Genomic DNA, 288,358 nt, shown 5'->3' with positions numbered 1-288,358 from the left:
GGGTAAAAGTTGGTAATCACCATTTTTCAAAGTCATTGTGTAAGTTACAGTCCTAAAAATGGTATTCTGGGTTCTCATTGTTCCAACTACTTACCAAACATTTACTATTGTCAGGTTATTTTTTATTAGTCATATTAGTGAATATTATCTTGTCATCAATTAAAATTGATATATTTTAATTTTCTAGATTAGTAAAAAGATGAAGCAAAAGTTTAAAATAATTTGAATATGTGAATGTTCTTCTTTATGAAAAGTCTCTTCCCTAGTCCCCTCTTTCATTGTTTTTTGTTGTTGTGAGTATTGATTATCTATATATTCTGTTCACCTGTCCTCAAACTCGTCTGTAGTTTGCAAATGTCTTTAACCACATTATGGGTTGATTTTTTTTTCTCCTGTGCTCATTACTAAGTAAAGGGTCATGCTTTTAACATAGTTTTATCCATCAGTTTGTTTCTTTCTGGGTTATCCTTTTTGTACTCCATTTAAGATATCTTGTTTTCCCAAAATTTATGACAATTTTTAAAAACTTTATCTTCTAAAACTCATTACTTTTCTCACCATTGACTAAATAATCCACCTGGAATTATTTTCGGACTTAGTCTAAGACAATAGTCACATATTATTGGCCTTCCATGCAGCCATCTAAAGAGAGAGGGGAGAAATTACTAGAATCTGACTACAGCCCACAGAGGAGAACTGAGAGAATCATCTGTGTTTCCTCTTCTCTTGCCCTCTGAGCACTTTTGAGGACTTTCATTGTCTGAGACTAATGGTGATACACTTCACATAGGCCAGCCTCTTAGGGCAGAGGAGGAGGATTGGAAGGTAGGTCTACTGATGTTGGAGTAAACATAGTGCCTAGGAATGCTTGCCATTCCAGGTTAGTGAAGGAAGACCTATCCTATATATTCTCCTGCTTATAGGCATGGTGCGATCCTCCACTGTATCTTGGTCTGCTGTCACCAAGCAGCACATATTAAGATAGTGTAAGATCTCTCCATTGAACCCTCTAAGTTTTTTTTTTTTTTTTGGAGGGGAGGAGCAGGGTTTGTAAACAGCGTGCTGGGGTCTTTATGGCCCTGAGCTTAAACAGCTGGGATAAATCAAAGATATTTGGCACACCAGGAATAATACATTCTATGTCAATCATTAAATTATCTTTTAAATGGATTGTATTGGCATAATAGAACAGAGCAATATGAAATAGGCAACATACCACCAGGTTAAAAATGAGCCATTAAATTATTAGACTTAATAAAATCAAGAATAAACTGCTTAATTATGCATTACACTATGATGTCATGTGCTGTCTCTTTACTGGAGTCAAGATATTACCCATTTGATTGGGCTTTTGGTTTTAGATCAATCTTCTCGGAAAGAAAGCTTCATTTATTTTCTCAACATTTTAACACCTTCACCTAACATAAAGCCAAGGCCATAAAATGTTAATAGTTGTTTATTGGCTAAATTAATGAACATAGGATGACTGCCTTACCCAAGGAACTATGATTCACATTCAATCTCTAATATTAGGGGAGAAAGTAACTCAGAATTACATGTTCAAATTCAGTTGACTTGGGTGGCATGGCAAAGCTGTTGTAACTTAGCATCTACTGTAACAAGACAGGAGGTCTTGGCATACTTATGAAGGTGAACCCTAGCGACACTTGATTCCCCAAGTCTGCTTAGGAGCATGGTTGAAACAAAGTTGTTGATATGGTTCTGTATCCGGTTAGAATCTAGAGTAGAACTAGAATTCCACTAGGTTATGTGGCTGCCTTCCCCAGCTCAAGTTCCTGACTGAAACCATCATTCCTGGAGAAGCCCAGATAGAAGCCCCTCCCTTTTGTAAGGGCTGATGTTGCTACACATTAGCCAGACCCATCCTTGGTCCCTCACGTTCTCTGTCATGGATCCTCCATTCTATTTACTCTCTGCTTTTTCTTGTTTTCTTAACATTCGTATTAGAATACAGATCAGAGTACCCAGTCACCAATTATATACTTAATAAGCTAAAGGGTCAAGAGATAATGTTTCACTGAGATTTGTACCCAAAATATGAACCCCTTCATGGGTCAGAAGGTATATAACTATCCTGCCCCTTCTTCAGTCACATAAGAGGTCCTACCTGTTACAGTAAACCTCCTTCCTAATACCGTGCCTCACCCTCACCCTGCTCCATCATAACAACTGAGTATCTTGTGTACTCCAGGGGGTTCAAAAAGAAAGATCTGTGTTGAAAAGTCAGTGAACAGAACAGAGATGCTAAATTAGTAACAAGACTTTTGAGGAGAACAGAGATCAGGAACAGCAGGTTAGATATAGTCTGTTAAATCAATTTTCTACTTCTGAGCAAATTTCTCTTTCTTGCAACATCATGATTATGCTGAAGTTAATTATTCTTTTGTTTAACTCTATCTGCCTCAATAGAAATTGCAATTGAATCTGTAACACAATTCAGATGACTCTTTTTTTTTTTTTTTTCCTCCTTAGAGTACATTTTAAGATACTCTTCACTTGGATCCAGAAGAAAATGGTGTGGGGGAAGCAAGGAGGGAAAATACAAATTTTAAAAGAAAAGTGCTGCAGTTTTCGCCATTGGGTTCAACAGCTCAAGTGGGAAAATATACAAGTCTATGCATATGTTTACAATGGACACAAATGAGAAAAATTCCATGAAACCTTCCCTAGTGTGACCTCCATATCCCTATCCTCTCAGAGTCCCCTCCCTCCTGGTTAAGTGGAAATCCTGGTTTCTCAAAATATGTTGGTTAAAGCTGTGAGCCTGTTAACCATGTGCTTCACAGACTAATTTAGCAGTTCCTGACCACTGTCACTTAAGTTCTTGAGTGTTACCAAGCCCTAAGCTCTGGGGCACTGCTCCAAAATCCCCATTTCTAGTGGCCCTATTTCTCAGGATCCCTGATCCCGTTTCTCATGGCCCATTGCAGCAATTACCTGGGACCAACTGTACTAATCCCAAAATAAAACCCACCAAATGTGTCCAGCATTGGGGAGGGGGTGGCACTTCACTGTCTCTACCACTGGGCTCCAGTGGGGACAGTTCTCCCACCCCATGCACCTTACCCAAACGATCACCCCTGAAGAAATCCAGATAGCAGCCCCTCCCGCCACTGCTGCACATGCTCTGCCCAAAACTCCATCCTTCTTCCCTCAGACTTTCTGTAATGAATTCTCTCCATTTCCTCTCTGCTTGCTCTGGTTTTCTAGATATTCTTATGAGCATGATACAAGGCAGAATAAATTCTTGAAATTTTTGTTATGTTCCTGTTTCTATGTATTATTCCTGCATTTTATTCCATACGGTGGCCAATATTGCCTTATGAGGAGAGTGGTATGCTGCGACACTCAGGGAGGCACTAGCACCATGTGCATGGGCACAGATGCACTCTGCTTTCTGGGTTCCCTGGTGCCCAGCTTTGGGTTCTGCTTGACCTGCCTTCTCCACCTTGCAGGAACTCCGGAGCCAGTCGCTCCCAGGATTTTCCTCTCTCCTTATTATATCACCCACAGAAAGCTGACTTTGATTTCTGTGTTTCTAATAACAACAAAACCAATAAACAAAGAAAAAGAAATAAAAGCAAGAGAAAGTCATTGGTCCCACTGATACCAGCTATACACACTGATCCAACAAAGCTGCAGGGGCAGCAGGTAATAGAGAAGGGGTTACCACATTACCCAGTCACTCCATGACTCTCATGTTGCCCAGACCAGAGGGGACTGTCCCCTCAGTGAAGGAGCTCAACAGATACAACTAGTATAGAAGACTCATCAGGAAATTTAAAGTAGTTAATTGTCTTCCCCTGCAGAACAATTCCCATACCAAAGGAGAAGAAAATATGATAAATTTTGTATCTAGGTAACTTTAATATAGCTGAAATTTAAATGAACTTTAACCAAATAAATAAAATTCAGGGATTCTACTTCTTAAATTACCTCAAAACTCTCACTTACAAAGGGGAAAAACAAATGACCTTTTTCCCATTAACTCCATGTAAAATTAAACCAACTCACAAGTTAATTTAGGGCAATATAGATGCCCAGATAAGTTCCCAGTTCAATAGTCAATGAATCTAGTGTATAAACAAGGCTCCCCTCTTTCAAGCACCTGTGAAAATACCACCTGTTATTGTCTGGTCTTCATCACCCATCACATCTGGAAGCCAAAGAGGTACTTTTAATCGCTCTGTTAAAGCTTTTTATGGAGACGGAAATCACTTAGTCTCACAATATAGGGCAAAGCATTAGAAAAATGAAGCATGAAGTAGAGTATCTGTCCATAACTAGCTCTCTCAAGAAATTTATATTCAAACATGCAAGTATCCAATTTAACCAGAACACTTAATGATGTACTTTTATCTGGCTCATAACCACATGCGGTGCTCTCAGCTGAAACTGTCCTTAATTGTGAAAACATGATAAAATCTGGAAACCCTTCCTGCTACAGGCACACTTTGATGCCAGGGAGGGTTTGCATGGAGAGATAACAGATCTTTCTGTGTGTAGATACTTTTGTGCATGACTTCTCACAATCAAGTGTTCTCTGCAACCATGGTCCACCCCAAGCCTGGTATGATTTGGCACCATGCTTCTCCCCTCTAAAATTAAGATTGGTCTGCTAGTATATGAATAGGACGATAATAGCACCAAACCTACCAAGTGTAGTTTCATATCAGTTTTGTTAGAAGAACAAAGCAACAGAAGCATTTTAGCTAGGGAACAAACCCTAAGATGGTATCACTGTGGGGCAGAGCTGGGCCTAAGAAAGAGTCAAGTGAGCAGAATCTTCTCAGAACCATGACTGGTTGAGATCTCCTACTGCCTCCTGACCATGTCCTGGCCAGCCAAGGCTAGGGGAGCCCTCAAGATGTATTGGGCAGGCATCTCGACAGACCTTCTAGATTCTCAGTGTTGAAGAATGTGGAGACATGTTTAAGTGGCTCTAGGATGGCAGCTGGCGTTGGGCCAAGAGGTGGCGCATAATTAGTGTTAACATGGCGTGATCTCTCATGACCTTTTGCCTGATTGGTTGATGCCTCTTCAGCGCTCATGGTCAACACATGTTCCTCATTCTTTCTTGATTGGTATGTGGCGCATGCTCCAATCATGCTACTAATCTTAAGCTGATTGGCTGCCTTAGTGTATATAAGACATTCTCTTCACCTGGAAGAAGGACTAGGAATGCACCTATAGGAAGCACCTCTGATAAGCAGCACCTCTGATAGGACGTAGGACGCACCACTAAGACGCACCTCTAGGACGTACCTCTAAGAAGAAGCAGCAGACCTCTAAGAAGTGGCACCTCTGAAAGTGTAGCACCTCTGAAAACAGTAGCCTCTCTGAAAGCGTAGGACCTCTAAAAGCAAGCAAGCCTCTCTTCTTCTATAAACTAGCAAACAAGCAAAAAAGCAGCCCAGAAATAGAAGTAGTTCATTCCCAGTCTGCCTCCAATAAATTCCCGCGGGATTGTTGCTGCGGGCGGCAACAGAAGAATACTATAGTCAGTGCTATAAGCTGTCATGATGGTCACAAACACCATGACTGAAAATAAAAGCAGGCTGGGTAGGATGCCATGTGCCTATAGCCCCAGCTACTATGGAAGCTGAGACAGGGGTCGTCTGAGCTCAGGGGTTGGAGGCCAGCATAAGCAAGATGGGAAACCATTCCTGAATAAATAAAAACAATGCTGTGAGGTGTAGGTTAGTGGTAGAGCACTTGCCTGGAATATACAATGTCCTGGGATTGATTCCCAAAATTTAAAAAAAGGATACACACACACACACACACACACACACACACACACACACCCTTTTTATCCACAGGGTAATACAGATGAATCAGAAGCAGTGTTTGTAAACAAAATGGAAAAAAAGAAAAATAAGGTAAGAGGGCATTTCTAAACCCAGATTGATGCTACTGTATTTCATGTTTATCTTGTAGAAATATAAATGCAAAGAAAAATATTGGCTTGGAAGTGTCACCTTTGGATCAGCCACTAATAGTTCCAAATTCTAGAAGAGGTGATAAAATCAGAAAGTGAAGTTAACAGATTAATGTCGACAAATATTCCATAGGAGCAGGCTCTATGTCACTAGAGAAGGTAGATAATCAGAGGCAGGAAAATTATAGTATGTACGATGACATGGACAAAAGGGTAGAAAGTGCTGTCCCCAGTTCCACTTATAAGTGTAGGAGTGCCATTTAATCTTATCCTGTGCATGACAGAAGGATGGCTGTTTTTCAAAACCACTGCCAATTCAGCGCGTGCATGTCCACTAGTTCTTCAGGGTGTACCCAAACTTGAAAGGACAATATTTCAACTAGCATCTGCATTCAGTCACAGAGTTCTCAATTAATAGCGGTGGATGGGGGAGGGTATCATTACAACTACTAGATAATTAGTTAGTCAAATGGAGGCTAAACATCACAAATTTCCACATAAAGTTCCAATACTATTTGCATATATGGTGGAGGATAAAGATTAGACAAAACAAAAATAAACAAAAAAACCCAGTAAATGTAGTATATTGCTATAGCAAAACCTAGAGGAGTAAATGACCTGAAAATGACTGTGTTAACATTATAAACTTAACCCTCTTGGTTTTCAAACATGCAGGTAAAATATATAAAGAGGTTTTACTCCCCTGCTGTAGATTGTATTAGATATACATTTAATTAGGCTGATAGTTATGGTACCTGCATATTGACATGATGTTATCTACTTGTATGATTTTCATATTACAGCGCTTGTAATGAATTTTCTTTTAGAGATCCTATTACTGTGAACTCAATTAATCAAATATAATTATCACACCAAAAGAGATAAAGGTCTGTGATCCAAGTCTTTCCAGATGGAATGTCTAAAATATATTTCAAAGTCATTATCTGGTATGTTCATAGAAAGGTGATTGCTGATGACTTATCAAGTGTTCTGAGAATCTGAGGCTCCACATCACAACAAAAGCAGGGGTTGGGAATGAACTTTAGTGAACTTTCAAACAGGAGTAAGGGAGGATACTGATTGATACTGATTTAGTATCCCAAAAACTTGCTGTGACAGACAGCAGTGGATGATCGATCTTTTTGTCTTTTTTACTCAGGTGTTGCTTTGTGTTGCTATATTGTTTGTTTTATTTCCACAGGAAGATCCATACCTGAATGATATGTATAGTTACATAATGATCACTTTATTGCATATTAATTGCTAAATAATAAATAATGGAAGATAACTGCAAACAGCAATTGCTTTAAGACTCTAATATAGTTGAGGCTATATGAGGACACATAACAACAACTCAAGCAGGCCATCAGGAATAATTTTGAATATCACAAGAATAGTCACTTACAGATCACTTCACTTAATTATATGGTTTGAGTGTGTCTCCAAGGGTTCATGGGTTGGAGGGTTGGTCCTCAGTGCGTGGTATCCAGCAGTGGTTTAGAACGTTTTAGAGATAAGGACTGCTCCTCCCACTGCTCTCTGGGTTCCTGTTTCATCTTTTGATTTCTCCTTCTCATATCTGCTCCTGCCACTGTGATGCCATCCACCCTGGGGTCCTCACTAGAAGCAAGTCAAGGCAGGTACCATATTATTCAACCACCAGAACTTTGAGTTAAGTAAGTCATTTTCCTTTTTAAAGTTTCAAGCTTTAGGTATGTTATTGCAACAATGGAAAGCTGATTAATACAAGTCATTTAACCTCTCTCAGTTTAGTTTTCTCATCCATGAGTATTAATAATTACCACATGAAATCATTCTAATAAATGATATCGAAGGACATTGCAAAGTGCATGGAACATAAAGAGATGTCCAATGATTATAGATTCCCTTTTCCTGCAGAGAGGAAAAGCACATTAGAAAACAGGCAATTTCAGCTCTGTTTTTAAGGGAAGTTTCCTTAATAGTTTAAATGGCACCATTTCTGAAAAATATAGGGAATGATACATATTGTGGAGTTCACACAGTATTAGGCAATGCTTGACAGAACTTTGATTGGTTTCTCATATTGATGTTCTTCAGCACCAGTGTGTTAACGCCAATGGAAAATAAGCATATACCAGTTGTTATTACCCTTTAAATTGAAACTATGTTGTCAAATCTCAAATTAACAAAGCTGTTTATGAAATTTTTACATAGTTGTTATAGTTATTAAACTATAGTTTACATAGTTATTAAAGGAACATTTTATTTAGGATGATTACTTGCCTTATATTGCCAACTCCAATATGACAGAAATGACAAATTTTACAAATTCCTCTTCCATTTTTCCCAATGTTATTATTAGAATAAAGATTATGATTACTATTGAATCAATCACATATCGTTCTATAATAATATTAAAGTTTCTGTTGCTAACTATTAAATCATCATAACATTAAAATTTTGATTTTAATTGCTACTTGTAATGCTGTTTATTAACAATATTGCAATCACATGTTATATAATACAGTATTATACTCGTGTCTAGCATTTATTATTATAATAATTGATAGTTACCATGAGTTATATCATCCTTCAATAGGATGGCTGAGAAATTTAATTTTCCCCTATTGATGACTGTTTCATTGATATTTCATAAGATGATGATGAAAGTGGAATTAAGACTTAAGCCTAAATTTCTACTTTCTTAATATTTTAATCTTTAGAGGAAACATGTCATTTGGAATTAGATATGTTTAGAATTAATTTTTTCTGTACCAAAATGCATGGATATTTATTAATTTAGTAATCCCTACAATATAAACAAATCTCAAATATTTAAACTATACAAAACAAGGAGGAATTGAAGGACGTTTGCATAAAAGAGAATATTTAAATGAACAAACTTCCCTAAGACTTAATTAAGAAATTGAACCTCCGCCTGTCTTCTATTTAGTCAGTGAGTCATGGAAACAATAAACACTGTAGTTTTAAATAAAATACCCCCAGGAAATTTAACAAATATAAATCAGAAACAAGAATTCTATTAAAAAATACGATTTTCACGATTAAATGTTCTTTTTCCAACCTGCAAGTGTATCTGTTCTAGACAGTGAGCTAAATTGAATGATTTCTCAGCTCTGAAGTTGCCAATTTACAAAAGTTTTTCAGAAACTCTTCAACCTTCTAGAGCTACTGCAACAAATAAATGTCAGGTATTTCCACCTCAAATTTTAAAGACTAGTGTTTCCTTGTCAGACATTTCCAAAAATCACTCTAGCACCCAAGTGAAACCCTTTATTACAAGCTACATGATATGATGAAATCATTTTCCTCTTCTTGCACTACAACAACCTACAAGAGGAAAATAGTCATTTCTACCTGGTGAGGTTATCCTGAGGTGAGAGAGCATGACTCATAGCAGATGCTCAGCATATAAGTCACATCCCAGATGGGATCGGAATCCAGGAGGGACACACTATGTGTTCTCCTTAGTACCGAGATAGAAGGTGCAAATGTCTCCTCAAATCCTTATGCAGAGGTATGGTTACATAGGTTACACATAAACCAGGGGTAGAGATATTTTTCTTTTCTTTTTTTTTCCTTTTTTGCAACCCTAACTCCAAGATCAATTTCTGACAAGTACTAGGTTTTCAATTAACATTCAGTGACTTACCTTTACACTATTTTAATGAATGTTATTCTCTAAAGAATTGTCATTTTATAATGCTTCAAATTTCACTATTTAGATATTAAAATACAGAAAAGCTATGCTTCTATTCCATGGCCTGACATTTATCTTACCTAGAAATAGAAAACCCACTCTGAAGCCAATCCATTAGCTCTTTCCAAGGTAAATTAGCCTTATCAGACTAGATAAAACATGATTTAAGGAACTGGAACAATAACAGCATATATTTTCCTTCTGGAGCATGTTATCTTGAATGATTTCCCCTATCAGTTATAATTTCAAATACTAGATGAAGAAGCAATTCTTGGAAGTATATAAAAGGCACAATAAAATGAATCACAGGCAAGCTTAAAAGCATTTCTGAAGGCAGAAATTAAAATGAAGGGTAGATTTTTCACCAGAAGTAAAGAATAAATTTAGGGGTATTTGCATTGTATGGTTTTCAACTAAATTAACTTTACATATTAGGTGTGTCATGTCTACTTGTCACTGTTATTAATATTAAAACAACAATACAATATTGTCAAATGACTGAATAAAACTACTGAAATGAACAAAGGGAGAGAAAATAGGTTTAGGGTCCTGTCTTTTATCTGTATACTAATTGTAATATACTTTTTCCTATACAAATACATCACTGTTTCAAGTATTACTATTTGGAGGCTAAGGCTCGTTATAGAATAAGAGAATTTGATACAGACGTTTAAATCTATTCACTTCTAGGGAAGCTATCTTTAGAGAAATAGGCAGGACTCAATCCTGACTACTCACTTCTTAAGAGTAAATTCGTCCTGCTTAGTTAGATTCCATCTTTCATTTTGTCCCCAGTTCTTTCTAATGCTTTTCCAGAATAAATTCTATCTTTGTTGAATTCAGAATATCAGTTCAGTGACAGCAACTTGAAAAATCTACACAGATGGGAACACAGAGACCAGAAGAGAGCAAACACCTCCCATGTCTGGTGGAAAATAAGTGCCCCCAGTGGGTCTGGGAGCCTTTGGTCAGTAGTCAGATGTGCTGAATGATGGCTGTCCTCTTGCTGTTCACTTCCTGTTGCCTGGACCACTCATTGAGTCTGCTCAGAAACCAAAACTGAAGCAGAGCTTGTTGGGTTACTAGTCCATGGGGGCTGCTGGTAGGAAGGCAGGTTCACCAGCCTGGGAGCCATATTAGTGGGTGAGTATGTTCAGATCTCACATCACACCTCTGCTGAGAGTCACGCTGACATCAGGTTGTTAGGTCTGACAGGGAATGCTGCACCATGACAAGAAAGGCCTTCCTTACTCTCTCAAACTATCTGAGTTGGGTTGAAAACAAGTCTTTTTTTTTCTTTCTCTTTTTGCTGCTGTTTTTTAAAAAATTTGTTTCTCTCTTTATTTCCATTACATCCTGGATTAATAATTTGTGAAATACAATATAAATAAATTACTAGAATAAAAAAGAGGAATGTTTTTTAATCCTAAAGACCTAACAAACCATATCCAGGTAGTTTTATAACTTCATTTAACAAAAACACATTTACTTTTTAATCAAATACAATGTGTCCAAACTATGAAATTTTTTTCTAAATTACAAAAAGCATTCATTTTTTTTTTCTTTAAAATATGCTTATAGATGATCAATATATGAAAGTGTAGGGATACCTGAAACTGTCGGGGTCTTTAGCCCCCTTGCTCTTCTGGACCAGCGAAAAGGGAAGGGGACACTCCCCAACAAGGCCAGACTGGGAACAGTAGGGCCAACTGATCACCCGCACCCAGCCCTCCGGGTGGAGGACAATCAGACGTGTCAGGGAGACCAGTCACAGCAGGAACTCATTTATTGAGGAAGTCACACAGCTTTTATGTAGGGTGGAGGCTAGACGGGAACCAATCAGCTTAAAGGTCAGCAAGGTATGGGGGGTTTGAGAGGGTTATCATGGCATATGATATCATGGTTATCGTGGTTATCATGGGGGTTTATCAAGGCATATGAGAGTCCCATAGGACTATATGGCAAGCACGAGCTGATCACGTTGGCAGAACTGTTGTTAACCAATCCCTGACGGTGGTCCGATTTATCGTCATTAACTACTGAAACTGCCTTTGAGGCCTTGATCTTGCTCACTCGCCAGGGAGTAAGGAGTCAGCCTGAGTTAGTTAACGTGCCATTAGTCCCAACATGAAACCTTTTAGAGTTATTGTGAAATATTAACTAAACAAAAATTATAACATAAATTTTGATTACCCATTTCAGAGCATATATACAGACTTTAAACAAACATTGATATTCAATATTTAAAGTTTTTAGTATGATCAATGAGTTTCTCACTTGTTATCAGTCTAGTCTGAGTTTCATTAGCATGTGTTAGCACAAAGTAATATATACCAAAACTCTTTGTGTTTTATTTTTAATAAATTGATATAGAGAACTTTGTCATGATCTTTCAGGAGTATGTTGATAGAAATGGAAAAGGAACTAAAATTTAAAGTAATTCCTGCAAGACCAGGATATTTCTTTATTTTTAACTTAAATTCAAAATAAATTAAATATTGTTGAAGTTTTTTAAAATTTATTTTAATACATTAATAGTAATTTGTTAAAAAATTATTCTGAAAAAATGTACTTAAATTTAAATGATCTTGAAATGAAAGAAATGGATTCTGCCTCCATGAATTTCCTGCCCTTGGATTTTCTTCTGATGGAAAAGTATTTGCAAAGCAATCTATCAAATTCAGTGTTTCCCACAAACATATAACATCAAAATCACCACTTAGTTGATCTAAACTTTTTATTAAATTACAAAACATGTCTTAATAATCAGTAGAAACTTTATCACTCAAAGGTTTTTAACTTTGTTCTTCTATTGTATTTTCCACAAAAAACTTTTAGTTCTTTCTGGGCATGGATATATTTAGAACATTATAAATACCAATGATGTCAGAAATCTTGCACCCAATCTTCATCTTTACATTTGTTATCTTACAGGAACTCTGAGAAACCAGTTGCAGTTCAAACATTCTAGACAGAATTTTTCCCAGTGATAACTATCATGTCTCAGCATCCAATAATCATTGTTTACATTAGTTTCTACTTTATCAAAAGATGATAAGGATAATCTCAAATTAAAGGCAATAGAATTTACAAAATTCATAAATTTTACCGTGATGCAATTCACACTCCTTAGCTCTGCTCATTTTGGGGTGGGGTTCAAGACTTTCTTGATGAAGGAATACTATGTTTATTTAGATTTTTGTATAGGTTCTGTAATCTCTGATATAGACTGTAATCAAAATATTGGGGGTTGATCACCTCCAATATTTTTCTGACTTAGGTCATTTGAATTTACATCTCCACAATACTTAAAATCTACATTTGATAATATATGATACTTTGTAGTTTTATGGAGTTCATAGTTTGTAGTATTCCTCAGAATCAAAGCTGGAGAAAAATAAATTTTCTTCATTTCACCATCATGTTAAAATAACACATACTCCCAAATAGCTAGATCAGCTAGACAAGCAATATCTATGCTTTCAGAAAGTTGCAGTGAACGTGCAGTTACCCAACTTTTCTACATGGCCTTCCTGATGCAGACTGTTAGGAATGTTTTGCAATTGTGCATGCTTAGCAACTACATTATACAAAAAAATGCTAATATATGAGAATCTCTAAAGTGCCAATGGTTAGATATGAAATACTGAACATCTGTTTTGTTAACTCTTTAAGGTGATGCTCTTTCCAATCAATTTTGATTTTGGACTTATTTATTTCTACTCTGATTATAAATGCTGCCTACATTTTGATAGTTCACTGTTTCATTAAACAGTGTATTTTCAAAAATAACACACTCTGGTTTTGTTTTTTGGGCCTTCGATTTTGGTTTCAAAACAACACTCAAGTCATGAGGAATCATACTAACAAAACTAAAAGCAACTGAAAATATTAACAACTTCATTATGAAAGAATAGATTAGCTCAAGTGAAGGGCAGAGAAAAGGAACTAGCCTAAGTAAGTGCAAAACCAAATTTCAACATGTAAACTCTGAGTCTAAAGTTAAAAAAAAAAAAAAAAAAAAAACTATATAGAAATACTGTACTCTGACCCATAAAGTTATTTCTTAAGAGAGTAAAGGTTAATGATTTTTTATTTTATTTTTTGGACTGGGAATTAAACTCAGGGGCACTTGACCACTGAGTAACATCTCTAGTCCAATTTTGTATTTTATTTAGAAACAGGGTCTCACTGAGTTGCTTAGCACCTTGCTTTTGCTGATGCTGGCTTGTACTCAAGATCCTCCTGTCTCAGCTTCCTGAGCCATTGGGATTATAGGTGTGTGCCACCATGCCCAGTCAAGGTTAATGACTGAGAAATTATATGGTGCTAAAATGGAACGAATTAATAAGAATGTACAGGTGTAGGAATGCATATGACTAAGGAACAGACATGAGACAGAATCCATCATAACTTGACCAATACTTCAGGGAAATGTCATATGCCTTTGTCAATTATAGGGTAAGAATCCGTGGTCTACGGGTGGGGACATCCTGGAAATCTGCTTACCACAATGGATAGTTATTAAAAATATTTTTGAATAACCATAAGTAATGCTTAAGCATGGTTAGCTTGATCCTTGAAGTCAGGAATAAGGTACCAAAGCTTATTATAAGCATAATTTAAACATTTTACTGGAAGTCTTAGTACTATAAGACAAGAAATTTAAACTAAAGTTGATAAGAATTTTAATTAAAGAAATAAAATTGTTAGTTACTTATAGTTTAACAATGTGAAGCATCTTTATTAAATATGTATGAATAAGCTATGAGAATCAATAAATACAGTTACCAATATAACTAGATACACTGTTATTAGATATCAGCAATTACAAAATAATTTAAAATTATGTTAAGAAATATCATATGCCTAGGAGTAAATCTACAAAAGACTACAATATTTCTATACAGAAAAATATATGACATTTTATTAAATATTACATATAGCTATATATTTAATTCTATGAAAGTATTCTGTATTACATAATAAACCATGTTAAATAATATCAAATATAGTGCTTGTTGGATATTAATGCATTTATAATATTAACAATTATATAATATAGTTTATAAATATATTCTACATAATCACACATATATATACATAATATTACTATATTTAAAGTCTTAAAGTGAAGGATATGCCATTTTAATAAATTAGATTTATTGACCAGTATTAGAAAGATATCAGTCGTTATCTTCTATCAATAAATATTTTCAGTTAAATCCGAATAAAGAACCTAGTAGATATTTTTGTTTTTGGCTAATGAGAAGCATATTCTAAAATCAAATGAAAATGGAAAAAATAAATAGTCGAATTCTTGTTGAAGGAAAGCAAAGCTCAAGTATAGATACTCCTTAATTCTAAAACATAATTACAAAGTGACATTAATCAAAACATGCATATTGAGCCATGGAAAGCAAATAGACTCATAATATTGCCCAAACAGATCCACCCTATGGACATTTTTATTACTGATACACTTGATACTTTAGAGAAGAAGGAGAAAAGAGAATCTGTTTAATAAATGGTGGTGGATCAAGTGGAAAAAAGTAAATTAATTCTGACTTCCTTTACCATATACCAAACCAGTTAGGTGGAGAGATCATATCTAGATATTCATTTTCTGATTAATAATGTTTCTAGAGAGTCAGGAGATTCCCATCCATGTCCTGGGGTAGACATGTACTACAGACTTTGTTAACTCTTGTTATTCTAAAAATAAAGTGAGTCCCATTTCAGCATGAGAATCTGATGATGCTTGGAATTATTACTATGCATCCTTGCTATGAGATGATGCAAACCTTGGGGCTGACGATAGTGACCAGTCCTTCCCAATTCCACTGGGAAGAAATAGAGCCTGAGAGGTCTGAATCAGTGGAGAGAGACAGAATTCCAAGTGTAAGACATAGTAGTAAGTAATTTTCCCTAAATACTGTTATCATTGTCACAACCTAAATGATGAAATTAGGTGGGAACTAAATCTAAAGGAAGAACATAGAAAAAAATACAACAGAAAAAAGCAATTCCATTCCTTCCCAACTGTGGAAGGTGTGGTGTTGCCTCTCTAGGTATTATAGCAAAAATAATATTCATTTGCAAAGTAACTTATAACCAGTGATCATCTGAGGCACCCAAGGCTGCAGGAAGATTACCACGTGAGGTAGAGGTGGTTGTTGTTGTTAAATGGTACATTTTCTGAGAAATGTCAGTGGAAACTTGTTACATTCATATCACAAAGAATTCTTACAGTATATAACCGGAGAGTACATGTCCTATTTACTTTATAAACTAGTAAGTATTAGGAATAATTTGAGTTTATAACAGATTTTCAAGTTGAAACAAACTTTTCCAAATGCTGCAGTAACTAACTTAGTGAAGTGGGTAAAGATGGAATTTAGCAGACTACTCTAAAAGATGAACTGACAAATTGACTGCTCCTTCTGAAACACAGGGATGCCAACAGTACAGAAACCCAATATTGTTTCTAAGATTATAAAGGAACAGAGTCAATTTAATTCCATTGGTACTGACCATGACAGATGCTTTGATCACTTCATGTTTTGGGTATCTTATATAGCTTTGCTCTTTGAGGACTTTCAAAATATTCAGGAGCCAGCAACTGATCTGATTTGTCAACAATCATTAGTAGGGTTAAATGATGAGAGAAGATTTGCTTTATCCAAAAGATTAATGGGACAAAAGGAAATATGTGAAAAAACAAATGGGAAAAGGAAAGATAATCAGCTTAATTAGTTATAGTAGCTTAGATGCCTTCTGGAAAATGGGAGGGAAAGTTGGTTACATGGTTTTATTTAATGAGTTATGAAGACTCGACATAATCATAAAGAATGTAAGTGGAATAGAGGTTACTGGGGATCTGGGGAGAAGAGGGAATAGAGAATTATTACTGGGTACAGAGTTCCATTTGGGGTGGTAGAAAGTTCTAGCAATAGTGAGCATGGTTGTTTATACAACATTGTGAATGTACTTAGGGCTACAACATCATATACTTGAAATGGTTAGGAAAAGTTGAAATGGAACATTTTGTGATATATGTTTTTTACTACAAAATACTTTCAAGGAGAAAATGAAGGAAATGAATGGGAATTCTGCTAAAGGAATGGTATTTATTACTGATAGTGAGAGTTGGGAATGAGAAAGAGGTTTCAGTGCTGGACACAACACTTGTACCTCTTAAAGAATTCAGCAGGCTTACACTATACAACCCAGTTTGTGAGAATTCATATCTTTGTATGGGAATTATAATCTAAAAGGAAGATAATTGAAGAGGGCTCAGAATTTTCTCCCTCAGTTTAAGGGCCATGGAATCTTAAATTATTGGCATAAGATTCAAGAACTGCTTGCCTAAACTTTGTTGTGGGACCCAAGGCTGGCTACAAAGATATGCATGAGAAAACCCAGCTATGGGAAGAAAAAATTTATTAGATTTCTAGATTAGGTACAGAGGATAAACAGGTACTCTACGTGACTGAAATGTGATGCCTGAAGAATACAGTGATGTGATTGAGGTCAAAAAGGTCACGATTCAAGAGCAAAATAGAAAATAAACTAAAGGTGTAGTTGCTTCACTGTTTCCTGAAAACGGTTTGAACGAATATCCTGGAGCTCTACATCTACAGGTCTGTCAACATGGGGAATAACAAGTGAACCCTTTTCCCAGTACCTGGGGACCTTTAAAATTGCCTAAGTTTTCTTCTGTAGGAATACTAAGTAAAATAGAAGTTCAGGATGGAAACAAGAAATCAGAAATCACTTTTGTGTTGAAAATATGGTTGCATGTGGAGAATTGCTTTCTACAAATTTCATGTTTATGAAACTATTTTTTCAGGGATTAAAGGTAGAGATCTCACTAAGATTGACAGTTGAATACAGATGATGGAAAACTGTGGTATGCATGACCAGTTCAGCTGCATGCCCAGTATATTATATGAGGAATAAAAGAAGCCAAGGGTGACAGCAAATCACTGTAGACTTAGCTAATTGCTTCTACTTCATCCTATGTTGAAACCATCCAAGAACAATTTGGATTCATATACAGTGTTCTCTAGTCCACTTCTATATCTTTATCATGAGTATATTTAAATACACAAGCATTGACTCAGAGGCCAGTGTGGTGAGTATAAATTGGTGCACTTCATTTGTCTAATAACTGCCTCCTTGGAGGAAAAAAAAAGAGCAGGAGCACCTAAGAACCATAGTCATCTATGTGACAAATAAAGTCTGCAGAATAAACCCAGGCATGACTCAATGTCCAGTATAGTCTGAGGGATTTGGAAAATCCCTTGGGACAAAACAAGCAGGAATATTCTTCCAACTATAAGAAATAAATTATTATCTCATTGGTCCTCTTCTGAAAAGGAAGTCAGCAGACTTTTAGGCTTGTTTGGGCTTAGGCATAACCACATCATGACCATATGGAGTCCTTACTGGACCCCATTCACAAACAGTCAAGAAAGAAATCTAAATTTACTTTGAGCCCTGAGAGGATGCACAACTCAGTGTTTGCAAAGAGCTGCTGAGGAGGCAGTGTGACCGTGATGTAAATATCCCATTACTTAGATGCTTTCCAAAGCATCTGTAACTGGAATGCATGCTGACAGGAACCATTGGCAGAGATCCAAGAGCACTACTCAGCAAATCCACTGCTGTAGCCTGGTGCAGGTGCTTGACATTGCCCTCCTGGAAGACAATTGCTTGCTTGCTTCTGGTATTTCTACCATAGAAAGACAGAGAACTTATGAGACCAGAAATGACTATCAGGTTAGAGAAATATTTGCATACGGAGAGAGGAGCTCAGAAGATATCACCTCACTGATGAAATAGAAATGGTTTCTTCAAAATCTCAGTAAAGGGAATCATTGTGGAGAGTCTGTCTCATATATGAGCAAGGAGAGTTTGCAGAGCCAATGATGGAGCTGTACAAAGATCCTCCTGAACTACTGATAGCTGGTATGAAGCTCTAATGCTTTCCTGCTGAGACAAACCAGCATTCTTGTTTCATATGTGAGAATTTTTGGACTGAAGATTATGTTGCTCTTTAAAAATCAGCCAGCAGAGATATGCTCCATAGATTTTAAAATTCTAGTTGATGAAGGTAGTGGGTAATCTGTACAATATGTGGAGGTGAGAGTCATGCATATAGTAATAGAGGAGAAAGAGGACTTAGAACCCCAGGAAGTGTTTGCTCATGTACAGATGCTTAAGCCAGTAACCCGAAGATGTGCCAGTGTGATGGATTAGAAAATGTAGCAATAAAATATGCCCAAAGTAAATTCTATGGGAACTCAGAAGAAAAATTAAATTATGCATGTACCAAATCCAAAGAGGATTGGAATGCTAAAGCAGATAAATTAGTCAAAATTTACAACTGGGCTCATTAAGTGAGTATGCTTGTGTGTGCTCAAAGAGTGCAGAGATGGAAAAAAATGATGGTACAGCTCTCTTCTACATATCAAAACAGTTAATTTACCAAGAAATTGATCTCGATATCAATAGAAAATGAATTATCTGTAGATGGTGTTAGGTATAATTCCCCTAAGGAAGAAGAGCTATGCATGCTAGCAAGAGACTTCAAATGAACACAGAGGTAGGTGTGTGTGTGTGTGTGTGTGTGTGTGTGTGTGTGCGCGCGCACATGTGCGTGTATGCATGTGCACATGTATGCATGAATAGGGCAGAGTCCTTGCAAAAGTGTGTTGGCAAAACTGACACATTGTAAGCTAGATTTGCTTATGTTGCAACAGAAACAGAAGCAACTATAGGAAAAATGAGAAGAAGAAAATATAAATATGTCTATAGCAGTTACTATTTCATCAATTGGATCTACTTGGGTATAATTCTAATCTCATCAAAGCATGTGCTTCAATGCTACTAACATATAAACAAGGACTAGAAAACATAAAGAACAAATCAGATTATCACCCTTACAAAAGTAGTCTTTTAAAATTTGGAGTGGAGAATTAAACAGGTGCCAAGAAAGAATTAAGGAACTTGTTTAGTTGACAACACAGATACATTGTCAGACTGAAGGAAGTTCTCAGCATTTTCTCTTTTCCATTTCACAGGTGCTGACTTTCTTTTCTGTTGATCCATTTTTAGCTGAGGACATTATGAGACATAAAGTCTGTTGTTTATGCTGCTATACTAACCCCCACTGCTGAACGTGGGTATATTCCTATTAATACTAATAACTCCCATCCATGTAGCTAAATTAGGATTAACTATAATTCTTTACTTTAAATACTATGACATTTTCCTTGGGATGGAGTCAAGTGAAGGTATGATCAATGTTGTTCTTGTGTGAGCACAACTGTCTGTCAAACTTGAACTCATTATAATAAATTAAACTTTAAAAATATAAATAAAAGTTGTAAGAATTGACAAAAGAAAGTAAACTTTGATGTCCACAGATGACAGTTAATAAATACAGAAAAACTCTAAACATGAAAGAGCTTTAGAATTAATAAGATAACTTTGCTTAATATCAGCATACTACAGTATTGCAGCCACCTCAATTTTTTTTTATGGTTCTAACTTATTTTTATTAATGTTTTTAATTTGTTTTAATTAGTTGTACATGATAGTAGAATGCATTTATATGTTTTGATAAATCATATAAATGGAGTGCAATTTCTTATTTTTCTAATTTTATATATTGTAGGATCACATTGACCACGCAATCATACATGTACATGAGGTAATAACATCTGTTTCACTCTACTATCATTCCTATCTTCATACCCCTTTCCTTCCCTTCACTCCTTTCTACCTAATATAAAGTTACTCTATTCTTCCCTAGCACCCCCAACTTATTGTGAATTAACATCCAAATATCAGAGAAAACATTTGGCCTTTGGTTTTTTGGGTTTGGCTTATTTCACTTAGCATGATATTCTCCAACTCCATCCATTTATTTGCAAATGCCAGTGACATAGCCACATCAATGTTTAAAGCAGCACAACTTGCAATAGCTAAACTATGGAATCAATCTAGGTGCCCATATATATGTATATATATGATGGAATATTACTCAGCTTCAAAGAAGAATGAACTTATGAATTTGCTACCTCAATGTTTATAGCAGTTCAATTCACATATCTAAACCATGGAACCAACCTAGGTACCCTTCAACAGATGAATGGATAAAGAAAATATGATTTATAAACACAATGGAATATTACTCAGCCTTAAAAAAGAACGAAATTATGGCACTTGCCATTAAGTGAATTAAACTGGAGACTATAATGCTAAGTGAAATAAGTCAATCTGAAAAAACCAAAAGCTGAATATTCTCTCTGATATGCAGATGCTAACACAATAAGGGAGGGGGGATAGAAATTAATTGGATTAGGCTAATTGGAATAAGGAGAAGGGAAGAGAATGGGAATAGGAAAGAGTAGAATGAATGGGATATAACTTTCCTATGTCCACACATGAATATACAACCAGAGTTAACTCCACAGCATGTTTAACCACCACAAGAATGGGATACTTTTTTTTTTTTTTTTGGTGCTGGGGATTGAACCCAGGGCCTCATGCTTATGGACAAGCACACTACCAACTGAGCTATATTCCCAGTCCAGGAATGGGATACTAATGAGAATAAGTTATACTCCATGAATACACAATATATCAAAATACACTCTACTCATGTATATCTAAAAAGAACAAATTTAAAAAAATAATAACTTTTTTGATAGATTAAGTGTACCAGAAACAGTTGTTATATAACTAAAAGGAAAAAATAGAAAAGTATGTAATGTAGCAACTAAAAATATTAGGTGGCTATAAATAAACCTAAACATGATGTGAATTATTCTATAAAGATGTTTGTAGTATTCTGTGTAAAGGTATTAAAGTAGACCTAAGTAAATTAAATATATAATATACATACACAGGAAAGTCAAGATCATGGTATAGTTCTGGCCAGATTTATCACGAGTTTCTATTAAAAATTGCAAAGTTCTGTTCATAAAAGCCGATTTTTCTAAAATGTGTTCAGACGATCAAACGGTAAAGAAATCTCAAAGGATAAAATTAAGAAGAAAGAAGAGGAAAAGAAGAAGGAAAAAGAAGAAGAAGAACAAGGATGAAGGAAAGGAAAGGAACAATGATGGAATCTCTGGCAATGGCGACTGTGTGGAGGAATATATCTTTGCCATGTATGAAGTTTATCACAAATCCAAAGCAATGACCACAACAGAGATTGAGGCAGGGAGTAGAAAAGCAGACCAGCGGAACCAGTGACAGAATAGGTAAATGTGAACTATAACAGAATGGACAACAAAAATCACTTAAGTGGGATTTTAAAGTTAGCCCTAAATTCCTACTTCTGCCTTCAAGAAGTAGAGTCCCATCTCTCTCCCATTAAATGTAGGTGAGACTTAGTAACTTGTTTCTAACAAGTTGTACTCCTAGTAGGTCAGAAAAGACACTGACCACTGCCTAAAGACAGTGATGATAGCCATACTCCTACAGAAAGCCACAAATTCCTACCAGGTACTTGGAAGAAGAGAGATCATCAGATATTCACAAGCAGCCCTGGTAACTAGCACAGTTTTGTGTACAATGAATCAAAATGCATTCTCTTCTCATGTATAACTAAAGAGAATAATTAACAAAAAATTTATTTATTGATGGGCTGGGGAGATAGCTCAGCTAGTAGAGAGCTTGCCTCACAAGCACAAGACCCTGAGTTTGATCCCCAGTACCGCAAAAAAAAAAAGAATTTATTTATTGAATGGAGCAGCAGTCAACACACGATTAATTACCCAAGGTTGACTACCTCAAAAAAAAAAAAAGAAAGAAAGAAAAGAAAGGACTGGGAGATAGCTCAGTTGGTAGAGTGCTTACCTCACAAGCATAAGCACAAGGCCCTGGGTTCAATCCCTAGCACCACAGAAAAAAGATCATTGCTTTCCCATTCTCTCCCTTGGATGACTTTCCTTATGGGAAGTTAGTTACCATGTTGTAAGAACACTCAAGCAGTCTTTTGGAGAGACCCATGTGGGGAGGAACAAGCCTCCTGCCAACAGTCAACTGTCAAACCTTGGGTTGATTGATGCTTTATCCATTAAATAAAGTCTAACTGTGCAAGGCTGCTTGTAAATATCTGATCATCTCTTTTCTTCCAGGTACCAGATAGGAGTTACTTTCTGTTGGAGCATGGCCATCATGATTATCTTTAGGTGAGTGAGACATGAATAGCAATGGCTAGGTGTCTATTCTGAGCAGGAGTTTGAAGACCCTGAAGGGACTTAGTCATATTCTCCTTACCTTCTTCTGAGTGCATGCTACATTCTACAGGGTCAGACTTTGACCATTTCAGATCCCAAAATGAGAAGTAAGACATGGTGGGGAAAGCTCCCTGTTAACACTCTGATGAACACATAGTGTGTAACATGACATGAAGAACGTGTGACAGGTTCAAGGAATAAAATGTCAAATTATTTAAAATTAGATTGCATTGGAGGAGTGCAGGTCACAGGAGCATAAACGGGCCTTTCCTGACCAGCATAATATTTTATTTTCAAAAATTATTATTTGCCTTTCCCACAGAAAAGCATCATAAGGGAAGGAATTTTTGTATGTTGTTCTTCCTCACTCCAACTTCAGTGTCTAAGTGAACAATTCTCAAGACTAAATAGTTGAATTCAAATGGAACAAATATCCTGGGAACTACCAGTTTTATATCCTGAAGAAATTCTTTTCTAGCTTTATTAGGAGATACATTCAAGAAGCTTATAACATTGTTTTTAATAGAAAAATGCTAAGAGTGAAAACTATACAATATATTATTCACTGAAAGGATGAACTTTTGTGCTATTTTCTAACAGAAATTATATAAAGCAATAAAAATGGAATGAACTATCATTTTTGATAACCTGCTACCATCTTAGTAATCCAATACCGAGTGGGGAAAGGTAAAATGAAGAAACATATATAAAGTATAATACCACTTACTTAAAATTTCAAATGGCAAAATGAAACAATATAACTTTGAAGAGAACTAAAAATATAAGAAAACTACTCATATCCAAAATTTAATTTATTATAAACACAAATTTCAGAATAGTGGTCTTTCTCGAGGGAATAGAGAAAGACACGCAACTTTGGAAAGAGGCTTATGGAGAACAATTCAGCAATGGTTACAATCTCTTTCCTAAACTAGATAGTGGATGTATGTTCATTTCTATTTATACTACTTGGCTTTAGACCTTAGAAATAGTTTTTTTTAAATATAATTTTTAATGTGTAAAAGGATCAAAACAGTTCCCCCCACACACGTGCATGTGCATACAAAAATTTCTTTTAAGAAAAAATTCTTGTTAAATTATATTTTAGAGAAAGAGTTCTGGAATAGGCGCTTGAATATGAAATTTGACTTTATGTTCTTCCACAGAGGAATACTTCTGCACTGCACTGTATCTCCATCAATTATAACACCTGACCCCCTGAACTCTTAAAGTAGAGGTGAGACTAGATCAGGTAATTATGACTACTAACTGTTATGTATTGATCATTTCCTTCAAACTAGATTTGGTGCCAGACATTTAATATACTGAATCTCATAATCCTCTCAACCCACATCAAGGCCATGTCCACACCATAATTTAATAACACTGAAGATGAAAAAGACATTATTTCCAGGCTTCCTGATTGGTAAGTGGGGTGGAGGTGGGGGGTTTAAGACCTCTCTTTCTCAACAAACTTAGTGTTTGCTTCACTCTTGACCAGCAGTACAGTCAATGTGTAAGGATTCGGAAAGATTAGGCATTTTTTATGAACTTTAAGGTCTATTTTTTTCTATTATTTGTATCTTCCAAGCTATCTTGTGCTATAGGTAGGACTTAAAATCACCTGTAACCTAAATGTTAAAGTCTCAAAGGCTCTAAAATGATACTCTTTGCCATCAAGGTGGTTTCTTCTGCTTCACCTGTTCATGGTAGGTTTATAGAAGAAAGGTAGTCAAGTCTTGGAACCACCATAGATTAATTATATATCATTGCCCTTTGTAGACCAACTTCTGAGTTCTATCCTAAAAGGGTTAGAGGAGAGTGCAACCCCTCGCATAGCTGCAACTACCTGTCACTTCACAGATCCTGCTGTAAGCAGCCACCAGGGCTTCAAGGGTTGATAAGAAAGAACCTTTGATTTTTGCTTTTTTTTTTTTTTTTTTTTTTTTTTGAGTTTGTACCAGTGGAGGAGAGATGTACATACACAGGTAAGCCAATAAATAGATGAGACAAATTCAGACACCACATATGCCTCCTAGAAAATAAAACAGCAGGCAGCACAGTGTCAGTGACACATGAGGATGAAGAAAGGGTGGGTTCAGATCCAAGTTGGAGTGAAGCTTTAAAAGGAGCTGTCATTTGCCTTGCAACTCTGTGGGGAGTCCCAGAGATGAAGGCTGAGAGCAGGCCATGCAATGCTGAAGTGGTGGGAGTCACTGGAGTACTGTAAGCTGAGGTCTGGACTGTGGTCCGTCTACCTCGGGGTTTTGAGGAAATGAAGAAGGCCTTAAATGCCACACTCATTTCTTACATTTGTCAAAATTCTTTATTTTTTTAGAGCAGTTTTAGGTTCACAGCAAAAGTGAGAAGAAGGTACAGAAAGCTGGCTAAACAAGAGAACTCAATTTCTCACAGATCTGAAGACTAAGAAGTTCAAAATAAAGGTGATGGCAAAACAAGTATCCAGTGGGAGCCTCCCTTCTCTTGAAAGGTGACTTCTTACCGAATCTTTACTGGGTGGAAGGGGTGAGGGATTTCACTGGTCCTCTTTTATGAGGGCACTAATACCATAATAAGGGCCCCATCTCCATGATCTAAGCCCCTCCCAAGGGCCCAACCTCCTAATATTATCATTTGGGGGATTAGGATCTCAGCATATGACTTTTAGAGGGGACATAAACATTCATACCACATTAAATATGTGGTTGTAGAAGAGGAAAAGGAACGGACGTTACTAGGTCTGTATTATCTAAGAGTGATCTTTTAAAATTGGAAGTACTTTTGCAAGAATAAGCGTCTTTTAAAAAGGGCAGTAGATGAAAAGGTTTCAAAATGCTCATAATGATGAAGCAACTGGAGTGTGGTTGAAAAGAGGCTACTGAGCCCAGGTGAGGACCTAGCCATAGGAAGTTGCCATAGAGGAGAAAGGCATGAAAAGACAAATGTAGTTATTTTCCTGTAAACTTTTGGGTATGATTCTTTGTGAGATACTCATTCATGCTTTCTCCCTGTATCTGTCCCTTCATTTTCCTTTTTTAATCTGGTAATATTGACTGTTTCCAAACTCAGGAGAAAATTGTTTCTGGTTTAATTTTCTAAAGTCGATATTCACTGAGGAAAGAAGAATTAAGGAAATATGGAGTTCCAAGTAATGGTAAGAGATATTCCAAAGATGGGGAAATGGAAGACATCGGAGAACCCTGTGAGCAGAGAAGCTATAATTTAGGACCTCTAGGGAATGTCTAATGACCACCAGGAGTCAGGTCCTCTACTGGGACTCTCAGATGCATCAAGCCTCCGCTTACTACAAGCATGCCACACAGAGCAGACCACTGGGTAAGCACACCATATAGGACACATATGGCTGTCTTAATGTTAGCCAGTGTAGGAGTGACAAACACAATGGAGACCTGGCTGATATCCTTGAACATGAGACAAAATAAGTGAGATAGGAAGCCTCTAAATGATTGAGGATGATGTTCCTCCTCACCCAGTTACACAAAATTTGATTTAGAAAGAAGAAAACAATAGTATTTTTTGCACATATTTCTCAAAATTCAGTTAATGCTAGCCATGTAAATTTGTAGCTATTGAGTTTAGAAATTTTGGTCAAATAGTTCTATTTTTCTTTTTTCAGTATAACGAGGAAGATGGTTTATCTTTCTAAAATTGGGTGAGTGGGGTTTGGGAGAAAGAGGTAAAATGTTAGGAAAACTATTAAAATAATCTTGAGTCAATTAACTGATAGATTCACTTAGTATACATGTTAGGCATTGGGTATATTGAGAAGAAAAACACTAAAGCTCTGACCTTGATCTGACTCCACTCTGTGTGAGCAGGGAGCCAAGTGGCTGGTTGGATACTTAGAGCTGATGTGTAGCTTGCATACATTGTTGGATTTTTGCCCTCTAAGAAACTTATAATATAATCCTTGATACAGTCCATCTGTGGAATCCAAGTAATGAAATGTTGGAATGAGCCTAGAGCTGAAGTGTTATGGAGTATTTTGGAAGTAAAAGATGTTAAAATGTTCAGGAAAATGGTGTGATGTGTTAGAACTGGATAGCAAAACTAGAATAAGACAGCAGCTAAGTTGGAATGGAATTAAAATGAGGCAGAATAAAAGATTCCAGACAGAAAATATTTTCACAAATTAAAGCAGAGGAAAATTGTGTATAAGAGAGTAAAAGACAAATGCATTATTGATAGTGTTGGTCAAAGATTAGGACCTGGAAAGACCTCATAGTTGGGAACCTCTTGAAATATGAGAAATCCTCATCATTGTGAAATTGTGTCTGATGAATGTATAGATAAGACATCTCTTGGAAAATGGACTTACATCTTAGGATAAGTATGGTTGTTTATATAGAGAAATGCTGTAGTTTATGGGGACTGATTTCCTGGTGACAATAGTAAAGAGTAGGAAGAAGAGTAGATCATAAAAGGACTTGGTAGGTTTTACTTTTCAATATTTGGTTGAAAAGAAAATGACCTGTAAGCAAAAGGAAATACAAGCCCCTACTAAGTCTTTTGGAAAATGAGTTATAATGGAATCTTACTCTTCATGAAGGGATTATGAATGACCTAGTGAATTTGCCAATGGTCTAATGTTCTGCATGTGTAGAAAATTCTCAATGAATAGTTTAGCTATGAGGGGAGATTGCATCATGGGTGCTGAAGAAAAATTGTAGCAGGGAACAGAGAACCAGAGAAAAAAATTACAGAGCAAAAATTACAGAGTCTCAGGTATGTTCTGATTTTACTTGATGGTAGTCAGTGTCATTGACTGAACTCCTAGATCTGATGAGGACTTGGGAGCAAAATTATTTCCATACTAACATACACAGAAGCACTGTGGTTCTGAGTTTAGATGATGGCAATTGTGTCCTAGTTACAGTTTGATCAGAAAAACAGAAGCTACTTGTGGACTTGGAGTCAAAGTAAATGAGGGGTATATAGTTTTATTATGGAGAAATTGTTGTGTAGTCATGTTGGAGGAGTGCAGGTCTGGTATTCTGCTAAGGAATATCTAAGTTAGTATCATAAATATGAGCCAGTCTCAAGAAGCCACTTCAACTTTGAAGAATCTCAGGGTAGTTCCTATCAAACCTGTCAGTCTGCAGTAGCAAAGAGTTTTCTCAGGAGCACGTGGGAAGCCAACAGTCTGGCTGTTAACTGTCTCAGAGAAAAACAGTTACGCCTATCTTTCAGCCTCCAAAATCATATGCAGTTCCTCACACTTGCAAATTTGGACCCAATATTATATTGGAAATGTAGTTGCTGGCTTCTTTTTTACAACACAGATACAGGCTTGGGAGTGTGGGAGCATAATACTGAGTTGACAGCAGAAAATTCAGCACAAATTGTCCATAATATATTCAACAAACTGCAGATTTTGCTAGAAATTAGTGAGCCCTAGTTTACAGAGTGTGTGTCTATATTACAGATTTATTATGATATCATTAACATAAAAAGTTCATAACTTTAAGATATACAACTTGATGTTTTCATGTAAGAATACAGTGTGAAATGATAGCCATATTCCAGAAAATTAACATGTCTGTCACTTTTACATAGTTACCATTTATGAGTATGTGTGCATGGTGAGAAGAATGAAGATCTATCTTTTTAGCACATTTCAAGTACACAATACCATATTGTTAAGTATCATCACTATGCTATTCTTTATATATCCAAAAATGATCCATCTTGCATAACTGAAACTTTATTCCCTTTGACAAGTATTGCTTTATTTACCCCTTCTCCCATTCCCCCAAACCATAGAACACCTGTTTCTATAAGGTTTGACTATTTTAGATTTGACATGTAAGTGAAATTATAGATTATACCATATTGTTCTGTGTTTTACTTATCTCAAAGAACAAAATGACCTTGCTCCAACAATGTTTTCAGAAATGGCAAGATTTTCTTCATTGTTTAGGCTACATAAATCATTTGCATACATAAATCATTCACACACACATACACAAACACACACATGTCTATACATACACATGAATACCAATACCCTCTTCACACAAACACGTTTTCAGTTGTCTGTTGAAGGTAAACTTTTTAATTAATTAATTAATTTATTTATTTAGTTTGCAGGGGATTCCATGAAAATAGAAGAGAGTTTAGTGACGTAGAGGAAGGAGATTGAGGGGAAGGGAGAAGGGATAGGAAAAGGAAGAATGGTGGAATGAATCAGAACTAATTTTTCTATATGTATATATATATATTAATTTCACCTTTATGTATATCCACAAGATACTAATTAACAAGACTATAAAATAGAAGAAAAATCAGTAAATTAATAGGAACAGGTGGAGAGAGGAGGGAAGGGAAAGAGGGAGTACTGGGGAGACTTAAATGGAGAAAATTATATTACATGCTTGTATAATTATATCAAAATGAACCTCAATATTATATATATCTAAAAAAACTAATAAAAATTAAAAAAAGTAATGTCAAAAAAGATCTCCCTCTTTTTATTTTTTCCTAGAAATTTCATGGTTTAATATTTTACATTTAAGTTATTATGCAATTTTGATTGATTTTGTATAAGTTGTGAGATGGAGTTCAATTTCATTTTTTTTCTGTGAATAGTCAGTTTTCTGAACACCTGACTTTTATTGAAGAAACTAACTTTTTTCTCCCTTTGTATTTGCACCTTGTTGATAAATTTATTAATTTGTATAATGTTCATTTGGTCTATGTATCCATTTTTATTCCAGCACCATACTGTCGCAGTACTAAGCTTTGTATTATAGTTTGAACTTAGTACATTTGATGCTTTCAGTGTTGCTCGTCTTGTTCAATATCGTTTTGGATACTTAAGGTTGTTTCTGAAGATTCATCGCTTATATATAAAAATGCCTTCGATTTATGTGCATTGATCTTATATCCCGCTACTTTACTGAATTCACTTATGAGATCTAAAAGTTTTCTGGTGGAATTTCCTGGTTCCTCTAAGTATACAATCATATCATCAGCAAATAGGGATAGTTTGAGTTCTTCTTTTCCTATTCGTATCCCTTTAATTTCTTTGGTCTGTCTAATTGCTCTGGCTAGAGTTTCAAGGACAATATTGAATAGAAGTGGTGAAAGAGGGCATCCCTGCCTTGTTCCAGTTTTTAGAGGGAATGCTTTCAGTTTTTCACCATTAAGAATGATATTAGCCATGGGTTTAGCATAGATGGCCTTTACAATGTTAAGGAATGTTCCCACTATCCCTATTTTTTCTAGTGTTTTGAGCATGAAGGGGTGCTGTATTTTATCAAATGCTTTTTCTGCATCTATCGAAATAATCATGTGATTCTTGACTTTAAGTCTATTGATATGGTGAATGACATTTATTGATTTCCTGATGTTGAACCAACCTTGCATCCCTGGGATGAAACCCACTTGATCATGGTGCACTATCTTTTTAATATGTTTTTGTATGCGATTTGCTAAAATTTTGTTGAGAATTTTTGCGTCGATGTTCATTAAGGATATTGGTCTGAAATTTTCTTTCCTCGATGTGTCTCTGTCTGGTTTAGGAATCAGGGTAATATTGGCTTCATAGAATGAGTTTGGGAGAGTTCCCTCCTCTTCTATTTTCTGGAATACTTTGAGAAGTATTGGAATGAGTTCTTCTTTAAAAGTTTTGTAGAACTCGGCTGAGAACCCATCTGGTCCTGGACTTTTCTTTGTTGGAAGGCTTTTGATGACTTCTTCTATTTCATTACTTGAAATTGGTCTATTTAAATTGTGTATGTCCTCCTCGTTCAGTTTAGGCAATTCATATGTCTCTAGAAACCTGTTGATGTCTTCGAAATTTTCTATTTTGTTGGAGTATAGATTTTCAAAATAGCTTCTAATTATGTTTTGTATTTCATTCGTGTCTGTTGTGATATTTCCTTGTTCATTCCGAATTTTAGTGATTTGGGTTTTCTCTCGTCTTCTCTTTGTTAGTGTGGCTAAAGGTTTATCAATTTTGTTTATTTTTTCGAAGAACCAACTATATATAAGCGATGAATCTTCAGAAAGAGAAATTAGGAAAACTACCCCATTCACAATAGCTTCGAAAAAAATAAAGTATTTGGGAATCAATCTCACAAAAGAGGTGAAAGACCTCTACAATGAGAACTACAGAACACTAAAGAAAGAAATTCAAGAAAACCTTAGAAGATGGAAAGATCTCCCATGTTCTTGGATAGGAAGAATTAATATTGTCAAAATGGCCATACTACCAAAAGTGCTATACAGATTCAATGCAATTCCAATTAAAATCCCAATGATGTACCTTACAGAAATAGAGCAAGCAATTATGAAATTCATCTGGAAGAATAAAAAACCCAGAATAGCTAAAGCAATCCTTGGCAGAAAGAGTGAAGCAGGGGGTATCGCAATACCAGATCTTCAACTCTACTACAAAGCAATAGTAACAAAAACGGCATGGTATTGGTACCAAAATAGAAAGGTGGATCAATGGTACAGAATAGAGGACATGGACACAAACCCAAATAAATACAATTTTCTCATACTAGACAAAGGGGCCAAAAATATGCAATGGAGAAAAGATAGCCTCTTCAACAAATGGTGCTGGGAGAATTGGAAATCCATATGCAACAGAATGAAACTAAACCCATATCTCTCACCATGCACGAAACTAAACTCAAAATGGATTAAGGATCTCGGAATCAGACCAGAGACCTTGCATCTTATAGAAGAAAAAGTAGGTCCAGAGCTTCAACATGTCGGCTTAGGACCAGACTTCCTCAACAGGACTCCCATAGCAAAAGAAATAAAAGCAAGAATTAATAACTGGGATAGATTCAAACTAAAAAGCTTTCTCTCAGCAAAGGAAACTATCAGCAATGCAAAGAAAGAGCCTACAGAGTGGGAGAAAATCTTTGCCAATCATACTTCAGATAGAGCGCTAATCTCCAGAATCTATAAAGAACTCAAAAAACTCTACACCAAGAATGTAAATAATCCAATTGACAAATGGGCTAAGGAAATGAATAGACACTTCACAGAAGAAGATGTACAAGCAATCAACAAACATATGGAAAAATGTTCAACATCTCTAGTAATAAGAGAAATGCAAATCAAAACCACCCTAAGATTCCATCTCACCCCAATTAGAATGGCAATTATCAAGAATACAACCAACAACAGGTGTTGGCGAGGATGTGGGGAGAAAGGTACACTCTTACATTGCTGGTGGGGCTGCAAATTAGTGCAGCCACTCTGGAAAGCAGTGTGGAGATTCCTTAGAAAACTTGGAATGGAAACACCATTTGACCCAGCTATCCCACTCCTTGGCCTATACCCAAAGGACTTAAAATCAGCATATTATAGAGATACAGCCACATCAATGTTCATAGCTGCTCAGTTCACAATAGCCAGATTGTGGAACCAACCTAGATGTCCTTCAATTGATGAATGGATAAAGAAAATGTGGTATATATATACAATGGAATATTACTCAGCCATAAAGAATGATAAAATTATGGCATTTGCAGGCAAATGGATGAAACTGGAGAATATCATGCTAAGTGAGATAAGCCAATCTCAAAAAACCAAAGGAAGAATGATATCGCTAATAAGTGGATGATGACACATAATGGGGGTGGGAAGGGTTAGTGTTGGGGTTGGAGTTGGGTTTAGGGAGGGGGGCAGGAATGGAGGAAGGAAGGACTGTATAGATGGAGGGGAAGGGTGGGAGGGGAGGGGGGGAAGGGAAAAAATGGCAGAATGAATCAAACAACATTACCCTATGTAAATTTATGATTACACAAATGGTATGCCTTTATGCCATGTACAAATAGAGAAACAACATGTATCCCATTTGTTTACAATAAAAAGAAAAAAAAAATAAATAAAAAAAAAAAAAAAAAAAAAAAAGGTTGTTTCTGATTGCAAAAGTGTAGTAGAATTGTTATGTAAATAATGCTACTGGCATTTTAATAGGGATGCCAGCACCACACCTGTAATCCCAGAGACTAGCCAGGTTGAGGAAGGAGAACTGTCAATTCAAGTGCAGTCTGAAGAATTCATTAATATCCTCAGCAACTTATGCTCTGTCTCAAAATTAAAAAAAATAAAATGGAATGGGATTTAGCCCAGTGGAAAAGTAAGTCTGGTTTAATCCCCAGGACAAAAATAATAATTTAAGTAATTAAATAAATTCAATAAAAAAGAAAAGAGCATATGATTATATCAAAAGTACAGATAATTTTGGCTAGTATGAACATAATAATATTAATTATTCCAATATATAAATACCAGATGTATTTACATTTGTCTGTAGATTCTTTAATTTCCTTTACCAATGTTTACTAATCAGTGCATAGCTAATTTGGTTAATTTAAAAATATTTTTTACTTGTTTTTTGTTGCAAATGTAAGTGGGATTGTTTTGTCAATTTCTCTTTTAGTTAGTTGTATACAAATGCCACCATTTAGTCTTTTGTATATTGATTTTGTATTCTGTGACTTTGCAGAATTTGTTATTTCTAACAGTTTAATAAATCTTTAGGATTTTCTATGTATATGATCATATTGTCTGCAAATAGAAATAAATTAAATTTTCCTTTCTAAATTGGATATGTTTTATTTCCATTTCTTGTCCAATTGCTCTGGCAGGGACTTCCAGTACTATGTTGAATAGCACTGGTTATAGTGAGCACACTTGCCTATTATTGGGATCTCATAGGAAGCACTTTGATTTCCATGCATACCTATTTTGTTGATGGTTTTTAATCATGAAAACATGTTGAATTTTGTCAAATTCTTTCTCTGCATTACTTAAATGATCATGTCATTTTCACCTTTCATTCTGTTAATGTGGTACATCATATTGATTCACATTTTGCATCATTCTTTCACCCCAGGGATTAATCCCACTTGCATATGATATATGATCATTTTTTAAAAATTTTTGTTTGAATTAGTTGTACATGACAGTAGAATGCATATATACATTTTGGTAAACAACACATACATGGAGTGTGATTTCTCATTTTTCTGATTGTACATATTGTAAGATCACATCAGTCATGCAGTCATATATGTTCATGAGGTAATAATATCTGTTTTACTCTACTATACTTCCTACCCCCATACCCTTTTCCCTCCCTTCACTCTTCTCTACCTAATATCAAGCAACTCTATTCTTCCCTAGCTGCCCCCTTTATTGTGAATTAGCATCCACATATCAGAGAAAACATTCAGTCTCTGATTTTTTGTGTTTGGCTTATTTTGCTAAGCATGATATTCTCCAGTTCCATTTATTTACCAGCAAATGTCATAATTTCATTCTTTGTTAAAGCTGAGTAATATTCCATTGTGTATACACACACACACACACACACACACACACACACACACACACATACACACAAACACCACATTTTCTTTATCCATTCATCTATTGAAGGACCCCTAGGTTGGTTCCATAGTTTTGCTATTGTGAGAAGGGCTTCTAAAAGCATTGATGTAGCTGCGGACATAGTCATATGCTGATTTTAAGTCCTTTGGGTATAAACCAAGGATTGGAATAGCTGGGTCACATGGTGATTCCATTCCAAGTTTTCTGAGGAATCTCTGTACTGCTTTCCATAATGGTTGCACCATTTTGCATTCCCACCAGTAATGTATGAGTATACCATTTTCCCCACATCCTTGCCAACATTTATCGTTGCTTGTATTCTTGATAATTGGCCTTCTGATTGGGGTGAGATGAAATATTAGAGTAGTTTTGATTTGTATCTATCTAATTGCTAGAGATGTTGAACATTTTTTCATATATTTGTTCATTAATTGTATATCTTCTATGATCATTTTAATGTACTATAAAATTTTATTGAATATTTATTTCATCTGTTAGGCTTCCTGTTGGAGTTCTCTGATGCTTTTTCTCAGCTGTCATTAGATTCTTGAGCTCCAAAACTTATGTTTGATTCCATTTTATTTTTTTTTAATCTTTGTGAAACTTCTCATTTTGTCCAATATTGCTTTCCCAGTTTCATTATTTATCTGAGTTTCTTACAGTTCAATGAGTTTCTTTAAAATAAATATTTTTGTCAGGCAACTCATTGGTCTCTATTTCTTTCTCTTTGGATTAAATTGCTAAGCATTTATTGTCACTTGAAGAAATAATTTTTATACAAAGTTTGGACTTGACTTGTTAAGGAAAGACCTGCAATATTGGGTGATGCGATGTGTACAGAGCATTAACTGGAATGGCAGGTGGGAGTGCACTGTGATAGGAAGAATTCTTTCACAAGTTGCCATTTTGGGTGTCATTTGATGGTTTTGGGACAGAAAATATGTTAGCTTAGTGACTTAGGTACCCAGAGTGTTCACAATCAACAACTAGGTAACCCTGGTGATGGAAGCCATAAGGGGTCCACTGTAGCTGAAAGGGTTACTGGAGTTCTCAGTGGTCCCTCTGCATTCAACAGTAGTCTAGAAGAGTGGGTGACATGACCAGTGGCAGTTTCTGCAGAAGATGACTTCATGTATGTGCTGAACTCTAGGCTGTATCATCTGCAATACTGCTGATTGGGGTAGCTCTGCTGGAAGGTATCAGCTTAGGCAGCTGGGGTCCATAAACTCAGAAACAGCATGGTCCTTGCTTGTTACAACTGCAGCAACCAGCTATACAAGTCTTCTCAGACATCTGGGTGGGCTAACACTAATGTGAATCTCACATAGTGCCCTAAAAGGCTAGAGAACCTGGAATCTCACTGATGAATTATGAATTTGACAGTGGATTTTTCCTATATGGTCCATTGGGTTATTTGAGTTTTTTGTTTGTTTGTGGATTTTTTTTTTTTTTTTTTTTTTTGGTGTTTTCTTAGTTCTTTATATATTCTGGATACCAAGGCCTTAACTGAAGAACAGGTGGCAAAGATCTTCTCCCATTCTATAGGTTGTCTCTCCATGTTCTTAATTGTTTACCTTTTTGCACAGAAGTTTCTTAATCTGATGCCATTCCCACTTATTGGTTTTTGGTTTTATTTTCTGTACTTTTGAAGTCTTGTTAAGAAAGTTGATTCCTGTGCCACCATGTTGGAGTGTTAGACCAATGTTTTCTTCTAGAAGTTGCAGAATTTCTGGTCTTATTCCTAAGTCTTTGATTCACTTGGAGTTGACTTTTGTGCAGGGTGAGAGATAGAGATCAAGTTTCATTCTTCTACATATTGATAGCCAATTTTCCCAGCACCATTTGTTGAAAAAGTTATCTTTCCCCAATGAATGTTTTTGACACTTTTGTCTAGTATCAGATAATTGTATTTATGCAGGTTTATCTCTATGTCTTCTATTCTTGTCCATTGGTCTTCCTGACTGTTTTTGTGCCAGTACAATGCTGTTTTTATTACTATATCTCTGTACTATATTTTGCGTTCTGGTATCATGATGCTGCCAGCACTACTTTTTTTACTCAGGATTTCTTTATCTATTCTGGGTCTCTTATTTTTCTAAATGAATTTTAGAGCTGGTTTTTGTCGTTCTGAGAAAAAATGTCATTGGTATTTTGATAAGAATTGTATTGAATCCCTACAATGCTTTCAGTAGTATGGCCATTTTAATAATATTAATTCTGCCTATCTAAGAACAGGGGAGGTCTTTCCATGTTTTATAGACTTCTTCAATTTCTTCCTTCAGTGTTCTATAGCGTTCATTGTAGAGGTCCTTGACATTCTGTGTTAGATATTTTTGCAGTATTTTTTCAGGCTTTTATGAATGGAATAGTTTTTCTAATTTATTTTTCAGCAGGTCTGTTATTGGAATATTGAAAAGCAATTGATTTGTGTTGGTCTTTTATTCCTTTACTTTACTAAATTTATCAGTTCTAGAAGTCTTTCATTGGCTATTTGGGGATCTTCTATATATAGGAATATGTCAGCAGCAAATAGATAATTTGTGCTCTTCTTTTCCTCATTGTATCCTTTAATTTCCTTCTCTTGCCTGATTGCTCTGGTTAGAATTTAGTCTGTTGAATAGGAGTGATGAGAGTAGGCATCTTTGTCTTATTCCTGTTTGTAGAGAAAATGCTTTCAGTTTTTCTCCATTCAATGTAATGTTGGCTTTGTGTTTGTAATACATGACCTTTACAATGTTGAGGGTAAGTTCTTTCTATTCCTAGTTTTTCTAGTGTTGCAAACATGAATGGTAAATGCACTTTGTCAAATGCTTTTCTGCATCTATTAAGATAATTATGCTATTCTTGTCATTAAGACTTTATGTGGTGAATTGCAATTATTGATGTGCATATGCTGAACCATCCTTGAATCCCTATAATGAAACCCATTTTTTGTGTGCTTTTGCATATGGTTTGCCAATTTTTGTATCTACATTCACCAAGGACGTTGGTCTATTTTTTTTTTTTTCTATTAGAGATTGAACACAGGTGTGCTTAACCACTGAACCATATCCCCAGCCCTTTTATAAATGTATTTTATTCAGAGATAGGATCTTGCTAAGTTGCTTAGGGCCTCATTAACTTGCTGAGAAAGGCTTTGCATAGCAATCCTCCTGCCTCAGCTTCCCAATCCACTGGGATTACAGGAATGAACCACCATGCCCTGTTGGCCTGAAGTTTTCATTCTTTGATATGTATGTGATTTTGGTAACAGGGTAATACCGATTTCTCAGAATGAATTTTGTAGTGGTCCATCCTTTTCTATTTCATGGAAGAATTTGAGGTGGATTTGTATTCTTATTTAAAGGTCTGGTAGAACTCAGCTGAGAATTCATCTTGTCCTGGATTTTACTTTGTTGAAAGATGTTTAATAGCTGCTTCAATTTCATTACTTGATATTGATTGGTTTATATTTTCTATATCCTCATGGTTCAATTTGGCTAGATCATCTATATCTGGGAATATATCACTATCAACAAGATTTTCTAGTTTGTTCGAGTAAAAGCTTTCAAATTCATTTCTGAAGATCCTCTTGATTTCAGTGTTGTCTATAGTGATATTTCCTGTTTGAATTCTAATTTGATTTGTTTGATTCTTTTCTTTATTTTGGTTACTTTAACTAGTGGTTTATCAATATTATTTATCCTTTCAAAAACCAACTCTTTGTTTCATTGATATTGGTTTTTATTTTGTATTAGTTTTTATTTTTTATTCATTTATTTCAGATCTGCTTTTAATTAGTTCATGTCTTCTACTAACTTTGGTTTTGGTTTGTTCTGGTTATAAGGCCTTGAGGTATAATGTTAATTATTTGGCATCTAATTTTTAATGTATGAACTCAGTACCATACATTTTGTCTTAGAACTGCCTTCATATCATCCCAGAGATTTTGATATGTTATATCACTATTCTCAATTATTTGTAAGATTTTTAAAATTTCTACCCTGATTTTGTTCTTCTATCTATTCATTATTCAAAAATGTATTGCTTAGTCTTCCTGTATTTGAGTGTTTTTTCTTATCTTGTCTTTGAATTCTAATTTACTCCATTATGATTTAATGTAATGCAAGGAATTATCTTTATCTCTTTATATTTGCTAAGACTGATTTTGTGACCTAGAATATGATCTCTTTTAGAAAATATTCCATGCACTGCTGAGAAGAAGGTGAAATCAGCCACTGATAAAAAACATTTCTCTAGATGTCTGTTAGGTACATTTGGTTAATAGTATTTTTTAAATTCAAAGAATCTTTACTTAGTTTATGTCTGGATGATCTCTCAAGTAGTCCCCAGTATTATTGTATTTTGGTCTACTTAACTTTTTTTAATTAATATTTTATTTGTTCTAATTTGTTGTACATGGCAGTAGAATGTATTTATGCATTTTTATAGATCATACATAAATGGAATGTAATCTCTCATTTTTCTGATTATACATATTATAGAATCACATCAATCATGCAGTCATATATGTACATGAAGTAATAATGTCTGTTTCACTCTATTATCATTCCTACCCCCATTCCTCTTCCCCTCCCTTCACTCCCCTCTAACTAATATAAGGTAACTCTATTCTCTGATATGCAAATGCTACTTGACTTTTAATATTGAGAAGAGAAGAGTTTGATTTATGTAAGCAAATGCATGATTGTTTGTGGCCTAGATATTTACAATCACTATAACTTGTTGTTGGATGATTCCCTTAACCAAAATGAAGTGATAATTTTTTTGTCTCTTCTAATTAATTGTGACTTGAAGTGGACTTCTTCTGATATGAGAATGACTATCCTTGCTTGTTTTCCAGTTACATGGTACATCTTCCCATCCTTTCCCATTCAGTCTGTAAATATCCTGGTCTGTAAAGTGAATCTCTTGCAAACAATATATTGTTGGGTCTTGTTTTTTTAATCCTTCTGCCAATGTATGTCTTTTGATCACAGATTTCAGACCCTTACATTCAATATTACTATAGAGAGATATTTTTTTCCTACCATTTTGAAATGTTTCTGATGTTTAATGTACACTTGATTCTCTTTTAATTGACTATTCTTCTAGTGTAATGATCTGATCCTTATGTTGGTTTTAATTTTTATTTCTCATTTATTCTTCATGAATTATTTCATTGAGTATGTGTGTATTAATATAGAGTTATGAGTATAAATTCCTTTAGTTTCTTTTTATCATGTAAGTTTTTAATTTTATTTTCAATTCTTGACTGTAATCTTTCTGGGTATAATTATCTTGGTTGACATTCATCATTTTCTTTCAAAACTTGGCATATAGTATTCCAAGTCCTCCTGGCTTTTAGGATCTGTCTGGGTTGAAAAGTCAATTGAAATCTGAATTGGTTTATTCCTAAATGTGACCAGTCAAATTTTTCTTTTGCAGCTTTTAGAATTCTATTTTTATTCTGTATGTTAGGCATTTTCATTATAATTTGTCATGGATTAGATCTATTGTGACTTTGTATATAAAGAGTCGTATAGGTCTATTGTATTTGAATTTCCATCTCATCGCTAGGTTGGAAGATTTTCTAATATTATTTCATGGAAAATATTGTGCAACTCTTTATTTTGTAGTTCAGTGCCTTCATCTATTCCAATGATTCTTAAATTTGATCTCTTAATGTTATATCAGATTTTGTGAATGTTATTTCAGATTTTGTGAATATTATGGCCAAGGTCCCTTAACCTGTTTTCTTTATGATCAATGCTATGTTAAGATTATATATTTTGTTTTTGAGATCTGAAAATTTTTCTTCAAAGTACACTAATCTTTTGGTGATGCTTTTCATTGAATTTTAAAAGTGATTTGTTGAGTCTTTCCTTTCCAGGATTTCCTTTTGGTTCTTTTCCAGAATCTCTATCTCTTTATTGAAGTGATATTTTACTTCCTGTATATTCTCTATAATTTCACTCCTTACATCTTTATTTAGCTCATTGACCATTTTAACAATGACCTTTCTAAATTCTTTCTCTGACATTTTACAACACTGTGGCGTGAAGGAGTCAGTTGTCAAAGCATTATGGGCAATTTGACGTGGTTTATTCCCTTGTTTTCTCATATTGCTTGTATAGCTAACGAACTATTGGGATGGTTATTGCTTCTTCTTTTAAGCAAGGAATGACTTTTTGAACTTCTCTCTTGTATGAGTCCTGAGTTGAGTGAATATCCTAGTATTGATAGTTTAACTCAGTTTGTGACCTCTGTTGATTCCAATATCAGGTCCACTTTGGGAGATGCCACTGAGCCCCATTTACTACTTTCACTTTAGAGTCTAGTCACATATTATTCAACCTTATGAAAAGTGAAAAAATTGTAGATATGGTTCTCCACAGTTCCTCTAATACTGGTATGAACTTGTAGTAAGTTTCTGAAATGGGTTGGAGAATTAGTTATTAAATAGTACATTTGCCATAATATTATAGGAGGGCTGAAATGGGGAGTAAAAAAGATGGTAAAAAGAGTGTGAACAACAAAAGAGAAAAGAAAACAGAATAGAATGATACAGATCAAGGTAAAGGAGAAAAAGATGGATGGAAAGTATTTCAGGTAATGACAGTGTGAGAGGGAGAATATGGGTGGAGAGGAGCAAATATAATGATTCCCATTATTTTTTTTTAAAGCATACATTCAAATAGGTTGTAGGTACAATGTTGGCTATTAGGGTAATAAGTGACAATCAAAATAAAGAGTATTATATATGATCAAAATTGATATTAGAGTTATTTAGACTTAAATCATGCCAAGGTAAAGAATATTCTTGTTGAATCTTGGTTTTGGTTTTCATTAGGATTTTAGACGTTTAGAAAATGTCCATGATTCTTTTACTTTTGATCCCTCCAGAGGTGCTAGTGCACAGCTGCTACTCCCCTAGTTGCTATGTACCTCCACTCTCTGGTTCCAGATTGTCAGCTCAGGGACTCACACAGTAAATTCCAATTTTTAAACTAACATTTAAAAAAAAATGTTTCCACAAGTTACAAGCATTCTGTGAAAATCTGATGATGCAAAGGGGAAAATATCAACATTACTGACTTAAAGGAGATACAGAGGAGAGGTTGTGCCCATTATTCTATAAATGTATTCTTCTACTTTTTTAGCCCTTATGCACATATAATTATATGGAGTAGAACTTTGAAGACTTAGAGATGAATTTTAAAAAATGATGCATATGAAGACTGCTGATTCTTCTTCATGCTAAAATTATAAAATGGCTATGAGTAAAAAGTTATGCTTGACAAATAAAAGAAGATAAAGCAATTGCTGTTCTTAGGTAGGAAAAAAAAAGATTAAGATATGATAATTTTCCTATCAATTTTCAATACTTCATTTCTTTTTAAATCAATGAAATACACTCTGCTTTGAGATTCACCAGGTCTCAACACTGTTTTGGTGGCAAGTTTCAATCTTTAGTGTATACAAAGTGGAAATTATGGGGGCAAAAAGGATATTTCTGAAACTATTTCAAAAGTTAGTGAAGATAGTGAAGAATAAAAATATTAGTACAATTTCTTGAACTTGTTTTCTCTTGCCTAATAAATTCAAATATCATGCTACATGGATTTGAAATAACCTTATTACTAAGTGTCTTCAAAGGTTTTCTTTGAAGAGCCTTCATTTAATTATCCATCTTCTGGTTGCTTCAATCCTGACCGCCATACTTTTTACTTTTCTCCTCCATACTGTCTTCATTCTTTTTTTTTTCTTATTTCAAACTGAATTTCTATTGTTATTGATTCATTTGACCAACTCATTTTGTACTCTTAGAGCATCTCTAAGATGTACTTCTGAGTATGTTCAGAGACATGGGCTTTAAGTATTACATCTTAGAAATAAATGCAACAAGGGGCAAGAAATTGTGTCAAGTGAGGAATTCACAGACCATGGAAAAAACTAAGGAGTAATTTTTGCTAAGTCAGGTTTGCCCTACCTTATCTGGATACCACAAAATTTGGAATCTTACTATAAAAAATGAATACAATAGGATAGTAAAAACCACATATTTCAACTAAATGTATAGTGCTAAGATGTTCTTTAGCATTTAGGTTGATTTTGAATGAATGTATAAATTTAATATTTGGTAGGAAAAAATGGTTTTTGGATTGAAATTCTGGCTCTCTTATTAGCTCTATGACACTGCAAAATTATTTAACCTCTTAATTCTTCAATTGCACCAAATAACCTAGAAATAATAATGACACCACTCCAAGACTTTTCTGAATATTAAATAGGAGAAGACAAAAAGTTAAATAACTAAAGAAGTAGGCAGAGGTAGAAAGTTCTCTGGATATAATGGAATATTTAATTTGAGGCAAACTAACTTTGTTTCATAGATTCTAATTTTAGCATATACCCATGATGCAATATTTAGTGGATCTGCACTATATGACCACATGTATTTTACTCCTCACAGAAACTGTATAAAGTAAGTATTTTCAAAAATTTAAAGACAACAAAACTATGGAGCAAGCCAAGTGACTCTCTGTCAGAATGACTGAATTACTAAACTGCATTACTGAAGTAAGAACCAAACTTGCTTGAGCTCAAAGTCCCTGTTTGTTCACAAATTACAACGCTTTTCAGTTCAGAAACAAAATTTAATCATGAAATTGGGTTAAAATATTATACGACGCCATTTTCTCTAATGGTAAAATCACTTTCAAAGACTGTTCTTCAATTCATGCTTTCTGTAACAGTAAAAAAATGGTGGTTAGTCTTCTTGCTATTTAATGTGCTAAAACAACTATTGCATGAGCATGAGATGTGTCAGTAAAGAGGTCATTTGGTTTGTTTTGTTTTGTTTTTCTCCAGCAGTGAAGTACCTGATGTTGAATTAAATATGAGTGATGTTTGCACATGAGCATTCAGGGATCTCTAGTAACTCCCTGTAATCACTGGCTACCGGTGTCTAAGTTCTTTCATCCTCCTAGACTCAGAATGCTGGATTTTTTTCTTATCTTTGTTACCTCAGCTTCTCAAGACATCACATTTCACACGGGGTCCAATGACAGGAAGAGTGATAAGAATCTAAGTTTTCAGGACTGGGAATATAGCTCAGTTGGTAGAGTGCTTGCCTCTCATGCACAAGGCCCTGGGTTCGATCCCCAGCACCACAATAAAAAAAAAAAAAAAAGAATATAAGTTTTCATTGCTTTATGATCTCATAGCCACATCTGAAACACGGGAGAGCATAGGATTTTGGGTTCTGTACAGCTTGATGGTGTGAGCTCTGGGGTTAAAGAACCAGCTTAAGAGTTGAATAGTCACAGAAAGCTGCCAGCAAACTTAGTAGGGTTCTGGACTGCTTGCTTTCAACCAACCTTCTAGCCACAACTCAAATATTTCATAAACACATTGTTAAAACCTAACATCTACCTTGCTTTTATCTCCTGCCTTTGAGACTGTGCTCATTACCCTAGTTTTTAATGGTCACTGTCTGCAAGCATTAAGTCTCCAATATCATAGCTGCCCCTTTAATCTGATTTTTGCTAGTTGGCTTACTCTTTAGGCTGGTAGAGAATGTAAATACAAGATGCCTGAAAATATTTTGTAATCCTAGCTTACCATCAGTGAGCATACTGCATTCTTCCAATGTTTTACTTTAGGCAATAAAATTTGGTATATACTTATGTTCTTCATCTTTAAATGTTCTGATTTATCACTTCTACCTAATCTCCAAGCTGTATTAAGGAATTTTGATAAAGATACACGAGGAAGACAATGTATGACCTATCAATCAGACTGTTCTGCCTTTTATATACGTAGGCAACCAGGGGAGGGACCCAAAGGACTAACTGCACCTCCACTCTTGACTTTCCAGTTGGAGGAGCAGGACTATGGCAGTAACAGACTTTCAAAGTCCACATGCTGCCTGGCCAGCTGCATTTCCCAGGAGCAGGATCAGCTGGCGCACCTGTAGCCCACACGGCAGGTGCAGGCTTTCGCAGTCTCTTTTTCTCTTTGGGGCTGGGCTGGGTGCAAGTTCTGGCACCAGAGCTGCCGCCTGTGAGGCTGAACTTGGCACCTCTGCCGGTTCAAACACAACAATGAAGAAGGTGACCTGCATGGTACAGAGAATGTTCATGCAAATCTGTTTGGCCAGAAGAAAGTTATCCTCTTAAGGGCCCTCAGGTTCTCGGGGGAGGCCCCAAGGCAATGTTCAGCCCTTGGGGAAGTGCTGAGGCCCCTGCGGGGCCAGGAGGGCAGGATGGGAGCTAACCTGAAGGACCTGTGTTCTGCTGCAGGGCATCCCGAACCACATCTTCATTCTCCTCTTGGCAAAGGGAGCAAGTGGAGTAGATAAGGCACTTCGGGGAGGGGAAAGAGAGTGCGTGGCACAGTGCTTGTTGCTGGAACCCTGCCAGGGCACGCAAGCGCTCCTTGCTAGATGTGCCTGGCCCATGCTCCTCCAGCTACCTGCTCAGCATAGCAGAGCCACTACAGGAAGAACCCAGCAAGATATATTGGACACGATCGTAACGCTGGTCCGTGGGCGAAACTGCCAGGAAATTGACCTCAGCTAACTCACAGCAGAGACACCAGCCCAGGCCAGCAGAGTGGCCATTGATGCCAGCCGCTTGGCATCCAGGTCAAAGGCAAAGATCTTCCCCTGGTTCTTAAGAAGAGCTGCCAAGTGACTGGTCTTATTGCCTGGGGCAGTACATGCATCAATGACATAAGAACCTGGTGGCAGAGCCAGCAGCATGGTTGGGAGGCAGCTGGCCTTTTCTTGTAGGATGAGGTGACCTGCATGCTACAGAGGATGTTCATGCAAATCTGTTTGGGCAGGAAACACAAGCAGCTCGGGCACCAAGGGATCCAGAAGAAAGTGCATCCTCTTAAGGGCCCTCAAGTTCTCCAGGCTGGAAGCCCAACCCTGGTAGGAGAAAACTTGCCTCTTGAAATAATCAATTTGTATCATCAGAGCCGGCTTGAGAGTGTTCACACGCACAAATCGAGGCACCTGTGAGATTGGGCCAGGCCTGGATCCCACTTCCAACAAATCTTCATTTCAGCTCACACCCTGCTGTACCTTGAGCCTCGCCAACTCAGCCTTCAGCCTCTCTTGGTGCCGGCCCAGTAGAGGCTTGCATCGGCCCCCACCTCCTCGAAAGTCCTTTCCCAGCAACAACTCATACATTAACACCCTGGCCAGGTGCAGCAGCAGTTTCTCAGGCGCTGAGAATGCCAGCGCCAGCTATAAAGGCGTCCAGCACCGCGGCGTAGCACACCAGCGCGAACCGCGGCTTCAAGATCTGCGGGCAGAGGACACGCTGGGCTGGGCGCAGGGGCACCGCTAGCACCGCAGGCACCCGCAGGCCGCCTTCTTCCACCCGCGGTCCCTGGCCAGGGTGCCCACCTCCCCTGTGCCGGGCGCCGCTACCTGGAACCTGCTGGGGTACACCAGTCCCTTGATGAGAATATTATTTTAATCCATTCACTCACTGAAGATTTTTGAGCTGATTGCAATTTGGTGTTACTTCAAATAAAGCTTGTGTATAAGAGCATTTGTGTATAACTTTTATTCAAAGTCAGTTTTTATTTATCTAGAATAAATATTCAGCAATGGTGGTAGTTGCTGGTTGATGTGACACTATACTTTGCATTATTACCAGCAATGCATAAAAGAATCAGTTTCTCCATGTCTTCCCTAGCTTTTGACTTCTCAAAGTATAGTTTTCATTTTCATACGTTGATCAAGGTATCTTATGTTTATCATTTTTAATTCCTTATTACTAATGAAATTTATCATTGTTCCATGCTTTGGATATGTTTTTGTACATATTCTTTGGTAAAGTGCTTATCAAAAGGTTTGGACTGAGGATTTATCTCAGTGCCAGAGTCCTTGCCCTGGGTTTGATCCCCAGTACCACACAAACATGCACTCATTTAAAAAGAAAAATTTAAATCTTGTTGGTTTTCTAATTGGTGGTTCATTTTCTTATCATTTATTTTAGAGGGATATGTACATATTAAGAATACAAATTCTTTGATTAATATGTGGTTTACCAACATTTTCCAAGTTGATAATTTGCCCATCTTCTAAATAGAATCTTTTGCTAAATAAAGGTTTTTAATTTTGATGAAATTGAATTTATCATTTTTTCTTTTATGAATTATGCCTATGATGTCATGCTTAAGAAATCTTCACCTAACCTGTTACAAATATTTAATACTGTATATTCTTCTAAAATAATATGGATTTAATTCAAATCTATAGTTTTAATTTGTGGTATATTTTGAGTTACCTTTATGTAAAGTGTAGGTAACAAGGATTAGTGTGAGGAATGTTTTAGTTTTTTGGTGAATGTCCAATTACTCCAACACAATTTTGAAAAGACTGTTTGTCACTGATTTAGTTTAGTGTCTCTGTCAAAAATCAGTTGACCCTCTTTATGTAGGTTTATTCCTGCTTTCTCTTTTCTGTACTGTTGATCTATTTGTCTAACCTCTGAAATGTAGCACTTTCTCAATTGCAGTAGCTATATAGTGTCTTAAAATTGAGTAATGTGACTCTTCAACATTTCTTATTTTTGTTCCTCTTTAGGGATTATCATGTTTTTAAATTTCATTCTACTTTGAAGACAGTGGATGATATTAAGAGGTCATCTGGTATGCAATGTTTTCTTTTCATATCTAAACACTACTTTATGTTGATATATTCTCTGGATTTGATTTGGTAATATGTGTTTATGCATTTGTTGTTATATGTGCAAACAAAATTTGACTTCAGTTACAATTTATTCTTTTAACCAGATATGGCTATTGGATTATATTAAACACTTTCAAATGCTTTGGGAAGGTTTCTGTCAAGCAGGTGACACATGTTGCCTACCCTTGGAGTGGCAGTCCCAGAATGTCAACTCACTGAATAGTTTGCAGGTATTGGTGACACTAGGTAAGAGGTGACTTATTTAGACACTAGACAGAACAATGTTTTGCTCATATACAGACAAGACAGAGAAACATCAACTTCAGTAGGAAGTGTTGGTCTCCTAAGGGTCAGTCAACTTCAACTGCTAGCCAGTGCGGGAAAATGGTCTATATGGTACCCTTCAGTGCTGAGGGCAAAGGACCTGTTCACTTTCAGTCAAGAAGAAATAGATAAGTGGGGTCTCCACTAGATAGTGTATAATATTGTACGATGAACATAATTAAAAAGAGCAGAGAAATAGAAATTGAGCCTACATCAAGGAAAGATATCCCTAAACAAAACATCAGGCTGAGAGTTTCTTATTTCTTTGTAGACACACATTCCAGGCCCAAGTCTACACTCATGCAACTGTGCAATAGTTGTCAGGCTCTGCATGAATGCTTTTATCAGCACTTTTCCAAAACAACTCTCCTGTTAGTATTTGATGATTAGAATGTTCTGATGAAGTTTTAGAGGATAAATGAAATTTTTTTAAATGTACCTTATTTTTTAAAAATGTTTTCCTTTCTCAATTTTGTTATTTTAATAATCTTTAAGTAGACTAATGGCATTTTCACGATAAGAGAAGAGGAAACAATAGAACATCCCTCCCAAATAACAATTAGATAGGTATCCATGAATTAAAATAGCCTTGGAGGGGGCTGGCTGATCTTTTCAATTAAGAACTTGCTGTAACACAGTAGAAAAAAAAACATTGAGACTAACTCTACTGATGGCATCATCTGGGAGAATGGCACACCTGGGAACAAAGAAGGTTATGGGCTGTCGGTATTAGCCACATGGAAGATGCCACCATTGTCTCCAGCGGTCTTCTCTACAGAGGACACTGGTAACTTTTGCAACTGAGATAACCAACAGTCATTGCTAGCATGAACCCCTTGAAGGGGAACATGTTACCTACTCTTTTACCAAAAAGGATAAATTGTTGTAATTGTGGTCACCATCACCCCAACTGCCTGCATACCCCAGAATCTGGAGTAAAGGCTACTCCATGTATGGCATAGTCCAGACTTCATGCCACACTATGTGTGTTCAATACCTCACCTCAGACCTAGAACCATTGCTACTAATGGCTAGCCCACCCCAATTCCTGGAGTCAAGCCAATATTATTAGTTCTTAATGCCATCCACTGAAGTGTCTTAGTTCTCTGGTCCAATGCCATAGTGAGTTAGTGTACATCCGGAATCCTGGAATTGCTTTTTCTTATGCACATTCCTGACTCTTGAACTGTGGCTGCTCTATGAATACCTTCACTGCAGAAAATAGGGCCACTGATGTAGCAAATGGGTTCATTCAGTGATATACAGAATACTAGGGTCCCGGAACATGCCCATGTCCTAGATTCTGGTTCTGGGGCTCTTCTGTGTTCCCCTGGACCTTACATTACCATTATCAATGTGGCAGCATAGGCACTTGAACCAAGGAGATTGGTGCCATTACTTCCTTGGTCTATCCACGTGTAACTGTTTCATGGTGCTTAGCTCCATGGACACACCAAATACATAGTGAAGCAAATGTCAGTTCTAACACCACTTACGTGTGCCCATGAGTGAGACAAGGTGATAAGAATGATTCTCTTTGCACAGATTCCCCTATGTGAGAAAAAAATTCAGGAAAATTGCAACAACACTTGTCCGTGAAGAACCCAACAGCTCTCACTGCTGTGCATAAACCCAAAGCTTTGGCCACTAAGGACCCCTGAAATCTCTCTGCTGCTTATCTCAACCAACAAAGTTATATGGAGACTATACTCCTGTATCCAAATGAGCAGTAACAATACCCAACCTAACCAACACTAGTGCATTTATCTGCATGGGCTCTTCAGAGCCTATCACCAAAAAAAAAAAAAGAAAAGAAAAAAAGAAAAAAAATTTCAAGTCTAGAAAGTCTGGAAAGATAACTTCTCTAACAAATGTGGAGACATCAATGAAAGGAAATAAGAAGCATGTCACCACAAGAGAAATTCAATTTTCTAATAACTAATCACAAAGAAATAAAAATCTCTAAATTATCTAACCAAGAGTTCCAATGAATTGTTTAAGAATGCTTATCAAACTACAGAAAACTTTCATATACAACTTAATAATTTTGAATTGCTGATTTCTTTCTTTGTATTATAGTTTGGATCAGGAATGTTCCCCAAAAGGCTTTAGTGTTAAAGGCTTGGTCCCAAATGCAGCAATACTCAGAGGTGGAACTTTTAGGAAGTGATTGATTTATGAGGGTTGTAATATCATCAGTGGATTAATGCATTTCATGGACTTAAAATTTGAATGGACTACTGAGATGTGTTAGAAATAGTAGGCGAGTGGGCATGAGTGGAGGGAGTATGTCACTGTAGGTGTGCTCTGCTTCCTGGCTGCTATGAATTCAGCAGCTTTCGTCTGCCATGTCCTTCTACCATGATGTTCTGCCTCACTTTAGGCCCAAAGCAATGAAGCCAACTAATCATGGACTGAAACCTCGAGCCCAAATAAGTTCTTCTTCCTTTATATTGTCTGTGCCATGTGTTTTAGTCAGAGCAATATAAAGGTAACTAATACACTTTGCCATGTCGACACTTTTTTCATTGGATATATTCCTGCTTTGTCTATTTTTGCTTTTAACCCTGTGGTTTTGTGTCATGCCCTCAAAATAATTATTTCCAAAACTAGTGTCATAGAGCACTTTTCTAATATTTTTCCTAAAATTGTTATGCTTTCAGGTCTTAGGTTTAAACCTCTAATTAATTTTTAGTTTATTTTTATAAATAGTGTGAGGAAGGAATTTTTTTTTTTTTCATAGGGAGCCTAGTTTCAACTGAGCTCTTTGGAAAGATTCTGCGTTATCAGGCACATAAGGAGGTGCTTCCTGAGCCTGTTTTGACAACAGACAGCATAAACTCATGTGCCCACTCTCTAGAGGAATGCTGGGAACACTATTGACCTGGTCTCTGTGGGACCAATCAGCTCCCTGTCTGTCAGAAGCTCCCAGGGTAAATCATCAGAATATCCTCCTCATCTAAAGGGCCTTTGAATATCCCACTTATATAAATTTTAGAAAATAGTATCTGAGAATCTTTGTCTTAGAATAAGGGAACTTGACCATTTCATACTTTTTGTTGATGTTTTGATCTGAAATCTGTCAAACTACTGCGTATTATCTACATTTTGAAGATTATTTAGTTATATTTTAGTTATATTTTTCTCTTATATTACTTATTTCTGCTGAAATACAAATATTCTATTTAAAATAAAATACATTGTTGCATTTAGAATTTTCACTGATATAATTGAATCTATATTTCTGAACATTGTGAAAGGGAACAGTGTATTTTTAAAAAAATGAATAACACTTACTGAGACTTTACTGGTTGCCAGATAATATCCCAAACACTTGCTTTGTTCCAAAGAGAATATCCACAACATCTCCACGATGTCAATGTTTTATTCTACTCAGAAATATAATATGGGTATGGCTACTCCAGCTTTCTTTTAGATAGTGCTTTATAATATAGCACCATGATATTTTATTTCCAAACTTTTTAACATCATAAACTGCATCTCTGGTGACAGCATATATGTTCATTTTTTAAAAATTAAGTTGAACAATATAAATATTCCACTGGAATGCCAATTTTGTTCACTGTATGATTTTTAATTGGGCTTTTTGTTTTTGGTTAGGATAAATTATTTTATGATTCATTGTCTCTGTGTTTCTATTTTCTTTTGAAATAATAAAATATTTACTTGTTACCTATTAACATGCTAATTATATAACAATTCTCTATTATTTTATTGTTCACTAGAGACCACAAATTGCATCTTTGGTATACTTTTATCAAGCTGGAATTTTAGAAGACTTAAACCCTATTCACTCCTTTCCCATTTTTGGGAATGCAGTATTCTTGCCTGCATATCTAATTCTATATGCATTAAAATGTCCACAATGGCAATTTATAGCTGCCAACTTTTTTACGTATTTTGGTACTCTCTTTCCTTTCAGTTATTTCTGTGGATCAATCTTCGGAGGTCATTACACTCTTTACGGAACACTCACATACTCCTTTAAAGACAGGCCTGCTGGCAATACATTCTTTTTTACATTTTATCTGGCATTATTTTTATTATATATTTAACTTAAAAGAATATTTCACTGGCTCCAGAACTCTAGACTGTCAGTTTCTTTTTTTCTGCAGAATACAAAGCATATTATTCCATTATTTTCTTACTTCTGTATTTTTTGGTAAGAAATTAGTTGTCAGTTTCATAGTTGTGTTTCTGAGGCTAATGTTTACTTCCTACCTTCTCTTGGAGAATCTTGTCCTTCTTTAGTAGTTATTTTACTTGGTTATAATTTCAGTTTAATTCTCGAATGGGCTCAGGAAATGTGATTTTATTATCCAGATTTCTACCATTATTAAGGTAACGTTACCTGTAGCTTTTTGCATATAACACATATTAATTAGTCAGCTGTACATCAAAGAAGGAATTGCAAAGGAAATAAGAAAATACTTCTAGTTAAGTGATAATGACAACACACGATATCAAAGCAGTGTTTTGAGGGAATGTATAGCTTCAAATATTTTCTTTTAAATATAAATTTAAATTAAATATAAATTGATAAAAATCATAGATATGTAGAATAACAAAAAAAGGATTTATAAGATTAAATATAAATTGATAAAAATTGTAGATGCATAGAATAACAAAAATAAAGGATTTGTAAGATAAATATCAGACACAGAATGAACAAAAAATCTACAAAATTAAAGCTGATTACATAGTAACCAGGCATGGTGGCACATGCCTATAGTCTCAGCTACTCTGGAAACTGAGGCAGGAGAATCTAGTAAGTCCATGAATTTCGGGGCAGCCTTATTAACGTAGTGAAACTCCATCATTTAAAAAAATGATTACACAATTGGATGAATATAATAAGTAAACCCAAACTTTCAATATTTATTTTGTGGTTGTTGCTGTAATAGGGATTGAACACAGGGATCCGTCATTACCACTGAGCTGTATCCCCAGTCTTTTTGGGGGGCGGAAGGCATGGAGGACTAAGTTGAATATATCTCGGTAGTTGCTGAGACTAGACTCAAACTTATGATCCTCCTGCTTCAGACCCCTGAGTTGCACGGAAAACTCTCAATCTTTTGAACATTGTAATGTACTTCAATTGCTTCCCCTATCAAAGGTGACTTTGTTTTCTAACTCTGATTCCCATAAATCTTATCTTTCTTCTCATTACTAGCTGGATGAGGTACAGCATTTCAAACTTAGCATGTCTGAAAGTGGGCTACTGGTCATGTCTCATCACCTTGTGTCCACACTATCTTCTTGTGTATCATCCCCTTTTAAAATGAATACTCCATTCTTCAAATGGACCAGCCCTCAGACTCAGTCATCCTTGAATCTTTTCTTGCTTTTACACAGCCTAGCAAATACAAACTAGCAGATTCCACTGACTTTAACCTCTAGATACAGCAAGATTTCCACCATTACTTAACGCCCGCCCAGCTACCACCCAGTTATTTACATGATTGACAGTTACCTGGTCTCCCTTGTAAGAAAACCCACGAAAACCACACTGGACACGGGAAATCACATAAGGGAGTTTATTAAGCAAACAGCGTGTCTCCCTGCAGGGTAAGAGAGAAAATGAGAGGAAAAGAGAAAGGGCGCGCAAGAGAGAGAGTGAAAAGCAAGGAGGAGAAAGAAAGAAAGTGAGTATGAGAGAGAAAGCAAGAGAAAAGATGGTGGGGTAACTACCCTTAAGCGGTTGAATTCCGCCGGGCTAGCAGGGGACCAATAACCGAGAAGGATACTTGCAAGCTAACTGATGAAGCAACAGCTAGCTAGGATGTTCACAGATTGACAAGTAGTTGGGAGGCCCGGAAAATGGGTGCAGCTGAAAGGGCAGGGAGAGCAGCTTTCAGACTGACTAGCTAGGTTGTGATGCAATGGAAAGGGCCAGCGAGCAGCTTTGTATTACATCCCTAAAGCCAGAATTGAGGACAGGCAATTAATGGTGGAATAAGATATCTGGTTGAATTGAGGAATGAAGGCCATCTGAGTCTGAGAAGTTGGAGACCACCCCTGGGAGACGGGAATGTCAGTGTCCAGTGCCTTTTTGATCACCAAGGTTACCTGCCTAACTACCCCTCCCAAAAAAGCTGCAGACAGGGAGTTGCTAATTAATGCCCTCTGGGGCCCTACCTACCTGAATCCTCCCTGCCTCCTTTCCCCTGCCATTGCCTCTCACCTTCTTGCCACATCATGGCATCTAGTCAGGCAGGCAGGAAGGAGAGAGATAAGTGGGGAGAGAACAAAGGAGACCCTAATCTGTAAAAGATGTAGGGTGCACTCACATCTTGGACTCTAGAACATTAGCCATGGCCCTCTTCTCCCTCCCGGGAGAATTCTGTATTACTATTTTAAAATAAAATCTGCTTAATACATGCTTGCCTTGGTGTGCTTCTCTGCCTGACATTATACTTCAACATCTGAGGAAGCAGAACTCCTCACCAATAACAGTGATACCATTCCTACCTCTCTTTCAACCCTTGCATATTGCTATCAATCAGCCAGAGTGAATGCATGGAAGGTTGTCAAGTCAGGTCTCTCTTGTGTTTTGTTGTTGTTGGTTTTGTTTTTGATACTGAGGATTGAACTCAGGGGCACTTCACCACTGAGCTACATCCCCAGCAAACTGTTTATTTTTTATTTTGAGACAGATTCTCACTAAGTTGCTTGTGGCTTCACTAAGTGGATGCAGGCTGCCAACTTGCAATCCTCCTGCCTCAGTCTCCTCAGTTCTTAGGATTATAGGCATGTGCTAACACAGTCAACTAAGTCAGGTCTGTTTAGAACTCTGCAGTGGCTTCCCATTCCATGGAAAATAAGCTTCAAAATGCATACATTTCAGCGCCCATGAAAATTCTCATCCTGTTTCCCACATCAACCATCTCTTCTGCTACAGACCTGCTACCTAACCATGTCAGTAACTCAGGCCCTCTGGAACCCTGGGGCAAATCAATCACCTGTCCTTCACATATGCTCTTCCCCTCTGCCCAGACAACCGCCTGCTGACTCCCATAAATGCATAGCACATTTTTTCATGGCTGTCAGATACTATTAATATTGAGAATTTTTCTATCTTATCTCAAATGACAATGTCCCACTACTGCTTGCCACAGCCTGTTTCTATTTCCCATTTTTTTTTGTTACTTCTTATTGCTCAGAATCATTTAACGTTTTGTTTTCTGTATTTGGTCTTTTTATGACTAGTTTCTTACATGGAACTTGAACTGCTCACAGGCAGGCATTTAAGTTTGTTTTGTTCACTGCTCTGCTTCAGTTTCTCTGCACACTAATGGGCATGTTGTTGGAATTCAAGTTAAACTGGCTGATTGGTCAAATCAATGCCTGGTTTTGTTTTGTTTCGTTTTTAGCCAGGCTGCAAATTTAGCATACTTCATTGCCCAGATTGTGTGAATTATGACACAGCCTGAGGTCAAATACCTGTTGTGTGTAGAGGCCATTCTCAGTTGTAAGTATTTCAGAAGAAACTCAGGTATGTCAGACTGGGTTTTCTTCATCTTACCCTCACTGTTTTACCTAGTGAGAAGGAGAATGGGATTGGACAGGCTGTAGCCTTATTGTGTCAGAGGAAGGAAGATTTTCCTCAATCTTTTCATTTCCCCCATAAGAACCATTCTTACACTCTAACATGGTGTGTGGCCACTACTGCATTGTCACAACAAAATGCAGATGACAGAAGGATGGCACTGTTGCAGGTGAAAAGGTTTTAAATAAACTCTCTAGTGAACCCATTTAGAGCTAGGAAATTATAGTACACAGTCCATCAGAAGCTCAGGTGTAATTCTCTGTGGGAACTCCACCCATCCCTGGAGGGAGGAAGAGCAGCTTCCTGACCTGTGTCCTGGTCAAGGATAAGGAAGGAGGAAAGGATATTCCTCCTGTTTCCAGAGCTCTCACTTCATTCCCTTCTCACCTATGAGGTCAAGACAAACCTAACAGACCCTGGGCTCCATTGCTTCTTCTCCTTCTGCTTCTGCTTCTTTTTTTTACAGCTTTGATACAATTAAATGAGCTAAGAATTTAAGAGTCAGAGGACCGAACTTTGAATCTTATTCCTTAATTTTTCTTCTATATAATATCTTATTAAAATTTTTTACTAGAAATATTGGAGTCAAAGTTTACAGCATGTCCTCATAGAGTTAAGAATTACTGAGGAGAAATTAGAGTGAACCAGGAATCACATTATATGAATCAGAGTAGGAATACTTCCTTGTGGTTATAAAGCACATCTGAAAGCACTCTTGTGAATTAGGCCTGAGGAGAGGCAAGGTAGAGATTTCTACAGAATAAATAAATAATGCAAATCCACAGAAATTAGAGAGAAAAAAATATGAACTTTATGTTTTCCTATGACTAGGTTGTGAGTTTCAGAACAGATCAAATTATTAGTGTATTAAACTTTTATCTGTGAAACTAAATGTAGATTTTATTTTGAGTATTATCAGGACAAAGTTAAGAAGCACTCAATAGCTAATACCCTCCTTTAAATTACCAGGTATTTTTATTTCTATTAACGTTCCAGGTTTATACCATACTGGGAGAAGACATTCTAACCATCACTTCTTTCTCCTGACAAATGTTAGACTATCTGCCATACAATTCGACAACAGTCATCCAGGCTCCAAGATGTTCTTCATACAGCCAATACTTTTATGGTTATTCTTGGAGAAATCAAGGAATCTATTCCCATTGGAGAATCTCCAGTTAACATGACTTAATATAGACTTCACTGCCTTATCTCAAGAACGTGTGATTCTCTGCTACAGTTCTTTGATTTGCTGTGTATGTGACACATTCCAATAATGAATGTGAAGAACACAAATGTCACATCAGTCAAATAACAACGATGGTGGTGATACTGCCGTTTACCGGTGACGAGTTCTGCTCCTTCTAATGTTGAAGATTGAACACTAGAGAAGCACTCCAAGGCAAGCATATTAAGCAGGTTTTATTTAAAGGTAATAATACAGACTTCTCCCGGCAGGAAGAAGGGGGCCATGGCTGATGTTCTAAAGTCCCAAGAAGTGTGCTACCCTTCAACTTTTATAGGTTAAAGTCTCTTTTGTTCTCCAGTTCTCTCCCCCCTTATCTCTCCTTCCTGCCTGCCTGACTAGGCCTGGTTTTGCATTAAGTGAGAAACCATGGGCAGGGGGAGGGCCAGGGGGATTCAGGCTGATAAGGGCCCAGGGGTCACCAATTATTAGCTCCTTGCTTGCAGTCCTTGATAAAGGCAGGTAAATTTGGTAATCAATGGGCTCCGGAGATCCTTGACATTCCATTCTTCCAGGGGCAGTCTCCAACTTCCAGAGGCAGATGGCTTCATGGCTTCATTTCCTCGATTTGACCCCATCCCCTATTTCTACACTAACTACCTGTCCCTAATTCTGGCTTCATCGGGATACATGTAAAATAATACTAAAAAAGGATTCTGTCATAGCTTTTGATGCCATTGTCAATTGGGGGCAAAAAACTTTTCTGAAAAGTTTTTTTTTGGGGGGGGGAGGGGAATGTTTCTTTAAAAAGGAAAGATTTCCACAATAGTTACCTGTTTTTTTCTTGAAGTGGAAAAATGGGTGGGATTCACAGTACAAAAGCAGTGGATGGACAAATCAGGAGCATCTCCCAAGTTATTTTCAGAAACAAAGCACTAAAATGCAAAGATAAACTTTCCAATCAAGGAATTCTTCTAACTGAACTTCAGCTTGTCTTGTGGATGACATGCCCTCCCTTTAGTGGAAAAATTTGACTTATTACTGCAAACCAATGACTCCACTACAATAAACACCTTAGTTTTGAATGGCATCTGTCTACCTGCAAAGCTCAGGGATGTAAAGAGGCAACATCCACAAAAATAAGAACAAAAATCCAACCCCAAGAACCCCTTAAACAAAGACAAAGTTTTTTCCAGAACTGCCTGAACTGGAAAGCCTAGACTATGGGACATTAAACTGTTCATCCAAGATCGGTCTGTGTTGATAAATAGGATAACCAGTCATTTAACCTCTATGGCTGACCCCATTTCTCTGGCACATAGAGCTCGCACTGCTATAATAACTACTGCCAATATACTGGTCCTTTAGGATGTGTTTTAGTCAGCTTTTTTGCTGCTATGTCTAAAAGGACCCAACCAGCGCAATTTAGAGGAGGAAAAGTTTATTTGAGGGTTCACAGTTTCAGAAGTCTTAGTCTATAGAAGGCCAGCTCTGTTCCTTGGGGCTCCAGGTAAGGCAGAACATCATGGCGGAAGAGTGTGGTAGAGGGAAGCAGCTCGCATAATTATCAGAAAGAAGAGAGAGAGAGACTCCACTCTCCAAATACAAAATATATACCCCATAGCCACACCCCAATGAGCCACTTTCCCTAGTCACACCCTACCGGACACCAGTTACTACTCAGTGAATCCCATCAGGGATAAATTCTCTGATTAGGTTAAGGCTATAACCCAATCATTTCTCCTCCAAACCTTCTTGCATCGTCTCACACATGAGCTTTTAGGGGACATCTCACATTCAAACCATAACATGATCTATCACATGAGGCTGAAACCACTAAACCAAGTTTTTCCACTAAGGTTAAGAATACTGCATCTATGCAGGACTAGGAAGCTTCCCACATGCTCACTCATGCCCACATAGCAAGCTCTTGGTAGTCAACTTTGGTGCCAATCCTGCACCGATGGTATGCCACTGCCTCTTCCACATGTGTTCTTTCAAAATCTTTCTAGCATGCTAAACTCAACACATTCACACCTGGTTCTCCTTACCTAGTACTCCTTGTGTGCAGATAAACAAGAGACCAAAACCACAGTACAAGCACATGGGGAGGGGGATACAGGGTAGGGAATACTTTAAAAACACAGATGTGCAGATTTTACCAGATGCCCTGAGGATCTTCCTCCTAGGTCTGCAGCAGAAGGCTACTTGACACCAACCTTAGGTCCCTTCACCCATCACCCCCATTCTTGGAATCCAAAGCACAGCTGGTTCTTTTGAACCCATGGTCCTAGAGGTGGGTGCAGGAAGTCCATAAACACAACCTGGCTGAAAACAAATGATGCAACAAAACCTACACCAACTGTCAGTTAAATTCATCTCACAACAAAGTTAAATTTAAGATTTTGTTTTGTTTCTTTTTTGAGAACAGAGAGAACAGACACTCAATGGAGAAAGGGGAGGGGGAGCAGCAGGCCCTGGGTTAGTGATCCCAACAGCATCTGGAGTGGAGAGACCTGCCTAGGACAGCAACGTGTACTGCCACATGACACAGGGAACAACTACTGCAGAGGATCACAGATCAGTTTCCTTGCCATGCAAAACTGCCATAGGTTCAAGTCATAAAAACCTTACAGATCATCATGAAGCAAGTTCCACTCATCCTCAGACTCTGTCAGCAACCTACAACCAAAGCATAAGCAACACCTCGCCCAGCTCAAAGGTGACAACCTCCTCTTCATCTTGTCAAAGGGATTGCTGTTCTTTCTTTCCTCAATGAGAAGTGGCTCCTTCGCTGGACCTGATACCTGCTTGATGTTCCCACTTTCTGTCTCTGTGGCTCCTTTCTACTGACATCGGGGTACACATGCTTGTGAAAACAATTCCCTCCAAATGGGCAGCTTCCACATCCATCATCAAAATACCTGCACCTTGCTTCTCATTACATCCTTGTATTTCTGAAGGAGTTTCTGCTTCTCTTCTTTGTCAACCACCCATTACTCACATGGAATGACAAAGTTAGATGTGATCCAGCATTCTGGATAGGACTTCTTGATCTTTCTCTCAAATTGCTTAGCACTCCTTCACTTATGAAAACACTTGAGACAGGAGGTGTGGCTGCAGTTGGAGAAGATCCAAAGCAGTGCTCATAGACCACCTCCATGCAGATCCCACACAGCACGTCCTTACCTCACTGCGTAGCCAAAGAAGCTCCACGTCCTTCTCATGGGCCTCAATGCAAGATTTGATGTGCTGTGACTTATGGGTCATTGGGTTGAAGGACCTGCAGCCCACACGTCACAGGAGTCTCTGGGACGATACACACAGTTCTCCCCATAGTTGCCCTCTCCCACTGCTGCATAGGGGTGGCACAGGGGCTGTAATACAAAGCTGCTCCCCTGTCTTTTCCTTTGCATCACAACCTAGCTTGTCAGTCTGAAAACTGCTCTCCCCACCCTTTCCGTTGCAGCCATTTCCCCGCCTCCCAACTACTTGTCAGTCTGTGAACATCCTAGCTAGCTATTGGTTCATCAGTCAGCTTGCAAGTATCCTTCTCCGTTATTGGTCCCCTGTTAGCCCGGTGGAATTCAACTGCTTAAGGATAGCTTCCCTGCCATCTTTTCTCATGCTTTCTCTCTCCTACTCACTTTCTTTCTCTCTCCTCCTCACTTTTCCACTCTCTCCAGCATGCGCCCTTTCTCTTTTCCTCTCATTTTCTCTCTTACCCTGTAGGGAGACACTTTATTTGCTTAATAAACTCCCTTATGTGATTCCCGTGTCCAGAGTGGTTTTCGTGGGTTTTCTTAAAAGGGCAAAACTGCTTCTTAGTTTTCACTGCAGTTTGCTCTTTCTCTGATTGTTCCTTTGTTACTGAGCCCTACAGGGGTGCTTATGTGCAGAAAGAGGCAGTGTGGTTAGAATAGGGTTACCCAGGAATAAACTCAATGGCATTCACTCAGTCCTCAGGACCTGTTCCTACCCTTGGATAGTTTGAATTTTTTACTCAGCTTCTCCTGTATTCATTTCAACAAGCAGTCCAACCATGGTTGAGAGACTTGAGGATGTGATGGTTTTGTAGTTTTTGAAACCTGTTTTGCAGGTTTTGAAGCCTGTTTCAATGGCTTGCTATGTTCATATCTGCAGTGGTCTTCATGAATATAGCACCCTAATTGAAAACACCTGCATGCCATATGGACACCAAGGGATAATGCGAGTACTGACACTTATATCCTTCTTTACAAACCCTATGCAAAAAAAAACTGCAGGTGACTTGCTTAGGCCAGCTGCCTTCACTGCCATTACTGCCCCCACCATACCCCACTGGGAGGATGGGGCAAAAACTGTGGGGATGTGGATGGGAATAGGGGAGGCTACTGCCACTTTCCTGGCTGCTCCTGGTATTTCCTCCTGCTCCTGGTATTGTAGCTATTGTTGCAAGCAAAAAACTTTTTATGAAATAACATATGGCAAGTCACTTATAAAGCAAAATTCTAACTATGTTTAAATATTTTCAATATTTTTATCAATCATCCTTTACAATGATTGTTTTTAATACATATGTACTCAGTGCTACCAATGTATTGGGAGAGAAATGTGCAAGTGAAGCAGACAAACTCTGCCCTCATGCAACATGTAGACTAGTAATGGAGATAAAAAACAGGTATATGAAGAGGTAAAGAGATGACTTCAAAATTTAAGTCTAAAAAGATAGTGTTTTTTTAAGTATCTTAACAGAAAATTCCAAATATAATATGTGTATACTCCTCCTTCCCAGACATGAAATGTGGTAATTTACTTCCCTTTGAATGCAGGCTGGACTTAGGAACTTATTTTCATAGAGTAAAGTGTGTGGGAATAAAAAGCAGTAACTTTATAGAGGAGAAAACTGGCAGCCATCTTAAAAACCAGGGGATCAAGGCTAAGGTCACCAGAGATGAGACCTGCGGATCTGGCTTTCAGAAAGTTGTGTTGCAAGAGTCCTGCACTGTGTGATGTTCTTTCTCCAGGTAAATAATCAGTCTACTTATGAGGAAACATTAGATAAATTCATATTTGAGAAGTATTTTGGAGGCAAGTTTGGCAAAACTTGGAGATGGGCTATATGTAGTAGACAGAGAGGTATGAGTGACCAAGTCTAACTCATTGGTTTCTAGATTAAGCGACTGGTTTTTGTTGGTTTTATTATTACTATAAATAAAATTGGTTTGAACTGTTCTGGTTTGGAAATTTGTAGTTGAAATACTCACATTGCATGCAGGATCATGAAGCACCATAAAGATACATCAATTTACTATGTCCAGGTGGTTGCTGCTAAAACAGAAGAGGTATTGAAATACATACAACCTCAAGAAGGAATGAAAGGTGCGTTTGGGTACAGGTAGAGAAGAACCAATAAGCAAAGGAGATGGGGAAGGAAATGTGGAGAAGTGAAAGAGAATCAGGAAAGAAGAAAACAAAGAAAACAGAGGCTTCTGGGAACAAGAGAATTGGCAAAGATGTTGAGCGTAGGTGAGAAGCGGAGTAAGAACAGTGATTCTCGAGGGTTTGCAGGGTGCAGGACAAGATGGCATTCATCAGGGCAATTTCAGGGAGTGGGAAGAAGCCACTCTGTCATGAAAGGGAGGTGAAAATAAATGTGGATGCAGGACCCAGCAACAACACTAAGGATAAAACGGAGGCTTGAAACAGAGTTGGGTGGGGATGAACCCCTGGTAGCTCTTACTGTGGTGGTGGCTTTTTTTTTTTCTTTTTTTTTTTTTTCTGCCTTGTTTCTGTTTATGAAATGAGATGTACAGGACATGCTTACAGTTGTTGAACATAACCCGTGACGAGAAGATATTCCCACAAACCTCACCGGGATCCTGATGGCATAGCAGTTTCTCACCATGTCAGGGAATTGTAATGACATATTAGCTGCTAACTCTTTATACCAATCAGGAAAAAAATGCTATACATATACAATTAAGAAAAAATACATTAATCAAATTTAATTATGTTTTCACTTATTTGATATATGATTATAGAACACTATGGTTGTTTCTGATTTAGAAAGAACTGGAATTAGTTGAGAAAATATATTTCTTCACAAGTTCAAATGCATTTTATTGGGGTGTATATTATGATGTCCCTTACAGCTAAAAGAAATACTCATAGGAATTGGTTATATTGACAAAGAAACTAATTTTTAAATTAGTCTTCAGAAAAAAAAAAAATGCCTGTTTTTAATGTTCATGGTCTTTAACAATATGTAGTCATCATTTTGATTTGTATTAGTTTTAGTTTTACATTTGTTACCATGAAACTATAATTTGGCAATTTATTGTACATGTTAATTTTCTTGATAGTTTTTTTTTCTTTATTTTCTTGGACTTTTATGCCTATTACCATTTTATTAAATTTTCGTTATACATATTTCTGTGAAAACTGCCCTAATATAGCTGAAAAGAGTGAAGATGTAAATAAATTAAGTAGTTAGAACTGGTAGGGACTCTTATAATCATGAAGTCATTTAAATATCTCTGATTCATATCCATTTTGATAAATCACTTGCAATTTACAATTGAATATGAAATAATTATAAATTATTTCAAAGAACAGAAAAATCTTAGTGGTGCAATTAATTTACAGTATTTATTTTTCTTAAAGATTTCACTTGGGGAAGGAATGAGCTCCTGATGGCATAGCAGTTTCTCACCATGTCAGGGAATTGTAATGACATATTAGCTGCTAACTCTTTATACCAATCAGGGAAAAAAATGCTATACATATACAATTAAGAAAAAATACATTAATCAAATTTAATTATGTTTTCACTTATTTGATATATGATTATAGAACACTATGGTTGTTTCTGATTTAGAAAGAACTGGAATTAGTTGAGAAAATATATTTCTTCCCTATGCAAAATTAATGTGTACCTTGTAATGGAAAATTTCAAAGTTATGATTGTTCTTGTGAAAATAAATGAGATAATGTACTAAAAATACCATTAGCTGACATCTAGTAACTACTTACTGTGTATCGGGAGTCAGGCTAGGTGATAAATGAGGGTTTTTATCTAATCTAATCCTCACAACCCTATCAGGTTAGTGCTGTTATTTCTATATCATCAGTGAGAAAATAATTATTCTGTTCAGATTTACAAAGCTAACACATTCTGAAAGTAAACTTGAAATCTGGCAGCCAAATGGAATACAAAAGTAAGTTTTCTACGAACTGAAAATACGTGGTCTGCCCCTTGTTCTTTATCTCCATTGATCCTGCCCTAAATGAGATTGTTCCATCATTATCATCTGGTCTATGGCTTTAACTTTTAAACCAGTCATCTTGGTTTAAATCTCCACTTGTACATCGGAGGTGACCAAAGCCAGGCCATCCTTATTCTACACACTGCTGAAATTTAACCCTCAGTTAGTCCCCAGTTACTCTAGTTGACATTGTACCTACTTCTTGTGGTAGCTCATGCCCTTCACCTTGTTCCTGACTCCCTTTGTATTCTGAAGTCCTGCTATGTAAATCCTCGAAAAGAGTTATTTACACTAGCAAACATTTTGATCTTCATCTCAATTGTCTTTTCAAATTGCACCTGTTAGACTACTTATACTTTCAGGCCCATTTTGAATGTAAGGAGACATCACAGGTCTTCTCTGGAAGTGTTTGTGTCTTCTTCCTCAACACCCCAATGGAGTTTATTCGTATCAATGTTTTGACTTTTCTAAAGCTGTAAGATCAAGATTAATAAAATGGTTTGTCTCATCTCCCCATCATCAGGACATGGATGCTGTTTTATCTCTATTTATAGTACTGAAGTTCAAAGCAGACTGCATTGATGTAAAACTCAATAAACACATTCAGAATGAATTTTGAAGGAAAGAAGTTGCAGGTAAAGAGGGTCTTGGAGAGCCAGGGATCAGACTGATTGAATTGGCTTTCAAACAGGAGTAAACAAATGCAAGAGCAGAAGTAAGTTTATATGGAGAACTGCAGTAAATGCAGGTAATGCATCGCCCCTTCTCCTTACTGCCGCCATGCACATGACTGCCTTCTCCCCTTTCTGTGCTTTTCTTCCTGAAATCTTGTGACCATGGGGACAGCTCAAGTCAAGCAGTCGGGAGGCTGGGAGTGCCTGCATACTAGTGCTCCAAGGAGTAACCCGGGACCAGTGAAAGATTAAGGCTCAGGCTCCTTGGCTTCCCAAGTTGAGTAACTGAGGATTGCTGAAGTCCCTGTGAGACCAGGACATTAATTAGCATGCTCATTTATGCACTGTGCCATGGACTTTCCTTTCTTTCCTGCCTCACTTCTCCATTATAAGGATCACCTCCTATGTAAATTATTGGACTTTAAACCCTTACTCCCTGATCAGTTTCTACGGGAGCCCAAACAGGTGCTTCATCAAATAGACCAAACTGTCAAACTAACTTGACATGGCATGCCAATCCATAAAGCTATGCATTTTTCTTAGGGTCAATGTATGAGATAAAAGCTCAAAGCTGATAGGCACAGAAAAAGCAAGATCAATAAGATCTGGAGGTCCCAGGAATGAGTTCGTTGCTTATAGTACTACCTTATTAAACCAAAGCAATACATCTGGTAAAGCACCATGTAAAAATGAACTGTGGTCCAGAGATCCTGAGGGCTTAGCCACTCATTCACAGGTTTTCTTAATAGCTGCCTATAGAACTTTCTAATACCATTACAACTATAAACACTAGGAAATTGTTGCTGATTAACTTAAAAGCAGGTAAATAGTTCAATTGGAAATTTCTTTATGACTATTTCTACAGCCATGAACCTACTAAATTCTGCCAAGTCAGTCAATCTCAGTAGGTTTAGTTTCCATATGTGATAGCTGGATACTGCTAGATGCTTAAAAATGTACCAAGAACCATTTTCTGCAACAAGTGTTCAAAAAATATTTGTTGAGATATATTGACTTCCTTATTTCTAAAGACTAAATGGCAATGTTTTTTATGAATGTCTTGGTCAGTGATAGCACTAGTTTTTAGAAATCATGGGTTTTGATACATGTATTCCTTCAGTGATTGCTTTTGTATTATTACAAACTCCAACTTGTATTTGCCGGGTTGTCCAGCTAGTTCTGAACAAAAAAACTTCTGCCTTTATTCAATCATATGAAGAAGTCTTTTCACGCATCACTGAAGCTTTGCAAGGTAGAAATCAGCAGGTGTTCACCCCATATCTAGTAATTGAGAGGACAGAAAAAATACGTAACCAATGTGAGGAAACTGTAATTGTGTAATATATTTCACATTTCCGAGTCATTGTTAGCACTAGAATTTTTCCTATCATCACTTGTTTTCTCATATATTGATATTAATAAATTTATTTGTAAATATTTTCCAAGCACTTCTGTCCGATACTGTTAAACATCATGAGAGAGAGAGAAAGAGAGAGAGAAAAATGAAATCAAAAGGACCTTCCCTTAAGGATCATATTGTTTATATAATATATTACATAAATAATTAAATAATATCAAGGGTTTTAAACAGAATTAGAAGTATTTGGAAATAGATAAAAATATTACAATTACTTTGTAATTGTTAGTTTGAGTGGTTACAGAAGATCTTGAAACTATCGTTTTAGTAGAGAAGTAAATGAAAGAATATAAAATAGTAATAGATTTAAGGTCCTGGACATGTCATATATAAAGGAGAAGGTTTACTAAACTCAAATGAAGCAACAGTGAATAGACATGTGTAAGTTTTAAGGGTGTTTTCTTTGTAGTGAGGCTATATACATAGAAATTTATAAATGCAATAGTAAATGAAAACTGATAGTTGATATGAGACATGGAAATACAATAGAGGAAAAGAAAATTTTCAACTTGAAAGAAGATGTCATGGAAAGCTTCATGAAACTGGAGGTGTGAAGAATCAAAGGTCAGTCTGGGTTTCAAGAGTGATAGGTTAGAGCAGGGTATTAGAGAATAAGCTCCAGTTAACAGGCTAAATAAAGTGCAGGACACAGAAGGTGAGCAATGATTCATTTTAGTTGGTGGGAAGGATAAATGAAAGATATAATACAGGAAGAACACTTCTATCTCTATTATTGTACTGTGAAATTCTCTGCAGCAAATGCCTTTGTTCACCTTGGCAGTAATAAAACCCAGAGGATAATTGATATTCAACAATTGTCAATTGATGAAAAGAATGACAGCTTCATGAAAAAATTAAACAGTAGACTTTAGATCTGTCTGTAGAATCCACTGGTTTTCACTTGAGTGACCTGGAATAGGTACTTTCTCTTCTCAGAATCTCAGCCTCTGTATAAAATGGCAATCTGCAATATGTATTATCATAAAAATGAGAGATTACACTCCATTTATGTATGATCTATCAAAATGTATAAATGCATTCTACTGTCATGTACAACTAATTAGAACAAATAAAATTGAAAAAATTGGAAAAAAAAAACGGGGGCTGGGGATATAGCTCAGTTGGGGGAGTGCTTGCCTCATCCAGCACCATGAAAAAAAAAAAAAAAAAAACCAAGCAACAAAAAATATGCCATTTTCTAAGGCAGACTCCCTGATCACTCCAGTGAGGGAAGGCAAAAGCAAGACATTTTCAGACATTGCAAGGTAGAAAAAGTTTCCTTTTACATACCTTTCAGAACCAATGTGGACACCTTCACATTGCATAACAACTGTAGGAAAATATCAGATTGCAGTATCCTCGATATCCATGTGCAAGGAAAGATAGAGCACGGATGTTCAAATAAACTGTTAACTGTAGAAAAACACATGCTATAATGTAAAAGCAAACTAACCTCAATATTTAAGCATTCTTTCTAGAATATAAAGCAACGTAAAAATTCTTATCTATGTCTATTTCTGAATGTACATCTGCATCTATATTTTCTAATTTTATAATTTTCTAACGGCCTACAAAAATTCTTATTTCACTTTTAAAAAGTTTAGTTTTTCTTCTATCATAAGATCAGAAGGAATTAAAGTGATAGTTCATGTATTGTGAGCACGTTAGACATGTGGAAGTTATTATTCATGGGATCAAGCCAATTAAACCAAGAAAAGACAGAGGGGAGAATTCTTTATCAGCCTCAAAACCTGAAGGGAGGTAGAGACTGTTGGGTGCCCAGTTACATGAAACCTAGCATAGAATTAAAATGAATTTACTTGTTTAATACTTTTGACAGATTCCTAGGTTCACTAGAGTTGAAGAAAGAAGGTTCTAATTGACACTTTTACTTAGAAGGTCAGAAATCATGCAATGTAAATTATTAACCTTAGCATTTGTGTGAAATATATTTGGGTATCAATCTCTCAAAGTATACTCGGTGATCTATCTGCCAGGGAGTCCCTTGCACTGACAAATAAAATACAGACAATTAAACATACTGTAACAGAATTCTTGACATAAGCCCCTGGGACTCTGAAAAGGTTCCCAGGTGATTCTTAGGTACACAGAAGTTAAAGAACAATAACCGTAGACATTTTATCAGTTAACATTTATGATTATTTCAATTTGTTTTGATTTTCTCTTGTAGATGTTGAAATCATAATAATCACATTTAAGCTACAATTTCCTACATTTTGATATGTCTTTGATATCTGCTCGTCTTTCCATTTTTCATCAAATAACTCATTTCAGTTAGGTTGCAGATAGCTCTTCAGGCTTCAGAATGTGGAAAGCTGAATTCTTCAGTGTAACACCTGGGTACGATTTAAAAAAATAGATTCTGACAGCAAAACAATATCACAGAAGTTCAACTATTTAGTTTAGTCTTGATTACAGAGAATTGCAGATCCCACTGATGCCATATGTTCCTAGCCTTTATTTAGAAAATATGCACATATTTGCTTAAACATTATGTACCCAACACCAATATCCTCATAGGACAGTCCATACCAAAATAGGGAATATTTGATAGTGAGGTAAAGGAAGTCACCAGTGTAAGAAACCCAAGAAAACCACGCCAGACAGGGGAAATCACATAAGAGGGTTTATTAAGTAAACAGAGTGTCTCCCTGCAGGGAAAGAGAGAAAATGAGAGGAAAAGAGAAAGGGTGTGCGGCAAGAGAGAATGTGAAAAGTGAGGAGGAGAAAGAAAGAAAGTGAGGAGGAGAGAGAAAGCAACAGAAAAGATGGTGGGGTAGCTACCCTTAAGCAGTTAAATTCTGCCGGGCTAACAGGGGACCAATAACAGAGAAGGATACTTGCAAGCTGACTGATGAACCAATAGCTAGCTAGGATGTTCACAGATTGACAAGTAATTGGGAGGCAGGGAAATGGCTGCAGCTGAAAGGGCGGGGAGAGCAGCCTTCAGACTGACAGCTAGGTTGTGATGCAGCGTAAAGGGCAGGGAAGCAGCTTTGTATTTCAACTAGAGTAGTAAAAGCTCCTCTTTTCCTCTGGGAGAAGAGGCTGGATTGCCATTCCATAGAACTTTGCAAATTTTAGAGAGCTTTGAAAATCCCCTAACAAAATCTACATTATGTAATTCTAATGTACTGTAGTGTGGATGACATGTTGAAAAGGGGGAGAAAAAGAGGGTCATTTTTCCAGGCGGCAGACGTGTGCCATATCAGTGTAGGCTTCTGCAGCGCACTCTGTAAAACGGACCTTCTTCACTCCAATTTAGAAGCAAACAGAAATATATACAACTAAAATAATAAAAAACAATCATTCAAAAAATGGTTATTCCAGGTGGAAATTGCAATTTTAAGCACATTTTGGATCAAAGGCAAAATGTAAAAATAATAGAAGAATTTCTTGAAAAAAATAAAAACTAGACATAAACACATTTTTGGCATTACATCTAATTTCTCAGAGGAAACTTCACAAAATGAAAACACTAAAATCAAATATTTTTAAAAATAAAAACTCAATATACAATTCAAATAATCTTTAAAACAAAAAGATGAACAAAGAGAACTAAGAGAAATCAAAAGAAGATTGAGATAAAAATGGAAATTAAAAAATTAGAAAATTTGGGATAAAAAATTTAAAACTCAAAATCCTGCCCTTGATCAGAACTATAGAGAAATCAGTATAATTGAAAAGCCACAAATAAGATTAATTTAAAAGATAAAGATTATCACGTGACAAAAGTACAAAAGGAGAAACAATTAGCAAAATAAACACAGAAGCCAGGTCCAGTGGCAAGGCCTGTAATCCCAGTGGCTTGGTAGGCTGAGGCAGGAGGATGGCAAGTTCAAAGCCAGCCTCAGCAAAAGCAAGGTGCTAAGCAACTCAGTGAGACCCTGTGTCTAAATAAAATACAAAATAGGTCAGGGTGTAACAGTGGTCCACTTTACCTTTTAAATATAGCTCTGAGGCTTATTTTTTAAAGGGAAAACTTTTCCTTTTTGCCTTCTCCCTCTCCCCTTCCCTAACCTGGGGGCAGGGAAGAAGATTATCCTGAGCTATCTGTGCTCCACAGGAAGAAGATATCTGCCAGAGGATCTAGGATGTGAATATCTCCCAAATTAACAAGTGAATGTTAACACACCAGCGGGGGCCCTGGGATACCCTGAAAAGTGGCCTTTAAAAAGTTCTTTTAAAAGTTTCTTGTTCCTCCTGATGGGGAGAATCAAAGTCTTTGGGACAGGAGTCCCTTGTGTTTCTCCTTTGCTAGCAAAACAATAAACCTTTTTTCTTTTTTCCCCTTTTTCTCAAAACCAAGTCCTCCTTATTGAATTGGCATTGGGAACAAGGACATAGCTTTCAGAAACAAGAGAAGGGTATTCAGAGGTTGAATGCCCCTGAGTTCAATCCCTGGTACCCCCCAGCTCACCCCCACTGCCAAAAACAAACAAAAACTACAGACTACCTTGCTTAACATCAAAACAAATAATTTGTTTAAGTCCAGGTGAGTCATATAATTTGGGGGGGAGTATTAGGTCCAAGCCTTAGTATCTATGCAGCCATTTTAAATTCTTACCATAAGTTGCTTTCCTGCCCTAGAGGGGTACTCACAGACACATGGCCCTTCCTATCTCTCATTAACCACCCCACCGGAACATACCCTTACTTGTCCCATTGAAGCCAGAATTGGGGACAGGCAATTAGTGTAAAAATAGGCGTCTGTGTCAAATGGAGGAAATGGAGGCCATGAAAGCCATCTGCCTCTGGAAGTTGGAGAGTGCCCCAGGGGGAGAATGGAATGTCAAGGATCTCAGGAACCCTTTGATTACCAAACTTACCTGTGCTTGTCGGGACTACAGGCAAGGAGTTGCTAATTATTACCCCCTGGGCCCTTCCTGGCTGAATCACTTTGGCCCTCCCCCTGCCCATCCACTTCTCACTTTTTGCATTTCACCTGCAAAACCTGGCTTGGTAGGCAGGAAGGAGAGATAAGTGGGGGAGAGAACTGGAGAACAAAAGAGACCTTAACCTATAAAAGATGTAGGGCATGCTCACTTCTTGGGACTTTAGAACAGCAGCCATGGCCCCATGCTCCCTCCCAGGAGAAGTCTTTAAATGAAACCTGCTTAATATGCTTGCCTTGGTTGGCTTCTCTGATGTTATACTTCAACACCTGAGGAAGCAGAACTTGTCACTGGTCAATGGCAGTATCACCGTTAGCCCATCATAAGTTCTTATGCAAGCAGCTCATAGGAGCTAATGCAACCTTACACAAGCTGTCCAAACTGTCCCATAAAATACCCCAGAGCTAAGTTTTTCCTGCCTCTCTCACTGTTCCCAAGTGATGGCCTTTGTCAGACCCCGACTGGCAAATAAAACTTTCTTTGCGTGAATCTCCTCGCCTGGTTTCTGCATTTCTCATCCACTTCACAGTTTCCTTTCATGGGGGACTGACTGTAATAGGCATAAGATATGTGAAGAGCCCACTGTCCTTAAAATAAAAGACAATGTCCAAACGCACAGCAATGGTGAGGGCCAGGAATTTACACTGGTATGTCTCCCCAAGTATGAAAGCTAAGATAATTTAGTTGGTCCTCAACTCTACTGAGATACCATTTCTCACCTAAAAGAAGAGAAAATGCAAACATTTGAGAATATTTGTGAAACTTTGACCCAATTCTATAATATAAAGCTGCTACCGCACCCTTTCTGCTGCAGCCATTTCCCTGCCTCCCAACTATTTGTCAGTCTGTGAACATCCTAACTAGCTATTGGTTCATCAGTCAGCCTGCAAGTATCCTTCTCCGTTATTGGTCCCCTGTTAGCCTAGCGGAATTCAACTGCTTAAGGGTAGCTACCCTGCCATCTTTTCTGTTGCTTTCTCTGTCCTACTCACTTTCTTTCTTTCTCCTCCTCGCTTTTCACACTCTCTCTTGCGCGCCCTTTCTCTTTTCCTCTCATTTTCTCTCTTATCCTTTAGGGAGACACTCTGTTTGCTTAATAAACCCTCTTATGTCAATTCCCGTGTCCGGCGTGGTTTTCTGGGTTCTTACAAACTCAAATACTGCAGACTAATCCAGTGGAAAAAGCAAACTGCAAACTGTATAGATTATTATTTTCCCATTAAAATGGGGAAAACAAATAAATGTAATCATTTGTTGATTTAAAAAGAACAAGACAGTGGAAGACTTAGTGAACATCTCCTAGAAATGTTCACCTACAGGACAATGGATGGACCCAAATACACAGAGTAGTGATGGGGAGGCGGAGTTGAATTGTGTCGAAGGAAGGTATAGTCAAACCCCAACTTCACTGGGCACAGTGGTGCATACCTCCAGGAACCTGGGAGGCTGGGGCAGGAGAAACACAAGTTCAAAGCCAGCCTCAGAAACTTAGCAAGACTTTAAGCAACGTAATGAGAATTCGTCTCAAAATAAAAAAAAAATAATAATAAAAAGGGTTGGGGATGTGGCTCATTGGTTAAGCACCCCAGAATTCAATCCCCAGTACCCAAAACCAACTAAACAAACAAACAAAAACACCTTACATTAGTGCTACAGAATGTGACCTTATTTAGAAGCAAGGTCTTTGCCAACATTTACTCACAGACCCCCTGAAAAGGAAGACTATGTGTAGAGATCCAAAGAGATTTTCACAAAAGAAGAGGGTTTGGAATGAAACTTACACAAGCAAAGGAAAGTCACTGCAGGCCAATTCTCAGAACTTGTGAAGAGGCAAGGAAGTCAATTTGCAGATTTTGTAACAGTGGACCACTGTTGGCTTTGAATATAGCCCTTACTATTCTGCCACTGCTGCTTAACCAATTATCTTAAAATGGACATGTTTTCTCCTCTACTCCCTCTACCAAATTAACAAGAGAATCACAGTTCCCTACAGGGAATACCTGGAATGTAGTCTTTGAATAGCTTCTTAAAACACCTACTGTTCTCCCTGATGGAGAGAATCACAGCTTCTGGGACAGGAGACCCTGTGCTTCTCCTTTGCTAGGTAGCACAGCAGTTAAACTTCTTTTTCTGTTTTCTCAAAACTGTATTCTCATGATTGGATTGGGACTGGGGACAAGGAATAAGCTTTCAGTAACAAATTGGTCACCCAGATGGGACTTGAGAGTGGTCTCTCCTCCAGCTTTCTTGGGCAGGCCTGGTCCTCCAGGCAACCCCATTTCCCATGCTGAGGATGCAAGGTGGCTGGCACACTTGTTACCTCCATTGTGCAAGAATAGCAGAACACCAGAAGAAAGGGTTAAAAAAATTTAAATCCTTTCAACCCAGTACTGGTTGGTCCAGCACTGCTTTTCAGGCTGGCCCCAGCCAGCTACAAATCATCCTGCTGTGGACCAGGGACACTAGTGCTAGTTCTGGGCTAAGGTGAAAAAAAAAAAAAAAAAAAAAAAAAAAAAAAATCCCAGGAAAACTGTCTGGGCTTCAAAGAAATGGGCAAAGAAGACCGGGCCTCTGCCCGTCCATCCTTCCGGCTTCTTTTGCCCATGAGAATAAAACTGGAGTTTAAGTTCTGCTGATAAATGAGGTCTGTGTGGACTACAGGCCTCACTGATTTCTTTCTGGGTTCCTGTCTTATGGGTTCAAAGAATAAAATCTATAGATGGTGGCCAAGGGCATAAATGAAAGGAATAAGATTTGTTTGAATGAGAGGAGGAAAGATGGAGTTTTGGTGATTCGAGGGGGAACCTGGCAGAAGGTTTTTCAATTTGGGTGCGCTAGTCTAGGAAAATATGTCTTCTGAATAAAGGCATTGATCAGAGTCCATGCTGAATGGATATTATAAAGGCTTTGGGGCTAATGGTTGGAATCTATGCTATAAGGGTATTAGGAGAGTACCAAGGCTATTGACTGGGCCCTTGACTTTCTGATTTACTACGCTCCTTTAGTCCTTGAGTCTGGATTTTTCTGTGACTTCCATTTGGTTCTACCCCACTTCCACTTTCCCCACTGCTCTGGGTCAAAGGAGCTGAACACAATGTTTAACCTCATGGGGTGGCCTTTACATTTGAAAAAGAAAGAAGAAAAATCTTAATCGGGGTCCATTACACTCACTGACTTTCTGACAATAAACTGCCCTATATTATTCAGGGGCCTATGCTGCCAGTCACAAAGGACATAGCAATGGCTCCCAGCACTGTTAGATTATAAGCTGGGGACAAAATCATCTCCCATTTTAAGATCTGACAGGATGGCCCATTGGCCAGGGGACACTTGGGTACCGCCCTGCCTGTTACCCATAGAGCTAAAATAGAAGGGCTTCCTGGAGTCCCCTTGTATGTAGATGCCTGTGTCTTGGCTGGGCTGATCTCTGCAGCAAGAGGTCCCTAACAGTCTCTGTGTGGTCAACGTGGACTTCATTGGACAGAGTGTGTTAGATCAGAATTTGAGCCGCTATATGAGAAAAAACAAAATGACAGAGGCAGAGGGCAACGTGCCAAACAGCGACCAATCAAACAGGAACAGATGAACTCCACTGACCCCTACATCCACGTATCATTCAGCAGGACCTCCCCACCTATTCTGGCTTATAAAGAACCTGGGCAGCCAGGCCACATGCGATTTTCTCTGGTTCTCCACCCTGACCTGTACCCTGGGAATTTTGCCCGAGAACCAAATTCCAATAAAGTTTGCTTTGACCCTTTCTGTCGACTTTTGTTTGGCCACCAGGCCTGCTCTCAAGCTTACAGAGTGCCCTAGATTAAAAATTAAAAAAAAAAAAAAGTCTCTGGGTACAATGTACAATTGACAGTGGGATATTTGCTTAATGTTGATGGCATTGTGATAATAAAGGAGACAAGTCAAGCTCAAGAATGTCTGTGTTCCAACCCATTAAATGCAAACTGGGAAGAAAAAAGATTAAGGCAGTTTTTTGTATATGCAGACTTTCCCTTCTCTCTTCTTGGATAAAATTTGCTGGTCAATTAAATGTACAGATAACATCCTCACCCAAAAAACAGCAACTTCATTTACAAGTGCCTCCCAGGAAAAGGAAACAGAGTCTACTCTGCTGGAGGAGCTTCTCCTTTGCTTGCAAAGCAGTAAAACTTTTTTTTTTTTTTTTTTTTTTCTTCTCAAAACCATATCCTCATTATTGAATTGGGTAGGGGACAAGGACCAAGCTTTTGGTAACAGTTTCAGAAGGAGGATGGCCCTACCAGTTCCTTGATTTTGGACTTCTAACTTCTAAAACTGTGAGACAATTCATTTCTGTCTTTTTAAGTCATGCATTTCTAGTACTTGGTTATAGCAGCCCTAAGAAGTGAATAAAGTTCCTAATGGTAAGAGGCCCATTTGTTCAGAGAATATAGAAATTCTTATTTAATCAAAAGCGAATGAGGCTTCAAAATAAACAAAGCAAAAAAATTATAATTGACATAAATGAAAGAAAAAAATAACAAATCAAAAATTAGAAAATTTCAACTCTATCATTCAATAATTGAGGAAAAGTATACAGAAATGTGAAAGTATATTAAATACATATACAAAGTGTTATTTTAGATCGACAATTAGATTGTCATTTACACTCCCTTAAACACAACGTGTGTAATAAACTATAACATAAATTTGAATGTATTAGTCTCAATTGTCATAAAAAGTTATTAAACAAAGGAATTTTTCTCATGTATCTTTTGTGTATAATTTTGTTTTAAATGCTGACTTCTGTTGCCATTGTCTGTTTCAAAGTGCTAAAAATACAAGTCTGATAGATCACCAGTAAATATTGATGAAAAAACTCATAATTTCATAGTTTATCTAAGTCATGTGCAACACTGAAACCTATGACAAAAGAACTATCCATATATACACAATGAAAAAGTAAATTCTGGCATGTTGTTTTTATATTTTGAGCTAAGCATAAATTTGTTATAATATAAAAATACACATTTGAAATTTCTAAGGAAAATATTATCAGTGATTTTTATAGATAGGTGTTTTGACTGAGTTTGAATGGAACATTTTATTTAAAAATTTGATATTGAACCAAAAGAGTTAATGAGGTATATCTCTTTTCTTTTTAATAGAAGTAACTGAATACGGCTTATTTTCAGAGAAGAATAATGTTGGTAATACATATGCTCAAGGTGTATGCATTAACAATATCATTCTCCAAAATCTTTTGTTTATGAAAAAAAATCATCATTATTATAATAAGATACATCTCTCTGTATAAACATCTACCTACCTACCCCTCTATCTATATACACAAGTGTGTATGTATATGGATATATATGTATTTATAATTTTTTGGAGGGGGAGCTATGGTCACCTTGTAAGTTCCGTGTTCCACTGAAATTTTCAAGGCAGGATGGACTTCTCCCTTTTCCAAATGAAACCCCGACCCCCACACACACTCATCCTGAATTACAGGCCTTTTTTCCCCCTGAGAATTTTTGGTAACAAACAAAAAAACAGCTGCTGCTAAAATAAAAATGCACTACAATAAAAAAGTAAACCTTCACCTTTGGCCCATGTGCCTGGCTCTGGAAGGCTGGATCACTGTCTCAGTGTCCCTTCATGACCCTGGAAAAGTCTCAAATGAGGATCCCGAGGATGGACAGCATTCAAATGTATCTGAGCCAAGGACATTGGGCGGGAAGCGCTCCTAATAAAACCCAAAGGAGGCATGTGCTGATTACCCATGGTGCTTCTGAACAGGGGTATATCCCTTCTGAGCAGCAAAATGAGGGAACTAGTACTTGGAAGAGGAAGGCAGAGATGGATAGATAAGACACAAATATTACCTAAGTCACAGCAAAATTCACACTCTTCAGGGTGAATTTATTGTAGTTAAATTCTCCACATGTAAAAAGAAAGTTCTAAAACTTCTATTCAAAGGCTTTTCTCATATCTGTAACTGAGAAACAGAATTAAGAAGTAGAGTTCTCTTAACAAAATCTTGTTTTAAATTACAAAACATCCTGGACTGTTGGACTGTTCTCACATTTTCTAATGCTCTAATAGTGAAAAAAGCAAAAAAAAAAAAAAAAGAAAAGAAAAGAAAACACACATACACACACAGAGACACACACAAATAACTCATCTAATGACAAACGGAGTTAAGGTTTTAACAGGCATACATGGAATTAAACATTTTAGCAAGCTAGGTTATTTATAATATTTTGTTTTTGAACTTTTAATATTTCTGTATAAGAAGAAATGTCTGAAAGTTTGTTCTGTTTTCATGTTTTGTTCTGGGTTTCAGGGTCTACAGATGATTACTCTTCTATGCCAGAGTCGTGGGTAAGAGAGAAAACTATATTGCCTGATCAAAGGAGCACATGCTTAGGGAAATGAACAAGGCATGTAGATTCTGGGTTATGTTGAGTCAAAAAGGTGAAGAATGCTTCACCTCCCACTTTTCTGCTAAAAGTTGGAGACAGATCTTTGAGCCAGTTCTGGACATGTAGTGGTATATGAAGGCAACAGATGAAGCAGGTCAGACTGCATGTGTGATTTGGAGAGAGTGGAGATGGGGATGTGGGGGGGTCAGTGGAAAATATGGGGAACAGTCTTTGAAGCACAGAACACTTTTCTAAGGATCACCTTGGAAATCAGAGGCCTCTTATTAAGTAATATATGTCAGAGATGACCAAGTTCAGAGTCCACACAGTTCAAAATGTCTTGTCCCTACCCTTTCTGTGTCCCATTCATTCATTCATCCATTTCACTGTGACTTTCTACAGCCACACTTCCATTTCTTGATCTATTTTTTCATGGTGTGGTTTTGCAGTTTGGCATTTGTCCTCTTTCTTATGCTTTTATTCATGTCCTCAGTTCCTGTGCTGTCTAACTCACCCCACAATGTACATTTCTCCTGGTCATTACCATTGTGGTTTCCTTATTTTTAGCTTTGTGTATTCAGAGTCCTCCATCAGGACCTATCTCAGAGTTCGATCTCAGATCTAAGGAACCCAGAAGGCACCACATCTGCATCAAGAATGGGTTGTGGTTTCTTCAGGAGGTGATCAAGGAGTTTGAGGAATGTTCCTTGGCTGGACCTCAAAAGAGTGATAAAGCTTTCAGTGATTCTGCTTTGTTTCATGATGCTGTTCAGATATGGTGTAATTGAGGGAGACAAAGTCCTTTAGTGAAACGGTTATTGAAAGCAAAAATAACTGAAATGGGGGCACGCTTGGACAGATCAGCAAGGATTTATTAAGCAGCAGAATGTCACATTTTCAGGAAAGAAAATGGCAACTTGTTACAAGAGGGGTCTGAATTTTATAGGGTTTAAGTGAAACTTGAATCATAGTAGAATGCACTGGTTGGACAGTCAGGGGGAGCAGTTGTGCAAGTTCAAAGCCCACAGTTGCTTAGAAACGGTGAAAGTCCAGAGTTCATTGTTTGCTCCCACCCTGACCCTGTCCTCCTTTCTTCCTGGGGGTTGTTGTTTCCCATAGCCTTCAGTTACACTTCCTAATCAACAGTTAATAATCTTAACAAAGGCACACAGGCTCATCAGGAAAGATGGAAATCAGTGACACCAATCCAGGCTTTCCACACAATTCTGCCTCTGAAATGAATTAGCGCCCAAGGGCTGGTGCCAGGCTTTAATCTCCTACAGACCAGGCCGTTTCCATCCTGACTCTGTGGCCCCTTCGCATTGTGAAACTTGAGTTCTATCTTAGAGCTAGAAGTCTGAGCTGTACATTCAAATTTCTCTTTGTTAATAATTATAATGTGTACTCTCTCTGCAACAGTATTCATAAATACAAAAAACACAGTGGATGTAGAAAAACAATGGAGTGCTGTGTATGCTAACTAAATATCTGAAATAACTTAAATATGAAAAATACTAGCAGCGTTAAGTATCTAGGTATTCTCAACAATAGCCATTAAGGCAATGTTTGCAAATGATTTGCAAAATAGGGTCTATTTTCATAAGAGAAAAAAATAAATGCAATGAAATATAGAAAAGTTTTACAACCATGTAAAATGTGCTTCAAAAAGAATGAATGAGAGAACAAACAACTTGATAAAATTATTGCTGTCATTTTCTTTTTTACTTTATTTCCAAAGTGTTTTACATAAAATAAATTTTGCTTCTAAAATGAAAATAATATAACATTAAATTAGAAAGGGCATCATGCCAGGGACTTTGAGAGACTGACTTTATTAAAAGTGTGACTACCTAGACTTGCAGATGCCCTGTGGGTAACTAAAAGCAGGATAAAGCTTGGCATTTCTTTGTTTTGTATCTGTCTCCTTTATTACCTTAAACTTTGTGACATTCCTCAGCTCTGTGTGTAGACATGTTAACCATTTAAGGCATCTTCATATAAAAACCAGTAATACAAGGTTTATTAACCCTACATTTTCCTCACCTACCTCATCGCCTTTGAAGACTGAGGCAAGATTTACAGCATCCTATTTAAGACCCTGGAGTGGTGCCTAGAAGTCTCTAGTCCCAGCCCCCCTTTCAGGATCACAGGTCTGAAAGAAAAACATCCTGAGCAGCAGGTGGAAATTGCCTCCTCAGGTTTTAAAGACTTCCCCAGAGTGACATCACAGAACCAATGATCAACAGAACACAGTTTGATCAAGACTACTTCATCAGGCACAACTTTCCACCCTGGTTCCAATATTTCTTCTATTTAAACCTAAAGCTCCTGTCAGAAGCCCTAAGATGGGCTGGGATCCTGGATCTCACTTTGCTTTCCCAATATGGTCATATCGATTAAAGTTCTTTTTGTTTTTCACCATTACTTTTTCTGCTTCATTTTTTGGGGCATATGGCCAGAGCTAGACCTGGTTACTTGGGTTCCCCTAAGGGACATATTTCTGGTCTAAGATGTCAATAATGTGTTTGAAAGTAGAAAGAAGAATCTCCTGAGGGAAAAATAATAATTTCTGGTCTTTATCTTTTAATCTGTAAAAAGATTGCTAAAGTTAAAACAAAAACAAAAACAAAAAACATCTCTAATACTTAAAACTACTGTTAACAGTCCTTCCAATCTTCAGACTGGCATAATTAAAAGCCCATGAGTCTATTCTCATTGATGCCTCTTGAAAAGGTATTCCACTCTCCTCCGCGCTTTCACTCCCTCTCCTCCTCACTCTTGCTCCCTCTCTCACTCGCTCTCTCTCTCTCTCTCACCCTGAAGGCAGACACTCTGCCTGTCAGCTTAATAAAATCTCTTGCATGAAAAAAAAAAAGGTATTCCATTATTTTACATATATCTTAAAAAGATGGTTTAAAATAGGCTCTATTTCTTTTTTTGCGGGGGGGCATGTTACTGGGGATTAAACCTATAAGCACTGTACCACTCTATGGCATTCCAGCTCTTTTTATTTTTATTTTTATTTTTTTATTTTGAGACAGAGGATCACCACTAAGTTGCTTACAGTCTCTCTAAATGCTGATGCTGGCTTCCAACTTGTACTCCTCCTGCCTCAGCCTCCTAAATTGTTGGAATTACAGGCATGCACCATTGTACCTGGTCCATATATTTCTTTAAAAAAAATAGGAATCACTTATAATAGAAATTATCTGATTAATTACAGTACATAAGCTTTAGTAATACAAAATACAGCAGCTATTACAGGACTTAAATGCCATATTGTATACATCCCAGTCAACTTTGATAGAGTTAGGAGGTCAACCCAGATCAGTACTACTGGTAGGTCTATAGGCAAATGAATACTTACTTCATTTTCTTGCCATTTTCTGATATCCTGCCAAAATAAATAAATAAATAAATAAAAACTCACCTTAGCTGACCTCTACTGGGTGGTAGAAGACTAAGAGACAATGAGTTAAATCCACAAAATCAATACAGTCCATCCAACTAATGCAATTCATACTTGTAATATACTCCAAGATGATGTTTAGGGAGTTGTTTTTAAGGGATAAGTGGGAGGTTTCCTTCAAACTTACTAATACTCTTCTTTGTAATACCTGGCACAGATCTGTTGCCTGAGGTTCCTGTCAGCATTGCATTCCAAATTTGATTGGACCATTCCCCACACAAACTGCAGAGAAACCTCTAGACAGCCTCTTCCGAACTGGGGACTTCCTGTTGAGGAGCATCTTAATGTGGAGAAACATAGTCAGGTATTTCACACAGGAAGAAGGAAAGGGCTCAGTTTCTTTTCCCAAAAACACCAAATGTATGATCCTTTGTCTCCTGAGGATAAAGGGCAGGGAAACTGAGACTTTCGAAATCACTGAATAATAATGGAGACATAAAAAGCCTGCATTCTGTAGGAATGTATAGTCCTCGGGAACATCACATAATCTGTAGGTGATCTTCATGTACCACGCAAATATGTAATTTGATGTCCTCCTTCACTTAATGGTTTTAACATCCCTTGATGGTCCTTGCCCTAAAGAAATATTTCCTTAAGGATGACAAAATTTTACTATCCCACTGTTATCAAGTTTTGTCTTTATACTCACTAGCCTCCATTCTTATCAACTGTGCTACTGAATTTTTCAGATAAAGAACTTTTTCCTCCCTTTAATTACCAACTTTCAGATTAAAGTGTTAGAATAATAGCCATCTTCAACAAAAGCAAATTATTGCTTTTTGCCTTCTGTTTTTAAAATAACATTACTATTCGAATACTTAATTCTGTGGGCAAAAGGTTAATGAAACCCTTCCCCCATGTGCCTGAGAATTTGACCTTCAGTTAACTTCTTAGCTTTGTTTCCCTGGAAACAGATAAAGAGGGTAAATTACTAAGCGACATTGCTTGTAGTACAAATTACTACTCATTAGTAAGTTGCATGTGAACTGAAAGAATAATACCTGATATGAAGTCATAGGTGTTGTTTTCCCTGAGTGAAATAACTCTGAGGATAGAATTCTTTAGTAGACATTAGAAGGATGTCTAACGAGCTGTTCCAAGAGATGAAGTTTCTAACACAGGTATTTCTCATACCCTCCTGTGGTGACCTCCCCTTTTTGCACCTGAGGTGCTCTAGGACTTGCATTAAAGAGGAACATCCACTGGCAAGTTCTGTTCCCTGTCCTATATTTGCCCACATAGACGTGTCGGTGCATGGCCTGTCTTAACCTGCAGAGTCGGAATGTCTAGTTGATCCTAAGGAGATGCTTTGATGGGCATTGAAGAGCTTCCTTCTACTGTGGTAAAATAAGGTTTCCAAGTACCAACTTTTGCTTTCCCTGTCCAGATGAGAATTGGATTTCTCCGAGAAACTCTGTTTCTTTAAGGTTTTTAATTTATTCTTTTTAGTTATACATGAAAATAGAATGCATTTTGACATATTATACACACAAGGAGTATAACTTCCCATTCTTGTTGTTTCACTGGTCGCGTATTTATATAAGAACATAGGAAAGTCATCTCCAATTCATTCTACTGTCTTTTCTATTCCCATCTCCCCCTTCCCTTCTTTCCCCTTTGCCAGCCCTAGTAGGGGTGGTAGTGGTCTCAGGTGATGGAGTAGGCGTCGGCGAGGTGGAGAACAAAGCAACTCAAACTCAAGGAATGGATGCTATGTTCTAAATTTTATTTTTCCCAGTCAGCTTTTTATACATTAAAAGGTAGGTAATTACATGTTTTTTCAGAACAGGAAAAAGTCACAAGGAGAAAATATTTTGTATGATCATTACTAGACTAGACAATGAAGTATTCTAATTATTCTAGTAATTGTTTACTTGTGATAACCTATAACTAAACAATAAGACATATTAATATTTAACTGATCATAAAGGTTAAAGCAAGTTCAGTAGGGTTGAATAAACGTCAGTCGTGTGACTACTGCTGTAGTTAATAAATGCTAGACATTTTAAGCTAACAAATATATGATATCATCTTATACTGTGTGAACTTAACATTAAGGAATCCTTTATTTCTTCTGTTTCTGTTATTCTTTCCTGATGGGGTTGCCTACATGTTTCAGGTCATCTGAGAGTAGTCAACAGGGGATTGGCAGCTAGAATCTGTTTTTGTATTTTCTCATAGCAATCTTGGTTACTCAGAGTTTCATAGCAAATGAGTAAATCTGAAATCACTGTTCCATTAGAAGTCTGATTTTTATGTTCTAATCCTGGTTCTGTTAAGACCCCTGTTTTCAGGGAAAACACATAAAATATTAATAGTAAACCTACATATATTAAGCAAGCAAAGAAGGAAAGCCCACAACCCAAATTCCCAATGAGATGAGACTTTGCAAACATCTTTATTACTCAGTGGAATCCTTGTCAAGCACTGAGGGGAATTGCAGGTGGTGTAATTCCCCTTTGTCTAATGAGCTTCTATTCTTCCCTCCCCACAACCCCTTACTGTGTTTTAGTATACGCATTTCAGAGAGAACATTTGGCCTTTGGTTTTTGGCTTATTTCACTTAGCATGATGGTCTCCAGTTTCATCCATTCAACAAATGCCATAATTTCATTCTTCTTTATGGCTGAATAATATTCCATTGTGTATATATACCACATTTTCTTTATCCATTCATCTGTTGAAGGGCATCTAGGTTGTTTCCATAGTTTAGTTATTGTGTGTTGAGCTGCTATAAACATTGGTGTGGCTATGTCACAGTAATATGTTGATTTTAGGTTCTTTGAGTATATACTGTGGAGTGGGATAACTGGGCCAAAAGGTGGTTCCAATCCAAGTTTTCTGAGGAATCTCCAGACTGCTTTCCAGAGTGGTTGCACGAATTGTTTCTTTTTGGTGAAGAAATACAATCAGAAAATGAAAGATGGGCTTGTAAGAGCTTGTTACTATTTCAGGATCATGATTTCTAGGCCTTTCCTATAGGTAAAAATATATGACTTTAAAAATCCTGAATTCATTATAATAATTTCACTTAAAATTTGGCATTGGGAAAACTTGACATAGCCCTTCAGTATTATACTTGTAGCTCTCCTCCGTTTTACTGATAACATTGGCAGGATGGCTTATTTGCTGCATTATTATTCTATACCATAAAAATAATTTAAAATTAATGATACCAATAACTCTATTGATACTAATGCTTATGGTGTAATTTCATGTTCTTCTCTGAATAGAGTCCATTAAGTTGTTGTGGACCTTATACTATTTTCTAGATTGTAGTTATCACATTTATTTGATAGAGAATTATGTTATTTCTTATTTCTTCCATTTATGTTCAAGTTTTGTTTTTTCTATTGATTAATTTATGTTGAATAGTTAAAATACTTATGTGGTTCAAAATAAAAACTATGCTAAATATGTGTACTTAAAGGTGTGAACCACTCTTTCAGGAATATATCATTTTAACCCATTTTCATAGGTAAGGACAAATTAGGATAATTAGGCATGTTAACTCTGAAATCAAGCTGACAGCTATTTGATTCTCACCTGTTCTATATCCTGGGCAATTATTTTTCTTATTTGTTCAATTAGGATAGTAATGCTTGAAAACTATTGAGCACTGTAATGTGCAATATATTAATGTAGATATTATAGTGTTATATAAATTACATTACTAATTTATATGTTATGCATATATCACATAGTATATCACATAGTGTATGCTGCATGACAGAAAATATAGCAAAGAAAAACTCTGATTTATTGATCATAGTAATAGCCTAATTATTAAATCAATCAGAAAGTTGATGTAGTTGGTAAGGGAGTTTTGGTGCTATAAGAGATGTTCTTGGAAAAATGGATATTATTGCCTTTAAACAACTCTTAATTAAGGAAGTTCTGAGAAAAATGGAGTTTCTTCACAGGGGAGTAATGGAAAATAAGGATTAAAGTAGAAGAAAGACACTCTTACATATTCTTGGCAAATGGTTATGGTAATTCTCTCTGTAATGTACAAAGCTGCTCCCCCCGCCCTTTCCAGTGCAGCCATTTTCCCCGCCTCCCAACCACTTGTCAGTCTGTGAACATCCTAGCTAGCTATTGGTTCATCAGTCAGCTTGCAAGTATCCTTCTCCGTTATTGGTCCCCTGTTAGCCTGGTGGAATTCAACTGCTTCACGGTAGCTACCCCGCCATCTTTTCTCTCATGCTTCTCTCTCTCCTACTAACTTTCTCTATTTTCCTTGCTTTGCCACGCTCTCTAGCACATGCCCTTTCTTGTTCCCTTTCTTTTCCTCTCATTTTCTCTCTTACCCTGCAGGGAGACACTTTGTTTGCTTAATAAACTCCCTTATGGGATTTCCCATGTCCTGTGTGGTTTTCATGGAATCCCTTATACTCTCCAGACTCAGTTTTACTCTTTTGGTCTGCACTCGTTCAACTGAGGTCCAGCAAGATTTCTAACTGATCTGACAGCACTGGCTGCGGATACCTCCCTCTTCTCTCCCTACAAATAAGAGAATTTCCCCTCTGAGGGAGTGTTTGGTGCTTCAATGTTGTCCACACTGCAGATTTCATTGCTTGGTACTTTGACCCCAAAGCATTACTTTACCCCCAAACAGATGCCTAAGATGTGTGATAATTCCCATGACTCTTAAGAATGGGAATGAAAGGAGATAAGAAAGACTTTGACTTTAGAAATTTAGAAAAGAGTTTGCATCAAGGCATGACCTTTGTTTGTTTTCTGAGCAAAGGATTAGGCCAAAGAGAGAACAAAGGTCATGCAGCCTGAGGGAGGGATCCTTTTTCAAAGAAAGCAAAAATAAAAGCAGAATTCTTCCAAACCCACAAGTGTTAGGACACAATTACAGAACCAGACACACACCTCCAGCTAGTATCACGTGTATGAGAATTACAATTGCTCGGGTTTATGCATTTGGGGGAGTTAAGCATACTGTGTTCTCAGAGGGGCTCACCTTGGTCACCCTGTGAAGTTACACCAATGTAAACATTCTCTGAATATTTTTGAACTTTATTTTTGTACTGCACATTTTCCCCTCATACACTGTGCTTTGTAAACCAACCGACCTCCTATTTTCACCCTACTTTAGCCATATTAATATTCTTTAATGGTTCATAACCAAAATGGTAGAATTAACAAATCATCCAAATTTAGAATCTAGAATCTGCAAAAGTACATGGCAACAAAAATAATATGAAATAGGGAAGAAGAAAAGGAAGAAGGAAAGGACAGAGGAAGGAATGAATTGAGAGACAATAGATGGGAGAAAACGGTGCAGAACAGAAAGGAAGAGAAAGGTTTTGTTTTTTGGTGTTGGGTTCTACATTGTGTAGCAGGGTTAATAGAAATCCCACTTGATGGTCTTATGTGAGGATTAAATAAGAGAGATAAACGGTTTTAGTGGTATTGTCATTTTTCTAACTTATACTTGTAGGAAGAAAGGATGGAAAGCTTTTAGACAGTAGATGTCTTGGAAACTTGAAGGAAGAAAAAAGAAGTCCTTCAACAAAAAGAGAAAAAATATGTTAAGTGGAGATCCATACCCAAGCAAATTTACAGTTTTAGCCAGCTATTTTGCTACTGTTGTGATGGGCTGATAGATCTGGTTCCATGAGAATATTACAGGCCAGACAGACTCCATTTTGCTCTGAGACTCCATGTTAGGTAGGAAATAAGCTTCTCCCATGGGAACAACCCACCTCTGTACCCATCAAAGCTTCTCCCATAGGAACACCATCATTGGTTACTTAGCATGACATGTTTAGCAATGTAAAATGACAATTCTTATGTAATGAAAAATTGCTCTCTTTTGATTCCTATTGCTCCTAAACAAATGTACCATGTAAATGGTGATTGTGTGGATATTAGTAACCATTCTTTAGTTTGTACTTAGGTAAGGGTCGTTTTGACCCACTTCCCCCACTGTTGATGATCTCATGATGTTAGTTTGTAATTTCGAATCATAGCAACAGACACTTATGATTGATATGATTTTTGGTATAAGAACACCTACAACCCTGTGGTCGGGGCTGTCCTCCCAATAGCCATTTTTGGGGCATTGAGACAGTCAGCCAGCTAGCTTAATAAAGATTCTCAAATTTGGACTTCTCATTGGTGATTGGTCTGTTCTTAAGTTGCCTCCTATAACACTGTGACTAAAGGATCTGATCAGCACAATTACACAGGGAGGAAAAGTTCTTTGAGGGCTTACAATGTCAGAGGCCTTAGTCCATAGACGACTACTCCATGTGTCAGGGCTCCAGGTGAGGCTGAACATCATGGCAGAAGAGTGTGGCAGAGGGAAGCAGCTCACATGATGATCAGGAAGAAGACAGAGAGTCCACTCGTCAGATACAAATATAAATCCAAAGTCACACCCCAATTCCTACCTCTTCCAGTCATACCTTACCACTTCAGTTACCACTCAGTTAGTCCATACCAGGGGGTTAAATCGCTGATTGGGTTAAGACTCTCACAACGCAATCATTTCTCCTCTGAACCTTCTTGTACTATCTCTCATGTGAGATTTTGGGGGACACCACATGGAAACCATAACATTTATTCAGATCAGAAAGCTTAGATATAAAGCTATAGACTATTTCAAAAGAAGAGCTTCTTAAGAATGTAGTGGGAACAGGGGAGGCAGACAAGTTTGCATCTTGGTAAGCACACGTGCATTCAATCTGTAAACCAGATGGGTGGTAGGTCTTTACATAGAAGTCAAGTAGAGGATAGCTGAGGGGCCATGGGATATGAAAGCTTGATTCACGTATCATCTTAACAAGGAAGGGAGCTTGTTGACAGCCCATTTGAAGTCCTTTAATGCTTCCTTACATGTCAATTAGTTGTAAGGAATCCCAGCCCTGGAGCAACACCCAGAAGTGACATGTTGAAGGCAGAAATGGAGGACAAATACAAACTTTTGCCTGTCCAGGGTCTTTTAGGCAATTCTCTGATGGAAAAAAAAACAAAAACAAAAAACAAAAAAAACAAGGAGTGACAGAATTCTTACCTGGAATAAAGAATGGTCCATATGGAAATGTTTCGCACCTCAGTCCAAAGTAGCCATTCACCAATTAAAAAATAAGACATGGTCACTGCAAGCCCCTTTTCTGTAAGCACTTAAGATTCTCCTCATTCCCACTCCATTCAATTTTCACATCTTTGTCTCTCAAAATTTCCCACTTTTTTGCATTTTGTGTTCATTAGAAAAATCTTTCTTGTGGTCAAGATTTTAAGAATTGCTACACTTCTCATTAATAAATTTCTTGCCTTAAAAAGAAAGTTTGATAAAGTCAGTCCACACATTCTTGCACAAAAGTGATATGGTCAGATGTCAGTAACATAATACAAGTTCCTGTTCACTGCCTATTCTTCACAATGTGGAAAATATAGGCATTGACTTTAAATTGCCAGGGCATGATTACTTGGAATTATATTCAGTTGCTAGCATTTGTAATAGAGTAGACCCTTGACATTTGCAGATTTAGTGTTCCAAGTTTTGTCTATTCATGAACCAATATGTCATTTTGTAATTTGTAATTTTGCTGAGGTTTGAATCTGAATTTCATACAAAGGAAAGTCTGGCAGTAACCTCTGAAGTGATAAAAACTCTGTTTCCATGTGATAAATGATACCTGAAAATAGCTTGGATTATTGTGATATTAGGAAAAATGGAGATATTTGCAGTTCTCCCAGTGAGTGGTTCAAGACATTCAGATGAGCCCTCTTCCACAACTTAATAATTCTTATGAGTGAATGAACAATGGATTACCCACCAAATAAAAATAAATTACTGCTTAGGATGAGATTATTCAGTATTGCTGAGATGCCGCAAACCTTTGGGAAAGGAGGCAGAGGCTACACATGAAGAGACTTATGAACCGTGTAAGGGAGATCATAATTTATCCAGAAGGCAAAGCAGCACTTGGATGAGTGTTTGAAGATAATGAGTACAGAGTTCCATGTCCTCCTCATGCATCACCACTTTATCATCTGATGCCTCAATTTTCCTCCACCCTGGTACATGCTCTTATGTGACAGGCCAGTCATTGTCTTGTTTTAGACCAGAGTTCTCAGTCTCCATATCTAATTGTCTGAAATCATAAAATTAATTTTGTAAATTTCAAATTTAATTGTCTATCTGCCAATGGTGTAGATAATTCTTTCTGTTAAAAAAAAAAAAAAAAAAAAAAAACCCTGAAAATCCTAAAATTGCACTTAGTCCTTCCAAATGATTTAAAATAGAAGAAAAAGGAAAAACACCTTCTCATCATGCTTGTTTTGGAAGTGTTTTTGGAAAATCTTACAACTTTAGGCACTAAAATAAACCCTCTTAGTTTTGTGTCGCATAAAAGAATTTTTGTCATTACTTTGAAGTCCTTGATTGCTTTTTGGAATCTAACTTCACTGACTATATGTATCTAGTTATCAAATCTCTGCCTTCACCAACCACAGTGTCTTTATGTAAAATAGAAATACGCATTTATGAAAAGGCTGTGAGGATTAAGTGAGGATCTGTCAGAACAGGGTTTGATACATTAGAGATTCTAATTTCTTGCATTAAATCTTTGACAATCACTTCCACAATGATATTATTATAAAATTAAAAATAGCAACAGTATCTGTTCATCCTCAAATTCTATAGTGTCTAGCACAGAGCATACTACAGTGGTGCCCAACAAATGTGTGTTGCTTGTCCAAGCTGCATTTCAAATATAAATGTCTCTGGATGAACTGGCTATTATCTTCCACAAGAGGCATTGTATAATTCTGGCCTCACTACAAATGTCTTCATTCAGATGCAATCTCCCATGAAATGTTCTTTATCAAGCAAAAGTATGAAGATTCTCCCAGAAATAGACTTTTGATGAGCTGTTGAGATTCACACAAGATGTAATGGTAAAATTCTGTATTTTTGAATCATAACTCTTGATAGTAAAATCACTACCATTATATACTGGTCCATTCAAAACACCATGGCTAATTAGGTTCACACACCTGACAGATGGCTTTTCTCTGTTAAATTGATTAAGTGCAATTTAATTACTGACAAAAGAATTCACAGCTAATTCAGGAAACAGATATGAAATTGATTCATCTGATGAAAGTACAGCTATAACTTGGCATCTGAATACAAATGGCATGTGGTACACTCTTTCTCATTGCAAAACACTTATGCAAGAAGAAAGTTGTCAACTGATTCACTAGGGCTTCTAATGTCTCAGAAATTAATTGCATATTTACAGAGCAAGATATCAAAATTGATCTTTTAAATAAGCTCTGCTGGTTTCAACCAATAATTAGTTAGTGGATATTTAGATTGAAATCCCAGTTCAGCCACTTGCTTGATATGAAACATCAAACAGATATTTAAATATCCTAGTTTCATTATCTGTAAAATGGGGCCAAAAACAATTTCTTTCTCAATGATTGTTAGGAAGATTGAGTGAGGCAATTCATGCATGGAAAGCAGAAAACTTAAGAAATAGGTCAGCAATTATTGCTTTTGCATTTTCTTAGTTGTTATTTCTATGACCAGATAGTATTTATGAACAGGTTTGATGACAAAAAATGAAATCTTGTTAGTTGGGCCCGAAGTACATGCTAAGCATGAAAAATACCTGAAACATTAGGACCCTCAAGGTACTAAATGTGCAAAATGAGAGAAAAGACTGCACATATGAACATATAGACCCTGATCTAGATTTGGACTCTGGAAGGATGCAATAAGAAAACCAAATTGAAGCCGCTTATCCTGAGAACACAAGGACAGTCCAACTGGAAGAGGTGGCAACTGACTCAGTGTTGAAGAGAAGGTGAGAATGAAGTTGAAAATGGAATGTAGGAAAGGGGTCTGTAGGGACAGGAAAGGACAGCTCAAAGGCACAGTGTGAGTGAGTTTCAAACTTTTCATGAACTGAATATAAGAGAATGCTGCCTGGGCATTAGGCAGAGAGATGAGATATGGTTAAAAATTTCTATCCTAGGGAAGCTGCAATTTAAGCATGGAGAGAAATAAAATCCAAATGGCATGCCTAGTGGGGATGGAAAATGTGCATTATTAATCTAAAGCATAGATAAGATTAAAGTGATTAGAACTCTGTGAATCTTGAATTATGACAAAGCTTAAAGTGATACCACTTCAGAACATTTGTGTAAGTTTCCATGTGGCAGTTGCTGATGTACTTGAAGAATTAGAAGAGAATGGAATGTTCCAGAACAGAGGACAGGCTAGAAATGCTATGAACTCGCTCTTCTATCATTTCAATCTCAGTCTGGGGCATCATCAGGCTGAGGACTAACATGTTTTAGGATCCACGCAAAATCTGAGCATCCCAGAATGAATGGATTGAGAGCAGTCTGTCAGTTCTTTGTCCTCTATGGAACTGGGAGGCACCTCAATCAGTTCACACAGGAAGAGCTGGTGGAGGGGACATTGCTACACTACTGTCACTAATCTCAACTGCAATCATGGTCCTTTTTGATTGCCTTGAGGACTCCCTTGCATGTCCAGGCTTTAATAGACTTCATGACTTGGGGAACCTAATGAACAAAACTCTATTTATCCTGGTAGACTGATCGGTGGGTTTTCTTTCCAGAGAACTAAGCAAGTATAATCCTGAAAATAAAATGATAAATATGTACACCTTGCAGTCAGTCATTCCTATTTTTCCCAATGAAGATGGTTCTAGTTGAACTTCTAGTAGATTTGTGGTAAGATTTGAAAATTAAATGGTTCCTGAGTGTACAATTATGATATTGCCTAACAGTTGGGAAGGGGGCTATAATGTGGAATCAGCCCACTTGCACACAGGAGCCTTTTGACAGAGCACATGGTTAAGGTGAATGTCTCATCCACTGAGTGCTCTCCATCATCACATTTGTTTCTGGGCTTCAAGGGACTCCTGGGAGCAAGATCATCAGTACCAGGAAATTCACTTTCACCAACATTGCTCTCTCTCTCTATATATATGATCTCAAGCCATTCATCTGTGAGTCATTGAGCAAATAAAATGAGATCATATTTATAAAACATTAAATGCAGTATTGAGAATATAGCAGACATACAGTAAAAGTTTGCTATATTGGGCTAGAAAGTAAGAAGAGATTTTGCAGAGAAAATGGTTCCCAAATAAGTCCTGAAACGATCCTTCAGATATGAGCACTATAGAGTGACTTTCCATGGATAGGAAAGATTTTGTCTTCAGCATCATGCTCAGACCTTTGTCAAAATATGTACCAAATACTGTGAGTTTAGAAAACAATGAGAAATATTTTGAACTTTTTAGAAGAAATGACTTTTGTGAAAACAATATGCATTTGATGGTACAAGCCTAGAATAAGAATAAGATTTTAGGATTTTTAAGATTTTTGGTCTCGCCCATGTATACAGTGGACCATCATATCTAAAAAGTATTCCCAGGTTAGTATTTTCTTCATTATCTTAACAAATAATTTTATGCCATACTAACTAGTAGAAGTCTTATCAACAGAACTATAGAATGGAACTTTGCAAGGCAAGTTTTATCTCAGTCTTGTCATGTTTGGTGACAAGATTCCACATAAACATATTTTCTTTCTGTATGTCACCTTGATGCATCCTGATGTCACACAACATCAGCTGGTCAGCACACAGAAGCCCTATTCAGTTTAGAATGCCTTCATACAATTGCTCCATGGAGCACTACTCATATCTTGTCACATGCAGCCTGAAATTGATGAGAAGAACAGGACAGGTGTCTATGTATCTCAGAGGATACAAACTACAATCAAGACTTTAGAATACAAGCCTTCTGAGCTATTACAGATCATCTGCAAGACTCCCTGACACTCTTTCTCCCAGTCAGAATGATGTGATTTAGTTTCATGCAGCAAAACTTGATTCAGGTACTTCTGTTGGCTTTTTATGAAAAAAAAAAATAATCCTAGAGTTAATTAATGTCCTAATACAATATATATCTTTGGTCTCTTCAGAGCATATTTCTTCACCTGGAAAACTGGTCCTGATTTTGGGCAGTTTACTTTGCTCAATCTGTTCACCAAGAAAAGCAGATATTTGTTTGACTTATAACAAAGTTGTGTCCTGAAAACCCATTACAAATTGAAAATATCAAATGTCAAAACTGCATTTTGTACACCTAAACTACTGCACATTACAGAATAGCAACACAGTACACTGCAGTGTGCATTGCTTCCATTTCATTTTAAAGTCTAAAAATTGCAAGTTGAATCATGGTAGACCAGGGAATGTCTGTCTCATTTTTCTCTCTCTAATCCAAGTATGTTGCCAAACTAAATTAACTATCTAAAATGCCCATATTCTTAAAAATAATTCTGTTTGTCAAGATGAATTAAGGTATGGTGCACAAAGAAGGAAATACTCCTTGTACTTATCCTCCAAATCCCAGGACCCATGGCAGTTCACATTCCTAACCTCAGTCTTGTCCTTCATCCTGAATGTTATTGACCTAGATAGAAGTTGTAAGAGTGCTCTCATGAGGGCAGCACTCACTTTCAAGGGAAACTAACTAGTAGAGTCAAGTTCCTGACACATATCTCAGTTCTAAACAGTCTCCCATCTCAATTTTCTTGTGCTTTTTTTGTCATGTGTTTTCATGTCATCCCTCTCCAGCAATCCCTCCCACAGAAACAACATGCTCTTTTATAATTGTCTTTGTTTCTTCCCAAGACAAACTAATTAGAAATTGGTAAGTTTTATGCATATGGATGAAAATACTTTACTTCTTAGAAAAAGTGGTTATTATCTCTAATCTTATAATTTCACATACTATAATTAAAATATTATTTTTTATAGTGTAATTTTCACATCAAATCCAATATTCAAGATGACTTTTCTTTTGTGCTAAGATGACAACAATATTATTTAAGAAAAGACTTGCTGATAAAGTAACATTTATGAATATCCAGCTCCAAATGATAAACTCAATATCAACTTTCATTCTGTCCCTGTATAAGTCAGCTTTTTGTTACTATAATGAAATACCTGGCACAGGACAACTATATAAAGTAAAAAGGTTTACTTAGCTCACAGTGTTAAAGGCTTAAAATCCAAAAATCTTGGTGCTGACTGTGGTGAGGGACCTATGACAGGTGGCACAGTATATGCAGGGTGAATCATCATGCTTCAAACCAGGAAGCAGAGGTAGCTGCATGGGGTCAGACTCAGGTTTTTATTACAATCATCTTTTGAAATATATTAAGGGGTGCTATTAGAACTGCTTTAATCTCCTTTGAGCACATAACTCCAATGACGAAAGTCCTTCCCACTAGGCTCTACAATTTTAAGGTTCAACCCCTTTTCAATAATGCCACCCTAAAAATGGGTATATTTTATTGATTTAAGAATGAATAGAAAATTAAGATGATTAAAGGAGCATCAACATAACAGAGACTTTAAGGAAAATGTTACCATTGGAAGGAACATAGTAAGATGTGGGTCTAAGATATGTGGAGAACTTCCTTCAGACATTGTGGGCAGAGATCACAGGTTGGGTCCTGTACTATACACAGATGACTAACATTACCTCTGAAATGTAAATATATATGACTTCCTCCAAAGCACAACCTGGCAGGTAATCTCCGTTTAAAAACTCAGTGCTCATGAAGTCTCATTACCACTATTTCTGCCATATACTTAATTGGAAAGCAAACAAACAAATAAAAACTCCATTGGTGAGAGGATGCTTCTTACAGTTTTAGAAGAGGGAAAGTTTATTTGGGGGCCCACAGTTTCAGAGGTCCTAGTCATAGACAGCTGGCTCCATTCCTTAGGTCTCGAGGTGAAGCTGAACATCATGGTGGAAGAGTGTGGTGGAGGGCAATGGCTCAAGATATCACACCAGGAAGCAGAGAGAGAACTACATTTAACAAGGATAAAATATAAATCTCAAAGACATAATCCCAGGACCTCACCTTCTCCGGTCTGCAATTACCATCCAGTTAATCTCTATCAGGGGACTAAAACATTGATTGTGTTAATCATTTCAAAATCCATCATTTCACCTCTAAAAACTGTCTCACACATGAGCTTTTGGGGGACATGTAGTATCTTACCCATACCATTTCCTTTATCACGTTACTGAAAATCATGAATTATTGGTACATGGAAAAGATCTCTGTTGGATAGAAGATCCTCATGGTTATGTCCAGTGATTATTCCTGTCTCATCCAATAACTAACCAGAAGTATCATTCCAATGAGCAAGCACTGCATTATTTTAAAATGAGGTTAAAATGATTCTCCATGTCCCAAGCATCTTTGAAGATATTTCTTATTTCCTAAGGGAACACCTATATATCAATAGTAGAAGAAGCTACTTTCCTAAGAAAGAATCTGTCTCTGGTAGATAGCATATTTCTTCAATTTATTCATCCTCTAGTCTATTAATTTCTTTGTTCAAGTAATATTTAGTGACTCTTTTCCTATCAAAACCCTAATGTAGTCATTGGTATACTAATGTAAACACAATGTAGTCAGTCATATGAAATAGCCAAACAACCAGTAGCAGAAATATGAAACAGCCCAGACAATTGCAAGGGTTATAAAAGAGATATATCAAGTATGTTCCAGGCGACAAAAGATGAGTTTTAAAACAGCATTACAAAGAGAAGGTTGTGTTTGAGTTGAGATTTGAAGGTGAATATAAACCAAAATATTAAAGAAGTGAAAAATGTATTCTAAGTGAAATAAACAGCATGTATGCATCAAATGAGGACATAAACCATTAAAATACTTGCACAAAGTTCAACATAAACGAAGTCACACATTTAGGAGAAAGTGGAGAGAATCACCTTAGAAATTTGCACTGAAATAAAACCCCTTCTTCTGTCTCTCTCCTATCCACCTTGGGTGGCCCCATCTACTAAAATGTGAATATCAGAAAAGGGCAGAGAAGTCGTTTTTAGAGTTCAGAAAGCAGCTCTGTGAGACAATAATTGGAAAATCATTCACATACAGATGACTGTTGTGGACTTAGAAGTATATAAAGTCATTCAGGGGACTATGTAAATTAGGTAGGAGGGTGAGGCTGAACAGAGGAAAAATACTAACATTTAAAAGGCATCAGTAGTGTGGGGAAAAAGGTGCACTCATACATTGCTGGTGGGGTTGCAAATTAGTGCAGCCACTCTGGAAAGCAGTATGGAGATTCCTTAGAAAACCTGGAATGGAACTACCATTTGACCCAGCTATCCCACTCGTTGGCCTATACCCAAAGGACTTAAAATCAGCATACTACAGAGACACAGCCACATCAATGTTCATTGCTGCTCAATTCACCGTAGCCAGATTGTGGAACCAACCTAGATGCCCTTCAGTTGATGAATGGATAAAGAAACTGTGGCATATATATATACAATGGAATATTACTCAGCCATAAAGAATGATAAAATTATGGCATTTGCAGGCAAATGGATGAAATTGGAGAATATCATGCTAAGTGAGATAAGTCAATCTCAAAAAACCAAAGGAAGAATGATCTCGCTGATAAGTGGATGATGATACATAATGGGGCGTGGGAAGGGTTAGTTTTAGGGTTAGAGTTAGGGTTAGGGAAGGGGGCAAGAATGGGGGAAGGAAGGACTGTATAGAGGGAAAAGAGGGGTGGGAGGGGAGGGGGGAAGGGAAAAAAATAACAGAATGAATCAACCAACATTACCCTATGTAAATTTATGATTACACAAATGGTATGCCTTTACACCATGTACAAACAGAGAAACAACATGTATCCCATTTATTTACAATAAAAAAAAAAGAAGGCATCAGTAGGACAGGGGTCCTTAAAGAAGACTGAAAGGAGGAAGGAGAAGGTAGGAGGGAAATCAGCATCTATGATGCCACATAGGCCAAGGTCTGTCAACAGGTGCCGGAAAGAGGGTCAGTCAACAATGTCACCTGTCAGAATTCCACCCTTGACATACAAATCCCTGTGGGGAGTCAGTTCTCTAGGAAGATGAGGACCCTCAGGACCCTCATGTCGTGGTGATGTGACATTTATTATGCTCATAATTTATAAGAACTTTTATTAGAAATAAAATTCTAAATCAAAATTTGAGTAATTTAACAGGATCTATCTCAGATATGTGTTCCCGTGCGGTAGTGCATGTCAATATGTTTATAAGATAATTCTTTGAGTTCAACTTTCAGGTCTAAGTGAAGACAAGTGGGTGAGTTCAATAAAAACAACTGGACATTCTGTGTGAACTTTCATTATTCTAAAAGGAATCTCCATTAGAAGACAAATTCATGATTTAATACCATTTTAAAAGCCTGTCTTAAAATATAGGTATTAACACACACACACATACACACACACACACATACACACACACACACACACACACACGCACACACACACACCCCAAAGTTTTGATGTCAACGCACCTCTTTTTACCTCTTTGCAGAAAATTTTCTTAAACATTTCTTCCTGTTTCTTCAGTTTATCAAAGAAATTCTTCCACAATTCATGGTTTGAATAAACTGTGACTTCCTCTTTCCTTATTTCATAAATTACCTAATCATGCATCTGGTGGAATGGGGACTCATATCTGAATTGGCAGCTGGAAATTTAGTTTTTATCTACTTCCTCTTGCTCCTGCCTGGGATGGATAGTACAGTTAGCCTGGAAAAAAATATTAATTAGAAAAAAATCTGTGCTTGGAACACTTTAGTTTTACACAATATTATTTTTCTTATTTTTTCCATTTCTTAATCTCTTTAAAAAATATTATTACCTTTCTTAACCTGTGCTGCAATATGGTCAAATAAAAATGAAATACTTTGTAGACAATGGAAGTATTTTGGTTCATGTATATTACTGACTTTTTTCTATTGAAAGAAAACCAAAGAATTCTTAATTCAGATTTTAATTATTTATGGGAACCACACTTTTATTTTTTTTAGATTACTAAGGAATAATTCATTTCTGTCCCCCACCTCCAATCTGTCTCTCTCCAGAAACCTATTCAAACTCCTTTTTTGGCATTGGATTCAAAAGAAACAACATTACCCTATGTAAATTTATGATTACACAAATGGTATGCCTTTACGCCATGTACAAACAGAGAAACAACATGTATCCCATTTGTTTACAATAATTAAAAAAAAAAAATCTGAATGTAAAAAAAAAAATTGTCTTTGGAAGAACAGATTTTTTTGATTTTGAGAAAGTTTATCTTATTAATCTGTTCATTTATGCTTTGGATATTGCTCTGAGTATCATATGTAAGAAGTCTTCATGTAACCCAAGGTCATAAGGATTATTTCCCCTGTGTTTTATCCTATAAATTTTATAGTTTTAGTTTTTTTATTTAGGTTTTTTGCTCTATCTGGAGTTTACTCTTGTATATGGTATGATAAATGGGTTACAATTTCATTTGTACATATGGAATTGTACTTGTTCCAGAAAAAATTCTTGAAAAGATTATCTTTTTTTTTCTCTGAACTACCTTTGCGTCTTTTCAAAAATCAGTTTTCCACGTAAGCATGGATCTATTTCTATATTCTTTAATAGTTGTTCTGATATATATTTCTGTCTTGATGCCAATACAACATTGCCTTGGTTACTGTAGGTTCATTATGAATCTTGAGTAGTATTTGTTCTTCAACTTTTTTCCTTTTCATAGTCTGTGTCCTTTATGTCTATATGATTTTTAGAATAAGCCTGTCAATTTCTTCTTTAAAATATATATGGTAGAATTTAAAAAAAAAAAAAGAATGGATTCTTACCATTTATAGCCCCAATATCATCTTAATATAAATAAAGTATATAATAATGTTTCACATCATCCTTTGAATCTATTGGACTCTGTAGAGTAATGTCCATAATGTATGAACCCACCTCCTACCTTCATTTCAAAATTAGAAGAGAAAGTATTGCCTTCCTGCGTGTGAACTCCTTCCAGATGATAAAGTAATTGTCTCTGAACTATCTGGCAGGACCTTGAAGATCTAGAACAGGTTTCTTTGCACTACTTTTCCAAGTAGAGAAACTGAGACTTGGGAAAAAAAGAGATGCCTGATGCAGATCAGGATGTGGCACAAACACATCCCTGCTGAATGAGACATTTGGATTCAAGATTACCATTCTAAGGGCTAAACCTGATGGGCAGGTGATTTTTAACCAGAAAATAACGAGATCTGAAGGCTGCTTGCTCCTAAGGACAATAACTTGATTTACTAAGTCTCAATGTTCTTTCTCATAAAGGAGCAATCACACCTTTAGACCAATAAGTGAGAATTATATGAGATAAAATAGTAAAGTGAATGAAGAATGCTGGAATAATGTCAATTACATAGAAAATGTAAATATGTATAATTGATTGTGCCCCTTGTTTTCTTCTCACTACTCTAGAGAATTCCAAGGATGTAGACTCTGAACAAGAGAAAAGGTAAGAGCACAGGGGACAGGAGCACCTACCAGGCTTATTTGCAGGGAAAGTCTTTCAAAGCAAGGAAAGTCCCTCAAAGCCCCAGACTTGTGCCAACTGGACTCCCAGAGGAGGGGGGCTCACTCATCTAGATGATATCACTCAAATCTGTCTGACATCAGTCAGGAATGTCTAGACCAGAGAACTCTGGAGGGTAGCAGTGGGTTAGGGTCTGTATAAACTTGGGTTTAATTAATCCCTGCCTAATAATGTATTTGTGTAAATTTTGTGGGATCTGTAAAATAAGTGAGCTGGAAATGACTGGGAATCTGTTTTTGGGGGGGTTGCCTATAAAATCACTGGATGTGTAAAAGTTTGAGTTTAGTGACAGTAGATTCTTGAATCAACAGACACCAACTTGCTGTGAAAAAATAGCATAGCCCACAAAAGCTCTCTTTGGCTCATTTGTTAATAACCATCCCCAGAAGGAAAAAAAAAAATAAGACAACAAGAGCTTTTGTGTTCATTACTATAAGGTTCATACTTTGATTTATATGCATATGTAAACATAGTTGTCTGTGTGTGTGTGCGTTATCTCCTTCCACATGAGCTACATGCCTTATGGTGAAAACAACATAATAATGTGGCAAAAACCAACAAACTGCAAACTATGCACAGAAGTTGGACAGTGAGTATCATTCAAAGTTCAGAAACAAAAGCTAAAAATCTCATGTTAACCTTTATTTCTACTGAAATAAGAGTATTTTACTTACTAAAACTCACTACTACCATTTACATGGTTTGGGTAGTGCAAATATTTGGTTCACGCAATCTCTGATAAACAATTGAAGAGACTCATATTGAAATTTTTATCCCCAAAACTCCAGAGCTACCTGCCAGAGGACCTTGGTCACTGGACTGGAGTAGTGCTGCTCCAACTCCCAGCAGTGCCCCGCCATGTCTCTGTCCCATTGTGTGGGAATGGAACTCAGCATCACCCCCACGCACCAAAGCCTCTATGACAGTGGACAGTACATGGAAACCCCTGGGGACATAATAGCTTTAAGTATTAATATCATTAAGAAAACAGTCAAAAACACTTTAAGCCAACCATAAACAAAAATATCATTTTATAAAATATAGAAGAAGAATTTGAAAATGACAGTAAAGAACTAAGGATAAATTTTCCAAATTACAGAAATTTTTGTTCATGGTGTTATACCTTCTTTGTCTGATGTTTGAGAGACCATTAGGGTTCTGTTCATGTATTTAAAAATTTAGAGTCCACAGGAGTGTGTGTCTCCCCCAACCATGCTGCTCTTGGTCTCTATTTGAATAATGACTAAGTAAGATATGCTTAAAATATTTCTTCTCTGAGAACATGATTTTAAAAATTCTTCCAACTTAATAAACCCTAAATTTGATGTCATTAATTATCAGTCCTTCTGCTTCTAAAATGTCAAGCATCTCTCCACTTAAATACCATTTTTTCTGAAAATTCTGAAAGTTGCTTATTTTCCTTACTCTTCATGTTACTTTTTAGCATCTAACTTCATACCCTGAATACCTTTGAGACAAACTCAACCAAGCATAACTTTTCAATAATTTCAAGACGTTCTCACTTACATTCAGATGTCTCTACTTATATTCCCTCTTGTCGAATAAAAATGATATCAGGACGGGCATAATATTTATTTTCTAAAAATAATCTAGTCCCTTCATTGGGACAATAAGTCAATCTTCTTCTAGTTTCCTAGTTTATCCACTTAGGATTCCACTAAATTGTTTTCATAGTGGAAGGAGAAACAGGTTTATAGCACAGTGCAATATAATAAAATTTCATTTTTGAAAAGTCTGCAAAATGCTAGACAAGGTCAGTTGGTACCAGAATAATTCTGAGCTATGTTATAAAAGATAAAATATCCTTTTTAAATGTTTACCTTTGAACAATCAGTCTTTGTAAGGACCTACAAGAGGATCAGAATAGTAAAACAAACAAGAAGAAACAAACAAACAACAAAAAAAACCCGACCAAATAATAATGGTTGTCCAATATGTCATAAATTTAGCTCAAGAACCTTGGATATGCAGAGGTAAAGGACATTTTTAATGGCCATCATGGTATAATTTTCTCCTTATCATTGCATAATGTTATTGCCCTATAAACAGTGTGACTGTCTTTTTATTTCTGAAACACTGATCACTTGCTTGTTCCTTTATGCTAATAGGCAAGGTTTCAATTGAATCCATGCAAACAGTTTCCTGACTGATTTTGAGTTTTCTCATGTTAATTTCCATGTTACTTGAGTTTGCATTTATGCTAATAATAGTCTAAATCTAATAACCATGTGTTTATAGAGTAGCAAGAATGAATAAAATGTGAGTTAATAACATAATACAATATTCTAGAAAATTGCTGACACATTGTAAAATAGCTTACTATAATTTCCCCAAACATCTTTTGACTATATTAAGGATCCAGATGCTGACATGGGCAAAGATAACTTCTAACTGCATCTTAAAGGTCATGTTATTATTCATTACTTCTTCATGTCTTAGATTTTAATTTTTATCTTAAAACCTGTGATAGTAACCTCTACATTAACCATCACTGAAATTTTGAATGAGATACTGGGTTTTAAATTGTTCTGAAAATATGCATTGCTTATATGCAAATTAAATTAGCTTATCATTATCTCCTTTCCAAAAATTTCATAGAATTGCTCAATGAAGTCATTAAAGCCCAGAAATCATAAAACTTCCTTTTCTCTACCTATTAATCATACTGTGAACCAAAGCCAATAGTTATTTCTCATCACATGCTAGAGTCAGAAAAATTAGTAAGTTTTAGTGTTAATCTATTTTACATCACTGTGACAGAATCACTGAGATAATCAACTTAAAAAGAGGAAAGGATTATTTTGACTAAGCTTCAGAGATTTCAGCCTGAGATCAGCTGGTATTCTTTGTTGCCTTCCGTCTGTGGCAGCATGGTACATGATGGTTGGAGCATGTGGTTCAGGAGGCTTGTTCACATCTTGGTGGCTGGAAAATGAAAAGGGAGAAAGTTCCAAAATCCTCTTCAAGGGCAGGCCCCCAATGACCTAACTCTCTTCCCTAGACCCCACCTCCTAAAATTCCCACCACTTCCAAATGGTGCCACAGGCTGACAAACAAGCATTTAACACATGGGACTTTGGGGGACACTTTTTCCAAGCTATTACAGTTGTCAATGTCCTGAGAAACACAAAGCATGGCCTTTCTACTCCAGAAATCCATAAACCGTGGGGAACCCAGGAGGTAAGCAATCATGCTGCCAATCAATTTTTCTGCAAGAATACCAAAATGAATCATGTGCAGTGTTTGAGGAACTCGTACACTTGCCTGAAGAGCATGGGATTCGTTACGTTGATGACTACATATTTAACTCATGCTTAAATGAAACCTGGAGTTAATTATATATTCTAGGCTGTACAAGGGGTCCCTTGCTCTCAGAGTGGGGTATGAACACTGTGGCTAGGTAGTTCAGAGCACAGACCGAAAACAGAATAGCATTGGGTTTTAATCTCAGGATAAATGCTCTGTTATTGAATGATGTATATGGGTATTCTGAGCTAAGAAAGATATAAAGACCCATAATAAATATCACAATTATAAAACCTAAAGATAACAATTGCTTATCAGAGGGGCAAAACAGGAAGGTGGAGAAGGGAGTAAATTAGAAACCTATTGCCTTAATTAGGTTAAATATACCTAAGGAATAATTAGACCCATACTTAAAGATATGCATCGATTCAAAATGAATAATGTGTTGACGATATAGCCCATCCCGTAGGGCGCTGGCTTTGGAAGCGGAAAGGCAGGGGTTCAAATCCCTAGCACCAAGGGAGTGGAAGAAATTAAGAAAAAACACTTCTGAGGGTGCAAACCTCCTATCCTTTCAAAATGAATAATGCAATTGGAACATAGAAATAGGAAATGAATTATTTTAGAAATTATATAAAATAAAATTAGTAACTTAGCACACTGTGGAGATTACTTGTAAAATTGTACCATGTATCTAGAGATACTTACCTTATTAACTTATACTATTTTTATAGTTGTAAAAATTCTAAATTATCTCTTTTAAGAGCTGCTAGCATGTATGTGCATGAGTGCATGTGCACATGTGGTTTGGAATGAAAATAATTGCTGAACAGCAACCGGATGAAGTAGACCTTCTGAGACCATGTGTTCATTGTGCTGTGTAAAGTACAAATGAAATGTGGTGTTGACATTAACATTTCATAATTTGGAAAGTCTTCCATGGTAGCATCTGGGCTGCTTAACTTTATATTTTATAACCATGATATATTGGGTTTCCTATAAGGTCACTGAACTAAGATTTATAAACAGCAACCAAATTATATATATATACATATATATATATATGTATATATATATAATTTTTAGTTGTAGGTGGACACAATACCTTTATTTTTATGTGATGCTGAGGATCAAATCCAGGGCCTCATGCATGCTAGGCGAGTTCACTACCACTGAGCCGTAGCCCCAGCTCCACAACCCAATTTTTAGGTCTCTGAAATAACGTGTCTTAACTAGAGAAAGAAAAATAGGAAGGCACCTTAACTTCTAGTTTCATCTAAGAGGCTATTGCTGATAACTGATTTTTCTTTCATTATTTCAGACTTTCATTATTTCATTATTTCAGGACAGATCTTTGCTGACTCCCAAGAGATAATTTTTGAGCTCTTATTCTGCCTATTAAGAGTTTATTTGTGGAACTGGGGTTGTGGCTCAGTGGTATAGTGCCTGCCTAGCATGTGTGAAGCACTGGGTTTGATTCTCAGTACCACATATAAATAAATAAATGAATAAAATAAAGGTGTATCAACATCTGAAATTTTTTTTAGAAAAGAGATTATCTGTATATGTAAGACTGTGGACTATATCACATTGGCATGTCCAAATAAGTCTACCTTAATGACTCAACTTGTGGTGTGTGTGTGTGTGTGTGTGTTTATTTTTACTTTGGGATGAATAATAGAGGTCAATCACAGGGTTTCTGAATGCCTACACGTGATTAACCTTCTATGAAAACCCTAAACAGTAGACTTGCTTGCACTTCCCTCAGTGGTAACACTTTGAATCTGTTGTTGCATGTCATTTCAGGAAAATTAATTGTATCCCATGCAAACCAGTGGAGAAGGGACTTCTGGACGCTCACACCTGGTTTCTATTGGATTTCTGATTTCCCCTTTGCTAATTGTCATACTTAACCTCCCACTTTCATAAACTATGATCGAATATAACAGTTTTTTCCAAGTCCTGTGTGTCCTTCTGGCAAATCATCAAGTCTAAGGGTGGTCTGAGGGATTAGCAACCCAGAGGTTAACCTAAGGACAATTACTGATTGATAAGCTGCCTTCTTACAGGACCCACTGGTTCTGCCATCTAGTATCTTACCTGAAAGCACCCAGTTTCATAGAACAATGGCAGATACTGTTAAAGTCTCAGTTAATGTGTCAGTTTGGGAACAACACACTGAAAATTTGTGGTACTGTCTTCCAAGGTATGGAATTTGTATTAATGTAACTTCCAATGCATGCTATAGTGTCCTTTAAAGAAAGCTACAACACTTGAGTTTAGAAATTGAGGGGTGGCAATTGGACAAGATCCATCTCATTGTAAATACCTGTTTTTCAAGTATACAATTAGTCATTTTTTCCTCAGGATTCATCAATAATGCATCTGATTTTTGTTCATTTGTTTACCTTTATTATAGTTTCAAGAATCACTAACATTTCAACTGATCTTCACCTATAGCTTCCACCTAATGATTTCGGGTTTCTTAAGATGATGGCCTAGCACAAAAAGATAGGGAAAATGATAATAGTAGGAGCAATTGACCAAGATTATTGTCAAGGACTTGCTAAATAATGGGGGTTCACCATTGGTAATGGGGATTAATTATAGTAGCAACCGATGCCTGAGGCAAGATACTAGGACTCTGATACCTTTCTCAGGAAAGATCAGGTTCATCCCACCAGAAAAGCAACATAAGTAAGCTAACTGAAGTACAGATTAACAATGATGTGAATCTAGAATGAAAAGTAGAGGAGGTATATGATAATTATTATCAGTTGCAAACAAGGAGATTATAGCTTAAATTTTCTAATCCTTATTGATAAGGTCTTGGTAGAGATTATCACTAGGCAGTATATGATATCCAATTAATAGAGTGGGTTTGCAATATATCATGTGAAGATCTTAGAACATGAGAGCATCTCTTCAATGCAAGAAATAAACAGAGATACACAGCCTGTGGCTTAAATTTCATCCTCCCGTGTTCACCTATGACAGCAGCTATGGCTGAAATAAAATTCCCAAGCAGCCTCCAACTTGCTTTCCTGCTGAATGGTGTTGCATCAAGTATGCACAATCCACCTTCAGTTCTTATCTATATGTGTTGAGCTCAGGGGAAAGGAGACACAGGACAAAATAATTTGTGCAACAAACATATATTTGTTTGCAACAAATATATGTTTGTTGCACAAATTAATGAGGGAATAAATGAAAAAACCTCTCTAAAACAGAAGAGAATAAAAATAGTATATAATTATAATCCATAATAAAATTTCCAGTGAACTGAATGAGCAAAGAAGAGACAAAGACATGTCAGATTTCAAGGGGATAATTATAAAGATGGAGTGAAACTGTTAAGAATGGAACTAAGGCATGAAGAAAGGGGACTACCAACAAACGCTACTTCTCTTCCCCTCTTCCTCCTCTTTCTTCTTCTCCTGCTCCTGCTTTTTCTCCCATCTTCTCTTCTCCTCTGGTCTTTCCTCTGTGTGGGGAAGGAGGGAGCTAGGGAGAGGGAGAGAGAGAGAGAAAGAAAGAGTGCTCTGTGGCATTTCTTCCATTTTCTTAGGACACCAGTTCTATCAGATCAAGATCCCACTCTTATAACCACATTTAATATTTGTTACCTCCCTAAAGACACTGTCTCCATCTTATATCCATCTTATATCCATCCCTCATATGTTTAAGGGCAGCCTCATCTCTGTTATTACTCATTTTATCCCCAGAACTCAGCAGTGTTTGGTACACGCTTGACAAATATATGTTTGTTGCACAAATTAATGAGGGAATAAATGAAAAATACAAGGTAATGATATTTTGGCCCACTGAATTCATTTATGAACTCTCGGAAATTTCCATAAGGAAACATGGACTGTCTCTATATGATGTCAATTTGGGAGTCATCTTTCCTGTATCATCAGGCTATCATCAGGCAAATCTAAAATAAAATTAAAGGATTTATTAATGAAAGTGAACGGAGATAATATGTCAGATATTTTAACATAGAGTTTATGTTATTACTAGGAAAAATTCCAGGGTGAACTAAGATCATAACAATAGTTAACACTGGAAAAAAAAAATGAATGAATGGTTTTGAGCTCAAAGAGACTTGACTATAAGTCTTTGTTACTGGAGTGGGGGACATAAAAGAACTTCTTCAATATTGACTTATGCTTGTTAATAGTATTGACTTAAATAATATATCTTACAAAATGATGACATACATTGTTCATGAAATGTTTAATATGTATTAGTTTATTAAAATGGTTATTTTTATTTTCATTTTTCTTATCAAAAAACTGAGTAACAGAATTATTAAAACATCATGCCCAAGCTTCACACAGTTGGGAAGTGATAACACTGAGATTCTAACCAAGGAAGTCTGACACCTGAGCTGGCTCCCTCAAATATAACACTCCTCCTCACAGCACACATAGAAAGAAAATACACTTATGTCTTATCCCCAAATGACCTAGCAGATATGCACGATCAACGCTTACAACCGTATTAATTTGCTAGAGTAGTTATGTATCTTGAATTGCTTGCCTACAATGTGCTTTAATATTGCTGATATTCTTTCAAAGACCTGCATATCATTATTCTATTCCAAAATACTCAAGGCACAACCTAGAAGGGAAGAAAGAAAAGCAAATAAATAAAACAAACAAATAATTAGCACATTGCAAAATCTATTGTTTGAATGCAACATGATACATGAGCCAAAGTTACAATTTGGGGAGCATTTTCAAAGGAGATTTAGTTTCTTCTCTTTAAGTACTCCTTCTTGTTCTGCCAGATGTATTATCAGCATTATTTCAGGTCTTAGTATTTGTTTATAAACATTTTTCTTATAATGGAAAATTTAAATAGAGATTAGCTCTAATGCATTGTAAATCTAACCACCTAAAATTGCTTTGCTAAATTTGGTGATTTATCCAATTATTTAAAGAATATTCTTAGAGCTGTGTGAAGATTTATTGACTTTTGTTACTTGAGATATTCATGCAAACAACCTTCAAAAATACCTATTTGTAAACATTTTAATCAAAACATCTATGCTATTACTCAGTGGTAGACTGTGGGAAGAATATTAAGTTACTAGACTCTAAATCATCCTTAATAACTAAACACCACATTTAGCTTTTATCCTCAGAACCAATTTCCTTCTATTACATTGGTAGGAAGAGTGCTGTGAAAGGAAATCTAAGCAGCTAAGGCATGAACTAACTTAACCCTGCAGAATTGATTTAATAATTCCATAGCCATAAGGTAATACCCTACAGAACAACTTAATTAATCATACATTGCTGGTATTAGAAAACTAACCCATTCCATAATTTTGGAGAGGTCTTCCAATGATTTTGAAAAAGGGTTTTATGGAAAATGATGTAAAAGCCACAGGCAATCAATTACTTTTTAAAAGGACATATATTTGACTAATGTTTCAAAATGAGAAAATTAAATGTGCATTAAGTCGAAAAAGTGACATAACTATATAGATATCAGTTGAAATAAAAATTATAAATATAATTACTATATTTAAGCAAAATGCAAAAAACAATAAGACTCAAAGATGAATATATGAATTTGTTTTCGAGAGCAAAAAATGTTACACTAATAAGGTGAATGCGTATCTTTGAAATAAATTAACTGGAGAAGAGTAGGATAAATAAAGTTTCACTAAAACATTTTGATACTTCAAAAAGTTTAGAAAACTACCGATTTGTTCTTGATTTGGATAAGTAGGAAAATATAGTCAAATTATGTATTCAAGAAAATATTTTTTAAAACAAAGCTAAAAATAGCTAATAGAAGATTTTTAAAAATCTGTATAACAGTTTAGTACAGAAAAAAATAATTATGTGTATTTCATGTCTACATTAAAAAAACATTATTTTGCTATGGGAAAAAGGTAAATGGTATAGATGAATATGCAATTAATTTTCTCAGAAAATGTGGCCACTAAAATATTTATTTGGGGACAGCACATAATTTTATGAAAAATGCTAATGTTTTCACAAAAAATACTGAATAGTTTCTATAGGCTTTATGAATTTCTATTTGTTTGCAATTTTAAATGCACTTTTTAATTATAAAAAATTTATCTTTCACTTAGCTTGGTCCCAGCAACTGACCAACTTGCCAAGTATGGTTGGGGGATGCATGTCCAGAAAAGAGCATTAGAGTTAGAGGGTATTGGCATGTGGAAAGCAGGTCTGAGGCTGTGAAGATGGACCTGGGGATTAAGAGATTATTTATATTCAAGGAGAATAAATGCACAAGTAACTGTATTGAATATAATGGAAACCAGATTGTAAAAGGAAGTTATAAATATAAAAATAAAAAAGACTATGTTTAACTATTACCATTCAGTACTTGATTAGAATCCAAGATCTAGATTGAATGTCGTGACTGTTGACATGTATTCAAAAGATAAATAAAGAAATGTAGAAATGTGTTCATGTGTGTGTGTGCACGTGTGCATGTACAAGTAATTGTTTCCTAGCTTTGTCTGCTGAGTGGGATTAGAAGGAGGATATCCAAGAGTAAAGCCTCAGGGATTCTTGAAATCAGGACTGGACCAGAGGAAGCACAGGATGAGCCTGCAGCATCTTGTATCTGATGCAGAGAGAACAAATCATCATTACTGTGGCACTGCTCTTCAAAATATATATACCATGAGGAAACATCAAACAAACCCAAATAAAGGAAGATTGTTTGAGGGAAATAGCTTGTATTAATCAGAATTAATCTTGTTGTACCAGAATGTGAGGAAGTGCTCAAAGAATAATGAGTCTTGTCAAGAGAAGGGAGGAGGCAGTTTGAAGGATTTCCCACTGGTGCAGTCTGGGAAATAATGAAATTTAAAGTAAATAATGATCTTAATGAATTGGGACATTAACAATCTTATTTAACATTGAATTGAATAGCAATCTAAGTGTCCACACTGATATAAATCAGTAGACAAGGGAGCTAGGTAAACTTTACCTTAGAGTAGAGAAAACTAATAGATGTAACTGGAGCAATCAGGTTAGTGCACCACCATTTGGTTACCACCACAGTAATGATTCAGGCAAAGAATTAGCAGCAGGTGCTAAACGAATGGACGAAAGTTTAATGTGGAATGGGATATGTATATAGTGCCAGAAATCTTATATTTAATTCATATTAATTAATATGTAAATACAATTATTAATTAACTTTCCAGCATTTCCAGCAGAAACACTCAGAAATCATTGTAGCAACACCAAACAGGTATCATCTGTGAAAAATAAAATCAACACCATATTCTCTTGTTGCAGAGAGATCAAACCATCATTTCTATGGGAATTCTGCCCAAAAGGCATGTAGAAAACAGCAGACAGACACAAACTGGGAAGATCACACAAGTACAATATCAAAGTAAGGAAAAGCAAAAGATAAAAATATTGAGGAATTATTTCAGATTAAACTAAAAAAAATTATAATAACTAAATGAAAGATATGGTCATAACTGGGAATATGAATCTATAGAGACAACTAAAAAATGTCAAAATTTAAGTGGGAGTTGTAATATTAATTTCTTAATTTTTTGTACTGTTGTTCCATTCACTAACTGCCAATCAACTGAGAAAACTGCTCTTGGGAGTTGATATTCTACTTAGGGAAAAGATTGAGGTTATTTGTGAAAGGAAAATATCAGGCAGTTTGAAGAATTTAAATAAGGATATATTCAATAAATTCCCTGATAAGAAAACAAATCTACACATTTTTCTGATGAGGAATTTAATAAAACATTTTCAATACCTATTCAATATGATTATAAATAGCTTTATATAAGAAATTATGGCACCTGACACTTAGACCATATTCACTGTCTATAGAGAGGTTGTCATTTGCATGACATTTGGTTGAAGGTTTAATCTGAGTTACAATTTTCTTGGTTTTCATTGGTGTGGTATATGTTAGCTTTTTATCACTGTAATCAAAATATCTGACAGAAACCACTTAGAAGAGAGAAGATTTTGCGGTGCTCACGGTTTCAGAGGTTTCAGTCCATGATTTGCTGACTCCATTACTTTGGGTCTGGTGAGACAGAATATCATAGTGGAATTGCATGGAGGAGGAAAGCTGTTGACCTGAAGGCAGCAGGGAGGCAGAGAGTTAGAGGAAGGGGCCAGGGACAAGATATAGCCCCCAGTGACCTACTTCCTCCAATCATGCTGTACCTAGTTACAGTTTCTACCATCTTCCAGTAGTCCATTCATTATCAATGGATTCATCTATTAATACCGTCAAGTCCTCATGATCTACTCATCTCACTAAAACCCCATCCGTGGAAATTTCTGCACTGGGAATTGTGATGGTTAATCTGGATTTCAACTTGATTAAATTAAGCAATGCCAAAGATAAGAGAATTTTGATTGTCTTGATGAGGGTTTCCAGAGATAACCAGCATATGAAAAGTAAACTGAGTGGGAAGACCCACCCTGTATGTGTGTGGCATAGTCCAATGGGTTGGGGGACTGGATGGAAGGAGATGTAAACTCCATTCTTTCTGAGCTGGTGCTTGGATTGTTGCTGTTCTTGTACAAACATGGTACTACAGCAACTTCACTTTTCCAAAGTGGACTCTGATATGCAATCTCCAGGAAGTTTTCAGACCTTCAGTCTAGGATCAGGGTTGCATCATTCATTTCTGAGGATTCAGCTTGTTGTACCAAGCAGCTGCTGGTCCAGCTCTCCAGCCTGCAGAGAGCCATTGTGGAACTATTCAACTTCTGGTCATTTAAGCCAAAATACTACATCTTAATCAATGCCTTTTTATAATCACACACACACACACAACTACCCTGTTGATTCTGTTCCTCTAGGGAGCCCTAATAAAGGAACACACTAGTCTTGGGGGCATATTATACTTCATATTCAAAACATGAAAGTATGTATTCTGTAATGTCTCTAGGTGGTCTACAAAATTAATCATTGTTATTATCGATGCAAACCTATGGAGAATCACTTATTTGAAACATGAATAAATTAGTAAGTATTGATAATTTTTACTTTCACGTAATAGACGACTTGCCTTTGAATTTTATTTTTGATATAGTCAGAATATTCCGGAACTCAGGTTAAATAACTTGCTGACAACAAAGAAGTTTTGTTTATTGTTTTGTTTTTATCTTTGTGTTATGACAAGAAACTAATAATGGGATAAGCAACAATTTATTGCAAAAAACCTTCCTTAGAAACAACCAATAAATGAGGGATGATATTGCTCTAATGAAATAACCTTACAAATGATTATGTCTAGACACTAGTTGAGGATCAGATAAAACAGATGGAAATAATCGATGGTGTTATGCCAGAACACTGAAGATGCTTCCTGCCAGATGTTGAACATAATGAATGTTTAACTCAGAGACTAAAAGTTTCACTTTATCTTCATATTAGATATATGACTTACCTGCTTTCTTGTAGGAAACTGAAAGGTATAATGCTGGTTACTTTCTGAAAAGAAAATGTCAATCTGAAAGTCTATAAATAGTAATTTATTTAAAACAGCCATCTAGGCAGGGGTAGTACCAACCTCCCTCCAGAGTACATTTTCTGCTCTCAGAAAACTCAGCTCAACAAAGAGAGGTAGTAGGGCTGTGTGCTACAAGCAAACAAACAAAACTCCCACACACAAAAAACAAAACAAACAACAACAACAACAAAAACTTGTTTTGTTGGTGGTAACATTGGGAACCCCAGGAAAGGGTTGACTTCAAATTGAGGAAGAAAAACATGGGCCAAGGTGCTGCTGTTATACTGGGATGGTCCCTGCTGGCAGGATTCCTTGAACACACTGATCCAGCAGACTCCCAATTGTGCAGGTGAAACCCAGAAACAGCTGGGACATTTAGTGGTGACTATTACTTCTCAAGGCATTAGAGTTGACCCACTAAAATCTCTCTTCAGGATTGCCTTTGAGTGCTTTAAGAAACAGCAGACAAAACAAAACAAAAGAATCCCAAACTTTCAGTGTATCTATTTTAAGCTAAACGGATACACACACACACACACACACACACACACACACACACGCACATATATACACACATATAAATCTACATCTTACACACACACACGATATTCATTAAAAACAAAACAAAACAAAATAATATTTAGAGAAAAAGTCAAAGAAAAAATGATGAAACTCACTTGAAATGGTGGTCTTTTTGGTTGATATGAATAACTTCTTTGGAATTTCAAACATTTCATTGTCAGTTCCATAGACTTGTTTGATCTTGCCTGCATTTTGAGGGATAAAATAGTTGCTGATATTAAAGCTAGTTTACTTGAACTGTACAGTTTTTTAGTTTTTTAATCTTTAATTATCAAAAACACATTATCATTTCAGTGTAAATAAGAGCAAATGTGGTGGGAAAATGTAACCTAATCCCATGATCCAGAAACAAATATATTATGTACATGATTCAAAGGCTATCATCATAAATACATATAGTGTGTGCATGCTTGTGAGTTATAACTATCCAAAATGAAATATCTGTTGCTCTATCATACATAGCTTTGACTAAACTTAAAATGCCTTTTTTTCACTCAAAGAATATTCTTTCACTTTGAAATAAACATAAATAAAAGTTCTGAATGACTGCAGAATGTATTTATGTGTATATATATGTATTTATATATACTTATAGTTTTTATTTTTTATTTTCAGGTAAGATATTTTAATAATTAATCTAGAAATGAATTTCACCATCCCATTAATATAAAGTGCTGGATGCTCCATTTTTAAGTCTAATTCTATATATTTTTAGAAATACTAAAATAGTAATTAAATCACATATGCCTAAAATGTATCTATAATGTCCCATTTAATCTTGTCTATTCCACTGGCTGATGCATGCTATTAAATTATAATTTTAATTTATAACATATTCATATGAATGTATTGATGTTAACATAAGTATTATAATCATATATTACTATTATATACTTATATAAATTATTTAAAATTAATGTTTATAAATTAGTTATATTGTATTTCAAATTCTTATTCTGTGACTCAATTGTTAATGTTCTTTGCTGATATCTTTCTATTGATGTGACTATTGTTTTCAGATTCATAAGAACTATACATATACACATAAAAATCTACATCTAACACACACACATACACCCATGTACACACGCACACACACACACTTGACATTGTCAAATCAACATTGTAACATTTACTTTTCCTTTCTCTGACGTTTTTAATCATTTTATTAAGTAGCTTCACTTAGCTATTTTCTGTAGAGAAGGCTAAAATATATATGTAATCTGATTTATCAACATGCTTGAAAAAAGCTTTCTTATATCCATTAGTCACACATTTTCAATTATATTTAAAATAGTCTTTAGATTCACCCTGAATTAGTTTTAGGTTGAGCAATTTGATGAGTGACCAAGGTTTTTCACTTTTCAATTGTCTCCATTGACTTTTAGAAAAGTTAATTGCTCTCCCTTCTATTTGAAATTTAATAGTAATCATTTGGACAGTTTCCTCACACACAGACTTTGAGTTCAACCACTTGTTTGACTATTCCACAAGTAATACATGATATTTTGATCACTGTGACTTAAGCACTTCTAATCCTAGTTAAGCTTTTCATTGGAAAATTTTTACTTTAGAAACTTTTAAATTCTCTCACACTTATTCATCCAAGAAAATTTGCAATCATTTTGTTGGATTTTATTAAAAGAATTTTTAGAAAAAGTATCACATCTTTTAGATTAGGAACTGGAATATATTGCTTCTGTGACATGTGATAATATTAATAGGAATACCAATAATAAGAAGAATAAATATAGGACCTTTAAGATTTTGTGATTACATGAATGGTATGAATCTACATTGTGAATGACAGTAGAAGCAAAAAGTTGTACCCCATTTGTGTATGATGAATCAAAATGCAGTCTGTAAAAAAAAAAAAAAAAAAGGCAGTCTCAGCAACTTTGTGAGGCCCTAAACAACTTAGCAAGATGCTGTCTGAAAATAAAAAGTGGATTAAAAAAAAAGAAAAAAAAAGATTTTGTGATAAATAATTTGATGTTTATGGATATCTTATAATCATCAACAAATGTTGAATGAATTCAATAATAAAATGATAGCATTGGGACATTAATAAAGTTTGAGTCCTTTGATGCAAGAAAGTGACACATCTCTCATACAATAAACTTAATTCCTGTTCCTGATTACATATTGTTAGCATCATTCATTTTAATTATCTTTTATTTGTATTTTTCTGAGGCATACAATATTTTTCTCATTATATTTTTGAATTCATTATTTAGAACAGAAGAAAAGTACATTTTTTGTTAAAATGTCTGTTACATTGGGACTAGAATACCCTCCAAAGTCTTGTGTTTTGAAGACTTGTTCTATGATGCAGAAATGTCCACGAATGGGTTTTTTGGAAAGTGATTAGATCATAAGTGCTCTGACCTACCTTATCAGTGGATTAATCTACTGGATGGATTAAGAATTTCCACACAGTTCTGGAAGGTAGTGGCAACTATAGGCAGGTGGAGCATAGGTGGAGAAAGGAGGTCATTAGAGGCATGACCTTGGGATTCTCTTTTTTTAATTTAATCTTTTTTTTTTACAGATTGCATTTTGTTCCACCATTCTTCTCTTACCCAGCCTCCCCCCGCCACCCTGCCCCGCTCCCCCATTATATATTATCATCCACTTATCAGGGAAAATATTCAACCTTTTGTTTTACGGGATTGGCTTAGTTCACTTAGCATGATAGTCTCCAATTCCATCCATTTATCTGCAAATGCCTTAATTTTATTCTTCTTTTTGGCTGAGTAGTATTCCATTGTGTACATATACCACAATTTCTTTATCCATTCATCGGTTGAAGGGCATCTAGGTTGATTCCACAATCTAGCTACTGTGAATTGATCTGATATAAACATTGATGTGGCTGTGTTACTGTAGTATATTGATTATAAGTCCTTTGGGTGTAAACCAAGGAGTGGGATAACTGGGTCAAAAGGTTTGGGTCCCTTCCAAGTTCTGAGGAATCTCCATACTGCTTTCCAGAGTGACTGCACCAATTTACAACTCCACCAGCAATGTACAAGTGTGCCTTTTTCTTGGAGATTCTCTTTTCTGTCTCCTGACTGCCATGAGCTCAGTAGTTTTCCTGTGTCAAATCCTTCTGCCGTGACATTTCTGCCTTGAAGTCAGCCAACCATGAACTGAAACTGTGAGCCAAAATAAATCTTTCCTCCTCCAAGTTTGTTTCAGGTATTTTTGTCAAAATGATGAAAAGTTGACTAACCCAAGATCTCAAATATTAACTCTCATACCATTTCACATTTTCATAATTTAATAATTTCCTTGAGATTATTATGTACCCTATTCTCTTCAAGTCTCAATATTAATTCTTCTCCCTTCTTTTAACTTTGGTAATTTTTCCTGATTAAATTGGATAATGACTTCAGAAAATAAAATAATTATGATGTAAATTGCAGAAATATAAATGAGGCATCAAACTGTTAACATGGAAAAATACAGAACAGTCTAATACCTAGTTTGGAGAGCCTAGGTAGAACAGGCCTGGTAATGCACAGATTGTGGTAATGTAAATGTAGAATATTGTTCTGAGTAATTTGGTAATGCTAAATATATTTCTTCAACTCTATAACATAGATTTTTTCACATTATGCATTTCTAAAATGAAGCTCATCTAGCAGTGATATGTATAGTAACAATCACAATCAATCTGGGGTAATTGTGACTATGAAACCCATATAAAACCATGAATGACTTCATTTGACACAATCCAATAAAATCAGCAATGTTCCATTCACAAAGTATCTTCAACGTGATGTAATGCTATATCCAATATTTTCTAATAATATATCTACTAAAAATTTCATACTTTTAAATATTATCAAATGGGCACAAAAATATGTTATCCATAATCTAAGAATGCTTATAATTCTAAAAACAAAACAACAAAAATCCATCAGAGAAACAGGATGTGTACATGTGTTTAATAAAACACATTCCCCATTTAGACCATTTTGGTATAGTGTCAAATTTAATACCATCCCATCTTATAATTTTGAAAAACTTCTTTAAATAATGTAAGTCATGATACCCCTTTCCTCACAGCATCAGCAACAATTTACATTATTCACCTCCATTACTTTTGCAATTATGATAGTGTGAAGAAGGTCTATCACTGTTTTCAGTGACATTTATTTGAGTATTTCCTATTTTGAGAGTATTGTCACATATTGATCAAATATTTGGAATTTTTCTTCATTGACTTACTATTTTTATTCTTTGTTCCAACTTTCCATTGGGTTATTTGTCCTGTATTTGGTGATCTGTGTATGTTTTTGTTATTGTTGAGTAATTGAAAAAGCAATGATAGAAGTTTAGATCTCTCAACATATTTTAAAATTAAAGCCAATAGCCCAGTGTCAAGTATGTAAAGTTGAAATGAAAATTAAGATATATTTATATATATATATATTATATATATATATATATATATATATAAATATTTCAGTGGAATGATAAGAAAAATAGTGCCTATGTAAACCTCCAGCATGTAGCAATATTGTAGATGGATATGAAATATATATATATATAAGCAGCCAGGTCTGGTGGCACCTTCCTGTAATCCCAGTTGTTTGGGAGGTTGATATGGAGGATAGCAAGTTGAAGTTCAACCTCAGAAACTTAATGAGGAAGTTGAAGCGGTGGCTCCGCTTGGAGAGCACTCACCTAGCATTCGCAAAGAAACTTAATGAGGGTCTAACCAAGAAGAAGTCCCTCACTTCTTCTTAGGGAGACCCTGTCTCAAAATAAAATAAAAAAGGACAGGGGATGTGGCTCACCGGTTAAGTACTTCTGGGTTCACTGGTTCCAAAATAAATATATTAGTTACATATATTTTAAAAAATCTAGATTATAAAAAAAGGGCTGGAGGTGTGACTCAGTGGTAAAAAAATGTCCTTGGGTTTAATCCCTGACACGAAAAAATAATAAGAATTTGGATTTTACCATAAGCTGGGAAGTTGCATGGCTTGCTTTGGTGAGTGGACCCCAGGGAGAAGTAGGGAAACCACTGCAAAAACAGACCATCCAAGTGAGAGAAAGTGCTGCCATGTGCCAGGGTGTGAAGAGTAAAGATGTAAAAAGTATAATGGATAGAAAAAGTCCTTGAACTTTACAGTCTGCTGGACTGCCAGTGAATTGGTGCAGTGGGGACAGGAGTTGGGAGAAGCAGAGCAAAGACAGGAATCCAGGGTGACTGTGGGGATTCTGGCTTGAGAGCTCTGTGGGATGGTGGAGGCAATTGCTAGCACTGGCTTTTGTAAGCACTATTTCTCTAGTCAGCATAGTCAGTTAATAAAATATGCTCTAATTAAAAAAAAAATCTAGCTATCAATTTCTAAAAGTTCTAAATAATTCGTTAAGCCAAAAAGTAGAACAGTATTAAAAATTACGTGAGCAGAATATAATGAAATAAGAAGCAATCATACAAAAGAAGGAATTATTAAAACTCTGTGGTAGGCAGAATAATATTGCCCCTCTCTAAGATATCCGTGCCTTGACCTTCCAAACTCGTGAATGTATTACCTTCCATGGCAAAAGGGACTTTGAGATATAGTTAGGTACATTCTGATAGAAGATTGCCCTGAGTTATTCTTGTGGAATCAGTGTGATGACAAAGACTGTGTATAAAAAGGAAGGAAGCAAGAAGTCAGAGAAGAAGTGACAGAAGGCGAGATGGGAGTAATGGAATTGTAGTGTGGGGAACACAAGTCAGTTGAAGTGGGCAGCCTCTAGAGACTGAAAAATCCAAGCATACTGGATTCTCCCTGAAAGGTTTCAGAAGGAACACAGCTCTCTAAACATCTTGATTTAGACCCATAATTCCCATTTCAGACTTTTGACTGCCAGAACTCTAAGATAATAAATTTGTGGGATTTCTGTAAAGTCACTAAGTCTGATAATTTTATAGATTAGAAATATGAAATGAATAAAACCATGTTATTTTTCCATGAAAAAGACTAATCAGATGGATAATGCCTCTGCAGGATTTAACAAGTTAAAAAAAAGACAACAATATAAATTTTCAATATCAAGAACAAAAATGCCAGATATAGATCAGAAAAACACTTAAAGAAAATACTAAGGTATTATTAACAAATCTCTACCAATCAACTTGACCAAATGGCCCTGTGAAACCCAACATACCTAAAGGTGGCACAAAAAGAAACGGTAAGCAACTTTTCTATTCCTAATAAAAAAAATCAAATTCCTCATTAAAACTATACTTACATTTTGAGGGGATATCACTGAAAATGATAGAGTAAGTGCTTCTGAAAATTTGCTCTTTCATAAAAGCAACCCTGAATTGTGAGAATAAACTTTTACATATCTCTGAAAATTAATCAAAGGCTTTCAGCAAATTGGAGAGCATTTAATCAAGAAAAATGGCTGAATCTTGGTAAGAACATTGACCTTTGCGGTGTTCCTATTCCCTGACGCTTATACAGTTTAGCCCTAAGCCTAATAAATTGCTCACACCAGTGGGAACAGGAGAGGAGCTGGAACTCTTTTAAAACCTCATTTCCAAGGAATTGTTATAATTTGACATGTTTGGTCATTTCCTAAAGGACCCACTTGAAAAATTTTTTCAAATCACTCAAATCCTCCCAGGGCAAAAAGCCTTTCCTAAGGGCAGTTGTGAAATGTTTTAATGTTATAGTATCCTGAGATGATGGAAAGCAATTAAGATAAGTAATCATGCAACCAAAAATATTGAAAGGAAAAGCAGAGAAATAAGATGTCTGTAGCAGCTTTGAACCAGTTCAACATGTTCCACGGTATATTAGATTCATGCACAGGGTCCTATTATCTAATGTTGGTTTCTTCTGCTTTTGGTATCAAAACCACAGATATATTGCCTAATCCAAGGCATGGAAGACTTAATACCTACGGTTTTGTTCTAAGGGTGTAGAGTTTTGGCTCCTACATATTAGTTTTTTTACCCATTTTTAGTTCATTTCTCTACATGGCTTGAAGTGTGTGAATTCAAGTTGATTCTTATATGGCTACTCAATTGTCATACCACCCGATGTTAAAAAAAGATTCTTTCCCTATTAGTTTTTTTTCATTCCCTTATTGAAAAACAATCAACTATAAAAACAGACCGTATTTTTGTACTATTCCCTTGATTGGTATATCCATTATTTTGCTAGTAACACACTCTACTAGTAGCCTTCTTACGTTTTGAAATATGGTTAAGTAAGGTCACCATTTTTTCTCCTTTTTGAGATTGTTTTAGTTATTCATGGTTCCTTGTAGTTTCTGAAGAATTTTAGGATCATCTTTTCCATTACTGCAAATTAAGAATTTGGAATTTTGGTAGAGATTGCATTGAATCTGAGAGTATGCTCTCTTAACATTATATCCTCCAATCAATGTACATAGTTTATCTGTATTTAGGTCTTATTTAATTTCTTTGAAATATTTCATGATATTCAGTATACAATTTGACTTTTGTTTGGTTATGTTTATTTTTCAGTATTTTATTAATTATTATATCATTATAAATGGAACACCTTTCTTATTTTATTTTTGGTTGATTTCCTTGCTAGCATGTAGAAGTATAGTTTAGTTTTGTAGACCTAAAATATAAGAGCTATAAATATACTTTCTTAGGAAAAAACACAGGAATAATCTTTCTTGCCTTGAATTAGGCAATGTATTCTTATATATGATACCAAAAGCGCAAGCAATCAAATAAAAATATAGATAATAGGATTCATCAATATTTAAGACTGTAATGCATCAAAAGCATAGTGATGAGAATAGAAATTTAACCTATAAAATATGGTAAAATATTTACAAGTTCTAAATCTAGTAAGTGTCTAGTATCAAGAATTGGAAAAGAATTCATACAGTTCAATAACAGAAAAGACCCTCCAAGGTTAATCAATAAAAGATCAAATGATTTGAACAGACATTCTCCAAAGAAGATATACAAATGAGCAATAAGAACATGAAAAGATACTTAACATCTTTGGTCATCAATGAGAAGGCAGTCAAAATTACAATGAAATAATGTTTTGCACACATTAGTATGTCAAAATTAAAAATAATTAAAAATCCAAACTTGGAGCTTTCATTCAGTGCTAATCAGTATGTAGAATGTTGTGGTCACTTTGGAGGTTATTAGTAGTCCTCAAGATGTTAGTTAAACAGGGTCGCCCCGAAATAAATCTGGCAATTTCATTCTTAGCCACATACCAAAAAGATTGTAAACAAAAACTTGTACATGAATGCTCATAGCAGTATTATTCATCATGGTCAACAAATGGACACACCCAAATATCTAAGAAACAGAAAAACAGATGTGAGATTGCATGTGTGTGTGATAAAATTTTTAGCTATAAGAAAAAATATTATCATATGTGAAACTCAGGTTACATAAGGTGAGGTCTGACAAAATGTCTTTGACTGTAGAAGGAAACATCTACCTCAGCAGTACTGAACTAGAAATGCAAACCCAAACCTGACTTGAATGAAGTGTCCAAGTCACTGTGAAAATTTACAGTCATGATGTGATCTGGATGTGGAAACTTAACAGGTTTCTGAACTCATGATTTTGAGGTTTGAGCACATATTTTATATTCTTCAAAAGTTTCATCAGTCAATGCCCTTGTTATCTTCAAAGCAATTAGAAATGCTAGCTGCTTCAATTGTTTCCGTTATTCTTCATAGACTCTACATACATTAGCTGAGAACTTTCTTCTATTTCCATAATTGTGTATATGCTAGTTTACAGAAAGTTTAATAACTGTGCCTTTTAAGATGTACTCTAGCCCAGGTACACCATAACTTGTATCTTCTTGTCCTCCATGACATAATCATACATCAGAAACAATTTAAAAAGTTGATATGTAATTGTAGCTTGTTTGGATGGATAATTTGATTTTTTTGATACAGGTAATTTTGTTTCAAAAATGTTAACTAACTCCCATCTTTACCAGAGTCAGTTTTGATTTTTTAAGAATGCATTTTCTTGCAGCCTTAAGGCTTGTTGGTATTCTAATACATATCTGAGATTTGTATTTCAGCAATTTATTCCGCATATAATGTCAAAAGATCTTATTAGTTTGAATCTAGAAATAATTTTGCCTCGTCAAGGGAATGCAGCTGAATTATATGCTTTTGTCAGACAAATCTCAAATCTTATCTCAGATAAATTGTAAGGATGTTTTATGGGGTTGCAGTAATAAGATTTTTAGTATAAATTTCAGCTTTCTCAATTCTTTAGTTAACTATAGAAAAATCATGGAAAACATGATAGGTAAATGGATGATACATGAAAAAATAATTCATTTCTAAAATTAATACCTAACGTTAAAATAGTAATAATCTTAATTTCATGCCTATCCAAGTAAAATTATACCAATTATTAATTAACAATTTTCTGACCTACCTAAAAACAAATTAAACTAACATATCAGTTTTTTTTGATAAATCCTTTATACCTTTAGATGCCAATAAAATTATTTTTACTCTTGACACTTCTCATGTCCTAAAGTAACCACTATTGCAATCAGAACTCTAAGATGAAATTGAATTAAGGGAGAAAAAGCAAGTTCTTTCCCCAAAGAAACTCTTACCTATAAATATAATTACATTTAACAAATTAAACAATATTTTTGTATATTACATGTTACTAAATATCTTCAAGCTTATTCTTTTATTTCATGTTTTAAATACCTTTAGAATGTAAGAACTATTATTTATTTTTACCTAGTAACCCAGAAGGGGAAGGTTCAGAATTTGAAATGTTTTCAAAGGGATAATATATCTTAGACTCAGGAGATACACGTGGTTTTCCTCATATGTTTTTGAAAAAGTAACATTAGAATTTGGTTCATCATGTGCCAATCTGGTGATTTTTATGAATAAAAATATGGAAGTAATTAGAACGGTCACTAATAATTGTCCTTTTCTAAATTCCATTTGAGTCCTAAATTCCATTTGTCCAGGCTATTCTTCCACCTAATAGTTTACATTTGTTTATGTTAAACTTTAGAATTCTTAAAAACACATTTGTATCCTTAATAATATCAGAGCATGTTTTATATATATATATATATATATATATATATATATTTTTTTTTTTTTTTTTTTTTTTTTTTTTTTTTTTTGATAAACATCTGCCTTTGGAAATGCAATCATACTTTTCCCAACTTTTACAAATGGGGTCATAGGGATACTTCACTCCCATTCTTTGTCCTCCTTTTCCTTTCTATATCCACCAATACTAATTTTTTTCTACTTAGACATTAATAATTTTTAGGAAATTTAGTCAATGAATATGTGTCTGCAAGACTACTACCATTGGGTAAGGATTTCCCAAAGCAGAAGAAATTCTAATCTCTGGTACATTAAGGCCATCACCAATATCTTTATTGTGATTACCCAACAGGAGCAGGATAACCCCATCCCCCTGCAAATTTTTGTTTGAACATAAAGACTGATCACAGCACATAGCACATAAGTGTATGAAAATGTTGATTACTCACACAATGAGGCTTTCTGGGGAAAGGAGAACAGGTTTTTTGGGCAAGTCTAACAATGTTTGAAGACATTAGGAGAAGGAGCCTTGATTGAGCTTTCATGGTGATTAAGGATAGATCTGGGGTAGGAGTTCCCACCCATGCACCAAGGCATGAGCTTTTTAAATTGCTGAATGGCACTAAAGGAGGGAACACACAGCTTCTCATCAGTTTGGCCTGGGGGAGGGGAGAAGGGAAAGGGAGTGGTGGGATTTGAAGATTTTCTCTCAGATACCAACAGTGGTGTTGGGCTCTTTACTGAAGTCCTCATTCCTGAAACCTACTGAACTGTGGTTACTTAGGACAAAGGGCCCATAACCCAGGCTTTGAGTCTTATGTTCTGTTGTCTTATGTTTAATGAAGAAAAATTTCCTCTTTGAGGTTTTTCTACCCAGACCGTTCCAAGAAGCTGGTTATGATCTCAGATAGTCATGTGACCTGTGAACTCTATAACAATTTCCCTTGGGGATTGTCCACTGTTACTTGCCATCCTCCAAATTGCTTTGTCCTCTCCTTCATCCTTTGGAAAAATCTAATGCAATTTTGTCATTAACTTTGGCTTTTACAATAAGAAAGGAAGAGGAACTGTCTTCATGCCCTTCAGGTAAGGCAAACCAACCTCCCCTGAGTCAAAGGAATACAGTGGGGATGGTTGCTCACTTGGAGATTGATTTTACTTCCCCATAAGTTACAGTGTAAAAGCCCTTGGTATGCTCTGGGGCACTGGGCCCACACTCAAATTCTGTGGATCTCACTCTCTTCAATATGGTATAGAATAGGTTTCTTCACTCTTGGTCCTCAGTCTTCTCCCCTGTAGAAAGTGAGAGAGGAATTTCCATCAGCATCTTTCTCCTGGTCATTCTCAGTCACAGAATCTCTTATGTTCTCCAAATTTTATAGCTGAATAAAAGGCCCAAGAGATCAGTCCTCATTTCCCTTTCAAGGTTGTCACTCTCTACTCTTTCTGTGTGAACATGGAAGTTTCTTGTGCTTTCACACTTACCTTTGTACCTGAATCTCTTGGGATTGATTGTTAATTGCCATGGAGAAAACATTGGTGGTTAGGAAAAATAGATGTAGGAAGAAGTAACCAAGATTAGAATACTTTTATGATGATGACTCTCATCTATAGTTATTGAATCTCATGTTTGCAAATAAAATTCTTGTGGGCATCTTACATTCTTTCTCAGGTAGAGAGCTCACTAATTGTTCTGAACTCCCTCATTACTTTAAGAATAAATAGTTATGTATATCACTGAAGTGTATCCCTAGTATCTGAAGATAGAATTTAGCTTTAAAAGTCAACAGGAAGAGAGATGGAAGGAAGGGGAATAAGGAAGGAAGGGGAACTGTAAAGAAGCTAGTGGTCTCCTTTATTGCATATAGGCAATCTGTAGCTCTTGGTTCATATGATTTTATCACCCCTGGCAGGTTCCAGTTTTATATGAGTTCTTCCATATATATTCTCACAGGTAGTTGGACTTCCACCATTCTGCTGGCTTTTGGAAATCTATGATAAAGCATAAGAATAGTTACTGCACTGAAAGTATCTTTAAGAATCATCTTGTAAATAAATAGAAAGTTTAACTTTGTTCTCCCAGTTCATAACTGTCACTTTGTAGTGTTATTTCAACTGCAAAATTAATACTGTTCATATTTACCAAGTATTAGATAAAAATAAGTCTATAAATTATAGCAGTCAGAAAGCACTTTTTTGCTGATAGTTTAAAAAGTTACCTAAGCAAGCTATGTCATATTTGAAAAGACATCATTCTCCCCTGCTTTTGGCAAATATTCTGAAACCATGGCCTCCAACTGTCAATCTTGCTGCTTCATGTCTGTCCACTTTCACTAGATTATTGTGTTCCCTGAGAATACTGAGAACAGTTTAGTTATGAAATGGAAGAACTGAAGAAATGTGTTTTATTTTTGAAAATACACCAATTTTCTCTGAGAAGAATTGCTCATGTGGTTTTGAAACAAATGCTGGGCTTGATCAGACTCAGAGAAATGTGATATCATTGTCAAGTTTAGAAATAATCACATTTTAACTGGTTCAAGGTTAAGAGGGACTGCTTCCACTGGAGGTAGAGTAGTCTCACAAAACTTCAGCAATGAAAATATCCCTAACCATCCATTAGTGTTAACCTACTATAACATTAACATTCCATGATAATAATATACCACATCTAAGGGAGATAGGTCATAAGAAAACAAACTCATCAAGTGGGAAAGTAGAACTAAAGTTTCCAGTTCAGTAATAAGAACACTTTGATAGTTTGCTATATATTCACAACAGTGAAGGTACTTAAGGTTATGAATGTGAACCCCTGAACAGCATTAACCCCATAATTCTCAACTATGCTGCCATGGAAATATGCACCAAAATGTAAAAGAGAATGAAGTTTCTATGGCACAACTGACAAAAAACTGAAGGAATTTCTATCAAGCAAGATTGTGGTATTCTTAGTCAAATGGTAAGGTCCTATCAAGAAAGTCAGCGTAGACAGTCCTCTCTTAGGTAGCTTGGACTGGTTCACCTGCCCCACATCATTTTCTTATGAATAATATTTCTCCAGCACTGGTGCGACCTTCACAGTTTCTAGAAATACAATGGATCTGCTGATGAGTCTGGAAAAGAGGTGGGATTTTGCTGAATTCCTGGGTTAAATGAAAATGAAATAGCAGACCTTGGAAGTATGAAGTAGATGGGATGATTCGAAGTTTGCAGATGTGTTTGTGTATTTAATATAAAATTACTTATTACTTTCACACTAAATTATACAGTAGTAAACCCCATTCTTCATGCTAAATTAACTCAATAGTAAGATTAAGAAGGATTGTTCTTCAGGCAGATAGAATCTGACACAATAAGAGATTGTGAAATAGCTCATATTTATGCAGGTTCAACATCTGACCCTTCGCTTTAAGATCTAAGAATATAAATAAATATAAGATAAACTACGTTTGAAGCCAGGAGCAGTGGCACACACCTATAATCTCAGTAGCTTGGGAGACTGAGGCAGGAGGATCGCTAGTTCAAAGCCAGCCTCAGAAAAGGGGAGGTGCTAAGTAACCCAGTGACCCTGATCTTTAAATAAAATAAAAAATAGGGCTGGGGATGTGGCTCAGTGGTTGAGTGCCCCTGAGTTCAATCCCTGGTACTCCCCCAACAACAACAACAAAAAAAAAGATAAACTATGGTTGAAATTCCAAATGTTTAGCAACCAGTATGAAACAGGTATAAACTCTTAAAATGATTCTCAAGTCCCATAAAAGAGATGCTGGTCATGGTCATGGCACAGAGGGAAGGTCCTGTGTGCCTATCTACCTGCCCATCTGGTTGCCTTGATTAGAGCTGAGTGGACAAGACTCCTCCCAAGTAATGAATAAAGAGAAAAGAGAAACAGATCACTCATTTAACAGGATAATAGTCTAAACTCAGAATACCCAAGAAAAACACTTGAGGGAGAGGAGATAAGAAATGTGACAGTATTAAGAGATTGCAAGAAATAGAATAAAGTAGAGTTCCATGCGAGTCAGTTTTAAAGAGTTTAAGTACTTGAACATGCTGGTATTGAATACTTGGGTTTTAGCCAATAGTAGATAAGGGATAAAAGTCATTTAAATGAGACTGGAGTTCAGTTATCATTCAATATCATGTAAGCCAGTCTTATTCTATCATTTCTATTTGCTAAATCCCATGACTTCTCAGCCCCTTCTACTTCAATATCATGGGATATCTGCATTTTTACTTTGACCTTCTTTTATTCTGGAAAGTCTGACTTTCAGAAGTTCACCCAGTCCTGCGCGAATGTTGACTCATACCACATTTCCCTGAACTCCGTTTCTGGCTTTGCTATTTCTCTCAATTCCAAGGTTTCAAGGTCCTATTCACAAATCACCATTTTTGTGGGGCCTTCCTTGATTTCTGCAAGTGATGATTTCTATGGCACTCTGCACCACTGAGCCCACAGCTTGTTACATTTCCCCAGAAAATTATAGCATTTTGCTTCATAATGTAGTAATTTGTGCCTTTCTTATTTCATGGACTAGAGAGCAGTTATTCAACAGCAAGAACTTGTTCGTATTTCTGTGAATAGTCTTGTATTAGGGAGTAGAGCAATAATGTATTTATGTTCTATACAACATTTTAAGAAAAGACATGCAAAATTGAACTAAAAAAAATTGAAACCTCCATCTCTTATCTATCACTTAATGATCAAATACCAGTTGTTAGGAGTAATCATCTTCCCTCCTTTACTTCTTTTTTTGTCCTTGTTTTCCACCCACAAACTTATGTTTTACACATCTGCTCAAACAAGCTGATGTTAAATGACAACTTTCACTGATTTCCCTTGTTTTCATGGTTGACTTCATCCTCAAACATTAAAATCAGGCACTTCTTTGAAAATAGTGATACCAAATAACTTTTGAAGTTGTTACTTCAAAATTAATAAATGGTTTTAATTGCAATTTAAATATGTTTAGATCACTTGATAATGTAATATGATTTCTTCTTCTCCAACTGCAAACAAAAATGATATGCAACTTAAATGTCAAATCAAATTTAAAGATTCTCCAAATTTCTGACAATTTATGATGCTCTATTAATATTAGAAACACTATTAACAAAATAGTTTTTCATGTCAAATATATTTTAATGACTTGTATACATTACATTTTAAATGTTTTATCATTGTAAAGAACCACGAATAACTGAATTTTCCTTCCATTGCTCTTTCATGGAATTCTGTACCTTAACCTCTGTACCTTTACCTTTTAAATAACATTATTATGTTTTTATCATATAGAAAAGTCTTTATAAAAATACATTTGAAATTTTGTAACAATTGCAACAACAAAAAAGTAGCATTAATTGTTTTATATTTAGAAAGTCCAAGTAGGTATCACAGATTTAATGTGGTTGGAACTACAATATAGTATAAGTCAGATTTCAGTTATCTTAATGCCCAGTTATTTTCTAAGTCTAACCTGTTGTTAACTTATTACTAACTATTAGTCAAAGGATTGATAAAGGTCCCCCTTTCAGCATCATATTTCTATATAAATTTATATATCTACACACCTGAGAATTGTGTATGCTCAGATTGTCAGATGATAGGGGAAGGTTTTAATGATGAAATTACACCACTGAAACCCTTTTCTTTTCTTTGAAGACCTCTGTTAAAAGGAAGTCAAGGGGGAACGGAACTGGACCGCTAGTGAGAGCCTTTCTGAACAGAACAGGCTCCGAGTCCCGGAGCCGCTGCAGCGCAGTGTACTCCTGCAAAGAACCAGCGGAGAGACTCGATCTGCAAGCAGCCTCAGGGATCAGGGCAGGGCAGCCGGAGACCTCTTCAGGCGGCTCTGCCCACTCCAGCTGCGGGCTCTCTTCACGGGGCGATCCAAGATGGCGGCCTAGAGGGAGACTGCACCCCCAGTCGCTCCAGAACCCAGGAGTTAAGAAGGGGAGGCATTGAGAGACTCGGACTGAAGTGGAGCCACGGGTGAGTCTGCCCACTGGGTAAAGCTCGGCCCGGGTGGCAGGCCCAGATAGAGGTGGCTTATCGGAGCCGGGCAGGGCAGCTAGAGTCATCCACAGGCAGTCCTGCACACTCCTGCGGTGGGCCCCGCCCACACAGCCAGCTTCTCCAGGTTCTCGGAACGGAACTGGCCCGCTAGTGAGAGCCTTTCTGAACAGAGCAGGCTCCGAGTCCCGGAGCTGCTGCAGTGCAGTGTACTCCTGCAAAGAACCAGCGGAGAGCCTCGATCTGCAAGCAGCCTCAGGGATCAGGGCAGGGCAGCCGGAGACCTCTTCAGGCGGCTCTGCCCACTCCGGCTGCTGGCTCTCTTCATGGGGCGATCCAAGATGGCGGCCTAGAGGGAGACTGCACCCCCATTCGCTCCAGAACCCAGGAGTTAAGAAGGGGAGGCATTGAGAGACTCGGACTGAAGTGAAGCCACGGGTGAGTCTGCCCACTGGGTAAAGCTCGGCCCGGGTGGCAGGCCCAGATAGAGGTGGCTTAGCGGAGCCGGGCAGGGCAGCTAGAGTCATCCACAGGCAGCCCTGCGCACTCCGGCGGTGGGCCCCGCCCACACAGCCAGCTTCTCCAGGTTCTCGGAACGGAACTGGCCCGCTAGTGAGAGCCTTTCTGAACAGAGCAGGCTCCGAGTCCCGGAGCCGCTGCAGCGCAGTGTACTCCTGCAAAGAACCAGCGGAGAGCCTCGATCTGCAAGCAGCCTCAGAGATCAGGGCAGGGCAGCCGGAGACCTCTTCAGGCGGCTCTGCCCACTCCGGCTGCGGGCTCTCTTCACGGGGAGATCCAAGATGGCGGCCTAGAGGGAGACTGCACCCCCAGTCGCTCCAGAACCCAGGAGCTAAGAGGGGGAGGCATAGAGAGACTCGGACTGAAATAGAGCCACGGGTGAGTCTGCCCACTGGGTAAAGCTCAGCCCGGGTGGCAGGCCCAGATAGAGGTGGCTTAGCAGAGCCGGGCAGGGCAGCTTGAGTCTTCCCAAGGTAGTCTTCCACACTCCGGCAGTGGGCTCTTCCCACACGGCCAGCTGCACGGTGCAGGCCCACAGTGAGAGCATTTCCGCACAGAGCCAGTTCCAAAACGTGGAACCAGTAGGGGGCTAGGGGCAGTATTCTTCGAATGAGCTGCTTTATCAGATTCCTCCAAGACATCAGGCTACTGAAGGCTGGGAAGTGATACACTGGAAATCTACTGGGACACTATAAGCCAATAGTGGAAAACTGCAATATCTCAGGGTCCCACTGACAACTGACCATTATGAGAAAACAAGGGAAGAAAATGTCCCAAACAAACCTAGATACTACATCAATAAAACCCAATGACAGCAGAGCAGAAGAAATGTCAGAAAGGGAGTTCAGAATGTACGTAATTAAAACGATCAGGGAAGCTAATGAGGAGATGAAAGAGCAAATGCAGGCATTGAAGGAGGAGATGAAAGAGCAAATGCAGGCATTAAATGATCGCACCAATCAACAGTTAAAAGACCAAATACGGGAAGCAAGAGATCATTTCAATAAAGAGTTAGAGATACTGAAAAAAAACCAAACTGAAATCCTTGAAATGAAGGAAACAATAAACCAAGTTAAAAACTCCATAGAAAGCATAACCAATAGGATAGAACACCTGGAAGACAGAACCTCAGACATTGAAGACAAAATATTTAACCTTGAAAACAAAGTTGAACAAACAGAGAACATGGTAAGAAATCATGAACAGAATCTCCAAGAACTATGGGATATCATGAAAAGGCCAAATTTGAGAATTATTGGGATTGAGGAAGGCTTAGAGAAACAAACCAAAGGAATGAACAATCTATTCAATGAAATAATAACAGAAAATTTCCCAAATCTGAAGAATGAAATGGAAAACCAAGTACAAGAGGCTTATAGAACTCCAAACATACAAAATTACAACAGACCCACACCAAGGCACATTATTATGAAAATACCTAACATACAAAATAAAGACAGAATTTTAAAGGCCGCGAGAGAAAAGAATCAAATTACATTCAGAGGGAAACCAATAAGAATATCAGCAGATTTTTCAATCCAGACCCTAAAAGCTAGAAGGGCCTGGAACAACATATACCAAGCCCTGAAAGAAAATGGATGCCAACCAAGAATCTTATACCCAGCAAAACTTACCTTCAAATTTGACGATGAAATAAGATCCTTCCATGATAAACAAAAGCTAAAGGAATTTACAAAAAGAAAGCCAGCATTACAGAACATTCTCAGCAAAATATTCCATGAGGAAGAGATGAAAAACAACGATGCAAATCAGCAACAGGAGGCGCTAGCCTAAAGGAATAGCCAAATAAAGGAGAAACCAAATCATGTCAAAAACAAATATGAGTCAATTGACTGGGAATACAAATCATATCACAATAATAAACCTGAATGTTAATGGCCTGAATTCATCAATCAAAAGACACAGACTGGCAGATTGGATTAAAAAGAAAAATCCAACAATATGCTGCCTGCAAGAGACTCATCTCATAGAAAGAGACACCCATAGACTAAAGGTGAAAGGATGGGGAAAAACATACCATGCACACGGACACAGCAAAAAAGCTGGAGTATCCATCCTCATCTCAGATAATGTGGACTTCAAACCAAAACTAGTCAGAAGGGATAAAGAAGGACATTACATGCTGCTTAAGGGAAGCATAAATCAGCAAGACATAACAATCATAAATATCTATGCCCCGAACATTGGCTCATCCACGTACGTCAAACAAATCCTTCTCAATTCCAGAAATCAAATAGACCACAACACAATAATACTAGGCGATTTTAACACACCTCTCTCACCACTGGATAGATCGTCCAAACAAAAATGAATAAAGAAACTATAGATCTCAACAACACAATCAGCAATTTAGACTTAACGGACATATATAGAATATACCATCCAACAAAGAATGAATACACTTTCTTCTCAGCAGCACATGGATCCTTCTCTAAAATAGACCATATTTTATGCCACAAAGCTACTGTTAGTAAATACAAGAAGATAGAGATACTACCTTGTACTCTATCAGATCATAATGGATTGAAATTAGAAATAAATGACAGAATAAAAAACAGAAACTTCTCCAATACCTGGAGACTAAATAATACACTATTATATGATGAATGGATAACAGAAGACATCAGGAGGGAAATAAAAAAATTCTTAGAAGTAAACGAGAACAAAGACACATCATATCAAAATCTCTGGGACACTATGAAAGCAGTACTTAGAGGAAGATTTATTTCATGGGGTGCATTCAAAAAAAGAAGTAGAAATCAACAAATAAACGACTTAACACTACAGCTCAAAGCACTAGAAAAAGAAGAGCAGACCAATACCAAAAGTAGTAGAAGACAGGAAATAGTTAAAATCAGAGCCGAAATCAACGAAATTGATACAAAAGAAACAATCGGAAAAATTAACAAAATAAATAGTTGGTTCTTTGAAAAAATAAATAAAATTGATAAACCCTTAGCCACACTAACAAAGAGAAAGAGGGAGAAAACTCAAATTACTAAAATTCGGAATGAACAAGGAAACATCACAACAGACACGAGTGAAATACAAAACATAATTAGAAGCTATTTCGAAAATCTATACTCCAACAAAACAGAAAACCTCGAAGACATCAACAAATTTCTAGAGACATATGAACTACCTAAACTGAACGAGGAGGACATACACAACTTAAATAAACCAATTTCAAGCAATGAAATAGAAGAGGTCATCAAAAGCCTAACAACAAAGAAAAGTCCAGGACAAGATGGGTTCTCAGCCGAGTTCTACAAAACCTTTAAAGAAGAGCTCATTCCAATACTCCTCAAACTATTCCATGAAATAGAAGAGGAGGGAACCCTACCAAACTCGTTCTATGAAGCCAATATCACCCTGATACCTAAACCAGACAGAGACACATCGAGGAAAGAAAATTTCAGACCAATATCCTTAATGAACATCGACGCAAAAATTCTCAACAAAATTTTAGCAAATCGCATACAAATATGTATTAAAAAGATAGTGCACCACGATCAAGTGGGTTTTATCCCAGGGATGCAAGGTTGGTTCAACATTCGGAAATCAATAAATGTCATTCACCATATCAACAGACTTAAAGTTAAGAATCACATGATTATTTCAATAGATGCAGAAAAAGCATTTGATAAAATACAGCATCCCTTCATGCTCAAAACACTAGAAAAAATTGGGGTAATGGGAACATTCCTAAACATTATAAAGGCCATCTACGCTAAGCCCATGGCTAATATCATTCTAAATGGTGAAAAACTGAAAGCGTTCCCCCTAAAAACTGGAACAAGGCAGGGATGCCCTCTTTCACCACTTCTATTCAACATTGTCCTTGAGACTCTAGCCAGAGCAATCAGACAAACCAAAGAAATTAAAGGGATACGAATAGGAAAAGAAGAACTCAAACTATCCCTGTTCGCTGATGACATGATTATATATTTAGAGGAACCTGGAAATTCCACCAGAAAACTTTTAGAACTCATAAGTGAATTCAGTAAAGTAGCAGGTTACAAGATCAATGCTCATAAATCCAATGCATTTTTATACATAAGTGATGAATCTTCAGAAAGAGAAATTAGGAAAACTACCCCATTCACAATAGCATCGAAAAAAATAAAATACTTGGGAATCAATCTCACAAAAGAGGTGAAAGACCTCTACAATGAGAACTACAGAACACTAAAGAAAGAAATTCAAGAAAACCTTAGAAGATGGAAAGATCTCCCATGTTCCTGGATAGGCAGAATTAATATCGTCAAAATGGCTATACTACCTAAAGTGCTATACAGATTCAATGCAATTCCAATTAAAATCCCAATGATGTACCTTGCAGAAATAGAGCAAGCAATTATGAAATTCATCTGGAAGAATAAAAAACCTAGAATAGCTAAAGCAATCCTCAGTAGCAAGAGCGAAGCAGGGGGTATTGCAATACCAGATCTTCAACTCTACTACAAAGCAATAGTAACAAAAATGGCATGGTATTGGTACCAAAATAGACAGGTAGATCAATGGTACAGAATAGAGGACATGGACACAAACCCAAATAAATACAATTTTCTCATACTAGACAAAGGTTCCAACAATATGCAATGGAGAAAAGATAGCCTCTTCAACAAATGGTGCTGGGAAAACTGGAAAACTATATGCAATAGAATGAAATTAAACCCCTATCTCTCACCCTACACAAAACTCAACTCAAAATGGATCAAGGACCTCGGAATCAGACCAGAGACCCTGCATCTTATAGAAGAAAAAGTAGGTCCAAATCTTCAACTTGTTGGCTCAGGATCAGATTTCCTTAACAGGACTCCCATAGCACAAGAAATAAAAGCAAGAATCAACAACTGGGATAGATTCAAACTAAAAAGCTTTCTCTCAGCAAAGGAAACTATCAGCAATGTGAAGAGAGAGCCTACAGAGTGGGAGAATATCTTTGCCAACCATACCTCAGATAGAGCGCTAATTTCCAGAATCTATAAAGAACTCAAAAAACTCTACACGAAGAATACAAATAATCCAATCAACAAATGGGCTAAGGAAATGAACAGACGCTTCACAGAAGAAGATGTACAAGTAATCACCAGATATATGAAAAAATGTTCAATATCCCTAGTAATAAGGGAAATGCAAATCAAAACTACCCTAAGATTTCATCTCACCCCAATTAGAATGGCGATTATCAAGAATACAAGCAACAATAGGTGTTGGCGAGGATGTGGTGAAAAAGGAACACTCATACATTGCTGGTGGGGTTGCAAATTAGTGCAGCCACTCTGGAAAGCTGTGTGGAGATTCCTCAGAAAGCTTGGAATGGAAACACCATTTGACCCAGCTATCCCACTCCTTGGCCTATACCCAAAGGACTTAAAATCAGCATACTACAGAGATACAGCCACATCAATGTTCATTGCTGCTCAATTCACCATAGCCAGATTGTGGAACCAACCTAGATGCCCTTCAGTTGATGAATGGATAAAGAAACTGTGGCATATTTATACAATGGAATATTACTCCGCAATGAAGAATGATAAAATTATGGCATTTGTAGGCAAATGGTCGAAATTGGAGAATATCATGCTAAGTGAGATAAGCCAATCTCAAAAAACTAAAGGACGAATGATCTCGCTGATAAGCGGATGAGGACATATAATGGGGGGTGGGACGGGCTAGCATTAGGTTTAGGGTTAGGTTTAGAGTTAGGCTAAGGAGAGCGGTAAGAATGAAGGAAAGAAGGACTGTGTAGAGGGAAAAGAGGGGTGGGAGGGGTGGGAGGGGTGGGGGGGAGGGAAAAATAAAATAAACATCATTACCCTATGTAAACGTAAAAAAATAAAAAAAAAAAAAAAGGAAGTCAAGGGCTGGGGAGATAGCTCAGTCGGTAGAGTGCTTGCCTTGCAAGTACAAAGCCCTGGGTTCGATCCCCAGCACCGCAAAAAAAAAAAAAAAAAAAAAGGAAGTCAAACACATCAATAGGCAAATTGATAGAGCAGTGTAGACGGTGCTATGTGTGGAATCCTGTGCAAGGTAAGCAACTCCTTCCTCACTGGATAGAGAATGAACAAGTGTCTGCTTTCCTTCACTCATACGGCCCCTAGGGAAGCAGAAGTTCACCAGATGGTGAAAATGAATACCTGTTTGTGATTGTTTTTGTTGGTGATCACAGTGACCTGATCCTGAAGATGGTAATAACAATGGTTAGAGGACATACACAAGGAATGGGGAGAATGTCCTAAGACCTTATGTGAATGATGGGTGCAATTTAGAAGGAAAGTGAATGGGCATAGGAGCAGTCTATCTTCAGCTGTAATTTAAAAGAGATGTAGAACTTGACAAGTGCATGTTGTTATCAGGAGGGCAAATTTCCAGGTCAGACTAGAAGCTGGGAAGTTCTGGGAAAATGAAGTGAGGAGAAGAATGAGGTGAGGGGAAGACCTGTGAAGAGATAACAGATGAGGGTTGAGGCCAGACAACAGGAAGCATTGAGAAGGAATTTGCATGCTGACAAAGGGACAATATCACACCTGATCTGCCTTGTTCAAATAAGACAATTTACCCCCTGAAGTAATGTTTAGTCAGCTTTTTTATTTCTGTGACCAAAGGACCTGAAAAGAAAATTTTAAGGAGGAAAATTTATTTGGGGTTCACAGTTTCAGGTCTCAGGGCACAGACAGCCAGCTCCATTGCTCTGGGCCTGTGGTGAGGCAGAACATCATGGTGGAAAAGTGTGGTGGTGAAAAGTGACTCAGGACATGAAAATCAGGAGAGAGAGAATCCTCATCAAGGACAAAATATATACCCTAAGGGCACACTTCCCAATGACCCACCTCCTCCAGTCACACCCTATCTGCCTACAGTAACCACCCAGTTAATTTCTATCGGGATTAATGCACTGGTTAGGTTAGGATTCTCATGACCCAATCATTTCACCTCTAAATTTTTTTAATTTTCTCACACCTGAACTTTTGGAGGACGCTCAAAACCTAAACCATAACAATTGTTAATTATCACATTTTAAAATATTTCCACTTGGTCCTTTCCATGGAAGATTATTCTACAGATGTTTCCATCATGTCTAGTTTGAAGGGTGATTAATTATTAGTTACTAGTCTTCTACCACATTTGATAAGGTCACATAATGAATGAATTCCACACAAAGTACAATTATTTACATGACAAAAATTAGCATAACTTTTATCCCCTCTCCCCTTTGTTTCATTTTTTGGCCAAAGCTTAGTCTCTTTCATTCCCATTTGCTGATTTCCTTCGATATTCTTGGTGGTGAGTGACAGTCACTAGAGTCTTTCAACTATCATTTGCACAAATAAAACCTGACACAGCTTTCATAAGACAATGGCAATACTGTATCAATTTTTTTCTCAATACAGGCTCACACAGGTGCAGTAACCAAGAGAGATGAAAACTGCCTTCAACAATAATTTATACAATCCTAAATAGAGCAAAATATTCTCCTGATGCACAGCCTGGGTCTTCTATAAACACGATGATATGGCACCAACTTTGTCATTATTTCCTTCAGTTCACTTTTCTGAAGTCCGTAGAAAAGTTCTGTTCCTTTGTTACTTACTGACTTTTTAACCCAACTTCTGGTTAGGTTGTTGTTTAAAGGCAATATATATTTGTTAAGAAATACTCTTAAAAGCACATGACCAGATGGAAGTTGATAATTTTGGAAAGAAAAAAAAAAAAAAAATGTGGCCCACACAGCCAGCTTCTCCAGGTTCTCGGAACGGAACTGGCCCGCTAGTGAGAGTCTTTCTGACCAGAACAAGCTCCGAGTCCCGGAGCCAGTGCAGCTCAGCGTACTCTGGCACGCAAGCAGATTCAGGGTCCAGACAGGGCAGCCAGAGACTTCCCCAAGTAGTCTGGACCCCTGCGGTGGGAGGTGCCATTCAAGGCTAGCTTCTCGGAGCTGACCGCCCAGTGAGAGACTTTCTACATAGAACCAGCCACAAGCCCCAGAACCAACGGAGAGCCTCGATCCGCAAACAGCCTCTGGGATCAGGGCAGGGCAGCCAGAGACCTCTTCAGGCGGCTCTGCCCACTCCGGCTGCAGGCTCTCTTCTCGGGGCGATCCAAGATGGTGGCCTAAAGGGAGACTGCACCCCCTGTCGCTCCAGAACCCAGGAGTTAAGAAGGGGGGCATTGAGAGACTCGGACTGAAATAGAGCCACGGGTGAGTCTGCCCACTGGGTAAAGCTCGGCCCGGGGGGCAGGCCCAGATAGAGGTGGCTTATCGGAGCCGGGCAGGGCAGCTAGAGTCATCCACAGGCAGCCCTGCGCACTCCGGCGGTGGGCCCCGCCCACACAGCCAGCTTCTCCAGGTTCTCGGAACGGAACTGGCCTGCTAGTGAGAGCCTTTCTGACCAGAACAAGCTCCGAGTCCCGGATCCAGTGAAGCTCAGCATACTCTGGCACGCAAGCAGATTCAGGGTCCAGACAGGGCAGCCAGAGACTTCCCCAAGTAGCCTGGACCCCTGCGGTGGGAGGTGCCGTTCAAGGCTAGCTTCTCAGAGCTGACCGCCCAGTGAGAGACTTTCTACATAGAACCAGCCACAAGCCCCAGAACCAACGGAGAGCCTCGATCCGCAAACAGCCTCTGGGATCAGGGCAGGGCAGCCATGGACCTCTTCAGGCGGCTCTGCCCACTCCGGCTGCAGGCTCTCTTCTCGGGGCGATCCAAGATGGCGGCCTAGAGGGAGACTGCACCCCCTGTCGCTCCAGAACCCAGGAGTTAAGAAGGGGAGGCATTGAGAGACTCGGACTGAAATAGAGCCACGGGTGAGTCTGCCCACTGGGTAAAGCTCGGCCCGGGGGCAGGCCCAGATAGAGGTGGCTTATTGGAGCCGGGCAGGGCAGCTAGAGTCTTCCCAAGGTAGCCTTCCACACTCCGGCAGTGAGCTCCTCCCACACGGCCAGCTGCACAGTGCAGGCCCACAGTGAGAGCATTTCAGCACAGAGCCAGTTCCAAATCGTGGAACCAGTAGGGGGCTAGGGGCAGTTTTCTTCGGATACGCTGCTTTATCAGATTCCTCCAAGACATCAGGCTACTGAAGGCTGGGAGGTGATACACTGGAAATCTACCGGGACACTATAAGCCAATAGCGGAAAACTGCAATATCTCAAGGTCCCACTGACAACTGACCAATATGAGAAAACAAGGGAAGAAAATGTCCCAAACAAACCTAGATACTACATCAATAAAACCCAATGACAGCACAGCAGAAGAAATGTCAGAAAGGGAGTTCAGAATGTACGTAATTAAAACAATTAGGGAAGCTAATGAGGAGATGAAAGAGCAAATGCAGGCATTGAAGGAGGAGATGAAAGAGCAAATGCAGGCATTAAATGATCGCACCAATCAACAATTAAAAGAGCAAATACGGGAAGCAAGAGATCATTTCAATAAAGAGTTAGAGATACTAAAAAAAAACAAACTGAAATACTTGAAATGAAGGAAACAATAAACCAAGTTAAAAACTCCATAGAAAGCATAACCAATACAATGGAGCACCTGGAAGACAGAACCTCAGACATTGAAGACAAATTATTTAATCTTGAAAGCAAAGTTGGCCAAACAGAAAAATGGTAAGAAATCATGAACAGAATCTGCAAGAATTATGGGATATCATGAAAAGGCCAAATTTAAGAATTATTGGGATTGAGGAAGGCTTAGAGAAACAAACCAAAGGAATGAACAATCTATTCAATGAAATAATATCAGAAAATTTCCCAAATCTGAAGAATGAAATGGAAAACCAAATACAAGAGGCTTATAGAACTCCAAACATACAAAATTACAACAGACCCACACCAAGGCACATTATTATGAAAATACCTAACATACAAAATAAAGACAGAATTTTAAAGGCCGTGAGAGAAAAGAATCAAATTACATTCAGAGGGAAACCAAAAAGAATATCAGCAGATTTTTCAATCCAGACCCTAAAAGTCAGAAGGGCCTGGAACAACATTTACCAAGCCCTGAAAGAAAATGGATGCCAACCAAGAATCTTATACCCAGCAAAACTTACCTTCAAATTTGACGATGAAATAAGATCCTTCCATGATAAACAAAAGCTAAAGGAATTTACAAAAAGAAAGCCAGCATTACAGAACATTCTCAGCAAAATATTCCATGAGGAAGAGATGAAAAACAACGATGCAAATCAGCAACAGGAGGCGCTAGCCTAAAGGAATAGCCAAATAAAGGAGAAACCAAATCATGTCAAAAACAAATATGAGTCAATTGACTGGGAATACAAATCATATCACAATAATAACCCTGAATGTTAATGGCCTGAATTCATCAATCAAAAGACACAGACTGGCAGATTGGATTAAAAAGAAAAATCCAACAATATGCTGCCTGCAAGAGACTCATCTCATAGAAAGAGACACCCATAGACTAAAGGTGAAAGGATGGGGAAAAACATACCATGCACAAGGACACAGCAAAAAAGCTGGAGTATCCATCCTAATCTCAGATAATGTGGACTTCAAACCAAAACTAGTCAGAAGGGATAAAGAAGGACATTACATGCTGCTTAAGGGAAGCATAAATCAGCAAGATATAACAATCATAAATATCTATGCCCCGAACATTGGCTCATCCACGTACGTCAAACAAATCCTTCTCAATTCCAGAAATCAAATAGACCACAACACAATCATACTAGGCGATTTTAACACACCTCTCTCACCACTGGATAGATCGTCCAAACAAAAATTGAATAAAGAAACTATAGATCTCAACAACACAATCAGCAATTTAGACTTAACAGACATATATAGAATATACCATCCAACAAAGAACGAATACACTTTCTTCTCAGCAGCACATGGATCCTTCTCTAAAATAGACCATATTTTATGCCACAAAGCTACTGTTAGCAAATACAAGAAGATAGAGATACTACCTTGTACTCTATCAGATCATAATGGATTGAAATTAGAAATAAATGACAGAATAAAAAACAGAAACTTCTCCAATACTTGGAGACTAAATAATACACTATTATATGATGAATGGATAACAGAAGACATCAGGAGGGAAATAAAAAAATTCTTAGAAGTAAACGAGAACAAAGACACATCATATCAAAATCTCTGGGACACTATGAAAGCAGTACTTAGAGGAAGATTTATTTCATGGGGTGCATTCAAAAAAAAGAAGTAGAAATCAACAAATAAACGACTTAACTCTACAGCTCAAAGCACTAGAAAAAGAAGAACAGACCAATACCAAAAGTAGTAGAAGACAGGAAATAGTTAAAATCTCTGCCGAAATCAACGAAATCGAAACAAAAGAAACAATTGGAAAAATTAACAAAATAAATAGTTGGTTCTTTGAAAAAATAAATAAAATTGATAAACCCCTAGCCACACTAACAAAGAGAAAGAGGGAGAAAACTCAAATTACTAAAATTCGGAACGAACAAGGAAACATCACAACAGACACGAGTGAAATACAAAACATAATTAGTAGCTATTTCGAAAATCTATACTCCAACAAAACAGAAAACCTCGAAGACATCAACAAATTTCTAGAGACATATGAATTACCTAAACTGAACGAGGAGGACATACACAACCTAAATAAACCAATTTCAAGCAATGAAATAGAAGAGGTCATCAAAAGCCTACCAACAAAGAAAAGTCCAGGACCAGATGGGTTCTCAGCCGAGTTCTATAAAACCTTTAAAGAAGAGCTCATTCCAATACTCCTCAAACTATTCCATGAAATAGAAGAGGAGGGAACCCTCCCAAACTCGTTCTATGAAGCCAATATCACCCTGATACCTAAACCAGACAGAGACACATCAAGGAAAGAAAATTTCAGACCAATATCCTTAATGAACATCGATGCAAAAATTCTCAACAAAATTTTAGCAAATTGCATACAAATATATATTAAAAAGATAGTGCACCACGATCAAGTGGGTTTTATCCCAGGGATGCAAGGTTGGTTCAACATTCGGAAATCAATAAATGTCATTCACCATATCAACAGACTTAAAGTTAAGAATCACATGATTATTTCAATAGATGCAGAAAAAGCATTCGATAAAATACAGCATCCCTTCATGCTCAAAACACTAGAAAAAATTGGGGTAGTGGGAACATTCCTAAACATTATAAAGGCAATCTACGCTAAGCCCATGGCTAATATCATTCTAAATGGTGAAAAACTGAAAGCGTTCCCCCTAAAAACTGGAACAAGGCAGGGATGCCCTCTTGCACCACTTCTATTCAACATCGTCCTTGAGACTCTAGCCAGAGCAATCAGACAAACCAAAGAAATTAAAGGGATACGAATAGGAAAAGAAGAACTCAAACTATCCCTGTTCGCTGATGACATGATTATATATTTAGAGGAACCTGGAAATTCCACCAGAAAACTTTTAGAACTCATAAGTGAATTCAGTAAAGTAGCAGGTTACAAGATCAATGCTCATAAATCCAATGCATTTTTATACATAAGTGATGAATCTTCAGAAAGAGAAATTAGGAAAACTACCCCATTCACAATAGCCTCAAAAAAAATAAAATACTTGGGAATCAATCTCACAAAAGAGGTGAAAGACCTCTACAATGAGAACTACAGAACACTAAAGAAAGAAATTCAAGAAAACCTTAGAAAATGGAAAGATCTCCCATGTTCCTGGATAGGCAGAATTAATATCGTCAAAATGGCTATACTACCTAAAGTGCTATACAGATTCAATGCAATTCCAATTAAAATCCCAATGATGTACCTTACAGAAATAGAGCAAGCAATTATGAAATTCATCTGGAAGAATAAAAAACCTAGAATAGCTAAAGCAATCCTCAGTAGCAAGAGCGAAGCAGTGGGTATTGCAATACCAGATCTTCAACTCTACTACAAAGCAATAGTAACAAAAACGGCATGGTATTGGTACCAAAATAGACAGGTAGATCAATGGTACAGAATAGAGGACATGGACACAAACCCAAATAAATACAATTTTCTCATATTAGACAAAGGTTCCAAAAATATGCAATGGAGAAAAGATAGCCTCTTCAACAAATGGTGCTGGGAAAACTGGAAAACCATATGCAATAGAATGAAATTAAACCCCTATCTCTCACCCTACACAAAACTCAACTCAAAATGGATCAAGGACCTTGGAATCAGACCAGAGACCCTGCATCTTATAGAAGAAAAAGTAGGTACAAATCTTCAACTTGTTGGCTTAGGATCAGACTTCCTTAACAGGACTCCCATAGCACAAGAAATAAAAGCAAGAATCAACAACTGGGATAGATTCAAACTAAAAAGCTTTCTCTCAGCAAAGGAAACTATCAGAAATGTGAAGAGACAGCCTACAGAGTGGGAGAATATTTTTGCCAACCATACCTCAGATAGAGCGCTAATTTCCAGAATCTATAAAGAACTCAAAAAACTCTACACGAAGAATACAAATAATCCAATCAACAAATGGGCTAAGGAAATGAACAGACACTTCACAGAAGAAGATGTACAAGTAATCACCAGATATATGAAAAAATGTTCAACATCCCTAGTAATAAGGGAAATGCAAATCAAAACTACCCTAAGATTTCATCTCACCCCAATTAGAATGGCGATTATCAAGAATACAAGCAACAATAGGTGTTGGCGAGGATGTGGTGAAAAAGGAACACTCATACATTGCTGGTGGGGTTGCAAATTAGTGTAGCCACTCTGGAAAGCAGTGTGGAGATTCCTCAGAAAGCTTGGAATGGAAACACCATTTGACCCAGCTATCCCACTCCTTGGCCTATACCCAAAGGACTTAAAATCAGCATACTACAGAGATACAGCCACATCAATGTTCATTGCTGCTCAATTCACCATAGCCAGATAGTGGAACCAACCTAGATGCCCTTCAGTTGATGAATGGATAAAGAAACTGTGGCATATTTATACAATGGAATATTACTCCGCAATGAAGAATGATAAAATTATGGCATTTGTAGGCAAATGGTCGAAATTGGAGAATATCATGCTAAGTGAGATAAGCCAATCTCAAAAAACTAAAGGACGAATGATCTCGCTGATAAGCGGATGAGGACATATAATGGGGGTGGGAGGGGTTAGCATTAGGTTTAGGGTTAGGTTTAGAGATAGGCTAAGGAGAGCGGTAAGAATGAAGGAAAGAAGGACTGTATAAAGGGAAAAGGGTGGGAGGGGTGGGGGGGAAGGGAAAAAAAATAAACATCATTACCCTATGTAAACGTAAAAAAAAAAAATGTGTTGATTTTCCTGTTGTTATGAAAAATATACTATAAATATTTTATTAAACTTTCAGGTTAAAAAGACTACTAATTAGAGTTAGAACAGTCAAAAAACATGAAGAGAAAATAAGAATCAGGATAATATGGTTAAGGACCTTCAAAAGAAGTTATGCAGCCCACGTTCAAAAGTGGAAATCTGAGCATTGATGGAAAGAAGTGTGATTGGTTCCTTTTACTCTTTTTTGTTGTTGTTTTTTTGGTAGAGATTATTTGTGAGTATAAGGTCATTTAGCTAACAAAGTTAAGAAGTTCTGAACTTCTCATTCTTCTGAAATTTGGGGAGGAGCTTATCAGCATGAACAAACCAAACCAATAAAAGAGCTATGTCTTCAGACTTAGAACTTCTAAGTACCACAGGAAGAAGGAGGCAGAAAAGAACCTTGGAATCCATTTATCTTCAAGTCAAGCACACCAACACCTTCTACAGATGTGACAACATGATTAGAAAGAAATACATGTGTGCAGGTTGAATGTAAAAGAATAAAAATGAAGGTGGAAGATATGGGGAATAGGATGCAGAAAAGTTTAAACTTGTTTGTGAATCAGAATTTGCCATAGAATGGTAGAAAAGTGGTAAGCTCAAGAAGTGCCTTGGAAATTCACTTCCTAAATATTTTATGGCCTACTCTTCTTCTCCTAATAGTTTCTGGAATACAAAAGTATTGCAAATATAAATTTAGAAAATGTTGGTTTAAACAAGTTAAATGTTTTTTTCTGCAAGACAAAACAGTGTCTTTACTGTGCTAATAGGAATTGTGAGTTTCCCAACAAATCAATAGCATGAAAACTTTCATAGTCCTATTTGACTACTGAGCCACTTTTTCTAAATGTCTGTGAAAATCTTCCAGAACTATTAGTCTACTATATACAATTTGGAAAAATCTGGCTTATAGAAATTATCATAGGTCCTAACTAATGTTTGGCTTAGCCAACAGTCATTAAAAAATTGGAAGCAAATTGAGCTATAACTTTTCAAGATAGAATTCAACAAAATCTCACAAGGATCCTTACATAAAAGCATTGGTATCCCTAACCTAGTAAATGTACATTTTCTTCTCATGGGACACAATTTCTCCCAAAGGAAAGTACATTGCTGAGGAAATATTATAAACCTTGATTCCAGAAATAAATTAAAGTTAAGATGATTAGTGTCTACAGGATATCAAGAATTGAATAGGGTTCTGGAAGACTACAATCTTGACTGATAGGCTCCTTACTTTCTTAAGTAATAAGTCGAGGAATAGAAAAGAAAGCAACTCTCGGATACGGGGCCTGTGGTTTCAGTTATGGGGAACACATAGAGGATTGAGGGATTGAGGTCCTCTTTTTACTCTTCTTTGCGTTGCTAGGGATTGAACCCAGGGCCTTGTGTTTGCAAGGCAGGCACTCTACCAACTGATTGAGGGATTGAGGTCCTCTTTTTTTTCTTCTTTGCATTGCTAGGGATTGAACCCAGGGTCTTGTGTTTGCAAGGCAGGTACTCTACCAACTGAGCCATATCCCCAGCCCAAGGCTGATCCTTGATCTGACTGTTAAGAAACTCCAAGGGAGAAGACTTCAGTTGACCTTCAACTGATGTCAAAATAAATGGAGGGAGATGAAACACATCTTAGCATAAATATTAAAGTTCAGAAAAAGAAACATTTTGTAATTAAGATGATTGCTGAATAGCCAAGAAAGGGTGTACCACCCCATACAGCTCCTCCCTCAGTGGAAACACTTCCACCTAGGGAGCTACTCTGCCTAGGACAATATAAACAGTGACCTTCCTTGAGGCAAAAACAGATTTCCAAGGTCCTTCATGGGTACAAGCTCTAAAACGAGTCCTCATAGTCTTTGGAAGCAGTGACATGTACCTTCCTTTCACCTACTTCATACAGAACATTATGAAGATGGGCAGAATTATTTAAAAGCCTTATTATAAATGACTAAATATTAAAGCCCAGAAGAACAATAGCATTATCTCATTGTTTCTGGAATAACTAATGAATATAAATACCATAGTTGTAATTTGTATGCTGATTCACATAAGGTTTATGGTACCTCTCATTTGTTTAATCTCTTCGTGTGTGTGTGTGTGTGTGTGTGTGTGTGTGTGTGTGATTTACACTTCATTAAACAGTTTCCTCATCCTTCTTGACAGGATGTAGGTGCTAAATTCTACTGTATGCTCAACTGTTAAGAACCTGAGTTTCCTGATAAAATGCCCTAACATTGTGTTCAAAAAAAGCTTTCTTTTTAATTGAGTTTGAAATAGTATTAATGATAATACTATTGTTAATTCTGAAATGTTATAACAATAGGAAGCAATTAATGGTGGCAATGAGTATCAGTAGTTGGATTTACTAATATTAGAGTTTAGATACTGTGAGGCAAAAAAAAAAAAAAATGCTACCATGATTGTTTATTTTGGCTTTTATTCTCAACTCATATGTCTGTCAAAGAAGAAGAATTTGAGAAAATATGAAGACTATCCCTGAAAATGATTCCGTTTAGTGTCCACTCCTGCAAAAGATAGTCAGAACTTTATACTTAGTTTAGGATCCTTTCTCTGCTTGGTTTATATAACACAAATTCCTTTGAGTAGAAGCACTATTGAAAGACAAGTCTAGCTTTGGCTTTAATTGTGATTCTAGATTCCAGCAATTGTCTGTACCAACAAGGGTACAGAATGCTCCCTCCACTGCCTGAGCATGGAATATTTAATTTATGTAGCCAGAGAAAAAAGGGTAACATGCAGAAAACAGAAGTGAGGTACAGAGACAACCTGACTGGTTATAGCTTAAATCTTATTTGACCTTTGAAAAGATGGTCTTTTGGGATTGGCTGAGAATGAGCTACTTGTTATGAGAATAGGTTACAGTTCACTATGCAAGGAGAACCCTTTGAGCCAAACTTAAAATGTAGGGAGACAGCTATAGGCAAAACTTAACAGGAGTCTGTCTCTGTTCTTTCAAACATTACTTATGAACATTTTGACTTTAAAGAAAAAATGTAAGGGTCAACTGGGCACTACTTCCAGGTCAAAGTCCTGTGGAAGTTTTGAAATAAGCAATAGTTTCACAAGTACAATGTTAACCAGAGAGTACTTGAACCATATTTACCCCTTCACAGGAAGGTTTGATAATAGACTGCCTTTGGATATCAAAGGCACAGTACAGACTTTGATGGCATTGCCATGACAATGTCTCCAAACAATAGCGTCTTTACATTGTGAACAGGACCCGAGACACCATTTTCCTCTGTGCTTGAGAAAGCATGTTGTGATAGACAGTGGGGATCACACAAATTCTCAGTTGTTGAAAATGTCCTCAGACTACTATTTCAGGCGAGAAAATGGAAATGAAAGTGGGACAATTACCAAAATTAACTGAGAAGACAAACATGAAAGAAAAACTTATTTTCTTACAATTTTCTTCCCAGGAAAAAAATTAGGTGAAATGTTTATATGTGTTCTTTCTGGCACACATCCCATGCTACTTTCATTGATTACAATGGTAAGGATGTCATTGGGAGTACCCCTCTATTACCTGAGTTGCAAATAACTTTCTCAGGCAATTCTTGGAGGCCTGCTAAGAGACTTCGAGGGAGAGGAGTCATTTTTTCAACCTTAGACAACTGAGGTCCAAATAAATGGAGGGAGATAATAGACATCTTAGCATGGAATACAGAAGTTCAATATAGCTCTGTCTCCAAATCAGAGAAAATCCACTTGTCCTCAGTTCTACATCAGTTTTCTGGCTGCAGCTGAGTACAGATAGACTGGAATACAGAATCCAGTACTCTACCACTTGTCATTCCAGTTCACATGGTTTAAATGCTGATGGTATACTAGAATATGGCAAGGTTGTACACGTTTTAACCCATTGGATCCTCACTGCAATTCCATGAGATAGATTATTTTATTAATCCCATTTACAACTGAAGAAACTGAGAAAATAAGAAAATTGGACATTGTTTTAAAACTTAATGGGAGAGCCATGATTCAAACCCAGGGCAATGGACTTTAGAGTCATTAATTGATTATTAAGTCATTATTAATTATTAAGTTCTTTGGCTTTTTGAGTGCCACTGATGAATGTGAACGTCGCGACTTGCCCGGCAGTCCTAGAACTTCAGTTCCTACTAATTCTACAGTCTTGTTTTCAGGAAAGAGGGATTTCCAATAAAATGGATCAGAGCTCCTTAGTGTAAAGCTGTTTTGATTTCTCATTTCTGTCACTTCCCTGAAATGCCAGGCTGCTCTGGGTCAGATGGGGCAGTGGCAGTGGACAAAGGGATAGCAGGAGATGTAATTTGCCCTGAAGTAAGACTGAATCCCAACATCCCTCCCACAGAATGGGACAGCTTAGCTACTCTCCAGGCACTGAGGGCTCATGGAGTTCTCAGGAACAGATTAGTATGGATTTCTGAGGTAGATTGTATAGCAGGTGGAGAAGTGAAGTCAGGGGCTAAGAAGCAGGATCGGATCTCTGTGGCAGAGCACTGCATGCTGCCAAGGAACACAGGGCATATTGTGCTCTTGGTGGGAGACTTCAGAGAGACCATAAGATGACAAAGCACTAAGGGCTGAGTTTTCCACACCAGTGCTCTCCAGGTAGGTGGTCAGGAGCCCCAGTCACCTGTAACTGCAGAGCAAACCAGCTAACCCTCAATAGCTGTTATGGTTTGGATTTGAGGTGTATTCTAAAAGCTCAAGTGTAAGACAATGCAAAAAGACTCAGAAAAGAAATGATTGTGTTGTGAGCATCTTACCCCAACTAGTGAATTAATTCCCTGATAGGGATTAACTGAGTGATAACTGAAGTGGTAGGGAGTGGCTGGAGGAGGTGGGGATTGGGAGCAGGACTTTGGGGTATGTATTTTGTATCTGGAAAGTGGAGTCTCTCTCTCTCTCTGCCTTCTGATCATGATATGAGCTTCTTCCCTCTGCCACACTCTTCCACCTCTACCTTAATTCCTGAGGAATGGAGCCAGACTCCTATGGACTAAGACCTCTGAAACGGTGAGCCCTCAAATAAACCTTTTCTCCTCTACAATTGTGTTTGGGTCTTTTAGTTACAGCAGTGAAAAAGCTGACTAAAACAGTGGCTCAAAGGACACTGGTGCAGGGATTCTCTTGATCTAGGGAGCTCTTCCTCTGGAGAATCTGGACTCTCACGTGCGTGTATTCACTCATGCTGCAGTTTCTCCAATTGCTGTTATCAGGGCAGTGCTAGATCTGAGTACCAAATCTCAGATGTTCATCAAGTCCCCGCCCACATAGAATTTGCTGATTCTCTTAGGCTATCGTGTGCTGTGGGGTTCCTCTCTGCCACGTCCCATGTGGAGGAGAAAAGGGTTAACTGCCAGAGGAGGTTGTTGGCAGTTTTTCTATCTATTACTCAATGAACACACAAGAGCCAATACTCTTTGTATGAGAGGGGGCATGATGGGTCTGGCCATACCAGCTCTGGCCTCTTACAACAACAGCATGGAGTCGCCCAGCTCTCCTTTATTTGTAATATACAGGTAAAGGGGGCAAGGACCCAGAGGAGCTTCTTTTGTGATGGACAGGATAGGGTAGAGTTAGGGGAGCCATTCTCTTAGAGGAAAATTCCGGAAGGAGACAGGGAACCACTCCCACACAGTGCCACATGCTTCCTGGCAGTTCCTAGAAACCAGGCCTCTGCATCTCATGGCTCAACCTAGTCTGATTCTGATAAATAAGGACAGTTTCCCACAGTGTGCCATGTGGCTGAGCCTAGGCAGAGTGAGAAGGGATGGTCTGTCTCTTGGGTGGCCCCTGAACCATACCCATGACTCCTTTGTAGATATTTTCCCAAAGAAGACAACCAGCACGAAATGGATATTTTAAAATCTAGTGTTCCAGACTTTATGATGTCTTTTCCAAAGGTCAGGTTGCCTTGCCCATAATGACTCTGACCCAGTCAAGTGCACTCCACACCAGAGACTTCCAGAGCAGCCTACCTGGTCTTACCAGGCCATGAGAGCTGGCCTGATTTCTCAGCTTTACTCCAGTCATGTGCTCACTGAACTGCGGTTTAAATGTCAACATCACACGAGAGCAAACAAAAACAAAAACAAAGCCACAAAAATAACGTCCCCTCTTTTCCTGGGATAAAGACATCAGGGCTGTGCAACACCTTCATCTTTACGGTATATTTTTCTGAGAGCTTGCTGGAAGTTTCTCTCACTGACTGCACATGATCTTTAATTCAATTATTCTATTCATTATGTTCTTGTCAAAAATACCAAAATATTCTAAATATTCAAATTGTACATGATCATAATATATAAAGCCTTTTTAGAGACTTTAGATTTTCTGACTAGTTTTAGTAATCATTTTACTCCTTCAAACTATGCCACAGATGTAGATCTAAGTAGGTTATATTATAGATTATAGGAAAGGAATGCAATCAGTTTTGTGATCTACAGGACTGTATGAAAAAAATACCTTGCTAAATATGAAATATCTTTAAGTTTTGGTTCTGGGTCCTCAATGAGTTTTCTCCTTGTGAAATAATGAGAGCACAGCACAGACTAAATTATAATAAGATATAAGGAAAGAAATAAAGCTTTCCTGAGAATAATATTTTTTTTGCAGATGTATGTCTCAGTGCTTAAGGAATTCATAAATGTTCTAACTCTAAAAGCTTTAAGCAACACCAAAATGCATGGGATAAAATTCCAAGTCTGTTTCTTACCCTCGCCTTTCTCCATAACCTCCCTTGCTGCATGTGGTGTAAGTTCTACAGTGGGTGAGTACAGTGCTTTCCTTAGTCAGGTATATATATGGGTGTACTAATACACTTTACTGTGCTTATCTACACATATCTTCTATTTCCTTCTAACAAATATGTTCAACTGTATGTACCCAGAAAACATGTTCATGATAGTACATATTCCCTCATCATAAGGGTCTTCTGATAACTTATTTCCTTCCTTTATAATGAAACTATCAAATATTGTGTACCTATTGGCAGTGGCCAATTTTATTCATCCCTTCTTTTTTCCCTTCTTCATATTTGCCATCAGTGAAGTTGGATTTATAGATATGGGGTTGCTCATTAAAAGTTCACTCAAAGTGTTTACATATTTAGAATTTTGATACATATTGAAATTTTTCTCCCAAATGATTCCACCATTAAAAGTAACCCTAAAAGTGGATTGCTTCTATCACTTAGATTTTCACTAGCACAGTATTCTAACACTGAGTCATCTAATCCTATAAGGGGAAAGGGTAGTACCAATTAGGTACCACCACTCTGAGGGACCCTTCACTCTCAAATTGGTGCCCTCTAAAATTTTGAGGATGTAGGAGTTCTGTGCTATTTTCAAAAGTATTTATTTATTTTTAATATGTCTGGTCCAGTTTATATATTTGTTGTTAGTAAAGGGTGATAAAAAGCAACTCATCAACCATTACTGGAAGCAGATATTTTATGCAGTACTTAATTTTAGGGAAAATGAAAGATATATATACTGCATATATATTGGTTATAAGGGCTGAAATAGGGAAAGATGAATGGAAATTTAACCTGTAGAAAGTAAAGAAGTGTGCATAAAATAAAATCAAGTCAGAATGTAAAACAATGCATACTAACTTTAATTTCCTCTCTTTGTAAGTGAAATATGTATTTTGCAAGTGTAATATGTAATATGTATTCCATGTAGTCATGGAAAAATTGCATGAATAAAATTAAAATATTTGGGATGAGATTATTATGGTCATTCCTATAAAACTATCATAAAATTCAAGAGATATTTTTTCTATTTGATAGTTTATCATAATGTTTTCAATAAATGAGAGACTTTTTACTTTCAGAAATACAAAAGGAAAAGTCTAATAAAATAAAGAAATCACTGGTTTGGAGTCAGTGGAGAATCGCAGAGGAAATCAGAACTAGGCCACTAAGTCTCTAGAGAGGAGAGACGCTGAGCAAGCTGAAATGACTTCTGGGGCTGCTCTTACCCTGGGGGCCATTGTTGATCCTGAGCAACAGGCAGGACTTTCAAAGGTTTTTCACAGGCTGGAGAGAGACATAAAATTCAGAAGAGATTTAGGGTAACTTGTATAGACTGGAAGGCCTGAACACAAGCTTTATTTTAAATTTTAGCATTTAATTTTTTTTGTTTCTGGAAATTCATAGCATGGAACAATTAAACATTTCAGCAAAAAGTCACTGAAAAAGTAGCCTATCTCTCAGAAACATTGTGAAACAAATATTAAATGTCCTTGCCCACCAGGAGAAACAATATAAAACTAATATGTCCTATGACTATATTCTAGATGTAAAATATTATTTGATAGAATCCAAGAGCAGTCCTGCATAAAACTCTTAGCAAACTAAATGAGAAGTTACTTCTCTTACTCTGGTCACTAGACCCACAGTCATGTTCCACAGCATGCTTCATGGTAAAATGGTGAGAACTATCTCTGTAACTGTAAAGGACCATGTAGCATGTTCCCTGTCACCACTAGATTTGACAGAGCCCTGGAAGCCCCAAGAGGTAAGAGAGACAGGTAAGAGAAAGAAGGAAAAAGTAAAAAGACCATATAAAGAGAAGCAAAATATTTATTATTCATGGATGACATTGTTATTTAGAAAGACAAATCAAAAAGAATCATAAAATAATAAACATGAAAACTTAGAAAGGTAAATTCAATATGGTGTCCACACAGCAAATAAGTTTATTTCTATTTATCAGTAATGAATAGGAAATGGAATTTATAAAACATTTTAACATAGTGTAGAAAATATTACATACATGGGAATGAGTCTAAAGACATATGTAGAAATCTTATACACTAAACAGCATAAAAAGTATAGGAAAATTAAAAATAGGTAAATAAATAAATGGAGGTATACTATATTTAAGTTTTGATAGATTTCATATTATAAACATATAAATTCTTCTTTAAATGTATTATAGATACAATGCAATTCCAAAGCCACACAGTGTTCTTAAATATAAAACTATGAAAAAATATAAAGTTTTATGATTAAGTTAAAGAATACATTTAATACAATCCTGTATAGAATAGAATAGAATAAGGAGGAGGAAGAGCAGATGGAAAGAGGGGGATAGAATAGGAAATGAAGAAACAGAACAACACAATGCTAGAGGACTCACAAAATCAGATATTAAATCTGATTAAGAAAGTGTGATATAAGTTATTTATTAACAAATTAATTAGTAAACTCAATAGAATTGAGAAACAGTCCCCAAATCACGTAGTCACCAGATTAATGACAGCAATAATATTGAAGTGCCATTGAGAAAAGATGGTAAATTCAATAAACTGTGCGGGGTTAACTGGATATCCTAATAGAGAAAACAACCTTTAAGTTCTATCTTGCACCACATATAAAAATCAGCCTTGGGTGACTATGTACGTACATTTAAAAGAAAAAAAAATTATAACTTTTATAACAAAGAATAAGAGAATATGTGCATGTCCTTCATATGGACAAAAACTAAACAGTTCACAAAAAAACACTGACCACAAAGTTATGTTCAGGTATTGGTTACATAACTATGTTATGTGAGAAAATTCATCAATATGTGCATTAATGATTCATGCATGTTTATGTATACATGTTTTGATTATATATAATATGTCAATAACATTTACAATGAGAAAGCATGTTTTGTTCTTCAGGGAGATTACATTTCTCTTTTAAACATTTCATCAAATATCTTATTAAAAATTGGAATTACCCTAACCACACAAAAAAACATTTAACACAATGATAGAAAAATAAACTAATATATTGAATAAACTAGTATTGAATTAATATACATTCAATTCCCAGAAAGCAGTCTTTGAAAAGAGATTTTATTGGTCTTCTTTGTGTCTTAATTCTACCTAAATGTCTAAACAAATAATATAATGTAAGGCTAAAACATTCAGTTGAAATATAACCATTTAAATGTAAAAGAATGGGGCCTATTTTTGAGAAAAGATTAAGACAGTGATGATAGATGAAAAACTTCTACTGGATTTTATATACAGATTTTCAATTAAAAGGTTTTCTACAAAGTCAATGATTTAACCAGAATTGGTAGTAACTTGTTCTTCTGCCTTTCTCAGCACAATATATGAATAATCATAATGTCATTGAAAAACATCATTCCTTTAAAGGAAAGATAGAGGGAATAGAAATAAATTTTATGAGCAAAGATTAAGTGATTTGGGCTTTTTGAAAAATAGAAAAGTAAATGGAATATTTAATAACCATCTACAACTTTAAATTGGTAATTACATGTGAAATAAGCTATGAATATTTCTCTAATTTACAAAGAACTATTGGAGCATTTGATTTATTTTAATGTTGGAGATTGAACACTCTCGGTATAGTCAGCAAATGATCAGAAGCTGGGAGAAAGCTAAGGGGACTTTCCCATATAGGAACCAGAGGAAGGCCCATGCTGTCAATACCCTGATCTTCCAACCTCAAACTGTAGGATAATCCATTTCTGTTGTTTATGACAATAAAAAAATTAAATTAAACAACAGGTTGTTTTAAGCTACTGTTTTGTGAACAATCATAGCAATGTAGCTGGAATTTATTTTAAGTGAAAACACTAGGAGCTTCACCCATAACTACCTATTAAAAGATGTAAGCTATTGGAAAGTTTTGGGTGCAGAGGCAATTAATATAAATTTCTGTGGCTGTGATCCTGAGAAGTTTTTTTCTAACAAATCTCCCCACGGGTGAAATGCCAAGTATAGCCCATTTGTTATCCATGTCCACATGTTCTCAAGTCAACAAAGCTGCATCAGAGAGAGAAAGAACTTACTCTATGAGCAAAACTTTGTTAAAGTCACCTAATTTATTACTTTTTTTTTTCTTAAAAATACCATCTTAGAAAGTAGAACTACTTTAAGAAATTCTAGGAGAAAAGCTTATAACAATAAATACATACATCATAACAGATGAAAGATCTGAAATAAACGACATAGTATTATATCTCAAGGAACTAGTAAAACAAAAACAATCTAAACCCTAAATTAGTAGAAAATAAATAATAAAGATTAGAACAGAAATAAACAAAATAGATACTAAAAATAAAGTAAAAAACATCAACCTATAGTTGATGTTTCAAAAAAATAGTCAACAAACCTTTTGCTAGACCAATTATGAAAATATAGAGAAGATTCAATTAAATAAATTAAGAACTATAAAAGAAAGTATCATAGTTGTTACCACACAACACAAAAGATCACAAAGAATCATGAATAATTATATTCCAAGGAAATTATAAAATCTAAACAAAAATGTATAAATCTTTGGCCACCTATAATCTAGCAAGATTGAAGTAATAAAGAGGAAATCTACACAAACCAATAAAAAGGAAAAAGATTGAATGATTAAAGAGTATAATATAAAGGTATGAAACAGGAGTAAAACATTTCCCATCAAAGAAAAGCCCAGGATTTGATTCCTCTGTTGAACTTTTCCTGACATTTAAAGAACTATTACCATTTTTTTCCTCAAACTATTCTAAAAAAATTGAAGTGAAGGAATTCCTCCAAACTTACAGCATGAGGTATATATATATTTTAGTCAGCTTTCAACTGTTGCAACCAAAAGACTTGACAAAAACGATTTTAAAGGAAGCAAAGCTTGTTTTGGGCTCATGGTTCAGAGTTCTCAGTCCATAGGCAGCTGACTCTCTTGCTCTGGGCTAGAGGTGAGGAAGAACATCATGTCAGAGTAGTATGGAGGAGCAAAACAGCTCAAACAAGGAGCAGGAAACAGAGAGAGGGCTCCACTCACCAGAGACAAAATATATAGTTCAAAGTCAACCCCTCCAGCCACTTATTTCCTCCAGTCATACCCTACCTGCCAACAGTCAGTATCCAGTTATTCTCTATCAGGGAATTAATACACTGATTGGGTTAAGGTTGTCATAACCCAAACATTTCATTGATAGGACTTCTGGCACTATCTCACACATAAGTTTTTGGGGAATGCCTCACATGTAAACCATAACAGTATATATTACCCTGATTTCAAAACAGAAAAGCACACAGCAGCAATATCCCTGATGAACACAAGAGGCAAAATATTCAAACTGATTCTAGCCAATGGAATTTAACAGCATGCTAAAAAGATAATTCACCATAATCAAGTAAGATTTATTTAAGGGCTGTAAGAATGGTTTAGCACAAATAACTCATTATATGTGATGCATAATATTAACATAATGGGAAAAAACCATGTGGGCAGAAAATTCCTTTCACATAGTGTAACACCCCTTCATGATAAACTCTCAACAAGTTAGGAATGGAAGAAATGCACATGTAAAGGCCATGTAAAGAAAACGCACAGTTAACATGAGACTGAACAGGCAAAAGTCAAAAGTTTTTCTCCAAAGATATGAAAAACCATAAACGAGGATTCCCACTCATATCTATTCCACACTTCACTGAAAGTCCTAGCCAGAGAAATAAGGCAGGAGAAAGAATTAAAATGAATCCAAATCAGAAAGGAAAATGATAAAACTGTTACACTTTGCAGATTGTATGAGCCTACATATATAAAATCCTACTGTCATCACCAAAAGACTCTTAAGACTAATAAACAAATTCAGTAAAGTTGTAAGATATAAAGTCAACATAAACACCAGTAGCATATTTATAGGCTAACAGTGAGCTCTCTGGAAAAGAAACTAAGCAAACATCTCTGATTTTATTTTGGTCCTCTCTCATGGTTACAAAATGGTAAGATGCCTTGGGTATGAAAATGGATAAAAGATTGAAATGTAAGACCCAAACATGTGAGATTGGTAGAGGAAATCATAGGGAAAATGCTTCAGGATGTCAGTATGCGCAAGGATTTTGTTGCATAAGACCTCGAAAGCAGAGGAAAGAAAAACAAATGTAGACAAATGAGATTACATCAAACCAAAAAGATTTTGCACAGGAAAAAGACAAAAAGCAGGATGAAGATGAAAAGATAGCCTACAGAATTGGAGAAAATACTTGTAACCTATACATTTAACCATGAAATAATATTCATATTATAAACGGAGCCACATAACTCAGCAGCAAATCATCATCATCATCACAGTCGTCATCATCGTCTGATTAAAGATGGGCAAATGACCTGAACAGACATTTCTAAAAAGATAAAGCTAGGAAAAAATATGGAGAAAAGGGAATTCTCAAAACATTGTTGATGTGAACATAAGTTAGTACCATTATGGGAAATCATGTATAAATTACTCAAAAAAAGAAAAGAAAGAAAGGAAGAAAGAAATGAAGGAAGGAAGGAAGGAAGGAAGGAAGGAAGGAAGGAAGGAAGGAAGGAAAGAAAGAAAAAGAGAGAAAGAGAGAAAGAGAAAGAAAGAGAGAGAGAAAGAAAGAGAAAGAAAAGGAGAGAAAGAAAGAAAAATAGAGAGAGAAAGAAAAAGAAAGAAAGAAAAAAAGAAAGGTAAGTAGAAATGTTACTACCATATGATCCAGAAATTCCATCGCTAGGTATATAAACATAGGAAATGAAATCAGTATGTCCAGGAGGTATCTATACCTTCAAGTTGATTGCAACATTACTCATAGTAACCAAAATAGGGAATCAACTGTCCACCAGCAGGTAATGGATAAAGACATTCTGACATTGTTTTATATATATATATATATATATATATATATATGCAATGGAATACTATTTATTCATAAAAAGAATAAAATTCTGTCACTTGTGACAACACAAATGAACCTAGAGGACTTTATATTAATTGAAGTTACCAAGACACAGAATGATAAAGTTCACTTGATCTCACTGATGTGGAATCTAAAAAAAATCTGTGTTTAAGTAGAGTAAAGCAAAGGGTTAACAGAGTCTGCCATCCTTGGAAGGAGAGGAAGGAATTTTTTGGACAGCGTCTAGATAATTACAATCATATAGGAAAGATAAATTTCAGAATCTTCTGGATAGCAAGGTAACTTAGTTTATAATGTGATATTATATTCTGTACAGAGTGAATGTTTTGTGTATCACCATGAAAACTACAGCTATTTTATATAATACATTTACTGGTTCACTATTGTTTACCTTTTCAACAATGCATATTTTCTTCAGAATATCATGTTGTGCAAGATAAAGACATACAATGTTATCAGTAAAATTTAAAAGTAAATGTACAAAGATTGAAAAAAATATTCGGTTGTCATGACTATGGACAGCTTTTACTAGTGAATCTCCCCAGAAGTCAAATGCCAAGTATATCTAGCTCATCACCCTTTATCCACATGCTCTCAGTTAACAACAGCTCCATCAGAGAAAGAAATGGCTTGCTGAGTGACAGTAAGTCCAATAACTCTATTTGTTTTCTCTTAAAACTACCACCTTGCAAGCAGGTTGATTGGTTCAAGCTTTTCTGACTCTGGTCCGACCTCAGCTCTTGGGACATATCAAAATACTAATGAACAATCTCACCTTCACATAGCAAAAACTCCAGTCCAAGCACCTGTGAACCTTCAGCGCCTCATTTATTTCAAAACTCTGTCTGTTACCTGAGCTCAGGTTGCCCTCAGTCTTGCAAATTCTCGTTGGAAGAAGCACAACTTTTCTCCCTTATTCCTTCACTCCCTCACATTAAGGTGTTTATTACTTAATTCATGGTGGCAGTTTGAAAACCACAATCTCTCAGGAAAATATATGTGTGCTTTTAACTCTGGCAATGAACTACCAAAGGTTATCATTAACACATATGGACAAAGACAAGAGTAACAAAATCTGAAAACAAATACTTGAATCAGAGGTGGAAAGGGAACATCTACCCATCCAGAGTCCCCAGTAGGATGCCTTCGATCACTAAGGTGCTGTGGAAAGAGGCAATGTGTAGAGCAAGAAACAGGAAGTACATAACCTGAGAGATACTTGTTGCATACAACAAATACATTAGCAAATGTTTCCAGTCTATTCTGGTATTAACAAAAGTGGTATCAATTAGATAGGAACATAACTGTATTAATCTAACTTGACAACAAATAGAAGTTGCAACCCAACAAAAGACTAACTACCAACAAAGGATGATGCAAAAAACAAGCAAAGACAGTTGATGATAATTTTGGTAAATTTACTCATCTGAGGGAGTAATGGAGAAAGAATGAAGACAAAATGAAAAGTCATGGAGAGCAGATGACTATGTTTCATTACTACTAATAAGTAATAATATATGGTCCTTCAAATTATGAAAAATAGAGGGTACCTTCAAAAGTGAAAATAACAATATTAACCAAGATAAAATTCAAGGATATTTTTCCACCAAAAAACACTGTCAAAATAAATTCTATTAGCTAATATTCAATTGATTCTTGGCATGTTCTAGATCAACAAAGGAATTGGACTCTTGTTTAAAAATTTCTTTCAAGTTAGTTGGTTAATAATTTGAACTTCAATTATCCTTAGGTAAACAGACGTATGAATAAAGCTTACTCTCAGATATTTGAAGAGCGGCTGTGCCCAAAATGCCAGCTGTCAATCATCTATTGTGAATCATACCTAAATATAAAATGACCTCCGTCAGTGTTTCACAGTTTGAAAGTTACTCCATCACTTTTAACCTTGATTCCCTAACTTTTATCAGCATAACTTTTAGGGAAGATACAATAATGATTATCACAAAAAAGGTCATGAAATTATTATATATAAAAAGGATTACATATTTTAGGGACAAAATAACTGATTATTCCATTTTTTATTATTGTTATTATTACCATTGTATTTATTTGCATTTCCTGGGAAATTATTCCAAGGTTTGACATTCTTAAACAACCATGTTAATTTAGTGTTAGCACTGAAGCACTTATTTTATCTTCTTCTCTAGATTATGTAGGGCTATGTCTTGTCCATTAATGTTACAAATAATTATATGGCACTTTTGTGTCTAGTGTTCTCTTAGGAAATATGTTTATTTAATTTGAGCTTTTGGAGATAATGTTTGTACATTTTCAGTACTTGACAAAGTGGCATTTTATCTTAAATGTGCAGATCAAAGATGTCTTCAGAAGCCTTTATATTCATTAATTTCAAGTAGAAGCATAGAAACATCAGAAACTTTAATTAAAAAACTAATTGGAATCAGGCATTTTGTACATAAAAAGGGAATAAAATATTTCTTAAGAGACAAACATGAAGATTTATCACTAGGATACAAATAAAGTACTATTGAACACTTATTTGCATCAAAGCAAGGACAAAAATAAAAGATGGATCCTACTATGTATCAAGAACTAAAGATCTATACCAAATACTAGATCCCAAATGTTAGTCTCAGCTTTGTAGCTAGGGCATAGGCATTTGCCAAACTATGAACAATGTATTTGTAAAGCCATAATGTTTCTTAAAATATCACTTAAAAGTTTATTACATTAATAACTTTGTTCAAGCTCTTTTTCCTTAATATATAACTGCTTTATTTCATTAACTCTTATGGACTTTCTGGGTACTCTATCACTAGTAGAATATTCATTGTATTAACTTCTATTATGCAATATTATGTTAAATTATCACTCTGATTATAAGAAAGATAGTAAATTATGATAGTGTTACAAATTTATCAAGAGCAAAGATTTTTGGAGTATCTTTTTTTGGGGGAGGGGGTGCTACCAGGAATTAAACCCAGGGGCACTTAAACACTGAGTTACATCCCCAGCCCATTTTTTTATTTTATTTAGAGACAGGGTCTCACTGAGTTGTTTAGGGTCTCACTAAGTTGCTGAGGCTAGCTTTGAACTGGAGGTCCTCCTGCCTCAGACTCTGGAGCTGCCGAGATCACAGGCATGCACTACCATGCTGGGCAGCACATCTTTTTTGATGGTCCTTGTGCTAACATATCTATTTAACCAAAATATATTGACCTAAACCAACCTCCATATTTGAATGATAAGTTTGGACCAAAGAAGCTAGTGTACAGAGTGAACAATAATCTAGTTTTATGTGCAAACAAATTGTAACATAACATAAGAATACACCAATGCAACTAAGCAATTGAGTCTCAGGCAACATAGCAGCTGAACTTCCAGCAGATCACAGACTGAAAGCTGCAAAAATATGACCATAAAATGCAAATGCCAGTCCAGCCAATCAGATTATTTCTGTATGTCACTTCCTTTTTCCTGCTATAAATATAACATGTACCTGTTGCAGGGAGGGGCATTTTAAATCATCTTTAGTCTGGAATGCTCTGGAATTCTAGAATCTTTTTCTTGCTAAAATAAACAGTAAAATTTAACTGTTATAACTTTTTTCTTTGAAGAAATCACATTTTGTTTTCATTGTATATCTTATTTTTCTTTGTTTACTTAAATAATTAGCAAACTTGGTTGGAAATCTATGAAGTAATACTTGGGTTTTAACTTAGAATGGTGTATCTGACACACTTGATTTCAGTTTGTAATACATTAATATTAACTATACTTTTCCTTTGGTTCTCAACATATCATAACAAATATGTGCTTTTCAAGAATAGTATCAATGATACTAATTTTACAATAAGAACTTGAAGAACTGAGAAAATATCCTGCCCTGTTACTGTTAATTATGGACTTATTTCCCAGGCAGCTTTCTTCTTTATTGAGTTTCTGACAGTCCTGTGGAATAGAACTTACCATACTAGTTTGTTTATTTATTTATTTATTTATTTATTTATTTATTTATTTATTTATTTATTGGTGGGGGGAAAGATCAAGTTGAAAGTGAAGGAGTTTATTTTATTTTTCATGTGTATAATTCCACATAACTATTTTAAATTGAAGAAAAGCACTCAGGATAATATTGCAGCCATGGTAAATGTCATTGTAAACTATATTGTCAGGTCCAGGCATTTCTTTTAAAGCACAAATAATTTTAAAGGGATTTAGCAGAACCAATTAGATGTATGCTCACCCTCACTGGTTCTGTGGTGATATGAAAATAACTCTTCTTTACACCTCCCAGAATAGGAGGAGTCTTTTATAATCTGAAGAAAATATATATTTTGTTTAAAAGGTTGACTCTTTCTCCTTAATTAGCATTCTTATTTTTAAAACCTGTTTTATGTTTCTTTTTTTTTTTTTTATTATAAAATTGTAAACAAATGGGATACATGTTGTTTCTCTGTCTGTACATGGCGTAAAGGCATACCATTTGTGTAATCATAAATCTACATAGGGTAATGTTGTTTGATTCATTCTGCCATTTTTTCCCTTCCCCCCCTCCCCTCCCACCCTTCCCCTCCATCTATACAGTCCTTCCTTCCTCCATTCCTGCCCCCCTCCCTAAACCCAACTCCAACCCCAACACTAACCCTTCCCACCCCCCATTATGTGTCATCATCCACTTATTAGCGATATCATTCTTCCTTTGGTTTTTTGAGATTGGCTTATCTCACTTAGCATGATATTCTCCAGTTTCATCCATTTGCCTGCAAATGCCATAATTTTATCGTTCTTTATGGCTGAGTAATATTCCATTGTATATATATACCATGGTTTCTTTATCCATTCATCAATTGAAGGACATCTAGGTTGGTTCCACAATCTGGCTATTGTGAACTGGGCAGCTATGAACATTGATGTGGCTGTATCTCTGTAATATGCTGATTTTAAGTCCTTTGGGTATAGGCCAAGGAGTGGGATAGCTGGGTCAAATGGTGTTTCCATTCCAAGTTCTCTAAGGAATCTCCACACTGCTTTCCAGAGTGGCTGCACTAATTTGCAGCCCCACCAGCAATGTATGAGTGTACCTTTCTCCCCACATCCTCGCCAACACCTGTTGTTGCTTGTATTCTTGATAATTGCCATTCTAATTGGGGTGAGATGGAATCTTAGGGTGGTTTTGATTTGCATTTCTCTTATTACTAGAGATGTTGAACATTTTTCCATATGTTTGTTGATTGCTTGTATATCTTCTTCTGTGAAGTGTCTATTCATTTCCTTAGCCCATTTGTCGATTGGATTATTTACATTCTTGGTGTAGAGTTTTTTGAGTTCTTTATAGATTCTGGAGATTAGCGCTCTATCTGAAGTATGATTGGCAAAGATTTTCTCCCACTCTGTAGGCTCTTTCTTTGCATTGCTGATAGTTTCCTTTGCTGAGAGAAAGCTTTTTAGTTTGAATCTATCCCAGTTATTAATTCTTGCTTTTATTTCTTGTGCTATGGGAGTCCTGTTGAGGAAGTCTGATCCTAAGCCAACATGTTGAAGTTCTGGACCTACTTTTTCTTCTATAAGATGCAAGGTCTCTGGTCTGATTCCGAGATCCTTAATCCATTTTGAGTTTAGTTTCGTGCATGGTGAGAGATATGGGTTTAGTTTCATTCTGTTGCATATGGATTTCCAATTCTCCCAGCACCATTTGTTGAAGAGGCTATCTTTTCTCCATTGCATATTGTTGGAACCTTTGTCTAGTATGAGAAAATTGTATTTATTGGGGTTTGTGTCCGTGTCCTCTATTCTGTACCATTGATCCACCTTTCTATTTTGGTACCAATACCATGCCGTTTTTGTTACTATTGCTTTGTAGTAGAGTTGAAGATCTGGTATTGCGATACCCCCTGCTTCACTCTTTCTGCCAAGGATTGCTTTAGCTATTCTGGGTTTTTTATTCTTCCAGATGAATTTCATAATTGCTTGCTCTATTTCTGTAAGGTACATCATTGGGATTTTAATTGGAATTGCATTGAATCTGTATAGCACTTTTGGTAGTATGGCCATTTTGACAATATTAATTCTTCCTATCCAAGAACATGGGAGATCTTTCCATCTTCTAAGGTTTTCTTGAATTTCTTTCTTTAGTGTTCTGTAGTTCTCATTGTAGAGGTCTTTCACCTCTTTTGTGAGATTGATTCCCAAATACTTTATTTTTTTCGAAGCTATTGTGAATGGGGTAGTTTTCCTAATTTCTCTTTCTGAAGATTCATCGCTTATATATAAAAATGCCTTAGATTTATGTGCATTGATCTTATATCCCGCTACTTTACTGAATTCACTTATGAGATCTAAAAGTTTTCTGGTGGAATTTCCTGGTTCCTCTAAGTATACCATCATATCATCAGCAAATAGGGATAGTTTGAGTTCTTCTTTTCCTATTCGTATCCCTTTAATTTCTTTGGTGTGTCTAATTGCTCTGGCTAGAGTTTCAAGGACGATATTGAATAGAAGTGGTGAAAGAGGGCATCCCTGCCTTGTTCCAGTTTTTAGAGGGAATGCTTTCAGTTTTTCACCATTTAGAATGATATTAGCAATGGGTTTAGCGTAGATGGCCTTTACAATGTTAAGGAATGTTCCCACTATCCCTATTTTTTCTAGTGTTTTGAGCATGAAGGGGTGCTGTATTTTATCAAATGCTTTTTCTGCATCTATCAAAATAATCATGTGATTCTTGACTTTAAGTCTATTGATATGGTGAATTACATTTATTGATTTCCTGATGTTGAACCAACCTTGCATCCCTGGGATGAAACCCACTTGATCATGGTGCACTATCTTTTTAATATGTTTTTGTATGCAATTTGCTAAAATTTGGTTTAGAATTTTTGCGTCGATGTTCATTAAGGATATTGGTCTGAAATTTTCTTTCCTTGATGTGTCTCTGTCTGGTTTAGGTATCAGGGTAATATTGGCTTCATAGAATGAGTTTAGGAGAGTTCCCTCCTCTTCTATTTTCTGGAATACTTTGAGAAGTATTGGAATGAGTTCTTCTTTAAAAGTTTTGTAGAACTCGGCTGAGAACCCATCTGGTCCTGGACTTTTCTTTGTTGGTAGGCTTTTGATGACTTCTTCTATTTCATTACTTGAAATTGGTCTATTTAAATTGTGTATGTCCTCCTCGTTCAGTTTAGGCAATTCATATGTCTCTAGAAACCTGTTGATGTCTTCGAAATTTTCTATTTTGTTGGAGTATAGATTTTCAAAATAGCTTCTAATTATGTTTTGTATTTCGGTCGTGTCTGTTGTGATATTTCCTTGTTCATTCCGAATTTTAGTGATTTGGGTTTTCTCTCGTCTTCTCTTTGTTAGTGTGGCTAAAGGTTTATCAATTTTGTTTATCTTTTCGAAGAACCAACTATTTATTTTATCAATTTTTTGTATTGTTTCTTTCGTTTCAATTTCGTTGATTTCAGCTCTCAGTTTAACTATTTCCTGTCTTCTACTACTTTTGGTGTTGGTCTGTTCTTCTTTTTCTAGGGCTTTGAGTTGTAGTGTTAGGTCATTTATTTTTTGAGTTTTACTTCTTTTATTAAATGCGCTCCATGAAATAAATCTTCCTCTAAGTACCGCTTTCATAGTGTCCCAGAGATTTTGATATGATGTTTCTTTGTTCTCGTTTACCTCTAAGAATTTTTTAATTTCCTTCCTAATATCTTCTGTTATCCATTCATCATATAGTAGCATATTGTTTAATCTCCAGGTGTTGGAGTAGTTTCTGTTTTTTACTCTTTCATTAATTTGTAACTTCAATCCATTATGATCTGATAGAATACAAGGTAGTGTCTCTATCTTCTTGTATTTGCTGACATTAGCTTTGTGGCATAATATATGGTCTATTTTAGAGAAGGATCCATGTGCTGCTGAGAAGAAAGTGTATTCACTCTTGGTTGGATGGTATATTCTATAAATGTCTGTTAAGTCTAAATTATTGATTGTGTTATTGAGATCTATGGTTTCTTTGTTCAATTTTTGTTTGGAAGATCTGTCCAGTGGTGAAAGAGACGTGTTAAAATCACCTAGTATTATTGTGTTATGGTCTATTTGGTTTCTAAAATTGAGAAGGATTTGTTTAACATACATGGATGAGCCACTGTTTGGGGCATAGATGTTTATGATTGTTATATCTTGCTGATTTATGCTTCCCTTAAGCAGTATGAAATGTCCTTCTTTATCCCTTCTAACTAACATTGGCTTGAAGTCCACATTATCTGAAAGGAGGATGGATACTCCAGCTCTTTTGCTGAGTCCATGTGCATGGTATGTTTTTCCCCATCCTTTCACCTTTAGTCTATGGGTATCTCTTTCTATGAGGTGAGTCTCTTGCAGGCAACATATTGTTGGATCTTTCTTTTTAATCCAATCTGCCAGTCTATGTCTTTTGATTGATGAATTCAGGCCATTAACATTCAGGGTTATTATTGAGATATGATTTGTATTCCCAGTCATTTGGTTCATATTTAAAATTTTTGACACATCTTGGTTCCTCCTTTATTTGACAGTTCCTTTAGGATAATTCCTCCCTTTGCTGATTTGCTTCTTTGTTTTTTATCTCTTCCTCATGAAATATTTTGCTGAGAATGTTCTGTAATGCTGGCTTTCTTTTTGTAAATTCTTTTAGCTTTTGTTTATCGTGGAATGATCTTATTTCATTGTCAAATTTGAAGGTAAGTTTTGGTGGGTATAAGATTCTTGTTTGGCATCCATTTTCTTTCAGAGCTTGAAAAATGTTGTTCCAGGCCCTTCTAGCTTTTAGGGTCTGGATTGAAAAATCTGCTGATATCCGTATTGGCTTCCCCCTGAATGTAATTTGGTTCTTTTCTCTCACAGCCTTTAAAATTCTGTCTTTATTTTGTATGTTAGGTATTTTCATTATAATGTGCCTTGGTGTGGGTCTGTTGTAATTTTGTGTATTTGGAGTCCTATAAGCCTCTTGGACTTGATTTTCCATTTCATTCTTCAGATTTGGGAAATTTTCTGATATTATTTCTTCAAATAGATTGTTCATTCCTTTGGTTTGTTTCTCTAAGCCTTCCTCAATCCCAATAATTCTCAAATTTGGCCTTTTCATGATATCCCATAGTTCTTGGAGATTCTGTTCATGATTTCTCACCATCTTCTCTGTTTGTTCAACTTTGTTTTCGAGGTTAAATATTTTGTCTTCAATATCTGAAGTTCTGTCTTCCAGCTGTTCTATCCTATTGGTTATGCTTTCTATGGAGTTCTTAATTTGGTTTATTGTTTCCTTCATTTCAAGGATTTCTGTTTGTTTTTTTTTCAATATCTCTAACTCTTTATTGAAATGATCTTTTGCTTCCTGAATTTGCTCTGTTAACTGTCGATTGGTGCGATCGTTCAATGCCTGCATTTGCTCTTTCATCTCATCGTTTGCTTCCCTAATCATTTTAATTATGTACATTTTGAACTCCCTTTCTGTCATTTCTTCTGCCATTCTGTCGTTGGATTTTATTGATGTAACATCTAGATTTGTTTGGGGCATTTTCTTCCCTTGTTTTCTCATATTGTTCAGGGATCAGTGGGTTATTAAGATATTGCAGATTTCCTCTATCAACTTATAATGTCCCTGAAGATTGCTAGTATATCCCCTCTTATCCTTCAGTAGCCTGAAGCCTTGGAGGAGGTTGATAATGCAGAGCTCCACGAAGAAGTTGCCTCTCTAGGTGTGGTAACCCTCAGGTGGCGTATATTCCCTGCTAGTGGGCGGAGGTGCCTCCACTTGTTGACCAATGGTCATCCAATGGGGAACTAGGCTGTGGGCTGAGGCAAGGCCTGTTTGTGCCTATGTCTCTGGCTTTACCGTCCCTGTGGGAAAACCTCCCCCGGCCGGGAAGAGTCACTCGGTGGGGACGTCTCGCTGGTCAGTTGCCCTCCTAGACGTTCCCCTCAATCTACAACTACCACCTGGGCTGGGCTGTCTTCTTCTGCAACGATCCCAGGGGCCCGGACCTACGTCCTGGGCCTGGGAGCCTCACCCTTCGCAGGCGAGTCTCCTTAGGCTGCCTCTCCCAGAGAATCTGCCCGCCGCCCTGGAAACTTTGCTCCGCCCCTAGGCGTGTCTCTGTGCGGCTCTTCCAGCAAGAAGCCACCTAGCTCCTGGGACCCTGCTCTGCACCAATCGCCTGGCTATGCAGCCCCTCCCCTGAGCCACCACCTGGAGCCCCGTACAATAGCTCCGAGACACAGAGACCCGCCACACACCTCCTCCTCCGGACAGCCGCCCGGTTTCCGAGGCAGTCACTAGGAGTCCAAACAACTCACTTCGGGTCTCCTCCTCCCGCCAACCACCCGTAGCCCTAGGCAGTCACTCCAAGTCCAAGTGACCCGCCCTGTTCCTCCTCCTCCTCCTTGGGGTAGCCCCCCAGGTGTTCAGGAACGGTGGCTCTGAGACCAGGTGACTCACCACGCTCCTCCTCCAGGCAGGCCACCGGTGTTCAGGAGCGGTTGCTTTTAGTCCAATCAGCTCACCACTCGCCTCCTCCTCTGGCAACCGCCTGTGGTTCTGATGCAGTCACTCCCAGGCTAAGCGTCCCACCGCTCTCCTCCTCCAGGCAGGCCACCAGTGTTCTGGAGCAGCTGCTCCGAGTTCAAACAGCTCTTCACGCAGCTCTGATGCAGCCACTCCCAGGTCAAGCAACACGCCGCGCTCCTCCTCCTCCTCCGGGCAACCTCCCGGCACTCAGGAGCGCTCGCTCTGGGTTCAAACAGTTTACCACGCAGCTCCTCTTCTGGCAACCGCCTGTGGCTCTGATGCAGTCACTCCCAGACCAAGCGTCCCGCCGCGCTCCTCCTCTTCCTCCGGGCAGTCCCCCGGCGCTCAGGAGCGCCCACTCTGAGTTCAAACAGCTCACCACGCAGCTCCTCCTCTGGCAACCGCCCGTGGCTCTGATGCAGTCACTCCTAGACCCAAGCGACCGGCTGGGCCTCTCCTCCTCCTCCGGGCAACCCCCCGGTGTTCGGAAGCGGTCACTCTGGGTCCAAACAGCTCGCCACGCAGCTCCTCCCCAGGCAGCCACCCGGAGCCCCAGCGGCTGCTCGAGTCCAAGCGCTATGCTGAGCCGCCTCCTCTACGATGATCCCAGTTGTCCGTGTTTACCGCTCCAGCGGGGGGAGGGGCGTCTCGCCGAGCAACTCCACTTCACAAATTCCCTGCGTTCCGGGGCTACCGCCCCATCCGGGACGCCTCCCCAACAGGAGAGACTCACCCGGCAGCTTTGAGTTGGTCCCAAGTCTCTCACTATCTCCTCTTTTGAATCTTGCGTCCTGGAGCAGCGTGAAATGCAGCCGCCCTCTAGTCCGCCATCTTGGCCCGCCTCCTATGTTTCTTTTTTACAATTATGATCAATTGATATTTTTTACATTTTTAAATGTTTGATTTAGTTCATTGTAGCTATATGTCACAGTGGGGCTCATTTTGACATAATCACATGTACATGGAAAATGATTTGCTCCACTTCAGCTCTCAGTACGACTCCTATTTCCTGACCGCTCTTATTTCTTTCCCTCTATGCTATCAGTCTTCCTTCAATGTATTTATCATTTTTTAAAATTGGTTCTTTATAGAGAAACATAAATGTGGAATCAATTGGGATATATTCCTGTATATAAATAACACAATTTAGTCAATCTCATTCAATTCCTCTCTTTCCCATCCTTTCTCCCTATCTCTCAATTTCCTTTTTCTACTCCACTTTTCTCCCTCCCCATTTTCCCCTTATTTTGGTCTGCCTTCTATATATGAGAAAAAAACATTCAACTCTTGACTTTGAGTCTGGTTTGTTTCACTTATGATATTCTCCAGTTTCATCTATTTACCAACAAATGTCATAATTTCTTTTTTCTGACCAAGTAATATTCCATTGTGTGTATCACATTATCTTTATCCATTCATCTTTGGACAAGCCCTTAGGCTGGTTCTTTAACAGCTATTGTGAATTGCACTGCTATAAACACTAATGTACCTATATCATGAGAGTATGAAGGTATTAGTCCTTCTGGACAAATACCAAGGAGTGGGATACCTGGTTCATATGGTGACTCTATTCCTAGTCTTTTGTGGAATATTCATACTGCTTTCCAAAGTGGTTGTACTAATTTGAAGTTACAACAACAATATATGAGTGTGCCTTCCCCCCACATAGTCCCACCAGCATTTGTTATTACATGTATTCTTAGTGATTGCATGCTAACTGAAGTGAGATGAAATCTCAATGTAGTTTCAATTTTCACTTTCCTTTTTGTTAGGAATTTTGGCAATATATTTGTTGGGCATTAGTATTTCTCCTTTTGAGAAATGTCTTTGCAGTTCTTTTGCCCATTTATTGATTGGATTGTTTGTTTTTTAGTGTTAGGTTTTTTGTTGTTTTGAGTTCTTTATATATTGGATACTACCCTCCCCATCCCCACTGGAGGAGTAGCTGGCAAATATTTTCTCCCAATCTCTAAATTCTTCATGGTTGTGATATTGTGATGCCTTCAGCTTTACTCTTTTACTTTGTATTGCTTTGGCTATTCTGGGTCTTTTATTCTTCCAAATTAATTTCAGGACTGTTTGTTCTCTAGTTCTGTGAAAAATGTCAGTAGTATTTCGATAGGAATTGCATTGAATCTGTGTAACACTTTTGGGAAAATGGCCAGTTTTACAACATTAATTCTATCCAAGAACATGGGAGTTCTTTCCATTTTCTAAGGTTTTCTTAATTTCTTTTTTCAAGGTTATATAGTTTTTATTATAGTATTTTCACACCTCCTGGGTTAGACTTATTTCCAGGTATTTCTTTTAAGGTTATTGTGAATGATATAGTTTTCTAATTTCTTTCTCAGAAAAATCAGTGTTGCAGCATAGGAAAGCTACTGCTTTTAACATGCTAATCCTGTATCCTGCTTTTTTAAAAAAATTGTTTATCACTTCTGGAATTATTCTGGTGGAGTGTTTTGGGTCTTCTTACAAAGGATCATGTCAGCAGCAAACCGAGATAGTTTGACTTCATTTCCTATTTGTATCCTTTTAATTACGTTCTCTTGCCTGATTGCTCTGGCTAGAGTTTCTATAACTATATTGACTATGAGAGGAAAGAGAGTGGATCTTTTTCTGAAGCTTCCTTGTATTTTTTTTATATGTTGCTTCATGCTCCTTTTCCCTTTGCTGGTTTTACTCTGTATACTTTTGCTGTAATAAATCATAGCCATGAATATGAAAGATGGTAAGGTTTTTTTTTTTGTATTTGATAAAGACTTTCTCTGTGTTCTAAAATATAATCTATTTTAGAGAAGATTCCATGTGCCACTAAAAGAAAGTGAATTTACTTTTTGTTTTTTAAAGAACAAATGGTACTTTAATTTTTGGATACACATAAACAACTCTACCTTTCTAGGTGAATTCACTTTTTATTCCCTTTCCCCCCACCCCTCCCACCCCTCTTTTCCCTCTATACAGTCCTTCCTTCCTCTATTCTTGCCCCCCTCCCTAACCCTAACCCTAACACTAACCTCTCCCATCCCACATTATGTGTCATCATCCGCTTATCAGCAAGTTCATTGTCTTTTGGTTTTTTGAGATTGGCTTATCTCACTTAGCATGATATTCTCCAATTTCATCCATTTGCCTGCAAATGCCATCATTTTATCATTCTTTAAGGCTGAGTAATATTCCATTGTATATATATACCATGGTTTCTTTATTCATTCATCAATTGAAGGACATCTAGGTTGGTTCCTCAATCTGGCAATTGTGAACTGAGCAGCTATGAACATTGATGTGGCTGTACTTCTATAGTATGCTGATTTTAAGTCCTTTGGGTATAGGCCAAGGAGTGGGATAGCTGGGTCAAATGGTGTTTCCATTCCAAGTTTTCTAAGGAGTCTCCACACTGCTTTCCAGAGTGGCTGCACTAATTTGCAGCCCCACCAGCAATGTATGAGTGTACCTTTCTCCCCACATCCTCGCCAACACCTGTTGTTGCTTGTATTCTTGATAATCGCCATTCTAATTGGGGTGAGATGGAATCTTAGGGTGGTTTTGATTTGCATTTCTCTTATTACTAGAGATGTTGAACATTTTTCCATATGTGTGTTGATTACTTGTAGATCTTCTTCTGTGAAGTGTCTATTCATTTCCTTAGCCCACTTGTCGATTGGACTATTTGCATTCTTGGTGTAGAGTTTTTTGAGTTCTTTATAGATTCTGGAGATTAGTGCTCTATCTGAAGTATGATTGGCAAAGATTTTCTCCCACTCTGTAGGCTCTTTCTTCGCATTGTTGATAGTTTCCTTTGCTGAGCGAAAACTTTTTAGTTTGAACTATCCCAGTTTTGATTCTTGCTTTTATTTCTTGTGCTATGGGAGTCCTATTGAGGAAGTCTGGTCCTAAACTGACAAGTTGAAGATCTGGACCTACTTTTTCTTCTATAAGATGCAAGGTCTCTGGTCTGATTTCGAGGTCCTTAATCCATTTTGAGTTTAGTTTCATGCATGGTGAGAGATATATGGGTTTAGTTTCATTCTGTTGCATATGGATTTCCAGTTTTCCCAGCACCATTTGTTGAAGAGGCTATCTTTTCTCCATTGCATATTTTTGGCCCCTTTGACTAGTATGAGAAAAATTGTATTATTTGGGTTTGTGTCCGTGTCCTCTATTCTGTACCATTGATCCACCTTTCTATTTTGATACCAATACCATGCCGTTTTTCTTACTATTGCTTTGTAGTAGAGTTGAAGATCTGGTATTACGATACCCCCTGCTTCACTCTTTCTGCCAAGGATTGCTTTAGCTATTCTGGGATTTTTATTCTTCCAGATGAATTTCATAATTGCTTGCTCTATTTCTGTAAGGTACATCATTGGGATTTTAATTGGAATTGCATTGAATCTGTATAGCACTTTTGGTAGTATGGCCATTTTGACAATATTAATTCTTCCTATCCAAGAACATGGGAGATCTTTCCATCTTCTAAGGTTTTCTTGAATTTCTTTCTTTAGTGTTCTGTAGTTCTCATTGTAGAGGTCTTTCACCTCTTTTGTGAGATTGATTCCCAAGTATTTTATTTTTTTCGATGCTATTGTGAATGGGGTAGTTTTCCTAATTTCTCTTTCTGAAGATTCATCACTTATGTATAAAAATGCATTAGATTTATTTGCATTGATCTTATATCCCGCTACTTTACTGAATTCACTTATGATATCTAAAAGTTTTCTGGTGGAATTTCCTGGTTCCTCTAAGTATATAATCATATCATCAGCAAATAGGGATAGTTTGAGTTCTTCTTTTCCTATTCGTATCCCTTTAATTTCTTTGGTCTGTCTAATTGCTCTGGCTAGAGTTTCAAGGACGATATTGAAAAGAAGTGGTGAAAGAGGGCATCCCTGCCTTGTTCCAGTTTTAAGGGAGAATGCTTTCAGTTTTTCACCGTTTAGAATGATATTAGCAATGGGTTTAGCGTAGATGGCCTTTACAATGTTAAGGAATGTTCCCACTATCCCTATTTTTTCTAGTTTTTTGAGCATGAAGGGGTGCTGTATTTTATCAAATGCTTTTTCTGCATCTATCAAAATAATCATGTGATTCTTGACTTTAAGTCTATTGATATGGTGAATTACATTTATTGATTTCCTGATGTTGAACCAACCTTGCATCCCTGGGATGAAACCCACTTGATCATGGTGCACTATCTTTTTAATATGTTTTTGTATGCAATTTGCTAAAATTTGGTTTAGAATTTTTGCGTCGATGTTCATTAAGGATATTCGTCTGAAATTTTCTTTCCTTGATGTGTCTCTGTCTGGTTTAGGTATCAGGGTAATATTGGCTTCATAGAATGAGTTTGGGAGAGTTCCCTCCTCTTCTATTTTCTGGAATACTTTGAGTAGTATTGGAATGAGCTCTTCTTTAAAAGTTTTGTAGAACTCGGTTGAGAACCCATCTGGTCCTGGTCTTTTCTTTGTTGGAAGGCTTTTGATGACTTCTTCTATTTCATTACTTGAAATTGATTTATTTAAATTGTGTATGTCCTCCTCGTTCAGTTTAGGCAATTCATATGTCTCTAGAAACCTGTTGATGTCTTCGAAATTTTCTATTTTGTTGGAGTATAGATTTTCAAAATAGCTTCTAATTATGTTTTGTATTTCAGTCGTGTCTGTTGTGATATTTCCTTGTTCATTCTGAATTTTAGTGATTTGGGTTTTCTCTCGTCTTCTCTTTGTGATATTCTTATTGGTTTCCCCCCAAATGTAATTTGATTCTCTTCTCTCACAGCCTTTAAAATTCTGTCTTTATTTTGTATGTTAGGTATTTACATTATAGTGTGCCTTGGTGTGGGTCTGTTGTAATTTTGTATATTTGGTGTCCTATAAGCCTCTTGAACTTGGTTTTCCATTTCATTCTTCAGATTTGGAAAATTTTCTGATATATTTCATTGAATAGATTGTTCATTCCTTTGGTTTGTTTCTCTAAGCATTCCTCAATCCCAATAATTCTTAAATTGACCTTTTCATGATATCCCATAATTCTTGTAGATTCTATTCATGATTTCTTACCATCTTCTTTGTTTGGTCAATTTTGTTTTCAAGATTAAATATTTTGTCTTCAATGTCTGAGGTTCTGTCCTCCAGGTGTTCTATCCTATTGGTTATGTTTTCTCTGGAGTTTTTAACTTGTTTTATTGTTTCCTCCATTTCAAGGATTTCTGGTTTTTTTTTTTTTTTTTTTTTTTTTTTTTCCCAGTATCTAACTCTTTATTGAAATGATCTTTTCCTTCCCGTATTTGGTCTTTTAACTGTTGATTGGTGTGATCATTTAATGCCTGCATTTGTTCTTTCATCTCTTCCTTCAACGCCTGCATTTGCTCTTTCATCTCCTCATTTGCTTCCCTGATTGTTTTAATTATGTACATTCTGAACTCCCTTTCTGACATTTCTTCTGCTGTGCTGTCATTGGGTTTTATTGATATAGTATCTAGGTTTGTTTGGGACATTTTCTTCCCTTGTTTTCTCATATTGGTCAGATATCAGTGGGACTCTGAGATATTGTAGATTTCCTCTATTGGCTTATAGTGTCCCTGTATATTTCCAGTATATCACCTCCCAGCCTTTAGTAGCCTGAAGTCTTGGAGGAACTTGATAATGCAGTGCTTCTGAAGAAAGCTGCCCCTAGCCTGGTACTGGGCTGGGGGCTGGTTCTGTGTGGAAATCCTCTCACTGGGCGGTCCTGCTCCTAGAAGCTGGCTATACGTAGGGCCTGCCCCTGCCTGAGGGAGCTAGGCTGCTCGGGGAAAGCCTCTCCCTGTCCTGCCTTGGTCCCAGAAGCCTCCTGCAGGCCGGTCCTGCTGCTGGATCCGGGTCCGCTCCTGGATCCGAGGCTTGGGGTTGGCGCTGTGCAGAAAAGCTCTCACTGGGTGGGCCTGCTCCAAGAATCTGGCTGTGGATCACGCCTGCCACTGGAGGTAGCAGGACTGCTTGGGGAAGACTCTCGCTGCCCTGCCCTGCTCTGAGAAGCTGCCCACTGTCCGGGCCTGCCGCCCAGGCCGAGCTTCACCTGGTGGGAGAGACTCACCCCACCGCTCTATGTTGGTCTGAGTCTCTCAATGTCTCCCCTTCTTGAATCCTGAGTTCTGGAGCGACGGGAGATGCAGTCACCCTCTAGTCCACCATCTTGGATCTCTGTGAATTCACTTTTTGATGGAAAAAAAATATTCTACAGATATCTATTAGGTACATTTGATTAACAGAATTTTTTGAATTTTGAAGAGTTCTTACAGTGTTTATGTCTGGATGAACTATATATTGGTAAAAGAAGTGTGTTGAAATTACCCAGTATTATTGTAGTATGCTCTATTTGATTCTTCATATGAGTAGGGTTTATTTTATGTACATAGATGTTTGGATTATAAATACTTACATTCATTACATCTTATTTATGGATGATTTCCTTAACCGTTATGAAATGACCTTCTTCATCTCTTCTGATTAATTTTGGCTTAAAGTCTACTTTGTCTGATATAAGAGTAGCTATCCCCACTGATTTCAGTCTCCATTTATGTGGTATAGATTTTTCCATTATTTCACCTTCAACTTGTTGATGTCTTAACCTGTAAGGTGAGTCTCTTGTAAATGACATGTTTCTGCCTTGTTTTTTAGTCCATCCTTCCAATCTCTCTTTTTTTTTTTGAAATTTAGATTATTTATATTCAATGTTGTTATAGAAAGATTAGTTTTATGTCCTCTCATTTTATTTCTAATGCTTAACTCAAACCAGATTCTCCTTAAATTTGTCATTCTTCTGGTAAGATTCATCCATACACTGGCTCCAATATTTATTTTTTATTTCCTCTCTGTGAAATATTTCATTATGTTTTGTGCTGGTTTAGTGGTTATGAATTCCTTCAGTTTCTGCTATTGATAGGAAGTTTTTATTTTATCTTCAATTCTTAAGGATAGTTTTTCTGGAAATAGTAATCTTGGTTGGCACCTGTTATTGAGGACTTTTATATATTATTCCAAGTCCTCCTGACTTTAAGGGTCTAGACTAAGAAATCAGAGAAATTCTAATTGCCTTACTTTTAAATGTGACCTGCTGTTTTTTTCTTGTACACTCCTCCTCATTTTTTTTCTTTTTACTTTAGATTGTATTAATTTTTTCTCTTTTCTTTCTTTTCTTTTTGTGCCACTTTTTTCCTTTCTCCCACTTTCAGTCCTTCTATAGAGTAAAAGTAATTTTTCTATTTTTAAAAATTAATTTTTCAGTCTAATCAGAACATTACTAAAACTTTATATTTGGATTAGAGGAACTATGAAGGATATCTTCAATAACCTTTTTTAACCCTAAAGTTCATTAGTACTCCAGCTCTGGAATGATTACAGTTCATAAAGTTTAATATCTTCTCTAAAAGTGGTGTTGATCCTAGGTGTAGCAGAGGGTACACACTTTTCATCTGAACTAGTACAGCTGGCAGTTGTGAATCACTGAACACTTGCTCCCTGCTCTTGAGCTTCATTGTCATGGACCAATTGAAGCACATGGAGACTGTCTTCAACCCAGGGGCCTGTGAATGCAGGCATTTGGGGTTTGGTCTGTGGCACAGAGGCATCCAATCTGTCTGGTTCAGCATACTGGGATTTTACTTGGCACTTCCATAGGAGTATATTGTCAGTTGTCCCATCTTCATCTGAGCTCCTACACAAACTGCTAGTAATCCACAGGAGTGATTTTCCCTCAGGTTGATTCCACTCCTCTTGTCCAAGACCTGGAGAAGGGGTTCTCATGATATTCAGCTATCAATGATCTCTCTACAAGGTCTTTCAAGATGGATTATTGGAACAACCTATTTCAGAGGATCTGGTTTTATTTGTTACTATCTAAAGGTGGGAAAAGGCTGTATTGTTTAACTTCTTCCATGGAGGCTGACTAGCTATGGATTTTACAAAATGGCTACCCTCCCCAGTACAGCTTTCCTTGTTTGTAGTATTCCTGCCCTATATTAACATGGTCTGATTTTCTTTCCAGAGGTAGTTAAGGATGTAAGTTAATGAGTTTTTCTTCTCCCTCTTTTTCTGTTATCCTTTCCCCTCTGACTCCATGCTGGTCCTGGCTTGGAGTCAAGGAGTACTTTTCTTAGTTTCTGCTCTGCTAACCAAATTCCAAGTCCCTCCAGATCTCATGCTTTCCAATATTGAATTTTATTGTGTTTACTTTGTCACCCACCACTCTGGTCAGTTGTTCCTTTACTGCTTTTTGGGTGGGGGTTGTGGGGGAGTCCAGAGTTGCTGCTTAAATCCATTCCACCATCATCTGAGTATCATTTGTTATTTATATTGGCTATTAAGAATTGTTCTGTGAGCAAATTAAAAGCTCAAGAACAATGTGTTAGAGGAATCCAAAAGGCCATTGAAAGAATTTTTTAAAATTTATTTATTTTTATTTTTTTAGGAAAAACAAATATTTTATTACTCAATTAAAAAAGAATGTGGTATTGATTACAGGAAATCCATAAAAGAATTCTGTAGATAAAATATTCCCTTTTGTATAATCAAATATATTCAACCCATTTTATGCATGTTTTCAATATAAATTATAACTGGCTTTAAGTAAGTAGACTTGGCAGCATTATTTGTCATATATTATTCAAAATTTTACCTGGCAGTTTTCAAAGTCACCTATATTTGCTAATTGGTTTTATTTAGCAGAAAAATGTACATTTCTATTAAAGGAAGTAGTTTTGTGTCTTTGAGATAGCTGCCTGCTGAAGCTAGGGTATATATCTCCCACTCAAACAAGAGATAAGGTGCCATCTTCTTTGAAATTTATATTTGATGGAAATGAATCTCAGGTGCTGAAAATAGACTTTCCTGGGTAAAAAAGAAAGAAAGAACAGAAAAGAAAAAAGAAACTTTTAAAAAGTGTTCATACATGAATTAAAAGTTCAGAGAAATAATTTACAATTAAAATTTTTCTGATGTAAGTGCTCTAAGAAAAGGTAAAGGATAAAAAGACTTTCCCATAACTTAAAAGTAGGAGCAAAGACACCATGCACATTATTTCTGAGGATGTAGCTTTGTTTTCCAAGAGTATAGCCAAGTTACTGTCCACACACACATGCGTGATGGGGTGATGTGAGTGAATTACCCTCAGAACTTGTTCCATCTGAGAGTGCTCAGTCTTGATGACCTGAGAGAAATGTGGATTCACAGGACACTGAATGGTCTAATAGCCTGCAGGCAGAACAAAAGTCTCCTTTCCTGGAAGAAGTGGAGTTCCCCCAGTCCAGACACTGGCCTAATCCATTTTGGGTTAAACTCACATGAACCCATCTGTCCTTACCTCCACTAAAATGTCACTGGGGACAATTGTGATGTGTGGAACTTAGAACAATGAACCAGAGTTTACTGGGTGTATCTCTGGGGATATTACCAGGATTTATGGTATGGATCTGAAGATACTTTCAGTACCAGATTGATCTGAAAATTTTAAAACCCATAAACATGGAGCATGGTTCAGTGGTCTGTGGGAGAAGTGGATGGAATCACTTAAAAGTGATCCTATGGACACATATCTCTGACACAGAAAGGAAGTCATGAACAGTGTCAATAAAGCACATTGGACCTCCATTCAGAGCTCAGATTTTGGTGTTTTTCAAGTTAGTGTATTTATTTGAAAGAATTTTTAATGGATTTAGAACTCGATCTTGAAATTAAAACATAAAATTATACTAAAATTAATTTAAAAATAACAACCTATTTTGTTATCCTATAGAAAATGTATAATTCCAAATCTGAAAAATTCTGTTCCCTACATCATTAAAATAGTTGCTCTTATAGCATGGCTTTTGTCTGTTTTCAATTTTTTAGTTATGTAAATATTGCATTATCTGAACTTACACAGAAAATAAAAGCAATGACTTTTTCAGTTACTAGTGGAAGCATTAGGCAAAAGAAATTTGTCTTAAAGACTTCTTATGAACTCAACATTTTTTTTAATAGAGTCCTTAAAATCTCTTCATATAAGTTTCTCAATCTATAAATCAATTTATAAAATTGTTTACCTCATGGATTAAGTGGAATTCCATGCATACAACCAGCATATAGTAGGTTTTCTAGAAACATGGGATCACGTCTCTCATTGTAGAAAATAAAACTCACAGAAAAAGAAAAAAAGAAAAAGAAAAAAAACCCTGACACTATCAGAAAATATTTCTACCAGATAATTTATAGAAAAAGACTTTACCCCATTTTAAAGAGAAAACATAAATTTATGTAGTAAATTTAATTAAGCCACTAGTTTTTCAACAATTTTAACATGATATTATTTATCTATGAAGTACTTCAGAACTTACTGGTAATGGATAGAATGACTCAAATATAGCAAGAACTTTACATATAATGAACATTTATAAATGATATGCCCTTGCAGAATAAAACCAAATTCTGTCTATATTAAATATCAAAAATACCTCATAATCAAATAATGCTTTTATGACAATTGTGGGAATAGTGTTTTTCAATCATGAGAAATAGCTTCTCTTGTATCAACTCTATTCAAGTTACACAAGCCAGGTATGCTTCTGAGGCAGGGCAATTATTTGTTCAGCCAATAAATAAGGGTCAGAAAATGTGAACTCCAAACTTCCCATTTTATGGCAGGAAGTAATCCATGATGTGGGTAAAGAATTAAAACAAGACGATAAGACCATCTATACTATTCAACTTGTCCATCTCACTAGTGGTATTATTTTTAATGTGAAGAAAAATTAACAGAGGCTCAAGATAGTGGAAAAACCTCTCTACCAGGAAGCAATTAGCCTCCAGAAGGTAAGAATTATGTTCTAGATCTATCTCAATATTACCCATTATGTTATATGTCTTCAGTATCATGGATCCTTCAGTTCTTTGGGGTTTTCAATTTCTCTGTAATATTTTAGTGCATGCGTTTAAGGTCCTATGAAAAACATGGGGTGGGTATCCAAACATGAAAGTTAGTGAAGATAAGAGCCTGTCTCATTTATAACACTCATTCTGTGGAACTATTTTAAGATTACATTCAAGAATTCAATACCTAGATTGTGATGGATGAGAATAACCCTGTCTTAGATTATAAATATTGCTACTGAATTTTATCATGTTCAATGAATAATAAGTATTCTCCTAATCTCAGTGCTCATCTCTCTGACATTCTGGGTAGGTGAATTATTTAGAAAATGTACACTCTAAAGTATGCAATTGATTGGGCCTCTTCTACTGTTAACTGTGCATATGTTCTAATTATAGAGATTACTCCTGCTAGGACTGAGGGTGCCTTAGCTAAAGATTCTTAACATATTGTCAAGTAGCGTGCCTTCTTCATGTGGATTTTAGGTTGTTTCCTTATCCCTGTTGTGTATAAGGGGGAAGAGGGAAAGTGAGAGACAAGGTCAGATGTACAACTCTGGTTACTTCCAAAGGTTTTAGTGCTCTTTTTGGACAATGACCTTGTATTTCAAAATTAGTGACCAGTGAAAGTGAAATAAAGCTCTAATAAACAACCTGATATTACAGTGAGAAACTTCTGTGATACTTTGCCAAAGAATAGTTTTCAACTTAAGTACAGTTGCTTTCTAGATAAAAATTAAATGGATAAATATAATATCTTACTGAATGTTGTTTCATAGAACATTGTTTTTAATTCAAATTTATTTACAAATCAGTGTCTGTCTAAACACATTCACCTCTTGTTTGTGAGGCCCATCCCACTCTATGTGTACTGCTCTGTGTGCTTATGTGTGAGGAGAAGTGAATACTTTGGGAGGAAGGAATGGGAGATAGAGAATGGAATATGTTGTTTTATGTCTTTCTAAATTTCCATTATTTGAAGACATTGAAAAGCATCACAGCACACTTTCATAAATGACTGGTACATGTGTTACAAAACCGACAAAAACATAATGTAGCTCTTACCATAGAATATAAACTAGAATAGATAATGGGATTTTTGAAGAAAAATACCATGAGATATTGTCCTGTCACCGACAGTCCTGCAATCTCAGTGGGAAAGTGAGAAATGATTATAGTAGCATACAATAGCACCTGAAACAGTAGGTGTTTGTTCAGAAGCTTAGAAGTTCCAGCTTCAATGCCAGTGGACTCAGTCACTGTATTATGGAGACTACAGGAACACAAGTCAGAAAGGAAAGGAAATGGCAAGATTGAAAGCACGGAGTGAAACTTGTAGCAGAAACAATACCAGTTAGGTTATAGCAGAATCAAATTAACCCATTTCATTTTACTTTTACTGAAAGCAGAAATTATTCAAACAATACTTCCATTTATTTTTATCCAATTTACTATTTATTAATATGTCAATTAAAGCTGAAGTTCTTCCCTTTGTCCTAGATGATGAGGCACCATTGACTGTAAGGCAAGGTGCTGCACATCCCAAGTGGCAGCGTCCTCACTGCCAGCATGGAATTGAAATCACTGGGAATCTGAGTCGCGCTTCCTCTTTTGATCTGGATGGGCGATTAAAAAGTCATTAAAAGTTTGGGGTTGGCAAAGATTTTTTTTTGGAAATTACACAAAATGTACTAACTCTAAAGAAAAATGGTAGTAAATTGGACTTCATTAAAATTTAAATATCTGCTCTTTCCCAGCCACCATTAAATAAAAAAGAAAAGCCCAGATACAGACTGGAAGAAATTATTTGCAATACTTAACATCTAACCAAGAATTCACATCCAGAATAAATAAACTTGCAATTAAATAATAATAAGACTTATGTAGTTAAAAAAAAAAAAGGACAAAATTTTGCTATGACGTTTCAGAAAGTAAGGTATAAAAATGGCTAACACATACATGGAAAAATGCTCACTGCCATTGACCATCAGATTAAATTAATTGGTATTGATCTACCAGTACATATTCACTAGAAGAGGTAAAGTTTAAAAGCCTGACTGTCAATTTTGATGAAGATGTGGGGCAAATTCAACTCTAATATGCTACTCTTAGTAATATAAATAATTCAAGCATTTTGATGAATGATTTGGATGTTTCTTCAGTTAAGCCTACCATTACCATAAGAACAAATAATTCCATCTCTAGATAGTTACCCCAAAAGAAGGATATGCCATGAAATGGATATTTTTAAATTAAAAAAAAAAGTTATATATGAATCTTCAGAGTAGTTTTACTCATAATAGTAAAAATTGGAAACAATTTAAATTTCTGACAATAACTGAAGGGATAAAAGCATTAGTAGAGTAAATTCATTCAGAATATTAATAAGAAGTTCAACAGGATTTAACTACTGATTCACACAACTCTGTGGATATGCATGAAGAAAAATAGTTATTTTTTTTCCTTTGGTCTTTGGTGTTCAACAAATCACAAGTAAAAAGTATCAACAGTATGCACCTGTGTCAAGAAGTGAAATTAAACAAAACAAAGCAGCTGAGCTAACTTTATGCATTATTTTTGCCATTCTGATAAGAAAAGAATATATATGTATGTAGAAGTTATGAAATAAAAAGTGTGACACTTTGATGAATTCTTCTGCCTAGCCATATGCATATGCTATATTTTTATTCAAAAATATAAAGATGAATGTCAAAACATCTGCTACTAATTTAAAATTCCCCCTTTCTTTATAAAATAAAAATAAAACAAAAGAAGTCATGACAAGTCAAGAAAGAGACTGGATGGGAGGGAAGAAAAATCTTCATATTGTACCATCATCAACAGTCCTTTTTAAAACAGGATTCCCCATGATTTTATTTTGCACTGAGCCCTGAAGATCATGTGTCCACCCCCAGTGAAGAGTTAATGGCCCTTGATTCTTGTACTAGATTCTCTCCTGAATACTAGGACTTTTTTGTGTGACTTCTCTCCATCTCTAGGATCTAATGAAATGCTATGGACATGAAATACCTTGCTTGCTTCCTTGGTAGTTGCCAAAGGAGTGGGATGGGGTAACTCTAAATTTTAGGAGAGTTATTTATTCTTAAAGTGAACTGTAAACAACAGAAGACAGAGGAAGGGAGGAAGCAGAAGATGTATTCCAGGACCAACACTTTTTCTAGGACCTGAGTGGATGTGCGATTTCTCCTTTTAACCCATCTGATGATGTTCATGGGCCTCATTAATTCCTCCATCAAGAGATTTGCTTTATCATTTCATAGTTCATCCTAAAAGAATGACTGGTACAAAAAATACAGCAGCTTGCGAGATGGGAATATAGCTCAGTTGGTAGAGTGCTTGCCTTGCATGTAGAAGGCCCTGGATTCAATCCCCAGCACCACACACACACACACACACACACACACACACACAAATCAATCCCCATTCTTCCCCCCCCACACACACAAATCAATCCCCATTCTTCCCTTTCAAAATCCCCTTCCCCCATAATCATTCACTGGGACTGTATCTCTTAGATAATCATTAATTCATGATTTCATGTTTCTTAAATAACCTAGCCAATAGAATATTTACCAATCAGATCCTCAGGAAAGGATTCTGGATTTAGGTGCAAATCTATCTGAAAACAATCAGGAGTCCTTTTTTTATTTTTAATATAGTAAGTGAAATAGTAATGCATATTGCATGTAGTAGATTCACAATTATTCCAGTTTTAATCTGTGGTTAATTGGAATTCAGTGAAAGTGTAAGACAAGCAGGTGGGAGATTAGTAGCTAACTTATATTGAATAAGGATGTAATGATAATATAAGCATCATGAAGAGATGACTGTCCTTACAGTGTTATAATTTTAGAAATCTAAATTAATTAACAACCCAAGGCATGTTCAAAAAACCCAAAAGCATCTAGGCAGCTATAAGGAACTCATTCTTTCTATCTGTGTTGAAATCAGAGTGTGCTTTTAAATACGGTCTGACTGCAAAAACGGTAAATGGTCTTCCACATTGAAGCTGGAGTTGTTGTTAGAAATAAGTGGTATGCAAATATTTAGGTGAATGACACTGAAAGTCTGTAACTTTCATATTTTCATGGATTTTCTTAGCCCTCAAGAAACTATCACTTTAACTTTGTCAGGAAACAGTGACTTCCCTTTACTTGGAGAGTAACCTCACCTAAAATGGGTATCGTGTAAGACATTTTTTTGTTTTCTATTGCATGGTAACCAATTACCAGTCAAGATTCAGCAGGCTTGAGTACGAAAATCAAATTTCCCCTAAAAGCCTACATGGAAAGAGTTTCAGGACATGGCTAATGTATACAGCACAGTAAGGGGCATTGCACAGGGAAATAGAGTAGGAGAGCATTAGATTGGTAAAGAGGAAAAATATTAGTTAAGGTAAAAAATGAAGCAAAACACATTGACATGGGGTACTCACACCATTGTTGTCATTTGATACTTCAGCAAAAACACTTGGAAAGAATTCAGATCACTTGTTGGGGTAGTTCCTTTATGAAGTAGACACAAAACAGACTGCTGAAAGTCAAAATCAGGATGCCAGAATTTTCCCTTGACATAATACTGCAAAGAGCAGTAAAAAGAAAAAGTAGGTGAGCATGTTAGAATTTTACACAATGTGTGTGTGTGTGTGTGTGTGTGTGTGTGTGTGTTTGTATTTTAAGTTGCAAGATATGAGGTTCAACTGACTGGGTGTTACTTAATTTGTACACTAATAAGAATTTAAGAGAGATCATATAAAACCTAAAGTGCTAGCTCCCTAGTAAAAAATGTTGGTTCTTGTGTAATTTCTAGATATAAATCAGGCTGCTGCATTAATAGAAGTTGTGGTTCTTTGATCTCAAAGGGGGGTTTTGATCCTCATTAGTGAGAACCTAGCAACATCATCACAAATTTTTGCAGCGCCTATTTCTCTAATCATTCTCCAAAGGAACTTATGACCATTTGTCATGGGAAAGACTTCTGAATATCCAAAGATTATGATTTATGTTGTTGGAGCTAAATTTTATATCAGATGATATAAAGCTCCATTGTCATTCTCTTGCTAAATTGGGAGCTAACAGAGGCCAGTTGATTAGTGATTTTTCTAAGTAGTCCTGAATCTGTCTCCTAATGAACCCATTGGACCTCTTAATCCACCCTGTGGTTACCTCTGGTGCTCAAATATGTAACTGGGGCAGATATTCTTTGCAACAGTTTTGCTCTAACCCATTGTCTATAGAGTAGGGACTATTGTGCATAAGAAAAGAAAGTAGAATTCCATGTAGCCTAGCTACCACCAAGACAGTAAATCAAAACAATCCTGCACAGCTGGAGAAATTACAAAGTTTTGTACCACCATGGAAATTTTGAAAGATGCTTGATGGGGGGGGGGTGCTCCCCATATCCTCATTCATCTATTCATCAGATAAGAGTGGAATACTACAAATGTAATCAGGTGAAGCAAGAGTGTATACATTGTAATTTTAGCACAAAATTCTTCAAATAAAATGAATTTTTAGAAATTTTTATTTTACAAATATTTTCTCCTTCATACCAATCATTAGAGAGAATAAACAGCAGTTCAGACTTTAATGGCAAAAAATTCTTAGAGGTAAATGAGAACAACAACATAATATATCAAAATCTCTGGGACACTCTGAAAGCAGAACTAAGAGGAAACTTCATTGTGTTGAGCTCATATGTTTAAAAAAAAAAGTCAACAACTAAATGACTTAACATTACATTTCAAAGCCCTAGAAAAAGAATAATGGATCAAAACCAAATAGAATAGAAGACAGATAATAATTAAAATCAGAGCTAAATCAATGAAATTGAAACAAGAGAAACAATTCAAAATTTTGAAAAAACAAAAAGTTGGTTCTTTGAAAAAGTAAACAAAATTGATAAACCCTTAGCCACACTAATGAAGAGGAAGGAGAAAACTCAAATTACTAGAATTTGTGATGAAAAAGGAAAGATCACGACAGACACCATTGAAATATATAACATAATTAGAAACTACTTTGAAAATCTATACTCCAAAAATATAGAATATATCAAAGACGTTAACAAATTTTTAGAGATATATGATCCTCCCAAACTGAATCAGGAAGACATACACAAGTTGAACAAATCAATTTCAATCACTGAAATAGACAACATCTGGAAATCAATAAATGTAATTCATTACATCAATAGACTTAAAGTTAAGAATCATGATTATTTCAATAGATGCTAAGAAAGCATTTGATAAAATACAGCACCCCTTCATGCTTCAAACACTAGAAAATGATTTTATATTAAGAGGATCCAAAAAACTCTATTAGAAAACTTCTAGAAGTAATAAATGAATTCAATAAAATAGCAGAATGTAAAATCAAAATGCACAAATCTAATGCATTTCTATTTGTAAGTGGAATAGAAAACCCACTCATTCACAATAGCCTCAAATATATATATATATATATATACATATATATATATATATATATATGTATATATATATATATATACATACACACACACACACACACTTGGGAATCAATCTAACAAAAGAGGTGAAAGACCTCTACAATGAAAACTACAGAACTCTAAAGAAAGAAATTAAAGAAAACCTTAGAAGATGGAAAGATCTCCCATGATCTTGGATAGGCAGAATTAAAATTGTCAAAATGACCATTCTACCAAAAGCACTATACAGATTCAATACAATTCCAATTAAAATCTCAATGACATTCCTCACAGAAATAGAGAAAGCAATCATGAACTTCATCTGGAAGAATAAGAGACCTCAAATAGCAAAAACAATCCTGAGCAGGAAAAATGAAGCAGGAGGTATCATAATACCAGACCTTAAACTATACTACAGAGCAATAGTAACGAAAACAGCATGATATTGGCACCAAAATAGGCAGACCAACGCTACAGAATTGAAGACATAGAGATGAACCCATATACAGTTACCTCATACTAGACAAAGGAGCCAAAAACATGCAATGGAGAAAAAGATATCCTGTTCAACAAATGGTGCTGGAAAAACTGGAAATCCATATGCAGTAAAATGAAATCAAACCTCTATCTCTCATCCCGCTCAAAATGCAATTCAAAATGGATCAAGAACTTAGGAATTAGACCAGAGACTCTGCACCAAATAGAAGACAAAGTAGGCCCAAATCTTCATCATGTTGGCTTAGGATCAGACTTCCTTAACAAGACTCCCAAATCACAAGAAATCAAAGCAAGAATCAATAAATGGGATGGACTCAAACTAAAAAGGTTTTTCTCAGCAAAGGATACAATCAATAATATAAACAGAGAGCCTACAGAGTGGGAGAAAATCTTTTCCACACACACTTCAGATAGAGCACTTATCTCCAAAATTTATAAAGAACTTACAAAACTTTACACCAAAAATACAAAGAACCCAATATATAAGAGGGCCAAGGAACTGGTCAGACAAATTACAGAAGAAGACATACAGGCAATTAATAAATAGATGAAAAAGTGTTCAACATCTCTAGTAACTAGAGAAATGCAAATTAAAATAACTCTTAGATTTCATCTTACTCTAATTAGAATAGCTATTATCAAGAACACAAACAATAATAGACATTGGCATGGATGTGGGGGAAAAGGTACACTTTTTACATTGCTGGTGGAGTTGCAAATTGGTTCAGTCATTCTGGAAAGCAGTGTGGAGATTCTTCTGAAAACATGGAATAGACCCATCTTTTGACTCAGTTATTCCACTCCTTGGTTTATACCTAAAGGAATTAAAATTAGCATACTACAGTAACACAGTCATACCAATGTTTATAGCAGCTCAATTCACAATAGGTAGATTGTGGAACCAACCTAGATGCCCTTCAACAGAGGAATGGATAAAGAAACTGATATATACACTGTGATATTATATATATATATATATATATATATATATATATACACACACACACACACACACACACACACACACAAAATGGAATATTACTCAGCCATAAAAAAGAATAAAATTATAGCATTTGTAGATAAATGGATGGAATTGTAGAATATATGCTAAGCGAAATAAGCCAATCCCATAAAACCAAAGGTTGAATGTTTTCCCTGATAAGTGGATGATGATATATAATGGGGTTGGGGGGGTGAGAGAAGAATGGAGGAACTTTATGTAGAGGGAAATGAGAGGGAGGCGGGTATGAAAAATGGTGGAATGACGCAGACATCACACAGTACCCTATGTACATGTATGGTTACATGGGTATGAATCTACATTGTGCACAACCATAGAAATGAAATAATGTACCCCATTTGTGTACAATGAATCAAAATGCAGTATGTAAAAAATAAAAATTTATAAAAAGAAGACTATTTCCTCTTCACTATCTTGCTCCAGGTCAATGTAAACTCTTGCTAGTGTGAAATATACAAGGACAAAGTACACTTTTATGTTTGATGAAATAACACATAGCTGTCTAGTATGTTAAATGCTAGCTAATTGGAACTGAAGAACACTAAGTGATAGATATGTGCATGATTTATATAAAATTAGGATACATGTAAATATTTGGTTTTAGTGCATGGGTATATGCAGAAAAATCTTTTAAATTTCATGAGAAAGAAAAATTTCAGAAAGTTATGGGAGGAAATGTAGAGAAAAATTATATGAAAAGGAAATCTAAATACAGTGTTTGAAATTTCACCACCTACATACATAAAGAGCAGGCACATGATTGTCTGTTTTATTTTTCTTTATTTTGCCTATGTCTCATTTAAGAGGATAATAATAGAATAATTATTATATGGAGTATCTAAAAAAGATCTTTTCCTTGAATAATGGGAATAGGAAATATTCCCAAAGGGAGAGGATGCTTATAAGCTCAGTAGAATTACAATAGCAAAGGGCAATTGTGGAAGACATCAGGGACATTCCAAGTGCTGATGAGCCAGCCATTATTCTAAGAACTGCCCTTATATTAATTAACTTAATATTCAAAATAGTCCTAACATTTTAATCAGAGATGTGATTATGGATTAGTGAGGTTGTTACTGCTCCTGGATCATAGACCTTGAGCGTGTCAGAGCTCCAGAGACTGTACCCAATTACCACAGACAAAATGTAGAAGGTAAGGCTTACGTGGAAGTAAGATATCATGTTAAGTTCATGTTTTCCCTTTTGAAATTAGATTTGTATGCATATTATCTCAATATATCTATATTTCCAAAATCATCTATCCTGGTATTTATATTGTAGAGGGCTAACCATCATGGATTCTTCCTGTTAATTTGGAGTATAATCTTGTTACAGATTCTCTTGGTCAATGTCCCTTGTTAAGTAAACATGTTGGTCTTTTTTTTTTTTTTTTTTTTTTTTTGCATAGGTAGGGGTTGGGGTAGGGATAGCCCTAGGAAATAAACCCAGGGACTTTCACATGCTAAGCATGTGCCCCTCCACTCTGCCACAACCCTAGACCTGGTTTCTTCAGATTTCTTCCATTTTACTTTGTGCTTCTGCTCGATCCTCTTTTCATACTCTTGTCCCTGTCATGGTTTATGAACACTACCTACTGAAGTACAGCAAATATACAGATAAATGCTAATCCTGCTCAGCGTTAATGAAATTTTACCCGGTTCAAAAAGAGAATAATGACTGCACTAAGCCATGCCCCATCTTTAATATGTTTTTCATTTGCAAAGATTTTTTACAAGTATCTTAATATTCAGCAACCATGGATAACTTTGGCCTGTTTTTGAAGATTATATAAGTTCAATACCTAATATTTACTCTCTTTCACCTGGCTTTCCTTTATTTGATAATATATTTGAAGATATCACCTTTCAGTTACATGTAGATTTATAATTGTTTCATTTTCATTTTATTGTATACACATCTATTATTGATACATGAGTTGCATCATAAGATGAATATGCTTGCTTTGGACTCTAATGAATACTTCTGCTGTGCAGTTCTTGTAAATGTTTTTGGTTTTATCAATTTATACTTTTTAGGCAAGAGGATAAACTTAACCTTCTTTTCCTTCACCCTGTCTGGAAATGAACATTCTTTTAGCTTAAATAAAATCAGAACAGCCTTTAGTCTAGAGGTAGTTTTTTCCCACTTCTGACACAGACCTTTCTGAATACTCTACACAGTGTTCTTTGAATTATGATGATATGGGCTGATTGGAACACACATGATTTCTGATCCTGTGTGATCTCAGCGTGTTTTTCTTTCTTTCCCTAGTGTCTGATAGTGTTCACCAATGAATATGCTAATGATTGATTATATTAGTTGAATAATCAAAGGAGAGTTTTCACAATCTCCAAAGCTCTCATGCTGTAATCTCTCTGTAGACTACGACAGTCTTCAACTCACAGGACTTCCAACTATACCTGTTCAACTCAAGGAGACCTTGGAGCTGCACTTGGGTTCCCTTGTTCTGCCCTGCAGCCTGACAGCCCCTCTTCAGGCAATAACTAGGGGGAGATGGTGGGTCTCACTTTGTTTCTCCTCTGCCTGGGAACACTGTCCTGTACTGGGGTTATGGTTTGAATGTGAGGTGTTCCCCATAAAGGTTCACAGGTGAGACAATGCAAGATGGTTCAGAGGAGAAATGATTGGGTTTTGAGAGTCTTAACTTAAGCAGTGAAATAATCCCTGATGGGATGAATTTAGTGGTACCTAGAGGCAGGTAAGGTGTGACTGAAGGAGGTAGGAATTGGGGTGTGGCTTTGAGGTATTTATAGTTGTATATATGTAATTTATATTTGTTTATATATTTGTATCTGGTGAGTGGAGTCTCTCTCTGCTTCCTAATGATGTGAGCTACTTCCCTCTGCCACACTCTTCTACCATGATGTTCAGCCTCACCTCAAACCATGAGGAATGAAGCTGGCCTTCTATGAACTAGGACCTCTGAAACTGTGAGTCCTCAAACATTTCCTCCTGAATAATTGTTCTATTCAGATCCTTTAGTCACAGCAGCAAAATAACTTACTAAAACAACTGGCTAATAGTGTAATAAAATAATTTTATTTCTTTTGATTAACTAAAAAAGGAGGGGAAAGCTCTCTTAATCTCTTACACTCTTACAGACCAACAGTTCATGATGTTTTGTTTTTATATAATTGTTGATTGTGGGTAGATGACATTTATTACCAAAAGACTTGCTGAAATTCCTGATTAGATTATATAGGTTATCTATAAAACTCTTCAAATTTTGCTTTAAAAATAATGAAATGTTGGCCTCTTTCACTTTTAAACGTTAATTTACATTTCTATAGTACTAAGATTTTAAGAATATTGTTGAATGTAACAAGTGAAAATATATTGAGGATTACACTTCATTTTTGGTTACTGAATTTTACATTTACTGTAGATTACATCAGTATTTTATCAGGTTAAATGAATACATTTATTCCCCATTTGATATTAATTTTTGTTAATATTAATGGATATAGAAATAGTATTTAATATACCATTAGTATGATGAATTATATTAATATATTTTATGATTTATATATATATAAATTTTCTTGAGTTGTTTGCAAATATGTTTTTTAAATATTTAAAAATATTGTTTTTTTCTTGTATTTATCCTTATTCTTTTGTCTTAATATTGTTCCCTTTATGTAAACAAAGTACTTTCAAAGATTTCTCTGTCATTAATGTTATGTAGTTTCACTTAAATTCTTCAATCTAAGGGAAATATTTAATCATTTATGTAAAATTTTCAGGCATCTCTTTTGAATATATTTTTTCTCAGTTTACTTTAATATTTTCCTTCCAATAAACTAATCAGGTATATTTTAGACATTCTCATTCTCTTTTATATCTCTTTTAACTTTCCATAAATATAAATAAATTAATGTAAAGTGAATGTGTGTGTGTGGGGGTATGATATTCCTAGATCTATATGCAACTATCTATATGCAATTACACATTGAAGGCAATTTTGTTTTGTAATATCTTTTACATTGAAGTCTCTCTTTTTTTCAGTGATCAAAATTTTTATATTAATTTTAATTGACACATGAAAATAAAAATTTACCATATAATGTTTTGATACATGTATATATTGTGAAATATTTAAATCAGGTTAAACATATCTGTCTCCTTATTTATATTATCTCCTCATTTTCTTTCCAACAAAATTTTTCAAAATCCTTTCTTCTAGCCTTTTGAAATGTATAGTACATAATTGTTATCTAATATCACCTGATAACCACCTTACTCTACAATATGTCAAACCAGAACTTCTTGCTCTTATCTAATTCCAATTTAGTACCCATTTATCAACCTTTCCCCATATCCCTTGACCTATATTCTCCTCAGTTTTGGTAATCAATTCTTAAGTATGTATTTCCCTAGAATTTATACCCTGTTTCTCTGGGTTGTCTATTCCCATTATGTAGCTATAGTATTTTAACTACTCTAACTGTAGATTACATTATGATATCTAATTAAGGAAGTCATATTTTTTAAACACAATATTTTTAATAATTAATATTTCTAACAACTATTAATAAACAGGTTTAGAAAGTCATAGTAATAAGTTATCATAATTGTCTTACAGATAATAAGCTACTGAATTTCTTTGTATTATCTTTAAGACTCCCAAAGCACAAGAAATCAAAGCAAGATCAATAAATGGGATGGACTCAAACTAAAAAGGTTTTTCTCACAAAGGATACAATCAAGAATGTGAAGAGAGAGCCTACAGAGTGGAGAAAATCTTTTTCATACACACTTCAGACAGAGCACTTATCTCCAAAATTTATAAAGAACTTACAAAACTTTGCACCAAAAATACAAAGAACCCAATCAGTAAATGGGCCAAGGAACTAGACAGACACTTTACAGAAGAAGACACACAGGCAATTAATAAATAGATGAAAAAGTGTTCAACATCTCTAGTAATTAGAGAAATGCAAATTAAAACAACTCTAAGATTTCATCTTACTCCAATTAGAATGGCTTTTATCAAGAACACAAACAATAATAGATATTGGCATGGATGTGGGGAAAAAGGCACACTTTTACATTGCTGGTGGAGTTGCAAATTGGTGCAGTCACTCTGGAAAGCAGTATGGAAAATCCTAAGAAAACTTGGAATGGACCCATCTTTTGACCCAGTTATCCCACTCCTTGGTTTATACCCAAAGGACCTAAAATCAGCAAACTACAATAACACAGCCACATCAATGTTTATAGCAGCTCAGTTCACAACAGCTAGATTGTGGAACCAACCTAGATGCCCTTTAACAGATGAATGGATAAAGAAACCCTGGTATATATACACAATGGAATACTATTCAGTCATAAGGAAGAATAATATTATGGCATTTGCAAATAAATGTATGGAATTGGAGAATATCATGCTAAGTGAAATAAGCCAAGCCCAAAAAACCAAAGGCTGAATGTTTTCCCTGATAAGTGGAGGATGATATATAATGGGGGTGGTGGTGGGGAATGGGAGACTAATGGGGGAACTTTAGAATATGTAGAAGAAAATGAGAGGGAGGGGCGTATGAAAAATGGGGAATAAGACAGACATCATTACCCATGTACATGTATGATTACACGAATGGTATGAATCTACATTGTGTACAACTCTAGAAATGAAATTATGTACCCCATTTGTGTACAATGAATCAAAATGCAGTCTGTAAAAAATTAAAAGCTAAATAAAAATAATTTTAAAAAAGATAATATGAAGTCTCTTTTTTGATTAACTTCTGACCTGGCATTCTTTGGAGGATATAATTCATATTTTATTTCTGCTGAGTTTTGTTCGTGATGAATGTTTTCTTCAGCATTTCTTCCCTGTGACTATTTTTCTTTTTCTTTTTCTTTTTCTTTTTTTTATTTTTTTATGCTGTTTGTTGCTAACTGACTTTCGGGAGCTTTTTTAATGTGCATGCAAGATGCCTTCGACTGTTTATGGATATTTCTTCTCAGGGAGATTTGTTTTCATCTTTCTCACTAATCTATATTCTCATGTAATCTTACTTTTCCTAGGTCATTTAGCACCTATTAAGTAGTATAGGTGTAGACTACTTCTATGTGCCTAAGGTAATTTCAAAATTTTAATTTCTTATGCAACCTTTTTCCTTTCCTGTTCATACTTTTAAGCAAAGACGTTCTCTAAAGCCCCCTTCCCAGATTTGTAGAAAAAGACTAGCTCCCTTTTCACTTAAGGGAAAGTCCTTTGAGGACCCAAATTTCTGCCTATGATTTGTATTTATCCCATGTTCCCATGGTTTTCTGCTCCACACAACTAACAATGTGCTTTTTAATTTCTACTCCACTACTGTGATCTTGGGATGTCTTCTAGTATTTCTGGATTCATGGTACTCAACAAGATGGGGACCTCATGAACTTGGAGACCTGGCATGACCACACAGAGGAACAAGATGCACTACAACTACAACCCTTGATTGGAGTGAATCCCACTTCAGGGGAGTGGGCCAATGGAAGAGTCTCCAATGACACTGGCATACCTTATCTACAGGGGGAATCACAGTCCTCAGAGGGAAGGGAACTCTATTAAATGAAATAATATCTGAAAACTTCCTGAATCCTGGGAAAAGTTTGGATATCCAGGGACAGGAAGTCAAACAGATATGACCAGAAAAGATCTTCCTAACATATTATAAGCAAACTGTCAAAACACAAAGACAGACCTCTAAAAACTGCACAAGAAAAATTCCAGTCACATTTAAGTGACTCTCATTAGCTAACAGGAATTTTATAACAGAAACCTAGCAACCAGGAGGGTATGTAATGACTTTTTTCCAGTTCTGAAAGAAGATAATTGCTAACTAGAAATACTGTATCCGGCAAAGTTATACTTCAGAAATAAAGAAGTATTTAAAGAATTTTAAAAACAAAGAAAAAAAACTGAAGAAATCCAGCATTATCCTATTAACCATATAAAAGATATTTAAGGCAGTCATACATTCAGAAGCAAAAGAAATATCTACCATCATAAAGACACATGAGCCAGTCATGGTGGCACACACCTGTAATTCCAACTGCTCTGAAGGCTGAGATAGGAGGATCATGAGTTCAAAGCCATCCTCAGCAAAAGCGACTCAGTGAGACCCTGTCTCTAAGTAAAATACAAAATAGAACTGGGGATGTGGCTCAGTGGTCCAGTGCCCCTGAGTTCAATCCCTGGTACTCCCCCCAGAAAATAAAATTTAAAAAAAGACACATGAAAATATGGTAAAATAGGCACATAGAAGAGAAATGGAAAAGATCAAACTTTATCAATAAAATATATTATTAAACAAAGCTGAACAAGAAAGAAAGAATAGGATGAACAATATTCAAAAGAAGCACAAGAAAATTAGCAAAATAACAGGAGTCAGTTCTTATATATTAATAGTAACCTTGACTGTAAATGTACTAAATTCCCTAATTAAAAGATGCAGACTAATTGAATATATGCAAAAAAGGACTCAACCAAATGCTGCCTACAAAAAACTTCTCTGGTGAAGACACACAAAGACTAAAATTGAAGGACTGAAAAAACGATATTCCACCCAAATGGAAAACAATAGTGAGCAGAAGTAACTATACTTATATGATGGATACCTAATTATAATGATGTAAAAAGATACAAAGAAGACCACTAGACAGAGATAAAGGAATTGATTAACAAGAGGCAATAACTATAAAAGAATCAATTAAAATGAGTTTATTACTATAAGCATATATGCACCCAACACTTGAGTGCAATTATTTTACTCAATTACGTAAAGCAACGATTATTAGATCTTAAGAATTAGACTTTAATACAATAGGTGTTGAAGACTAACAAACTGAGTCCATTAGCAGATAAAAAAGATCACATACAATGATCAAACAAGAAATTATATACCAGAAAAGCAATGACAACAGTTAATTGTACACAAATCAATAAATGTAATGCAAAGCATCCACAGATTGAAAAAAAAAATAAACCCTTTATGAATATCTAAATATACACAGAAAGAAACCTTCAATAATATTCAACATAACTTCATGATACAAACTTAGCAATTTGGTATTAGAAATATACCAAAAAAAAAAAAAAAAAAAAAAAAAGACTATCTGAATGGCAAACACACAGCTGATATCATGCTAACTGGGGGAAAATTAAAATTATTTTCTATAAGATCTGGGACAAAATAAGGATATACATATCCATCATTCCTACTCAGTATAGTACTGGAAGTCTTAGAGTCAAGGGAAAGAAACAAAAGCCAAAAGCCATCCAAATAAGAAAGGAAGAAATCAAATTATCTCTATTTGCAGGTGACATGAACTTATATGTATGAAACCCTAAAAACTCTACCAGAACACTGTTGGAACTGATAAACAGTTCAGTAAGGTTCTTATAAACCCATTCAGTAAGGTTTAGGATTCATAATTGACATACAAAAAGAGAACATTTTTATATTCCAATAAAAAACAATCTGAAAAAGAAATTGAAAATCAATACCATTCACTGTTGCTAAAAAATATCTAGGAATAAATTCAACTAAGGAAGCGAATGATCTCTACAGAGAAAACTGTAAAATACTGATAAAAAGAATAATAGGGATACACACAGACACACACACAAATGGAAAGATGTCCCATGCTCTTTGAGTACAGGAATATTGTTAAAATGTCTATGTTATAATGCACTAATAAAAACATTGAAAAATGTCCATGCTGTTTAAAAAGTGTGTTTAAAAATGTCTATACTGTCAAAAAATGTCTATACTGCCCACATCAATCTACATATTCAATGCAATCTGTAAAAAAATGCCAATTATATTCTTCACAGAACTATCAGAAGCAAACTCAAAATTCAGTTGGAATTACAAAATACTCAGAATTGCTGAATCAACCCTGAGCAAAAGAACAAAACTAGAGGCATCAAAATATTGATTTCAAAACATATTACAAACATGTTGTAATTTAAAGATTACAAAGAGACACAGAGAACAGCGGAACAATTTTTTTAAATATGATAATTAATCCACATATTTAAAACCAGTTGCTTTTTATAAAGGAACTGAGAACACACATTGGAGAAGGGACAGTTTCTTTAACAAATTGTGCTAAGAAATCTGTATATACAAATGCAAAAAACAAAAAATTGAGACTAGAACCCTACCTCTCACAAAATAAAAAATTAAATCACGATGAATCAAGGATACAAAAATAAGACCTGAAAGTACAAAATAATTAGAAGGAAATATAGAAGAAATACATAAAGACATTGGTAGAAGCAAATAATATTTATTTTGGATAAGAAATATAAAGTTCAGACAAGAAAAGCTAAACTAGAAAAGTGGAATTATATCAAACTGGGAAGCTATTGTTAATCAAAGGAAACAACAGAGTGAACAACCCACAGAATGGAAGAAAGTATTGGTAAGCTATTCACTTAACAAGAAATTAATGTCCAGAATATACAAGTAACTCAACTGCAATAAAAACAATTTGAGTAAAGGGTGGTGAAATGGTTACAGTACATATATCTCAAGTGAAGATTGGCAAATGGCCAAGGAGTATGTGAAAAAATGCCCAGAATCACTAATCATTAGTAAAATGCAAACCAAAACAATAATAAAATATCATCTTAATCCAGTTGAAATGATTATATTTGTTGCATGTATATAGCAATATATTATATATCACTATATATAAATACATATATATATCCATATATGTCATATTTCCACCAATAGTGGAAATGTAAATGGGTACAATCATTATAGAAAACACTATGGGAGTTTCTCAAAAAGTAACTGAAAATAGATCTGCCATATCATTTGGCAATCCAATGAATGGGTATATATCCAATGAAAATGAAATCATTTATTGCAGCACTATTCACAAAATACAAGGTATGGAGTCAACTAAGATGTCCATAGATGGATGAAGAGATCATAACAAAGGTTGCATATGCACAAAATGGATATGAAAAGATGAAATTATGCTATTTGCAACCACATATTTAGAACTGAGGGACTTTATGTTAAGTGAAATGAGTCAGGGACAAAGGCAAACACCACAGGTTCTTGATCATTTGTAGAAAATGAAAAGTTTGATCACACAGAAATTAGAATAAAATAGAGGTCAATTAGGGATTAAGAAGGGAAGGTGAGTAGGAACAGAGAAAGGGTGGATAATGAATGCCAAAATACAGTTAATAAGAGGAAAGTATCTCTAAATTTGTGTAGCACAGAATGGTAAATACAGTCTACAACAATTAATTACACATTCCAATATAACTAAAGGAGAAAAGTTGAAAGTTCCCAGTTCATAGAAATGATAATATTTGAGAAAAAGGAAAATTCTGATTACTCTGATTTCATTAGTATAGACATGTGTATCATATTGTAATATTTTATCTTATAATTGTCAAATATTCTATGTAAATTAAAATTAATATCGAGATGATTAAAAAATAAAACATTATGTAATCTTCAGGATAAGAAAATGATTTACCATATGACCCTGTGATTTTATTCTTACAAGTTTATACCCAAGAACTTTGAATGCAGATTGCTCAAAAAAACAACAAAAAAACTTTTACATTAATGTTCAAATCTGCATTATCATAATGGTCAAAAATGAACACAAAAATGTCCATCAAAGGTGGTAGATCCATACAATGGAATAACATTTTCTCAGAAAAAATATGAAGTACTCACACATGGTATTTTGAAATATCAGGTCACATGAAAGGGGCCAAACATAAAGGACCACATATTTTATGAATTCACTTAAATTAAATATTCACCTTGCAAATCCACACAGACAGAAAGTAAGTTAGTGGTTCCCTAGGATGAGAAGTTAATGAGAAGTGGTTAATGCATGTTTTTTTTCATGGGATGAAGGAAATTTTACAAAATATACCATGGTGATATTTGTATACCTTGGTGAATTAACCAAATGTTTTAGTTGGCTTCTTATCACTGAAAAAATACTTGAGAAAATCAACTTGAAGGAGAAAAGAATCATTTTAGCCCATGAGGTTTCTCCCGGTAGTGGAATGGTTCCATTTTTTCTGGTCCTCTGGTGAGGCTGTTCATCATGGTGGGGAGGGAAGAGCAGAGCAAAGCAGCTTATCTCCTGCTGACGGAAACAAAAAGAGGGCCAGGAGGAAGCCAGGGATAAGATACAACCTTCCAGGTCACACTCCCAATCATCTACTTTCTCCAACTAGATCCCACCTCCTACAGTATCCATCACCCCCACAGTCCATTCCATTATGAACCCATGAGTGGATTTATCCATTTATGAAATCAGAGTTCCCATGATCCTCTTGTTTCCCAGAAGCCCCACCTCGAAACATTGCTGCAGTGCAAACCAAGTCTTCAACACACGAGATTTTAGGGGACATTTCAGATCTAAACTACAACACTGAATAAAACAATGAACAATACACATAATAATAAAAAATAAGCCAAAAAATGTTTAATCTATAATTCTGTGTCGTGATAAAATTATACAATTACTATTTAATGTAGTGAATTGAGTTGTAGAAAAATATTTGTAAAATAGCATAATTAAATGGCAAAGGATTATTAAAAATCACTGATTGAGGCATTCAATCAGTAATTTTCTATTTAAAAAAATATGACTAAGATTCACCACTTAGAGCCATAACTCTTACAAAGCAACAAAATACCAAGCAGTATAGGTTACATATTACTTGATTTATCTAAGAATAACCCTACCAAACCACATCCCCTTATACATAAAGATCCTGAAACACAGAAAATAACTTATTTCTATATAACTCACATTATTGTTATTTCAAGAGAACTGAAAGTCTGTTTTAAGGAAATGAGAAAATTCTGATATAAGGAAATAAGTGAGTGAAACAAATTTCAGTTTTCCCCAATACCATCATTATATATATTTTTGGCTCTGTATTCCATCAGATTTAAGTTATGGAATAAGACACCTGCAATACCCCATGACTTCCATCTGTAATCAAAATAAACTCTTATAGAGTTGCATAAATTCTGCTTGTAGAATGTGAAAGATTTTTATTAACTGGGATTTGATATGGGAATAAAGCGAAGTCTTGCTCATAAATACAATATGGTTAAAATGAATTCTCCTGACAAAATAGTAAATCAACTATTAATTACATTAATGCAGTGGGTGACACCATCTCATTATTAAAGGTGAAATTCAGTGTATGCAAAAACTTGTTTTCATAATTTATAAGTACAGATGTTGCTGAATTTTTTACAAGTTTATCCTGTTTAAAACTATAAAGCAAATCTTTCATCTCTCAACCTTTAGCTATCAAAGCAAATATTTCATTCAGTCTTGAGACTACAGGGTTTCCATACTATGTACCAGAAATCCTTTCCTTTGTTCAGTACTGATATTTTTACTTTAGTGACATTGAATCCATAAAGGAGGTCCTCAAATTCAGGTGATTGTATGGCATAATGTGAGCAAATCACTTATTCCACTTTTTTTTTTTAAAGATAGAAGATCCTAAATTATAGTTTCTCAGTAAAACAGCGTAGGTTCAACTATGTCAATAACAAATGTGTTAGTGTAGATTTAGAGATATAATTATTTCTTTTTCTATTTAACTGGCCTAAATTTTGGTATACAATGTCTTTCTGATATTAGTCTTCAATTAGATTTCATTGGGTTTTCACATTGGCAAATAGTTATCTGGTACCTGCTGATAGGAGCAATTGTATGCTCAATGGTGTAGACAGATGAAGGAAGAGTACACTATTTTATTCTTATAAGAAGGAAGCAGAGGAATCTTTAATTAATAAATATATGATGCCACAGGGCTTTTATTGACCTTCTGTCATGTAATCCTGTGAATTCATGACATGGTTATATTTTGTTTTGTTTAGTAAAAATGAAACAAATCCAGAGATACTAGAAAGTTAGTTTAGTTTACAAAGACAAACCACTGAGACTTAATTTGGTTCTGAACATATAATGAATTACTTTCCCCTTCTAATATTATTTCCTGGAGATGCAATAAATACAAAGAATGAAAATTGTTCTAAGTTATAAATTTCTATTTATTTCTTCTGTTTCCCCAAGTAAAGTATGGTGCATATGTCACTCAATAATTTTCTATTCAAAAATAACTGTAAAACTTGAATCAATAAGAGCTAATATTTTCTTGTTGTTCTTGTTGTCTTTTGTTTTTAAATGCTCACTAAGTGCCATTCACTATTCTAATTGTTTTGGACCTGTTAACTCATGTAATCAGTCCTAAAGTCCTGTGAGTTAGAGACTCATATCCTTTAAACAAATGAATAATTTGAGAACATTGTTAGGACTGGGATACAGATATAGACTCAGTAAGTCTGACTTAGGTTTGGAGTTAGTGTTCTTATACACAACACTGTCTTTTCTCCATATAGGTTTTACTTACATTATTTTACTTATATTCCATAAAGAAGTTTAAATTTTAAGTTGGTTGTCATGTGATATCAAAAAAAAAAAAATAACTGAATGACTACCAGCAAAATTGGTGATAAGCACAAGCCAATGACCTAGGTCTCAGTCAGTTTAAGAGGGATGTTTGAGTGTTTGACTTAATTATGTGTACAGAAATTTAGTCTACTAGTTGAACTACTTCTTTATGCACACACACACACACACACACACACACACACACACAAACGAAAGCAAAAAGTCTTCCTAGTACTTGAGACAACCTAGGAGCATGAAGTGGAAGAACCAAGGAATACAGATGAAACAACTGAAACCAGAGGAAATACAACTAAAGTGGGAAACAGAAGACAATTTCAAAATATTTCAAGAGATCTCAGCAGGCATTAAATGTATAAAATAGCTGACTGTTAAGTTTAAAGATGCAAACCAAAAAATAATAAAGTTCTGGAAAATGTAAACACAATTTTCAAAAGAAAACAAATTATTAATATAAACAAGAGAACAAATTGATATACATATGAAATTAATGTGTTTTTAAAAATCCAAACAAGTTAACATGAGAAAAGACTGAAAAAAATTGAGGAAATTTCAAAGTGGGAGAAAAGAATTAGAAATTCCTACATTTGATCAAAAAAGAGAACAGAAATAATGGATGTAAGATAACAACAAATAATATATGAACATTTTCTCAACAGAGAAATATTTACCTTCATATTAAAAGTACTCATCCTTGACTGAAAAAAAAAACCTAAAAATCAAAATGTGGCACATATGAATGCTCTATGATAGAAAGTCTAGTCTCTGAGGAAATTTTTAATTTCATTAAAAGTTTTAAGAGGGCAAAAGAGCATCAATTTTCCTGCAAATGGAGCAATTAGAATTGCATAGGAATCATACCAGAAATATTGATTTGTGATTATGAAAAATAAAAAAATAGTTTACATAAAATCAACCTGATTTTCATATTTAATAATCTTTTTATGTATATAATTTTACTATGTTGGTCTCCCTAAAATACGGGTGAATGTTATGCATACTTCTTAATATCACAGAGATGGGATCATTCTTCATGTATTTCACTGAAATTTGCTCTTTTCACTCAAAATTAATATTTTTTTTATTGTAAACAAATGGGATACATGTTGTTTCTCTGCCTGTACATGGCGTAAAGGCATACCATTTGTGTAATCATAAATTTACATAGGGTAATGTTGTTTGATTCATTTTGCCATTTTTTTCCCTTCTCTCCCACCCCTCCCACCCCTCCCCTCCCTCTATACAGTCTTTCCTTCCTCCATTCCTGCCCCCCTCCCTAAACCCAACTCCAACCCCAACACTAAACCCTCCCACCCTCCATTATGTGTCATCATCCACTTATTAGTGATATCATTCTTCCTTTGGTTTTTTGAGATTGGCTTATCTCACTTAGCATGATATTCTCAAATTTCATCCATTTGCCTGCAAATGCCATAATTTTATCATTCTTTATGGCTGAGTAATATTCCATTGTATATATATACCACGGTTTCTTTATCCATTCATCAATTGAAGGGCATCTAGGTTGGTTCCACAATCTGCCTATTGTGAACTGAGCAGCTATGAACATTGATGTGGCTGTATCTCTGTAGTATGCTGATTTTAAGTCCTTTGGGTATAGGCCAAGGAGTGGGATAGCTGGGTCAAATGGTGGTTCCATTCCAAGTTTTCTAAGGAGTCTCCATACTGCTTTCCAGAGTGGCTGTACTAATTTGCAGCCCCACCAGCAATGCATGAGTGTACCTTTCTCCCCACATCCTCGCCAACACCTGTTGTTGCTTGTATTCTTGATAATCGCCATTGTGATTGGGGTGAGATGGAATCTTAGGGTGGTTTTGATTTGCATTTCTCTTATTACTAGAGATGTTGAACTTTTTCCATATGTTTGTTGATTACTTGTAGATCTTCTTCTGTGAAATGTCTATTCATTTCCTTAGCCCACTTGTCGATTGGACTATTTGCATTCTTGGTGTAGAGTTTTTTGAGTACTTTATAGATTCTGGAGATTAGTGCTCTATCTGAAGTATGATTGGCAAAGATTTTCTCCCACTCTGTAGGCTCTTTCTATGCATTGTTGATAGTTTCCTTTGCTGAGAGAAAACTTTTTAGTTTGAATCTATCCCAGTTGTTGATTCTTGCTTTTATATCTTGTGCTATGGGAGTCCTGTTGAGGAAGTCTGGTCCTAAGCCGACATGTTGAAGCTCTGGACCTACTTTTTCTTCTATAAGATGCAAGGTCTCTGGTCTGATTCCGAGGTCCTTAATCCATTTTGAGTTTAGTTTCGTGCATGGTGAGAGATATGGGTTTAGTTTCATTCTGTTGCATATGGATTTCCAATTCTCCCAGCACCATTTGTTGAAGAGGCTATCTTTTCTCCACTGCATATTTTTGGCGCCTTTGTCTAGTATGAGAAAATTGTATTTATTTGGGTTTGTGTCCGTGTACTCTATTCTGTACCATTGATCCACCTTTCTATTTTGGTACCAATACCATGCCGTTTTTGTTACTATTGCTTTGTAGTAGAGTTGAAGATCTGGTATTGTGATACCCCCTGCTTCACTCTTTCTGCCAAGGATTGCTTTAGCTATTCTGGGTTTTTTATTCTTCCAGATGAATTTCATAATTTCTTGCTCTATTTCTGTAAGGTACATCATTGGGATTTTAATTGGAATTGCATTGAATCTGTATAGCACTTTTGGTAGTATGGCCATTTTGACAATATTAATTCTTCCTATCCAAGAACATGGGAGATCTTTCCATCTTCTAAGGTTTTCTTGAATTTCTTTCTTAAGTGTTCTGTAGTTCTCATTGTAGAGGTCTTTCACCTCTTTTGTGAGATTGATTCCCAAGTATTTTATTTTTTTCGAAGCTATTGTGAATGGGGTAGTTTTCCTAATTTCTCTTTCTGAAGATTCATCACTTATGTATAAAAATGCCTTAGATTTATGTGCATTGATCTTATATCCCGCTACTTTACTGAATTCACTTATGAGATCTAAAAGTTTTCTGGTGGAATTTCCTGGTTCCTCTAAGTATACAATCATATCATCAGCAAATAGGGATAGTTTGAGTTCTTCTTTTCCTATTCGTATCCCTTTAATTTCTTTGGTCTGTCTAATTGCTCTGGCTAGAGTTTCAAGGACGATATTGAATAGAAGTGGTGAAAGAGGGCATCCCTGCCTTGTTCCAGTTTTTAGGGGGAATGCTTTCAGTTTTTCACCATTTAGAATGATATTAGCCATGGGCTTAGCGTAGATGGCCTTTACAATGTTAAGGAATGTTCCCACTATCCCTATTTTTTCTAGTGTTTTGAGCATGAAGGGGTGCTGTATTTTATCAAATGCTTTCTCTGCATCTATCGAAATAATCATGTGATTCTTGACTTTAAGTCTATTGATATGATGAATTACATTTATTGATTTCCTGATGTTGAACCAACCTTGCATCCCTGGGATGAAACCCACTTGATCATGGTGCACTATCTTTTTAATATGTTTTTGTATGCGATTTGTTAAAATTTTGTTTAGAATTTTTGCATCGATGTTCATTAAGGATATTGGTCTGAAATTTTCTTTCCTCGATGTGTCTCTGTCTGGTTTAGGTATCAGGGTAATATTTGCTTCATAGAATGAGTTTGGGAGGGTTCCCTCCTCTTCTATTTCATGGAATAGTTTGAGGAGTATTGGAATGAGCTCTTCTTTAAAGGTTTTGTAGAACTCGGCTGAGAACCCATCTGGTCCTGGACTTTTCTTTGTTGGTAGGCTTTTGATGACTTCTTCTATTTCATTACTTGAAATTGGTCTATTTAAATTGTGTATGTCCTCCTCGTTCAGTTTAGGCAATTCATATGTCTCTAGAAACCTGTTGATGTCTTCGAAATTTTCTATTTTGTTGGAGTATAGGTTTTCAAAATAGCTTCTAATTATGTTTTGTATTTCAGTCGTGTCTGTTGTGATATTTCCTTGTTCATTCCAAAGTTTAGTAATTTGGGTTTTCTCTCGTCTTCTCTTTGATAGTGTGGCTAAAGGTTTATCAATTTTGTTTATTTTTTCGAAGAACCAACTATTTATTTTGTCAATTTTTTGTATTGTTTCTTTTGTTTCAATTTTGTTGATTTCAGCTCTGAGTTTAACTATTTCCTGTCTTCTACTACTTTTGGTGTTGGTCTGTTCTTTTTCTAGGGCTTTGAGCTGTAGTGTTAGGTCATTTATTTTTTGAGTTTTACTTCTTTTATTAAATGCGCTCCATGAAATAAATCTTCCTCTAAGTACTGCTTTCGTAGTGTCCCAGAGATTTTGATATGATGTTTCTTTGTTCTCATTTACCTCTAAGAATTTTTTAATTTCCTTCCTAATATCTTCTGTTATCCATTCATCATATAATAGCATATTGTTTAATCTCCAGGTGTTGGAGTAGTTTCTGTTTTTTACTCTTTCATTAATTTGTAACTTCAATCCATTATGATCTGATAGAATACAAGGTAGTGTCTCTATCTTCTTGTATTTGCTGACATTAGCTTTGTGGCATAATATATGGTCTATTTTAGAGAAAGATCCATGTGCTGCTGAGAAGAAAGTGTATTCGCTCTTGGTTGGATGGTATATTCTATAAATGTCTGTTAAGTCTAAATTATTGATTGTGTTATTGAGATCTATGTTTTCTTTGTTCAATTTTTGTTTGGAAGATCTGTCCAGTGGTGAGAGAGGCGTGTTAAAATCACCTAGTATTATTGTGTTATGGTCTATTTGGTTTCTAAAATTGAGAAGGATTTGTTTAACATACATGGATGAGCCACTGTTTGGGGCATAGATATTTATGATTGTTATATCTTGCTGATTTATGCTTCCCTTAAGCAGTATGAAATGTCCTTCTTTATCCCTTCTGACTAACATTGGCTTGAAGTCCACATTATCTGAAAGGAGGATGGATACTCCAGCTTTTTTGCTGAGTCCATGTGCATGGTATGTTTTTCCCCATCCTTTCACCTTTAGTCTATGGGTATCTCTCTCTATGAGGTGAGTCTCTTGCAGGCAACATATTGTTGGCTCTTTCTTTTTAATCCAATCTGCCAGTCTATGTCTTTTGATTGATGAATTCAGGCCATTAACATTCAGGGTTATTATTGAGATATGATTTGTATTCCCGGTCATTTGGTTCATATTTAAAATTTTTGACACATCTTGGTTCCTCCTTTATTTGACAGTTCCTTTAGGATAATTCCTCCCTTTGCTGATTTGCTTCTTTGTTTTTTATCTCTTCCTCATGAAATATTTTGCTGAGAATGTTCTGTAATGCTGGCTTTCTTTTTGTATATTCTTTTAGCTTTTGTTTATCATGGAATGATTTTATTTCATTGTCAAATTTGAAGGTAGGTTTTGCTGGGTATAAGATTCTTGGTTGGCATCCATTTTCTTTCAGAGCTTGAAAAATGTTTTTCCAGGCCCTTCTAGCTTTTAGGGTCTGAATTGAAAAATCTGCTGATATCCGTATTGGTTTCCCCCTGAATGTAATTTGGTTCTTTTCTCTCACAGCCTTTAAAATTCTGTCTTTATTTTGTATGTTAGGTATTTTCATTATAATGTGACTTGGTGTGGGTCTGTTGTAATTTTGTGTATTTGGAGTCCTATAAGTCTCTTGGATTTGATTTTCCATTTCATTCTTCAGATTTGGGAAATTTTCTGATATTATTTCATTGAATAGATTGTTCATTCCTTTGGTTTGTTTCTCTAAGCCTTCCTCAATCCCAATTATTCTCAAGTTTGGCCTTTTCATGATATCCCATAGTTCTTGGAGATTCTGTTCATGATTTCTTACCATCTTCTCTGTTTGTTCAACTTTGTTTTCGAGGTTAAATATTTTGTCTTCAATATCTGAAGTTCTGTCTTCCAGGTGTTCTATCCTATTGGTTATGCTTTCTATGGAGTTCTTAATTTGGTTTATTGTTTCTTCATTTCAAGGATTTCTGTTTGGTTTTTTTCAATATCTCTAACTCTTTATTGAAATGATCCTTTGCTTCCTGAATTTGCTCTGTTAACTGTCGATTGGCGCGATCATTCAATGCCTGCATTTGCTCTTTCATCTCATCATTTGCTTCCCTAATCATTTTAATTATGTACATTCTGAACTCCCTTTCTGTCATTTCTTCTGCCATGCTGTCGTTTGATTTTATTGATGTAACATCTAGATTTGTTTGGGGCATTTTCTTCCCTTGTTTTCTCATATTGTTCAGGAATCAGTGGGTCATTAAGATATTGCAGATTTCCTCTATCGACTTATAATGTCCCTGAAGATTGCTAGTATATCCCCTCTTATCCTTCAGTAGCCTGAAGTCTTGGAGGAAGTTGATAATGCGGAGCTCCACGAAGAAGCTGCCTCTCTAGGGGTGGTGACCCTCAGGTGGTGTATATTCCCTGCTAGTGGGCAGAGGTGCCTCCACTTGTTGACCAATGGTCATCCAATGGGGAACTAGGCTGTGGGCTGAGGCAAGTCCTATTTGTGCCTGTGTCTCTGGTTTTACCGTCCCTGTGGGAAAACCTCCCCCGGCAGGGAAGACTCACTCGATGGGGAGGTCTCGCTGGTCAGTTGCCCTCCTAGAGGTTCCCCTCAATCTACAACTACCACCTGGGCTGGGCTGTCTTCCTCTGCAACATTCCCAGGGGCCCGGACCTACCTCCTGGGCCTGGGAGCCTCACCCTTTGCAGGGGGAACTCCTTAGGCTGCCTCTCCCAGAGAATCTGCCCGCAGTCCTGGAAACTTCGCTCCGCCCCTAGGCGTGTCTCTGTGCGGCTCTTCCAGCAAGAAGCCACCTAGCTCCTGGGACCCTGCTCTGCACCTAATCGCCTGGCTATGCGGCCCCTCCTCTGAGCCGCCACCTGGAGCCCTGTACAATAGCTCCGATACCCAGAGACCCGCCACACACCTCCTCCTCCGGACAGCGGCCGGGTTTCCGACGCAGTCACTAGGAGCCCAAGCAACTCACTTCGAGTCTCCTCCTCCCGCCAACCGCCCGTAGCCCTAGGCAGTCACTCAGAGTCCAAGTGACCCGCCCTGTTCCTCCTCCAGGCAGGCCACTGGTGTTCAGGAGCGGTCGCTTTTAGTCCAATCAACTCACCACTCGCATCCTCCTCTGGCAACTGCCTGTGGCTCTGATGCAGTCACTCCTAGACTAAGCGACCCACCGCGCTCCTCCTCCAGGCAGGCCACCATTGTTCTGGAGTGGTTGTTCTGAGTTCAAACAGCTCGCCACGCAGCTTCTCCTCTGGCAACCGCCTGTGGCTCTGATGCAGTCACTCCTAGGTCAAGCGAGCTGCCGCGCTCCTCCTCCTCCTCCGGGCAACCTCCCGGTGTTTGACGCAGTGGTTCTGAGTCCAAACAGCTAGCCACGCAGCTCCTCCTCAGGCAGCCGCCTGGAGCCCCAGTGGTTGCTCCCAGTCCAAGCGCTGTGCTGAGCCACCTCTTCTACCATGATCCCAGTTGTCCGTGTTTACCGCTCCAGTTGGGGGAGGGGCGTCTCCCCGGGCAACTCTACTTCACAAAGTTCCCTGTGTTCCGGGGCTACCGCCCCATCCGGGTCGCCTCCCCAAAGGGAGAGACTCACCCAGCGGCTTTGAGTTGGTCCCAAGCCTCTCACTATCTCCTCTTTTGAATCCTGCGTCCTGGAGCAACATGAAATGCAGCCGCTCTCTAGTCCGCCATCTTGAAAACCCCCCCCAAAATTAATATTTTTATACCTTTATTTTGTTTATTTAGTTTTTTTTTTTTTTTAATTGTGGTGTTAGGGATTGAACCCAGTGCCTCACGTGTGCTAGGCAAGCACTCTACCACTGAGCCACAACACCAGCACCTCAAAATTACTCTTATGTGAAGAATGAGCATTCACTCTTTTTTTCTTTTATTGCACATAATTGTTTACTGTGAGTATAACACAATTGATTATTCATTCTCCTTCTCAGGGAATTTTAATGTAGCTACTTCAGCTCTCTTATGGTTATTGTTTGTATGGTATATATTTTCTAATTATTTTACTTTCAATGTATTTGTATCTTTATCTAAGGTATATCTCTTGCAGGAGACATGATAATGGATTTTTCTTTTTAATACAGTCTAATAATATCTGCCTTAGATGAAAATTTAGTCCACACGTTAATATAATCACTGACATGTTTAGACTTAAGTTTTTTCATTTGTTATTTTAATCTGTACATTAAAAAAAATTTTGTTGCTTTGGTTTACTTTTACAGTCTTTTAAAAACATTTTAGTAAATCAGTTTAATACCTGTGTTGCTATTTTAACTCTACTTTAAGTTAATTTTGGTACTTCTTCTAGAGTTTCATCTTTAATTTGTCATAATCTAACTTTTCACTATAACAGTGTTGTACTCCATGTATATTTCAGTTATGTTATAAACCCAACTACACAGAATCCATATTTTGCTTTACATTTTGTATGCTTGTATATAAGAATATACAAACATAGCTATTTTATGTTTTCCCACGTACCATTTTCAATGCTGTTTATTTATCCTGTGAACTTATTTTTGACATTAGGATTTTGCTTTAGAATTTCATTTTGTCTATGGTTTTAAGCGAACTTGATCATGATGTGTTAGGTTTGTTTTTACTCTGTTTTGGGTTCATGGAGTTTATGGGATCTGTAAGTTAAATATTTCATTAAATTTGGGATATGTTCAGTCTTCCCATTTTCAATCATTTATGTTACTCATTTTTTATTTCTGCTCTTTTTAAAATTCCCATTATATGCATGTCAAAACATTTTATATATTCTCAAAGGTCTCTGAGGTTCTGCTCATTTTTATTCAATCTTTTTCTCTCTTGATTCAGATCAGGTAAGTTCTACCATCATTTCTTCAAGTTTTCTGGTTCTTTCTGGATTCATGTATCTAGATGCTGTTGACATTAGGGTTTTGCTTTAGAATTTCATTTGGTCTATGGTTTTAAGCAAATGTTTCAATATTCAATTTCTGAATTTTCATTTAAAATGTTTCATCCTTATTTATGGACTCATTTCAGCATATTTTAATTGCACGAATGTATTTTATTTAATTTTAGTGACATATTGGTAATAGCTATTTTAAAGTCTTTTTAAATTTGGGTGTGTTTTAGATAGTTTCTATTGAAGGCATGCTTTATGTTTTAAATAAAATATATCTTAAACATTCCTATTACTTTCTAGTAACTTTCTAGTTTTGTTGTTGTTGAAAAGTGTGTATTTTGGATTATATATTGTCAGAACTACCAATTCTGTTTTAGTTTCCTGAGGGATATTGTTTATTTTTACCTAAGTAATATACCTATACTTCCATGTGTGGGTTCTTATTGAGTTTTTGTGTTTGTATCTTTTTAATTTAAATGTCGGTTTCTCTTCATGGACAGGTCAACTACAGATTTATACAGTTCAGTAACCAGCCATTTATTTGAGTATGGTACTATTATGGGAGAAATGAAGTCTCCTAAAATTCTCATGTTGAAGTCCTATCATAACTCAGAATATGATTGTATTTGGAGATAGTGCCTTAGAGAGCTAATTAAGGCAAAATGAAGTCATTTTACTGGGATCTATTCCAATGTCTAGTGTCCACATAAGAAGAGATTAGGATACAAATATGCACGAATGATCCTGTGAAGACACAAGAGAAGATGACCATTTACAAGCCATAGAGAGGAGCTCAGAATAAACTAACGATGTGTCCGCCTTGCAACTAGAGCTTGGACTGAGGGAACAGAAATGGAAGTGAATGAAAAAAGGAAGAAATGAGATTCTACAGGACAGGGTGATAGAACTATCTGCCTGAGACTATGTATCATTCTTTCATAAAAGGGAAAAGCAACTCTGAAAATAGTTCAGAGACTGCAGTTCTGGGTTTGGGGACTGTCTCTTCCTTGTTTATGGAAAAATCAGCTACTTTGCAGACCCAATGGGTCAGAACCACCATTCTTGTGGACTAAAAAAAATAAAACGCTACCTCAATAGGTCAAGAAGACAGTATCTAGACAAATAAGATTGTCCTGGAGGTTTGCATCCAACAGAATTTGCAAAGCTGAGTTGCCAACAAATGGAGATACTTCACTCCTTTATTCTAATTATTCCATTTTTGAATGGGGATATTAATCTGATATTTGTTCCATCATTGTATTTTGGAAGGTGATAACTTACCTGGTTTTACATGTTCTTAGCTAAAAAGAAATTTTGCCCTAGGATGATTTATTCCTCAGGTCTCACCTATATTTGATAAAGGTAATATTTGAATGAAATTTTGGACATAGATCTGATGCTAGGTTAAGACATTTGTGGCTGTTGGCATGCGGTGAGTCCGCTTTGCATGTAAGAAGGACATGGATTTGCGGCATAATCTAAGGCAGAGGAGTATAAATTGAATAGTGTCCCTGAAAAATTTGTACATTGAAAACTTGACTTTAATAACACAGAATGTGACTGCATTTGGAGATAAGCCCTTTGAAAGAGTTGTTAAGCTAAAATCAGCGCACATGGTGGGACTCTACTCCAATATGACTGGTGTCCTTATAAAAAGAAGGGATCAGGACACAAATACACACAGAAGAATGGTAATGTGAAGATACACAGGAAAGCTGACTACGAGCCAAGGAAAGAGGGCTCAGAAGAAATGCAACTCTGCCTGAACCTTAATCTCAGAGTTCTAGCAGTCAGAATTTTGAGAAAATCAATTTCTGTTATTTATATCACCCATTTTGTGGTACTTTGTTGTAGCAACCTAGAACTAATTCAGGTACCTAGCATTTCTAGTGCTGCTGCCCTCTGCCAACTGATCTGTGTGTAGACTACATAGTGCATTCTAATTAGCAACCAGCTCCAGTCTCACCTGGCTTTTACTTTTCCTTCTATGTCACAATATTCCTCACTTTCAAGTTTGCATCATTTATTGGTAAACTATTCACTTATGGATGAATAATCTCAGTTCATCTACGGACTTCTCACCTTGCATTAAAATTCTTGACTTACCTAATGCTTGTTCTGAATCAAGTCTGCAAACTTGAGCTAAGGAAGTTTTGGCTATTTCCCATCTCTTCTAAATTAAATCTACTCCTTTTAGCTGGCAAAGCTGTGGGTTTTTAATTATACTCTCCCCAATGAAGTCCAGTCCATCACTTCTTGCTACATGGATGCTGGTTTTTTGCTACAAGCCCCCATTTGGAAAGTTTACAGTGTTTTTGCAAATCAAGTAGAGAGTTTGAGTAGGAATAGGCCGTGGCAAGAAATCCAGACTCCTGCTATTCTTATCCAAGGAAGAATCCATTCTTGTCAATTTGTCATCCTCTTTTGACCAAATTCCTGTGTTATGGAAATTTTGCTATTATTGTTGAGAAATTTGCCCACGCTTTTCTTTGTTTTCCTTGTTTTCTGTGGAAGGGAATTTCTCAACTTTTTAATGACATCCTTAATAGTAATTAATCTTCACATAACTCTCTTAACTCTGATGAGATCCTCAGAGATACCACCATTTTCAGGGAAATTTGCAGCATTAATCACAATTAATATCATGAATGCAACAATTTCATAGTTGTATGTATAATTATTTATCTAGAAAATTTTGCATAAGTGCAAGAAACAAAAGTATTTATGAATCTTTGGATGAAAATTTAAAAAATACTCTAAAAGTTGGATATTAGGCAAGTTAAATGATGTGTCACAAGTAACTTAATGTGAAGTTTTTATAATATTAATGCAAGTATCTAATTATACTCATGCTTGGAAATAGTGTATATGTGTCTGTGTGTGCATCTGTGTTTATACGTACACACCTAGAAATACACATATTAAATAAGAAGAAAAAAAAAAAACTTATGGCCATGGGTAGTTATCAGTTTTCAGTATAGGTATTTTTTAAATGTTTAAAGATTTTGGAATAGAATATACTGATTTGTATCATTTAAAAATGATGGAAACAATGGAGAAAAACACAAGTGAGTTCCTACATTTTTTTACATTTGGAAGATGTGAAGAATTTCTGGGCCTGAAAAGCTCATTAGCTTACTTCCAATTTTATGTGCATCTGTTAAAATTTTGCCTCCTGAAACGGCTGGCAGACATGTCCCTTTGATATCATACTTTAATGCTGAGAGTGTGTCTATGAAATTGCAAAACACAAGAAGATTTTTCTGGTAGGTTATAACCCAGACTTCTAAGTTCGCCCTTATTGATTTTGGTTGGCCTTGTCTCCTCCATTCTCTCCCTACTGGGTTTCAAGTAAGCTCTGCTTTAACCTTGGATCTTCACATTTACAGAACGTTTGGCCACATGTGAACAGAGTGGAACTGGGGTGCCTCAGTTGTTGGATATTAATATTTTGTGGGCTTGGTTCTCCAGGGAATGAAGTATGTGTATTCTTTACCCAAAGGCAGCAGTCTCTGAATATTTGGTCCAGTTATGTTTTATTTTGTCTAATTATGTTTTATTTATATGGAGTTGGATGCTTTTTTTAAAACAAATTCTTTTATTGAGTAATCACCTAATTTATTCAAATATTGAAAAGCACTATTATTGTATTTTAAATTGGGAATGGGTAAAAGCAGCCCAAAAAGGTAACATGAATTTTACATATCAAACGTGAATGAGAGGTAGTCTGTACCCGAGACTCTTTAAGAGATTTTTAATTAGGCCCTTTTGATAAACAGTCTGATCTTAAACTTAACCTTTATCTAAAATATTACTAAGGATTATTTCATGTAATATGATCACAAAAATCACTGATGTTAATTGCTAAGCTAGAGATTGCTTTTTTATACCAGTAGCATGTGGAAGAACCCCACATGCTAACTGGGCTTACTATGCTGACAGGTGGATAGGAGGAATCCAGTTACTACTTTTAGTAGAGAGATCAAGTTTTTGTTTGAACTTCATGATGAAAACTTACCTCATCTATTTTTAAAAAGGCATTGTTACTTAGTACACTTAAATAGCAGAATTTGCCCTAGAAGCATAGTTACATTATTTTAAAACCTCATAATACTAAATATTTTTAGGCTTCCTCAGTTAATCAACTGGGTACATAACCCAGGTGTGTGAGGTTAAGATAATTCACATCACTAGGAGAAAATTGTGCTAATTATAATGTGAGTTATTGATACAAATTTACATGTAGAGATTTTCTAGCTCCTTAAGTCTGCAAAGGATCATATCTAGGCCCAAAGATGCATAAAAGAGAAAAATAAGAACATTCCACTCCATATTACATGTTGATAGACTAGTTTGAGTGGATGGACTCACGTAGTTCCAGGGCATCTCAAAGTAGAGGGAACAAAACTGATGCAGCTACACAGAGAAGGCCCTCAGCATGGATTCTACCTTCCTCTGGAACATCCCAGGGAGTTCTCAGACTAAGAGTATTGAGTTAACCAGTGACTTCCAAACTTCCCCAGGTAGTTTTAATTCTATTGGGTACCAAACACCCAAATGGAAGTGGAGAGGTACTGGGTCAGCATAGTTGTTCCTCATGGCTGGTCAGTGTCTATTTTGAGTGACCTTTGAAGTGTACCTGCTGGGCTAGATAAATGGCTGTCATCACATCCCTCCACAACTCATACAAGAGTGGATGGGCTAGGTTGGGAAGCTATCCAGGGTGAGATGAACCTAGCAAACCTTTGGTAATATAAGCCCATCTAAGACATTAGTAATTTCACTTTTTAAATCCAGTGGGATACAGTAGGAATGTATCTGGTTTTGAGATATGGAGAGATCATAACCAGAAGGAAGCTTGTCCTATCACCTAGACATTTGTGTAGGTGACTGGGACATGAACCACTCTGATACTCTGGTATATATCTTCACAAAGTTGAGAACATATCTCAGGGAGAGAGATGACAAACAATGGATTTCAAATCAGTCATTCAGAAACTCGACAAATGAAATCCTCCCATGTTTAAAGAGGAGAACAGATAACTAAAGAGTTCTTTTACTAAATCAGTTATAATAAGTGACCTTAGGAAACAGCAAAAGGGAGTTGACTGAAATATTTATTTGGTCTAAAATGGAAGTGTATTGTTTTCAGTCTTCTTTTCACTATTTAAATGGATGACATCAGAAAATCATTCAAGAAGTGAGGTAATTTTGCTTGGAGGTCTTGTGATTTGTGGCAAGACTACTGATTGAATAATTTTCATATAATTCTGCTCAAAATTAAATTTGTCAAGGAAGTGAAGTGGTTTATATTATAGAAGGCATGGAGTTAGCTCTGATTTTAGGACTAAAGAGGCATAGGTGATTGGCATCATGGTTTAAGATACTGACACTTGGACATCAGGGACAGGCTGGTCCACAGGCCCAGCAGGAGTCTGTCTCTTTGTTCCATTATTGCTTAACCTACTGTCTTTCTTCTCTCTTCTCACCCTTCCTCCTTACAAGGACAGATTCGAATATGTTTTTATATCCCCAAAATGCTTTGTAAAAACATGACGTATCTTTTATTATCTTTACTTTCTTTTCTCTTCTCCATCCCTAGTATTCTTTTTCTTGACCTATTCTTTGAGCCTTAAAAAATATAAGTGTTTTTAAAGATGTCTTTGCCGTATTAGTATTATACCTCTCATTTGATATTAATAACACATACAAAATAATATATGTGACTTTTATTGCAAAAAATGTCTTATTTGACAAGACCTATAGCAGAAATACAATTTTAAGGCTATAACATGAAACCCAGTTTAGGAACTAATCAATAATTAGTTAATAATCAATAATTGAATAGTCGTCCATGAAACACCAGTACAAATTCAAACTAAGAATAATCATCTGAGACAAAAGCCAGCTATTCTAATCTTTAATTTCTCAGTATATTCTTCAAGGTTTTTTTTTTCTACATAGTGTTATACCAATAGAAAATTACAAATTTAAATGGTATTTCCAATTTCTTTTTCCTCAGAACTCAAAATTAAGAAGTTATGACTGTTCTGAAAAATAAATCCAATATTTTAAAGTAGACCATGGAAACTATATTTTTTTGTGTGTGCCAGCAAAGTATGTTTAGTTAAAATGTTTTTTCTTAGCACTGTTTTACAGTATAATGATGCTTTTTCTATTTAATAAGTAAATATCTCAAGTTTGTTTTTAAAAAGACTCCAGAGATTAATTGCTTGTTGTCATCATGGTCATCATCATCAGGTGTCATTGCCACTTCACTTTACATGACCCTAATTTCCTTGATTTTACTGAATTTTAATTTTTCTTTATTATTTATTCATTTTTTTGTTTGGGTACAGGGGATTGAACTCAGAAGTACTTAACCACTGAACCATATCCCCAGCCCTTTTTATTTTTTATTTAGAGACAAAGTCCGGCTAAGTTGTTTAGGGCCTAGTTAAATTACTGAGGCTGACTTTGTACTCATGATACCCCTCCTCAGCCTCCCAAGCTGCTGGGATTACAGGTGTGCACTACTGTACCTGGTCACTGAATTTTTCTTCTGTTTAAATCTATATCATCTCTATTTCAGTTCTTCAGAAATGTTTTGCCAGTCCAAAATATTTTTTGTGTTCTGAATACCCTTTGTTGTTGTTGTTGCTCTGGTAGGTGTTTTCTTGTGACTTAATGCAGACTCTGCCATATTTATTTCCATAATAATTATAGGAAGTGCTTGTATAGTACCTAAGCACTGTTTCTTATAGCTGTTGGAAAGTCGTATTTCAAGCTTTCAGTGAATGATATTACATCATCTATGACTTTTAAAATTGACATTCTTTGATCCTTGATACATTTTTTACAAGTTAAAATAAAATGTGAGTTTATGACCCCAAATTCCTTTGATTCTAATTGGCAATAAGTCATTCAAGATAACTTTATGCATTTTAATGAACTTTATGTCATTTGTTCCTTACATGTTTACATGTCTTCTAAGGACTCTTTTAACTTTATATTTATGAGTGTAAGTTTCTGTCCTCTGGTTCTTATTTACAAGTCATTTATAATACCTTTAAATTCTCAAAGTCTAAAGTCCCACCATAGGTTTTCAAGTGATAAACTTAAAACCGACAGCCTAGTTATCCAATTCCATTAATTTCTAATTCTTGAACAAGAACCATCTAGGAAGTGGACTAATACATAACCTAGTTGAGGGCATCACCTTGGCCTTTTTTATCTTTTGGCTTATTTAAATCCACACTAGCAATACACAGAGCATATTTCAATGACATTTTGAATGCTTGTTGAATTTTTTTTTTAGCTTTTGATAATCTTATCTTGTCACCATTAAAATTTATTTTTTTTTACAAAACTATACCTTGTACTAATAAAGTTGAGACCTAATTTTTAAGTTATATTACAAAGGCATTAAAAAGCATCTGAAATCATTTCAGTGAACCTGAAAGTTTCTGCTTTGTTATTCTAAACCAAACTGAGCAGATAAGATATACATCCCATGAGTTAAAGATCCTTCTTCCCTTCAGACCTGGCCCTGAACTGCCATACTAACTAATGTTTTTTTTAATACAGTATTGCTATTATAAAAGATGTAAGGAATTCATTACTTTTCTGTAACAATTTGTATGGATTTATTACTTAATTAGTTTTTTACCTTTATTTGACAGGGGTTATTGAGTACAGCTTATACCTCCATAAAAACCAGAACAAAATCTAAGTAATCTTTTATAGGGTCTCACATTAAAATGCAATATAACCAGACAGTAAAATGTATTAACACACCTCAGAGAGTTTTCAATTTGTCATATCTTTCCAAGCAGTTGGGAAGATATGTATTCAAGAAGTGATTTATTTCCTGTGAGGGAACAAAACCACTCAACAACAACAAAAAAAAGAAATTAATTATTTCTACCCAATTGGAAATGGTCAATACCTACACAACGCCATGTTAAATTGTAATGAAGTTGGAGGAGCTTTATGAGAAAGCAGAAGTGGAGACCAGATGATATTGGAGGAAGTAATGTTAACCATAACACAGTGAGTATTGCAGATAATTTATAGGGAAGACTGGCTCCTAATTTGATGCATGTTAGAGCTCAGTAATGTAATTGGTACTCTTGTGATTATTGTTATCCTCATAGTTATCTGTAACTGACGAGGACAAGAATCTGTTTTGCAGTCAAGGTAGTTGATGCAGCCATAAAAACAACCATAACCAAGATAAAGCCAAAGCTATTTATGCAAATGCAATCATAAATTTTAATATGAATATTTATTCACCATAAAATAGGTATTATATATTCCACCAGCCGTCAGACATTCTTCAAGTCCCTTGAAATTACTAAGCCAGTGTAGACTGCAGAACTGTGATACTGTTTTCTGAATGGCCCATCAAGTTTTAAAGGAAACTTTTGGGTGATTTGTAGGTTTTCTGTCTGTGGGTTGTCACAAATCCATTTGAATCAAGTCACACAGTTTTGATGTCATATGCACCACGTGTCTGCTGTTGCTGCATCTACCTTTGCTCATAACTAGACTTCAAAGAGACATTCTTCAATGTGGTTTTCTTGGGGACAGTGTGTGTGTATCTTTAATTTTGTTCCCTTGCTTGTTCTGTCTTGTTTCCTGAGGGATTTGAGTGAATTGAACTTAATTTTCCCAAACAATCCTCAATAGATTTGAATAAAATTGAAACTTTACAAAGCATGTTCTCTGACTTCAATGAGATCAAATTAGAAATCAAAAAGAGAAAGAAATTTGGGGAATCCTCAAATATATGGAAATCAAAGAATATATTCCTTATGACCAAAAGGTCAAAGAAAAATTTATAAGGGAAATTAAGATGACTTAAAGTTGAATGAAAAAAAAAAAAAGAAAAAAGAACACTAAGTATATTGGATACAGTTAACACAGTGTTTAGGGAGAAGGGAGGAAAGCATTGACCAGTAAATCTCTATACTTAAAAGAAAAGAAAGCTCTAAATCAGTAACATAAGTTTCTTCCTTAAGAAACTAGAAGATTCATGTGGAAAGGGGGAAGAATAAGAGAAGAAAGAAAAAGAAACTAGAGTTAGCGCAGTGTGGTGGTGCAAAGCTGTAAACCCAGCAAGTGGGGAGGCTGAGGCAGGAGAAGTGGAAGTTCAAGGCCATCATCAGAACTTAGCAAGCCCCTGTCTCAAAACAGAAAATAAAACATGTAAAAAATAAAAAAAAAAGTCTAGTAGAATAGTATAGTGCCCCTGAGTTCAATCCACAGCACTGAAAAAGCAAAATAAAACTAGAAGAATTAAGAAGACAAATGCAAGGAACAAAGCTTAGAAATAAATAACCAGAAAATAAAAATAAAGGTAGCACAGCCTAATTTAGTTCTTTGAAATGATAAAGACATGGACAAATTTTAGGGAGGTAGTACGAAGGGCAGGGGGAAGATGCAAATTACTAAAAGCAGTAATGATAGATGAGACAAGTTTATGTAAACAAAAATCAGTATAGAGAAATTATATAACAATTAATTGGATAACTTAAATGAGATGAACGAAGTCCTAGGAAAATAACCAAAACTGAATCCAGAAGAAACAGAAAATCTGAGTAGGACTGCAGTAATTAAAATGTTTAAATCGTTAGCTAAAATTCTTCCAACACAGCAAAAGCCCAGGCCCAGATGTGGCCCCCCCTGGTGAAATTTTTATGGCTTAATGAAGAACTGACACCAGTTAAAAATTCTTCCAAAAAATTTAATAGGGAGAAACACCTAACTCTATTCATGAGGCCAGTATTACCTTTATACCACAACTAAGAAAAAAAAATACTTATTAATTTTCTTATAAATGTAGAACATCAAAAAGACCTTACCAAATTAATATTAATGCTAACCCAAAAGCATATAACAAAACTTTATTTGCAATAACTAAGTAGAATTTATCCCAGAAATGCAAGTTTTTTTTTTTTTTTTTTTTTTTTTTCATATACCAAAGTCAACCAAAGGAACAAAAGGCAAAACACACATGATAATTTCTATAGACATAAGAATGACTAGCTGGGCACAGTGGTTCGGGTCTGTAATTCCAGCAACTCAGGAGGCTGAGGCAGGAGGACCAAAAGTTCATGGTCAGCCTTAGCAACTTAGTGAGGCCCTAAGCAACCTAGAGAGGCCATGTCTCAAAATAATAAATCATAAATAAAAAGGGATGGGAATGTGACTCAATGGTTAATTACCCCCTGGGTTCAATCCCCAGTGTCAAAAAAAAAAAAAAAAGAAAGAAAGAAAGAAAAAGTGTGATCATTTGGCAAATCCAAAACACTAATTGTTAAAACACTCGACAAACTAGATGAGAAAGGGAATTTCTTCAACCTAATAAAAGGCACCTAAAAAAAAAAATCCTAAGGCAAACATCATGCTAAATGGTGAAAAACTGTAACCTAAGATGAGGAACAAAATAAGGATGTACATTAACATGACTTTTAGTTAACACTGTACTAAAGATTGTTTCCAGGGAAATCAGGCAAGAAAAGAAAACAAAAGACATCTAAACTGAGAAATAAGAAACAAATGTATCCCTCTGCTGATAGCACAATCATATATAGAACATTCCAAAGAACCAATTAAACAAACTAATAATAAAATAAAAAATAGAAACAATAGTAAATAAGTCAAAAACTTGTAAGATACCAAATAAATATACAAAGTGAACCCCAATTCTATAATTAGCAATAAATAATCTGGAAATTAAACTTTAAAATAGTTGCATTTAAAAGTGTATCAGAACGATGAAATAATTATGAATATTTTTAACAAAAAGTACAATATTGTATATTGAAAACTACAAAATATTTTTGAGATGAATAAAATACAACTAAAGGGAAAATATTCTTGTAGAAATATATTGAAGCAATATTGCTCAGCTAGCTAGCTATATTACCCAATTGATCCAGAGGTTAAATGGAAACCCCATCAAAATTCCACTGCCTGCTTACAAATATTGAGAGGTTGAAGCTAAAATGAATATGGAAATGCAAGTGATCCATAGTTCAAAATAGTTTTGAAAAACAACAAAACTAGAGGATTTAAACTGCCAATTCAAATCTTAGTACAAGCCACAGTAATCAAGACAGTACAATATTAATGTAAGGATCCAAAAACACACAACAAACTTTTGATCAATTGATTTCTACATTTCAAATTCAGATATTCATGGCCAGAAAACTGTCTACTTGTATACTTTCAAAGAAAGCATCTTAAAACTCCACACCCTTGCATGAACTATGTATTATATTTTTAAAATCTTTATCATTTCCAACAATGGTACAGAGACAACCCAATAAGAATAATTTTTTTTAACCAAATGTTGCTTGGACAACTGGATAACCATTAAAAATATAAATTATTGGAACCCTTATGCAAACCACTGGCAAAAAAATAAATTCAAATTTGATTTTTAAAAAAATTTTTAAATTATTTTTTAATTTTTAAATGTATTTGTATTGTGAACAAATGGGATACATCTTGTTTCTCTGTACATGAAGTAGAGGCATACCATTTGTGTAATCCAACATTTACCTACGGTAATAGTTTTTGATTCATTCTGTTAATTTTTTTTCCTTCCCCTACACTACTCCCACCCCTCTTTTCCCTCTATACAGTCCCTCCTTCCTCCGTTCTTGCCTCCCTCCCACCCCCCGTTATGTGTCATCATCTGCTTATCAGTGAGATCATTCGTCCTTTGGTTTTTTGAGATTGGCTTATCTCACTTAGCATGATATTGTCCAATTTCATCCATTTGCCTGCAAATGCCATAATTGTATTTTTTATGGCTGAGTAATATTCCATTGTATATATATACCACAGTTTCTTTATCCATTCTCAAAAACCTAATGTAAGAGCTAGAACTAAAAAACTCTTAAAACATAAATGTAGTGTTTGTGATCTTTGATTAGACAATAGTTTCTTGTATATGTCAGGAAAAACACCAGAAACAAAGGAAGTAAACAGATAACTCTGACTGCATCAAAATTTAAAAATACCGTGCTACAAAACACACCATGAAGAAAATAACATGATGATCCCCAGAACGGGTAGAAATATTTTCAAATCATTTCTCAGAGAAGGGTCTCATATCTATAACATATAAAGAAAGCATACAATTATGTGACAATAAAAGGGAACAAAATGTTACCTCATGCTTGAACACAGATGGACCACGAAAGTATTGTGCTAAATAAAAAAGCTTGTTTCAAAAGATCACATATTTTATTCTATTTTTATAAAATGCCCAGAATAGGAAAATCTATAGAGACAGAAAATAGATTAATGATTTCCTAGGGCTGATGAGAAAGTGCTAAGAAGTAAGGATGGAGAAGAACGGAGGGTGAGCCCAATTGTTATTATGGTGATGCAGAATTCTACAAATAATCAAAAAGCATTGAATTGTACACTTTAAATAGGTGAAATGATTTATATGTTATATCTCAACCAAGCTATTTTTAAATATATGCTCAGTGCCACCTTTGTCCTGGCTCCTTCCAAAATTTTTTCTTTTTATTCTTAGGTAACACTATTATAGTCCCATTAATATGCATAAAGTTGGTTTCCAAAGAATGGAGATTTCAGTAATTCTCTCAACACTAGGATACCCTGATAAATGCCTTACACACAATAGGGGCTCAGTATGTGAATCCATAATCATGATGTAAGTAAGCACTTGAGTTATTTGAAACTCTTGAAATGAATATTATAATAAAATTTGAGTTATTAAAAAAGTATCTAAGAACTACAACATGATACACAAATGAGTGTTTTAAATCATTAAAATAGATAATTATAGTTATTTCCTGAGGAAATAAGTTCTATAATGACTGTGATGTACAGAAGACCTGAAGACATTTTTATATGGAAATAATTCCAAAACATCTTACTCAGTTTGGAAAATGAACTGAACATATTAAAAATAGCTTTGGTGTAAATGTGTTTTCTTCTAATATTGTATAATTGAGGTTTTGATTTGACCAATAAGGCATCCTTAGAATAATTAGAAAATAAAGAAAAGTATTAGGTTTATCTGAACTATATTCCCATAACTCAAACATGATTGCTATAAATATATTTGTCTTATCTATTTTATTGTGGTAACATACACATAATACAAATTATGATCTTAATGATTTTTAGGAGTATAATTCGGACGCATCAGTGTCTTTACCCTGTTTGATGTAAAGGTCTGACAAAAGGAAGAAAAATGTTATGTGCTTTTATTGTGGATAACAATGCTCAGAGAAATGTGTGGAAACTTTGGGCAGAAAAGCAGAGAAAGGACGTTGAAATTAGGGAAACTTTGTTTATATTGTATTATGTGCTATTTGTTAAAACTAGTTTTGTTTTAAGGAATCCTGATTGCTTTTGAGAAGTTCAAGCATGCCTCTACACATGAAATAATACAGACCCCTCAACCTCAGATTCTTAGTGATTTGTGATAAAATGAGACACAAAAGCAAAAGGTAACTCTCACTACAGGTAAGGTCTTTTGTGGAGATGGGCTCTTGAGCACATTATAGATTCAGGGCCAACTGCTCATAGCAACTGTATATGCACATCACGTTCTGAGGAATGACAAGCTGACTGTACAAAATAAATTCTCCCCCTTCTGATGTGTGGAAGTTTTGACACCGTGAAGGAAGTTCCATTTAGAAAATCCACATGGGAACAGCAAATCTCTATTTTATACAAACAGATGAAAATTTTTAAACAATAAGGGGAAGCCCAGTTCATTTTTTTTTTTTTTGAGGCTAATACCTGAATTCTAACACCAAAGAAAAATAATACAAAAAAAAAATACCAATCCCATTTATTAATATGTGTAAAACTTTCAATAAAAAAATGAAAGTTTCTAACTATCAATGTGTAAAATAAAATCTTTCTGGGTATATTTATTTTAAGTATGAAAAAATCGATTCATTGATTTTTTTAAGATTCTTCATCAATAAATTATGCACACAAATCATGGACAAAGGGATGCAGAAAATAATACAACAAATCAATGCACATATACTACAAAAACTTTTCACATACCAGGAATACAGAATTGTCCCTTTTTGTGGTTGAATATGACTCAGAAAAATGAAGGTTTAAAAATAATGGGGATTAGTTCAGAAAGGAAATGTAAGCTCTTTTAATTACTAGTCACAGTTATCATTGAGATTCCATTTTTTTTAAAAAGTGAGACAAAGAGTAAGAAAAGAATAACATTAAAAATGAAAATCATTGTTCTTTTCTCAGATGGTATATTGTAGAGAGAAAAAAATAGATGATTAAATGAGCTAAATCTTGATATTAGTAACTTAGCAGACACATCAGAAATAAAATGAACTTCTAAATGATTGACAGAATCCTATATCTCACTAACTAAATAAAACATTTAACAGACTAAAGGATACTATTTACAATAAAAACACTACAATAGAACTTGTAATGACAAGTTCTTGTCATTACAAGTTCTATTAAGATTTAAGTGGTAAGAAAAGAAAGCAGCATAAACAAAGAAGGCACTTACTTTTCAGAAGAGGAAATCAGAATGCCTAAGTCCAATAGTAGGAGGGATATACAAATTAATATGAATAAATCATTTTACATTAACATAATTTTCAGAAGGGTTTGTCTGATAAAACCAAGTGTTCCCTGGGATGGAGAGAAACATGGACTCTCCAACACTTTTGGTGGGAATACAAATCAATACAACTATTTTTTTTTAAAAATTAGAAATCAGCAAAATCCTAAGTGACTTAAGTTCAGATATATTAGAATGTGCAACTGGAGAAAGCCTTCTCACAAATGCCTGTTTTAAAACACTGTGTACTAAGAGAAAGCTCGAGGTCTAGTGAACACCAATAAGGAGATGGTTGCAGATCCTTTATTACTTACAGTTCCCGAGAGGAAAGGAAATGGTGTACCACGGAGGAGGAGCACAGGGGGAACTCACAGGGTCAGTCATAAGGCTGAAAGGAGACCTTCTGTGTGTGGGGGAAGGAATAGGAGGTAAGGCGGGGTAAGCAGGCTTAGCATTGGCTAGTTGGAATAATTTGAATGGACTGCAGAGAAGAAGAGCTATCCCTAATTGTCTGTTACGTGGCCAGTATGTAGTGGCCTAAAGTCTGAGTCTGACAAAGGATATTTTTGGAGGTGTGACTCTTGGTTTGCTGATTTGTATTTGAAAAGTACACCTCCAAGGAGGATTTCTACCGTAGAAGGGGAGCGAAGGTGGGGTAGCAGGAGGTTGACGGGAGGTGACTCACGCACGTCACTGGGTTGTTCAGAACAATGTGTGTCCACCATGCCAACATGTATACTTGGGGCAGCATCTGGTTTATGAAAGCTAGAAACCTCGCTCAGTTACCCCTGAACTCAAACCACATCAGACTTAAGTTCCTATCTCAGGGTGATAATAAATGTGGCTCGCCAGTGGGAAAGAGGAAAGTTAGAGGAGCAGGGAGGGTGTGTGAGGGCAAAGAGGTGACAACTTCTTGAGGAAACCCAGAGACAGACCTGTGTCTTCAAATCTCAGAATCCTCCCAATTCAGTCTCATTCAGAGCAATTCATCACCAGGAAGTTAATTGAATCATTCCGACGCGCTCCTGGAAGGACTTGAAATTGTTTCCATCATAATCTAAACTGGAATAATTGCTGTTCTGACAGCCAAACCAATGCTGTGTCAGAGTAGGACTAAAATTAAACGACCAATCCCCTAGAATTTGCTGCTAGTCAGCTAAGAAGGCCTGTCCCGGACATATATTTAAACAACCTCAAGTAATACCACTTCAAACTTTACCCAGTTTAGATTTATAGACTCTACCAATTAGTAGGTTATGATCTTGGGTTTCTGATTAAATTGAATTATTCCTTTTCTATGTCTTGATAGTTTAACTTCCAAGAATCTGCAATAGAAAAATTCTGGCAAAGTGAGCAAGCAAACCTATAAAGGTGTGTTCATTCAAATGAATATGGTAGTGAAAAATTGAGAATTACCTAAGTTTTCATCAGTGGAAAAATGGATCCTTGAACCACTAAATATTAATGTAGTGGAATTCCAGGCAGAAGTTAAAATAAATGCCTTAGACCTACACATATCAAATGGATAGTTCTCTATTAAAATGTAATCCCCAAATAATATATGCATTACATTTAAAAAATTAAATGTACAAAATATGTATTTTTCATATAAATACAATAAAAATATAAAAAGCATAATGACAGAAAAGACTCCAGAAAGTTAATTTCAGATATAGTATTTGAAATATTTAACATCTAGCATAGTAGGAACATCAATCAACGAGAAACAGATGCTGGCAATGCATTAGGTCATGATACTTAAGGCTCATTGCTGGATCAGGTGTAACCATTTTAATTGCAACTTCCTTGGGAAATATGGTGGGTCAGAATGGACAATCAAAGTGACTATTGAACAATCTGAAACCTGGGCAGAAAGTTAAGGAAAAAACCCAGGTGATTTTATTTTATCACCTGTCATGAAAGTAGTTCAGTGTTTAAATATCTGATGTGGTATACTGACTAAATAGCAACTATGAGAAGAGAAAAGAAATTGTTGAATAAAATTTACAAAATTGGGTCTGTAATTTCAGCTACAAAAAGGCTGAGGCAGAAAAAATGCAAGTTTCAGGTCAGTCTGAGCAACTTAGCAAGACCCTGTCTTACAATAAAATATAAGAAGGGTTGGAAATGAAACTCAGAGGTAGAGCACCTCTGGGTTCAATCCCAACTACTAAAAAATTTTACAAAATGGGAATATATTTCTGTTGATTTATATTCATGTGTGTGTATTTATATATGCACACACATATATAGGTCTATATGTGAATATATGTTTTATACATAGATATGTATGTGTACCTATATAAACATATACATATGTATATGTGCCTGTGTTTATTTTTAAGATTTAATGATAAATCAGTATTATAAATTTTAATTTTAATTGACAAATAATTATACACACATACATGTATGATGTACAACATGATATTTTGGAATTTGTTTGTACTGTGAAAAGTCTGAACCAAGCTAACTAATGTATGTATTCCTAACAGAATGTATTTGTGGTGACAGTATTTAAATTGCTGAAATAAAGTTAACATGTTAAAACTTTAGAAAGGATTTCCAGTAAAATTAGCAGAAAAGATTCATTTTTCAAAACTCTGCAATTTTTTTTTTTTTTTTTTAGTACTGGGGATTGAACTCAAAGGCACTTGACCACTGAGTCATATTCCCAGCCCTATTTTGTATTTTATTTAAAGACAGGGGAGTTGTTTAGCACCTTGCTTTTGCTGAGGCTGGCTTTGAACTGGTGATTCTCCTATCTCAGCCTCCCAAGCTACTGGGATTACAAGTGTGTGCCACCTCACCTGGAAATTTTTTTTTTTTTAATGAAAGTGAAAATGATATAACTATGTTAAAAACCAAGAATAGGAAAGCTAGGGGCTAGATAGAACACAGAAATTCTTAGTTTGGACAGAAATTTTGCCATGATTCTGTTGGGTACATGATCTACAGACCAAGACTGGCATTCAAGAAAAGAGTAAAAGAGATAACATTTAAGTATTTCTATTAATATCAGAAACAATAAAATCAATGCCACTATCACCATATCTATTCAGCATGAAGAAGAACCTAGCCAAATTAATAGAAAAAGAAAGGAAGTATACAATAAGAATAATTGAAAAGAAGTGGTCAAATGGTCCTTTTTGGCAGATTGTAAAACTTAATACATAGTAAATACAATCAAATTTGGAGAAAAACTATTAGAAATATTTAAAAATTCAGCAAACTTCTTGGAAATGAGTGTGAAAAATAAACAAATGATATTTGATACTGAAACAATAGCAATATTTAATTCAAATAACAACCACATTGATATATCTATAAAAGTTACTTTTTAAAAAGCTATAAATAAAATTCACAAAATATTATTAAGGAAAGGAGTTTGAATTGCAATTTGAATAAATACCATGTTCGTGGATGGGAGGAATTGCTATCTAAAAGGTAGCAATTATCTCTTAATTAGTTAATGTAATTCTAATCACAATATCAAAAGGTATTTATATATAATTAATGGAGAGAGTTCTAGAATTTATATTGAAAAACAAAGAAAAAAGTAATATTTGGAAAAATGTTTGGGACCTTGCCTTACAATAACAGATGATTAATTATAAAATCTTATTTAACCATACAGTACTGACATAGTAATGCACCCCACCACCACCACCACACACACACACATACACAAATGAAATGATAGAGTCATGAGGCATCACAAGTCACATCATACAGCAGTGGGGAAATAGTGGAATATATAAGAAATGATGCTAGGACAATCAGTGGTTTCATTAGAAAAAGAAAATTAAATTGTCAAAACTCCAAAATGATCAGGTTCTGCCTGCCTCCTATAGGTCTTCTGAGTATGAAGTCTTTAGTAATAGGTAATATTCTAGTTATCTTTCAAAGCAGTCTTCAGTTGTGAACTGGACAATAAAACATTGCTCTTCTATATTCTGTAAACTTGGTCATCTCTTTGTCATTCAGGAAAACAATTGCTTCTTTTTTTGCTAAGTTCATGTTTCTCTTATGGTCTTGCCCACCAGGAAGGGTAGACTCCGATGATGATCTAATTTAGTAGTAGCCTGTAGTAGATGTTTCAGTGTTTCCCTTGTCTTCATTATTTGTTTTAGGCAATTTTTTTTTTCCTTAATACAATGCTACTTCAAAGCATTAGTGAACATTTTTATTATGAATACAAATTTATAAATCAATTCAGTGCAATTAATGTGCAATTAGGATTGCAATTTTCTGGTTTCCATTTCCCATTCAATTTCTATCACTGGCTATTAGAAGGTACAGAACTTTCTGTTCTGGTCTTATGTTACTAGGGTTCTATAAATGACCTGTGTATGAGCTACTTCTGCAAATCTCTCTTCCTGATGAAATCAGCGGGGAATCAAGTTTACTCTAAGTTTCTGAAGATCTCTAATTGTAGAAAGACTCTCAGTTTTCAGAATGCTTGTTTTCTATTGAAGAAGAAAACAGATAATGGGAAGAGACAGAAAACTGGGTGGCATAAACTAAGCTTTCTGTTTTTTGTTTTCTTTCTACATTTTGTTTCATTTTTCTTCTGTTTTCCTGTTTGGAACAACTATGAAAGAGTTTATGTAACTATTAATTGAATAAGGTATATGGAAAAATACTAGTAGGAAAAATAAAAAAACCATAGATTTATGTCAAGAAAGAGATGGTTGAATTACTTTATAAATGGAAGCAAAATTGGCATTTTCTATAGCAGGGGTAGTGTCATCTCTATACCAGTCAGAAGCTATTTGGATGTCTGTAACAAAATAGAATTATTTAAAAATAGATAAGGATATTTCACATTCTTATTAGTTTCTTCAGTTTGTAGGATTACAAAATAACCTACTCAGATATAAAGGTACAAATCTCTTTAAACCATATAAAGTCCAATAATCTCTACATACTCCAGCATTTCATAGAATACCTAATAATTATCATTTTTGCTCATTTAAACTCTGATTTCTCCCTACAAGTCAAGTACCAATAAGTGTTTGAAAAGTATCTGGTAGAGTTTTCTTCTTCTAGTGTCACTAGAAGCATTTGATCTTTGGTGACCAATGAGATCGTTGTGTTCACCCATCAATGTTATCTCTATTTGACACTTTAGGCAACTTAATCACTTCCTTCTATGAGCATTTTTTTAATATTGAATTTTTTTTTAATGCAAGCTTTACTTTTTCCTAGTAAACTTTCTCAGAAAGTTCACTATAATGATCTATAATCTACATTGACAAAATATACTGTAACTATCACACTGGTTAAAAATTAAAATATGACAATAGAAAATGTCAATGTACAAAAAGTACAACTTACATACTGTCATTAGACATAAAATTGTAAAGTCTCTTTGCATGACAGTTTGCTAATACCTTTCAAAAATTAAATAATAGTATATGCATTTCCAAAAATTCACATTCAAGTGTTTACTTAATAATGAATCCCACTATTATGTATAATTAAAATGCATTAATAAAATATGGAGGAGAATTTACATAAGACTGTAACCTCAAAGTATGTGCTACCCCCCAAAAAATGTTCATTAAGTGTGAGAAACTGGTTATAAAACTATTTTGTATTTCATCTAATGGAGTAATAAATGGCTTATTAAATAGTAGGTGGCTTATTAAATTTCTTCATGGTAATATGGACATCTATCCAAAAATATATATTTTAAGACATAAAGAAAAAGTGAATAAAATATGTAGCATGTGATTTCTTACTATAAATAAATAGCTAGCTGTGGGAAAAGAAAGTTTGAATGTATTTATGTGAGCATGTATACACTAAATACAAATACAACCATATGTAATTGTTATTGTTTTTTAAGGAAGCTATGTAAAAGTCAAACTAATCAATTTTTATTTAAAAAGCTGGGAGTATGGGAAGTTTTTTTTTGTTCTCCTTTGTAGTTTGTGATACAATATATACTTCCATTTTACAATTCTCATTTAAAATGAACCAAGCGAATTACATAGATACTGGTTATTGTGTTAACCTTTTTCTTCTTTTTATATTTTTGCTTTAAAAATACTATTGTTGAACCTTCACGTAAGTCAGACTATCTGACAATGTCATGAAGAAATGAATTTTTCAATGAGTGGAGAGGTAGGCGATTTATAGGCTTCAAGTATCTTGGACCTTGACTGAGCCCTCTAGCCTGGGGAGAACATTTTCTGGACTTCTCTGCCATCCCACATTTCCCAGAAGCTATAGCCTCATTTTCCATCTCCCCTGGGAAGGTCCAGCCTTGGGGGAAGAGAACTGTTACATTTCACGAGAATCTCATACACCAACTCCAGAAAGTAGTTGACACCTAGAGAATACTGTATAATGAGACCTTGGACAAATTAATTGAATGGATTCATCCTCATTAATGTTTTCCAGCCCTACCTTTAACCACTCATAAAAGGAATGTTTTCAATGGAAGAACCTGTTGATGTTACTATGGCCATGAAGAAGTTTGTTTTCTATCTTCTCAACACTGATAGAGATACCTGTCAGTACCCAAGAAAAAAGGATGCGATATTTTGAATGTGGATAAATATCCATTTAGAACTGATAATACTCTTAAGATGTGTAAACAGTTTAGTTTTGGTTTCAAGTAGGCCAAATCACTGGGATTAGATTAGTGCAGGAGATGTTCCTTGTTTAACCCAGAATTAATTTACCTATATTAATTCTGCAAGTCAGAAATTTTCTGTTATGTCATAATATATTAAGACTAGTCAAATACTCTATGAAATATAATATAGGACCTTAAAATACTAAAAGACAATGCAATGTAGAAAGAGCATGTGATGGGATAAATTTATCATTGTCTGGGCACATATTACTGAGTATGGAGGACATTCTATGAGACATATCAAACACCAACTAGATCACATCCTACTGCTTGCTGCTGACCAGCGGGACAAATGACATGTACTTCAGAAGTTCATGAAGCACTTCCGCTTTATTCAGATAACACCCTCAATATATAAGCAGTCTCATGCTTAAGCAGTTGTAACCAGATATGTCCATTCCAATCCTATTGATCACGAGCTCAAGCATACATGTAAGATATATCTGTCCACGCACTAGGCAGCTGAACTAAATATCATACAGCCAATGGTAAACACTTCCTGTTTTTCTCAAGTCGCATTCAGCACGCAATTTGGCTCTCTGCCAGTCGCCATCTTGGATGCATGTGGCGTAACCCTGGGCCCCGGTTCTCACCCACCACATTTCCCCCTTTCTGTTTATAAAAGAGTCCATGCCTGTCTTAGGTTGTCCAGGATGGAGCCACATCCTTACCCGTCATTGGACAATGAGGCTCTTAGCCCTCATTTCCTGTCTTAGTTCGGTACGAGCTCCCCATCTTTGACTACCGGTCCAGCATATTTAACCAGACTTGGGGGGATAAGCCAGCATCAATTGCGATGAGAGCTTGGTGAATAATGGCTGTTTCTCTGCGCTGATGTATACACATTTTGTATAAACACTATATGCACAGAACAGATATAACACACAATAAACCTCCCATGGACAAAAACCCGAACCATTCTTTTCCCCATTGAACAGCGGACTGGAGAAATGTGGCCATTTGTTGTAAAAATAGGAGGATATAGAATAAGGGGTACAGGATAGGGCCACGTCTTTATTATCCCCCATGGTTCATGTGAGTCTCCTCCATTAACTTGGTGAGAAATCACCAACACCATCAGCGGGAGAAGCCTCCTCATCTTCTTCCTGTTTTGGGGTCTCTGTTGAGGCCTTGACCAATCTCTCCAGCACCCAAATTGGCGATTGTGCGTCCTTCGGGAAAACACAAACAGACCCTCGGGCCCAGATTAATACTGGATCCAGATCTTTCCATTGTCCTGATAGAATGTCCTTCCAGAGCACTTGAGGTAGATGTTTTTTTAATTAGGCTCTGAGTGACAGTCAGCCCTCAGAATTGAGATTTAAAAAATTTAAGATGAACAAGGCAACAGATAATTTGTCTTTTGGGGATCTGTATGATGCCCCTATTCCCCCTTTTTGTTTATAAAGCATGTTTTTAAGCGTTAAATGGGCACACTCAACAATGTTTTGTCCAGTAGGATTATCAAAGGTGGAACAAAACTGTTTAAAGACCTGGGACACATATCCAGGACCATTATCTGTTTTAATTTGTTTGGGAACCCCCAGAATGGAGAAAGAGTATAAACAGTGTGTTATTACGTCTTTGGTTTTTTCTCCAGTATGAGCAGAGGCCATAATAAATCCTGAAAAGGTATCAATAGACACATGAATGAATTGTAGTTTTCCAAATTCTGAATAATGAGTTACATCCATTTGCCAAATATGATTGGGCTGAAGCCCTTTTGGATTTACTCCTAATGAGGGGTTAGGAATAAGTGTAGCACATTTAGCACAAGACTTGACTATGTCCCAAGTTGTTGCCTTAGTAATTTTATAGCGTGTACGTAGAGTGGAAGCATTTACGTGAAATTTGGAATGAAAAGTTTTTGCATTTTCAAGAGTATTAAAGATGTGTGGGTCTCTGGTGGTCGTGTCTGCTAAATCATTGTGTAAACTTATAGAACCTGGAAGGCCAGTATGAGCCCGAACATGCCCAATTATAAAATGATCTTTTCTGTCCCAGATAAGTTTTTGTAAGCATTGTAAATATTTAGTAATAGTGGAGGTGAGGGAAATCAGACCAGTTAATTCTAAATTTTGAATAACATTAACAACATATTTGCTATCAGAGAATAGGTTAAAAGGCTCATGGTGGGTTTTGAATACTTCTAAAGCTACTAATAGTTCTGTTTGTTGTGCAGATAGAGTATTAAACAGCAATGTTTCTGTAACATTATCTATAGTAATAGCACCGGTACCATTTTTTGATCCATCAGTAAATATAAGGTGTGCTCCTATAATAGGTTCTTTTCGGGTGATTTTAGGAAAAATTATAGGATGTTGACTCCAAAATTGGAGAAGAGGATCAGATGGCAAATGATTGTCAAACACAGCAGAAGTACTAGTAAAGACTATAGCCCATGAATTTGAATTATTAATAAGATATTGTATCTGATCAGTAGTATATGGAGTAGTGATTGTTGAGGGATGTGATCCAAAGGTGGAAAGGGATACTTTTAACACCTTAAGGATTAATTCTACCACAGATTCAGTAAACAGGGATAAGACCTTGTTAGGGGCATAATTCATGTGAACCCATAGAATAGGACCCTTTTGCCAAAACACTCCTGTGGGTAACTTATTTGTGGCCAAGACAATGAATGATAAAGGCTTAGCTAGGTCAATACGATCAAGATGAACCTTTTCCATAGCTGTTTCAACAAGCTTGAGAGCTGTTCGAGCCTTAGGGGTAAGCACCCACTTAGAAAGGGGATCAGAATCACCTTTAAGAATGTCAAACAGGGGGCCCAAACTAGAGGTGGGTAAATGAAGGTAAGGTCTAATTCAATTAATATCACCCAAAAGGTTTTGAAAATCATTTAAAGTTCTAAGTTTGTCCACCTGAATGGTAATTTTTATGGTTTAACCATAGTTGCATTTATGATAGATCCCAGGAAGTTTTTGGTATCTGTCATTTGTACTTTATCAATGGCAATATGTAAGCCCCATCTTTCCAGTGACTTTAGTAAGGAATTATAACATTGCTCTAGGACAGGTTTTTCCTTATGAGCTAGCAAAATATCATCCATATAATGATAGATTAAAAGTTGAGGGTTTGCTAGGCATATGGGTTCAATAGCCTTGCCTACATATATTTGACACATAGTGGGGCTATTGGTCATGCCTTGTGGGAGGACTATCCATTCATATCTTTTTTTAGGAGAGCTATTATTAAGTGAGGGCACAGTAAATGTGAACCTTTTGGTGTCTGAGGGATGTAACGGAATGGAAAAGAAGCAATCTTTTATGTCAATTACAATGGAGGGCCAATTAACTGGGATAGTCAATAAAGTAGGTAATCCTAATTGAATAGGTCCCATGGGCTCCATTATAGAATTTACTGCTCTTAGGTCATGTAATAGTCTCCATTTTCCTGATTTCTTTTTTATTATGAATATTGGTGTGTTGAAAGGAGAGGTGGATGGTTTGATGTGTCAGGTTTCTAGTTGTTCTTTAACCAATTGCTGGGCCGCTTCTAATTTTTCTTTTGAGAGGGACCACTGAGGGACCCAGACAAGTTTATAAGATTTCCATGTTATTTGAATTGCTTCGGTGGGCCCTAATGAAAATCCAATCTCTTTTTATCTTGTTTTGGAGTAACTAAAATGGGTGAAGTAGATCCTTGACTATTTTTTCCCAAGACCTTTTCCCCTTATGTGTCCTTGGGCTAACATCATTTGATTAGCTTTTAGATTACTGTATGGGATCTTGGATGACAGATATAAATCCATCTGTTCCATGATATCTCTCCCCCACAAGTTTACCAGGAGATGTTCAAGAATGTAAGGTTGGATGGTACCATTATAACTTCCTCATCCTTCCACTTTAATATGGCTGCACTCTTGTTAGGAGTGGAAGCTATACCCAATCCCCTTAAAGTCTGATCTGCCTGTTGAAGTGGCCAGGCTTTGGGCCATTCTGTAATTTTGATAATACTTTTGTCAGCCCCAGTATCTAATAAGCCCTCAAAACTTTTGCCTTCTATCACTAACTTTGTCATAGGTCTATCTTTTTAAATCCAAAGTTAACATGACCCTATTTTGGCCAGTAGAACCTAATCCTTTATTTCCCCTAATAATATTCTTTGATGGATATTGATCATGGCAGCTGGGTAAGACCAACGATTGTGCTACACGATCACCCTGAGCTATTAGTGCTACACCTCTTGGTGAAGAAGTAAGGATTTTTATTTCTCCTGTAAAATCAGGGTCTATAACTACAGGGACAATATTTAATCCTTTTAAAGCAGAAGAACTCCTTCCCAGAATTAGTCCCACTGTTCCTTTAGGTAATGGGCCAACAACAGAAGTTGGTATTGGTTGTACTCCCATCTCTGGAGTTAATACTGCTCTGGCGGAGGCACAGAGGTCTGAACATCTACTTTCTCCTTCAGAAGCTCGACTTGATTGTTCTTCTTTTACAGTTTCTAATATCTTTTCCCCTTCTCTTAACTGTTTTTGAAATTTTGGTTTTTTGGAAGTGGACAGAAACAAACTAATGTCCATATCGCCACAACAACAACAAACAGAAACCAAACAAGAAAAAGTAACACAAATAACACCTTACACGTATTCATTTACTACAGGGCATCCTTTGCTGTCTCTTAGGACAGCCTTCCGTTACGCTCCCTCACTAGGGGAACCTTCCGTTACGCTCCCTCACTAGGGGAACCTTCCATTAAACCTTAAGGTTTGACTGCTGGTTGACTGTGCTAGTGAAAAATTTTCTTCTTTATTACTTACCTGAGCGCTCACCGCTCCCCGTACGAGCCACCACTTGCCGCTTGCCGCTGACCAGCGGGACAAACGGCATGTACTTCAGAAGTTCATGAGGCAGCTTCCGTTTATTCAGATAACACCCTCAATATATAAGCAGTCTCATGCATAAGCAATTATAATCACATATGCCCATCCAATCCTATTAAAGGTCAAGCGATCATGAGCTCAAGCATACATGTAAGATATATCTGTCCACGTGCTAAGCTGCTGGACTAATTATCATACAATCAATGGTAAACGCTTCCTGTTTTTCTCAAGGCGCATTCAGCATGCCCTTTGGCTCTCTGCCAGTCACCATCTTGGATGTATGTGGCATAACCCTGGCCCCGGGTCTCGCCCACCACAACATCCTTATTTAAAGTATTCACAGTTAAAGAGATGAGAGAAATAGCTACAATAAAAATGTACTAAGTATCATAAAATATGAAGAAATTAAGAATCTCAGGTATGCACACGGATTAGTCATTTGCAATCAAGATTGCCATAAACTGTTGGTTTCCAAAAATTCAACTGTACAATATAATAGCTCTGCATTTGAAAGTTTTAAAAGTTTTGAACTTCTACTCTTACATTAAATATCTTGTGTACATGGATCTCTTACTAAACTTTAAAATACTACATGAAGATCCAAGATGGTGGACTAGAGGGAAGCTGCATTCTTTGTTGCCCTAGGACTCAGGGATTCAAGCAGAGGAAATACTATTTCTCTGTGAGGCAGTTATTGCTTTCCACAGATCCTCTGTAGATTACTCCCTAGTCATCTACCACGATCTCCCACACTCTGCCAGCATATCACCCACCTTTTGAGTGCTTGCTGACCACTACCTATCATCCACCATTTGCCCCTTTGTGTGCCTCTTTCCTGCTCATTGCCCACACTTCACCTGTACATAACCCACCACCTGACTTCCACCTGCCAATCATCCATCATTAGCCTTCAGACTGCCATCGAATTGCCTATTGCCCGCTGTTGCCTGGAAGTTAATTGTCACAGTACCCACAGGTTTGGTTACACATGGCCACTTCCATCTTGGGACACCAGCCAGAGTCTGCAGGTTTGATGCTGCCATCTTGGAGCATAGCCACCTTTGTCTGGGAAATAGGCCAGGGTCTGGAGATATACTGGGGGTACTTGCAGGTTTGATTGCACCTGAGGTCTTTCTGTTTGGTGTTGTAGTGGCTGCTATCTTCCTGCTTCTTTGCAGTGTTGCTCCTTTGTGTGAGCACATCCTGGTGGTCTCTCTTCAATTTGAAAGAGCATTGAGATCTGGGGACTGCAGCACGACCAGGCCTAGGGAAGCTGAAGCCCACTTCCATCAGATTGCAGCTGGATTTGCATGGGCCAGTCTGGGTCTGGGAAGCCTGTGGAAAGACAGAGACTAGGGGCAGTTACCTGGGGGGAGCATAGGTTGAAGAAACTGGAGAAAACTTGTTGCTTTATCTCAGTGAGTACTGAAGTATGCAGGGGTAGAAGGGGCCAGTTACAACAGTGGAAAGACTGGAAGAGGTCATAAGGACATCTTGTTATCTGCTCACCCACCCAATCAGTCTGGCATCCACTGGACCACTTGGGAGACAATCTCAGACAGTGAAGACAAAATATATACTCTCAAAAATAAAGTTGACTACTCAGAGAAGATGGTAATAAACCATGAACAGAACTTCCAAGAAATACAGGATAACATGAAAAGAACAGATTTAAGATTTAATGGAATAGATGAAGGTATGGAGATACAAACCAAAGGAATACACGATCTTTTTAAAGACATAATGTCAGATAACTTCCCAAATCTAAAAAATGAAATGGAAAATCAACTACAAGAGGCTTACAGGACACCAAATGTACAAAATTAAAGCAGACCCACACCAAGGCACATTATAATGAGAATGACTGACATACAGAATAAGTATAGAATTTTAAAGACTACAAGAGAAAAAACTTAAGTGACATATAGAGAGAAACCAATTCAGATCTCAGCTGGCTTTTCAACCTAGACCCTCAATGCCAGGAGGTTCTGGAATAACATCAAGCTCTGAAAGAAAATGGATGCAAGTTGAGAATTTTATATGCAGCAAAATTAAGCTTCAGATTTGAAGATGAAATGAAAACCTTTCAAGATCAACAGAAGTTAAAAAAATTCACAACTAGAAAGCCTGCATGAATGAACAGTCTCAACAAAATATTCCATGAAGAGGAAATGAAAAACAAAAACAAAAAAAACAAAGAAAGTCGGCAAATGGAAGAACTACACTAAAGGGAAGGTCAATCAAAGGAGAAACTAAGTCAAGTTAAAAACCAAAAATAAACCAAAATGACCAGGAATACAAACATATCTCAATAATAACCCTAAATATTAATGGCCTAAACTCATCAATGAAAAGACATAGACTGGCAGTTTGGACTTAAAAAAGACCCAACAATATACTATCTTCAAGGGACTCACTTCCAAGGAAAAAAACATCAACAGACTGAAGGTTAAAAGTTAGGAAAAAACATATCACTCACATGGACTTCATAAACAAGCCGGGGTTTCCATCATCATATCAGACAAAGTGAACTTCAAACCAAAGTTAGAAGGGACAAAGAAAAACATTTCATACTACTTAAGGGAATGATACATCAACAAGATATAACAATCATAAATATATATGCCCCAAACAATGGAGCATCTACATAAATCAAACAAACCCTTCTCAATTTCAAGAATCAAATCAACCACAACAAAAGAATATGAGGTGATTTCTACACAACTCTCTCACCACTGGATAGATCGTCCAAACAAAAACTAAACAAAGACACTATAAAATAAAACAATCAATGGTTTAGACTTAATGGACATATATAGAGAGTATTTCATCCATCGTTGAGTGAATACACTTTCTTCTCACCAGCACATGAATCCTTCTCTAAAGTAGACCATATGTTGTGTCACAAAGCAACTCTCAGCAAATACAAAAAAATAGAAATACTACCCTGCATTCTATCAGCTCATAATGGAATGAAACTAGAAATCAATGATAAAATAAACAATAGATACTCTAACACCTGGAGACTAAATAGCATGTTACTGAATGATGAATGGATGCAAGAAGAAATCAGGGAGGGAATAAAAATTACTTAGAGGTAAATGAGAATACTGATACAATATACCAAAATCTCCAGGACACTATGAAAGCAGTGATAAAAGGAAAGTTCATTGCATTGAACACATACATGAAAAGAATAAAAAGTCAACAAATAAATGACCTAACATTACATCTCAAAGCCCTAGGAAAAGAAGAACAAATCAACATCTAAAGTGGCAGAAGACAGGAAATAATTAAAATCAGAGATGAAAATGAAATAAAAGAAACCATTGAAAAAATTGACAAAACAAAAAATTGGTTCTTTGAAAAAATAAATAAAATTGATAAACCCTTACCACACTAACAGAGAGAGAAAACTCAAATGACTAAAATTCATGATGAAAAAGAAAATAGCATGACAACTGAAATACAGAAGATAATTAGAAACTATTTTGAAAATTCATACTTCAATAAAATAGAAAATCTCAAAGACATGGACAAATTTCTAGAGACGTATGATCTACCCAAACTGAAGTAGGAAGACATACACAATTTAAACAAATCGATTTCAACCTATGAAATAGAAGAAACCATCAAAAAACTACGAATCAAAAAAAGTCCAGGACCAGAAATATTCTTAGCCAAGTTCTACAAGACCTTCAAAGAATAATTAACACCAATACTCCTCAAATTATTCCACAAAATAGAAAAGAGGGAATCCTTCCAGACTCATTCTATGAAACTATCAATCTAATACCAAAACCAGACAAAGGCACATCAAAGGAAAAAAAAAAAAACTTCAAATCAATAACCCTGAAGAACATAGATGCAAAATTTCTCAATAGGATTCTGATATCCCCCAAACAAAAACATATTAAAAAGATAGTGCACCACAATCAAGTGGGGTTCATCCTTAGGATGCAAGGTTGGTTCAAATACAGAAATCAATAAACGTAATACATCGCATCAATAGACTTAAAGACAAGAATCATGATTATCTCACTAGATGCAGAAAAAGCATTTGACAAAGTATGGCACCTCTTCAGGTTCAAAACACTGGAAAAACTAAGGATAGTAGGAACATACCTCAACAATATAAAATCTATACCAAGCCCAAGGCCAACATAATTCTAAATGGAGAAGAATTGAAAGCATTTCCTCAAAAAAACTAGAAAAGGTAGAGATGCCCTCTTTCACCACTTCTATTGAACATAGTCCTTGACACTCTGGCCAGAGCAACCAGACAGTTGAAAGAAATTAAAGGGATATGAATAGTAAAAGAACTCAAACTATCTCTAGTTGTCAATGACATGAGTCTATATTTAGAAGATCAAAAAAAAAACTCTACCAGAAAACTTATAGAACTCATAAATGAATTCAGCAAAGTGGCAGGTTATAAAATCAATACCCTTAAATCAAATGCATTCTCCTACATAAGTGATGAATTCACTGCAAGAGAAATTAGGGAAACTACCCCATTCACAATAGCCTCAACAAAAATAAAATACTTGGAAATCAATCTAAGAAAAAAGGTGAAAGACCTCTACAATGAAAACTACAGAGTAATAAAGAAATTAAAGACCTTAGAAGATGAAAAGATCTCTTTTGTTCTTGGATAGGCAGAATTAATTATGTCAAAATGGCCATACTACCAAAAGTGTTATACTGATTCAATGCAATTCCTATTAAAATCCCAATGACATTCTTCATGGAACTAGAAAAAGCAATCATGAAATTCCTTTGGAAAAATAAGAGACCCAGAATAGCCAAGGCAATTCTTAGCAAGAAGAATGAAGCAGGAGGCATCACAATACTAAACCTTAAACTATGCTTCAGAGTAATAGTAACAAAAATGGCATTGTATTGGAGTCAAAATAGACAATGTAGACCAATGGTACAAAATAGAAGACACAAAGACAAACCCACATAAATTCAGTTATCTCATACCAGAAAAAGGTGCCAAAAACATACACTGGAGAAAAGATAGCCTATTCAACAAATGTTACTGGGAAAACTAGAAATCCAAATATAACAAAATGAAAATATACCTCTGTCTCTCACCCTGCACAAAAACCAACTCAAAGTGGATCAAAGACTTAGGTACTAGAACAGAGACCCTGCACCTAATAGAAGAAAAAGTTGGCCCAAATCTTCACCATGTTGTCTTAGGACCTGACTTTCTTAACAAGACTCCTAAAGCACAAGAAGTAAAATCAAGAATCAAAAAATGGGATGTAATCAAATGGAAAAGCTTCTTCTCAGCAAAGAAAATAATCAATAACATGAAGAGAGAGAGCCTACAAACTGGAGAAAATTTGTACCACAGCACCTCAGAGAACTAATCTCCAGGATATATACAGAATTCAAAAACGTAACACCAAAACAAGTGACCCAATAAATTAATGGACTAAGGAACCAATCAGGCACTTCACAGAAGAAGAAATACAATCAATCAACAAATATATGAAAAAATGTTCATCATCTCTTGCAATTAGAAAAATGCAAATCAAAACTTCTCTAAGTTTTCATCTCACTCCAGTCAGAATGGCAATTATCAAGAATACAAGCAATAATAAGTGTTGGCCAAGATGTGGGGGAAAAGGTACACTCATACATTGCTGGTGGGACTGCAGATTGGTGCAACCACTATGGAAAGCCATATGAAGATTCCTCAAAAAATTTGGAATGGAACCACCATTTGACCCAGCTATCCCACTCCTCGGCTTATACCCAAGGACTTAAAATCAGCATACTACAGTGATGAAGCCACATCAATGTTTATAGCAGCTTAATTCACAATAGCTAAGCCATGCAGCTAACCTAGGTGCCCTTCAGCAGATGAATGGCTAAAGAAAATGTGAATATTCAATGGAATATTACTCAACCTTGAAGAATAAAACTATGTCATTTGCAGGTAAATGGATGGAACTAGAGAATATCATGTTAAGTGAAATAAGCTAATCCCAAAAAACCAAAGGCTAAAAGTTTTCTCTGATAAGCGAATGCTTATCCATAGTGGGGGGTGGGTAGGGAAGAATGGAGGAACTTTGGATTTGCAGAAGGGAATGCGGGAGGGGTGGGACATTGAAGATGAGTAGGATAGTAGAATAAGACAGATTTTATAAAGAAGAAAAAAATGCAGTGTCATTAAATTCATGTAAATATACATTATACATGTAATTTGAAGTCATGACTAAAATTGAAATTATTGGCTAAATAAATAAATAAATAAAATACTATATGGATATTTGCTAACTTGTAATTTTTTGGTCTCTTTAGTTTATCCTGAATCTAAACATCCTTGCATTTAAGGAAAAGGGCTTAAGTTTTAAATATTAAATAATGAAACCCTATGACTCCCTTTTTAAAATAACTGTAAAAGAATTCCAAGGATAATTACACAGTACTCATGGTGACTGGAAATTAGCTGTACAATAGGAGATTTTAAGCCCAGAAATAAAGTGTGAAATCCAGCAAATTGATATTGAAGTCTTTGCTTCTACCAGGAAGGTGGGAATAATGAGGGTCAGGCATTACTACTAGAGGTATTTGTGAGCAAATACTAGATCCTGGATAAGTACAGATCTGAGAGGTAGGGAAATTTCCCAGCTCAACACACCTGTCACTGGACATTTTTAACTTTTTACCAGCTCTTTGAACACATAGACTAAAATGATATGTTAAAAATAACAACAACAAAAAAAAATACTAGCAGTTGTGATGGCTAATTTTGTGTCAATGTAACTGACTGGTTCATAAGAAGCCCAGATGTATGGTTAGATATCATTCAGGACACATCTGTAAGGGTGTTTCTACATAATACTAACATTTCTATTGGTAGACCTGTTAAAGCACATTGCTCTCCCTAATGTGGGTGGGCCTCAACTAATTGGTTGGAAGTCTAACTAGAGGAATAACAAGCAAAAAAGAATTTGTTCTTTCTAATGATCTTCAAGCTGGGACATTGGTCTATCTTCAGACTAAAATTTATATATACTATTGGCTCTACTGGTTCTCAGACATTCAAAATGAGGATGTTGGAGTTGGAATTTATCAGTTTTCATAATCACGTGAGTCAATTCTTCAAAATCCCCTGCGTTAGTCAAATTTTCATTGCTTTGACCAAAATACGGAGAAGAACAACTTAGAGGAAGACAAGTTTATTCTGGCTCATGGTTTTAAAGATTCAGTCCATGATAAGCCAAATCCTCTTCTCTGGGTCCAAGGTGAGGTAAAACATCACGCTGGAAAGGCGCAAAGAAGGAAAACTGCTCAGCTTATGGCAGCTGGACATCAGAAAACTGAGGTGCCAGGGACAAAATAAAAACCCCAAAGGCACACCCCAAGTGACCTACTCCCTCCAGCCATGCCCCATAAGCCCATAGTCATCACCCAGTACATTATTTCTTTCAATTATTAATTCACTGATTAGGTCACAACTCTCATAATCTAATCATTTCACCCCTGAATATACCTGCAGTTTTTCACACGAGTATTCAGGAGATGCCTGGTATCCACACCACAGCACCCCTCCATCCCTCTCCCTACACACACACACACACACCCTGAATGATAAATCCCAACTTGTACAACAACATTTATTAAGCAGTTCCTCATTGTCAGACACACTCTCATTATTCTACCAACATCTCAGGGAGATGTTAACCTTGATTACCAATACTTTTATGAAGAAAATGCCCTGCCTCAAATCTGACTCAGCCAAAATTAGCTATTGAGTTGCAGAGCAGGGATACTAACGAAGATCTTTAGTCGAGCAAAACTTTGCATGCAGTACACTGCAGAGGGGACTGAAATTATGTAATATGGTTGGTGGTAAGTACAGTGGTAGAAGCATAACTACAGGGCTGTACCTTATCTCTAGATAGGTAAATAGCATAGGAATTATTACCTACTTTCCCAGATATTTCAGGTGATTTTAAAAGACCTTCTTAAATATTTATATATTCCACACTCTGCATTGTACCAGGGACCTCAGTGAAATTAAAATTTCCAGCAGAAAAGACCTTAGGTATAGAAAAAGGTACCAGAGCATCCATGCATTAATCTGAAGTCCAAAGAAGGAAACAGACAGAATCTTGGAGATTTAGCAACATGGAAATTTTTTCTGTATATTGAGCTTAGCAAGAGAGACTGAAGTCTTTTAGACACTGATGAAAAGAAGAGGGAGATGGAAACATAAGAAATCCTAGCAATGGCCAATGCAGAAAATTAATTATAGGAATAAGAATTAGAGATGTTTGAGCCAAAGAGCAAGGGATAAGAATTCTCGTGGCAGAAAGCATTTTGAATAGCAGGACTGCAAACATGGGAGATGCCAGTTTGAACATCAATCAACCAGGAAGAGGAAACTGGTCAGCAACTGCGTGAGGTGATTTATGTATCAAGGCCATCCTTCCAACACTTTGCCAGGAAGTTAAAGTCATCTTGAACTTGAAGATGAGAAAATCAAGACTAATAAAAAGTAAATAATGCCTGATAGGTGATTAATACTCCATTTAGGATTTTTTTTTAATCCAAGCTAATGAGAGAGTACAACATATGCTTTGTCTAAATTCTGAGGGTAAGTCTGTGGGACCTGCTATGGTAGGGGAAAGGAGACTAGCCCTGAAGCAGCTTTGGAAATCATAAGAAGCATTTGCTGATGAATATGTTGATGAAGAGGAAGGAGAAGATAAAGATGACCCTTAACATTAACTGAACTCAGTCATCGTGTGGCAATAGAACACAATGGTTGAGAACATGGCTGGAAAGTAGACCCTGGATTCTTACACCGGTCATGAAAATTTAAGAAAACTAGTCTCACCATGTTGAATAATGGATTTTCAGTAGAAATATTTTCTCCACTCACATTACCGTTATCAATAATATAATAATTTCTCCCATAACACAAAGAAGGTAGGCTCCAGGCATGGTAACCAGGACTCTGGTTCCCATTTTTTTCTATTCACTGGGCTCTGCCCCTTTCTGTTACCTTCATTCTCAGACCCAGGAGGGCCACCATCCCTGGCATTACATCTAGGCCAATCAGAATCCACAGAAATGAAATATAACGTGGCATCCAAATCCCATGAGGAGGAAGAAATTTTTCTCAGAAGCCACTTGAAGATGAAAATTCACTAAAAAGATTTGGTTTGTTATCTATCAGGGTTAGATCACAGGCTCTTTCCTAAACCCACCATCACGAAGGAGGTAGGATTACCACAATTACTTTAGTGAACCATCCTCATCCTCTGCACCTAGATCTGGGATGGGTTTTCTTTCCCTGAAACACACACACACACACACACAAATTGAAACAAAATCAAGCTGGGAATGAAGGAGGAGAAAGACAATACTTACTGCATAAAGTTGTTAAGAAGCTTAAACCACATATTTATATTTGAAGCATTAAATTAATTTGAAGGATTAAATCAATTAATTAACTAATTCCCCAGTGAATGTTATCCATTATTGCCATGTGCCCAAAACTGAGTCAGCACTTTCTACATTTACCATCACCGTCTATGAAGTAAGACCTTTTCCCCTCACTTTGCAACTTCAAATAGACACTCACAAAGATTAAGAAACTTGCTCAAAGTCATAGATGTAATCATGTAAAAGGTGACATTTTAATGGAAAACTGTTACAGTGCTCAATGTTTTAGTTCATTGACCACACCAAAATGAAAGGGTACCTCAGTGTTGCTGCAGACCTAGTAATGGTATTCCTCTCACCGCAGATTATTTATACTCAGACTTAGTAGAGGGAAGATGCTTCTAGGGCCATAACTACTTGGAAATCAAAGAGAGTCTTGCTTTAGACATTCCACTTCCTCCACAGATCATTTTTATACTGGAAGGGTGTTCCAAGAGGGACCCTTGTTACCTTTTTCTAATTAACAAGTCACAAGGAATTTTCCATTTCCTTTCTGCTTTTGTTGAAAATAGCAAGCCCAGCCTGGTGGTGCAGCCCTGTAATCCCAGTGGCTCAGGAGGCTTAGGCAGGAGGACTGGAAGTTCAAGGCCAATCTCAGCAAAAGTGAGGCACTAAGGTACTCAGTGAGACCCTGTCTCTAGATAAAATACAAAATAGGGCTGAGAATGTGGCTCAGTGGTTGAGTGCCCCTGAGTTCAATCCCTGGTACCAAAAAAAAGAAAAAAGAAAACAGCAGATTCACCATTTTGCGTTTAACAGTGAAAGAAGGTTATGTAGTGACACAAACTGATTGCTTAATAACAAAGAAATGTGAATAGTCTGTACTCATTTGAAGATACTTGCTGGAGAGAACTTGAAAGTATCTATAATTTTCTCTCTGTTAAAAATTCAGGAGATTTATAAGGTCAATCGCCCATCTGCACAAGAGAAACATTGCAATTATTTTGCAGACTGAAATATTGCAAGTTTTTAAGATTCACTGTCTATGATAAGCTATTATTTTACTCATTCACTAAACAGTGACACATCTGAACTGTCACCATGTAAACCCCAACAGGCACTCACCTTCATAATGGGTTCCTAATTACAAGTAATATTCAAATGAATCAGATTCAGTGACTGCAACGATTTCCATGAAACATTCAATTCTGCATAAAAATGTTTTAGCAACAATTAAGTAATTTGAATTTTTAACCTAGGAAGGCAAATTTCTTTTCTAGGTAAGGATTTCAAGTGGAGCCTAACCTAGTGGCATTTTTAACTATAAAGCAAGTTTTCTCTGGCAACATAAGCCACATTCTGCAGTGTAAAAATAGAAACACATAAATCAACAAATTAATCAATTAAAGTTTTGAAGTTTGCCTTGACATTTCCCTAAAGCCAATTATGTATCTGTATTGATGTTTAAAATTTAAATGCTCCAAAGTTATAGACTTAAGAAAAATGATGCAGTCTTAAATTCATTCTCTCTTATTTCTTGAGTTCCCTCTGTAAAGTACTCATGCCCCCAAAGTATGATCTAATTATAATAATATGAGTAGTTATGACAAACACAATGTGCTTAACTGCACCAGGCATTGTTTAAGCCCTTTATATTTATTAACTTTTAATCAACAGAAATCCAATTAGGTTGGTACTAATATTTATCAATTTAATGATGAGGGGGTAAGAGCATTGAAATATTAGGTCAATCTCCAATGTCATTCAGGTGGCATTAGAGTACAGAGAAGAATGAATGCCAGGCTTAGATTTTGGTTCACAGTAGGTACTTGATACCTGTTTGTTAAATGAGTGAATGAATGAATAAAAGAAAGGAGAGAGGGAAGCAGGAGAACAATTATACTTTTTTTTTAAATCTCTAAAATATATGAAATTTCAGAACCAAATAGAACTTATACATGCATAAACTTATTTGATATTGTTTATACTCTCTTAGTGAAGTTGTAGGAGTTTACATACAGGGAAGTCAATTATGAAGATCTTAGGATTTCAGACAGCGTTTTTCTCATTCTAACTGCTAGAAAAATTAATTACAGTTATGTGCTAATAAATTACCTGGTGAAAAATAGTTGCACAATAAATATATTTTGAATAATTGCTTGGGAGATTTTATAAGAGTTTAAATCATAATATGGTATTGTTTTAGTTAGCTCTTTACTGCTGTGACTAAATGATATAACCTGAACAATTTTAGGAGGAAATGTTTATTTGGAGACTCATGGTTTCAGAGGTCATAGCCCATATACAGTTGGCTCCATTCCCCAGGGTCTCCAGGTGAATCTGAACATCATGGCAGAAGAGTATGGCAGAGAGAAGCAACTTACATGACAACCAAAGAGACAGTTTCCATTCTCTAGATACAAATAAATACCCCATAGCCACACCCTCAATAAACCACTTCCAGTCACACCCCACCTGGCTCCAGTTACCACCTAGTTAATCCCATCAGGGATTCATTCACTGATTAAATGAAGGTTATGACCCAATCATTTCTCCTCCAAACCTTGCATTGTCTCACACACAAGCTTTCAGGAGACACCTCACATCTAAACCATAACAGTTTCATATTTAATTGTCAGGGAACTGATGGAGAGCTTAAAATGCCATACCACACAAGTAGAATTGGCAAAAGACCCAAACATGAAGAATTAGAAGTTTTTAAATTTTTAAATAGTGGACACAACAGAGTTTTTGTTCTTGCATCAATTATATATATTGGATATATACATATATGTAAATATATATTACAATACATATTACTATACATATACATGTCTCCACACATGTATATATATATATATCCACATATATATAAGTGCTCTATGAGCTTGACGAATAGAATGATGAAGGATAAAGATAAAGACTGAAAAATTCTTCCAGGAAAGTCAGTAACTGTGCTCTGAAGAGAAAGATCTGTGTAGTCCTCACAGAGAGTGGAAATCTCAAGATCTGAAAGCAAGACACGCCTTCTGTATAGCCAACTCAGCTCTGGGTTTACACTTCATCCAGGGAAGCCCTGCTGATGGGCCCAGCTGGATCAGATACAGCCCACATTTGCAGACCTCCTTTGAATCTGTTGCTACCTCTCACCAGCCTATCACCCTTCATCTGGGTTATTTTATAGCCTTCAGCTTGATCCATATGGTTCTACTCCTGCCCACTTACTGTTCATTTCTCAAGGAATTAAACCAAAAACAATTTTCCTCACCTACTTAAAGTATTACATTGGGCCCCATCTTAAATGTAATAAAATCAAATTCTTCACTTTGTGCTCCAAGGCCACTTGGTCTGATCCCTGTTAGCCCCATGATTTCTCCTGCCACTTTGTTTCAGTTCACTAGGTTCTGACAGTATTTGGCATCATTCTGTCAACTTTTTCATGTTTGTTCCTACTATTTCCTTTCTGCAAAAAAAAATATCCTCTTACTGGGAAATCTTGTGGTTGATTTTTCAGAATTTAATATTAAAGTCGATAGTCATTTCCTCAAAGAGGATACTCTGAACACCCAACCTGAAGCGTCCTCTCTTCAGTACTCAGTCATCGCCTAGATATTTTCCCTCTATCATTTACTACTCCAGCGAGATCCATCCAAAGGTTATCAGTACCAACATTAGAAATTGGCAAAAAAAAGAAGGACAAATGCAAAAGAAGCTTCTATGTTCTCAGAGTCCTCCCACTGAATGGCAAGACAGAAAGATCACAGACATCAACGGTAATACTATATCTTCTCAAATTCCTCTCAACCTCACATCTTGGGATTCCCATTAAACCCTTCATAAAATGAAAAATTAAGTTATTGCTTGGGTCACTTATGGGCAACTACTAGTTAATACATGTCAGAGGTGTTAACACTGGTGTTAACTGGTGTTCCTGAGCTCACCTATAGACCTAGACATGTCCCAAACTAAGATGAAGTTTGATTCTGGATAAAAAATATAATAATAATGTCAGTATCTGGTACAACTGGTGTTGGGACTAATGACACATTAACTAACTCAGGCTGACTCCTTATTTCCTGGCGGGTGAGCAAGATCAAGGCCTCAAAGGCGGTTTCAAAAGTTAATGACGATAAATCAGACCACTGTCAGGGATTGGTTAACAACAGTTCCGCGAACGTGATCAGCTCCTCCTTGCCATATAGTCCAATGGGACTCTCACCTGTGTGAACCACCCCCCCTCCGTGCCTTGCTGACCTTTAAGCTGATTGGTTGCTGCCTAGCCTCCATCCTACATAAAAGCTGTGTGACTTCCTCAATAAACGAGTTCCTGCTGTGACTGGTCTCCCTGATGCATCTGATTGTCCTCCACCCGGAAGGCTGGGTGCGGGTGGTCAGTTGGCCCTACCTTTCCCAGTCTGGCCTTGTAGGGGAGTGTCCCCTTCCCTTGTTGCTGGTGGAGAAGAGCAAGGGGGCTAAAGACCCCAATAAACTTGGAATTATAGTATCCTGAAAAATACATATATAGTGTTTGTGATGACCCATATTGGATTTCCATGCCTATGCTGTTTCCAAATCATTTGGCCACTTCTGATCCACTCATACCTTAGTTTATTTTCTCCTTTGACATTAAAAATACACCTGTGATAGTCATGCTTTGACTCAAGAGTCAACCAATTTGGCTAAATAGTAAAATTCTACTTAGTGTCTCCATAGGAGGCCAGAACAGGTAGATTGATACTGTGGGCAAGGGCTGAAGACTTTCTAAAATTAACAGAGCTGTCAACTGCTTATTGCCACCCTTCTGCAATTTTTGTTTGGTTTTTGGCCACTTGGATAAAGTAAAATTTACTAATTTAAAATGCAATGAGTTTTGACACATACACAGAACAATGCAACCACCAGTACATTCTGGATGTAGAATAATTTGATATCCCTAAAATTTTTCCTCTAACCTTCTGCAGTTACTCTCACCTTGCAATATTCTGGCCCCTGGCCATAACTGACATTATCATTTTGTCATAGTTTTTCTAGAATTTCATATAAAGGGAATGGTGTATTATATGGTTTTCTGTCAGGGATATCAAACCGTTTCAATAATGTCAAAACGAGAGCTGTTATAAGGAATGAGTGTCTCATTACTTTCTTGATTAGCTAAAACATGAATACTAAGCAGAGAGTGACAGAAAACTGAGTAACCTGGCTAATCCAGTTTGCAATGTTTGTGAGAAAAAAGAAAAAGTTATGTGTATCTTAAAAGATGAAATAAAAAGGTACTTATGTAGACAGAAGAACATGATTAATATTTTTTAAATTCACAAAATATTTGAAACCTGTGTGTTCTTTTCCAAATGTTTCTTGTTTGGGTCTTATTGGTTTGGAATTGATTTTGCTGGGTAGCATTTGGTTTTGATTGTGTGTGATCCTAATGGAAACTTTTGGCAGGTTTTCAAATGAAGAAACACAGTGTGAGAATGTTTTCTGCACTCATTTGTAGCCAATTTAGTCCTCACATCTCCAAGGTACACCAGGTTATTCACGACTACAGAACTGTTCTCGCTGAAGCAGTACTTCCCTAATGAGATCCAGTCCAATTTGGTGGAGGAAAATAAGTTTTAGCACATGCACATTTGTGCTCAGGAATTTCAATAAGTACCAAGCTATGGAAAACATTCTTAAAATAAAAGAAACTCAGATAAAATGAAAAATGGCACTAGGGAACTCCATAATTTAACACTAGTATCATCTACATTTAGAAATTTTTGTGAACCCATTTGACTTAGGAATTCATTTTACCAATAAGACTTTTTTTTATGAAAATCAGCTGCCGGGTTTTTCTTTTGTTTTGTTTTCAGAAGAATACATCCTGTTTATTTGAATTGACTGATTGATTAGCTCTTTGTATTTCCTTCTGATTTTTCCAATTCGGATTTTATTCTTGTTAGAATGGTGCTGTTTCATGTATTATTTTTTCCAATTTTTTATTTTAGACCTAATAAATGACATCATTAAAGACTACTTTAGTCTATGAATAGATGTTTTAGAGTTTAATGGAAAGACTTAAGCCTGGAGGTGAAGTAGGGTTCACATTGTTTCTCTAAAGCATAAATTTTGCACCTAGAAACTATGACTTAATCTTTCTGATCATGATTCATAGTCATCCTGAAGAATCATTATATGGATTTTGGGATAATGTAGGTAATGGTTCTGTTTTAGTCAGCTTTCTTTATGGTAGACAAAGAATACCTCTTCCTCAAGATAGCAAAGTGTTAAAACCTTAACCTATATAAAGAACTCATAAAACTTAACACCCCCCAAAAAAACTCCAATCAATAAACAGGCTAAGGAACTGAACAGACACTTCACAGAAGAAGACATACAATCAATCAATAAATACATGAAAAAATGTTCAACATCTCTAGCAATTAGAGAAATTCAAACCAAAACTACTCTAATATTTCATCTCCCTCCAATCAGAATGCCAATTATCAAGAATACAAGTAACAATAAATGTTGGCAAGGATGTGGGAAAAGCACTCAGACATTGCTGGTGGGAATGCAAATTGGTGCAACCATTATGGAAAGCAGTATGGAGATTCCTAAGAACACTTGGAATGGAACCACCATTTGACCCAGTTATTCCACTCCTCAGTTTGTACACAAAGGACTTAAAATCAGCATGCTACAGTGACACAGCTACATCAATGTTTATAGCAACTCAATTCACAATAGCTAAACTATGGATCCAACCTAGATGCCCTTCAACAGATGAATGGATAAAGAAAATGGGATATATATACATATATATATATATATATATATATATATATATATATATGTTGGAATATTACTCAGCTTTAAAGAAGAATGAAATTCTGGCGTATGCTGGTAAATGGATAGAGTTAGAGAATATCATGCTAAGTGAAGTAAGCCAAACCCCAAAAACCAAAGGTCAAATGTTTTCTCTGATATGTGGAAGCTAATTCATAATAAAGGGCACGGGGAAAGGGAAGAATAGAATTATTTTATATTAGGTAAAATGGAGCAAAGGGACTGAGGAGAGGTATGGGGACAGGAATGATAGTAGAGTGAAACAGATGTTATTGCCTCGTATGCATGCATGACCGATGTGACACTGTGATATGTATAATCAGAAGAAAGGGAGATTACACTATATTTATGTATGATCTATCAAAATGTATAAATGCATTCTACTGTCATGTACAACTAACTAATCAGAACAAATAAAATTTAAAAAGACCTAAACCTGCGAATGTTTAATTTTATATGGCAAAATGGATTTTGCTCATATGAGTAAATTAGAGATCTTGAGAGGAGAATATTATCTTAGGTTATCAGGGTAGCCATTGTGATCTTTATTTCGTGCTCAAGCACATACAACTCACTTTTTCCTGTCAAAATCTTATACAATGATATTCCAGTTACCAACAGAGCAGTGTTGATACCAGCAAAGTTAGGCACAACGGCCATAATTGGCCATAATTGGTATCAACTCTTAAGTATAGCTATTGTTCTTCTGGAAACTCTTGGAACTCTCTCTCCCTGAGTCATAATTCATTTCTGGAAAATGCATTATATGTGCCCAAGAAAATATACTTCAATTGTTACAGTTGTGACCCTTGTATTCTGAACCTATCATGTTATCATTTTTTTCCAGAATTTACATTTATACTTTACATTTATTGTTTCATTTATTCATTCATTTTACCTACATATGTATTTCAATTTAAAAATGGGATCTTGTTTTCAAATAGTTTGTATACATGTAACCTTCTGACTCAACTTATAGATGCATATGGAACAGTACTATTATATTTTCAGGAAATAGTTTGGTTTTGTTTTAATTTAGCCACTTGGTTATTGTTCCTTTCTGAATCCTGATATTTTCTGGAATTACCAACTAAGTATAAAGATCTTTAGTCTGTATTCTCTCTAACCCAGAAGCAATTTGAGATTTACATGTTAATCACTAATTACTTTAATAAGTAGCCTCAGAAACATTTTTCAATTGCTCCACTACTTTTCAAAACCACTTAAATCTTCTTATATAGCTGATCCAATTATACCTCCAAAATCCTGGCTTTTTATCCTGTTTTCTGACAATTTCTGCTATCTAAAGTGGTATTTGGAGAAATAGGCATTTACACTTGTATCTGTATCTCTAGCACATGCACATATCCAGGGTCATGTAAAAGCCCACTCTGCCTTAACCCCTTAACTACAGATGTGTCTACCTGCACACACACCATTATTATCATCAGTATCTTCAATTCCACCCTTTGTGCTGACCTTTTTCTCTTTGGACATGCATATTGTTAAAATGTATAAATAATAAACAAACCAACGGAAAATTAAAAAGCTTTATAAGGACCCCATATTACTTACCAATTGACCTCTATCTCATTTCCTTTATAGCCTAGATGATTAAAAGACCTGTCTGTTATCCTTTGTCCAAAACCTTATCACCCATTCACCCCATAATGCCTCTAATTTACTGAAAAGCTCCTTCCTAAATACATTTAATGAGATTTATTTAACAAAACAAAATGACATGCCTAGCCCATTATCTTATATGAAAATTTTGATTTTCATTTCCTTCTTACAATGTTCTCCTCCCTTGGATTCAAGGATGTTGTTATCTCCCAGTTTTCATCCCATGACAAATGCTTCCATAAACTAGGTACTTACAAGGTTCCAGCCCATAGACCTAGTGCTTTATTTGAATGATCTTGTTTAATTCTCAGAGTAAATCCTTGTGGCAATTGCAGTCTGTGTATTTCAAATGGGAAAACTATTTCTTAGATTAGGTAAGTAGAATTTTCATGACACAGCTTGGTAGCAGATTGGAAGTCTAATGCTAACCTCTCTTTATTATGTTCACATTCTCCTTCTTGCAACCACTTCTCAACGTGACCCTGCATTCCTGCATTTTCTTTCTTTCTTTTTTTTTTTTTTTTTTTGGTACTGGGAATTGAAATTGAAATCAGGGGAACTTAACCACTGAGCCACATCCCCAGCCCTATTTTGTATTTTATTTAGAGACAGGATCTCACTGAGTTGCTTAGCACCTAGCTTTTGCTGAGGCTGGCTTTGAACTCTCAGTCCTCCTGTCTCAGACCCCAGAGCTGCTGGGATTACAGACATGTGCCACAGTACCTGGCCCTCATATGTATTTTCCATCTGACTCTTATATCTCTCTACGTTTTCCCTCATGCACAGGTATGGATACAGATACCAGCTGTGTACTGATGTTTCCAATCTTAGTCCACACCATCAACATCAGGTCCAGGAATAAGCATTTATTGGAGAAATGTCCTGGGATGTCTAGGGGATCTCAAAAGCAACTAGTGTCAAACTGAACTTACTCCATAACTTTTAAATTTGAAATAATTCATTCTATCTCCTTGATCCAGTTTCCCATGCCTACTTAAGTGCCAAATCTTATTTAATGGCCTTCATCCTTCTCTCTCCCTCAACCCACAAGTCTTCAAGTTTATTATTTGAGGCAATTCCCCAAGTGCCTCAAGAATCCTTCTTTCTCTCTTATTTAGGATAGAGACTCATTGTTTATCCCTTTCTCTACCAGGAAGAAGATCTGGTTCAAGTTCTTAATTAACTTGTTAAGTGATTATAGGCAAATCCCTTTCTCCTTGGAGACCTCCATCACCTCATCTTTAAAGGAGAAAATAAAAAACATATTTGACATGTGTGCATCATTTTTTCTGTGCCTACAACCTTCATGCAAATCAATTCACTTGCTGGTGAAGTGAGATGGAACTTTTAGCAGTCCCATTGTACAGATGAGAAAACTGAGGTCTCAAAGTTAATTTCCCATGGCTACATAACTTTTAAGGTGGCCTGGGATTCCATCCAGATAATTACATTCCAGCCCCTACTTTCCACAAGGAGCTGGATGATTCCCACAATAGAATTCTACAGTTTTGTGAAACTTCTTAGAACACAAACTTTAGAAAAAGACATTCATTGATATACTTTCAGGTCTACCCTTTATACACAGTGTGACCTTGGGAAATAACTTCTCTTTGTTTCAGTCCTCCTTTTCCCACAAAATGAAGGTAACGATTCATATTTTTTAGAAGGCATAGGCCACAAGAATACTTTTCTCCTCAAAACTAGATGTGATCATGTATATAAACGTCCAACAAATTAAGAGGATGTGGCATATGGTAGTTTGCAGAACATAATTTATGTGGTCTCTTTTTTCCTTCATAGTGACAGAATGTGGATACAATGATGGAGGCTGAAGCATTCACTTTAGATGATGCATGATTTGACTTTGTAATGGAGGCCATGCATGCAGAGCAATAAGATAAAAGGAATCTGGGGTCTTAATAGTCTTATGCTGGAGTCATAAACCAGGCTGCTAATGTTGAACTTCTGCATTAAAGAAAAATGTACGTAGTTGTTTTAGAGACTATTGTTTGGCCTCTAATATTAGCAATAAAGCATAATTTATGAACATATCCTAGGTTTGATTCAGTTCATTTGTATGCTTAACAATGATTTTTTTTTTTTTTTTTTTTTAGCATTTCCTTGCTGGCTGGCAAATGTCTATTTTTTTAATTATTTGGTTTAGGATTCATGCTTGTATTTATTTACACCTACTGATTTCTCAGCTCCTTACTATCCACATCAACCCCCAATAATCAACATAGCAAGCTTGCATATCTATATTCATTTATTCTCTCTTTGAATTTTAAATGTTTCCCATAGCCCATGTGCTAAAGATTGGAGAACCAGCCTGATGGTACTACTGGGAGGTGTTGGAAAATTTAGGAAGTGGGGTCGATTGGAGAAAGTAGGACATAAGGGGTATGCCCTTAAAAGGCCTGGAACACCAACCGATTCCTATCACTCTTTCACTTCTGAGACATCATCATGAGAGCAGCTTTGCTCCACCACATGATCCCTGCCATAAACCCAAAGCAATGGAACAAGTGACCATGGACTGAAACCTCTGAAACTGTGAGCCAAAATAAATCTTTTCTCCTTTTAAGATGCTTATCCCAGGTATTTTGTCACAGGCACAGAAATACCCTCTAAACCTACCATCAAAATGATATGAGTTAACAGAATACTTTGGGGGTATTTACAAATACAGTTTACAGTTTATACTTTTTTTTGTTTCTAAGTTAAGTACATTTTAGATGATCGTAAACTTTGTGAGATTTAATTATTCATATTTGAAATATGTCTTGGTATTGTTTTACTTCCTAAAAATAGCTGTTATATCATCAGACATGAAAGACATTTTTATAGATATAAAATTATACCCTCATCTCTTTTTTAAAACACCTTCAATATTTTAAAAACTACAATGACACTATCCTTTGGCATCTGGTGTTGTGCTTTAGAAGTTTTTCATCAGTATAATTTTTATCAGTTTTATTTGATGTACTCTTTCTGGCAAGCTTTTAGAATTTTGTTTTGTTTTTGTCTATCCTAAATTTACAATGACTCACCAGACACGAGATTTTCTCATTTTTCTGTGTATATTTTAAATGATTTGTGTACTAGTCTCATTTTCCTGCAAGATAGGATGGTCAAGTAGTTTAGAACACAGGTTCTGGTACCCAGATCTGTCATTTGCTAGTAGATCAGGACACATGACCTAAAGTTTTGGTGACTCAATTTCCCCACATGTAAAATGGGAATAATAATTTGGAGGCATTTTCCTATCATGATGAAAGAGTAAAACAATATTTCTTGAGCCAGATTATTTCCCTATACCAAGTGCCTTCCCTTCTTTCTCTTCCAAACTCCTTACATTGTGTTTATGCTTTTTGTCTTGTTAGTCTGTTTCTCAAGCACCAATTTAGAGGATAAGAGGCTAAGAAAATCAAGAAAAAAAAAAACTCACAAAAAGACAAATTTGGTTGAATTGTCAAGGAGAGATATTTGTATTTCTCTTTCCTAATAATGTAAATGCAACTACTTCAAACAGAGAATTGATAACATTTAAATAAAATTTAAAATATTAAGGCATTTTTAAAAATAATAAATGTCAATGAATCTACTTTCATGTATAATAATAATGCACCAGTAAAAATATGAAAAACTAGAACTAAAAATTTAAAAAATAAAATAATAATTTTTCACATCTTATGACCTATGTATCAGTACTCTCTTAAATTGTTGTTAGCTTGAGAATAAAATTTATGGGAACAAATGTAATAATTGGTTTCTCCACTAACAAACATCAGTCCTCACATGGGTAGAAGCTATTCTTTCCCCAAAGCAATAGTGTTTTAAATTTCCAGTATTTCTGAAGGACTCTAAGTTAACATTTTTCATCCATCAGGAGCCCCATCATACATTATGGCAAATGTGAAGTACTACTATTAAGAGTTTGAATTACTTCAAACTTTCATAGCATTTGAAATGCACATAATTCAAAGCAGAAACATAATAGGTGGATTCTTGGTTGAAGTTTTCACCATCAATTACATGATTTCGTTATCATAGATTATTGAAAGGTAGAAAACAAATACAATTAGAGTCCAAAGAAAATGAACACAAACAAAACAGCTCAATATGTTTGTGAGCTTAGACTCATATTTTTGGGGAATAAAAATATTAATGTTTTATTATTTTCTAGCAATAACTTAGTTATTAAATTTTAACTATGTTCACATTTCATTGTATTATAGTCAATCTCCTTTTGCTGCAAAACTATAATATCCATCTATCATACCACTCAGTTTATCTTTCATCATCTAGACAGATCTTTGGAACCTTTAATATGTATCAGAAACACCTGGAGTGCTTAGTAAAGTACAGAGTGTTGGGCCTCATCGTGAGTTCCTGGTACAGTAGGTCTGTATTTGCATTTTAACAAGTTGCCAGTTGTTGCTTATGCTGCTGGTTTAGGGACCACACTTTAAAATCATTGTCTAAATTTTAAGATACTGTTGGGTCCTTGGAAATCATTTGTGGGGGGGTTGTTTTGTTTTTTTGTTTTTGTTTTCTCATTTTTTGTTCAAGTTTTTCACTGTAAGACCTGCAGTCAAAAGAATTGCTACATTAGAGTCAATATTCTCAGGTGAGTGATCTTACTTTGATCCAATATTTCTTCTGTCCTTATAGAAAAGCCATCCTTAAGCATTTTACTAATTTCCATCTAGACATCCCTTGACTCTGGGGGCTTCACCTTACATACTAAATTAACAGACATAATATCTATTAGATTAGAATCTCAGCTCATAAGCTCACTTGGAGAAGTTTAACTTTCTCTGGTGTCTAGATTTCAACTTAGTCTCCATTTTAACCTCTCCTCCATTCAACCGGATGATAAAAACTCAATGTCTTGCCATGTGCTGAGCCACCTCAATTGAATCTGAGTTCTGTGTGGCTACCATGTCAAGATATTAAGGTAAAGGCACTTCTATGTCACTTGTCTACACTACTGACTGATTTGCAAAATCCCCCTTGTTCCTTTGCTGCAGGGGCACACAGTTCATTGCACAAAATGCATTATTCTTACTCTTGAGGCTTTTTTAGGTCCAATGTTTCTGATTATTTGCTGCATTGTCATTTTGGACTAGAAAACATTATCCTATTGCTCTTGGAAAAAGAAAATTGGAGACTGTGTCCAACCCACTGACCTACAGACACACCACTTGACAGCCATTTCTGTCCTGGAGTTTTTTTCAGCCCTATGGGTTCCTATTGTCTACGAGGACCTAGACTCCTTTTGATGGGTGAGTTGTTGTAATAGTCCTTTGGGAAAGGACTAGAGGCAAAGCAAAGTTCCATCTTTTTCAGAGAACAAAACCCACCTGGTTCACTTCCAATCTGGGGCATGGGAAGAACTGGTTTATTTATCATGCATTTTTTTCTAAATAATGTTTTGTCTTTCAAGTTCTTTATCTAGAAAAGTCTTTTCTGTGCTTTCTCCTATAATACATTTTCCTTAAAGAAAGAAATGCCATAAAATCTACCTTCCTGGACTGGAATAGAATATAGATGAAGGAGTTTTAAAACTAGGGATAAAAATAAAACTAGTATTTCAATACATTCTATCATACCAACGATCAAGGTAGGGCAAGATGCTGATCTACTCACAATGCTCTGCCCAAGAAGGTATGTCTATTCTTTTTTTATATATATATATCAGGGATTGAACACAGGGGTGCTTAACCACTGAGCCATGTCCCCCACACCCCCACCCCTTTTAATTTTTTTTTTTATTTTGAGAAGGGTCTCTCTAAGTTGCTTAGGGACTCACTAAATTGCAGAGGCTGACTTTGAACTTGTGACCCTCTTGCCTCAGCCTCCCAAACTGCTGGGATTACAGGTGTGCACCTCCATATCCGGTCCTGGAGTACATCTATTCTTTCTTTAAATATTCTGCATTTTTCCATTTTCTCTCCAGGTAGGACAGTTTTGTACATAGTATTTGATATACTGGATAAGATCAATGGGAATTAAAACTCTTCAGAGAATAAAATGTATACTAGTCCTTAAGGAAGTAGAGAATTTCAAATTCTGGAGGCAATAAAGGGTTGGTTGTAGTGACAGAATGATAGCCCAGGAAGAACAAAATTGTATATGAAATGAGAGGAATTTGGAAAGCCACTAATGCCCTTCCTCCAGAAGGAAGCAGAGAACTGCCTGTATACTGCATGCTACCTAATATTATAATTCTCTAGTTTTTTTCTGAACTTGCAAATAAGGGTCTGTGTCAAATACTGAAAACCGGGTAAAACAGGCAAATCCAGGAAATGCCTATTCAAAAAGAAATACGAAGCTGGGTGTGGTGGCACACACCTGTGATCTCAGCTACTCAGGAGGCTAAAGCAGAAGAATCACAAGTTTAAGGCCAGCCTGGGCAATTTAGTGAGACCTTGTCTCAAAATACGAAATCAAAGGGATGTAGCTCGTGATAGAGCACCCCTAGGAGCAATCCCCAGTACTGCAACAACAACAAAAACTGAATTATGAAGAATGAAGAAGACAGTCAATTTGCAATGAACTGGAAAGAATGGAGAATCTGAGGTCTGCAAATCAAATTCTAGAATTCTCAAGTTCTCAATATTCAGGAATTCTGTCAATTCCTGAAACCCTGATAAATTTCAGAGACTGCACAACGTGCCTTCCAGAGAGCATTTCATTGCTTTCATACCTTTCTTCCCAGGAATGCATTTTAATTTTCACAAACTTAGAGCATCCTGAAGAGCCCTGCATAGAGAACTGATGAGCAAGGTTTTCTGTTTTCCTTGTGTTCTTTTTGTTGCTCAACTATTTAAAATACAGTATTTTTATTTTTACCTGAGGTATCTTCATCTCATAAAGCAAGCCTGGACAATTTAAGAAAATAATTGAATGACATAAATACATTTTAACAAGGAAAACAATTTTCTGTTATTTATAACTTTACTGAATATTCAATGCTAATATATTGGTGTAATGTATTGATGTACATTTTTTCAATTTCTTCCTATGGTAATTTTTGTTTAGATGTATTAATATGCACGTGTGTATATGTGCATATTTGTTTATTATATGAATGTGTGTATGTTTATATATGTATGTGAAAAAAGTGATAATATGGACACATTGCATTGTGTGTATGTGTGTGTGTGTGTGTGTGTGTGTGTGTGTGTGTGTGTGGTGTTTTCTGGTCTTTAGCAGCATAAAGTATACTCTTTCTTGATAACATCAATATATCTAAACTTGATTTTCATGTTTTATCTATTTTCTACTTTCTTCTGAATTACTAATAATTTCATTAGATATATCTTATGTTATCTCATTTTTGTTTTATATCATTTGATTTAACACATTTACAGTATTTCTGTGTCAGTGGCTACCCACCAATATTTTATAACCAGAATGCCTGATACATTATGTTAATTTTACCATTAACCAAATAGTTAAACATTTTATATTAAAAATATAACAAATAGAAACCATAAGATAGAATATTCTGTAAGATCATTTTTTATATGCCAATGAAAGTTAAAAACTATAAGAAATGTGATCAGTTTGATTCCAGAAAAAATAACAAGCTTTATGTAGCAAATTATACACATAAACAGCCTGAATAAGAGATGAACCAGAAAAAAACTGTTTTCCATCAATGTGTGTGAGAATTATAAAATATGTTCATAAATTATTTAATATTTCTTATCTCAAAAGGTAGAGCTTCATTTTCTTCCCCTGGAATATGGTTTGGACTCAGTGACAGGCTTCTAGTGAATAGAATACAACAGATGGTGTGGGATGTAATTGCCAATATTTTCCTATAAGAAGACTGTGATTTCCATCTGGAGTGAGTTCTGATTCTCTTTTGAATCACTTACTCTTGGGGAAATCCAGCTGCCATGTCATGAGAATATTTGAACAGCTTTTGTAAAAGACCACATGATGAGTAACTTGAGTCTTTCGTTCAAGAGCCATCCAGGAATTCAGACTACCCGAATCCATGTGAGTGATCTTGAAAGTGGATCATTCACCAGCTGAGCCTTCAGAAAAGACTGTGTCCCTGATTAACAATTAGACTCTATTTTATCAGAGCTCTTGAGAAAGAAACACCAATGTAAACTGCCATTTGATTTTTGACTTACAAAAATGTATTTACTATTTTAAGCCTTTGAGCATGAGGGCAATTAGCTACACAGCAATTGATTTATAACATAATATCTTTAATGAAATATGATCAGGAATATCCAGTTGTTATGAAACAACAAGAATCTAAACAATGGGAATATAATCTAAATAACATTTTCATTGAAAATAAAGGTGATTAGAAAATAAGCCTTATAAAATCTGTTCAAGTCATTGTTAATGTAGAATATACTAATTAAGAGTTACAAGATCTTGAAAGATGCAAATGATTAAAGTTTGTCTAGGAAAAAAAATACACAACCTGCATAATCCTACATCTACTGAGGAAATTTAAGATATAGTGGAAAACCTTATTTTAAGGAAAACTTCCTAGGCCCAAAAGTCTTCACTCATAATTTTTTTTTTTATTTGCAGTAAATGTACATAACATAAAATTTATGATTTAACCATTTTTAGGCATACTGTTCAGTAGCATTAGGCACAGTCACATTGTTGGGAAGCTATCACCACCATCTTCCTCCACAGCTTTGATCATATTTCCAAATTCGAACTCAGAACGCACAGAACAGTAAGTTCTTGGGCCCACACCCCAGTCCCAGGCAACCACCATTCTTTCTGCCTTTTTGAGTTTGATTATGCCACATACCTTTTATAAGTGTTGTGACTTTTTATTTCACTTGCTTAATTTCATAAAAGCTTACCTATTTAGTATGTATCAGAATTGCTTTCCTTTTTAAGGTTGAATAATATTACATTGTATGCATGTATAATTTTGTTTATCCATCTGTGAATGGGTACTTTTTTGCATTTACTTTTGTGGCAAAGGAGTGTTTTGTTAGTCAGCTTATCATCCCTGTGATCAAATTACCTGACCAAGACAACACAAAGGAAGAAAATTTATTTTGTGTCATGGTTTCAGAGGCTCAATCCATGGTGGGTAGACTTCATTGCTCTGGACCTGAGGTTATGGCAGATTGTGGTGGGAGTGTGTGACAGAGGGAAGTTGCTCAGCTCATGACAGACAGGAAGCAGAAAGAGAAGTGAGGCTCCAGGAACAAAATATAAACCCATAGGCATGCCCCCAGAGACCTGCTTCCTCCAGCACACCCTACCTGCTTAGAGGTATTCTTTCAAACCAGTATAGTAATCCTTTCAAATTATTAATCCATCAAATGGATTTATCCACTGGTTAGGTTACAGCTCTCATAATTGAACCATGATTTCTGGGGGGACACTGCATATCCAAAACATAACAGGGGTTGTTATGAATAATTCTTCTATAAATATCAGTATACAAAATATCTCTCTGAAACCCAACTTTCAGTTCTTTTGGGTACCTTCCCAGAAGCAGAATCGCTGGATTATATGGTAATTCCATTTTCAATTGTTTGAGAAATCACCGTACTGTTTTCCATGGCAGCTGCACCATTTTACATTCCAATGAACAAGGCACAAGAGTTCCAAGTTCTCCATATCCTCACCAATATTTATTTTCCTTTTGTCTTTGTTTAGTAGGAATTGAGCTTTATTCAATTTTTTTTTCTTTCATTTTTAAAATTATAGTCATCCTAATTCATGCGAAGTGGTAGGTCTTGGGCTATGTAACTTATATTTCCCTAATATGTCATGCTGCTGCGTCTTTTCAGTTGCTAACTGCCGTTTGTGTACAGTCTTTAGAGAAATGTCTGTTCACATCCTTTGCTCATTTCCTGTTACTTAGTGGTTATTGTTGAGTTTTAAAAGTTCCTTATATTTTTGGCATAATATGATTTGTAAATATTTTTTTTCCATTCTGTGGGTGACTGTTTCACGCTGTTGATAGCATCCTGGGATGCATAAAAGTTTTAAATTTGATGTAGTCCAATTTTCCAGTTTTCTTTTCCTTGCCTGTGCTTTGGGAATCTTATTCAAGAAATTACTGTCAAATCTGAAGTCATGAAGCTTTCTCCCAGTGCTTTATACTTGTAAAATTTTAACTCTTAAACGTAGATCTTTAATTCATTTTGAGTTAAATTTTGCAGGTGAGGAAAGGTAAGGTTCCAACTGCAGTTTGCTTTATTTTGATGTTTCATGGTTTCAAATATTTGTGGGATTTTCTGTTTTTTTTTTTTTTTTTTTTTTTTCTGCTGTCTATTTCTAGTTTTATTCCAGTGTGGACAGAAACAATACTTGGTGCAATTCAATATATTGAACTTAGCAGGACTTGACTTGTAACCTAACACATGGTCTATCTTGGAGAATTTCCATCTGTACTTGAGAAAAATGCAAGTTATGCTATTGTTGGGTGGAGAGTTCTGCATGTTTCTGTTGGGTCCAATTAGTCTCTAAAGTTCAAGTTTTCTATTTTTTGTTGACCTTCATTCTCGTTGTTCTCACTGGTAAATTTTAATAAATATTTAAGAGGAAAATAATACTAGTAATACACAAACCCATACAGGAAATTTGAAAAGGATAAAATACTTTGGATTACTTCCTTACTTTATGAGATAATCATTATGATGATAACAGAAGTAGAGAAGGATATTATTTTTAAAAATTCAATATATTCACCATTTTAACAACTATAAAAAACAATTTGATCATCCTGATAAATAAGAATAGCACAATGAAACTTTTGATCTGAATAAATGGTACAAAAATATATAGTTAACCTCATTCTTAATAGTGAAGTTAAAAATTTTCATATTAAGATCAGAAATACATGAGTTTGTTTACTCTCACCATGTATTCCATATTGCATTTCAGATTTTACCCATTGCAATAAGTCCAGTAAAAATAAATAAATAAAATAAAATAAAAATAGGCATTAGAAAGAAAAGGAAGAGTTAAAGCTGCTTTTATTCCCAAACATTATCTTGTGTATATAGACCATCTGGCATAAACTCTCAAGAACTAGACTAAAATTGTAAGCAACTTTAGATACTTCAGGATGAAAGATCAATTTATAAAACTCAATTGAATATCTTCACATCAGCAACAAGAAATAAAAGTGAAAATTAAAATATATCAATATGTACAATATCATTTACAACAGCTTTGAGAAATATAAATATTTTATGCTATACCTCTCATGAATGTCTATGTAGAACTTCATAAAATGTTGACCACCCATTTTGGAAATCATCTCATCATTGCACATGGAACTCCTTATAGTTACATTAATAATAAGAAAATAATAAAGTAAGTTTTAGTAGACTTTTATACACCATTATCACACCAGAAAATGTGCAGTTGTGGAAATGTTAATAAAAGTAGGTAGTTCATGTTAGAATTGAACTGAACTGTTGGACACTCACTTGGTATCTGGAAAGATGCATAACTGATTGGTGCGAGGAAAAAGACAACCTACACTTTTGGTGTCAAAGTGTTGAGAGAAAGACAATGCAAATGGGAGGCAAGAACAGATCTAAGTGACCAAGGGATAAACTGCAACAGAACCCTTTTCCATACCATTTCAACTTCTCGGACTCACTTGTCTCTCTTCCCACCATGACTGGTTGGTGGGCTTCATTCAGATCTAACCAGGCCTCCTCTTGGGCTATGTGTTTCCTGCTACATGTGTAAGTGATTCTGTGCTGACACTGAGGCATGAATTGCTGCACACATTGTCCCTCAGTGTGCATGCAGAGTTCTGAGATATGGGGCTGTTAAGGGACAGTGAAGGACAAAATGGAGATAGAAAGCACAGCATAAATTGTTTCTTCTTTACATTGGACAACTCAGTTCATTTCACAGTTGAAAGAGGATTAAGCCATCAGTCACCTATGGGATATTTTAGAATAACTCTTACTTCCACAGATTTCTTTCCCATAGCCCTGGAAGCACATTTCCCATTTATGTATCACACGTAAGTCTTTCTCTAAGATTCTGTTTTTCAGGAAATGCAACCTAATAAATTGTCTGTGATTTATTGTTAAATGAAACAAGACAAACTTCGTTAGATTACATAGTACATTTCCACTGTGGAGATATGACTAGATAAACACACACACCCGCGCACACACACACATCTCTATACACACATATACTCAAGAGAAAGATGGAGTAAGAGTGACAGGAATTTAGAAGGAGTCAGAGGGACAGAGGGGAATACTGATAGATACTGGTATAGAAATACACATTTACAGATTTTATATTAAACTCATTTTTTTTTTCTCAAGGAGAACAGACTTGTTTAAGGAGAAATTTCAGAATTGTTAAAAATTTCTGTGTTCTCAGAATAATTCTATAAACAAACAGATTTCTTTGTAAACTAGAATAAAGATAAAAACTCATTTGGCTTAGGTTTCTAGGACAAAAGTGAATGGAATAAGCTAGAGATTATCATAGAAACTCATGGTAATGTATATTTGGAAACAGCAATTCAAATGTCCATTTCCCAGAGAGGAATAAAAAGGGAAAAGTCATTTCTTGATCATATGATTTTTCTTGTGAACTAAGTTGTTTTATATTTATTCTGTCATTTTTTTTTTGTCTTAGTATGGCCCTATGGTGTACGTATCACAATATTCATTTTACAGAAAATGAAATTGTGTATGAGACAGGTAAAGTGGCAAGTCACAGTTTATAAATGGGAAAGCTGAGCTTTAAACCCAAACTGTTTTCTTTTTTAAATTTTTTTATTTATTCTTATTAGTTATACATATCAGTAGAATGCATTTATGCATTTTGATAATCATACATAAATGGAGTATAATTTCTCATTTTTGATTGTACATACTATAGGATCACATCTGTCATGCAGTCATGTATGTACATGAGGTAATAATGTCTGTTTCACTGTACTGTCCTTCCTGCCCCATACTCTTTCCCCTCCCTCCACTCCCTTCTACCTAATCTAAAGTAACTCTATTCCCAACTGTTTCTGATGCTAAATCCCAATTGTCTCTGAAGTCTTATCAAGCCTCACCCCAGGAGGAAGCATATAGAACTTGGAACATGAGAATGTTTACATCAAATGACTATGTGAACTGGAATGAAAAGCTGAAATGGTCTGAGAGTAACTTTGGGAATTAGAATATTAGTGTTTTAGTCCTTAGGGTACTCTTAATTATTTTTGTAACCCTAAGCAACACACATCCCAACCAGGTTTTTAGCTTCCTCACCTGTGAAATTAGCTGACTGACCTAGACATTCTCTAAGTGAAATACCTTCTGATTCTACAGTTATGATTCTGTGGCTACAGAACAAAATTGTCACATAACCACATAACTACTGGCAATATGGAAGGAAGAGTTTTTATAAAAAATTTGTCAAAATTCATCATAAGACATTCAAATTCATTTAATGTTATGGTTTGTATGTGAGGTGTCCCTCAAAAGCTCATGTGTGAGACAATTCAAGAAGGTTTAGCGGAAAAATTATTGGATTATGAAAGCGTGGTTGGGGCTGGAGGTAAATCATTGGAGGTGTGCCTTTGAGGTATATATTTGTTGAGCTGAGCTTAGTCTGTATTTCTCCTTCCAGATCATGTGAGCGGCTTTCCTCCACCATACTCTTCCGCCATGTTGTTCTGCTTCACCTTGAGTCTAGGCCAGCTGTCTATGGACTGAGACCTCTGAAAACATGAGTCCCCAAATAAACTTTTCCTCTTCTCCAATTGTTCTGGCTGGGTTTTTTAGTCACAGCAGTAAAATAGCTGACTAAAACATTTATCAAACACTTTTCCATGTTGATAAGAAAGTAAAGATGAATCATTACTGATGAGAACACACACACACACACACACACACACACACACACACAAATCTGAAGAAACAAAATATCAAATCAAATTAAGTCAAAGTGCTAAAATAAAAAGTATCCCTGAACTTCAGTTATGATGAAGGAAAACATTGAGAGATGAAACATCATGAGAACATATTTTGGATATTTTATACCAACTTGATTTTATTATTCCTTTTTTCTGACAACCTTGAATTTTCTACTATCACATTCATTTGAAAAACAAAAACAAAATGAAAATGTTTCTTCAAGATGACAAGGAAACAAATTAAGTAATTTCCTTCTGCCTTTGTATTTTATATGATTTGGAGCCATTTTGTGATTATCTCCCAGGTAGTACACCTCACTGGGAGATGTGTGTAAATAAAATAGAGAATGGGAAAATTCACTATGCTCTTATATGAAGTTCTTGGCCAGGTGATAGAGCACTGTGGTCCCACATGGCTGACTTCAGCTTTTCATATTTTTTGTGTGATTTCCATTCATTTACTACTAAAAACTATTATACCTGGGGTTGTAATAGTTACCATGCACACATTTTGAAAAGGTAAGTACACTTTTGCATAATCGTCTCTCTAAATATGAATCAACATAATATATTTAATTAATAAACAGATTTATGTTGCACCATAATAAGGAAAAATAAACCCTGATTAATAAATGCAACAAGCATATGTTGTAATCCACTATGCACCAGGGACCATAAAATTTAACACAGAGAACTGAGAAATAACTTTCCTTATCATCAAATTGTCTCCACTCTACGCTGGAGAGAATACACAGAAATAACCACTAAAATTACACTGAGAGGTGCTCAAAGGGAGACTGACTTGCCATGTACCAGGGATTAGGGAGACATTAAAATATGTTCTTTATAATAAAGTGAATTAAATTCTTACCTATACTAGATTGGGAGAACATTCCAAATCAGATCCAAGTAAAGATGGTGATGTTTTGTTTTGTTTTGTTTTGTTTCCAGAACAATAAACAGCATGCTGGCAGCTGGAGAAGGAGTGGTTTTGATGACAAGAGGTTAGGGCTGTTTGGTCAACCAAGCCTTGATCATGCAGTGTTTTTACCAAATCAAGAAGTCTGGACTGTTCTTGGAAACTCTGGGGTGCCATCTGAGTTTTCAAAGAAGTGAGTAGTTATAATTTAATTTGCCTTTGAGGATGACTTTTCAGGCAACGACAGAGGAGTCTACTATATTAAAAAGAACAATGGCCTAGGAGACTAGAAAAATAATGTGCTTATTAATTTTGATTCCTCTAATTGCATATAGGACTTTATGTATAGGACTTAACCTCTGAGAATTTGTTGAATAAATTGGTGTCTTAAAATGGGAACAATTTTCAAAGTGGAAATATATACACACACACAAAGTAGTACAGCTGCTTTTGCATGACCTATGGTAGGAGCTAAGTAAAATGTGTGCTGCTTTCCTCTGAAGAAGATTCAGGTATTTCAAGCAGGAGATAGCAGGAAATTGGTCAAATGGTTTTATGAACTGAACTCTGCCATTAACTGTCACAAGAGGGGCTGTGTGCAAGCCTTGACCAACTGAGACTGGTCTTGTTCAGCCCAGATCCCCAGTGCCTGGGTATGCCTCTGTCCTTTGCAGCTGGGACTCCTGCCAGGCTCACTAGTGCTGGGAGCTCACTCCTTGCGTGGCTGAGCATTCAGTCAGGAGAGGATGATTGTCCCCTAAGGCTCTGCCTCTTCTCATTTCATCACATTATATAACCCCTCCTTGGCCATAAACACTGGCAATGTTCGGCCTTCGAATTCCTCTTCCCTAGTCCCCTCTGCCATTATCAAATGCCTGTAGCTATTATTTAAAATCCTAATCTTCATTTCTTGCTTTCTAATACAGGAAAATACACTCTTGTTTTCATTTGTTTGCCTGCATGTGGTTATGAAGTGTTAAAAGAAAAAAAAAAAAGCATTTGATGAATGTCTACTGATATCCAAACTGAGATAAATAAAATTAACTCTTATCTTAAGGTCATCCCAGACAAATAAGTGACAAAAAAACAAGTAGATCGATGTAATTAGTGGCCAGATATAAGTACAAAAAGCAATATATATGCATCAAACATTGAAACTTAAAAGGAGAGAGATACATATTGTAAGGAAATCAGGGAAGACTTCAAAACAGCTACCCAGCAGCTGAACTAGGCAAACGTGAGGGCAACATTTCTCAAGTGTACCTGCTGGCAAGGATGAGGTAGAATCAGGACAGAGCAATGGCAAAGATCTGCACTGCAAGAAAAAAAAAAAAAAAAAAGAGAATTTTGAAGCAAGGAAGTAGAGATATGTGTGAACCATAATGGAATATGTACTTAAAATAGCTGGTGGAGGAAATCTATAGATGGAAGTTTGGGGTCCTGGTGCAAACTTGAAGAATAGTTCACAGCTAACAACTGTCAGACTGTTTTGTGGCTTTTAAGTGTTGTTTCCAATAATAACATTAAAGCTATTCTACACTGAGTCACAACTGTGTTTACTGATTTGCATATAAAAATCATGCAGTCCTCACCAAGACTGTAATCTGATTTTGCTGCTAAGAGGGAAGAACAGAGGGTTGAGTGACTTACAAAAGGTCAGACAGACAGAGAATCTAAAGCAATTGAGGTGTTAGCTCCCTTTCCTTGGAATAGATGGGTTCTTTCCATTACCTGGGTCCAGGGGCCTTTTTATCACAGTCAACAGCCTTCTGCCTCACTGCTGGTTACCCCACAGGGAACATTTGTGGCTGGATGTGTAGTTTAGGTCCTGGCAGCAAAACCATTCATTTCAATACACTCAGGTTTAGACCTGATTTAAGCCATAGAAATTAAGTTCAAACTGAGATTTATTTTAAGAAGTATGTATATTGCTGAGGTCTACCTGCCTGGCAAAGAGTCCTAAGATTTATCTTAGCAAACATATCAGGAAAGTTAAGGAAAAAGAAGACCTAAAGTATTTTAAGAATAGAACCCTAAACAAGTCAATAAAGTTGATTTACAAACCAATAAAAATACTTAATGATTAGGCCAACCTATCTAGTTAACCACTAAGTATTTATCAGTGATTTACTGCTTGAAAGAATCATACCTCTAGGAGCAAACATGAAACTAATTTGAATAATACTTGCAGTATTGTGATGGTTTGACATATTTGACTCCATGGAAATGTTACAGGCCAGGCTATATGGGCAATGACTAAACAGACTCCATTTTACCCTGATACTCCATGTTACATAGGAAATGCTTCTCCTGTGGGAACACCGCCTCTGTACCCATCATCAGTTGCTTAGCATGACATGTTTGGCAACACAAAATGGCAATTCTTATATAATGAAAAATTGTTCTCTTTTCGATTCCTATTTTTCCTAAACAATGTACCAATTTAACAGTGATGTCAACAGTGATTGTCTAGATGTTAGTAACCATTCTCTAATTTATACCTAAGTAAGGTCATTTTAACCCACTTCCCCTTCTGTTTATGATTTTAGATCTCATGTTGTTAGTCTGTAGTTTTGAATCATACCAGCAGACACTTATGATTGATATACTGACTTAGGGTATAAAAACCCCTGCAACACTATGGTTGGAACTGTTCTCCCCATAGCCATTTTGGGTGCATTGTGTAAGACAGTCAGCTGGCTGACTAATAAAGACTCTCAGATTTGGACTTCTCGGTGGTGATTGGTCTGTTCTTAAGTTGCGCCCCAAAACAGTGTGATGCTCTATAGATAAAAATCAAAATTATTATTTTACTTCCCATTGACTAGGCTTTGATAGTCATCCATAGTGGGGAAACAGAAGACAGTTTTAAATTCAAGAACTACTGGTCCATTAAATATTTATTTAAAAAATCTTTCATAGCTAACATAAGAGAATATGTGTTATCTAGAATACTATGGCATTTACTTAGAGGGAGTGGTACTATTGATGAATAATAAAAAGATGTATGTTTAATAATACATTAAACAGAGGGAAACAGACAGTATAGTCTTCAGTAAAGCACTGGCATCTCATGGCTGTGGATAAAATTAAGTAATTGACATTAGTGACAAGTTTGTCCTCCGCAGAAATTAACACACAGTATTTCTTTGTATTTTCGAGACATGATTTGGAGTTTGAATCCTAATCGTACCACCTCTTACTAGGGGGTCACAATTTGGCAACTGTTATATTTGGATATAAGGTGTTCCCAAAAGGATCCTGGGGGTTAATGCAAAAAATTCAGAGGTAAATGATTGGATTGTGAGAGCTGCAAACTGATTGGTCCCTGTAGGCAGGTGGGGCACAACAGGAAGAGGTGTTATACCCTACAAGGGTCTTTTGTCCATGAAGCTTCTTCTCCCTTCCCTCTCTTTCTCTGCTTCCTGGCTTCCTTGAAAGGAGCAGTTTCCCTTCCATCATGATGTGCTGCCTCACCTTAGTTCCAGAACAAAGGACTCAACTGACGACAGGCTAAACTTCTGAAACCATGAGCAAATTACACTTTTCTTCCTCTAAGTTGTTCTTGTCAGTATTTCAGTTACAGTGATACAAAGTTGACTACCACAGCAAGTCAATTAAATATTTGTTTTCTCATAAAGAAAAATAAGCTCATAACCATGACCTTAAAATTTTTTGTGAGCAATTAACAAGTTAAGGGATGGTCAAACACTTCTATAAAACACATGAAGAAAAACATGCTGAAGATATTTTTATTATCGTGCTATCGAGAGTCATCATCATTCATTTCAGCTTTGACTTACTGAGAATGTGAACTTCCCAAATATGTCAGAGTCTTGACCAAGAACATGGAGGAGTGTTTTTATTGAACAGTTACTATGGTTGACTATACTCATGTAACCACCATCAATCTTATGTATGCATCATGACTGTAATCTTTATCTCACTCTTTAAGAATGGTGAAACAAACACACTATGAGATCAAGTAATGCAACCAAACTTATACAGGAAAACTCAGAATTCAGATGTGAATCCCAATTGATCTGACAGCAAAGACTATCCAATCCTACTGCTCTATGCATGTTTGTTACCTACTAGGCTGTTTTTGTTCATTTGTTTGTTTTGCTATAACAAATTCCATAAGGTTGAATAATGTACAAAGAAGAGATGTTTATTGAGCTCACAGGTTGGATTCTTAAAGTCCAAGATTGGGTGGCCCCATTGGTTTGGCCTCTGGTGAGAGTCTTATAGCAAATGGCATCACAGTGGCAGGTTGCCTGCAGAGCAGATCACATAGCAAGATCTCATAGTGATCAGAATTAAGGATTCAAAACTGATCATTCCAACAGGTTAATGTTCTGCCTAATGGGTCTTTCATTCTGTCATTTCCTTCCATTCCACTTCTAATGAAGTCTGTTGCTTTTCACATTGATATAGAACATGTTCACATTTTTGTTACATATTTTGTTACATATGATTTATCACAGGATTACAAGATACATATAGAACTCCTGAAAAAATAAACTCAATGGATTGCTAACTGTTCATATTTTTTCTGAGTTTTCAATATACATTTCTGTGGATACATGAGATACATCTTTTAGAAAATATCTCTAGCCCTCAGACAGACACACATTATCTTGCTGAGAACCGTTAATTCAAACTGATTTTTATTATTCATTTTAATATCTGCTGTCATTTGTCATGACAGTTTTCTTACCAGTGTAGTCCTAGAATTCATCACTTAGTCAAGTTTCTCTTGAAAATTCCATTCATATAATAATAGAAGGGTTTCATTTCAAGAGACAGAAAGAGATTTAGAAATTAACATCACTCACATATACAATTTAAAAATCTATATTAGATAGTTTCTTGCTTTTTTTTCATCTTAATCTTCCCTAAAGAGTTTCTCAGCATCGCTTCTCTCCTGCTTCTTAGATGGCATGCTAGATCTTTGAAAACCTTTCTTTAGTAAACCATTTAATTATAGAGATTAGAGATTGTTACCTATTTATCCTGTTTCATTATTGTTGTAGATGTTGTTGTTTTTTGCTATACAAAAGTCTATAAGGTTGAATAATGTACAAAGAAGAGAGATTTATTTAGTTCACTGGTTTGGAGGCTTAAAGCCCAAAACTGGGTGGTCCTATTGGTTTGGACTCTGGTGGGGACCTCAAGGCAGACAGCATCACAGTGGCAAGTGTGCATGCAGAGCAGATCACATAGCAGATAGGAAGCCAGAGAAATTTAGGCCATTTTTGTTCTTTTCATAACTACCCACTCTCGTGGGAACTAACCAGTGTTTCATAAGAATTGCATTAGTCCTTTCCCAGGTTGGCACCCTCAACCACCTAACCACTTTCCACCAGTTCCCACTTTATAACAGCTCCATCCTAACAGATCACCACACTGGGGACTGGGCTTCCAACACATGAAGCTTTGGGGGACATATTCAACCTATATCCAAATCACAGTATCAAGGGATCTACTTCTTTAGAAGCTGTCCTTTCCAAACAGTCCAGTGACAGTTGTTCCTTACCTGTGTCATCTCCTTGGGAACCTCAGTCCTCATTGTAAACCACTTATCAAATTATTTCTTCATTTACCATGCTTCCTCATGAGGTATTCTTATCAATGAAATTTTCCCACTTATTATATATTTATTCTTTTAGAAAAAAATCTCTAAGTTATTGTTTTTCCAAACCACCATGATGGTTTAATTTCTAAAACTAAATTATTTTCTAAAGCTAAATATTTTCTGTAATATAATAAACAAGTCAACTTGGAATAGTAAATATCAAAAAAGTGATAAATGCTCATAAATTTTGAAAACAATAGACAGTAATGGATTTTTCATAAGGAACTAATGAGAGCTGTAAAAAATTTCCAAATGTCAACATGATATTATGGGCTGCTATCACAAAGAAAATTCAGGAGTTCACTCTTCAGCCTACACATTATTTTTAACACACTTTCCCCCCACAGTTTCTTCTTACTGTGAGTCCCATGGGAAAGCTAGCCTGTAGGCCATCACTCCATTATGTCCCTTGCTTTTCACATGGTCATTTAGTCTTCATTCTTCCTACTTCTTTCTTCCTTTTTTCTTTTTTTCTTTTTTTGTGGGAGGAGAGCAGGTACCAGGGATTGACATCAGGGGCACTTGAACACTGAGCCACTTCCCCAGTCGTATTTTGTATTTTATTTAGTGAGAGGGTCTCACTGAGTTGCTGGCTTTCAACTTGAGATGCTCCAGCTTCATCCTCCTGAGCTGCTAGGACTACAGGCGTGTGCCACAAAGCCAGGCCATTCTTCCTGCTTCTAATCCACCGCTTTGTGTCGGGGTCTTAAGCCCCCTTGCTCTTCTCGACCATCGACAAGGGAAGGGGACACTCCCCAACAAGGCCAGACCAGGAAAGGTAGGGTCGACTGACCACCCACACCCAGCCCTCCGAGCGAAGGACAATCAGACGCATCAGGGAGACCAGTCACAGCAGGAACTCCTTTATTGAGGAAATCACACAGCTTTTATGTAGGGTGGGGGATAGGCAGGAACCAATCAGCTTAAAGGTCAGCAAGGCATGGGGGGTTCACGCAGGTGAGAGTCCCATAGGACTATCTGGCAAGCACTAGCTGATCATGTTTGCGGAACTGTTGTTAACCAATCCCTGACAGTGGTCCAATTTATCGTCATTAACCTTTGAAACCACCTTTGAGTCCTTGATCTTGCTCACCCGCCAGGGAGTAAGGAGTCAGCCTGAGTTAGTTAACAGCTTTGGGGAGTTCCTTTTACAATAGCGACCTAATCATGTGGTTTTTAGTTTGTCTTTGTTTCTGAATCTTTGTCTTACTAGCTTTCTAGCACTGTGGCAACATAACCTGAGAAAATCAACTTGAACAGTATATTTGGCTTATGTTTTCAGAAATTTCAGATCATAGTGACTAGGCTGTTGCTTTGGGCCTGTAGCAGCACAGCATAGCATGGTGGGAGCTTGTGGCAGAGGAGGTCTGTTTACCTCCTAGCATATGGGAAGCAGAGAGTGAGAGAGGCAGGAAAGGGCCGGGGTCCCGACATCCCCCAAGGACACGCCCTCAGTGACCTCACTTTCTCCAAGTAGGCCCCACCTCTCAGAGGTCCCACGCCCTCTCCACAGTGCCAAGCTGAGAACTAACACAGGGTCTTTCAGGGACATCCCTTATCCAAACTATTATACCTTCCAACAACTTCTTATCCTTGATGTCAGAGTTTAAGCATTACTCAAAATCTAGTCTAAATCATTCTTTCTAGTTCCTACTTTGGTCTTATTTCTTCCATGATATCTAAGCCTGAGAAAATGAAGTTATCCACTTTTTCTTTTCACTTATACTCTTTTTGCTTCTTGGCCTTTGTAAATGCTCATCAGCTTTCCTGGAGTGGCCTTTCTACCTTTCTCTTTCAAAGTGAGGTTTCAAAGATGCTTTCTCTTGACCCCAAAAATGAAGTCTATTGAAGATAGTTTATACTATTAAATTTTTGTTGCTTCCCTTGCTTCCTTATCCCACTAGATCATGATTTGCCTAAGGATCGAGGCCAAGAATTTAAAATTATATTTTCCAACCCCCAGTAGCTTACAGGAATATAAGATGTAAACAAACTTTTCATGTTAAGCAAGTGAATTATTTCTCACATTATCAATGAATTTAAAATATATATATATTTTGGTTACTTATTTTTTTTCTAAACAACATATCAAAGCAATTTTATTGAAGAGATGTCATATGTAAGTCATTAGCTTATCGGTGAGTGAAGTTGATCTGCATTTAGATGATTGGCAAAAGTATTAGTTTACATCAGACTAAATTTTCTTGCTGAAAATATTAAATATCAATGAAGAACATATCCACTGACTGAGTACCAGCAAAACAAATCTGTGGAGGAGATATCACTAAAGATATACATAAAAAGATAGGTGTTTTAGTCAGCTTTTTCACTGCCCTGACTAAAAGACCTGGTCAGAATGATTGTAGAGGAGGAAAAGTTTGAGGGCTTCTGGTTTCAGAGGTCTCAGTCCACAGATAGCTAGATCCATTCCTCAGACTCCAGGGGAGGCAGAACAACATGGTAGAAGAGTGTGGCAGAGGGAACCAGCTCACATGATGATCAGGAAGCAGAGAAAGACTTCACTGTCCAAATACAAAATACATACCTCACAGCCCCGCCCCCAATGAAACACTTTCTCTAGCCCCACCCCCATCTGCCTCCAGTTACCACTCTGTTAATACCATCAGGATTCATTCACTGATTAAGTTACAGTGATGGTCCAGTCAATTCTCCAGACCTTCTTGCATTGTCTCACCTCACATCCAAACTATATTCGGGGGACACCTCACATCCAAACTATAACAATAGGGGTTTGAAACTCAGAATATATGGATAGCTTATTCTAGATACTGAGAAGACTGTAAACAACATGAACATGACACCCAAAGGAACATCACAGAGACAGCAAGGCAGTCCGCGGGAGGGAAGGAACCTTAATAGACACCAGGACACCCTAGTCCCTGCCGTGGTCCTTCACTTGGAGTCCACACACACCACACTCTTTTAAACTAAGCCTCCTCTGGTCAGCCTGTGTTCTCTAAACATCCACAGCCCCTTAAAAGGGTTTGTACAAATTCTTGGTCCAGAAGCCAGGGGAACTGCCTCCTGCATCACCTACCTGGCCAGTGCTCCCTATTTCTCAATATCATGCTGAATATGATGCTGAATGAATATAAAGCTTCTTTCAAAATAGGGTCTTAACTATTGTGTTCATGACCTCTTTTGATTGAAATATATAAATATGTTTCCTTAACACGCTGAAATATAACCTAACTGCATGCATGTTTTCGAGTAATTGTAATGCACAATACGTTAGAGAAATTAAATAAAAGGGATATAAAATGAACACAGATATATATACACACAAATGCAAAACTGATGTTTTGGCACAATTCACTAAAACCTTTGATAAAGTACTGGTCAGAAGTTTCCACTTTTGTTGAATTAATGTAGAATGACATTGCTATAAATATTTCCTAGGAAGCTGTGCTGTATCAGCAATTTAAGTACAAGGAGTGTCATGTGCACTGATGAGATGATTCCTAAAAATGGTAGCCAACACTCTGTGAAACTCAGCATAATCACTACATGAAAAATGGAGTGCATAATAAATAATGAAAAGAATGCTTTACCTTTTTTACAAAGAGAAGTAGGTTTTAGACCCACAGGGTTTTTCAGGTATATGAAAGGTTGAATGGCATATGTAAAGCAGCGAATTACATAAGACATTGTTCCTTGTGGCTTTAGACTGCCATACAAATTGCAAAACATTTTACCAAACTTGCCTCGTGTCAGCTAAGTGACTTCCAACTACTGAGATTAAAAGAACGTTACCCAGTGGTTTGAAAAATAGTTTGATCCTTTCTAGAAATAATTATCCCAGAGAGTTGCATCAGTCTTTATACTGTGACCACAAAAATATAAGGTCAGTCTCAGTGCTTTTATATCCTCTCATATAGTTATTTCTATTACCTCTTCTCACAATGAGGAATAGCATTTTCTAGTTATTTTATTGAATTTTATATGCAATGATGTTACACAGTACTTTCTCACAAGATTCTTTACATAGATACTGATTTTAAGATTTATTACTGCTATTTTGCTTAGTAGTAGTTTGCATGATTACAGCTGTATAATATTCCACTGAAAGAATACAACATAAATATTAATTTCCTCTTTCACATGTAGTTGATGATTTATAGTTCTTGCCCATTGTGCATAAAGCTGCTATGAGTATTTCTGTACAAGTCTTTCAGTGGAGAATGGAAGTTCTTTGTCATATGAGAAGTACCTAACTGTACCAGAGACCTCCAGACTGATTTCCAAAGTAGTTGCATTGTGTTGCACTCCTGAGCGTTCCTGCTGCTTCACCTCCCTACCAATATTTAGCATTGGCCATCTCGTTAATTACTTTCCGCCCTCTAGTGGTTGTGTCATGGTATCCCATTGTGCTTTCAATTTTCATTTGCCTCATGATTCATGCTATTGACCATTCAATAATCTTATTCTGTGAGGTACTTGATGAAGTGTATCTGTCCACCTATTAACTGTATGGTTTATCTTTTTTACTAACCACTCACAGGATTTTTTGACAGATTCTGGATGAAAAGTGTTTTGTCAGCTAGATGTCTCATGAATATTTTCCCCCAGACTACAGATATATAGGTAGCTATAACTTGCTTATTTAATATTTATTCAGCTCTTTTGATGCGTTTTTTGCAATTAATGAAATTCACTTTGCTATTTTTCCCTGTAGAGATGCCCTATTTTTACAGCGTCAGTTGTTGAATAGATTTTAATTAATTAATTAATTAATTTTTACTGATGGCATTGCTTTGGCACTAGGGCTTTTAAAAAATTTTTTGTTATATCAGTGTAAGTGCATTTCTAGGCACTTTTCTGTTTCATTGACGATACTGAGTACTATATCCTTGTAACTCTTAAAATCACGCAGTGTAAATTCTCCAATATTTTCATTTCTTTTAAAAATGGCTTGTGTGTTTCTAGATCATTTACATTTCCATATGTATTGTAAAATCAGATGACATTTACTACTAATAATAAATCTTTTGGCATTTTGAATGAGATTATATTGACTATATATGTCAATTTGGGAATATTGCTAATACTCCAATAAGTCTGCTAACCCATGAGAATGATATTCCTTTTACTATTTTTTGGTCATCTTCAATTTATTTACACTTTTTTAAAGGTATATATATATTGCACATATTTTTTAAAGAGATAAATATATATATATTGCACATATTTCATTTTATTTATTCCTATATAATATACAGTTAGTGATGTAATAGATAAGAATGCTTTTAATTTCACTTCTAATTCTTCATCACTAGTTATTTTGTAAATTCTGTCTTGCTATTTTCTGAAAAAAAATGTTTAAATTAGTATTAATTTAATAGAAGCTATCTTTGAAGCTATTTGAGTCCATAGTTTTCCTTGTAGGATTTTTTTCAGTCACAAATTAATTTTTTTAATAAATATGGGCATAATTAGGTTTTCTATTTGTGTCAATTTTAATTACTATTTTTGGTCATTTTCTCACTCTCATAATTTCTGCTATCATTATTTTACATTTTATTTACAAATATGCTGTACAAAACAACAATGCAATATTTTGCCCTTTATATTTAATTTAAAGAGTCAATGGGTTCTAAAGAATTAAGAAGAAAGACACGTGTTTTCATTTTTAAATAAATATTTATAGTTTTCAATGTTCCTCATTCCTTTCCATAGATCCACAATTTTGTCTGGTGTAATTTCTCTTTAGTCTGTCAAAAATCCCTTTGGCATTTTTTCCAGTATAGTTCTTCCGATGACAAATTCTTTTGACTTTTGTTCAGGTTTCGCTCTCAGTCTTAAAGGATGTACTTCCTTCATTTACTTGATACAGAATTCTAGGTTGTTAGTCGTTTCATTTGTTCATTTGTTTGTTTTTACCTCTCAGTACCATCCATATTTTATTTCATGGAATCTGACTTCTTGTACCGCTAATACCAAGTTCACTGTCATTCATTTCTCTCCATTCCCACCATACATAATGTGGTGTGTCTTTTTAATTTCTTTCTCTGGTTCCATTGAAATTTTTGTTAATCATTGATATTCAGCAACTTGACTATAGGTATGTGGTAGTGTGCTGCTCTGTTTATTTGCCTGGAATTTCTTGAAATTTTTGAATACCAGGGTTAAACTTTTCATTGTTTTTAAGAAAATTGTGACCAATTCCTATTAACATACATTCTTCTCAGTTTCCTCCTCCCCTTCTCTAAAAAGTTAGCAGCCTTAATGTTGTCCCATGGATTCCTTATGTAGTGTAGCACAAAGTTACTCCCCCACCCTTTATGCTGCAGTCATTTCCCTGCCTCCCAACTACTTGTCAGTCTGTGAACGTCCTAGCTAACTATTGGTTCATCAGTCAGCTTGCAAGTATCCTTCTCCGTTATTGGTCCCCAGTTGAATTCCCCTGGGCTAATTCCCTGGGGGAATTCAACTGCTTAAGGGTAGCTACCCCGCCATCTTTTCTCTTGCTTTCTCTCTCCTACTCGCTTTCTTTCTCTCTCCTCCTGGCTTTTCACACTCTCTCTTGCACATGCCCTTTCCCTTTTCCTCTCATTTTCTCTTACCCTGCAGAGAGACACTCTGTTTGCTTAATAAACTCCCTTATGTGATTTCCCGTGTCTGGTGTGGGTTTCATGGGTTTCTTACACCTTAGACTCTCCATATTTAAAAATCTTTCTCTTTTTTAGTTTTAATGTGTTTGCATGTCCCTTCCTCAATTTCACTGAGAAGTTGAGTTATTAACCTCAAAGTGAATGATTCATTTCATATATTTTATATTTCATTTCCATAATTTTCATTAAGTTCATTATCTAGTTTCTTTTTCAGTGTTAAATTTCCCTATTTGTCTCCTAATTAAATACACATTTCAAGATCTTAAGCATATTTTAATAGTTGATTCAAGTTCATATATTTCAACCTTTCTAATGCATTTTCATTGACAATTATTTTTGGTTACAGATTAAACTTGCTTTCATCCACTCAGTGATTTTTAAATTTCATGCCGGGAATTATGGATGTTAACCTTGCAGATTGCTGAGATTTTCATTTTTCAGGTAGGCAATTGCAGATCATTATATGAACTTGTTCCCTTTGAATATTGTTTGTAAGTTTTTATAAGAGCAGTTGAGTAATTTTTACTCCTGTACTGCCTTAGCAGTATCCACAGACATGGTCTTCAATAGAGTCTTCTCTTAATGATTAGGTGCTTAATTAGATCCCTCCACACTGGCTGCTTGAAGTTGAATTTCTCTCTAGCCCCTTAGCTCCAATTGCTGGTGTATAATGCCTCCTCAGAAGTCCCTCTTCTACTCACAGACATTCTTCGACTGGTCATACAGCTCAGGAGGAGGAGTCCAGGATCACCTCTTTTCTTCTCTTCCTCATGGATCACATTTCAGAAGTCTATTGTCCACTGACTTATACAAACATTGATCTCACATTTTTTCAAAGTTGTTGATGGCAAAAGAGCTAATTCTACACTGGTTATACTCCATTACAGCCAGGGACACTACTATATATTTTAATTTCTTTGTTCTCTTACTTTTCCTAATTCAGCTTCTATTGTGTTATGGTTGTTGAATATTCCTATAATCTTTCACAATCCACCACACGCATAGCCCATAACCTCATGAAGGTTACCCTTGGCTTCCAGTTTGTCCTCACAGCCTCCACATCACTTTCCTGTTGCCGCCCACAGCAACAATCCCATGGGAATTTATTGGAGGTGGACTGGGAATGAACTACTTTTTGCTTGCTTGCTTGTTCGCTAGTTTATAGAGGAAGAGAGGCTTGCTTGTTTTTAGAGGTGCTACACTTTCAGAGAGGCTACTGCTTTCTGAGAGGCTACGATTTCAGAGAGGCTACTTCTCAGGAACCAGCACAGCGGGCAAACTGAGGAACCTTGCAGGAGTAGGGCGAGGGAAAGTTGTTCATTCCCAGTCCGCCTCCGATAATCGGCATGGCAGGTAAACTGAGGAACTTCACGGGAGTCTCTGGCCAGAGCGGTTTGAGGGCGAGGGATGGTCGGAAGAAAAAGGGTCGGTCAAAGACCCAAATGACTAAGGTCACAAAAGACACGACAGTGAAGGAAATCACTGCACGATCATATATTCAAACTCTAGCAAAAATAAGCCCACGGTTTATAGAGGAATGGCTGCTCAAGGTGACACAATGGGAAAGAGAACAAAGTGAGGAATAATTGAGTGGTAGTGACTCAGAAAACAATTACTCGGAAAACTTAAGAACAAGGGGAAAAGGTAGGGGACAGCTAAATCTAAAACAAAGAACCTCAAAATTCGTGGAACCTGCCTGTGTTTGAGGACCAAAATAGAGATACCATCAACCATTAGAAAAACTTTAAAGAGGCAGTTATGACTGACTGGAAATAGTTGTGCAGAGCAGTGTTATCTGGAGGACAATATCTGATTTGGAGAACTCAGTAGCAAGAAATACTACTGAGCTCTCCAGTAGTTTCTGCGAGTAAGCTCGCAGAAATGCAGCAGCAGGGTTTCCGGGTAGAAATGTTAATATGCTAATAGGAGAAGGTCAATACGCTCCAATAGATACACAAAATCAATATGATCCTGGAGTGTATGTGCAGAAATATACAGTGGCAAAGAGACAATGCCCTAACAAGGGTCAGGGAGCAGCCATTGACAAACCTAAGGCCCCTCAACCCCCAAGTAAAGAACCTATTCCTAAGGCCCTGACTGTTTCTTCTAATGGTACTGCTGAGTAGTTACTCACCAAGATACTATCATTCAGATTACGTCTCAAAAATCAGCTCAATTGGTGGAAATGGAAGCAGCTGTCATAGCCCTTGTGAAGTTTAAGGAGCAACAAATGAATCTCTTTACTGATAGTAATTACATCACTCAGGTGATTCCCAAATTAGAATTGGCTGAACCCATAGTCCCTCATAAGCTGATTTAACCACTCAGACGGTTTTCATCTTTTCCTCAGTAAAACAAGCCAGAACAATTGTTGACAAGACCCCAGTTTTGGTAAACTTAGATTTATTCATGTGTCTGTTTGTGTTAGCATTTTATTGCATGTGTAAAATGCGCCTACGCCAACAAAGGGATAAGACCATTGTAAAAAATGCACTTGCGCCTTAGAAGCCGGAACTGTTTGGTTGTCTCAAATGGACAGCTGGTAGTCAGAGACAAGAAAGTCTCGTGTGGCTGACATATCAACCTAAGACAGGAGCCCAGACGATAATATCAAGCTTCTTGTTTATCCGATGATGGGTAAGAATGTCAGTAAGACATGTGGAAGCCTAAGACGGGCACAGTCAATCCAAGTGTAGTGATGGCTATCATGCATCCATTAGAGTTTTCTTCACCTTTTAAAATTAAAAAGGGGGAGATGTAGAGAGCTCTAAGATGGCAGCTGGTGTTGGGCCAAGAGGTGGCGCATAATTAGTGTTACCATGGCGTGATCAACAAATGTTCCTCATTCTTGATTGGTACTGTGGTGCGTGCTCCAATCATGCTACTTAATCCTAAGCTGACTGGCTGCCTTAGTGTATATAAGACATTCTCTTCACCTGGGAGAAAAACGAAGAACGCACCTATAGGAAGCACCTCTGATAAGCAGCACCTCTGATAGGACATAGGACACACCACTAAGACGCACCTCTAGAGTGCACCTCTGAATGCACCTCTAAGAAGAAGCAGCAGACCTCTAAGAAGTAGCCTCTCTGAAAGTGTAGCACCTCTAAAAACAAGCAAGCCTCTCTTCCTCTATAAACTAGCGAACAAGCAAGCAAGCAAAAAAGTAGTTCATTCCCAGTCTGCCTCTGATAAATTCCCGTGGGAATGTTGCTGCGAGAGGCAACACTTTCCCCTATGTGCAAGGTGAATCTACTTCTGTTTCTACCATACAAGTATGTTTGTGATCCCAGTTGGGGCCCACCTGGATGATCCCTGTTAACCTCTTGCTTTCAGGTCCCTTCATTTAATCACACCACTTGCTTTATACAGTAATATTCCCAGGTTTTGGTGGAAGGGAAGTGGGCATATCCTTTGACCACCCTTCAATCTCCTAGCAGATTACAACATGATAGTTATAATGGAAAAGTTCAGTCCAAGCATCAGTATTTCATGAAAGTCAAGGAAGGGTTGGCTTAAAAACCATCACAACAAAACTTTGAAAATCAATAGGCATTCTAAAAATGAAGCTATTGGCAGGGCATCCCAGTTATAGAAGGCTATGAAACCACAAAGATAATTCATAACATGTTCAGGACTTGTCCAAGTTCTAGAGTGTAAAATATTTGAAGAGCTTTGAGACAAATGATCCAAAGATAGTTTAGATAAGAAAACAAAAGAAACTTGGAAATAATCATTCATATTTTGACCTTAATATGTATAAAGTTATTTAAAAGAGTAAGAAATTTTTTAGCAAAAAAATTTAAAGAAGACATGATAGTGGTTTTAACAGAAATTATTCTGACAATTTGCACAAAAATCAATCTGTTCAGTAGTTAAATTCACAGTGAGAATTTATTTTTTTATTTCAAATATCATGAAAGGAAGCCTTATTTTGAGTAATCAAATATAAAAAAAATCTTAGCAATGCCACTAAGGACAGTAAATCAAATATATTAAACACTCTCTGCAAAGATCAGACATCTTAAAGAAATATTTTATCCACTATAATTTATAATGTTATAATATATGTAAATGTGGAAAATTATTGAAGCATTTAGAAATATGTGCCAGGATTTAGGTTTAGCATCAGCTCAAAAGTTAAAGTAAAAGCTTGTTTTTGTAATCATTAAGATTAGATTTTTTTCAGTATTGTACTAGCCTTGCTTTTTTCAAAGAAAAGAAGGAATAAAATGGCTTTTCTCTGTTTAAATTTCCATTTCTCCCTATATTATATTTTATTACCCATTGGATACATTTTACTTTTAGAACCAAATGGAGAATTTTGGAGACATTAACCAAGCAGTGTTTATTTCTGCATTGTCATGGTGAATTTTAAATTTTTCAATTATTTTTAGGATGATTTAGCCATCACTTTCAGTACTCTGTTCTTCAATATTTTGCTTCCACCTCTTTTATATTCCCTCTTCTGTCTCAGCAATATATTAATTCAAAATGGTACCAAGAACTATAATTTCCCAAGAAACTGTGTGAACTTTGAGAACCTAACAAACAGGAACTAAAGGTATTCGTTTTCTAAATCAGCACAAGTACGGCTTTTGTGTAAAATGACATTTACTTAATGTTATGTTTTTACTTTTTCTTTTTTTTTTTTTGGAGAAAACATGGTTCCCCATTTAAAGTGAAATCTTCATTACGATAGAGAAAATCACATGTTCCAGCTTATAGAACATAGTAGATGCAACTAACTTCTAGTTTTCTTTTAATTTAGAGGTCATCATATACTACTTCGTCAACCTTTTCTCAAAAGCCAAGAAATTAATCAACTTTCAGGAAATTAATCAACGTTTGGTGTGGTAAAGATTGGCTGGCTCATGGACACTCACACCACTACCTACACAATATCCTCACTGTTAATATTCAAAATCCATCCTAAAAGCATTTAGATTAATTCAGAGAGATTAGGAAATTTAAAGGATAGAGGAACATGTCAAATATTACCATAATGACAATGGACTTGTATTCTTCTTTTCAAGTCAGCATGATAAAAAAATACAGATAAATGCATGGGTAGGCATTCTTCCTGTGTACGAAGGTATTTAACCACAAAATCACTGAACAGGCCTGGTTTCCCTCTTATTTCTAATAAAGATATACTGATGTAAAATTTGAAAATAGACTAGGCATTAGATATTATTAGCACAGAGTAATTTTAGTTTTGTTGGTTGTAGTAATGGTATTATAGTTAAGTAAAACAATGCTTTTATTTGTATATTGAATTATTTAAGAATTATGTATTATGATGCACAGTGTGCCTTATGTTTGTTTAGGAAGAACAACAAATACAAAAGAATAAAAGGAATATGTCAAAATTCTAACAACTAGAAGACTAAGCTATGAGTTTTCTGAGATTCATTATACTGTTGTCTATTTTTACATATTTTGAAAACTTTTAGAGTAAATATTCTTTTAAAATATTTACAAGTGCTAAAGCAGAGTAAATGAGCACCTGGAATTCTTGCAAGTCCACAGTGAAAACACACATTAAAAAATGCCAAAAATTATCAGTAGTTATAATTATTCATTCCTGTCTGATCAAAATTAGCCTAGAATTATATTATCATTGATTTTAAAAGGGCAAGTAAAATTGTATGTATTTCCGGCACTAGGGAAGACAAAACTGAGGCCAGTAAGGTAGAGGTGCTGTATATTTCATTCTATATTTCACTAATATTTACTTTATTTTTATTTTATTTATTTATTAGGTATCAGGATTGAACTCAGGGGTGCTTTACCATTGAAACACATCCCCAGTCCTTTTTATTATTTTATTTTGAGACAGAGGCTCTCTAAGTTGCTTAGAGTCTGGCTAAATTGCTGAGGCTGGCCTTGAACTTGTGATCCTCCTGCCTAAGTCTCCTGAGCTGCTGGGATTACAGGCATGTGCCACCATGCCTGGCACTAATATTTACTTTCAATGAAGATTCAGAATCCTAATATTTCAATCTAAGTTTATTTGTGACTTTGGTGTGCAGAATGTGATGTCTTCTGGAGGCTGAAATTTCAGTTTACAAGTATCATGGGACAGCAGACAAAAATATCTAGCTAGAAAACCAAACATTCAAAGCACGAAACTCTCAGCTAAACATCACAAGAATCCTTGAAACTCAACAGCCCAAGATCCTTTATAGGAACTATTTTATTTTTTAAAAATTGATATATTTATAACTTTTCATTCATATGTCAACATATCACATGCAAAATAAAAAATACTTTCTAAATACTATATTTATTTTTTTCTACATACCCTTGAGCTTAGTTGGATCATATTCAAATCTCATGGAATGTCCACAACCTCAAGTTGTGGTGGTGGTGGTCTTATCCTTTCTCTTCACCTAATTTCTTCCCCTTCCTCATCCTCCTCTTCCATCTCCTCCTCCTTCTCCCCTTCCCCTCCCCACTCCCTCTTTATTGCTTGATCCTGAAGAATAACCCAGCCTGAACTACCCAACTCAGATGGAAGCTCAATTCTTTATATGTAACTTTTCAGCTAGTTCTACTATTCTTCATTCAAGTCTCCAGAGGAGATGTTATTATTCAAGACAAAGAAACTTATAGCTTCGTTAAAAATGGTAAACAGAACAATTGACACCTCTTACTCTACAGGTGCTACCATTAACACTCCATTTATCAGTAATCTTGATATCAGTGCCAATGTATGGTCAATAATGGTCACTGAAAGAAAATATTTCATAAACAAAACTGGATAATATGAGTTATATTCACCAGTTGGAAGCAACATATTTTTCTGTCCTATCCTCAACAAATAGCTAGAAGAAAAACCAGATGTACATAGGACAAAAAATGTGTCATCCACACCCGAATGATGTCATTATTGGAACAGGGCCATAGCGTGAGAACCTATGGGAGACTTTGTCAATCATTCAGGCAGAGTTGGCTTGAGGTAATGTCCTTCACCTCAGGAGTGATATTGACTCAGCTGGGGTTGTTTAGGGTTTTCAGGAAAAAGGATCAGAATGAATATCAGGAAAGAAGTGATGACTGAGGCTGGACACAAACCAGAATGCCTAATGGCAAGGTTAATGAGTTGACAAGGATTTGGAATGGACTCCCCAGAAAGGAATAAAATTGGAGAAGCTCCATCCAGTCTAGATGTTAAGCAGATGTGTTGAAGTGTGACCAGCTAGACATCGAGGATTTCTCAGAAGTGACCCAGGACACAGATGACAAACAGGAACCACATACAGGGTTGCCAGAGATTCTCTGGGAAGTTACCACTGGTTTAACTGGCCACCTCGGTTAGGGTGTTTGCCACAGTGTGAAATGCATGAGGTTTTCAGCTAGGGACAACAGGAGCAAGATGGAGGAAGCACACCACACCCAGGTGAGCAGCATCTTCCTGCTGCAGTGTCTCCCCAGTGCCCTCTACTGACAGAATTTAATATAACAATAAGATCCTGCTTCACTTAAGGACAGGATACATTCTGAAAAAGGCCTTGCTGTGTGATTTTTGTCATTGTGCAAACATTGGAGAATGTATTTACATTATAGCTTACTACACACCTAGGCCATACAGTATTGCTCCTAGACCACAAACCTGTATAGCATATCCACAGAATACTGCAGGCAATTGGACCACGATCATAAAATTTGTGTACCTAAACATACCTAACTTTAGAAAAAGTACAGTAAAAATATACCACAAAATATTCTTTTCAATGGTACACCTCTAGTTTGTACTTCCTGAAATAGAACTTGAGGGACTAAAAGTTGTACT

At 36.1% G+C, this 288,358-nt stretch overlaps 2 pseudogenes; both read right to left on the bottom strand.

Annotated features, from left to right (window-relative positions):
* Positions 1–44,201: 44,201 nt before the first annotated feature.
* LOC124991385 (28S rRNA (cytosine-C(5))-methyltransferase-like) lies at positions 44,202–50,690 on the bottom strand (annotated as a pseudogene).
* An 8,386-nt stretch (positions 50,691–59,076) lies between these two features.
* LOC124991384 (E3 ubiquitin-protein ligase makorin-1-like) lies at positions 59,077–235,604 on the bottom strand (annotated as a pseudogene).
* Positions 235,605–288,358: the final 52,754 nt, after the last annotated feature.

The sequence above is a fragment of the Sciurus carolinensis genome, chromosome 8, assembly GCF_902686445.1.
Source record: "Sciurus carolinensis chromosome 8, mSciCar1.2, whole genome shotgun sequence".
NCBI lineage: Eukaryota > Metazoa > Chordata > Mammalia > Rodentia > Sciuridae > Sciurus > Sciurus carolinensis.
Note: the sequence above shows the minus strand (reverse complement) of the source record. Positions and strands in the feature narration are given on the sequence as shown.